The sequence below is a fragment of the Acomys minous genome, assembly GCF_964271855.1.
Source record: "Acomys minous genome assembly, chromosome: 15".
NCBI lineage: Eukaryota > Metazoa > Chordata > Mammalia > Rodentia > Muridae > Acomys > Acomys minous.
Genome location: NC_140497.1, coordinates 42,865,198 through 43,153,555, shown reverse-complemented (window position 1 = coordinate 43,153,555; position 288,358 = coordinate 42,865,198). Strand labels below are relative to the sequence as shown.

At 36.7% G+C, this 288,358-nt stretch overlaps 2 protein-coding genes across 4 annotated transcripts; one reads left to right on the top strand and one right to left on the bottom strand.

The window, feature by feature from the left end:
- Window positions 1-65,944: 65,944 nt before the first annotated feature.
- On the bottom strand, window positions 65,945-222,947 carry GLRA3 (glycine receptor alpha 3). 3 transcript variants are annotated; one of them, XM_084758360.1, is made up of 10 exons: window positions 222,410-222,947; window positions 177,436-177,563; window positions 159,240-159,307; window positions 132,750-132,973; window positions 122,476-122,558; window positions 102,082-102,219; window positions 96,609-96,823; window positions 84,811-84,954; window positions 82,729-82,773; window positions 65,945-71,704 (listed from the first exon to the last, which is right to left on the bottom strand). In XM_084758360.1, the coding sequence occupies exons 1-10, from the start codon at window positions 222,478-222,480 to the stop codon at window positions 71,426-71,428; spliced, it is 1,395 nt and encodes a 464-aa protein (XP_084614486.1). In that variant the 5' UTR covers window positions 222,481-222,947; the 3' UTR covers window positions 65,945-71,425. The 3 variants fall into 3 exon arrangements, with proteins under 3 accessions (XP_084614486.1, XP_084614488.1, XP_084614487.1); XM_084758362.1 differs by lacking the exon at window positions 222,410-222,947 and adding an exon at window positions 204,952-205,076; XM_084758361.1 differs by lacking the exon at window positions 82,729-82,773.
- A 32,820-nt stretch (window positions 222,948-255,767) lies between these two features.
- On the top strand, window positions 255,768-277,970 carry ADAM29 (ADAM metallopeptidase domain 29). Its single transcript, XM_084758831.1, is given in 6 exon segments — window positions 255,768-255,892; window positions 263,970-264,028; window positions 274,548-274,626; window positions 275,543-275,970; window positions 275,973-277,213; window positions 277,217-277,970. Coding segments are annotated over 3 exon segments (2,274 nt in total). The 5' UTR covers window positions 255,768-255,892; window positions 263,970-264,028; window positions 274,548-274,626; window positions 275,543-275,687; the 3' UTR covers window positions 277,967-277,970.
- The last annotated feature ends 10,388 nt before the right edge of the window (window positions 277,971-288,358 follow it).

Here is a 288,358-nt window from a genome sequence, read left to right as displayed (position 1 = left end):
ATTTATTTTAGCTAATTAGGTATTACTGCATTGCTAAATTGAAAGGGCTAGTCCCATTTCCATTTACCCTTCTTGTTGTCCTTAGTAGCCTAAAATTTTTGAAGGTCAAATAATATAGAAACAAAGCATATTTACTGAAGCTTTTCATATAGTAAGAAAATGAAAATCTTGTTACTAACAGTTAAATCATAGCTTAGAAGCAATATAAAACATTTACTATATATACTAAATTATATTTAACATATATGTAAGAGGCAGTTGTATAAAGTTTTCATTGAGTAATGGAAAAAATATTAAACTAAAGCTTCTTTTCACTAAGATTACAATTACACTGCAACAAAAGCAACCTGGGAATAAACAAAATAAGAGTAACTTTTTAGAATGACCTGTGAATTTTCTTTTACTTTGAAGTATTCTTTGTTTTATTATAATCAGAAAAATAAAGGAATAGAGAAAAACATAGCTCATTTTTGTGTCCATATCAGACATAATGAAATATCATATACTATTTCAAGAAGATAATAAATTATAACAGGTTTTATTAATAGATGTGTTTGCTTAGTTGCTTCAGAAACTTAGCATTTAAATTCTTACATTTATACATTGCCTGAGTCACATGATTCCATTCCAATTCCAGCCTATAACCACCAAATCCATTTCTAAATCCTGGGCCAAGTTTCTTCATGCCCCAACTTGAGGGCAACTTCTTTCCAGCACCTTATTTTTGTATACTTCTCTAATGAACCAGTAATATTCATATTCATAGGGTTATAGGAATATAAGATAACCATTAACATAATCAACTTCTATCTAATTATTGCAAAACCATATGTGATATGCTCGCTGCTCTGTGGGCACAAATCACAAACTAGTGAGCACGGAAAATATTTAAAGAAAAAAAAAAAGATTTACCTTATAAAGTAACCATTTGTGAGCAATTGTTCCATTATATAAACATTTTCCTGCCTCTAGATCCCCGTATTTTCCCAACTGTGAACTTGTGAAATAACAGCTGCGGAAACCGCCAAACTACCTGAAGTGGTTTGGATGCAGGAAATGATCTGTAGCGTTACTGATTATACTATACTTTTCCTACTGACGTGGACATCAGTATATTGACAACCAAATGGAATAATCACCATTACACATTCAGTTTCTGTATTCTAGGTCTTCTCCCATCTCCAAATAAACAGTGAAACAAATCAAAACTCCCCAGAAACTATGTGATTCATAGATCCTCCTGAGTGCAGAAGTGAAACTAGATCATTAAACTAAATGTGCATCAGCAGCTGTTCATTTCCTAATCTATTTATACTTATTTACATATTATATTTTTCTGTTATAAAATATTTTATTCTGTCCTATTTCCTATTCCAGCTTAAAGAGCTGCTTTTAATGGCTTTCCTCCCTTCCAGTCAGTGGAGATACTAAAATCCTGCATGTGAGTAGGTAATAGGCACTTTCTGGGCAGAGGTCCCCAGGAGTGCCTTGTTTAGTATGCTCTATTTCCTGTTACTCCCTTAATAGTTTCTGTCCACTGACAAACCAAAACAGGACTATGCCCAGTCACAGTAAAGCCTGTTGGTGTTCTGTGACTTAAAATCCACCCCAGAATGCTAAGCATGAGTTTGATCTATTTTTTCAATGTCCCAAGACACCATGAGTTGATGCTAGCACACTTGGACCAGATATAGCTTAGTAATAAAGAAACACAAGTTGTAAATCAGTCTGGCCCTGATCAAAATACATCTTTCCTATCTGGTTTTCAATACAGTCTTACAGAATCTTGGATACTGGCACAGGCCTTGTGAGAAAGGAAGCAAGATCTGGGAAAATTCCTTACTGAGTAGATAAAATATCATTGTGTTCTAAATTATCATTTTCCATTATAAGAATCATTTAGATTTCTGGACCTCTAGACCATAGAGTTTAGTTCAATCAATGACTGGTAAAAAATATTTCCTCTATTTTGTATATTGCTCTAAAACACATGTTTAATTAGAATGCCGATACGCACAGCTTGAGGTAGTATATTATTATTATTTCAAGGACACAGAATGTAGGCGTGCTCTGTGGAAAAGGTTCAGAATATTAGTATTATTGTTTTTTTTTTTACATGACTGAACTATATGCCCACCGTGGTTAACACAATGAAAGTTTGCAGTTGAGAATCACTCTAATCTTAAATGTAAAGGTTTTTAATACATGAGAAGTTCTGGTTACATTGTACGGTACAGGGCTATGATGATCACAGTCAACTAAGCTCAAAACTGATATGTTCTCATCAGGTACTGATATCAACTTAAGAATCCCAGTGAGGAGTTTGCATTTTTTTCCTAGAAGGAAGTGTAAAAACCATTTGAATGGTGTATAATATGGTAGAGCTTGGTTTTCGTTTTAGCTTGGGTATCACTTATTAGCAGCAACCCCTGACGCCAGGCAGACACATGAGAGCTTCTGAAACTCTAGACACTGACTACGACCATAGGAATAGAGAAAGCCAAACATACCTGTATCTACATTGCGGAAGATGACAGGCTTTGCATAAAAAGAACATTTTTGTGTATGTTCTTGCAGATAACATGTGTGCTGGAACCACATAACGAACAATTTTAAGTATATGCAGTGAAATATAGTAATAAGCAAGAAAACGTCTGCCGTATTTCTGAAGTACCAAGAAATAAAACTTACTTCTAAAATGCAAAAAAAAAAAAAAAAAAAAAAAAAACCTCATGTTTACATTCATTTTTTTTTACCCTCGAGCTCTCAGATTTTAAAACACCTTGATTTTTTATTTATTTATTTTCTCAATGTTAAGAATAATTCTGTTATATTTTGATCATCTCTAACAATTAAATCTAAATCATAGCCTCATGAACATCAGTAAATATTAGCTACCTGGCCTTTTTAGTGCTGGGATTAGGGTCTAGTCAAGAGAGAGAGAGAAAAAAAAAATAAAGCACAAATGTGTTAATTGTAAGTAAAGTTCTTTTAGGTTTGCCACAAAAAGGAAAGAGGGAATTGGAAGATACTGTGGAAAGTCATATTAACAACAGAGAGAAATTGAAACTATGAAAACATAGGGATACTGACAATGAGCCCCAGGGACTCTCAACCAGACAACTAATGCTAACGTGGCTTATTATTGCTCAGCTGTTGGCACTATGTGTAAGGTTACCAGAGGCTCCTTGTCCCAGCACTCAATTTTTCAATGTATTTCCTCCATATATAGGTTTGTGTCCGAGGCTCAGGAAAACTATGATTGAGTACATGGGTATTGTAACAAATTCTTTAAGTTTTATCCTGAAGAAATGGTATGCTTGCTCACATTTCAGCTCAGTCTCATTATTAATAATACTACACAGAAACGGTCATTGTGTTGTGGCTCTTTGCTCTATGTTGAACTATTCCCCCCATAAAGAGTAGAAGGCTCAGGAGACTCAGGGAGCTCCTGAAAATATCAAGACCCAGAAAGCACTATGCCATGCTCTTGTGTGCAGCATCCATGCTATAAGCAATTTGCCAAGAAGAGGAAACCTTGGTGGAGCTTCTTAAGTTGGACAGGTTGTTGTGAATGAAAATCACAGAATGGATTCTCCTGATGCTATGAGGAGAAATTGCTGTCCCTCAGAGTAGAAAGAGTCATAAGGGTGTGACCTAAGAGAGAAAAGTTGGCTGTATGTGGAACTGATGCAGAGTGGCTGAGAGCAGGGCCAGGATTGTATCTACAAATGAGTGAAGTTGTTTCCAGTACACAAAATAAATGATAAGAAGGCCACAAGTTCTAGAAAAACAAAAAACACGGTATAATATATGATGTTGATAATATTTTAAAATTTTGTTTGTTTACTCATTGAGTGTGTGTGTGTGTGTGTGTGTGTGTGTGTGTGTGTGTGTGTGTGTGTGTAAGGGCCACATGGGATCTGAAAATAAAGTTCATTAGGATTAGGCTTGGCAGAAAATGCCTTACCTTCTGAGCCAGCCTTCTGGCACTATGATGATTTTTAGGATAAATTGTTTATAGTCTATCTACTCCAGAGGAAACTTGAATTCCTCCAAACCCCAAAAGGCAGGCAGAAATGTATTCACCCTGAACTAGGGGAGGATTTCTGCTGGTTAGAGAAAAGCCAGCATTCTTTAGGAACTCGAGAAGCTAGCTCCTCGGTAACAAAATGAGTCATTTCCTTTACCTCCTGCAGAAGGGACACGTGGTTGTGGTGCCTATCAACGTTATCAGAGCACACGGTGGCCTTCAGGCACCTTCAGCATCACAGGTGTTGCGGACACAGTTTGAAGTCCGTGGTAGCATCCTAGCCCTCCGTCCCTCCTCCTGTACCCGACATCCCCTCCAGCTCACGGGCTTCCCTCCCCACAGCTGCTCGTCCTTCTGATAACCCTGCTGTTCTTGATAAGTTCCTATCTTCTGCTTCTGTTACTTTCACTACGCTGTCTCTATTTTCTAGTCTTTGCTACTCTCTTCTCTATTGCAGATAGTTCTGGCCAGACTACTACCGGTCATGTTCAGTTTGCTTCCTTTTCTCTCTGCCCTGGACTCTGCCAGATACCTTTGGAGATTTTCTCTTTCATATTTACAATAAATAAAGAAGGCCTTCCCTGTAACTACACCATGGAGCAGTCCTGTTGTCAGTTTATACAGGGTTGATCTTGAAGTTTTATATACTTCAAATAACCTTTGAAATGGAATTGCCTGGCCATTGTGGGCTGCACCATTCCATTGACTCTGGTTCTGTTCTGAATAAAGGGGAAAACATAAACCAAGCACCAGCCCACGCATCTCTCCTCTTCTGGGCTGAGGGGTCAGGGTGAGCAGCTGCCCCACATTCCTGCTGACGTACCTCCATTCCACGATGAAGTGTACTCTCAAGGTGTAAGCCAAAATGCACCTTCTGTTTTGTCAGACACTTATTTCTGTTACAAGGAGAATAGATAATATATATGGTTTGGGGTCAATTTTCAGACTTGGAAGCTACAAGTTTTGAATATTGAGAAAGGGATGATAAAATATATCTTTGTTATAATGTCACTTTTCATATTTGAGTTATTTCCACCTCTAGTAAAGCTTTACTGCTGAAGCAGAATATTAAACTAAAAGTAGGACAAATTGCAGATATATGTTTTTATTAACAAGTGAGTGAATATAGAAATTAATATATACATATGTATGTATATGTACACAAAATAGTTCCTCCGGATTCTGCTGGTTTTAATCTACATGTGGAACTACACAACATGTATTTTTATACTTTTCAATCTTAACCTTATATTTTTAAGATTTCTAAAATAAACATATCTATTTTAAGATTTGTTTAATTTTCTTGTTTATGTGCATGGGTTTGCCTGCTTGTACGTCTATGTGAGAATGTCAGATGCCCTGGAACTGGAGTTAAAGACAGTTGTGTGCTGCCATATAGGGTTTGGGAATTGAGTCCTGGGCTTTTGCAAAAGTACCCAATGCTCTTAACCAATGAGCCATCTCTTCAGCCCTGTAGTTTAAAATTTATTACAATTTGTTTTTGAGCTGACAAGATAATACTGTCCAACAATGCCTATTTTGACCACATTAATATTTATAATGGACAAAGAAGCCTTGGATGTGTAATTTTATTTTTTTCATAAAGGAAAATCATGAGATATTTACCTAAGATAATTATAACATTAATAGAAAGGGTGATATCCAGTACTTTTTTAAAAAATGAAGAAGCAATATAGCCCATGTAAAACTGATATATCATTGCTATTTTTGTGTTTATTGTCATAAATAATACCCATCAAGTATTTTTAATAAACTTACTACCTTTTTTCAATGATAAGATTTCAAATAAATTATAATTAATGTACATAAAGATTTTAAAAGTAGATATCCAAAATCCATTTGTCTTCCTCTTAGCAGGACCTCCACAGTACAGAATCAAGAACTTCAAGAAACTATATAGTCTGAAAACAAGATCCAGCATTTATGTGGAATTGCTAATAAGTGAGAAACAAAAGTCTCATGGGTCCATAATTAATTTTTGCCTCAAAAGTGCATTGTCAAAGTGCTTGTAAAGGTTATAACATTGAGAATAGAACTTGAGTTAATTTTTTAGAAAGAGTTTTCAGTATTAGTATTCCCATGCCTCACCTCAGTGTCAAAAATGAAGCTCCACCTTCACAAAGGTGATAACAACGACTTTTAGCCAGCATTACTTAGGGCAACAATGACCAAGGTCCAGAGTGAAGAGAATTCCAATTTAAGTATTCTAAAAGAATTCCAAAAGAAGTAGATGAGTTGTGGTTGCTAGAGTCAAGGATAGGAACACCAGTGCCAATGTGACTTAGGGGCTGCCCTCTCCACAAACAGACTTAAATTTATCTTCCCACAGAAGCTGACCAGCTACATGCCACATAGGTGAATTTGTCTGGAACAAATGGTAAACATTGTTAATGTTGTTAATAAATAGTCACTATGTAAGTAACTATAACACAGTGTCTGAGGTAAGCTAATTTTATAAAGAAAAGAAATATTACAGTTTAGGAGGCTCAAGGGTATGCCAGTGGTGTTGGCTTCATTTTGGTGTTCAATTTCTTGTTTGCAGAGTTTTAGCATAACATTGGACAATATTTAGCAAGAGATAAGAGTCAGGGTGTTTGTGTCCCTCTTCTTTTTTTTTTTCTTTTTTCATTTTTATTATAATTTATTCAGATTACAACCCAATTGTTATCCATTGTATTGTATCTTCCCACTCCCACCCTCACTCCCTCTTTCACCCTAGTGTAATAAACATGTCAGGGCTTGTTTCAAAGCCCAGTGTAGGACATGTCAGGGCTTGTTTCAAAGCCCAGCGTAGAAAATAGCTGACAGCCCCAAAAGCTGACGTCTGACCAGATGTGTGAGTGATAGATAAAACCTTAGTAGTAAGTTCTGACCTAGGAGCAGCCAGGACTGCAAGTTGGTGATAAGAGTGCCGCAGAAAGCTAGATGTGTGAATTAGAGAGGGTAAGGTTAAAGTAAGTATAAAAACCCTGAGAAGAAGCAGCCAGCTCTCTTCGCTCGCTAGCTCTCTCTCTCTCGCTGGCACCATGATCACTTGAAATGCTGCCAGCCAACGGGGCGCTTCCTCCCGGACGGAGCGGACAGATATGCTGTCAGATAACAACCCGAGAACTGATTCAAGTCGCAGCAGCGAACCTGTTCGGCAGAACTTCGCGATATCAGGTCGTATACCCTAATGGCATAAGCTCCCAGAACATTGATATTATAAGATGCTAAATGCTACTCCTATTAGAATTAAGATAGTTTTAAGAGTGTAATGAAATGGTATTGGTGGCTTGGCCTTGGAGCCTTAGCCGCTGCCTTTTGTTGTAGTTGCCTTTGTATTGCTAATAAACCTCTCTTGCTAAATCGTACCACTTGCTCTTGGCCTGACTCTTTTGTTCCGGATTCTGAGTGTAAACTCTCTGCTTGCGACAGCTAGTCCCCCCTCCCTTAGCCCTCTGACAGAAGGGGACCTCCTCCCCCACCATATGACCACAGCTTATCAGCTCTCATCAGCATAGCCTGCTTCCCCTTCTTCTTTGTGCCCCCAGGGCCTCCCCATCAAGGAAAAGTAGTCAAGTTGGGGGCACCAGAGCTCATGTCAGAGGCAGTCTCCGCTCTCCACACAACCATGGAGAATAAGCTGTCCATCGGCTAGATCTGAACAGGGGTCTATGTTTCCTGCATGCATTGACCTTGGTTGGTACAGCAGTTTGTACGGCCCCCCCCCAGAGTCCAGACCTGCCAGCCTCAATGGTCTCCTTGTGGGACTCCTGAACCTGTAAAACCACTGGGACTTAACCATGGGATATTTCACCTCTGTTGTATATAGCTTATTCTATTTAATAGAAAGGGGGAAGTGAAGGAGAGATAAACATGTTTTTTGTTTAGATCACAAGTGGGGGATGAGAAAAGACTTGTGAGAGAGCAGGTGATGTTTATCCGCTTAGAAGTCAAACCACTATGTGGGGGAGACTGGTTATTAACTAGCTGAAAAACGTCCTTGAATAATTCTGAGAGGAGGTATAAATTTGAGCCAAAAACAAGAGGTGGGGCCTTTGGAGACTTGGGATAGTTTTGGCTGTTCATCGCTCCACTTCGAGATGCTCCTAGAGTCCTAGATAGAACCACTTGAGGGAAGGCTTCAGGGCTCCAAGCTCCCGCTGAGGTTCCGGGTTCTGGTTGCTCCAGGTTCCAGCAGAAGAAATCCTGCTGACTACGTCAGGAGAATTGTTCCTCAGAACTGATATCCTGGTGGTTTTATTATCGTATTCTTTAATCTTCCTTTGCTATTGTTTAGGTTAGTTAGGTTGTAAGTGAGGTACTCTCGGTTAATAAGCTCATAATAAAATATATTTGTTAAGAAAAGTGAACCTACACACCTCAATGACCTTATTTAAACCTAGTAACTTTTTAAAAGCCTCACCTCCAAAAAAATCACCTTAGTTGGATTGAGTTTCCACCATTGATATCCTTAGCATGTAACTTTTAGCGACTCAGCTGTATAAGTTCAGGGCAAAGTCACATTTAAATACAGTGGCAGCTGGGAGATTTCTTGGGCAATCACTTTACAAGGAGAACTCTGGTTCCTTTGGGACGTGATGTAAAGGAAGTTTAATTCAGTACATGGCTGCTCTGGCAAGAGATCACATCCAAAGACCTTCTTCCTAGGTCTGTGTGATCCCATTGGAATACAAACTCTTATTTAATCCAAGAGACAAAGGCAACAAGATCTGAGTTCAAGGTGAACCTGTTGTGCAGCAAGTTTCAAGTAAAAAAAAGCTTAGGTTCAGGCATGCTGGTACACACATTTAATCACAAACAATTGTAAGACCCCCAGCACGGTAGTCTTAACGTGGAGACCCCCACCAAGAACCAGCGAGACCAAGGTTTCGGTTGCAACACGCAAGAGGCTTTATTGCAGGGGGACAGGTACCCGGGCGTCTCAGTCTCTGGAGAGGCTGGCGCGCCGAGCGAGTCTTTCGGGGGTCTTTTATAGGGATTTTAGCGGGAAGCGCGGGTACAGAAGCGAGAAGCATAGTTACAGGGCTCTGATTGGTAAATTTAAATGAGGCGAGGTTATGGCCCGGTCATCAGATGGGCTCTAGGAACAGGAGAGTTTACCCGTTCCCTGGGGCCAGATGGCAGACCATAAATACCCTGTTTGACAAGGACAAACTGTTTCTGTTATCTCTGGGCCCCAGGCCTCATCTTATTCCGGGAACCTATTATTCTAGTCTTGCCTTGCAAGATAGCGTTACTGCTGCTATGCTTGCTATGGCGGGTGCACAGGGGAGGGGGTCTTACACAATAAGGTAATGTTATTTTGTAGAAGGAACCGCCCATGTTTGAAAGGGATGCTTAATTGAGTGGCAGAAAAAATGCCTATTCAGAGAAAGATTTGACAGAATAGGATACTCCCAACTCTCAACTCTGATGAGAGGAGAGAGGTAAGGGGAGCTACCTACTTAAAGGGCAAGGCAGAGAGAGAGGAGGCAGTTCTACCAGGACAGTACTAGAGAGTCATGTTGCCGAGAGAGAACTCAGGTGAAGATTGAACAATACCGGACAATGAGAAAGATACAGGATATTAGAGGAGATTGCTGAAGTTGGCTTTAGGCCAAGCAGAGCAATTCAGGGCCTGAGAGAAAAGCCAGTTTGAATACGTTAGCTGACTGAGAAGTTTGAGCCTGAACAGCTGAGTTGAACTAGTCGTCAGGAAGAACAATAAGATGTGAGCTTATTCAGCAGTAAGTCTCAGAGCTTGAAAACATTTTAGAACTAGGTTAGATTGTACAGAACAAGAAACGGTGAGCTTATTCAGCAGTTAAGTCTCAAAGGCTGAAAACACTCTAGGACTAGGCTAGGTTGTACAAGGCCAGAAGCTTCCAGGACTTAGGCCTAGGTTAGCAGACACAGGAAGCCTCCGAATCAATTACCCTCAGGAGAATAAAACTTCGTTTTACAATGTGGCCTTGAGCTAACAACCACCTAGCTAGGGATTTGTTTCTTTTGTTTTGTTTTGTTTTGTTTTTGTTTTTTTGTTTTGTCTTGTTTTGTTTTGTTTTTAAGCTTTTACGAAATCAAGGTTGTTGCCTACTCAAGAAGAGAACTTACTGAAGAGCGATGAGCTTCAAAATGCTAAGCTTCAAGAATGAAAAGACTTGACCTGGCGAATTTAGGAAATGCTGCCTCTCGTACTAAATTCTTGCTTGGAAAATCTAGAGGGAAACGATTCACCAGAAGAACCTGTAGCAAATAGCAAGAAGGAAACACTTTGCCCCTGGCCTGTGCGGCCATAGCTGCTTAGTCATGTTTTCCACATGTCCAGACTCTGGACATGTGCTGTGTTGGAAAGGAATTTCTCAAGAGCACGAGAACTAAATGAACCCAGAGATTCTCTGTGGAGGGGTGCCAGAAGCAAGGAGCCGTCATAAGAGAATCAGCTGGGGTGTTCATCACTCACTCAAGGAGCTTAAAAACACCAGACGGTCTCCGAAATAATCCGAACTTGCTAGCTGCTACCCCAGAGGGCTCCACCCGGTCACAGTAACTGTGCTATTCAGTGTGAAGTTCCCTATTGCAACATTCCTTTGCCCGGACGTGACTTCTGCACCCGACCATTAATGGGTCAGAGGTTACAGAGTGAGACCAGGGAAGTAGAAACAAGACAAAGGAGGATTCTCCCTCCCTCAAGCTTTCCTGCAGCACAATTGAGCTAGAGGAAGAGAGATTTAAATCTGCCGAGGAGCTGATGGCTTTATATGGAGCTGCAGTTCCTCTAACAACTGACACCATTCATTGCCTCGTAAGAGTGGCTGTGAGTCTGTGTCATCTCTCCTCAGGGAGAGAAGAGGACAACTGGACGGATGCATCCGAAGGAGCATTTAGGAGGAAAGAACAAATGTGCTTCCTGGTTATCCCCATTCAAATTTCCCTTTGGCAATAGACTGGTCACATAGGCACCAAAAAGAGCAACAAAGGCATTTGAAATGATGGGAATGACAACAAGGAAAAGAAATGTACCCATTTAAATGATTAGGCTGAAAGATAATTTTGAAAAATATAGTATTTGAGAAAATGCACTGCTATTTGCTTAAACCCTATATACTTGTGATGGAAGATGAGGCGCAGCTATTAAAAATAAATGCTATATTTCAGAAGCACAATACAACCTATCCATGCAAACTACCCCCATCTATATCTGATTTTAAAATTCCAGAGGAACTTTATAATGGTTGAGTAAATTAATATACCAGTATTTATCGTTTTCATCCATAGTTTAAAGAATGGATTAAGAACAGTAAAATTCATAAAATCTGGGGTACCGTGCTAAATATGAAGGAACATTTCCCCAACTGTCCAGATTGGGATCATGTGACTCCCAAAGGGCCCTGTAATAATCATTTTCCTGTGTGTTTTGGGGACATTCCTTGAAGAAGACTTGCTGAGTTTTCAGATTTAGCACATTTAACCTCAAGGGTTAACTCCTATTCATCTGTCGTTCTCCCAATAGCTTCTACCTCTTAAGGCTTTTATCAATTCCCAACAGCACCATTCTAATGACCAGGACTTTGATGAATGTTCTTCTGGGTGACACTCAACCTCTAAACTATACTCTTACTCATTCTTGGCTTTCCTAGCTTCCAGAACTGTGAATTCCCAAATCTTTGTTCTTTATAAATTAGCTGGTCCTTGGTATTCCGCTATTGTGGCACAGCATTACGTACAACCCAAAATTTAACAGGAATAAGTTGAAAAATGAGAGTATCTGAAAATTCGGGTGAGAACATTATTTGTTTTTTTTTTTTATAACTTATTCACATTATGTCTCTATTGTTATCTCTACTCTGATACACTCTAGTTCCCACCCTCCCTCCCTCTCCAACCCCCCCCCCCAATTCTCCTCCCCTCGTCCATCCATCCCTACCCTCTGACCCCAGCCTATCAGGTCTCATTAGGATAGGCTGCATCCTCTTCCTTTGTGCCTGCCCCCAAGGCCACCTGCCCACCACGGGGACATGTGTAGTGGATGTAAACATGTTTTTGTTTTGATCTCAAGTATGGAATGTGAAACAGACTTGTGTGAGAGTGTCTGGTGTTTGGTCTATGGAAATAGGCTTGTGTTATTTGTCTACTAGAAGAATTCTTCTTCTGGGGATCATGGATTCCCCAACTGATAGACATCCTGGTATGACATTTGAGAGGATATATATATATATATATATATATGAGCCCTGAAACAAGAGGCTCGGTGTTTTGGTTTTGTTATTGCTTCCTATCGTTTGGCTGTCCATTGCTCCACTTTGAGACGGTCCTAGAGAGAAACTTTCCAGAGAACGCTTAGAGGTTCAGGGTTCCAGCTGCTGCTGCTCCGGATTCCAGCTGCTGTGGTTGCAGTCACCTTTCCTGAATTGCTGCTTTGCTGTTTAACGAGTCTGCTGAAATCCTGACTATGAAGAGTGGAATTGCTCCAAGGAACGAAGTCTAAAAATGTCTACATCTCCTGTTCCAATTAACCTCTCTTCTCTCCTATCTAGGGTAGGTGGGTTGGAAGGGAGGTATAGGCATTACAAAGCCCCAAATAAAGTAGGTTTGAAAAGTTAAAAGCCTACAGAAGTGATCAAATCACAGCTACCAGAGTCTATGTCAGAGGCAGGTCCTCCTCCCCTTACTTAGGGGGCCCACGTGGAGAATGAGCTGTCCATCAGCTACATCTGAACGAGAACATTATTTGTTATGATGTAGTTAAATACATTTAATTTAAGTATTAAGAGGAAAAGACAAATGGCCTATTGAGATCAAAGAATAAAACTAAGTTGGAGGCAGAAAAAGCCCTATATTCTCTACCTTCTGTCATTTGTCACAACTGCTTACTCCAGCATTTCTCCAGTTATTAAAACATAGTGTTTATTGGTTTTCAAAGTACACTTAATATATATATATATATATATATATATATATATATATATATATATATAGTGTTTTGATGCTATATAAACATAAGGGCAATATAAATCAAAGCATTGTTATTCTATGCTAAGCAGTGTTTGTGGCCTAAGGAGCTCTCTTCTCTTATCATTGGCTCACACTTATGGTGGTTGATTTGGCATGGTTTCTAGAATTCTTTGGATTTTATGCGGAGGCGCCACAAATCTATTTCCATTAATTGAGCCCTATGCCCTTGATCTCCACTAGGCAAAATGTCAGTGGTCAGCTAGAATTCAATGGAAGTACAGCTAGTTAAATACCCAACCAGAAGAGAAAACATGAAGATATGATCAAATTTATATCAGATATCCAAAAGTATAATACATGTCCAAGTTCTATTCAACAGCAAAAATCCTCCAAGCAGAAGCTAGGACAAATAGTTCTTGGTAGCTTTGTGGAACAATTCTTTTATGACTTCTGCTTCTTTGGTCCAAAGTGACCCCTATATTTTCAGTTTTCAAAATGCAGCATGCTTTAGGGAAGAGGGAGAGAGGGGACTGCCTATGACATGAATTCCGGTGCCCGTGATTTGATCAGTGCCCTTTAGCAGGGTGGCCTTGCCAATGCACAGAGGAAAAGGATGCAGGCTATCCTGATGAGACTTGATAGACTGTGATTAGACTGCGGGGGGAAAGGCACCTTTTAGAGGTCTACGGGAAGGGGAGAGAGTGGAAGAGGGAAGGATGGTGAAAACAGGAAGATAAGAGTGAGGGGATAACAATCGGGATGTAATGTGAATAAATTACAATAAATAAATAAAATTTTAAAAATTTTGGTGCACGTGTAGGATTCTTTACTGTACAAGTACTTGATCCTGAGCTTATTCATTTTACACTTCCATGTCTCTTTCCACCACCGAGGGCAGTCAACACAGGAACTGAAGCAGAGACCATGGGGTTACTGCTTAATAGATTGTTTTCCAAGGCTTGTTTGGCTACCTTCTTTGTACTACCTACCGAAGAGAAGACTATGCCTTCCTACATCAATCATTAATCAAGAAAATGCCCCTTCCTCATCCCTATCCCCAGATGTATCTATAGGACAATATGATGGAGGCAAATCCTCAAACCAAGTCCCCTCTTCTCAGGTGACTCTAGGATGTGTTGAGTAATCAATATCAGCTCCTTCAACATTGTTCCTTCACTTCAACATGCAGCAGTGGCATGCCATCCCTGCCACATACATATCCACTGACTAATAACATAAACTAAATAATAAAGTCCTTTAAAAATATTTAGGAGGTTCAAGAAGGTAAACTCAATTTTTTGAATTGGGCACATGAGCTCTCACTGTTTTATTAAATAGTGATTTACACATCGTTTTTCACACACGTATTTTTGAGTAAATCAATAAATAGATGAGTTACTTCTGAACAGAAACATCCTTTCATTTTGTCTAAACAATGCTGATTTGATGGGGGGAAGAAATGTGTTTATTTCTCATTTATGGAAGAACCCACTCAGCCAAGAAAACCAGGTTTCTTGGATGAAGAGAACGTTAATCAATAACCACACTGCCAAGAAAAAGGAATTTACTTAGGGAGAAGGAAGAAAGAAAAGCGTTTCTGGAAACTGTGAACATTAAAGGGAGCACAATGAACAGATTCCATTTATATAGCACTCTAAAATGAAACCAATATATATAGTGATAGCCATCAGATCAGTGTGTGGCTGGGGAGGGAAGGGGCAGTGGTGTTAAGGGAATAATGGGAGGAGAATGCTTTGTGCATGAAGAACACGTTTTCTGTCTTGTCCTGGTGATATTTCACAGGTTTATACACATGTCAACATATGAAAATATAACTTTAAACAGTGCAGTGGATTTGTGGTACAAGTTGACCTAACCTCAATTTCCAGAAAAAAAAAATAGGTTTTGATTCCAGCAAAGCTCTCCAGATTATTCTAAAAGGTTAAAGGGAGAGCAAACTAATCGTTGGGAAATAGTTCCTTTTCTCTATTCCAGTGTGTGGCCTAAAGCAAATACAAACTGAAAATCGGAGATTTGTGTTTAGAAATGTCAGTGCCTACCTGCAACCTCAGCACTGTACACAGAAGGCTCACCCGGGGGGTTCTCAAATTTAATACCAACCTGGACCACACAGTGAATCAGAGGCCACTAAGGATATGTAGCAGACTCCACCAAATCCACAAACAACAAAATACATGGGGGAGGGAGGAGACATTTTCTCCTACCCACCCCATACATATACCTTTATAAAGGCCAAACAAGATTTGGCTCATCTCACAACTCAGATATATTTCCCTAAGGACCTAAGAGCTACTGAATCTCAAACAAACTCCGGCAGTAAATTTGTTCCAATTTGCTGTGAGAAGTTTAATCTCTCCCGAGGAAAGCCAACACAGGGAGTCTCTTCAACTCCCGTGATGAAATCAGGAGGAGCTACATGTGACAGAGCTGTGCTGAGGACCTCTTTAAGAACTGAGGACATGGATGCCATTGGTGTCTTGGATACAAGATCGTGGGGAAATAAGGAGAATGAAGCTCCTATCTGTGCCTTCAGTGTGATGTGCATCACACTCTGAATTAATGCTTATTCAGTAACAAAAGCTGTTTTCTCTCTCTATTACCAAGGAGGAGGAATTCCATGTGGCTGAGAAACACTTAAAGAAATGCTCAACCTCCTTAATCATCAGGGAAATGCAAATCAAAACAACTCTAAGATTCCATCTTACACCCATCAGAATGGCTAAGATCAAAAATTCAAGCGACACCACATGCTGGCGAGGATGTGGGGAGAGAGGAACACTCCTTCATTGCTGGTGGGAATGCAAACTAGTACAACCACTTTGGAAATCTATCTGGTGCTATCTCAGAAAAATGAGAATAGGGCTTCCTCAAGACCCAGCTATTCCACTCCTTGGAATATACCCAGAAGATGCTCCAGCACACAACAAGAAAATTTGCTCAACCATGTTCATAGCAGCCTTATTCATAATAGCCAGAACATGGAAACAGCCTAAGTGTCCCTCAGTAGAAGAATGGATAAAGAAACTGTGGTACATATACACTATGGAATACTATTCAGCTATTAAAAACAAGGAATTCCCAAAATTTGTGGATAAATGGGTTGAGCTAGAAATGATCATAATGAGTGAGTTAACCCAGAAGCAGAAAGACTCAAATGGTATATACTCACTTATATTTGTATATTAGCCCAAGGGGCATGTCCCACGAAAGCCTTCACTTACCAGAAAACTGAGACAGAGGGGAGGACATTCTAGTGGGACTCTAGATGAGAGAAGCATGGGAGAATGGCAAAGTAGAAGGATCCAGAGGGTCCTAAGCCTACAAGTAGAACATTATGATAGGCAGATTTGGGCCCAGGGGTCCCGCTCAAACTAAGGCACCAGCCAAGGACAATACAGGCGGTAAACTTTAAACCCCTACCCAGATCTAGACAATGGACAGAATACTCTCCACAGTAGAGTGGAGAGTGGGATATTACTTTCTCACATACTCTGGTGCCTCACCTTTGACCATGTCCCCTGGAGGGGGAGACCTGGTGGCACTCAGAGGAAGGACAGCAGGTTACCAAGAAGAGACTTGATACCCTATGAACATATACAGGGGGAGGTAATCCCCCTCAGGAACAGTCATAGGGGAGGGGAATAAGGGGAAAATGGGAGGGAGGGAAGAATGGGAGGATACAAGGGATGGGATAACCATTGAGATGTAACAAGAATAAATTAATAAAGTAAAAAAAAAACAAAAAAACATTTGTTAGTACAGAAAAAAAATATTATTTTTCTAGTATTAGATGTAGTCACTCATTTCAGTTTGAAGTTTTAATTTTACATTTTAATTAGAATAGAAGCACATTTAGTCATTCATCTTGGACTTTGTCTCCCCAAATGTTATAAAGCAAATTATTATTGTATATGTTCTTTGTAGTCCATACTACCAAAGAGTACATCTGTTTGCAAAATGGTAGTACTGGTGGCTAAAGTTGTTGCTATTGATGTGTAACATGTATATAGATGCATAAATATGCATATATCATACACATATTATGTATACATGTATATATGCATCTATATCCATGTTATGTATGTAGGTATATGATATATATCCATGTGTGTACATATATATATACATACATATATAATACTTATATAATATACTTATATAAAATAATATATTACATATATACATATATACTATAATAAATGGTGAATAGATCATATGTATATATACATATACATCATCTATTCACCACGTAGTATTGTTCACATGTTTGTGTGTTTAATACATCAGGATTGGATCATATATCATGGGGCTCATCTCTGGAAAAGTTTGATCTACGTCAGTCAGCAACCATTGATTGCTTATTATTCTTTATCTAGGAGAAATGTCTCAGGATTCCACCTCTAAATGTTTTAATTATGCCTCATAATTTTTAATTTTTGCACTAAGTGATAGTTTTTTTTGTTGTTATTGTTAAGATTTATTATAGTGTTTTGCCTGCATGTGCGCCTAAGTGCCAGAAGAGGGCACCAGATCTCATTGTAGATGGCTGTGAGCCACCAGGTGGTTGCTGGGGATTGAATTCAGGACCTGGGGAGAGCAGCCAGTGCTTTTAACCTTTGAGCCATCCCTCTAGCCCCTAAGTAGTAGTTATTTTATTTTATTTTATTTTATTAATTTATTCATATTACATCTCAATGGTTATCCCCTCCCTTGTATCCTCCCATTCCTCCCTCCCATTTTCCCTTACTCCCCTCCCTATAACTGTGACTGAGGGGGACTTCCTCCCCCTGTATATGCTTATAGGGTATCAAGTCTCTTCTTGGTAGCCTGCTATCCTTCCTCTGAGTGCCCCCAGGTCTCCCCATTCAGGGGATGTGGTCAAATACAAGGCACCAGACCCCACTCTCCACTCAACTGTGGAGAATGTCCTGTCCATTGGCTAGATCTGGGTAGGGGTTTGAAGTTTATGGCCTGTATTGTCCTTGGCTGGTGTCATAGTTTGAGCCCTGGGTTGAACTAGAAATGATCATAATGAGTGAGTTAACCCAGAAGCAGAAAGACTCAAATGGTATATACTCACTTATATCTGCATACTAGCCCAAGGGGCATGTCCCATGAAAGTCTTCACTAACAAGGAAACTGGGACAGAGGAGAGGACATCCTGTTGGGACTCTAGATGAGAGAAGCGTGGGAGAATGGCAAAGTTGAGGGATCCAGAGGATCCTAGAAACCTACAAGTAGAACATTATGATAGGCAGATTTGGGCCCAAGGGTCCTGCTCAAACTAAGTGATAGTTTTTAATAAGCTTCAGACCACACTACCAAGAAGCAAAAAGTGTTCAAATACAGAAAGCACACCCTTGTCTCTCTTCAAACTGAAATAATTTTCAAACATAAAATCAAAATAAGTTGGGGTTTTTTTTTTGTTGTTGTGTTTTGTTTTGTTTTGATTTGTTTTACTCAACAGTGGCATGATCAGACCATGACATGTCATGGAGGAATACCGAATATATACGTTTGACATTTCCTAAAAGCCAAACTATAGAGACTGTAGGTAGAGGGGAAAACAACAGGAGACTCAAAGAGGATTTTACGGTACTCAAGATATAGACTCACATATCTGAAAATGCATGCAACTCAACAGCAGTGTTCACAGAACACTCCAGGAGATAGTGATGTGTGAGCGCTGGTACACAAATTATTATAATGTATCACAATGGTTACGGATCATTGGAAACAGGCTAAGGGTTGTGGGTGGGAGAAGACATAAGGGCATTCTCTACACTCTTGGCTCATATTTGCTATGAAACTAGTGTAAATGCATGCTAATCTTCCAACACTAGAGCCATGTATTAAAGCACCCAGCAATATTTGTCATCCCAATTGGTCTAATACCCCTCACCCATTCCAAAGGCACTTGCTTGTTCCCACTACACTTACTGGCTACAACCCCTTTAGTAAATTGCTTAACCAACAAGAGTTTCAGTTTCCTCACCTTTAACTGTGATCATGTCTTTACAGGAAGGGATATATAAACAGCCTGCAAATCTCTGGACCAGCAAGCAGGGAGTGATGGCTGCTGTTGCCTTGGTAATCATCATCTCTTCATTGATCCATAGGCTGGAAATACATTATCACTGATGTGCACAGCTGGTAATCCCTGGTAATAAATCAAGCACAGCTTCTTTCTTTCTACCACTCTGGACAACCACAAACTTTTATGAGCAGAAAAAAAAAATAGCATTACAAAAGTGCCAACAATCATTTTAAAACACAAAAACCTACATTTAAATAATAGAGTATAATAGAGAGAAACAAGAAGGACAGGGAAGAGCAGAAGTATGGGGGAGAAAAGCTGAAAAGCACACGGTAGATTTAGGGGCGTTTCAAATATGAAAAACGGTATCTTCTGCATAAGTGAATGTGGCGCACAAGACTGAAGAGCAGATTAGCAAACTGTCAGTAATTAATTCAGCAATCTTGCTAACCCGATAGAACAACTTTTCAAAGAAGGCAAACACTGTGTCATTGCTATTTAAAGCATAGTATCTGTAAATGGAGAGGACCTTGCTTACAGAGAGAAATGGCATACAGTCAGTGTAACTGTGAAGGAAACATGATGTTTCTTCTAGGTAATAATACAGACTTGTCACGTCTCTTCTCAGAGCTTCTGGCGGTTGACGCACGACCTTTAGGTGTGTTTTGCGTGGCACACAGCTTTCCTGTTCTGCGTTGCGCTAGTTTAGTCTTGCAATGAAATACATTAATTACTGCCATTCTTTTTATTAAGAATCTTGGACAGTGCTACCGGAATAGTCATGGTTTGAAGTGATTCAAACGTCTCAGAACTCAGAAAGGTAAAGGAAGTTGTTTTATGCCAAATATGCTAAAAGTTCAGTTAAAAAGAAAGAAAGCATTGAGTGGATGTTGGACAGACTTAGTTTCTTTTGTGTTCACCTCAAGCATACCTTGAAAGCCTATTAACGATGTTAACTTATGTGACAAATGTCATGACAGAACCGTGCCTCTGGAAGCTTGCTTCTGTGTTCCTGTAGGCAGAATTACATTTTTAAAACTTCAAGGGAGAGAAAGTATGACTGTGTGAAAGAACTTACAGGAAGGGATTTTATATCCTCCAAAACTCATTCTCCTTTTTCTCACCTGTACTGGCAGGCCATTAGTCCTTCCTGTTCATTTGTCTGCCTTTTCTCCTGTAAATTGAGTTGCTGATTCTTTTTCTGTCCTCACCTTTTCATCCTATTGTCCTTAACCCTGTTTCTGCCAGATCGTACTTGGGACCAAGTTATGGCTCTCTTCTCTTTCTTCTTTGCAGCATGTAATCATTGTTCCTAACCACCCACCCTCAATTCTTTCATCACCCTAAAAATTTCTTTTAGTTCCATTTCAGAGTCTTCCAAGGTGTTTATATATGAAAGCTGATTATTACTGACATGGTATGGTATTCTCAGGAGCATGTACATTTGTTTCTTTTGTGTGTGTATGTATGCACACAGAAGTGAAAGTGTCATATGGCACATGGGGTCAGAAGACAACTTGTGGGAGCCAGTTCACTCCTCCCTAGATGAGTCCTGTGATTTAGGTTGTGTGATTTGGAAGGAAGAATCAATATCCAGTCATCCATCTTGCTACCCTTGTCTTCATAATGAAGTACATTTCCTACTTATTCTAATTTTTGTTGATATATTATCTTCTTTACACTTGCTTTTTAATTTTTTATATGTATAGTTCTTTTATATTTTCTAAGATGTTGTTAAAAGAAGTAAATATCTATGAATTCCATGACTTTAAATAAAACCAACCTAAGAATGGAAACTGAATTAGAATGATTAAAACCCACATCTCTAAAACTTGAGAACTAAAATCCACATGTAAGAGAAAATATACAATATTTGACTTTTTGATGATGGGTTACTTCACTCAGAATGATTGAAAATTTTCATGCTTTCCTTTTTCTTAACAGTTGAATAGTATTTCATTGTGTAAATACACCACATTTTCTTTATTGCATCCATCAGCTTACTGGCATCTAGGCTATTTCTGATTTCTGATACTGTAAATAGAGCAGCAATGAGCAGGCATTAGCAAGTGTCTCTGTAGTAAGACACAGAGGTCTTTGGGTGCATGTCCAAGAGTTATAGATCTGTAGTAAGATGTAGAGCTCTTTTGGTGTATGCCCAAGAGTAAAATAGCTGAATCTTGAAGTAGATCAGTTTTCAGTTTTTGAGGAACTTTCATACTGATTTCATAGTGTCTGCAGGAGTTGACATTCCTATCAATAACAGGTAAGTGTTGCTCCATCCCTGCCTCCTCATTAGCATGTGCTGTCATTTTTAATGATCTTGGCCATTTTTACTGAGGTAAGATAAGGTTAAGTAGCTAGTGACAGACCAGGTGGGTCTGTGAAAGGTATATGTCACTAGTTAATATAAAATATTGGGATGGAGAGTTGGCCCAGAATCTACGATCACTTGTGTCTTCCTGCAGAGAATCTGGAGTAAACTCCCAGTACTCACATGGTGGCTCACAATGGTCTATAACTTTGGTCACATAGTGCACACATATACATGAAGGCAAATTACTCAGACATAGGAAAATATTCAAATAAATAAATCTAAAGTCATTGTAATGAACAGTAAGAGTGCACTCTACAATATGAAAGTTTCCTAGTCTAATTCAAATCAATAGAGTAGTAACTCCAGTACTCACTCATGCAGGCTACTAATAACATTTCAGATTCAGAAAAATTCTGATGTTACATGTAATTATTCAATGAAACATGGAGTCAAATCATGTTAATTTCTGCTACAATATAAAGGTTGAGTTGCTGTCAGTTGTAATAATAAAAATATTATCTAAATAGATTTTATACTATTACTTTAGCATTGAGACATTTGATTATAAGCATATTGTTAAATTGTATTTTGTTTTTAATTTTTGAAAATTGTATAAATGTATACATCTCATGATCATATATAGTCCTCACACCAAACTTCCAACTTGTCACAAGACTATTCTAACTTTATGTCTTTTTTTTTTTTTTGGTATTTATTTATTTATTTAAAAATTTTAACCCTCTGAGTCTCATTAGGGACTGAACTCAGGGCTTTACCTGTGGTAGAAAAGCACTCAAACAGCTGAGCCCTAACACAAGACTCTAGACATGATTCTATAAGGAATAAACTGCATCTTCTGATCTGGGCTCCACTTTTAGTCTACTTCTCTCACAGTATCTCAGGGTTATTTGTATGTTAGTTACTGTTCAATAAATATGCATTATAAATATCTCCTGAGGATTTTGTATAGTGGCCCAACACATGACTTCTTCTTCCTCTTCTTATCATAGATTCCACCATTATCAGTATATCCAGAAACTTTTCAATAAAGTATAAAACATAATATCAACAATACTATGCAACTTCTAGTTTTTGAGAGTTTCTACATTATTTTCTCCTTGTATACAGGTATAGCAGCAAATATGATAATAATTATTGTTTTATTATTCAATTATTTCTATTAAAATAATTATTATTATTCTAAGAGGAACCAAAATAAATCCCATTAAAATAATCCTTTAAATAGTTTTTCAAGGTGGCATTTTCAACACTTCCACACTTACTATTTGCCTTGTGAGTTGAGTCCTAAAAAGTTAAAATCCAAATCCAAATTGAAACTTGTCACTCAGAGAATCCCATGCTATGAAATAAGTAATTTCAGTTTCCTATGCTAAGAATAATTTTCAATGTAAATGAAGCACAGTGACAAATTGAAAAGTTGGAGAAGTGCTTTCCTGGACCTTTTTCCTTTTCGTATAATAGGGTTATGTAAAATTGTGAATATACAGTACATTATCTATGCCATTTATTCTGCCATTGCTGTTACCTGAACACAGTTACCTTTTCTCATGTAAAGAAGGGAGGCGAGTAGGGCGTGCCTCATAAGGAGGCATATGCTTTAAATAGATAATGTATAGAGTCTATACCATGGATTTTGAGATTTATCATTCACAGAATACTTCTTATTTTTGTTATATTAAATACTATGTACTATAAATAGGGATCGTATGGTTTTCTCCAGTAGAGTGACACTGAGTATATCAGCCACTCCAGGGAAAGCTTCGCATTCTGGAGTAGCTGATTAATATATAATGGATTCCACAGGGTGTTGTTGTTGTTGTTTTGTTTGTGTGTGTGTGTGTGTATGTGTATGTGTGCTTCTGTTTGGTTACAATTTGTTGTAATATTTGTGCAGGGGGAGGAGTGTTGCATTTTGTTTTCTTGGTTCTGGGAAGTGTTTTTGTATTTGTTTTATGTTTTACGTTTTTTTTGTTTTTGTTTTTGAAAATGAAGTAAATGTCAAGTGGGTAGGGAAAGGGAGAGAAATTGAAAGGGCTTGGGGAGAAGAAGAATATGATCAATATATTTGAATGTAAAAAGTGTCTTATGTAATTAAAATGTGGGTTATACATTCTAGAACTTATTATGATGTGATGTACATGTATCACATATTAGTAATATACACTAAAATTACATAAAGTATTATATGTATATATGTGTTGTATATTAAATATTTTCACACATAATATTACTATTTATTGTAAGTGCTATGGTATTTTAACTATCACTACTTCCCTTTTTTTGTAGTACTATATTTCGGTGCCATTTATATTTTAGAAACAATTGTTTCTATTGTATTTACAACAATATAAAACATTTTATGGCTTATTCACCTCTATATTTGGTTGAGTTTTATGTTGTTTTTCAAGTTACCTAACAAGATACTGTCAACAAGGAACGCAAAAGGAACTTTCCGATTGCAAATATTTTCATAGTGCCTTTTAAAGGATTCCTGTATTTCAGCTGTGAGGTGAGAGAACCCTTTTAGGGGAAAGAGTGTGAATTGAAGTAGGAAATAAGGCTGTAAGACTAAGCATGTTGATCCAATATTTCATCAGTCTGTCTTTGGCAACTAACTTCTACCCATAGTCAGCTGTCATTTCTATAGCATGCATGGCTGTATGTACCATTGAGGTTATAATGATGAGCTGGATTTTACTGTGTAGACTTGTGAAATCCTTTCCTTTATGACACATGTGGGAAAAATATTAGGCATGCTTATTGTAGTTCACCTTTCTTATTACCTGTGTCTTCAGCTACAGAGCGGTGGCTCAAGCTGTCGCCAGCTGGGATTAAAGGTGGATTCAAAGCTCTCTCTCGCCGTAAGAAAGAATAAGTGAAGAAATCCTGCTGAAGAACATTTATGTAGTTCCAAGGAAATAGGCTTCCGTTCTGTCTTTTAAATTAAGCAAACAACGGGGCCAGTTACACCACACATCTTAGAGATTGCGGATATAGCACCTTCTCTTTGTGGAGCAGCAGGAAATGAAAATAAGTGGGAGTAAGCATTCACTTCCGGCAGGAAAATGATGGATCCGGATTTTGAACTGTAGGAGGGACAGTGATTGAACAAACATCAGCTCAGAGGAGCCTTTTAACTGAGAACAACACTTTATTTTACATATTGACTGGTTTACGCAGAAAGATCTGGAAACTCCAAAAAACAAAACAAAATAAAACAAAACAAAAACCCACATTTTGCTTAAAGAAGACTGACTTTACTCGAGTTACCAGATTGGTAGATTTCTGGCAGCTAAGTAACATGTATCCTTCACAACTGTCACCATATCAACAATAAATAAATTAATTTTTGTAAGGATTCTTCTGAGTCCTTTGCAACTGTGCCTATCATTGGCAATCTAGCATTTATGAATATTTTCTCTATCACTTCAGAGGAGCAACTCATAGCTGGGTATTATTCTGATGTTTATATTAATTTTATCCTTCAGTCAGCCATAATCCCACAGGACAGGGAATCTTAATTGTGAAACTTAGGATTTCAAGAAAACACCTTTGTAACATTCAGGTTGCCATTTAACTGTCCTCATAGGAACATTAGGTAGAGAAGCTGGTGGTGATTTGGTCATAAATGTTTTGTCTTTACCAGTGGTTTAATGCCTTCACTCAAGCAGTGAGTGCTTATTTCAGCAATGATTTCTGATATATAAATGTGGTTTTTATTTCCCCAGAGGAGGGGAAGAGATGAAAATCATGCCCAAGCTATACTAAGATATGGCTTGTGATGGGCCCAGAATATTTCTATCTCTGTTCTAACTATCCATAGGCTTAGGACTGGAAGGTTCTAGCCTCCGTACAATATAATCTTCTGCAAGCCCAGACCTTGAAGGCTTCTGCCTCTAGCCTCATCTGCTAACTTAGGCCTAGAATATTTTCAGCTCTGAGACTTACTGCTGAATAAGTTCACCCTTTCTAGTTCTTTCTGAACTGCCTTGTTCAACCCACCTGTTCTGGCTCAAAACTCTTCTCCAAAGTGACTGATTCAAATTAGATTCTTTCAGCTTCTGACTGAGTTGCTTTACTTGGAAAAACCGAATTCCATGAACTGCATTGTACTGACTCGCAAATTGACTCCCCAACCTTCCCACCCCTACTCTGACCCTCTCCCTGCACTGCTGTTTTTTAAAATTTTATGAATTTACTCATATTACACCTCAATAGTTATTCCATCCCTTGTATCCTCCCATTTCTCCCTCCCTCCCATTTTCCTCTTACTTCCCTCCCCTATGACTGTTCCTGAGGGGGACTTCTTCCCCCTGTATATGCTCATAGGGTATCAAGTCTCTTCTTGGAAATGGCCTCCCTTCCTTGTGTTCTTGTGGAAGTTGGGCCTATCCTATCTCTGACTCGTTCTGTCAAGTCTTTATCTGATGTATCACTTTGTCTGCCTCTCAATTAGAAGAAGTCTTTGTTTGGGATTGCAGGTGTGTACTAAGGGTATGTCTACATTCCAACCAGATAACACTTAGGTCTTTGAATGTGATCCCTTGCCAGAATGGCCAGGTTTCTTGATTAAAATTCCTCTATACTGATAAAACCAAGACATTCAGTGGAACTCCTTATTTTTGTCTTGAGTATACATCTTTGTCCCTGTAGCTTTCAGATACCAGCAACATTCCTTTGGACTTCCCATCTTCCAGAACCTTGAGCCAAAGAAATCTGTTTTTGATAAATTACTGTCTCAAATATTCCGCAATTGAAACATCAAATGAACTTCTATCAAACAAAAGGTGCAAGTATTCCAATGAACAGGTTGATGCAGGTAAGGTTTTGGAGGAAAATTCTGCGATCCAGAAGTGTTCTTAGGATGTTACACTGTAGTAAGAGATAGATTTCAAGGTGCATGGAATAAAATTCAAAATTAAGAAAAGTAAATTGTCAAAATATTCCAACACAGATAGTAGGAAAGATAATAAAGTATCTAGAAAAGACAGATCCACTATTTAGCTGTAATGATAGAATCTGTTGGTGCCATCCCTGCTCTACAATGCACACATTTAATTTTGTGTTCAGTTCTGACATATCATTTAAAGAAATGACAAAAGTGATAAAGAGATATGAAACTTTGTAATGAACATTCTGTGGCTATCTGGGCTGAAAACAAGGCTTTTGAGAAAATGCTTCAAAGTACTGAAGAAAAACATCAGGAAAAGAATCTGTGTGTGTGTGTGTGTGTGTGTGTGTGTGTGTGTGTGTGTGTGTGTGTGTGTGTCATCATAGGGGAAAGGCTTCTAACAATAGGCATTTTTTTTTCTAGCTGGGAAATATTTTATTGTTCAACATCAAACTTTCATTACATTAGCCTCATGTAGCCAGGGAGATTTACTTATGTTAATGAAGGTGTTAAAGGAAACCCAGCTTATGGTTAGGATGAATGCTGACCAAGGCACCCCAAAGACAGGCTTTATATAATGAGTCATATATAAAGACTTTATATAATGAGAGCATTGGGATCGTAAGGTCTATTCTACCAAACCTCTACCACTCTACAAACTTAACTGCAGCTAAATTTTATTCAGTGTAATCACACTAAGGAGTAAACCGGGGAATGGCTTCACATTATGGCTAGCTGATTGGTACAGAGGAGCTTGACTCTAAAGAAAATGTCTTAACACACACACACAAGCAGCTTCTGAGATGCCAGCAGGGCCTGATAGCTCTTTCTGTGAGCTCCTGCCTATCTTAATACTGCAGGCATATAATCGTTTTCTCAGCAGTTTTCTGAGCATGTTCAGGCTGCTGCTAATCACAGAAACAAAGACACCACACATGAGGTTTTGTTGTTGTTGTTTTGTTTTTTGTACAATTTCCCATGTATGAAGTTCTCATATAGGAACTTATTTTAAAATCAGCTCAAAACATTTTAATCATCTCCAAAAGAGAATATCCTATTATTTATTTTCAGGTTGTAAAACAACTTAGCTTGGAACTGCCAGGATGGCAACTTTGGTAATAGATTGAAAGCTTGGGTTTTGGTTTTTTGCTATTGTGTAAACAGCATAGGCTGGTGTGCTTTTATGCTGTCCACACGCCTAGGAAGGCTATTCGGTGCCTTCACCCCAGTGAATGGAAACATGGAATATGAATTGATAGACCGCATTTGAATTTTAAGAGCAGATCTATGGTAAATGTTGGAGAATAATCCACAGTAACAAGACCTTTTTGTGTTCTTCATAAATTTTATGAGAATTCAGTAGTCTTAACACCAAGACAATGGAGACTTTCTTTTTTTTTTTTTTTCCAAAACCAAATTTCTCTGTGTAGTCTTGGCCATCCATGGCTCACTTTGTAGTACAGACTGGTCTCAAACTCACAGAAATCTGCCTGCTGCTGTCTCCCAGTCAGCTGTGATTACAGGTATACGCCACCACACCCAGCAGAGACTTACTACTTTTTAATACGCCCTGTTCATCATATCACATTATTACGTGGTATGGATATATGGCAATGTATTAAACCAGGAATTTATAATTATCTGCTCATCTACTTTGTTAAGGCTAATGATCTGCTAATTGACATTTTTCTTAGCGCCTTGGCACTTACTTAGAATGTAACTTCATTGATAACTTACTGTCTACTCTCTCCCTTCCACCGTCTTCAACCGCTGCAATCTGTTTGTCTCTCCAATAGTGCCTTGCTATGTACTTTACCTATACCTAAGTGTTGGGTTCAGATTTAGAAATGCCTGGACCTAGCCTTCACCTCCATCACTCTGCCTACCACCTTTCTATAAATAGCTTTAAAATGGAAGTCTATTACTTGAGATTCATTCAAACACCAAACTTATTCTCTATTTTCCTTTCTTTCTTTTGATTTCTCTTCTCGAAAGAGGGTCTTGTTCTCTCGAAATAGACAGACTGGCCTAGAACCAGTGATCCTCCTGCTCAACATACTGAGGACTGAGTGCACAGGCTTACCTTACCGCACTCAACTTTCTCTGCAGTTTTCTAATGAATCTATACAACAAAATTCCTACTCAAAGTTCTCTTATTTGTTTACATTATCTCATTCTTACGGATGAGATCCTTACAGATTCAGCATTCAGCTATTTTCCTCCTATGTGACAGCCACCAGGAAACAAAGACACGTGACGACTTTCCCTGCATTTATGTCAGCGAACTGCTTCCTTCTCTATAAATTGTGATGATTTTTGTGTTCTGGCTTTTTCCCTCTTCTTCCTTTCCAGTCGATTAACTCAAGAGCAGGGCTGTATTCTATGTGGATCTATGTTATATCCTTAGCACAGAGCAGTGATTGGCAGGTGCAGTGACTGGGAGATGTTGGTCACATATATGATAGAGGATGTGATGTATATATACTATGTCCTGCTGGAGTAGCAGACTGATGACTTGGGGTGTAGATCTTGGATGTTTTTTAGACCATGCTGTTTTAGCTAATCTCCCCTTAAGAATGTCACATTGAAGTAATAAATCTCATTGTAGAAAATTATAAAACATTCTAACAATTAGAAAATTAATTGTTAGAATATCTTATTGAACTAATGAAACTTATAGAAAGCTTTAGGAAAACTAGAAGGTAAAAAGGTAAGAAGAACACCACTGATACTGTACTTTGTACCTATTTTTTTCTTATAGGAAGCATCACTATATGTTAACTGCAAGAAGTGATTTCTCATCCAGATAAGGAAAGGATGCCTCTCTCTCTCTCACACCGACTTAGATGGCTGAATGAAGATCAGTAGTGGAAAGATAATGCCACTTTTCAGAATAAATCAAGAAAACCAAATTATTGTACATGTACAAGTAATGACAGGCTTATGTTAGACCTTGTCCTCCCCTCCACACACAAGTAAGAGGAAGACTTTATTTAGAAATTAGGACATTGCAGGGACTGCCAGCTACACTTAGATGTGTGCACACTACAGTCAGCTTGGCTCTTAATCCATCAGGACAGTTGTTTTTGTAAGAACACAGCAATATCAAGATAAAACAAGGGAAATGCCACATGCCCAAGACAGTGCAGACGAAGATGCACAGTTGTAAGGCCGGAAATAAAATAGGCTGCCAGCAAGCCACCATAAACCAGATGGAAGTAAGAAATGTGTTTCGGAAGGAGTATAGCCCCCCTCATATCCTGATTTAAGACTCTTAACTACCAGAAACATGAAGCAACAAATTTGGTGTGTGATATGTCAGCCAATTTATAGAACATAGTCACTGCAGTTTTAGCAAATACAGAAAACTGTTAAATGTCCTTTCTTAAATCTTGGGCAGAAAGCCAGGGTTTTTGTCAGCCTACATGTGTCATATAAGGTATGGTATTGATTAAAAACTTTTACTTTTACTTTCTCTTTTTTTTTTCCTGTGGTTGGTTCAACTCTAGAAATTCTAACTATCAAGTACACAAAATCATTATTGAGACAACACTTTTCAAGTAAGGTAACATTTCAATGGGAAAGAGAAAGAAATTGGATTATAGATTACACATATGTGGTTATTTATTATATATTTATAAATGTAATACACTGAATGCATATGTTTTGGTCACACTACTTCCACTTGAAATAGAAAATTAAGTATCTGAAGAAGAGCAAACCCTAGTCTGGCATTTTTTGCTGATATTGGAGCAGAGATTATTTGAAAGGCTTTGATAGAACATCCTACAATGAAAGCACTTTTACTTTTTGGTTTTTCAAGACAGGGTTTTCTCTGTGTTATCCTTGGCTGACTTGGACTCGCTTTATAGACCAGGCTAGCCTTAAACTCACAGTTATCTACCTGCCTCTGCCTCCCAAGTACTGGTATTAAAGGCCTGTGCTTCCAAGCCTGGCTAGTGGAAGCACTTTGGACAAGTACTACATTATCTATTCCAACGCAATGGATGTTCTGAACATTTGCTACAGTACTGGCAAATGTTTCCTGTAATGAACTGAAAATTGACAGTTTATCTACAGAAAAAGTGTTTTACATTCATTATTGCACATAAGCTTTGGAGCCATACACAAACTTAAAGTAAGGGCCAGATGGTTGAAGTTTCAATAGTAATTTAAGCTATGCAAAGAAACAGATCTCAGAGAGAGAGAGAGAGAGATGGAGATCTGGCAATAAGTTATGAATAGGAGGGAATGAGAAATATACTAAAAACAAAACTTGAATAGTTATAGTTGAACCGTCTCAGGAAATCTTTAATATTTACTTGCTGAAAAATAATGAAAGTTGGGTTGATGTTGGTGATACCTTCTAGTGTTTTCTCCAGTGGCTGTTAATCTTTCTGGATTCTTGGACAAGTTATTGAGATTCCTACAGGGAAGGCTTTAAGTTGGAGAAGACAATGAGAAGGAATAACTAGCAAGTATATTTGGAAAAACCATATAAAATCCTATTTAATACTATATAGTTACATACGTATATCCAACAGTATGAAACAATTTCATATGAAAATAAACATAATAGTGTTTAATTAGAGTTACCCTACACATGGAATAATGGTCCTCCTGGAAGCTATAGGCTGCCAAATAAAACATTCAATATCATGTGTTATATATCTCTCTGTAGGCTTAGAGTTTCTACACCTATTTTATTTAAGGTTCCTAAGCACTTCAACTTCACTTGTAACCCATTGACCAGAGAAAGAGGAAAAAGAATGTTAGTAGTTCTTGGGCCAATATGACTCTGTCTTGTGAAGATACAGTAGTCCAGTCCAATAGCCAGCACCAAAGAGTCACATGAATCCGTAGTAGTGGTACAATCCAGAAGAAACCTCAAGGTTCTGCTAAATCCGCATGAGTCAGTGGAAGCGGCCAGAACCAGCTGGAGTGCCACAAGAAATTCTCTGGAACATTTCTTTCTTAGAAGTGAAGACCAGTAAAGACCAGCAAAGACCAGAGAAGCCTTGCATGGCGGGGTAGCAATGAATGAAGCCTTTTCCACTGTCCATGGGTTTCTTTCTTTCTTTTCTTTAAAAAAATATTATAATTTATTCAGATTCCATCCTGATTATGAACCACTGACTTATATCTTCCCATTCTCCCTCCCTCTTTTGCCCTATTCCCCTCCCCTAGACCTCTGACAGAAGGGGACCTCCTCCTCCACCATATGACCACAGCCTATCAGGTCTCATCCAGATAGCCTGCTTCCCCTTCCTCTGTGTGCCCATTGGGCCTCCCCACCAAGGGGAAGTGGTCAAATCGGGGGGCATCAGAGTTTCTGTCAGAGGCAGTCCCTGCCTTCTCCACAACTGTGGAGAATGAGCTGTCCATAGGCTAGATCTGATTAGGGGGGTGGGGTCTATGTTTACTGCATGTGTTGTCCTTGGTTTGTACAACAGTTTGTGCAGCTCCCCAACCCCGCCATCCTATATTTACTCTTCCAAATTTATACCCTTCCAAACACCACACTCCCTGTCTCATATCTGCTCCCAGCAAAACATCACATGCCTTCTCACAAGATCTCTTCCAGAAAAACATCATGTGACACAACTGAGTCTTCAAAGAAACCAGAAACTTCCCTTTCACCCTTCCTAACATATTACTCAAGGGTAACTTGGAAAGCCTAACACAAGCTATTGCTTTACTCTTGGTTTCCTCCCACCACTTAATGGTAGAGACCCAGTTACTGAAAATAGCAAAATTTTAGTTGCAGGACATGGTGTAATCATGTTAGTACTGACCAGGAAGCTTCCTCCTTAGTTAGCTTTCATAGTACTAGAAGGTGTTATGAAGGCTGCAAAGGGTACAGTTATCAACAGTCTTATTCAGTTGTGAATTCTCTGAGGTATAATAATGACTAGTAAGATCTGCTTCTGCACGGAGCATTGAGGGATGGGGGCTCTTGCTCTTAAGGCTCCAACTCTGAGATGCCATTGACAGCCGATGTTTCTAGGAGAGAGACTGTCAGATGCATATCTGACATTACTTCTTTTTCATTTGTAAGCACTTTTGAGATCGAGGGCTAATTTTTAACTTTATATTGATGGCCTTCTCTTCAAGTGATACTATTTTGGAAGAATATAGCTGATTGTCCTCGTGCTAAATATCTGTCAAAGGTATAAAGCAACAATTGTCTACACAATTCTTCTTTGTTTTCCATGCAGCACTCAAAGTATAATACACAGTATAAAACCTGTTTCCAAAAACACAATGATTTCCATGTCTTCCTGAGGATAAGACAACATTCACAAATTCTGGAATTCACAAAATAGAAGGAAATGGATTTGCAGAATACATTTAATTATATGCTAAGGTACATTATTGTTTTTCTTTTCTTATTTTTCCATGAATAGTGCCTATTGATTCCAGAAGACGTACAGTGTATGTGAAGTGTTTGAAAAAGCCACTAAAAATACTAAAAATAGTACCTGACATATGAAATAATAAAGTCCTTATTTGTAAAACATTTGAAAACAAATGGAATAGACATAAAAAGACAATAGCAGTAATCCCACACATGTGAACTTATTCTTAATGTAATGGCTTGCAGTTTTGATCACAAGGTCATGAACATATTTTTTGCGGATCACAGTCCCTGTGAAAGGGAGCTTTGTGTAGCTGCATGATCCTTTCTTTAAAAACAGTTTTTAAAAATTTACTCACATTACATCCCAATCATAGCTTTGTCCTTCCTTATCTCCCAGTCTCCTCGCCCTCTCTCCTCCCCTCTCCCAAATCCCTTACTCTTTGGAACAGGGATGGTCCTCCTTCTTTTAAAGTTAATTGTATGAACTTTGATCTAACTTTACCATGAAAGATAAATTGAAATTGGTTTCCTAGGACATAATTGTTGGCTAAAAGCCTCTGTAAGGCAAAGGACACTGTCAACAGAACAAAATGACAGCCTACAGACTGCAAGATGGTCTTCATCAAGCATACATCCAACAAAGGGCTAATATCCAAAATATATAAAGAACTTAGGAAGTTAAACACCACCAAAGCAAATAATCCAATTTTTAAAATGGGGCACAGAGCTAAACAGAGTAATCTCACCAGAGGAACTTTGAGTGGCTGAGAAACACCTAAAGAAATGCTCAACATCCTTAGTTGTCAGGGAAATGTGAATCAAACTCACTTTCAGATTCCACCTTATACTTACACAGAATGGCTAAAATAAAAAATTCAAATGACAGCATATGCTGGTGACGATGAGGAGTAAGGTGAACACCTTTCCATTGCTGATGGGAATGCAAACTTGTACAACCACTTTAAAAATCAAGCTGGTGCTTTCTTAGAAAATTGGGAATAGTGCTACCACAAGACCCCACCATAATACTCTTGGGCATATACCGAAAAGATGCTCCACCACCAAACAAGGACATTTGTTGAACTATATTCATAGAAGCTTTATTCATAATAGCCAGAATCTGGAAAAAAAAAAAACCTAGATGTCCATCAACCGAAGAATGGGTAAAGATGTGGTACATTTACACAATGGAATACTACTCAAATATTAAAAACAAGAAAATCTTGAAACACGCAGACAGATGGCTGGTACTAGAAATGATCATCCTGAGTAAAGTAACCCAGACCCAGAAAGACACGCATGGTATGTACTCACTTGTAAGTAGATATTAGGCCAACATTGATGTCCTCTGAGAGACTTCACTCAGCTGGGGATTGACACAGATGCTGGAGATTGCTGCTGGACTCAGGGTGGAATTCTGAGAGTGGTATGAAAGAACGGGGGAATGGAAAGACCCAGAGGATTCAGGAGCCCCACAAGGAGACCATCAAGGCCTGCAGATCTGGACCCAGGTGGGCGTGCACACACTGCAGTACAAACCAAGAACAACACACGCAGTAAATCTAGATAGCCTGTTTAGATCTAGCTAATGGACAGCTCATTCTCCATGGCTGTGGGGAGAGCGGGGACTGACTCTGACATGAACTCTGGGGCCACTGATTCGATCACTTCCCCTTGGTGGCAAGGCCTGTGGCACACAGAGGAAGGAGAAACAGGCTATTCAGATGAGATATGATGGGCTGTGGTCAGATGGTGGGGGAGGAGGTCCCCTTCTATCAGAGGTCTAGGGGAGGGGAAGAGAGCAGAAGATGGAGAGAGCGTGTAAATGGGCAGACACAAGCAAGGGGATAACATTTAGGATGTAATCTGAACAAATTATAATCAATTAAAAATTTTTAAAAAGACATAATAATTAATGGTTCACTGGGACATTCAATAAGGGAAGCGGGTGTGGACAGCTTGAATAATAATAATAATAATAATAATAATAATAATAATAATAATAATAATAATAATAATAAAATGGATACATGAAAATGACATTTGAACTAAGTTTTCTGTGCAACTCAACCTATCATGAAACAGATTTGTTGAATATTCATTACATAAAGTTAAATTTTATTCTTCTGGGAAAATAGGTACACACAGAGAAAGAAACAAATTGTGTTTTCTATTACTGGCTATGATGTAGGGTTCTTATCAGATGAGTGAATCCCATAAACCCAAGTTTGTAATTCAGAATAGAATCTAATACTACCTGAATGTTGACATACACTGTCTAACCTATTCCTATCTACAGGGCTTACAAAAACATTTGTCTGAAAAAAACATATATTTTAAAAGTACTCTACAACTACCAAGGTACTGTTTTTCATAACAGTAATCCCAGAAAAATATCCAAACTTCTACATGCAGAAAGCATCTTACAGATGATCTTCAGCAACAGGGACACTGGCTTCCTATTGATGAATTAATGTCATTCTTTTTGCATAGTTAAGCCTGAGAATAAGGGAAGTATATCCACCGGCTATATCTAATGATTTTTTAAGAGAGTGGATAATGAAGGAAATATGCAAAATACCTGACTAGTTCTCCTTAAAACTCTCAAGGTCATTAAGAAGGATATGCTAACAAGCTGCCGTGGCCACAGGATGTCTAATGAGACATGACACCTGAAAGTGCTGTAGTAACTTTGATGGGATCTTGGAACAGAAAAAAAAAATCGTGATAAAACTAAAATGTCTGAATAATGTATGGGCTTTATTAAAAATAAAGTGTCAATACTGGGACATTAATTATAATGTGTTATTGCAACATAAGATATAAACAGCAGGAGATAGTGGTGTAGGATATATGGATCTATGTCTTTGTACTATGGTAATCTTCAAGGACTTCTAAAGTACCTTTGAAAGTTAAATTTGCTTTTTTCCTTAACTGGAAATAGATTTTTTTTTTCATATAATATATCCTGATTACAGTGTCTGCTTTTTCTCAGAGTTATTACCCTCCATCCAGCACAATTAAATTCACTTCCTTTCTATCTCATTAGAAAAAAAAAGCTTATAAGGGATCATAATAAAAATAATATAATAAGATAAAACCAAAGTTAATACATTAGAATTGGACAAAACAGACCAAAAACCAGGAAGGAAAGAGCATAAGAAACGAAGCACCACTCATTTGCACACTTGGACATCCCATAAAAACAAGTGAGAAGCTGTAATGTGTATACAAAGAACCTGTAGGGGAAAAGAAAGAATAAAAGGATATATAAGTAAAACAATAATGTGAAATGAAAAGAGAGGAAAGGTCTGCCTTGACGTTATGAGACAGGGAACCTCTACAGATGCCATTGACTTCATTTTCTGTTGGCCATTTGCTGATGGGCCTACAGCCTACCTGAAGAGTAATTTGTTTCTGAAATGGGACTTCCTTGGAAGAAACTAAATTTTCATTTGCAAGTGGTTATCAATTGGAAATGGTTCTGGGTTAAAAAAAGAGGCAAGTGTCCACTTCTCCTTACAATTCTGGGGGGCCTGTGTGTTCTGCCTCAGTGTCTATGAGTTCTTATGTGTGCTGATCATATTGATTTAGAGGGATTCATTTTTGTGGTGATTTTCATCTCCTTGGGTTCTTAAACTCTTTCCTCCCCTTTTTCCTCAGTGTTACCTGGGCCTTGAGAGTAGCAACTCAGTGGCGGCACTCCATTTAGGGCTGAATGTTCTCTCACTTTCTGCTTATCTGGTAGTGTGTTTCTGTATTTGCTCTCATCTGCTGCAGGAAGGAAGGGTCTTTGTTGATGGCTGAACGAGGTCCAGATCGGTGAATATAGCAGAGGTCATTAGGATTCATCTTATTGTTACATGCATCTTTATTTTAGAACAGTCTACAGTTTTATCCATAAGTCCCTGGGCTATATAGACTTAAGCTCATCTTCCAAGCAGTATGAGTTTCATCTCATGGAGCAGACCTTAAGTCAAATAAGATAGATATTGGTTAGTTACTTCCTAACCTTTGTGCTACCCTTGCACTAGCATATCTTGTAGGCAGGATATAATTCTAGATGAAGGGATCTGTCCCTGGATTGCTACTTATGTTTCTCCTTTGGTAGCATACAGAGTACTTTCCTGTGTCAATGACACTAGCACAGTAGGGGTAAAGGCTCCATGTAGTCACAGCCTTGGCTTCTGCATGCTCATTTAGTTGTATAGGTGTTGTTTTCAGTTATGGGAAGACCAACCTATAGTCTTGGCAACCATCTATGTTGTTTAGAGACCCCCATGATATCAATTTAGCCAACATCTCAATTATACATAAACTCATACTGCAAAATGGAAGCTTCATTTAGTGACAAAGGACACTGTCAACAGAACATAACAGACTAGAGAAAGATCTTTACCAACCCTACAGCTCACCAAGGTCTAATATCCAAAATATATAAAGAACTGAAGAAATTGAGCACCACCAACCCAAATAACCCAGTTGAAAATGGGGCACAGCGCTAAACAGAGAATTCTCAACAGAGGAATATTAATGGTTGAGAAACACCTAATGAAATGCTCAATGTTCTTAATTATCAGGGGAGTGCAAGGCAAAGCAACTCTGAGATTCCATCTTACAACTATCAGAATGGCTAATACCAAAAACTCAAGTGACATCACATGCTGGCAAGGATGTGGAGAAAGGGGAACACTCCTCCATTGCTGGTGGGAATGCAAACTTGTACAATCAAATGCATGTAGGTTTCCCTCTCATCCTCTACAAAACAAGCTGTCACTTGTTTTGTTAATCTCAGCCATTCTGACAGGTTTAAGATGAAATCTCAAAGTAGTTTTGATTTGTATTTCCCTGATTGCTAAGGATATTGAACATTTAAATTTTTTTCAGCCATTTGAGCTTCCTCTTAGAATCTCTGTTTAGATCTGTGCCCCATTATAAAATTTAAAATTGCGTTACTTGTTTTCTCAATATCTAGTTTTTTGTCTTAGTTCTTTATATGTTTTAGATGCTAGCTCTCTCTCAAATGTATAGTTGGTAAATTTTTTCCACTCTGTGTGCCACCACTTTGCTCAGATGATGGTGTCTTTAGCCTTACAGAAGTTTTTCTGTTTCATGAGGTTCCATTTATTTACTGTTGACCTTAGTGCCTGTGCTAATGGTGCTCTGTTCAAAAATCTTTTCCTGTGCCAGTGAGTTCAAGGCTATTCGTCACTTTTTCTTCTATCAGGTTTAGTGTATCTGGTTTATTATTGAAGCCTTTGTTCCATTTGGTGTTGAGTTTTATGCAGCATGATAAGTACGGCTCTATTTGGATTTTTGTACATGAAGCTATTCAGTTTGATCATCTCAAATTGTTCAAGATGTTCTCTCTTTTCCAGTGTATTTTTCTGGCTTCTTCATCAATAATCAGGTGACTTTAAGTGTGTGAGTTTATATCTAGGTCATCAATTTAAGTCCACTGATCAACATATCTGCTTTGTGCCAATACCATGCTGCTTTTATCACCAAAACTCTTTAGTATAATTCAAGGTCTGGAATGGTGATACCTCTAGGAGATTTTTATCATACAGAATTGTTTTAGCTATCCTGCTGTTGTGTTGTTTGGTTGTTTGGTGTGTGTGTGTGTGTGTGTGTGTGTGTGTGTGTGTGTGTGTGTGTGTGTGTGTATGTGTGTGTTCATATTAAAATGAAAAATTTCCTTTTAAGATCTCTGAATAATTGTCTTGGAATTTTAATTTTAATGAGAATTAAGTTAAATATGTAGTTTGCCATTGGAAGGATGGCCATTTTTTTCCTGTAGTAATCCTTCCATGAGCATGGAAGATCTTTCATCTTCTGATATCTTCAATAACTTTCACGAATCTCTCAGAGTTCTTCTCATATGTGTCTTTACTTGCTTTGTTAGATGTACTTCAAGATATTTTATATTATTGAAGGCTATTGTGAAGGTTGTTGTTTCCATGATTTCTGTCTCTGTCTGGTTGTCATTTGTTTATAGGATGGCTACTGGCTTTTGTGAGCTAGTGTTGTGCCCAGCTACTTTGTTGAAGGTATTTATCGGCTTTAGTAGCTGCCTGGTGGAATTTTTTGGTCCATTTCTGTATACTATCATGTCAGCTACAAATATAGATATTTTTTCCTTCAACCCTCCTGAAGTTCAGTGCTGGGATAAAAGATAGGGTTGTTTGGAGAGGGTCAAATTAAGACAGAAAGATCCATATGACCTGCTCGAGATGAAGGAGAAGAACGGATGCTGCAACAGGTGGTTTGCTGCAGAGCTGGGGATGAGACTGGGGAATTGAACTTGGAGGAGCAGAGGGAGAGGTGGCAACCTGCAGTCAGCCATCCTGCTTCCCTGGCTGGAGTCAGGTTGGTGATGTTTTAAATTGGTGATCCTAGGTAAGACATTGGTAAGCGTATACTTATAGACATTCACTCGGGGCGAAGATTAACTTGGCGTGGCATTTGTGCTGAATCATTTGAAAATATCTACAAAAGCAGAAGTTTATGTCTTCTATGTACAGAAATCCCATTACTAGCAATTTCTTTCAGGCACACATGTGAGGTTTTTTTATTTATATGTGCAGTTTCCATGTTTTCTGCTTGTAAAACTCATGTTGAAATTTATTTACTATTTTAACAATGTTAAGGGTAGAATCTTTATCAAATTATTAGGCCTTGAGTGTATTAATTCTGCTGTACTCATGACAATGCATTTGCTGTCCCACTTCCCTCTGCTTACCCTCTTACCTCTTCCTTCTTCCACGGAATGACATAGCAAGAAGGTCTTGTGTTATGTTTTCAATCATGGACTTTCTAGATTCTATAACAATGTGAAATTAGTTTATGTTTATTATAAATTGCTTAATCACATCATAGATTGCATTATAACAAACAATCACTAAGAAAATATGTCAAAGATATTATTAAACATGGTGTGCTAAAGAGAGGTATTTAAAAGGATATGTAGAAATACCTACAGTAGGTGAATATAAAAATAACTTAAAACAATATACATTGTAGTATACTTTCTGTTCATCAGAAAAAGAATGATTTTACATATACTTACATATATACATTATACCTAGCATATAAAATTTTTGGAGAATATATGTTGTGGGACATCATGGGGCCCTGTTTGGCCTCAAACTGACTAGGTAACTGAGGATGACCTTGAATTTATCTTCCTGTCTCTACATCTTGAGTGTTGTGATTATGAGCAGATTCTACCACACAGAATTTTTCTATTACTGGTCATTAAACGTAGAGGTTTTGTAGAGGTTAGACAAGGACTCTAGCAACTTAACTAAATTTTTAGCCTCTTTCTCTCTTTCAATACTGCCTAGCCTGGCCTTGAACTTTCAGTGCCAAGATTATAGGCAAAGATGTGCGAACTACCACTTCAAGTTTGGAATATATATATATATATATATATATATATATATATATATATATATATATATAATCACATATATATATAATTCCAATATATATGTGTGTGTATGTATATGTACATATATTATATATATAATAGGTTAATATTGTTATAAAAATTCTACCATTTGGGACTTGTGAGATCACTCAGTGGGTACAGAGCTTTGTCATCAGCTCTAATAACCTGAGTTTACCTTCTGTATTCACAGAACTGATGCACACTAGTGTCCTCTGATTGTAGAATACACAGACATATATCTACTAAATTAATACTAAACCTGTTATCATTTGGTTAGTGTTTATTGCTCTTAATTACCACTTTTTGTACAATCTTTGTAATGCATATTTTTCACATGGTGGGCAGTTTCTTGCTTCACCTGGGGTCCTGGGATATCTTTTTTTTCACTTTCTGTGTTAGAAGAGAACTCCTTATTGATACATGCTTTAGCTACAACCTAAGAAGCTCTTTTTATGAGACTTGCCCTGGGCCCACTGAAGCTAGTGTGACAACAGAGTAATAAAACTGATTGACAGTTCTCTATCTCCTGACCTCGCAAAATGCTGCTTAGTGGCTGCTGGGTGTAAAACTTCAAAGCCTCACTTCCTCACTTGCTTGCAAGGCCTCCGAAGTCTACCTTCCCGCTCACTGGATGCATCAAGCAGAAGGCTGCCTACTGTGGATCCATGTTTTCACCACATCTGCTCTTGACTTCTTCTTTTCTCTCTGACTAGCTTTCTCCATTTCAATGCCTACCTCCTCCAAGACTTCCTCTTGAATGAATCAATTGTGTTGATTTTCCCCCTTAACATCTGCTCTTATTGACTCATCTCGCTGTGTTATTACCATTCACGTGCTCTTTATTGCTACATTGCTTCTCTTAAAATACATCATACAAGAGAATAAAGAGCAGCCAGCTTACAGGAACCAGTAGACATGGATCTTTAAAATGATACACAAACATTATTACCTAGTAAAACAAGTTACAACTTAGACTTTGACTTTTTCAAATGCCAAGTTCTCATAAACGATGGTATGATAGGACTATTCAAACTAAAATATTGGCTTCCTTCCCGCCATTCATTCAGGCAAGGTACCTAACAGTAAATTCACAGATCTTTTCTTGGGCTTTTTTTCAGTTATGCCAGTTATGGTTTGTTTTACATGTCATATTCACTGGAACAAGTTGAAAGCATTTGGTAGCAAACAAGTGCCAACCAAACCTAAATGGATAATAGTGTTTGAGGCTGAGTCCCAGAAATCTCCATTTTCCTGTTTAGGAGAGATACTTAATTAACAGCAGTCAATTCTCTGTGTGCCTTTTGGACTGCCTCTGATAGGTTTCAGTTATTATTATAACTTGAAAGCACAAGATGAAACTAGATCTTAGGAAAAATACTCAGAGAAGACAAAGTGTAGCAAGTTTGGCAAACTGCTGACGTTGGATTCAGAGTTGGTATTCCAAGCAGCTTTGTCATAATGACTGAGAGAATGCATGCTAGCACAAGAATATGCTACTTATAAAATATCCTTGGTAGTAGTCCAAATATATATTTAATATATTTCTTATCTGCAGGAATTTTTTCCTGAGAATTTTATTTTTAGTGTTTTTTTTGTCAATGTGCAAGTTGACACATGCACAAATCATACGCTATACTACTTATTGATATCTCCCACCTGGTTATTCAAAAGAAATATTTATAAAATGTAGAACCGTTGTAAGTTTACAAGTTTTAACAAATGTATGTGTATCCTATGAGGGATTGGTCCTGACTACCATACTGAAGAATCCTTCCCATCACAACACTGTTCTTAGACCATTCCTCTTCTCAGCTAGAGATAATGAATATTATGATCTTTATCCACAGAATTTTCTGTTGTAGACTGTCTACCAATGGATTCATTTACTATGATATTTTTTTGTCTAGTTTTTCCTTATTGTAATGTGTGAGAGATTCTTCTAAGCTATGGAATGCAACAGAAAGACATTTCTTTTTACTGTCTGCAAGTTGTCCAGTGAATTAATATACCAAAACTTATTTAAGGATTGTCAATGTTCATGAGCATTTGAGTTGTCTGTGAGTTTTGTTCCTTGGTAATACATCTGATCCAAACATTCATGTGCTAGGAATCATAGATAAATGTTTTCCTTTCTCCTGTTCCAATTGTTAGATCATAATGTAAGGGTATCTTTAAACTTCATAAGAACTGCCAAATCTTTTAGCAAGTGGTTTGTACCAATTTATATTCCAGCCAGTAGTGTGGGAGGTCTCCGATTGCTCTCCAGCATAAGACTCTGTCTGGTATTTGATTTTTAACAACTTTCATCCTTGCATTCACCGTGATTTTCATCTTCATTTCATTGATAACTAATGAAGCCAAATAAATTGCTTTCTAGCCAGGCATGCTTGGCTTTTGAAAGACAAGTTGTGCATCCCTAAACTGTGAACTCAGAATCTAATTTACATGGCAGTGTCCCCAGGACAGGAAATCCTGAAGAAACTGCTGAAGCATGACGCATTTATGTATAGTTGACAGCCACCAGATTAATGCAGGAATGAAAGAAGAAATGAGTAACCAAATTACCTTTATTCTAGGAACGCTATTGAGACATATACTATGGGAAAGAGAATAGATGTTCCTGGACGATCAGGGTCATGTTAATGATTTTGCAAACTGAAGTTCACCGTAGCTCTGTTAAACAGCCTCTGTGATCAAAACTGTCTTCTAGTTTGGGTGTGAAAAGAACATCTCTCCCCACAGGATCTTTATGACTTGCTGCATGTAGGAAAATATAGGCCAAATGGTGCTTTTTGAAGTTATAGTTCCTCAAGTATCTTCAGAGTTAAGTAACAATATAACAATTTGAACTATTTTAAGATGGCACATCCTTCAAAAACGAACAATCACAGCCCATCATGTTGTTTCAGCAGGCCCTTTATTTTCTCTAGCTATAAACAAAAATTGTGCACGTGTAGATGAAGCATTCACAGACATCTTCTGTCTGGCATTCCATCTGGTTCTAAAGTCCCTGTCCTTCTCTAGATTTTGGTACATTACTTCATCTCAGACTTTTCTTTAAACCTGTCAGTAAGTGCCAGTTAATGGACACAAAATCTCTTGGTGTTTACTTTGTCCACCTGTGATTTTCTCTTTCTTCTTCTCTTGATTCTGCACCAGGCTTCCTTCACTCCCCTTCCCTACTCATCCTCCCGTAAGGTGCTCGGTAAAGTGCACAGCTTGTGGTTGGGCTCACTTGGCACCTGGTTCTTTCTCCATCACAGTCACTCCTGTCACTATGTCACACTTCCATTAGCTTATGCTAGTGGCTCTTTAATAGCTGTGATATAACTTGTGGGGACCAACTCATGTTATTCATATTTGAGCGGATCTACAAGATTTGATCTTTGCAAATCTGATGTGTTCGTAGTTAACATGGTTTTAAATTTGAACTTTTGTTTGGCCAATGCTAGCTAGTATGACTAAACCATTAGATGTATGAGATTCTGAAATATTGTTTATAAAAAAGCTTTCTGTTCTAGTTAGCACCACCCAGGATCTCTGTCTGACATTATTCCACACTAGGTTTTCTGTGTACCTTTAAGGTATATAAATACCGCCACCTGACCCCCCACACTTCTAAGGTTAATTCTTTGGCATTTACAATACCCAGTACATATGTTATAGTTACACAGCATCTAGGACAACTGTTCCATCCATGGAGGCTAAGAAGGAAGTATTTCTAAGGATAATAAACTTGGAGCAGTTTTAACAACATAAATGCGTTCACATCTTATTTTTTTAAGACTATTTTTTTTTTGTGAATTCCATATTTGAATTCTGAATTTTCCTGTCTACCTCCTCCATCTTGCCTTTCCCACGTCTTCAAAATTGAGCCTCTATTAACCATTTCTACAAACTAATTCAGTTTCAGAATAAAATGTGCTGAGGATACAGATTCAAATATAGAAAAAATGATTTTAACCCAAAATAAACAAGGCAAAGAAGTAACATTTGTCCTAGGATAGGGTAGCCAAACTTTCATTAAGTCGCATGTTTGGGAAAAATAATAAAAAGATGAATTTTATTTTTGGTACATTTTGACAGGGCATCATGGTTCCTTGTTGGCTCTGGTTCCCTAACAATTAAACTTTATTATGAATTTATTAAACAAAGGTATCTTCTTTAGAACCCAACTCTCCTAAACAGGTGGGAAAAAAGATAAAGGAGAATAAGAATGAAATCTGGGTATCAGTTCCACGGGGCAAATCCCTTGGTGTAGTTCTCCAGGAATCTCGCAGATCCTCTGCATTGCTTGAGCCTTCTTCCTCATTCTTCTTGCTGGTCTCTTCTCCAACAATCCCCCACCCCACCCTTACCCCCTACCTCCTCCGCTTACCTCCTTCCATCCATAGAATAGCCTGCCTGGAGTCCACAGCCCTTGTCCTTAATCCTTGACCCCAAATGGCTCCTCTCAGTCTTATCACAGATGTTTATCTCAGTGGGATATCAGTGAGGTCAAGCCACCCAAGGCTGCTTTCACCTTGGGCCCAGTCTAAGGCAAGGTCACAACCCTTCCACACATAGCCTTATCACAGATGTTTATCTCAGTGGAGTATCAGTGGGGTCAGGCCACCCAAGGCTGCTTTCACCTTGGGCCTAGTCTAGGGCAAGGTCACATTCCTTCCTCAGTTCCTGCTGTCATTTGTTTTCAGAGTGAGTAAACAAAGCAAACGGAAGCATCATTGGGTTCTAGTTTATGGAGAGCCCCGAGCACACGTTCACAAGTTATTCTGTTGTCTTCAGTGAATCAACAGACATCCAGAAGAGGAGGGTGAAATTAGATCTTTCTCTTTAAATTACATTTTTAGAGGAAGCAAAATTCTACCTCTGTTCTCTTCATGTTTCCAGGTAGGCCTGAAAATTAAGTCAGTCTAAAAGACTTTAACAGAAGAGAGGTGTACAGATTGTTATGGGTATGTGGGAGCACCTTGGGAAGGGAAGATCCAAAGATGCAATTAGAATTGAATATTCATAGTCTAATGTGAACCCAAAGAGGCAATTATGAATAAGAAACTATAACATTTGGGGAGGATAAAGTAAAATGAGAGTTGTTGTCAACGTCATTGTGAATATTCTCAGCCGTGACTTGCTTTAGGAGTGGTTTTTCTCCTACTATAGGAAGGATGGCACGTGAGAGTTTAGGGAAGACTTTAATCACTGTCTATTAATAAGAAAAGCAAGAAGTTCAATTACCTTTATAGCTCCTACTGTTATTTAACTGTCTTTTGTTCAAAATAATCCTAACAACAATCATAATCTATAGTGGCACATTCTGCACAGTAATACTTCCGTATTAGTTGCATCCCATTTTTAAAAAACATGTTAAAATTTTTTCACATGCTTAAATTTCTAGTAAAACATTAGTTTTATGTTTCAATAGCGGATTGTAACACACATAAAATATAGTTAAAATGTGTATTATAGAATGATACATATAGTTCAATTTGTTTTGGCTATCATATGTAAAAGTCAAATCAAACCAAATATTTTGATACTTGCATTGTGTTCTTAAAATCTGTGCAGGAAAAATCTATAAGAACAAATTGGTTAGAAATCAAAGACAAAACATATCTAAAGTATTTAGTACTACAAATATAAATTATTCTATGAAGATGATATAAGTCTTTATCTGAAGGTTTTTTCCACCAAAAACCTGTTCAAATATTAGGTAAATTAAAAAAAAAATCTGTTAATTAGACATTCACAGCTTTTTTCAAAAATCAAGAGAGAGAGAGAGAGAGAGAGAGAGAGAGAGAGAGAGAGAGAGAGAGAGAAACTGACTATATGTGTCTATGTCTCTGGTTTTCATCAGACCCTGAAATTGGTTATGAACATCTGTTTTAGGAGAAGCAACAAGTGTGCTAAAGATTAAGAAATATTCACATTTGTTATTTAAAATTTTCAGTAGAAAGATTAAAATAGTTACTTTAGAATATTTTAAGAAACTCAAAAGGGACATGAATATAGATGGGGTAAACTGCGAATTCAAGTGTGATCTTCAGTTTATTCTATGTGTAAAAGAAAAAAATAACTAAGAAATTATAAGATTCAGAAGTCATATCAAGAGATGTATAAGCTTCCATGAAATTGCCTTTCCAGTCCATGTGTATTTGTTAAGTAAAACCACAGTACGGATGGCTAAGGCAGCAAGACAGGTTTTCTACAGTAGGGGGTGAGCAGATTTTAAAAATCCTTGCATTGAGATGGAATTAAAAAGTAAGTAAATCAGATAGCTGGAATTACAATAAAGCTCATCTTTAAGTTACTACTATTGTGAAGACACCAACTGCCTTAGTTATGTTTACTACTTCTGTGTTGAATCACTATGACTAAAGCAACTTGAAGAAGAAAGGGTTTATTTGCCTTACAATTCCATATCACTCTTCATCATTAAAAAAAAAAAAGTCAGGACAGGAACTCAAACAAGGCAGACAAATGGAAGCAGGATCTGATTCACAAGGCACGGAGGGGCGCTGCTTACTGGCTTACATCCCATGGCTTGCACATCTTTTTGTCTTCTAGAAGCCAGAACCATCAACCTAACAGTGGCTCCACCCACAGTGGCCTGAGCCCTCTGGCATAAATGGTTAACTAAAAAAATTCCATACAAGCTTGCCTATGGCCTGGTCTTATGGAGGCCTCTTCCCAATTGAGGTTTCTTTTTCTCTAATGACTCTAGCTTGTGTCAAGTTGACATAAAATCAGCCAGCACACTAACATTTCTGAAAACTCACACAGCTGTAACTTTGTAATATATGGAGCTGTAAACACAAGCTTAGAATTATAATCTTTTAAATTTATGCTCTAAACATTATAACATTAGATCAAAGGCTAAACGTTTTAAGACACATTTCCTTCCCTCAACAAAAGTCACCTGACTGTCCATATAGCTTCCTTGTCTACTTTTATGTCTTCCATTTTCTTTCTTCAAGAATACTTGAGTGTTACTTGCGTACTAGATATTATGTTAAGTGCTATTCATACAAGGCATAGTGGTATGTACATAATTTCAATAACCACATCATTATGTTAGAGGGAGCTGGGGAGATGGCTTGGTGGGGTAAGAGTGCACGTTGTACAAGCATGAGGGCATGGGTTTGAGTACTAAGCACTCATAAAATAAACTAGATGTAGCTACATGTGCACATGTAATCTTGGCACTCCGTGTGTTAGCAGAGGAATGCTGACGGTGGGGCAGGACAATCCCTGAAGCTTGTTGGCTACTAGCCTCACTCCAGGCCAGCAAGGGACTGACCCTGTGTCAAGAGATTAAGACAGAGAAAGATAGAACAGAACACTCTTAACATCCTTCACCATGGCACTTCACACATACATTTGCACATATACCACATGCACATATACGATACAAATACATTATACACAATTTACATTTTTTTAAGAGGTGAAATAAAACAAGTAACAGTAGTCAGTGCTAACAGTGTATAGGAATAACAAAACTGTTGCTTTAGGGAGATCATTCAGTACAGATAAGGAGGAGGACCTGCATATTATAGTGTGCTGCCATAAACACTAAGTACGAATAAGGACAGTGGCTGTACAGAGTTAGGAAACTCAGAAAAGAAGAATTCAATTTCTTGGAAGAGACTGTCATGAGTGAGCTATGTTGCACCAGGCATCTGGAAAAAGCTACCTCTACCTGAAAGAATTAGATAGAACACGCTGAGAGACAGAAAGGGGAGGGAAGGAGGGAGGGAGGGAATGTGGGAGGGAGGGAGGGAGGGAGGGATGGGGGGAGAGAGGGATGGAGAGAGACAGAGAGACAGACAGAGAGAGACAGAGAGAGAGACAGACAGACAGACACAGACACAGACACAGACACAGACACAGACACAGACGCAGACAGACAGAGACAGAGACAGACAGAGACAGAGACAGAGACAGACAGACAGAGACACAGAGAGAGTTTGTATGGAAGCATACAAACATGAGGTAGCATGGTTATGTTAAAGTCAAACAACATAAGCATGACTTGATATAGAATGCTGACAATAGAGTATCAGAGTGGGGCTCAGGGGACCTGAAGGGGTTCTTAGTAAAGTAACTGTTACTCTGCCAAAACACAGTTTAACAAATTCTCATCACACTTGGTGTAATGTCTCCATTCCTGGGTGTGGCCTCTAGACCTCACAACCTGTTTTGCAGCCATTCCCTGCATACCACTGAGATCCCTCTTATTTCCTAAATTTATCTCCTGGCTGTCAATGTTTCTGCTGCCCTCTTAAGCTGTCTGGATGCCTTTACTATTTCATTGAAGTTGAAAGCAACATGGGATAGCTTTCTTTTCATTCCCTCTTTGTTTCTTCACATAAAGAAGTTTCAGCTTTACTTGTCTGCCAAAGCCTTATGCACATATATGGTCACATGGTGCCACACATGTGGTACACAGAAAACAACAGTATTATGGACAATTTTCCTTGGAAAGTGGGGGCACAAACCCCATCTGTTTCCAGCTTCCAATGTAACTGACACACTCTGAATGAGAGTTCACCCTAACAGAGATTTGCGTTTCTCACTACTCAATCATATCTAGGTTCTTCCAGAAACTTCCACAGTTCTCCAAGGTAGAGAAGGATATGATTCCTCTTGCCCCTTACAGCAATGAGTTTTCTTTCAGTAAGATGTTTTAAGAGGGTCAAAACTTTAACTTCACTTTTTGAGGGTAGCAAAGAGGTAGGGAACTTATGTTCACATCAAACAAGTAGAAGAAAAGCATACAGATTTTATTTAAGTTTTACAGGACCCAAGAATCCTTTTTGGTAAGAAACGGAAGACTCTAAGATGTGACAAGTAGCTCAAGGCTATGCTTTAAAGGGACCAAAGAAGAGCAATTGTGGAAAAGTAAACTGAAGAGACACTAAAGAAGTTGGGATTATTTTAATAAGCTCTGTGGAGAAGTTTTTTCTTGTGACTTTGCTGAGTCTTTCTCTTCCCCTGGTACAGGAAATACATATTTCACAGGGGAAGCTTTATCTGCCACTCGCAGGAAGAAAGAGGGAGATTAAAATGCTTCTCCTGCAGCTGCTGTTTTATAAGTGCCTTCAGCTCAAAATAATCCTTAGATTTAAGCAGAATCATTTGGGGTACATGATGTCACCTTTCATTGTTTTTTTTATATAGCCCTGGATTAGAGAATCTTAAGAGTCGATTTGACCAGATTTGGCCTTCTTATATTTGGGGGAGCTTAAAGCATTTAGAAAAATCCTTCTTTTGGTAAAGCCTTTTTAATGTAAGTCTCTAATCTTATTGTAGTATCAAAATATTATCCTATGCTTTAATAAACAGATATTGAGATTTCTTTATTTTTATATTCCTCATCTTCAGCCCTGAAAGAACTTGAGGCTAAGGAACACATTTAATAGAAAAGGAATGAGATTAGAAAAATGATATACAGAGGGGAAAACTGTGTTCATGCTATTCTCCCACTGTTACCCTGCTGTGTTGCCAAGGAAGGGTATGAGGAGGCAAAGCTTAGGATCTTGATGTTGTGATAGCAGAGTTGGAAGTTAACAGGGTACGCTGGCACAGAACGTAATAAGGGACTGTTTCAAACTTGGCAAAGGTTTGACTATTGCTACTGCAAAACAGCCAGAAAAGGCAGTCTCGAAAAGAGACACCAAAGAAAACATCAAAGTTGTGTAAAACTACAATATACCTATTAGAGAACACTGAGGACTGTCCTGAATATAGCCACTCATAAGCTGCCTCTGCAGTACTCCCCTTTGTTTCTTGAGAGGTGTAAAATAGAGGGGGCAGTGATTACATTGAGTGGCGTTCCTTAACTAGATATGGTCATGTGAAAGGCATAACTATGCAATTTGGGATGGTATTTCTGTGCTTTATTTTATATGAAGGATACATATTCACAAGTTTCAGATTAGATTTAGGCCATGCTACCCAAATCACATGGATTGAGAACAAATCATACACATTTGGGACCTTCGAGATTAAAATCCCATGCATCAATCTATTATCGAGGTGAAAAGAAGGTAACATTTATGCAGGGAAAGCCCAAGGGTAAACACTAGGAAATGAAAAACTTAATTTGACTGTAAGCAAAAACACTTACAGGAGTTTTGTTCACATGTAGTTTTGCATGTATGTAGATTTGGAACCAGTAGGTGCCCCAGTTATTTTTCATAGTTTATCTATATATTCTATTTTTTAATTTAGACAGTTATCTCCCAGTAATGGCTATGTTTCTTTTTGCTTTTTATAAATATTACTATTCCTTCTTTCTTTTACTTCTTTAAATTATCATCAAGGATCAGCAATACAATGTTGGCTGGACACATTTTTTTGTTCTCCTCTCTTAATGGTTATATGGTAGTTACTAGAATTTAAGCATTTACTTTGTATCTCAGGAAAATTTCACATTTCATTTTCTCTGTGAGTTGTGTGTGTGTGTGTGTGTGTGTGTGTGTGTGTGTGTAATTAATATAATATTCTGTTACAAGCATCTTGGAAAGGGGAGATCAGCTCATGGAAGAACAAAGAATCTTAGATTTAGACAGGGAAGTGCATGGTATGTGAGAGCCAGTAAAGTAAAAAGTCTAGAAGCGAAGAGGCAAATATTATCAAAAGCTGAGACTCATGCCAAGAATTTCAAGACAACCAAAGCAACAAGAAAAAGTGGGTTAAAATGTTCCAGTTTGTTTCTTGGAACAGGTTCTATCGTTTAATACTTCCCTTTGTGCGTAAGCCACAGTGGGTGTGAGGGGGCATTAAAATAACCTTAGGTAAGATTGCCACCCATTTTGGTAGGAACCAAGAAGAATGAGTCAGATTGAAGCAGGAAGAACAATATCTCAGTGATAAATGTGTCTATAGAGCATTCTGTGATTCTTGCAAAAATTTTCACCTGTTTCTGTCTTCTTGGATACTTTAATGCTTACTGCTCCAGTGCTTGTCGTATCTCCCGGTTTCTTCTGGCTTCTTGTCATTTGTACCATTGTCTTCATTTTGTTTCATTGCCCCCTTCCTGCTCATTTTCTTTTTATATCTATTTGTCCACATACTTTTCTGTTCAGGTACCAGTTTCAAGTTGTAAAACTTGCCCGAGTTCCAATTCATCTCCTCAGTTATGGATCAGGGTTAGGTACAACATCATACCTAAGGGATGGGTCCCAAGAAGCACAGTGGTCTTCTCTTTACGGTTGTAGTTTCCACCATTTAGTTCTCCAAACAGTACCACCAGAAAAGGAGCATTTAAATGTTTTAAATAGTATACTTTTTTCCTACGTAACATAGTTCTCTCTAGGCACAGCATGATTAGAGCTCATGTTCTACTTCCAACTCTATGAGATAGTAATCACTGTGCTCAGCGTCTCCACATTGTATATGCTACTCATCTGTTAGTTACTCTTAACCATTTTCTTTTTGGTGGGGTTGATTCTTGTGTACACTATGATGATGATTCTCCTCAAGAACTACTGAATTGGACATCCCAAAGGACTTCTTGTAAGTGAAAAGGTAGAAGTTCTCTTGTTCACCTTTTTTGTGTTGTCTGCTATTGGACTTCCACTAGAGATCTTGGAACATATTCTTGTGTATAAGATTGCCCACATCTTAAGGCCAAAATGCGTCATGAAAGTAGATGGTGGGTGGGTAGTGTGGGCATACCCTTCCTCTGGTTGGCATGCTATAACTAACCTCAAATTTGGTCTTCATTTTGTTGGGAAATTAAGCAGAATTATTTTTATATATGTAGTCTCTTTATTGCTTTATTTAATCAATTTAACTGAATCACACTGATTAAAAAAAAAACCATAGTGGCACAATATGGATATTTCATTCTCTTCTGTATATCGGTAGAATGGATTTCTATAGTACTGACTATAAGGTTGGAGTTGGCAATTCGCCTTATACTTTTTCCATTTCTCAGGATTTGCAGTTCACTATTTCATCTATTAAAATGTTCGTTGAGTGCTTATTCTCTTTTTTATGTTATTCAGATGAATATAAACAATTTAACAACCCAATATTTGTGAGTTTTAAAATTCCATGGTATGTTTGGGGACATGGTCAAAAGAATAGTAATAGCATGACAGCTATTACAATGACCACTTATAAAGGGTATTTTGGAAATCAAGAACAGACTAGATAGAAAGGTTTACCAAAATGGGTATGTTTTGATGATGAATATTTTGCGTGGGGAATAGAGTACTATAAGGGGTTACCTGTTGTTAACCACACTTACTAGGCAAAGCAAATGACATGCATAGAGGTTCCCATGAAATATGGTAATGTTTGGAAAGTAAAACAACTGGATTAAAAGGTGTGTGTAAAGCTTAGGACTGGTTCTACAGTTTCCAGATGATGGTAGGCCTCCTAAGTATTTCGTAAGCAGCAACATTTAATTGGAGTGTTCTAATGACCCCCTCTGTACAGCTGAGCCCTAAGGACTGACTGCAGCTAAAACCTGAGGAAAGGAAAACAGTTTGGAATCCATATGAGGAAAGATTAAGATCTGAACAGTAGAAATAGTAGTAGGAACACACACAATACAATGTACATGAGAAAAGTGAGAAATTTCAAATAACTAAAAAATAAATCATTTTCTGTGTTTTGTTTGACAGTTAAGAAATATGGAAAATCATGGTTTTAGTTAGGTTAACTGGTTTTAGAAAGTATTTTTTTTTTTTTTGTTTATAAGGGAGCCATAAGGACCTGGAAACATGTGAGTTGGGTGGAGATTTGTTACACTGTGGTAGTTGTTGGATCTTTTGAGCAGGTGGAATAACCTGAGAATCACATGAAGTATGATGTGAGAAGAAGGCTAATATTGAATATGGCTGCCATAGAAAAGGCATGAAATTCAAAGGAGAGCAGTGTCAACTAGGTTTGGCTGTATAACCTTCCTTTGGGAGGTAAACATGGTAAGTTTAAGGTCAAATATGATATGTAGAATATTATTGTCTTGCTTCATGAAAAATGATACAAAAATCTGTGATTCTTACATTTTGAGCCAAACCTACTTTAAGAAATGAGTAGACGGCATGGAATTAACATGGAAACAGTACTGTTTTATAGCAGTTTTCCAGAGTTTTATCTTTGCTGGTTGACTTCCTTAACTTTATAGTGACTTCATATGAATCAAGTACTTACATTTGCTATCTATAGCCTTCCATGTTTACAACTATGAAGAATTAAACTCAGTTTGCCTTGTAGGATTAAAATTCTCACCTTTACAAATAATGTCAGTTTTTTACTGTAATACATATATAATATAATATATAATATAAATATACATATATAATATTGGAAGAGGAAATTGGATTTTCATGTGTGCATGTTCATACATGTGAAATGTTCATGAACACGTGTGTTTATGTGTTTGGAGGCCAGAGCACAGCCTTGGGGGCTAGCTATCCACCTTGCTTTCTAAGAAAGGGAACTGAAGTGTAGGGACACTGTGTCTGGGAAACCCATGATACATGGCAAGAAAGCATGGAGGACTCCTGTCCATATTCCTAGCAGTAGATGGCATGCAGACTGTATCTGAGTGTGTTAGTAGTGAGCGTGTACAGAGCTGTAAGAGTGTGGTCACATAGGTTTTATCTGTGTTTACTGTAACTCTTGAATGACTTCGCAGTTTCTTGAAAAACCAGCTTTGCAACGAATGTGTCATTCACTACTAATTCCACCACTGCTTCTCAAGTGCCTGTTGGTCAAGTGCATATTTTAAATAGAGGATAAGTTAATGGACTATGGATTCCTTACTTTCTTGATATTTATATTCTCATAGCCAAGATCATTCATAATTTTGCCCATATCTTTGTGGCAAACATCACCTCAAATAATCCAAGTGTGCCTTTGACCCTGGTAGTCTGAGTGTAGCATAAAATGTTTTTCTTTCTATTATTATTGTTATTATTATTGTTATTATTGTTATTATTATTATTATTATTATTATTATTATTATTATTATTATTATTATATCACTTTGCCACCTAATCCATCCCCTCACCTTCTCCTGGACTCTCTAAAGGTAAGAAACAGGTGTGCACCATGGTCATCGTGTGACTCCCCAATTACGGAAGTAAGGGCTAGCTCTGACTCTGTTTCCTGCCTTTGTATCCCTTCTCCCTAGCTGGCTTGCCTTGTCTGGCCTCAGTAGAAGAGGATGCACTTATATCTGCTGTGATTCAAAGGGCCAGGGTGGGTTGGTATCCTTTAGCCCCCTCCCCCAAAACAATAGACAGATCTGGGTGGGGGAAGTCTTGTGGAAGAGTGGGAGAAAGGATTGAACGATCAGTAAGGGTCAAGGATACCACAAGCAGACCTCCAGAGTAAACTAACCTGGGCCCCTGGTGGCTCACAGAGACTGAATCACCAACCCAGGTTTTTTTTTTTTTCTTTTTTTTGTTTTCATGTTAATAGGTATCATTCTATGTTTTGTTTTGTTTTGTTTTGTTTTGTTTGAGATACTGTTATAGTGAATCTTTACAATATTGCTAAAAGTCCCTACTTATTTGTTTATTTTTGAGAAGTGGATGCAAAGAGGTAAAAGATTTTACAACGTCTGTGCCATTTATCATTACTAGAGGTCTTCCGCCTTTACTTTCTCTCTTCGATTGAGAGGCGAGGTTTCAATATTGATGTTCTCACCAGCTCTTCTCTTCCGCCCTTTGCTACAACCATGGCGGAATCCCCCTTTTGTTCTCAGCGGTCATATTTATAAGCCCAGGACTCTATAATCTACTACCCATTTTCCACCTCCTAACTAAGTCCTCAACACCCATCATCCCACCAACACACAGCAAAAATACTGAAATGTTTACACAGCTGTGACAAGCAACTGGTTGCTTTGGATGCTTGTTACCTCAGAGTGTAATGAATGCTACAACAATTATTCCACGTCAATGAGGCTTTTGTAGAATTGCGTAAGGTAGCCTACGGTGACAACACGGTGAGTCATGTGACTTTCAGAGGAGCATACACATTAATAAAACCCTTAGGTATGTCATGAGTTATGAGTCATAGGGCTGAACTGATGTAACACACACAGCCTCAGGCACAAGAGTGATTCTTCTGAAAGATTACTTATATTGTTATATAAGACTCTTGAGAATCACTTCTACTTTACTCTGCCTTTGCCACACAGTAAATACTTGTTTAAGTTATCAGTTTTACCATTTTCAATTGATTGTTTTATTATGTGAAGATTTATTAAGTGGTTGAAATTATATACATATTTAAAATCCCCACATAACATCCACCTGACCTCAATCTCCTCTCTTCAGTGTGCTATAATAGTATATGCAAAATATTGCATTCTCACTAAATTACTGACATATTTTCTGCATTATCCACTTTCTCATTTATTTTAATATATTAAATTTTGATACACTTTACTTCTACCATAGAATCTACTAAATGTATATGATATTTATCCAAGTAGTTACATAAATACAATATTTGTTAAAATTTTCAATTATATGTCCCATTAAAATGCATTATTATGAAATAATATTCATATTGAACATTATTGAAAATATCATAATGTTCAAAACACTGCAGTCTTTCAAGCTTATTCTGTTACCAAGGAAACGTAATGCAAATTCTGGTAAGCCTTTTACTTGTTTTCTACATGTTTCATCAATTAAAAAAACTCCAGGGTGATAGATTTTGAAAGAATTGAGGAAACAGAAAAGAATAAAACAACTTCAGCCTTGTGATGGCAACAGTATTAGTAAATTTAAATATTGACAACAATATGAACAACATTTAAAATCAGTTAAAGACTGCTTTTTAATAATTATTTGTGATAAAGGAGATTTTATATTTTAGCAATACTTTAAAATTGCACTAAATATTTACTATTTTATTTTCATTTACAATTTCTTTTACTCTATAATTCCCCACTTAAAGACATATGTGGAGCCCAAAGTACTGAATGCTGAGAAGTGTTTGATACACATAAACAATCAACTTGATCTAATTATGTAAAACTGTGCAACTTTCTCTAATATGGAAAGGCGCAGGGATCAGGGAAATTAGTATGTCACAAACTAGCTTGGTGTTGTACCAAGGCAAAAATATTTATAGTTAGCTTAAACCAATGACTAAAGAAGCTAAACGAGATGACTGTTAGGATTCTGCTTCATCTGCACCCTTTTGGTCGCTGATCGCCACTGACTAGTCGCTAGGAAAGTCTGTGTCCCTGTCTTTTGAGTCTCATTCTGTTTCTGGGGATTCCCTAATGGATTACTAACTTCACTTCCCCATGAGAAATGGCCCATTCACCGCCTCTCCAGGCTCATCTTGAGATGCCTTCTAGAGAATTTCAAATCCCTAAGCACACAATAAGGGCGGCTAAGCTCACACATCTCTGCCACCAAAGTCGGACAGATCCAAATTGAGACTCTTTAATTATTGCCAGCAATCGGGAAAAATGGAAAGCAGCTCCCCACATCCAAACCCTTTTCTTCGCTTTCCCCAAACCGCCCACATGTATGTTCCAGTATCCGGCCAGTCTTCCTGCATCTAGGACAGCGTCAAAGCAGCTACCCACAAGTGTTCCAGTCCAACCTCACAGTTCGTGTTAGCTGGACCTACATTGCCCCTCCTAGGCACAGATGTTCTCAGACCCTGGGCAGCGCTCCTTGGTCCTTATCTGCTTCAGGACTCGGCTGACATACCCTGCCCTCTGCCCTCAACTTTCAGAACAGAGTTTTTCCTTCCCCTTCATTACATAGTCTGGACATTTTGTTGCTATTCTCCCTCCCTCCCTCCCTCCCTCCCTCTCCTCCCTCCCTCCCTCTCCTCCCTCCCTCCCTCCCTCCCTCCCTCCCTCCCTCTCCTCCCTCTCTCTCTCCCTCTCTCTCAGTCCAAAATCTGCTTCCAAGGAACCTACACTTATATATATTTAACTTACCTTAAATAAAAAGCAATCCAACGTCCCTCATTTATTTTAATTACAGGAAAAGGGAGGAATGTTAGGATTCTGCTTCAGTCTGCCTATCTGTGATGTCACTGCCTGCCTCTCACTGGGTGTGGCCCTGCTCAAGATTATAAAAGGACAAACCCTCCTCACGGCTCTTTATCTATCTTACCTCTTTTCTTCTTACCCCCCTCTCTCGCCATTCTTCTTCCTACCACCCCCCTCTCTTTCTTCCTCTCTCTCCCTATCTCTATGTTTCTCTGTTTCTCTCCGGGTACCCCTCCTCCTTTCCTCCTTTTCTCATGATCATTTAATAAACTTTTCAATCTAACATCTGTTGCCTGGCATTTTATTTTTTAAATTTCATTGAAGATCACCCATACATTACTTGTCTTCGTTTTCATAACAACCAGCACTTATTAGTTGGGTAGATTCCGTTGTTTTAATTATAAAATGATCATAATTTCTGCTGTTGAGGTTCAATAATAAAAACAGTGAATGATCCTACTAAATAATAAATGGCCCTGCAATGAGAAATACAATTTTAATGGTGATACACTGTAAACAAAATACAAAATACAGGCATCATGTAGTACTGAAGATACAGAGCAGAGCAAGCACATGAGTTTTTTATTGATCCTGATATTTATTCCTAAACTTTTAACTTCATCCATTGATGGAGATCACGAAAACCACCTGCATTTAGCATATGATGAATACATATGTTCTTTTGCTACTTTTAATTTTGTCCATTAAAAAAAAAACTTGAGTGGCTGGAGGGATACATCAGCTGTTAAGAGCACTATATACTTCCAGGGCTCCTGAGTTCAAATCCCAAAAACCACATGGCAGCTCACAACCATCTGTAATGGGATGTGATGCCATCTCCTGGTATTCATAAAGACAGAGCACTCATGTACATAAAATACATAAATAGATACATCTTTTAAGAAAACTGTAAAGAATTAATCTTTCTGAATGTTAACTGGAGATACCCTCCGAGGTTAGATTGCTTTCTGCAGACTCATTGTCCCATTTAGTGTGGGATATTTCTTTGCTTAGAGTTTTTCTGGTTCTACTAAACATCTCTTGGTCAGTATTCTTGAATCCAATTAGTGTCATCTATAATTTAAAACCTCAAGGTGAAAAGGACAAAGATATATGTGGATGTGGCAAAGGAACAGTGCATATTTGGCCGAGTTTTAATTTGAACTCTTTCTGACTTTATAATAGTTTCTAACATGTCAGAAGGGGTCACATAAAAACACCTTTCACTATTTATGATCATAATGAGTGAGTTAACCCAAAAGCAGAAAGACTCAAATGGTATATATTCACTTAAATCTGCATATTAGCCCAAGGGGCATGTCCCATGAAAGCCTTCACTTACCAGGAAACTGGGGCAGAGGGGAGGACATCCTACTGGGACTCTAGATGAGAGAAGCATGGGAGAATAGCAAAGCAGAAGGATCCAGAGGGTCCTAGAAACCTACAAGTAGAACATTATGATAGGCAGATTTGGGCCCAGGGGTCCCGCTCAAACTAAGGCACCAGCCAAGGACAATACAGGTGGTAAACTTTAAACCCCTACCCAGATCTAGCCAATGGACAGGACATTCTCCACAGTTGAGTGGAGAGTGGGGTATGACTTTCACACATACTCTGGTGCCTCATATTTGGCCATGTCATAGGGGAGGGGAATAAGGGGAAAATGGGAGGGAGGGAAGAATGGGAGGATACAAGGGATGGGATAACCATTGGGCCACAAGAATAAATTAATAAAAAATTTAAAAAAACCCACATTTCACTGTAAAATCCTATTTTAACCACCACTGTCATTTGGCTTCTGTGTTTGCTTTTTAGGTTTTGAAAGTGACTTCTGTTTATAAGATGCAACATTTTAGGAACATTTTATTAGTAAATATTCTGCAACGGAGGGTAAACTCATGTTTCAACTTTCATACTAAATACCCAATAAGCAATAAAAACATTTGTTGACTTGTTAAAGAATAACTTAAGGAAATACATATATGTTAAAAATGAACAATTCTAAAACCTCAAATTAATTTATAAGCATCGTTTAATTTCAAATGATTTCTTGTCCCCTCTCTTTCTCCATTAGATTTGCCTTAGCAAAATCAACACGAATTTTTACGGTTGATGTTAATTCCTAAATGTTACAGACATGCAGACTATTTATACTTTTTGTCTTTAAAACCATGTCTTATGGGACTGGAGAGATGACTAAGTGGTTAGGAGCACTTGCTAATCTTGCAAAGGACCTCAATTTTGTTCCTGTCACCCATTTTTGATTGCTTACATCCTCTTATGCTTCCACCTAAGGGAATCTGATACTGTATTCTGGCCTCTGTGGGAGCGTGCACATGTGTACACCCACACACCTCTGCATACACATGCACTTACATGGCTTGAACTCTCTATGTAGACAATATTGGCCTTGAACTTATAGAGATCTACCTGTCTCTCCTCCCAAGTACTAGGGTTAATGGCATATGTCACTTCACCCGACATTTATCTTTTAAAAAAAAAAGGCATTTATGACTTAGCAATGAAAATTATGGGTGTGGTGACTATGTGTACATGTTCACGTGTGTGAACACATATGTGGAGGCCAGATGTTGATGTCAGATGCTTTTGTCAATTGCTGTCCACCTTATTTTTTTAGGCCAAATCTCCTATTGAACCTGATGCCAATTCAGCTAGACTGGCTGGCAAACAGGTCGCAAAGATCTCCCAGTCTCTGCTTCTCCAGTGTGGGGATTATAGGCACTGCTAAGCCTGAATTTTTAAGTCTTTGTGGAGATGCAGATTCAGCTCTACACGCATGTGTGAGAAGTCCTAACTAACTGAGCAATCTCTCTAGCCTCTGATGGCAGAGATTATAAACCATATAACAAAATCATACAAACAGATGACATATCACTGGAACTAAGACTTGATTGTTTTGATAACACATCTTAACAGTAATTGTATGAATATTTCTCATATATATTTTACAAACTTGGATTGTATCTTCTGTAGTATTAGTGGTGAGTTAACTTGTTCAAAGCAGTTAGACTAATTAAGCCAATATTTTAATATGATAATTTCTCATGCTGGAATGTTTGAGAATTTACACGTGAATTATCTTTGTCTATATATGCTTCTTTTCAAATAAAGTTATCTTCATCTAGCATTTTCAAACTTTTGACATCAGTCAATTTTAGGAAACTAAATAGATTAGAAAAAGTAGCATAAAGAAGTGCAACATGGTTTAATGTTAAGATTTACAAGGTGGTAAGATTCCTGTACATTTTCTTGACTGTAATGTACTCCCCCATTGCACATGCACATGTGAGTGCCCCCTCCCCAAACACACCTGCTGCGGCTGAAAAGAACAATTTGGTTCCCAATGATGATTAAACATTTCCACCAACATACTGTAACCGAATCAAAAAGCATCTGAAAGAGAAACCAGTGATTTGGCAGATTTTCCACTGGTATCTTTTGGATTCCATTTCTGTTTTATGACTTATACTTCTCTGAACTTTAAATTTTTCACTGCATCTTTTTCTTAGATTTCATAGGAAACTAGTCAGTACAGGAAAATGCGCGTGTTTTTATTCATTTTGTAATCTCTAAACCTTCTTCTTCTTGCACTGAGATGATCAAGAATGTATGTTGGCATTAACAGTAGATCACCAATATTTATACAAATTGCTTTTTTACCTTAGGTTCAACTTCATTACTTATAAAACAAGACCTTTAAGCTGGCTACTCCCCAAAACGCTTATTTAGTGAAGCTATTAACATGGAGAATTTTCTGTCCTATTGCATATTTTTTTCACATTAATATAGTCCTTTATGGCAAAGCACTGTCACTTAAATTCATTACATTTTTGAATGACACAGAGTTTCCATGCCATCTTGTGGTTTAAGTTTTTGTGTGTGTGCATTTGCAAGATAAAAGTGTTTTATAATTACAAATCAAGCAACTTCAGGCATATTGTAAATGTGAACTAAATTTTCATATTACAGATACAGAAACTTCTTAACTTGAATGTACAAAACTGTTTTCATATATTTCAGATGATGTTTTGAAGCTAAAGGTGTTTAGGTGGTGGCACAACATTACTGCTACCTGTAGTTATTTGCTGATGTAGCAAAAAAAAAAAAACAAAAACAAAAAAACAAAAATTGAACAGGAACCAGGTTGGTGGTTGTAACGCTTAGCTGAATGTTACAGCGGTGCCTGCCACTCCATGTAGGGAGTACGTAGTGTGTAGCTGATGACACTAAAATAGACAACAAAACATCATCTCTTTTTTTCAGTATAAATATTTTATTTTTTTATGATACTATTTTTTATTGAAAAATAAAATCATTCATATTACATCTCAATTGCTCTCCCATCCCATGAAAATATCATCTCTTATTCTCCCCATAGTTCTGAACCATGAGAATAGAACATATATATATATATATATATATATATATATATATATATATATATATATATAAAACTTAAGCATGAAATAACATTATGTGATATAATAGTTTTACTTTGCAAGAACATAAAATTGAGCTGGTGAAATGGCTCAGAGTGTAAATGTACTTTCTCTACAGGCTTGAGATTATAAGTTGACAACCTGGAGAGAGCTACTTGATCCTAAAAATCATCCTCTGAGCACTCATGGGCTACCCTATTTTCCCATCCTCTTGAGTGTTTTTGTGCACACATGTGCACATAATATATCAATAATAGCTGAGACCTGGGAGCTGAGCCAACTAACCAAAGCCGCCTACCCTGGACCTACCTGGACCATGTGTGCTCTAGACCTAGGCTCCCTACACAGATGTAGCCAACTGGCAGCTTGGTCTTCATGTGGGTTCCCTAGTAAGAGGTGCCAGGGCTGCCTCTGACATGGACTCTGTTGCCTGCTCTTTGATACTTTCCCCTGGTGGCACTGACTTGCCAAGCCACAGGCAAAGAGGATGCATTCAGGCCTGAAGCAACTTGATGTGCTGGGATGGTTTGGTGGGGGAGATTTTCACCCCTTTTCTGAGTAGTAGGGAAAGAGGGATAGAAGGAAGAGGGAGGGAGGATGGGACCAGGAGGAGAGGAGGGAAGATGCTATGATAGGGATATGAAGTAAGTAACTAAAAAGAAAACATATACCAATAATAAATATAATGTAATTTTTAAAAGAAGATAAATTGGCCAGGTGTGGTGGCGCATGCCTTTAATCCCAGCACTTGGGAGGCAGAGGCAGAGGCAGAGGCAGGCAGATCTCTGTGAATTCAAGGCCAGCTTGTTCTACAAAATGAGTCCAGGACAGCCAAGGCTACACAGAGAGACCCTGACTCAAAAACCAAAAAAAAAAAAAAAAAAAAAAAACCAAAAAGAAGAAGAAGAAGAAGAAGAAGAAGAAGAAGAAGAAGAAGAAGAAGAAGAAGAAGAAGAAGAAGAATAATTATTATAGTGCATTGGTAGGCACGTGTGATTAGTAATAATAGAGCAATTAGTAAAACCATATTAAAACATTAAATACTACCACATCATTAATCCATCCTTACGTTTGCTTTCAGAGTATATTACAGTGTCTATTAGGTTGATTATTTCAACACGATGTTCTTATACACATTTGTTTATCACTTAAAATAACAACATCTTCATGAATGATTCCAATCTTTTCATTAATTAACTTCCAAAATGTAAACAAGCTGTTGCAAACTAGTCATTCAGCATCAGTAACTGAAGGATTTGATTTCAAATCAGTTTCAGAGACTCTCTTATCTCCTCCACTTACCTCACATAATTTTTCTTTGCCCTTGGAAGAAAGACACACAAACCCAATCTGTATTGGCTTTAGGAAAAGCGTCCACTTACACCCCGTCATTTTATGAAACAATTGTTTCTTCATTAGAGATTATTGATTACTTATGTAAAAAAAAATCACTAACAAAAAAAAGCAAAGAAAATAAGCCCTGTTCCACCTCGTATCATGTTGCTCCTGCAGCTGTTATTTTCTCCCTTTTTTTGCTATGGGAAGTAGAAGGAGCCTTTCGAATTCACTGAGGACTAACAGCAGATAAATATTTTAAACATTGGTAATGAAGAGAACGAAGGAGGTACCAAGAAATGAAAAAAGTCTTATCAGATATGCTTCTAGTATCAATTCTGCTATTTATGAAATAAAATATAATAGAATAGCTGTTATTTTTGTCAAGATTTTCATCTCTTTTAAGGAGCTTCTTAATAAGACTTATGCTTTGCTCTCTTTTTTATTCTGTGTCAAAAAGTTTGACAATGTGTAAACTCTCAGTTAATTTGCTGTTTATCTTTTATCCTCATATTCTTTGATTCTTAACCTGGAAAGGGACATGTTGCAATGTTATATGTTAAGCAACAACTCCCACAGAATATATGTTTCAAGTGAGATCAATTTGAAAATGAAGAAAGGCTGTCTCTGTTTGTCTAGTTCTCCCTTGGTCTGATAGTGTGCTTCTCCTTTGATCTTTGTGTTATCCAAGTGTATATATATACATACATACATATATTCATACATACATATGTACATATGTATATATGTGTATATATGTACATATATATGTATATGTGTATATTGTACACACATATATGTACATATGTGTGTATGAATTTTAAATGTGTATTTGATTTCCTGAAATAAGAATGAGATCAAGCCACAAAAATAAATTATTATTTGGGGGTAGGTGGGTATATTTGTGTCAGTGATACCCTACACATGCAATTTTTGTAGTATTTTATTTGGAATGATTTTATGTTTCTTTCTGTACAAAAAGAAAAACAGAATGCCACCAATGGAGAAAAATGAGTTGATGATGGATGGTTTGAGAAGAGATTCTGTTCACAAGAGAAAGAAGTAGTAGGCAGCTCAATGGCACGTATAGGACATAAGTTTTAGCTCTTCATCATGTGAATAATGTATTTTCAGACAGACCCCTCCTTGTACCATATAAGCAGATCACTGATGAACACGGAACTCTTTCCTTGACCAAAGTTTGGCCACTTTTTAGTGAGTTCTTCCTAACTTGACCTCTGTCCTTGGACAATTTTAATAAGAATTCTGCCAGGTGGGTCTTTGATTTTTTTGGGGGTGGGGGGCGTTTGTTTGTTCGTTTGATTTTGCTTTGTTTTGTTTTTATTCAAACTACCATTGATATCAAATTCCTTTTCCTCACCCACCTCATCTTTCATTTTCAGCCCGCCTTCATCAAGAATATTCCTCAGTCAGTTTGGCTAGAATCCCTCTGACAGTGATGTTTTCTCTTAGTAATTTCTACCCACTGACCTATTAGTAAATTGTCCTCGTAATATTAAGAATGGAACTGGGTTCTATGCTGATGAGTATTTAATCCTACTGCAAACTTCCTTGGACAAAGCTTACTTTCACTGTTTTTGACTTACATGCAGGACTGTTTTTCTCTAACAGCATCCAAGCCTAGTTTACTTAAGGGAATTTTCAGACACTTGTAGAATAGTTGGTAAGAAGCATCTGCATAACACAGCATATGGTTTCAAACATAAGGAATCAAACAGTAAATATGCAAATATTTCTAGCATATAACAGTTCTACAACAATACTTTCATTTTGATTTAAGATGCCTATGAAAGAGTAATTAGCTACACTGATTATACCACATAGCAAAGAAGCACACTTCAGAAGTCATTTAATTAAAGAAGAAAGCAATTGTTGGCAAAAAAACATGTTGAGAGAAAACTCAATATTTGATGGTTTTGAAAGTGATAAATATAGTTAGGACAATGATAATAGCTTTAAAGTATAGTAATTTAAGTTATATTATATTATAAATATTATTATACTTACTATAAATATAAACAAATATTAAACTATAGTAATAAAATTTATTTGAAAAGCCATAGACCACCAATAAATATCTCTATATTGTTGTTGTAGTTACAAATCATTTGTATATTTTGCTTACATATTTTATTGATAGATACCTCTAGCTCTTATTCTTTGAGATGACTTTGCCAACCCTGGCTGAATTCAGTCAAGGGATTTTGCTGATGTTAAAATGAGAACCATAATGACAGTTAATGAAAGCCAGTTTATTGAGGAAATTGAGAAAATGTGTTCCAATTTAAGCTATGAGTTTCCAATCAACAAACTTTACTGGACCTTGTGAAGTAAATCTATAAAGTTATGAAAAAGATTGTTACAGATAAATTTAGGTTCTGCAACAATGAGAGACAGGTTATAAACCTATACCCTACTGGGGAGGCCTGGTGGCACTCAGAGAAAGGATAGCAGGCTACCAAGAAGGGACTTGTTACCCTATGAGCATATACAGGGGGAGGAGGTCCCCCTCAGTCACAGTCATAGGGAAGGGGAGTAAGGGGAAAATGGGAGGGAGGGAGGAATGGGAGGATACAAAGGATGGCATAACAATTGAGATATAATATGAATAAATCAATAAAATATATTAAAAAGTAAATTGTCTTAAAAATTAATGTTTCTATCTTTTATTTTCTACCATACTATCACTACCTTCAAACCTCACTTTGTGAGGAACAAGATGAACTTGAAGATAAAAAAAAAAAGTTTAGCAAAACAATCCATCTTGAAATAAACAAACTAAGTGAAAGTAATCACGTTTTAAGGAAAAGGGTCTCCAACAATGCAAGTTTTTTTCTATCTTTGGTAAAAAGTAAGCACCTTAACAGATATCATTTTTGGATGTTAGATCCTGAGCTTTAAAATCCAGGATGTGATCATTTCTAACACGAGAAATGTAGTATGATTTTTGGCATAAGATTATATAATTCCTTGATAAACTTTCTTTATAGATAATTAGACAAAAAGAGGATCACAGTCTTGAAAAACATTAATTTTTTATTATATTCTGATCAAATTATCTGCAGTTACATGAGGAAGACCATATATTGTTCACAACTTAATGATTTATTAGAGGGTTTGTTAGCTGCAAAATTAAATTAAAGGTAATATAACAAAAGCAAGTTGATAAAATCATGCATGACATTTTCGTACATTTTGAGCACAATGTCTTTAAGTAATGTGGCATCAACCTTGACAGAAAGACATACCCTAACATCCTGCTTGGGAAGACATAGTTTAGATATGCAGAAAAATAATTAGCATCATAAAATAGCAATACTTTTCTGAGGCTTAGTCTTTTAAAGCATCTTTTCTCACTAATATTATGAAGTCACTGTACATCATGTAAGAGAGTTCATGGAAAAATATATGACATGGTTTCTTTTAATTTTTGTTTTCCACAGTACATTGCACAATACCCATAAAGTGTGAAGATTATTCACTATATTTTCCCAAATTATTATCACTCATCATACATTAAAATGTAAGTTTAAGGAAAAGCTTTCGCATAATTCAGTAAAGATAAAACAGTAAAGAAATGCAAAGTTATTCAAACAAGTTCAAGTACAGTCTTACATCTGAATACTTTTTTTTTTTTTTGCATTTAATTCAGAGTTTCTTACTTCTCATGTACATTAACAAGTTTGGCTAGGGACTGTGTGGAAATGGGTCCTCTGAAGGTATTTTTGCTAAAGCACTTAAGAGAAAGATCAGATAGTAAAATAAGCTTAGGTCGTTATATTTGAATTCACCTTATTCTAGATAATTTTAAATGAAAGCATTATGTTTATTTCATATTTTTAAAAAGATTTGTATTTCTTTCCAAGATTTTATTTATTTTTATATCTGAAATATATTTAATAAATATTTAATTTAAAATCAGTACTAAGTTATAGGAGGAAATTTAAAGTTACAGTAAATAATTTATGTATAACATTTGCTGATTCTTCCTACTAAATATACAATTCTACATTTTACTATTTTGAAAACCTGAATACATCTTGTGGCTTGACAAACTGCCGCAATGAATTTCCGATATAAATAAAATGGATAATAAGAATGTTGACTTTGGCAATAACAGTGACAGCAGGTCATAAGACAAGAACAGTGGAGTCTAGTTGGAACGGAGTGGAATTTCCTTTTTAGGAAGTAAACATTTTCGGGTGACAGCTAACCTTTTCTTATGCAAAATATGCTACAGAGGAACAGGCTGCTCATCTTAGGCTTTATGTAGGAGCTAGGAGACTGTCTGAACAGTACACTATTATCATCAATGGTGCTTGGACTGAACCTAGGGTCTTATATATGCCAGGCAAGCATTCTCCGCATTGAATGACATTCCTGTAGTTATGAAGTAATAGTAGGGATCTAACTGGAAGCCTCCAAAGAAAATACAGTAGCGAGTTCTGAAGGCATTGTGGGGAACATGACTCAGTTGCCACCCTCAAGAAGTAAGTCTTGAGTAGAATTCTAAACTTTGTAGCAATAATTCCCACCGTCCCTTACTCACATAAGTTCATCTAAGGCATTCTTGTTAAAATTGTTTGAAGGACTTGAGCTTCCTTTGATTTATGGGCACAGGTTAGACAGTCTTGGGTCCAATTTTATAGGGCTTCAAATGTGATCCTTAAAATAGCGTGCAGTTTTGATAACTAACTTCTTTCTCGAAATGCACAAAAGGCGCCAGTTTACTGAGAGTTGAGAGGCTCCTTGGCGACGCAGACCTAAAAGGATTAGGGCTGGAATAGCAGCTCATTGCTCAGCCATGAAGTCAGTAGGAGGCAATACAATCAGAATCATCTTGCTAAACATGAATGCAAATTAACAGGCCAGGAAGACAAGTGTTATAAGTGTGCTTGATTGGTAGGTATTGATTAAGAGAGCTTTGCAATTTCAAAGATGAGAGAGAAAGTTCTTAAAATCATCAATACACCAATCTAGTTACTGAGGCAAGATACTTTTCCTGTTCACAGTTTGCATTTTCATTGACTATAATTGCCTTGGGTTGATTGTCAAATTAAATTGCTACATGGTTAGAAACCATACAAATATGTTCCTAATAAGTTTATCAAGATATCCAGTGTCTTATAGTCCCCGCCTGTTCAATATCAACAAATACTGACCAACTTGACTGAGAAATACAGAGTATATGCTACTAATTTTAAAGACTTCACAATGTTATTTATGTGTAAAATGTGTACATCTATTTTGGAGTGGAGTGGATTGGAGTGATTCCATTTTCCCACTTTTAGTACTAAAAATATTTCCTATTCTAATTTTTTTGTCCCTCATATTCTCATAAGTCAATTTCATGGGGTATACATTTTATAAATAAAAAGAAATTTAGTTGTCAGTATATATCCAAATATATATTGTTCACTTACAGAAATATTGGAGTAGTTAAGAGCATATAATTTATTGTCTCACAATTTTTATTATAATTTCTAGTATTTATATAGATAATGGGCTTTTATAAAAATCAATGCATGTAATCATGTGTTAGGTATATATAGATACTCATGTATTTATACTTCAAAACTAAAATTAAATTTATTAGGATGTATTCATACAATAAGAATGTATTATGAAATAAGGTAAGCATTTATGATATTCTGTGTGGCAGAGCTGAGAAATGGATTAATTCTTTGGGTAAATATTATGGAAAAATTTTTGGAGAGAATAAGGATGGTTTTATACTTTTCTTTCCCATTTCTACAGTGGTTCTGATGTCTACTCTAAGTCATAAAGAAAATTTTGGGTGTTATAGTGGTTAGAAAAGAAAGAAAAAGTTGTACACATGTATACTAATAAAAAGATTACCCAAAAATGCATGTTTTGTGGAACCAAACATTTCAAGAACCAAATATTTCAAGTTAAATCATAAAATTTTAAATTAAGTGAAATAAACATCATTCACACCCCATCCCCCCCATAGTATGTGTAGTGCAGGATAGTTCAGAGAGTTTGCACTGAAATCCTAACTTCAGTGAATGATAGTTTGTGTATTTGCATATTTAAATTATTTCTTACCACTGATAATATTCTGCCTTTAATTCAGGATTGGGACTTGGGCTGTGGCTTAGTAGTAATTCCTTCTCTAACATTCCAATCCTCAATGCTAAGAAACAAAATCTCATTTGACACAGGGCTTTTGAGGCAAATACCCCAGGATGTTGTTATTATTTAAAATTTAATGGCTCTGTAATACCTCATTAGTTTATTACAGTGGACACATTCCTTTAAGCCCTCTTGATACAGCCATGTTGGTTTGTCTTGTAATGACCGCCTTGGGAGAAAAAGCTGTTAATAGTATTTTCTTTGTGTTGGAAGACACAGTACATATAATAGAAAGCAGAATTATTTATAAGGAAAGATAAAGAAAAATGTACTTTTGAGATAGCAATATTTCTATAGAGCTAACGTCATTCTTGACAAATTTTCTCAAAATTACAGACATCCAGTGGCTTCAAATATGAAAGCTAGTCAGTCGCACCTGTGGTTTTCTTTGGGGCATATGTGTTTTGTGATTATTAGATTTCAGCTTGCTCCTGGCAGGATTTACTCAATTTAGGTCATGTCAAAACTTTTGAAATAAGATATATAAAGTAAACAAAAGGTATGCAAGCACTTTGCCAACATTGAAGGACTGTAGTTCATTACTTTAAACCCTCTGGCTATACCCAGCATAGGCAACATATCTCGCTCTAATGTTTAATACATAAGTATATTTCTATGGTTTTGGCTCATAGACAGCAAAGAATTACATATATGCTCAACTTTTAGATGCACAGTTTTCAAGCAAAGGAAACACATTGTAACAAATTATTTTAATTCTAGACTCTTCATAAATCACAAACATGGTTCTCTTACCTTGTGTAAATTACTTATAAATGTGCTAGTTTGCTTTTTATTAGCAAACACTCATTAGCATGGGTTGATTTTTAAAAAGTTAATTTTAAGATCTCTTCTTGGGTTAACCACACTACAGAGATATTGAAAAGTTTTTAGTTTTAAATGGCAGTTTCTGCTTTGAGTTTTGGGGGTGATTGAAGGTCAGAAAATAGTACCATTTGGTTCAAAAACTATTGGTTTTCCTATAACATATCTGAGATTTTTAAAAATTCTTGCAATTTTCACTATATAATTTTATAGACTAACCAATGATTAAAATATCTAAAAATCACTCTAAAAGTTTTAAAGTATAACATTAATGAGAATAATAGTTAAGAAAATCAGTAAGTGAATCAGAGCTTGGCAGCTGCTATCTGACAAAGCTAAGAAAACTCCACTGAAGCTGAAATAATTGCACAGGTCGTGAACAAATTTCTTTTTCAAGCAAAATTGCTTTTAAATACACTTTGAAACTACTGTTTTGAATGCATTGGCTCATAAAAAACAAAATAATCTTACTTGATAGAATTGATGTTTAGGTCACTTAGAATTAAAACCCATCCTCCTGCTACTTAGAGGTATTTTGGGCTCACATAACTGATGAGAAAAACTACTCTTATTAAAAAAAAAAAATCTTTCACGAATCTACTTGTATTGTCCCTTGAATTTGTTTATTATCAAAATGTAAGTGCTTTAGTATAATTAATATTTAAATTCTCATTCTAAACTAAATAGAAAAGTCTTAACGAATTTTGTTTAATTACACAAAAACACCAAACATACAAACAATTAAGCCGCTATTAAGTTTAACAAAAACGATTGCGCTGGCTTAAAATCTTTAGCGTTTGGCACTAATTAAAAATAACTGTCACACTTATTTACAAACAAAGGCTGCCTACAGTATCTTCATCTTCATCACTCCCAGAGATGAAAGGTAAGTAGAATTTTTATGTAACGTGATTGCGGAAGTTGTTTATTTTAAATTTTGGCAGAGAGATATTTAGTATTCTAAATGGTGACTTTCATTTTGGTGGCCCAATTTATTGTTCTTTTTTATTGTGTGTATTGGTTCTACCATGGTCCTACGGATGGCGTTCTAACAGTAGTGAACTTGTCATTTAAAGACCTTGTTACTTTCATTTTTTAAAATATACTGTGCATCTCAAGCCATTACCTTCTATTATTCTCATCATTTTGTGAAACTTGCTTCGTACATTTTTACTGTGTAAATCTTGATTCCACTATGTTTACTATAGTGAAGTAAAAATATCAAGAAATCCCAAAGTAGTTATCATGTCTACTGTATGTGCTAGTAAGACATATACAACACACATTGACACAACGAAGAAAACAGATCATCTGGCAGTAATATGAAATAGGAGCTCCCCCCACCCCAGCACACACAATATATTTTGTATCCTTTATAAGAATCAATCTGTCTCGTTATTTTACATAGAAAATCAAAATAAACTCTTTCCCCATATGCTGCTTGGATACATTGGCTATCACTTGTACACCACACGCACACCTACCCACTCCTATGGCAGGAAAGCGCTTTCTGAGCGCAGTGTCGCTGTATGACTTCAGAGTCTTAATCTTGCTGCTGATGAATGTCTTCGTGCCTAAGAATTTTATAGATAACCCAATAGAAAATGTTAAAAATGAGAAACGCCAGCGGAAAGCAGGCTCGGGAGATGGTGTCAATCTTCTTGGCCCTGTCGATGAAGACCTTCCTCATATCCTCGGGGCTCTTTGGCATTACCTGGACAGCGTGGTTGGGCCCTTTTGGAACCACACCATCCTTTGCTTGCAGACACGGCCCCATCCCATAGGCTGTGAAGCTGAACCGACTCTCCCTCACCTCATCATCCTGTTTGCAAAAGACAGCAGGAGGTGTTTTAGTAATGAAGCAGGGCGTGCCACGTGGGGGGATCAGAGTCACGGCTTAGCGTTTATCATGATGCGTGTGTTTGCTTGGGTATGGAGACTAGATAGCAGAAGCACATGACGATGAGCTGGCGTGAAGCTTTCCTTATCTCGCTACCTCACACAGATGTGCTCACTAATATGAACGCCCAAATGAAGTATCAATGGAGAGATAAAAATCCTGTGGTGTCTACCTGTCACAAAGATTCTAAATGAGAGTAAGAAAAAAAAAAAAAAAAAAACCATTGAGAGGTTGATTATAAACATGCACATCCCAGAAGTTTTGGGTTACGAGTTTAGATATACAAATGCCCCACCAAAGGGGAAATAAATACCCGAATCATTGACTAAATTTTTCTTTCTCACAGAACCAACTTTTTATTTAACATGTATTTTCTTCTTACAACGCTAGTCACTTCCTCCTAGAATACTGTCTGTCAGAGCATGCTGCTTGTTTTGCGCTGCCCTTTAGGTTGCTTCTCTATGTTATTCTATCATGTTCTAAGGAGCTACAGGATACGCTATAACTTGCTCTAATTAATACGCAGTTATTTCACAGATACAGTGGCTTGATGAGTTATGAAAGGAAACTGGAAGAACTTTATTTTATATTTTAAAAAGTGGACTTATTAACTTTCGGCCCCTTTAGCGAAAATCAATTGAAAATGAATAAACTTGTTATAAAGTTAAAATTTACCAATAATCATTGTTTGAAATTATACTATTACTTTTAAGCATGGCAAGAAAAATTTCCATATATTTACATGAAAAACAAAGTTTGTAGCCTGACAAATGGTTCGTTGGTTAAGAGCACTTGTTGTTCTTATAAAAGGTCTGAATTTGGATCTCAGCACCCACATGGTGGCTCACAACTGCATATAACTCTGGCTCCAGGGGATCCAGTGTTTTCTTCTGCCTTCCGCAGACATTCCAAACACATAGTACAAATAAACTTCCACAAACAGACATACAAATACATAAAAAGTTAAATTAAAAACTCTAAAAATTTTAATGTAAAAAGGTAAATATGACATCTTTATGATAGAGAAATGTGTTATTAACTAATTTATAAGAAAATCAATGAATAGAGTATGAGAATAAATGGTTACTGATAAGAAAAATCTTTTTTTGCTGGTATAACAGCAAGTTTAATGGTTCTAATTAACGTATTTTCTATGTATATCTCTGTTATGATAATTCTTTTTATGTTAGTGCAAGAGATAAAATAATCATTTGGCTCTAATTAGGCCTATGAATGTATCTGTTCAATAAAAAGTGTATTATAAAATAAGAAAGTGAAAAATAGAAGTAATTATGGATTGTAAAAGTGAGAACATGAACAACGTTGATTCATTAATGTGTGAAACAGTTTTCGAGTATTATGAAGGTGAGACAATTTTAACTGAAAGACAAAAGTATATATTACTGGAAACATTTCAATTGTAAGATTCATTAAGGAATTGGATTTGAATTGAAACAATTAAACTATGACAATTAAAAGCACCTTAAAATACAGCTTCTATCCATGTTCCCTGTGTCTACTGTTGTAATTTTGAAAAACAAAACAAAAGAAAAGCAAAATCATTTTTTTAGGACTCTAGTAAATGCAACTTTTAAAAATGTGTTCATATATTAACTTCCAAAAAATAATTTATGGGAAATGTACTGCGTGCTTTGAAAGTATCCGTCTGTCTTTAATAAAGTATATATCACTTCAATTGTTATTATGTAAATGGTATTTTATCATCTTTAGGATTTAATAAATTATGCTGGTGCTTGCACATCAGAACAGAAACATCAGTTGTCTCAGTAATTTATATTATGTGTGCAGGCCATTTGATGTTGAAATATAATATATTACTTAAGTTCTATCAACCCACAAGTTTAAAATATATAATTAAAACAGACAAGAAAGCTTTTCTATAAGCATTTTCATATGTTGGCATACTAGTGGAAGCAATCGGAAAGTTTATTATTAAAATACTAGGATTTGATGATTCTACCCTATATGTTTAGCAAAACAGATTTCATTGACTAGCTTTTTTATCATTCGTTCTGGACAATTTATTTTAAATTCTTTGAGACCACAGCTGTTGCTCTCAAGTAAAGGGTTTTCATTCAAAAGGAAACAAGAATGAGTGAACAACCAGACCTTTTCTGTTGTGTCTTTTTTCATAACTGGCTGTATGTAGTGTGTTAACATCAGGCCTGAGCTGTTATGAAACTCTTTGTTGTTTTTTTCGAGACAGGGTTTCTCTGTGTAGCTTTCACTGTCCTGGACTTGCTTTGTGGATCAGAATGGCCTGGAACTCACAGTGATCTGCCTGCTTCTGCTTCGAGTACTGAGATTATGGGCATGCACCACCTGCCTGGCTGTGAAACTCTTGAGAATAACCCCTTGTTTCTAAGCCATAATTCTCCTGAAAACATAGAATTAAGCTAAATGAGGAATCAACTTCACCACCATGGAAATGTCAAGACAGACTGTACATAGGCCTGTAGATCTTTAGGCAGTGTGACCAAGAGTATAAAACTTTGGTTTGAAAAAAAAAAGTCTATGAGTCCTGTGTATAAAGACAATCACCTGTGTACAAAGATAATCACCTACTCCTTTACTTTCATGATTGTGTCACCTGTGTGATTGAGGGACCAAAGAAGCTCTGGTCCTGAGAAACAGCATCTTGTTTGAGATGATTATGATGCTAAAATTAGTTGAAAGATTGTTGTTTAAAGACTCTGAGTGACAAGTCAACCCAAAATTGTGCACTACACACAGAAGACATTTTTTAGAACCGCTTTGACTCAACATGCCTACAAAGTTTTGCTCTGATGTGTTCTTAGAAGGATCTAATGTTGATCAGCTCTAAGTTTAAGGAAGCAAAAGTTAGGAAGACAAATTACTGGACCTGAGTTTCACGGTGGGAATATGGACGGCACAGAGTTATCCCCTGGTGAAGCATTATGTGGAGGAGCAATGAGATAAAAGTGTAAGAGAAAGTGCCCCACGATCCAATGATTTATTTCTTAATTAGCCTTTCTCACAAAATTGGAACCAAATGGTAGGAAGAAAATTAGCAAGAAAAGAAAGCAGTTAGTTCTTTGACCTGCCTCAAGGTAAAACTTGAAAGACTATTTTTCTTAGTCTTGATGACATCCATAACCTCTGAATGGTGACACTCAAACCTTGTATTTATAATACTCTGTGCCCCATAAAAATATGCGAGCCACATGATAGCAAGCTACTTGAAGCAGACAAAGCTAATTTTAATTTAAAAATTTGAATTTGGTAGTCCAACATGATATTTCAAATTTGTACATCATATACATTGAAAATTTTTCACTTTCTTAATACTAAGTTTTTGGCATATGGCGTTTACTTCATCTACAAACTCTGGCTCCATTTTTAGGTTTTGGTAGCCATAGAGACAACAGCCACTTCTGTCATGGCTGTTAAGAAACTAAGAGATAATAGTGAGAGTGGGTAGGATTTTGTGAGGGATTTCCTGGCACATCTGTCATCATCTCCAAGGAGCTACCAAATAGTTGCAGTGTCATATTTTGAGTCATTCTGTAAGATTTAGCAGATCTCTGTGTGATCTGTTTCATGACTCTTGAAGTGTAAGAGCGAATGAAAGAATTTCAGATGATGAAGCATAAAAATGTTTGACAGAAATGCTGACTCCCCACGCGCAGTGTTCTAATTTGGGGATTACTGGCCTTTGTGATCACAGGTTAGCTTTTGAGGGGGAAGTCTGTGGTGCTAGTAATCCATCATGCAAAGCATGATTGGTTTTCACTACCGTGAACTGGACCTCTCCTGCAAACATGTAGATATATTAAGTGTAGTAGGAAGCCGAGACTAGTCCCATCCTCATCTGAAAGGAGCTTTCTCTAACCATACTCTCTCCTCTAAACTCTTAGAAATCCTATGGGGTAGGAGCGGGGTCTTTCTTTGCAGAAAGGGGGAGGACTTGTAGATTTCTGAGCACATTTATCCCTGCAGATATCATGGTGGGTTCACCAGGGAGAAGAAAATCCCTCTTGACTATTTAGAAGAAACACCATTAGCACTTCTGTCATGGCTGTTAAGAAACTAAAAGATAATAGTGAGAGTGGGTAGGATTTTGTGAGGGACTTCCTGGCACATCTGTCACCGTCTGGGAGGCCTGAGACAGGTTTAAGTTTCAGAAGCAACCACCCTTAAGGAACTCTACGAGATTTGCTCACATCAGACTTTAGAATCAATGGTAACAGTGGAAAATGAAGATAAAGATATTGATACAGGGTTTTAAATTTATTCCATGCCGTCTAATATATCTAAGTGAGCAAATAAAGTTGACACTTAAAGATTGTCCTGAAGGTGAGGGTTCTCTTGTCCATCGCTTAGTAGAAATCCTAGATTAAACTATGCAAAATTGAATGGTCAAGGACAGTAAAAGCCTATTTTCAAGATACTGGAAGTCAGTGGAAGATATATGATACTATCACCAAGGAGCAAGAATACAATAAAAGAAGTCAAAGAGAAGTTGGTGGGGCAGGAGAGAGGAGACAAAGTGACTGGCTATGGCTGTGGGTATCAGTGGTCACAAGGTTCTAGGAAGAAATAAAAAGAAAACAGAGGAGATTTTGGTTACATGTACAGTTAAAAGAATATATTTCTGTTTCTGGTCTGAGCCAGATAATCTTTGATAAGCTATTTTTAGTATAGCTTTAATTGGATGTATTAGAATAGGAGCTATTACAATGACGTAAGTCTTCATCTGAGATAAGTGTCAAACACTATGGGTAGAAAAGTGATTTTCTGAAGTGACTTTTTGTAATTAATCCTGAAAGTTTGATCCTAAATAATAAAACAATGGTGAATCTGCCTTAGAAGATTGTTATTGTTGTTGTTGTTGTTGTTGTTATTATTATTATTATTATTATTATTATTAGTTATTGAATTAGAAGAGAGTATGGTAGGTTATTTTAATGTGAAATTAATTTTAGTTTTGAATAACCGAGGCATAAAATTATCTAGTATTTGTGAATGCTAAGCTTGTTATTGATATACCTTAATCTAATCAACTCCCAAGTATTTATTGAATTTAAGTAATTTAAAAAATATTCTTCAACTTATAAAGAAATGCATGTTACAAAATCAACCAATTATGTCATATTAATATTAGGTCAAAAAGTTCTCTATATATTAGATAATAGTTAGTGATCATATAATTAAGGTATGTTATAAGTTAAAAACACAGAGATTATGTAAAATAAAGATTGAATTGAATCTGATAAATTAAGCTAAGGAATATGATTGATTAAAAAAGTAAAATGAAAACTTTAGTTTCATTTACTTATAACAAACACCCTTATTATTCCATGAGTTTCAAAGGAAGACAATGAAAAATTTAAAATGCCGCTTATTTGCCGTATAATTTCTTTTTACAAGAAGGGTATTTAAAAAGAACTCTTGAAAATGGGAAGAGAAAAAATGTTTTAGTAATTATGTATCAGAACCACACTGTGGAAATTCTAAATGCATTTTTACTTTATTTTGGGCCTCATACCGAGGGGCAACTCATATAATTGTATATTGTAGATTGAAATGGTAGAGGCAGACTGAAAGTTGTAGCCCAGATGTGGTCACTCAGCAAAATCACATTTCTGTCATTACAATAATATGTTGCCATACACGAGAGGCCAGAACAATCAGAAAGAAGTTTTAAAAACCACATTCTGGGGCTTTAAAATTATGAATTGAAAATATAAACTTGGCATCTGATAGTGATAAAGATAGGAACGTCACCACCAAATGACCATAAAACATTAAGTACCTATGGCTCCAGGAAGTATTGGTACTGTGAATTAAAGTAAAATATACCAAGAAATATTACATATATGATCTTCACCTTAATGTCTCCATCTCAGCAGATGCCTTTCAGACGTTTCTCCACACAGTTAAGACAATGGGTGGAGAGCTGTAGGGGTCTATTTGTTTAAACAGTTCTTACAAATTTATTGTCAAATGCGTATGTAACAGAGAAAGGCAACTGAGTTAATTTCCATCTAGTTGATTTTGAAATGTGTGGATTATAAGAATTGCTAGTAAATATAATTGCTTGTTTTGCTGGGGAAACTATCATTTAGAGAAATCTGAGACCAGATGAAAGATGATAGCATATTTTTTTTTAATTTACCTCTACATGTGTCTGGGTCATTTCAAAAACTAAGTCTGAAGAAAATACAAATATAGTCAATAAAACCATTTCCATAGTTGAAAGCCGAATGTGGACATGGAGGTGTCTGAATGTTAGTTGAAGGAGAGCTTTACGTTTACTACAGGTGACGTCTGGCAGCCTCAGAGCTCAGCGCATGCTGCATCTACTGAACGTTGACTCCAAAGTAATTAGAAGGCAAAAAGTGGTACATTTTAAGTTGTTAAAGATGATTGTTCAGGATCTATATAAAATTTGAAAATAGAAGATAGATCTTTTGAAGGAAAGATAAGAAGTCCACAAAATATTTTTAAAAATATGTTTGTACTTCTGGTGTTCTTTATTAAATTCTTAGAATGATTAGTAAGCATTCATTGACAGCTAGAAGATTACAATAGATGGTATAACTTTGATAAAGAAATAATTTTGACGTATTTTAATTTCAAGTAAGAAGAGATTGTATCACTTTTTTAACTTTTAATTATTTATTTGCCTATTAATTCTCTGTGGGGGAGGGAGTGCCATAGGAGGGGAGGACAATTTTGGGGAGTTAAGTCTTTCCTCCCCACCTTGGTCCTGAGAATAAAACTCAGGTCACGCCATTGTCCATTTTGATAGCAAGTGCCCTTACCTGTAGAACATTCTTACCAGCTCTATATTACTTTATTGGGTATTATTTTCATGAATTCAGTATAATATATACCTCAAATTCAAACAATATATACCTCAAAGGAAACGTTTGCTTAAACCAAGTTTTAAACAGCTGCTTTCCAAAAATAATCACAGTCTTATAATTTTTATTTTACTCAGGAAGATAAAATTAAATGCCTCATATGAGTGAGTCTTTAAAAACAAATTTTGTTGGATTTGAATTATTGAGAAACTAGTTTTTAAAGATATATATATATATATATATGTATATAAACTTAAATGCCTACTTAAAATATTTTAAGTCTGGAATACAACATAAGTAGGATCTAGAATGGAACACATTAAGTGATTTCATGTATGTGGATACCACATAGATTCACCAATGGGGTTTTATCTTTTCAACCAACACATTACACATATAGTTGTATTTTGATTAAGACTATAGAGATGACAAAGCACAAGACAAAAATAATGTACACATTAGTCAGTAGAGTTACACTAAGCTATTTTAAAGTAAGACAACATATAAATTTAAAATAAGAGTAATTTTAAGGTATTACACCAATTTTCAAAATGCAGTAGATTGTATCTCTATTTTATAAAGGTAACCATTGACCTATCTAAACACAAACTTTGGTCATAATTTCTTGAGAATAGCGCTAGCTCATTTCTGTTTTATTTTCCTATGCAGATAGTCCTTAGGAAGACAAAAGTTCTAGAAGACTGTGTAAATGAATTTTCTCTTAGCAAAGCCTTATATCATCACTGTAATTTATGCAAGGAAGCTACATGAAATGTGCTGAAGCAGTCCCATGTCACTCAAAACTCTCAACAGATAGTACATTTGGAAACAACAACAGTACGTGTATCTCTCCATAAATGAGAATAGTAACTTCCAACCAAAGTATTTTCATGTCATGCATACAGCCACACACATTCAGCGCTGGAGACAGCATCTATGACATGGCACAGTGGGAGTCAGCACACAGCAGGCTATGACAGTGTGGGGTGGGGAAATTTGGATAAAAGAGCAAAGTGTTATTCTTCCAAATAGACAGAGGGTTCTTTTGCACTTCTACTAGAAAGGAAGTAAAATTCCAAAGATGACATGTAAAATTCAAGTCAATACTAAGCTAAGTTATAAAAAATAAATAAATAAATAAATTTCTCATGTCCATTTACTTGGAATACCTTTCCAGCCTTTTATCCTGAGGTAATGTCTGTCCTTGTGGCTGAGATGTGTTTCTTGGATGCAGGAGAATGTTGAATCTTGTTTATGCATCCATTCGGTTAGTCTATGTCTTTTTATTGGAGAATTGAAATCATTTATGTTGAGACATATTAGTGACCAGTGACTGTGAAATCCCTTAATTTTGGTGTTGGTTACAGTAGAGTTTGTGTGGTTGTGTTTTTGCACGGTGTGGTTATTTATTTCCTGTGTAGTTTTGGTTGTAGTTTGTCCCTTTGGGGTGGAGTTTTCCTTCTAGTAACTTCTGTGACAGGCAAATCTGAACCCGGGGGATTCTGCCCAACCTACTGCACCAATCAAGGACAATACATGCAGTAAACATCGAACCCCTATTCAGATCCAGCCAATGGACAAGACATTCTCCACAGTTGTGTGGAAAGTGAGGAACTGACTCTGACATGAACTCTGATGCCCCGTATTTGACTACTTCCCCTTCGTGGAATAAGGAGGCTACCAGGATGAGACTTGATAGGCTGTGAACATATGGTGAGGAAGGAAGGAAGTCCCCTTCTGTCACAGACCTAGGGGAGGGGAAAAGAGTGAAAGAGGGAGGGAGGGAGGAACGGAAAGATAAAAGTGAGGGGATAACAATTGAGATGTAATGTGAATAAATTAATAAAATAAAAAAATTTCTAGGAATTCCATCTTCGCTAATTTACCACAAGATTTATTCTTGTGGTAAAATGTCTATAAGAAGGCAATTTTGTTTCTTTTGTTAATCTCCCAAATTAGCATATGGGAGGAAACTCATGCAAATTGGGGCCATGAAAATAGACACTCTGTTTTCATTTGTTTTTATTTTGATTATGTGAGTTATAAGACTTAGATTGCTCAGAGCATTTCAAAGCAGAATATATTAGTTTCAAAGAATAAAGATGGTCAGCCCAGATGGTTGTTAGTTTGAGAAAAATGCTTAATGAAAGTCAAAGTTACCATTATAAGATTTGTACAATGTGTATCATACTTATTGAAAATATGAAATTCATATTTTTCTAAGCAATGTGTTTACATTACTATATTGTTTTTCTGTTGAAAATAATTGATTGTGGGGTCAGGGTAAGTTTTCATCAGAAAAATTTATAAATCCATAATTAATAGATTATACAGTTTTTCATTGACTAGTTTCTATAATTTTTTAGTTACTAACAATATAATTATACAATTTTAGAGACAAATTTTACATATACATATGTTATTTATTATATATTACTACATATATATATATGAATCTCTATTGAAATGACCATATTTGAGTATTCAGTTTAATGAAATTTAAAAAATTGCTAATAGGATAGCTACAGTCACTAAATCATATGACATTTTTCACTGATTAAAAACAAGGAATATTTGGAATGAAGAAATAAGCTATGAATTTGACTAACAAAATAAACTAGGTAATTGGTAGTAGATTCCACAGGAACTCAGTAAAGTGAGTACTTGTCTTAGTTAGCATTTCTATTGTTGTGATGAAACACCATGACTAAAAGGCCAATTGTGGATGAGGGAGGGTTTATTTAGCTTATGCTTCCAGATTGCAGTCTGTCATTGGAGGAAGTCAGTACAGAAACTCAAGCAGGGAAGGACCCTGAATTCAGGAGCTGACACAGAGGCCAGGGAGGAGTGTGGTTTACTGAGTTGCTTTTATGGCTTGATCAGTCTGCATTTTTATTGAACCTGGGACCACCAGCCCAGTGATGGCACTACCAACAATGGGCTGTCCCTTCCCCCACCAATCACTATAGGAGAATGTCCTACAGCTGGATTTATGAAGGCACTTCCTTAATTGAGATTCCCTCCTTTCACATGATAGTCATTTGTGTCAAGTTGACATAAAACTAGCTAATACAGTACTTTAAAATAGTACTGGGTAAAGATTTTGTACAAAAAATTGAGCTGGTAAAAATATTCAATTAATGTTATTTCATTTGCTATATTCTTAACTGGGATGCACAACAGAACCATCTTGGAATTTGCTTTAAAAATATAATTTATCCCAAAAACTTTCAGTTTAGCAAAGTAGACCATTTGTAATGTAACTTTATGAATCAAATTCTTGGTCTTGGAACATTTATAAATCACCTAAGAAACAATATTCTAGATTTCCTTCCTAGATATGTACACATTATGTGTGGATGGGTGTCTTTGTGATATCTTTAGATGTTTTTATTCATACATGTGATAAGATGTTCTCATTAAAAAAATTGTTGGTTTCCTATGCATAATCTTATAATGAATAGATTCTAAGATGCACAGACTGCACAAAGCATTTCAGGTTGCTTGTACAGTCAGTCCTAGAATTTTGTATATAAATAACTTTCCTATTTATTTTCTAACTTATTTACTGCTTTTGTTTGTTTTCAATTATCTGTCTATTTATATACTTATTTACTTTTGAGACAGTGTCTGGTCTGGCTGCTCTGGTTGGTCTGGAACTTGGTGTGTAGGTTAGGCTGGCTCAAACTCACAGAGATCCGCCTTCCTCTGTCTTTGTAGTGCTTGGATTAAAGGTGTGTGCCACTACACCCAGCTCCCATTTGTTTTGAAGTGATTTTTCTCCAGATCTATAAATTTTTCCCTTTGTGGACATTTTTACAAGACATATATAGTATTTTTAAAATATATATTCTTAAAGTCACTTTGACCAGTTAAATAGCTCAATAGGAAAAAAAAAATACATAGTTTGCCTTTTGTTGAGCAAGGAAGGACAAGAGTATAGTTCTTAGAAAAGCTGAAGGGAAGTGCTGTCTGCTTAGCTTTCGTCTGAAAGGGGCTGTGTTTCCCCACCAAACACTGCCACGGAGCAGAATATGCTGTCTGCTTTGTATCGGTGATCACATTCCTCTACTTAGAGTTAAGAAAGACATTTACCGTGTCTGAGAAACGGTAAAACTTCTCCAGTGCAAAAGCTTCTGTCTGTGGACCAAGAGCGATTGAGAAACCAGAGAATCATGTCAAGAATAATTACACAATTGAATCACACTCACACACACTGTTTAATCATACATATGTATAAATTCATTGATGTTCACAGATGCAAAGTATGTATCCAAAAGTGTTGAATCAAAAATAAGTGGCTTTGTTCTGCATTAAAGTTTAATTAGCCTTAATCATATATACTTCTTGAATATTTCAAGTAGTGATAAGGGAATGATAAGCCATTATTATGTCAATATTTGTTTATACTTTTTTCTTGAAATGCCAGTAACTGAAAATATTAATCTTTGCTGTGAGCTAAAGAGTAACAGGCGTTAAGTACATCAAATATTTTTATCTCACTCCTACGTGAAGCAAAATTGAGTAAAGAGGCACTTCAGTCAGAAACTTTTAGAAAGGAATCAGAATTTAATATCTAAATCTGTGGTCTGTTTCATTATCCAGTGACATTTAGTGTTGACTACCTAGGAGCTAGCAGTCTTTTCCTATTAGACAGCATGTGCTTGACACTTCTCACTTCTAGTCTAGGTGGTCCGTGATTGAAGCATGCTACAGTAGATAAGAAAGAAGAGAAAGTAAAGCTATGGAAAAATGGAAGTGTAACATGAAATACTAATGATAAAGAAACCGAGTATTGCCCCAGCTATAGCAAACAATGGTGTGGAAAATTGTATCAGTCACTAACAGGGAAGAAAGGCATGTGTTTCAGCCCTATTAAGCCTGGGTTCCATTGCAGTGTGTCCATATGTTTAGTGGGGACTAAAACATAGCTCCCCAATGACCAGAGGAAGGTTGTAAGACAATATAAAAGTTAATCTCCTTATTATGATATATTTAAATATATAAATGGCATACAGTAGTTTTCATGCAAACTTAGAAAATGAAAATCTAGTATTGCTTCATGTCTCAGAGGTGATGCTCTGTTCCTGCAGTCATCTGCAGATGTTTATTGGGGCTGTGATTAGTTTTGCAAGTTGGTTGCCTTAGAAGTCATTTAATACTAAAAGGACTTGAGGTGATACATCAGTCTATTGCTTTAAGTTATTCAGTAAATATATAAGTAGTAAATAATACACAAATCATTTAGCCTTTAAAAATCATTAGATATTCTTATTATATAATCCATACCATTGTCCTTAAGATTTATGTTTTTTTGAAATATCTTAGTATGTAGGATGTGGCAATACTTTTTTTATATGACTCTGACAGTGTTGTGTTGAACAAATGTTTCCATTTTAAGTTGTCAGTTGGCACATTTGCACTGGAATAAGTAAACCATGGATCTACTGTTGAGAGAAATTCTGTTAGTATAAAGGAAAGAAGGTGACTTTAAATCATGTGTCCATAAAGGAAGATAGCTCACCAGGATTTAATGAGAGGAACAAACACAATCTGCACAAGCCAATTCAGCTAGCATGCTACTCCCACAACTTACTATACCCTCCCAATGATGCTCCAAATGCACTTTCTTATGGATTCATATTTGATCAAACACTAGCAAGGCAACTATAGCCCCTTGTTGTGTTTAACCACAGAGTTTCACAGCAAAAAATATTTAAATATGAAAATGCATAAGAAGGAGACTACACTGCATGAACTCACCATCATGTTAATACTCTCAAGATGCTTTGTGAAAAATAAATTAATTAACTCAGAAAAAGGAAGGTTTCATAATTAAATTTGATGTCTGTGTTCATTAATGCCATCAGGAATAGTCTAGCATTGCAAGATGGAATATTTATCCACTGCAGCATAAGAAGTGTTGTTCCTGGAAATAGACTAATAGCCGTGATAAAGGATATCATGTCGTTAGATATGCTACTTAAGTATAACTCAATACCACAATTGCCCTGGAATTCATCCTTCCACCCTTTTTCAACTGAACAAAAATGAGAGAATATCATTTCACTTAGTTTCTGATCTGAGTTTTACTCCTGTACACGTACACTGCACCAAACAAATCCTTTTGCACTGCAAATTGCTATCCCACTAAACCCAATAAAAGTAACCACTTACCTTGTTCTTTCTCTTTCGTCGAAGTCTCAGAAGTTCTTTGTGTTGTCTTGATACAAAATTCACTGCTGCATACTCCAGAAGTGCAGAAAACACAAAGAGGAGGCATACTGCCATCCAAATATCAATAGCTTTGACATATGACACCTGGTCAGGAGACGGAAAAAAAAAAAAGCAAGAAAGTTGGCTTTTATTGCTACTGTCCTTAAAAACAAAATTAATTGTTATTTTCTGATTTTGGATATAAATTATAAATCACTTAGAAAAATAAAAAATCTAAGTGGTGGTGGCACACACCTTTAATCCCAGCACTTGAGAGGCGGAGGCAGGTGGATCGCTGTGAGTTGGAGGCCATCCTGGTCTACAAAATGAATTCAGGATCACCAAGATAATAGAGAAACCTTGTCTCAAACAAAAACAAACCAATAAGAACAAAAAAGAATTTCCAAGATATTTTTTATAAATTTTATGGCTTAGACATAATTGTAGGACTTGAATATATTTTGTTATTATTTTCAAGTTGGGCATAAACCAAGATCTATTTTTTATATTATAGAAATAGAGATGATTAGTGAAGTTCATGTTACAGCAATTAAGTAAGCAATGCTTACTTACGTAGTACTTACTATGTAAAGAGTAAGACAAGAGAGCTCTTAAAAAGAAAATGTGGACAAATGACTGGGCAAAGGAGATCTAGTAAGATAGAGACCTCTCAGGGGTCTCTGGTGTTTGCTACTTTTTAAAAAACTTACTCTGTTCTACCTTCCATTTCCTTCGTTGAATTTTTGAAAAATTCAAACAGTCATCATGACCCGACTTAGCAGTTTGTACTACTGCTTTGAGTCCCATTTGTTCATTGGGCATTTGCATAAGCTACTTTCTCAGGAAATCTTTTCCCAAATGTTCATAACAGAATACCTCTTCTCACTACCTTCCTCTACTTATTTCACAACTAAAGACAAAGCTGCTCATTTTGAGGATGGTAGTGAGTCCTAGTGAGTGCCTGCACAAAAGCACTGAGCTACTAGATTACAAAGGTAAGACCTGAATATAAGTAACCTACTTCTGGTGACCATACACATGGCTGATAGTCTGCTACCGCCTTTTTAGACTTTAAAATCTTCACTACAAATTAAGAACAATATTGTAAGTTAGTACTCATTTTGTGTCACAAATGGTCATCTTTAATCTCAACGTAATAGTAAAAGTCAAAGGTCATCCTTGTTATTTTCTTTGATCTTAAACCTAGACTGTTCCCTCTTTACCAGACTGTGAGAAAGGAGACAGACAGGATCCAGGCATTTACTAGAAAGAAACAAGATATCTTTTGATCAAGAGAAGCTAAATGGTTAAAATCAGAGAAACATTTTAGCCTTCAAATACAGTAAAGAGTCCCCTGATTATATAAAATATAGCAAGCATTTGGATCCAGTCAGGATTCATATAACCATTGTATACTGAGTTAATCTAGGGAGGTATTGCTAGCTGTATACCTCACATTTAGTATGCAGAGACAACTTACTCTAAGGCTTGTTTTAAAAAGTTTATAGCTCATTCAAGTCCATTCAAAAAGTAGGTTTATGGTTAATATGCAGAAAAGAAGTCAGTGGAGTGTTTAGCCATAAATGAGACATCGATCTCACCAGTCCCCCATCCCAAGGCTGAGGAACAATTTCAGAAGATGAACCCAAGAGACTGTAAGAGCCAAAAGTCTGGGAGCACCATAATGAAACAATATTTTCTGAATATGACATGACCACTACACTGCATGACGTGATAACTGTGGTTGCCTGCGTAAAATCAAGCCAGTCAGCATTCTAGTGTGGGGAGAATGATTCATGAACCTCCACCCTAATTGTGGCACTATGAATGGTTGACAAGTTACAGGGAAGAGAGAGTCAGTTTTCATTAAATTGATGGTTACTGGTAGGTTGACCACACTTCAGTGAATGATCCCACACCCGACAGTATGTGGGCAGAACGAACTGGATTCAGTGGGTTGCTGAAAAAAAAAATGGTGTGGAAACTATTTATTCTACTCTCAACATTCTTTAGTTTCCTGTAGTCATTTGTGGAAGGTTGAAGACCTTGAAAGAGAGCAAGGTTAGAGGAGGCTTTGGAGAGAGGAAAGGAACGGAGCGATGTGAAGAAGAGTAACACGGGGAAATAATGCAATTATATTATAATTTCAAAAAATAAATGAAAAATCAGACATGAAGATGGATGGGGTAAGGAAATTGGGGTAGATGTGGGAGTAGTTAAAGTAATGAATGAAGGGGTGAATTTGATCAAGAACATTGTATGAAGTTCTCAAAGAATTAAGAAAAATATTATAAAAGTTTATATATCCTGTAGACTTATGTCTAAATTTCAGCAATGCTATGTATTTCTTATCCTGCTTAATGTTATAATTAGAAAGTGGAGAAAACTTGTATTACAAATAAGATATAAATGTATGTGACTGATGTTGTCATTATTGATGAATTTGGATATTATAGACAGAACCAAGTCACCTTTGGCTTGGGGAGAAGTCATATTTGGGGAGCTTGCCTAAGTACAAATTTCTCTATGATTTTCACTTTAATAATAATAAAACACAATGAAGTAGAAGTTGGCTTGATAAGATTCCCTACATAATACAATATAGTTAATAGACAACATCAAAGTCTCGCTGGCTTGAAATGACATGTGCTCTGCCCACTTTTGTTGAAACATGGTTCTGGGGAAGTGCTGTCATTATAATTCTTTCTTGTGGCACAGTGTTGGAAGAAATACAGGGCACTTGTGGTTGTCACTTTGGGTGATTAATGGCAAGGCTTGAGGGGGCATGGGTCATTTTGGTTAAAGTTCAACAACCAGAACCATTCAGAGTCAAACTCAACATAAAACAAGACAAAAACAAAAACTGCCAAGATTTTTTGGTACCTGGTGGGAGAAACCCAGACCAAGAGGCCCAGCATTGTGCTAGAGACAGAGGGAGTCAGAGAGAGGGATTTTTTCTTTTTTTTTCTTTTTAATTCTGGAACAAATGGAAGAATCTCCACTAGTTCAGGAGTTATGATATTTTTGAATAGTGTAAGATAATAGTTGTAATAGAAGCGTCATTGGATTGCCAAACACACTGCCTTCAAGGAGGAACATATGAGTTATGGTGGCAGAAAGCAGAGGAGTGCCTGAAATGTAGCCATGGTTTCTAAGGCCACACTGTCAGGTAACACATAGTAAGTCATTTGTAAGGAGGTAAAACACTAGAGTCACAGCAATCCTGCTATGGAGTGCTTCTTAATCTAAAGAACACATCTGTCTAGAGACAGAGGATAAAGGCAGAAAGGCTACACACTATTTCACCTGTGGAATGGCTTTGTTTGAGCCATATAGTTTCAAAAAGGGTGGATAGGAAATAGAAGATAAGAATAAGAGATGGGGAGAGAGGATGGGAGAGAAGAAGGGGAGGAAAAAGAGAAAGAGAAGAAAGTAGAGACAGAGGGAGAGAGAGAAAGAAGGCACCTGATCACTTTTCTAGAGTGCTCATCCTTCTTCCAATCGATCAGTCATTTGTGGATGTAGTCCTGATATCATTTCAATTGTACTCTCTGATCAGGAGCGATAGATTGGTTGTGGCTATCTCTGTAAAATAGTTCCTAAGTGCAGTACCCCTGTGCAAGATTTTTATAAGACCACTCAAGAGCGGTTTTAGGTTTTTGTTGACTGACAAGCACATTGTGGGAATTAAATTATGGATATGGAACCGTATGATAAGGTTAAGTGGTATACCAAGACACAGGCCTTTACTGTAGTCTATTAAGATGGTCAAAAGAATGACAATGAGGTCAGTAAATTCCTATCCTACAGCCATAGACACAAAGTGTTAATAGGTAAAGATTTGTTGCATCTGGCTTGCTAATTATTACCCATACTAATGTCCATTAGTTATTTTTTACAAATAAAAGTTTAAATGAATTTAAAAACTTAAATTTAAGAATAGGAAATTGGCCAGGTGATGGTGGCACATGACTTTAGTTCCGCTACTTGGGAGATTGAGACAGGTGGATCTCTGAGTTTGAGGTCAGTCTGGTCTACAGAGTGAGTTCCAGGACAGCCAGGGCTACACAGGGAAGCCTTGTCTAAAAAAACAAAACAAGACAAAACCAACCAACCAACCAACCAACCAACCAACCAACCAACCAACCAACCACCACCACCATCACCAACAGCAACAACAACAACAACAACAACAAAGATATATACTAAAACAGAACCCAGTGTAAGCCTCAGAAGACATCTATAAGGCAAATTTCCATGAGTCATTTAAGAACAATTGTTTTGTCGATATTTCTTCAATCTAAATTTGCTTTTCTTAAAAAAGAAATATGCATTACAGAACAGTGCAGTGTATGCCTTTGGGTAAGGTAATTTGTTCTTCCTGTAATGGCAATCCATCTTTGCAGATGTCCCCAATTCCACAAATGTCAAGTGAACAATGATGGATAAGTTTGACTGTGGAATAAGCAAGTGGCTCGGGCGCACAGACAAATATGTTTCCTAAAACATCCTGAATCTTTGTGTGTTGCTTTGTTTGCTGGGGATTTTACTGCTGACCTCTATGAATTTTACTTAATCTTTTAGTTTATTCATTATGATATGAGATCCTCCATAAGATGTTTACATTTTGTTATAAGAGTAATATTACCCTAAGGTACATTCCAATGTTATCTAGTGTCAGAGGTAAAGTAATTACAACAAAGGGAAAGAATAAACAGTGCTTTAAAGTCATAAGATAAAGCAAATTGAGTTGGTATTAGCAACACAAAAGGAGAGCAGTAGGCAGTGATGCCAATGAGAGATATTTAGAACATTGATAGCCTGGGACTTTTTGGGTTTTGTTGTTGTTTTGTTTTGTTTTTGCTTTTTCGAGACAGGGTTTCTCTGTGTAGCCTTGGCTGTCCTGGCACTCACTCTGTAGACCAGGCTGGCCACAAACTCACAAAGACCTGCCTGCATCTGCCTCCTGGAGTTCTGGGATAAAGGTGTGGCCCACACACCCTGTTGACATCCTGAGATTTTTGACCCATTGCCCTGGAGGGTGACTCACAGCAGTTGCACTGAGTCTGCACTCACTTTGATTAAGCACAGACCTTTAGTAAGTACCACGGTGCATAAAGGTTTTTACCTTGTAAATAAAATGCAGCAGAGATGCCCCCATCCTGAGTCACATCATTTCTGGTGAAAGACTAGAGTCGCCCTTCCACCAGGGAAAGACCAAGGATTGCGAAGGTCACAGCTACCTCTGATAACAGCCTCCGTTACCTGAGCTTGACTTTCATATCTTCTAGAGTGTGTGACTAGTTTCTTAAAACATTTTCATGAAAATGTTAAATAAACCTAGATGTCACCAGAGGTGTTTCTAGAAAGGATGCCATTAGACTTCTGGGCATGCATAATATAATAACTCTTGACCTATTCCTCTGAAGTGAAATTAAGCGTGTGACTTCTTGCCCCGGTCTTTGTGTGCTGGAGATTTTGCACTGTGCAGCTGTCTGCTTACTGTGAGCATCTTTCCTCCTAATTCCTTTTCTCAGGTGTCTCAGAGCGATATTTATGACTTCAAAGTAGAATCATGGAAACAGAGGGCACCTATTAAGGCCGTTTAAGCACTGAATTTTGAAGCAAGGTCTTTGTTTCAATAGACGTATAGTTGTACATGCCTTTTTATCCTTTAGGAAGTTCATATATATGGTTCTAATATATAGATGATCCTTTTATTTTATGTGCATTTTTCTTTTTTACTTTTTTTTTTTACAAAATTAGCATGTATGGGATATTAATATTATCAGAGTAAAAATGTAAATAATTGAGATTATTGTTTACATTCAAATGGTCTATCATAAAATTCTGTTTAAAATACAATATTAAAGCAAAAATGAACTCACGAGTGTTATATTTCTTCTAAATTTACTAGCTGAAGTATTTTTTTTTTTTTAATTTAAGCAGTAAGGACAAAACTCTGCTGGATGAGTAGCGTTCTTCTGCTAAAATAATAAGAAAGCCTGATTACTGCATGCTGCCCTCGGCCCATTTATATTGCTACATGTTGGGAGCAATGAGGAAGGTCTTTGAGCCCATAGGTCTCCCGAGAGACCAGGAATGATAAGCAAAGAGGATTGCTTTTTCAATGGGAAAGATGAAAAACCTGCTCTTCTACCCAGAAAGCTGAGAATTGGAATTGGCTAACAGCCTGGTGGTCTGTGTTGTCCCGTTGGGCCAGGCCATATAAGCTCTAACAACCAGGGCAAGAGATGACTAACAGCCCACATGACCTCTATGCTATCTGCATGACTGAGATCAGGCTATAATCTCAGGCCCCTGAGCTAGAATAGGTAGCCCATCTCTAGGAACCATCTCCTGGGAAACGACACATACCCTGAATTGAGTTTCAATGTAATTACACTTCTTGTGCATCAGATATTGCATTACACCTGGAAGTTTTTCGTTTTTGAATCTATACATTGGGAGTAAACTATCTGACATTAGACTCCCCAAGTCTGACCCAGGTTGACTATGCCAATTTGCTCCAGCTTTCTCATTTTTACCTCTTCCTGCAGTTAGCTTTCTGTATAACACATGCAAGGATCTCAGAGCAAAGTATTTTTAGACCATTAAGAGTGTGTCCTTGCTAATTAATTTCTTAAAACATAAGTATAACTCTTTCCTATTTTTATATTTTATTCTTTCAGTTAAAACAACACCCCCCCAAATCTGTATGCCAATATAATCTAAGTATTTAAAACATATAATGGTTCATTTTCAGTTTATATTAGTTATATAGTTGCTTTTATAATTGGTGGTGAAACGACTTTTATATTTTCCAAGAACCACTGTTTTCTTTATACTATACAGGAGATAAATACAAGATTTAAATTCATTTTCATTAACTTTGTGGTATTCTAGAGAGAAAAACAGAAGCAGAAGTAAAATGTAATTCAACCGAATTTTCAGGCTACAACAAAAAGAGTGAAAATGGAATCGTTTTTTCGCTTTTTAAAACAAAGTATTGAGTAAATAAACTAAAAGCCCATGCTGCTCAAATGCGCATGAGAGTCTCAGTAGACACACATATACAACATTGGGTTCTGAGGATGGAAATGTGTGAATGATGCTTTGTCAGCTCATAAGGCTACTTCTGGTGGGTTTTTCGAGCAGATTGAGCAAAAACAAAACAAAAACAAACAAACCAACAAACCAACACCAAAACAAAACAAAAAAACAAAAAACAAAAAAGGAAAGTAGCTGAAATAGTAGGCTCAAGTTCCTGTCCCCAAACTTTAAATATGTCTAGAATTTGAAATCTGTGTCAGCTAGAGACTTCTGGGCCTCTGTGAAAAATTCAATTATTTAGACTTTCAAGTGTTCGTTGTCCTTTTGTGTTTAGCAGCTTTTTGTAAATAAGATAGTTCCAGTAGTAGGGACAGAGTGGGAGAAATTCACATCGCATCTCCCTGAGAGTTTTCGTTCTTCTCTCTCGACATCTCTTCTCCCTTCTATACTCTTTTTCAAAATATATAAGAATGCACTAGAGTGTAGTCTAAGAAAAGACACGCAGTTTTCCTAGGTAGCATTACTTGCTTGTAACCATGCCTTCCCTTCTTTTTCCCCTCAAAGCTTCCTTGAGCATGGGATACCCTCCCCATTCTACTGATTTTGGGGTTGGCCATGGGACTTGGTATGATTTGTGGGATGAGAACTGTAATGAATTATATGTCCACTTTGAACAAATGGTTTATTTTTTTCTGTCTGCTTGCTTTCTAGTACTCGTGCACTCCCACTGGAGGGGTTCAGGCATATGGCTGGTCACCACAGTTGACACACGATGAGACATCAGAGCAAACCAAACCACTCCAGTCTAAACCCAAGACCACTTTCAGTCAATCTCAGGCAAGCCCAGAAGAGACAAAGGTAAAAGTTCCCAAGTGCACGTGCAAGGAAAAAAGTTGTTTTTCACAAGACTCTCAGATTTTGGTGTTATTTGTTATGTAGACTAATTGTAATTAAATCAGGATGAGACAACATTGGGCCAAGAATCTTGGGCCAAGTACTTTGTCTTAAGAGATAGAGTTTGGATGAACTTTCAACCCAGATATTTTCTTACTCTTGCCGAGCCTATGCTGTGATGGATGCAAGTGTGTGGCAGAAATGTACCTAAAGCTTACTCTGAGTCTTTAGAAAACAGACATTTTAGATGTTGATATGTGAACTAGATATTAATTTAAAAACACAAATGGCTAGGACCAATGTTTCTTCCACTCCTGACTCAAACCTATTCCTGTTAAAAATGACTGCTCTTCCACATTTCAAAACTGGTGATGCAATGTTGTGATTTGAATAGGAGAGAAAGTCTTTGGGTAAATGACTTTTGCATTTAAGCAAATAGACCTATTTTGTATATGGCTGGCAATGGACCCAGGGTAAAAAAAGAAGAAAGAACAAAAATTTGAAGAGCTAGGCACAGTTTTCAGCTGGAGAAAGAGGATCAATCACAGACTGCTTTTGTTTTGTTGTTATTATTGTTTTTCTTATTTCTGGGCCTTTACTTGTACTTGAAAAAAATTCACCTGTAATCTTTCACCATGTCCCCTTTTCATTCTTAAAAGTAGGAGGCCAAGGTTTCAGGGTCAGAAGGCCTGGAACTCTCCGGCTTTGACAGTTTCATGTGTCAGCTTTACGGATGTCTCAACATGAAACAGAGCTTTAGAGCACTCTCTCCTCATTCATCCTGTGTTGGAGATGACTTGCCAGTCGCACCCCTGAGTACCACCCTTAACCTCTGCCTTTCCTTGGCTCTACAATGTCCTTTTCATAAGCTCAGCTTATTTCACCTCTACTTTCCATAATGTCAAACATGTCTACTTCCTAAATCTCATTATTCCCCTTTCTCCTGCAGCTGGCGGACCACCATGGACAGTGAACTATACCAAGTGTCTGTGGGGTCTTCCCACTTAGAGTTCTATCTACGCCTCTTTTCTCATCTTCATGCAGAATAAGAATGATGACTCATCTTAATAATTTCTTTAGGTTATCCTACCATTGTTGACAAATGTAATTATTACAAATGACTATGATGCTGTCCGTGCCTAGACCCCATAATCATTACCATTTTTTGTTTTGTTCATTTTCAATAATCCCATGGTGCAAGGAAGCTTTTATCAATGTAAACTATCTTGGACCTTTGTTCTCAGTAGAATGCATATGACATCTCTTCCGACCAATTGCTTTGGGCACTGCCAAAATGCAAAATAGTTCCAAATTCTCAGGAATGTGCCACGTGTGTGTTCTTGCTTTGGGCTATGAAGTATTTGACTTAGCACAGCATTGCAAAGGCCAATCAATTGATCATAATGAAGGGGAATCTGAAGGAACTGCCTAAATATTTTCTAAGATTCTTTCTTTTGAATCTTGATTAACTTCCCAGCTTTTTTTTAATACTATTGGATATGTACTAGCATACAGCCTATGCAAAACACCAAACAATTATCTTAAGTTAATGATGCTTTGTTTTTCCTGTTATTTAATAAATTGTTATTATTGTAATTCCTAAAATGAATTTGTTTTCTACTTCCTAGAACGTGTCAGTGGGAAAATGGTGGATGTCACAGTGCCAAGGTTGACTTTTGTGAGCTCTTTGAGACTTCAAACAGCAGATGGAAATTGCTACTTTTAGGTGACTTTCAGAATCTGCTTCCCTGGCCATCAAACAAACAAAAAACAGACAATCCTGCTCCCCAAATCAAAATTCAAATTTCAAAGAGATAATCTCTTCTTTTGAATAATCTGATCCAGTTACAGTATATTAATGGATGTTGTTTATACTGGGTATTGTTTATAGTCAGAAAGGCTTTCCTTTTTGTATAAACTTATATTCCATTTTTTTCTTAACCCATTGATTTCTTTATTTCTGACTTTTCTTCTCATAACTTTTAACTTTCCTAGTCCTGCCTCACTCTGTATCCTGACTACTGCTCTTCTGTGCCCCATAAAACCCATTAACTTCTAAAATAAAGCATATTCTGTATTTTTCTATTTGATAACTTACAACTCAAATAAGTTATTTCCAGATAGCTCAGGAATAAGATAGAGATAAGTTTTGTTTCCAACTTGACCAGGAAGTTTCTACTATCACCCAGACATCTTAGGACATTCATACACAAACTCATAATCATTGAAAATCAGGTGAAACAAATAAACAATTTTATAATTTTCACATGGAGAATATCATAAAAACAAAATTATTTGGACTATTTAAAAGGTATAATTAAAGTGTTAAATGGAGATATTATTTTAAAAGACATCATTAATTCTTAATGAGAAAAGTGAACTTTGTTCAACACCAAATTCTGTCTTTTGTAACATTTTCGATGATAAACTACCTTGTGATGAAAATTTATTTACTCATATATTTTTACTTAATAAACTAAACTAGAAATCATTCATAGAAACCCCTAAGGGGAGAGTTTTTCAGGTAATAGACACTTCTTAGAAATATTCATATAAGAAGAGAATAATTTTCTATTTCCATTTGGCTCAGTAGATAAACAAAACTTCTTACTTATCTTGGTACGTCTTATTAAGAGAGATAATGAAGCTTTTTAAGATTTTATAAATTCTGGATGATTAGACTACATTCAAATTATAAAATTAGATAAGCACTTTTGCCTATTGACCTACAGCTTCCTAGGAGCTGGAAGACAGGGACAGAAGATAATGGAAACCAGGCCTTATTACTATGGAAATCTGACACAGTTCTTGATGGCCAGTAATTACTATAATGTTTTTCTGGAACCAATTTTGGTAATACATTACAAATGCATAGAGCTACTAGTGTTTCAGCTTATGTTCTATGCATATGCTAGGAAAATAATATGAAAAGTTTATCTGTGTGTATCTATGTGAACATATTTGTGTATTATGCTAGCAGTTAAGATGACCATGTAGATCATTTAAATAATTTGTCAATGTATTTTAAAAATTTAAATCTATAGATACTTCTGAGAAGTTTCATCCAGCAGCTGATGGAGACAAATGCAAACATTCATAGCTAAATGATAGGCTGAGTTCTGGGAGTTTTGTGTAAGAGTGGGAGGAAGGATTGAGGAGCTGGAGGTGTCAAGGACATCGCAAGAAGACCTACAGAGTCAACTAACCTGGGCCCATGGCTGCTCAGACAGACTGAACCACCAACTAGATTATACCTGGGCTGGACCTAGATCCCTACACATATAGAACAGTTGTGCAGCATGGTCGTCATGAGGACCCCCTAGTAATAGGAGTAGTGGCTCTCTCTGACTCTGGTCCCTGTAATTGGATTTCTTTCCCTTAGCTAGGCTGCCTTGTCTGGTCTCAGTGGGAGAAAGTGTACTTAGTCCTGCTGCTACCTGAGGTGCCAGCTCTCCCCCAATTCTTTGAGAAGGAGAGGGTGGGACTTGGGGGAACGGGGGGAGGGACTGATATCAGGCTGCAAAGTGATTAAATTAAAAAAAAAAGAAAGAAAGAAAAAACCTAAATACAAAAAAATCCCATCGTGCCTATAATGATTGTTGATGTTTAAATAATAAGAAATCATTAGACACTATGTGAGTAGCAGGCATCACTGATTTACAGAATATTTTCTTTCATCTATACCTTCATTTTGAAAAGGTTAGTGCTTTAAAAATCAATAATGAATAGTAAATACACTGAACAAATTTTGGCCAATCCGACAACCACATTTTTATGCGTGCATCCTATGCATGTCCCCTCAGGATGCTTACCTTTGGTAAGGAAGCCCGAGATCCAGAACTCTGTGTAGTCATAGTGAGCACAGTGGTGATGCCCAAAGCCACCCTAGCTGGGGCTGCATCCATGTTAATCCAGAATGAGACCCAAGACAGAATGACAATCAGAAGACTGGGGATGTACATCTGGATCAAGTAGTAGCCCATTTGCCGCTCAAGATGGAATCGAACTTCTATGCATGTAAACTTTCCTAGTTGTTTATAAAATAAACACAATAATTAAATGGAAGTCAGGTTCTGTTATGCCATCAAATATGGCTTCATTTTCATGATAATTTTACTGTAGGGATTTCAACTAAATTGAAGGAACATTAAGCCATATAGTCAAATTGGATTTTGCTCTCTCTCTCTCTCTCTCTCTCTCTCTCTCTCTCTCTCTCTCTCTCTCTCTCTCTCTCTTTCAGTTTGCATCTGAAAGCATTGTGACAGGGTGTGAACTCTTCCAAGAAACAGTATGTAATTCTGTTTTTGTGTTCAAATAGCTTTTCATACTTGTCAAAGATCTCTGTTTTCAGTTTCTAATGCTTGCTCTGAGATGGGTAGAACAATACATTTTTAATGTGTAAAGGTTATCTATACTATGTCTTTCTGGAGCTTTCATATGCTTATTTACTCAGGGGTTGTTTGTTTCAGAAACGTTTACATTCCCTTTAAGTACTAAGAGGTAAATGCAAATGAAGACATGGTTTTAAAAACAATACTACAAAAGTAAACATGTATTATTGGCATTAATAATTTTTAAGCTCATTTTAAAACACATCAAAAAAACCAAGTCATATTCATTGTTTAAATGCACGCCTTTGTGCCTCTGTTACATACCTCTGTTGCTGCAAATAGAGGTCAATAGCATCTTAATATTTCTATTTATCCCCTGGTTCTAATTCTATGCACTTAATCTCGACTTCTTTCTTATCCATCCTTCACCGAAATGGTCCTCTAAGCCATTTCAGTCTTGATTTTATTGTGCATTATTTTGAATAAGATGATGTCAGACAGCTAACAGGCTCTTTAAGCATCATTCTTTGAAATGGCGTGGGAGGAAGGTGTCAAAGTGCATGACTAGAAAACCTGATAGTGCATGGCAAGGAGACTCTCCAGTGCAGAGTCCTATTAATGTAATGAGCTCACAGGTGATGATAGAAAGAAGGCAATGGCACAGTCTCTGGAGGAGAATAGAAGTAATATCAGAACTTTGGAATCTCAATAGTAGCCTGCAAACTCTGAGGGCAGTGGGTCCGCTTCTTAATATATAGCAACCAGAACCATGAGCAAGCCAGACACGATCCTTCTGTGAATTTATCAATGGAACGATTAAAGATTCCTGCAATATGTGAGTATATTTAGATTTTTAAGGCAATATCAGACATAAAATTTTAAATTAAGTAGATCAGTTTACTTGAAGTATTATTATTTCAATGTTAGTCTATTTAAGTAACCGCATCACAAAATCATAAGTGAGTTACTTACCCTTTGTGTAAGTTCTCTAGGTTCCATATGATCCTCAAAAAAAGTGCAAGCTTTCAATGTGTACTTATTTTAAAATTGTTTTATAAATACAACTAAATTGGAAAATGATTCATACACATATGCAAATATTATTTCTTGTACTTAAATGCACATATAAATGTATATGTTCAGATATGTAAACTATTTCTGTGTTTGTGTACATATATGTTTTTTAATGTGGTTGTGAAGAGAAAACTTTGAAAGTTGAATCAAACTTATCATTTATGCATAACAAGACAAGAATAATAAGTAAAGGGAAGCAAAGTAGGAAGGTTTTAGATGAAAAAAGAGAACAATTAACCCTGAAGTAAACTTTTAGATTTGTGCAGTTTAGGTTTTGTGTTGCTGTTGTTGTTTGTGTGTGCTTGTTTGCTTGTTTGTTTTTTATATAAACTTTCACTATGTAGACCTGACTGCTGACTGGCCCAGGGATTTGCTTTTTTAAACCAGGCCGGCCTTAAACCCACGTGGATCATCTTGCCTTTGCCTACCAAGTTTTGGAATTAAAAACACGTGCCACCACACCCAAATATGTAAGTCATCTGTATATTAAAGAACTAATAACTAGTAACTAGTAATTTAATTTCCTTGGAAATTTGGACATATATAACTGTGGAGTTTTCATTTTTTTTCATTTTTTTTTTACATTTTTTTCTCCTTTATTAATTTATTCTTGTTACATCTCAATGGTTATCCCATCCCTTGTATCCTCCCATTCTTCCCTCCCTCCCAATTTCCCCTTATTCCCCTCCCCTATGACTGTTCCTGAGGGGGATTACCTCCCCCTCTATATGATCATAGGGTATCAAGTCTCTTCTTAGTAACTTGCTGTCCTTCCTCTGATTGCCACCAGGTCTCCCCGTCCAGGGGACATGGTCAAAGGTGAGGCACCAGAGTATGTGAGAAAGTCATATCCCACTCTCCACTCTACTGTGGAGAGTGTTCTGTCCATTGTCTAGATCTGGGTAGGGGCTTAAGGTTTACCGCCTGTATTGTCCTTGGCTGGTGCCTTAGTTTGAGCGGGACCCCTGGGCCCAAATCTTCCTATCATAATGTTCTACTTGTAGGCTTCTAGGACCCTCTGGGTCCTTCTACTTTGCCTTTCTCCCATGATTCTCTCATCTAGCGTCCCACTAGAATGTCCTCTCCTCTGTCTCAGTTTCCTGGTAAGTGAAGGCTTTCGTGGGACATGCCCCTTGGGCTAATATGCAGATATAAGTGAGTATATACCCCACATCTGACAAAGGTCTAATATCCAAAATATATAAAGAACTCAAGAAATTAAATACCACCAAACCAAATAACCCAATCAAGAAATGGGGCATGGAACTAAACAGAGAATTCTCAACAGAGGAATATCAAATGGCTGAGAAACACTTAAAGAAATGCTCAACCTCCTTAATCATCAGGGAAATGCAAATCAAAACAACGCTGAGATTCCATCTTACACCCATCAGGATGGCTAAGATCAAAAATTCAAGCGACACCACATGCTGGCGAGGATGTGGGGAGAGAGGAACACTCCTTCATTGCTGGTGAGAATGCAAACTAGTACAACCACTTTGGAAATCTATCTGGTGCTATCTCAGAAAAATGGGAATAGGGCTTCCTCAAGACCCAGCTATTCTACTCCTTGGAATATACCCAGAAGATGCTCCAGCACACAGCAAGAAAATTTGCTCAACCATGTTCATAGCAGCCTTATTCATAATAGCCAGAACATGGAAACAGCCTAAGTGTCCCTCAATAGAAGAATGGATAAAGAAACTGTGGTACATATACACTATGGAATACTATTCAGCTATTAAAAACAAGGAAATCCCGAAATTTGTGGATAAATGGATTGAGCTAGAAATGATCATAATGAGTGAGTTAACCCAGAAGCAGAATAACTGTGGAGTTTTTAAATGATTTTTCTTTAATATCCAGAGGGAATTATGCAGTATATGAATATACATTAAAAAACAATTAAAGTAGGAATCTTTCATGTTGGGGGAATTATATCAAAGAGAGATTAAGGTATGCGGCAAATTAGTCACATATGTGAATGAAGATCCTTCCAGATATTTCTATATGGTTTTGAACCGTGAGGCTTGTGCATATTTTTGTCTTCTGTATTATATAAAGATTAGACAACTATGTCTTCTAGAAAACTGCTACTCAGCTGATTGCTTAAAGTAAGCGCTTATGAGTGTGAACTGTAATATAAGGGTATGCAAATGCACTTCCTGCTACAATGGGTCTCTTGAACTTGTATCATCAAAATTCTCCCCCAGATGATGTCTACAAAGACAACAATTGTTCTGTGTTGAATGGGTCTAAATTTCATGTCCTTGATAACTCTGTGAATTTTACTTTATTTAGAAATAATTGAATTGAAGACACAAAGTTAACATGAATTCTTTATCTGTATTAATGAGACCCTTTTCCAGTATCACTGATGTCCTTATAGGATGAGGGTTATTTGACTACTGTGACACAGATACATGCAGAGGACAGCATGTGACTAAGGACACAGACACTAAAGTGATGTGTCTCTAAGTAAAGAAATACTAAGAGTTGTTAGAAATAGGAAAATGAGAAAATAACAGGGAATACATTTTCTTTGGAGCCTTGACAGTAAACATAATTTTGCTCATACCTGATTTTTGATCCATAGTGTCTAGAGCTGTGTTTTAAACTATCAAGTTTATGATAGTCTGTGGTAACAGTTCTAAGAAACTAATGCACTACTATATACCACCTCTAGAGTTCTTCTCAACATTTACTAAAAGAAATTATCTATTTTCCATCCTTAGAAAAGTGAGCAAGGCTAGGCACGGTGGCACAAGCTTGTAATCCCAGCACTCAGGGAGACAGAGCAGGCAGATCTCTGTGAGTTCGAGGCCAGCTTGTCTACCATGTCAGTCCAGGACAACTAAGGCTACACAGAGAAAACATGTCTTGAAAACACAACAACAATAACAACAACAACAACAAAAAAAGGGAAAGAAAGAAAAAGAAAAGAAAAGTGAGCAAGGGCACTACCATTGAATTGTCTCTTCTTTAATTTTATGCTTGGATATTAACTTTGCACTTCCTGAAAATTAGATAACACCTTCATCTCTAAGTTGAATATGGTAATTAAAAATCAATATTACAAGTTAGTTAAAGAGATAAGAGAGACTGGGGACTTTATGGGATGAAAACTGAGCTCACAGTTCTGGAAAATGCTGAAGCCAAGATGAGTCATCCTTTCCTGTAATGAAGTGGTAAGAGTAACCGCTGGTGTTAGCATGCTAGCATCAGGTCATACAGGCATCTCGTCATGGGGAAGCTTGAATTGTGGGCAGTTAAATGACATTTTTTTTTGTTGGAGTCGATTTATCGGAATATCCCACAACAGTTAAGAGAAGTGAATAGATTTCATAAGGGTAAGAACAACAGACTGAGTTTCTTAATCTTTGGGTTAGTTAAATATGATATCTACTTTAGACACAAAGTTCTTCTACCAGTCCAAGAAGTAACTTAAAATAGAAATTAATAAAAATATTAAAGTAAGCAGAAGATAGGTAAAATAGAATCATGTTTTAGAATACATGAAATATGGCAAATGATGTCATTATTCAAGTCCTCTGTTAGCATAGTAGTGATTACTTCCAAAAATAGTTCAATTACTTTGCAATAAAAATAAAGAAACATGTTTATAAGCATCATTTTACCCATATATGTGTTGTTCCATAAAGAATTTTCAAGTATAACTGAACATCAAGCGTTTCTTTGGTAGCATACAAATCAAATATGCCAAGATACAATGAATAAAAGCACTCATGTACTTTGAAATTATTCATTTTTATACTCCCCAAGGTAAAAACAGCTAAAAATCAACACTTTACAATTGTACTAATCTTGTATATCATAAGATCAAAAATCAAAAGCATAGAGAAAAATACTCAGTGCCTACCTGTGTTGTAGTGCTTAGTGCAGTATCGCAGATCTTTCTCTTCTTTCAACAGGAACTGAGGCAAAGTTAGTCCTTCAGCCACTTGTACTGGTGCCTCATCTTGCCACTCAAAAACGAGATCGTTCATTGTGTACCCAACTAGACAAAAGGTTACAAGAGACGGTTATAGCTGGAGGAAGACATTCAAGCAGGAGAAAAGCTTGCCAGTATAGTCACGCCGAGTGAGAAGATCAGTGTGACCCATAGGTGTGAACTGAGCAGTGCTCTGTCAGATTCTTTATCAAAAAGGTCTGGCAGCGGTAATGAAAAACAATGAGGTGAGGTCATAGGAACACAACATGGAAGGTAGTGCTTAGCCTTTCTTGGGGATGGGAAGCTCTTGGATTAATTCAGCCAAACAGCCACTGGTTAGAAAATGAAGTAAAGTACAAATACCTCTGGGGAAAATACTAATGCCTCATGCCTCCCTTGCTTTAATCATCTCAGCTTCTTTTATCTGCCTCAGTGTCCCAAGTCCCAACACTGACAAAATGATCTTAAAATGCAAGCTTGTTCTATTTGGTAGAGTTGATTAAAAAGTATGCATGCATTAGTTTGACACAGTGGTAATGAGTTCAGCGTCGCCCTAACAAGTGAATTTTGAAGTAAGTCAGCAGCTTGTATTAAGTTTAACTATCGTATTCCTCTTTGGAGGGGCTTAATATAAGCAGAATTTAATCTTTTTTTTCCCAGCTGAATGAAAAATTATGCTGCAGTGTTATTGCAGTGGAGGACTCTACTTGAATGTTATCACCCTATCAGTGAATTCCATAGAGTTAAAAAGAGAAAGGAAACAGGATATGACCCATGGATTAAGTCAATTGGGTAAATTAGTAAATTATTCAGATCTATGGAGCTGCGAACAGGGATGTTTGTGACACATTTTCATGCAGTGATTTGGCACAGATCTTGTGACTAGATTAGGCAGTGGTTAAGAGAGGACCCCTTCATTCTCCACTCTCTCTCAGAATCCACCAGAGTGGAATCTGATCTAACTGTACAGGCAATTGAGCATACTTAGTAGTGTGCACTCTCTGGGCAATTACATGACAGTAATGTCAGTATTCAAACCTCTTAGATGGACTGCGACTCAGCTAAGAGGTTTTCACAGGCTCCATTAATGTCCTGGCTCATTACGGGTCAAGAAATATTTGGCAGAGTTTGTATGGTATTCCAAGTTGAAAGTGACATGTCAAGATTTGGGTTCAAAAGTAGATGTGTCATTACAAGATTATTCTCTGGACCATGGTTCTTAGCCTTCCTAATGCTGTGACCCTGTAATGCAGTTCCTCATGTTGTGGTGACCTCCAATGATAGACTTATTTTCCTTGCTGCTTCATAAGTGTGGTTTTGCCACTGTTATGAATCATAACTTAAATATGATATTCAACCCACAAGTTGAGAACCATTGCTCTAGAAGGGATGGTTGGTTTATTTATATTAGAATATCTTTCAGTAAAACCCCAAATTAAGAACAATTGGGTGGGTAATAAAAGAGTTCTTCACTTTTACTCATAGTCCTTTAAAGTGTGCATTATAGATAACACTATTCTTTAAGACAACACAAATGTATATTTCTAAATGATCTAAAGACAGTAAAATAAACACCAATTTTATCTGCTGCCAAGTAAAGCATGCATTTTATAATCCAAACAAAAAATCACAGAAGACAAAATATTTGACATTTTTTATAACAATTTAGACAGATTAATGAAAAGAGAAGCCAAACCTCATTCAGTTTTGACATGATAAAGTTTTTGTAAAATCTTCTATAAAAAGAAACTAGCTGTCTGAAATTTATGGAAGTCAGGTTTTAAGTTTTCTCTCATCCATTTTGTAGGAGCACACATAATTTATTATTGTGGTGAGAAACTATTCCTATCAAGGGATCTATAAGTGGAGATCCTAAAACCATATTATTGTCCACTTATTTATAGTTCACAGGATACTTAAGCTTGAAAGTAGACGGTTAAATAATGAGAAGGACATGTCCTAGGACCATTTCCTTTATTCTAGGTAATTTAATGGGCATTTAGGGAAACTTATTGCCTCAATAAACCTTCAAGCAATACATTCTCCTCCATAGGGTTCAATGTGTTTTAATATTCTTTTCTTTTGGCTGACAAATCTTTATAAAAGCTTAGAAATATTAAGAAAAACAGATTGGGTAATGAGAGCAAGATGGTAAATTTAATTGTCTTGAATTGTATAATAATCTTACCATAAAAAATTAATTTACATAAAGAACAAAGATGACCAAACTTGACAATATATTTCATTTGATGACTATGGTGAAACCTGCAAAAGGATTTCTCAATTCTTCCTCATCAGCAGGTATAGGTAAGGCATTGTGCCCCACTTGACTGAAACCTTGAAAACAACACATGACTGCCACCCAAATGACAAACACAATAGAAAGTGAAGAACTTCAGGAAAAATGAAAAGTAAATGTGGTTGAAAGAAACTAGTTAATCCCAAGATTTACATAGAAATTAGTAATAACTCTTTTTATCTAGATTCAGTTTGCATAAAGAATCATATGAAATGGATACACAAATTAATACATGCTTGTGCTGGGTTAAGTTCTGAGTTAAACATCCAACTTTTAAAAAATATCTATAAGTAACAGAAACATTCTTTAGAGAAACAAAGTGACACCACAAAGTAGTGCTTCGTAACATGACAGTAGCCTCATCCTTTCATGAAAGTCACAAGGCCCAAATCCTGCATGCTCATAATGACACGGCATTTGTATTTTTCATTGCTCTAATATCTTCTCCGATGATGAAGCACTGGTGGGTAAAGCTGTAACATAAATACAGGCAGAGGCACCGGGCTGTGCTGGAAGTTACTGTGTTTCTAAGTGCCCTGTCCCTCAGTAATGAATGCTGTTCCCATTTAATTATGCCTGTGTTTGGTGAAGTAGTAAATATCTGTGGTAAATGCAATGCACTTTTTCAAAAGTATCCTTGATATTTGAATTAGTAACAAGTACTAATTTACTACAGTTTGATCCTTGTGAGCTGTGGCAAAGTGGGGAGCCTGTATAAGCGCCCATCTGCATACTGCAGTATATAGCTTCTTCCAAAAAACAGCACTAATTGACTAAGGTACAAAGTGAATCAGGCTTTTTCTTCTTTTGTGGAAATGCGCATCATTTATACTTAAAAAGTAGAATGATAATTATTTTCTCTAGGTATTTGGCAGTCCATTTAAAAAAGTATTCACAATATGGATGCACCATGGTGAGGGAAGCTGGTAATAGTTCCTGTGAATCATAGATTCTGAAATTTCAAGCCAAAATTAGTTGTTTGGAGAGATTATTTCCTGCCAAGCTCCTTGAGTGACCATGAAACTGAGACTTGATAGCCCAGGGGCTTAGGGTAAAACTAAATACTATACTGTTCTACTAAAAGAACACAGCAAAAAGATGACTCCAATAAAACATCCAGCTATACTTATAGGCGAGTGCCTTCCTCGGCCATCATTAGAGAAGCTTCCTCTGGTAACAGATAAAGGGCCATAGCTAGATATTATGCAGCAAGTGAGAGACCTTGGAATACTCAGCTCTAAATGGAATGTCCATCAAATCCCTCCCCTCAGGGCTCAGAGAAACGTGCAGAAGGGGAAGTGGAAAGAAAGTAAGGTCCCTAGGGGGTGGAGGGCACCAAGGAAACAAGGCCCCTAAGTTAACATGATAGAGGCACATATGAACCCACAGAGAACGAGGCAGCATGCAAGGGCCTGCAGAATCTGCACCAGATAGGGTCTTAAAGCTGAAAGGAGAAGTAAGCACATGACCCCATCCTTAACCCAGAAGCTATATCCAAGTGATAACCACTTGCAAATGTACACATCCAACAGAAAATAACTCAGGGAATCATTGACTGCTTCTTGTTTCATAATATAATATCAGGGATGTTGTTGTTGTTGTTGTTGTTGTTGTTTTTCAGTTTCTTTTACATCACACACACACACACACACACACACACACACACACACACACGTCCTTTACATACGTATTATGGCTTCTTTTATATTTAAAAGTTAAAGGCAGTAAGATGTAAGGTAATAAAGGTATAAGAAGGTACCAGATGCCAGACATTATGTTGTAGAGAGGTTTATTAAATGAGCATGGGGGGAGAAGAAAAGGGGGTAGGGGTACCCCAGAGAGACAGAGACAGAGAAGGAATGAGAAGACTAAGAGGGGTAAGAGAGAGGGCGTCACATGGAGGTTTGTCCTTTTATATGGCCCTCGGCAGGGCCACACCCCCATGGCAGGTAAGCAATGACACCACAGGGAGGCAGACGGAAGCAGGGTGTGAACAGCTTCCAGTTTAGTGTCCATACGGGATTCCTGAGTGATTGTATGAGAGAATTCTGCATTTATATCTGTTTCATGTGCCTTCTGGCTTTTGTTTTTTTTTTTTTTATACTTATTCTGATGTATTAGGGTTTTTTGTTTGTTTGTTTGTATGTTGTTGTTTTTTTTAAGACGGGGTTTTTCTATGTTATCTTGGTGGTCCTGGACTCATTTGGTAGACCAGGCTGGCCTCAAACTCACAGCAGTCCGCCTGCCTCTGCCTCCCGAGTGCTGGGATTAAAGGTGTGTGCTACCACACCCAGCTAGTTTTTGTATTATTTAATTTTATTTTTATTATCTCTTAGAATCCTGTTTGTTTTCTAATGAGAGCCAAAAAGCAGTGGGGCAGACTGGAGAAGAGAAGGGTTGAAACTGTGAGTAGACGGAGGGGAAACTCTAGTCAGAATATCTTAAGTGAGGAAAAAAACTATTTTCAATTAAAGGAAAAAAAAAAAGTCCAAAGTGTTAAAGAAAGACTTTTCAGTCCTTTAAGTTTCTTTTGTTTTTCCATTTCCTCATCAAGAGGTTGCTATTTTTCTTTTAAAAAAGAGTATATACCATGCCTGTCTTTCTGGGTCTGGGTTATCTCACTCAGGATGATCATTTCTAGTTCCATCCATTTGCCTGCAAATTTCAAGATTCCTTGTTTTTAAATAGCTGAGTAGTGTTCTATTGTGTAAATGTACCACAGTTTCTTTACCCATTTTTTGGTTGCGGGATATCTAGGTTGCTTCCGGATTCTGGCTATTATGAATAAAGTTGCTATGAACATAGTTGAGCAAATGTCCTTGTTGTATGGTAGAGCATCTTTGGCATATATGCCCAGAGTGGTATAGCTCTGTCTTGTAGTAGCCCAACATAGATGTCCTCTGAGAGTCTACACTCTTTGGGGCATCAGGACAGATGCTGGGACTAGCTGCTAGACTCCAGGTGAGAGTGGTATGGAAGATTGGGGGCGATGGAAGGACCAAAGGGTCAGGATCCACACAAGCAGACCATCAAAGCTGGTGGATCCTGACCAAGGGGGGGCCTGCACAAACTGATGTACCAACCAAGGACAATGCATGCAGTAAACCTAGACCCCTGCTCAGATTTAGCTAATGGACAGCTCATTCTCCATGCTTGTGGGGAGAGGCAGGACTGCCTCTGACATGAACTCTGGTGTCCCCAATTTGATCACTTCCCCTTTGTGAGCAGGCCCAGCAGCACACAGAGGAAGGCAAAGTAGGCTATCCAGATGAGACCTGATAGGCTGTGGCCACATGGTAGGGGAGAAGGTCCCCTTCTGCCACAGGTCAAAAGGAGGAGACTAGGGTGAAAGAGGGAGGGAGGCTGGGACCTGGAAGATACAGACAAAGAGATAACAATTGGAATGTAATCTGAATAAATTATAATAAAAATGTGTATCCAGGAGGACCAATAGACAGTGACAAGTTCAAATTTAGAAATATATGTTACAACTTTAAATCCAAATTATTGTGATTTAATTTTAACTTTGGATATGATTTAAAATGGGGTTATAGCTGCTTAATTTAGTCACCAAACTAACTTTTTTTAGTTAATAATATTCCATTACCTTTAATGTTGCCTTTGTTCTTTTTTTGCTTTTAAAAGTAATCCACATTTGGATCATAAGGCTCTCCCCTAAGAGGAAAACGATTAGGTCCCCCCTTCACAGATGTATAGAACAATGAGCTTCTTGGATACTTGTGGAGTAGGTAAATTTCCCCCTAACCTTGATATCAGATACATGATCTTTCTTCTATGGCTGGGATCTAGCATCTAATAAAGTCTGAGACTGGTGAAATTCATGGTCATTTCTATTGGCACTACTGTTCTTTGATGTTCTCATTTGTTGCCATATCAACAGGGAGACAATTTAAGCCAAAACCTCCAGGGAGCCCTTATCTCCACTGAATCAGCCTTCAGTCTTTCTCCTAACATATTATTTTACTCTTTCCAAACAACAGGATATGGAAGCTCTTTATTTTAAAACCCCTTGGTGGGTGAGCTAAGAATTGAAATTACAAGCTGTGAGTTTATGGGACTCTATAGACCATCTAGAAAGTCTAGACTATTTTCAAGTAACACAACAGTAACAAATCAAAACAATTTTTTTTAATGTGTTGGTTATCTTGTCTCTCTATCTTTTTTCCCATCACTCAATGCATAAACTATGCCAAACTGACATAGGTAGGATGTGGCTGTCTGTGTAGGCTCAGACCACCTTGCAGGGAGGCTTGCTCACTCTCAGAATAAATGTAGAGAAAGACGACACTAACACAAACAGTTTAATTTTCAATTCCATTTAATCTTTCTAAAGCCTTTGCCAGTTGATCAAACTTCCCTCTGACTCTACTGACCACCGTACTGATTCAGGGGATTTTCTCTAGATAAGTCCAACAGACTTCTTTCTGTACTACTGCTCTTCTTCTCAGTGGACAGTAGAAAAAAATGTATGTTTCCAAAATCATTACTGGGAATTCGCCTCCCGTCCCATTTATGGACTTTTCTCCAATTGCTTTGTCTGCTATAGGCTACTCACTTCTTCTCTTCTCTAAAGAAATAAAACAAATGTATCCTCAAAGTAAGACCTTAAACAAATGAAAATTTTAAATATCATCACATCATTTAAAGTTGACATTGTCATATACTTACAAAGAAAAGTAAAATTTAAATAATTACTGAAAGAAAGACATATACAAACAGTGAAATGCTGTGGTCGTGTGCAGAAGTTGACACTTGTTGTTAAATTTTTCTACCAAAATTAACTGGTAACTTCAACATAATTTAAATGAACATTTTACTGTGATCTTCAATTGGTAATTAATCAAAAGTACAAAAATACACTTCACAGCGCCAGTTGAGAGAACAGTGTAGACCTGCCAGTAACTAGACAAATAAAGCTGTAGTCTTTAAATGATTTAAAATGACCAAGTAGAGAATTAGTACAAAATAGAACTCAAAATCTGACTTATGAAGGGAGACAAAAAGTAAAAGTTTTACTTAAAATCAGAGTGGAAAACTAAATAAATGATAATGGGAAAATATTCTATATTCCTAGAAAATAAAAATATAGTCTAAGTCAAGAAAGATGGCACAGTGAGTAAACATATTTGCTATACCCTGAGGATTTTATTTCAATCCCGAGAGCACAAAATGAAAGGAGAGAATTGACTTCCAGAAATTTTCTTCTGACATCCAGACTACTACTACTACTAATAGTAATAGTAGTAGTAGTAGTAGTAGTAGTAGTAGTAGTAGTAGTAGTAATAGTAATAATAATAATAATAATAATAATAATAATAATAATAATTTGTTAAAATAAAGCAAATTTATTTGTATTTAAAATATAGGTACAATCTGTCTTATTGAAATTCTGAGTTGAGACAAATAAAAAAATTTTTTATAATTAATTACCATGTGCAAAGCAATTTCAGAATACTATAGATTTAATTACATGTGCATTTGAACACTATGCTATGAAAAATGAAACAAAGTTTTGTGATGTCACTAACATATACAAAATAAAAATACACATTCAAATGGACCCTAGGGACTAAGAACATATTTAAATTCAATTGGAACTTACCAATGTATTGAAGAATTATAAATTTACATTTAATTTTAAAAGCAAATAAGTAAACTTTTGTCCTAGCTCTCATGAATGTTCTTAGGAGAGAGACAGAAAATTATTTCTAGTTTGACCTAGTTTGCAAATTCTTGTGTTCTTCATCAACATCTGGAATTTTTAAAAAAAGAGAAGAAAATACTCACTCTTGGCACATGCTGATTTTTGCTGGGAGAAATATTACTTAAGTCACTTTTATTGACTTGACAAGGAACAACTGCTACGTCAAAACACATTTAACTAAAAAAAAATTTTTTTTTTAAGATTTGTGCATTTGATTTGAAATCCTTTTCATAACTCATACTGTCACATGTGGTTTCATTTACATTTGTAAGCCTGCTAAATTAAGTGTCTTTTACTTGCTCTAAAGCTTTCTGGTATAACTGACTTATAAGTTATTTCACAAGTACTTTGATGACTAGAATTATGTTAGCTTTTCCTTCTTTCTGTTCAGGATAATGGTAGCCATATAGTGAGTTGTAGTCCTCTTAAATGCCAGTCAGACTAATCTCAAACAATCCATAGGATTGATCCGCATTGAGCATATGATGTTAAAAGTTCTTTTGGAGGAATGAAATAAAATTGGAAAAGAACCTGACCTTGAGCTAGACCATGTTAATGAGAAAAAGGTGTTGTGGTTAGTTGGTTTTTTGCGGTAGGGCAGGTTACAGGAGGACACTGCCTGCTTACTTCTTTGGAATAAACTTCACATGGTAGAAAAAACCAATGCATGTGTGACTGCGAAAGGTCCAAACCTCATAATGGTTTGAGTTTATGAAAAAAATTTTCTCAAAGGCCTCATAACACACCAAAGAGATACAGAGTGAGCCTAATCAGTGTGTCAGTAACCAGAAGTTTAAAATGTTTGGAACAGAGACTAAAAAGAAGCTGCCTTTATCTTCTTGAGATTTATTATGTCTAATACTTCAATATACCACTATTTGCTTCTGAAAGAAGTAACCTCGGATAGTTAAAAGAATTTTATTTGATCCTAAAGAAAGTAACTTTAGACTCTTCTCTCAGGAGGTATTTAGAGACTGTCTTGTAATAACATTCACAGTATTACACAATTTAATTTTTAAAGTGATTGAGTAGATTAAAAATGCAATTATAAAAGTTTAAAATAATTGTTCTCCAAAGTGGAGTATTATAAAATACCTAACATTGCAATGCATTCAAAGAAGTCCAAGGTGGAACTAATCAGCACGGTGTTGGACAGATTCCAGACACTGAAGCTGACATTCAATACACAGTGCAATAACATCTAGGTGTTAGTATACTTTATTTAGTGTTCTCTATTTGTCACATAAAAAGACCCTTCAGATGTAACAGCACTTACAGTTACTACTTTCCAATTGTCATTGGAAAAACAAAAAGAGTATTGCCAAAGACAAAACATTATCGATGATTTCCACTCAAGGTCTATGGTATCATATAAACAAAAGTAAAATTAACTATTGGGCTACAAATATTCATGTAACTAGAGGTATGCAGCTGTAAAATTTTGTTTCAATCAAAATAATTAAGTTACACACCAAAAGACCTACTGACTGAAAAGAATGCATGTTTATGGGAGCTTTTGATATATTACTGTGAAAACCACTGTAGTAATAAAATGCTCCTAGGATAGAAAATTTTCACATCACTGAAAATATCACAGCAAGAAGACTCCGTATTTGAAGAATTGAGTCTTAATTGACCATTGCAAATACAATTGAACCAGAAGTTCAAAACAGCACTTGGTTTAAATTATGCCAGTATGTTTTAGAGAGTTAACACAAGCTAAATAATCATCACAAATATTTGTTATCTAATTTTATTATAATGTACATCCACAGGATATTTTTTGTCTTTGAGTTCTCATTCACTAATTGCTAATAATATGATGATCTATAACAGGTAAATACAGAAACCTAATTCAGGGTGTAGAGAGTTTTGCATCCAGGAAGTACATTTTGGCTACAGTTCATGAAGAAGATAAAAAAAAAAGAAACTGTAGTTACATTAGGATGAAAGTTTAACTATAAATGAGCATAACTACATGCAGGAGGACTGTACTATCTTTTGTGTCCCAAGCAGTCTCATATATAATTCTTGAGTTCAAAATGACAATGTAAGGCAGGCTAATGAGATTCCAACTTCAGAAAAACAATCATTCGTCCTATAAAACATTGTACTATCTACAAATAGTGTACTTTCCTTATATTTCCATATAAGGACATATTGTAGAAAGCAGACACATTTATGAACTTACACGTCATACTCATTATGTTAAATCTGCAGCACTCTAGCAGTTCTGCCACCCCTCAAAAATGTCATGTAACTTTTTTATGCCTTTCAAGGTCTAATGACACGCTGGACATTTATTCTTATTGCATTTTTCACCTCTGCCTTTGATTTTCCTTTAAGTCTTACTCATTCTGAAAGAAATAAATGAATTGCTAAGAACTGGATATTATAGGTTGGATATATTTTGAAGAAGAGGACAAACTCAATTATAATACAAGGTTTATTTCTAATACTTTGAAAGTGCTATTACAGGCTGATTAGGATAAGTAAGTTATACCAGTTAATTGTTAGTTGATGAAATCATGGTCATATCAATTACTAGTCTATTTTTATCCTAAGAAAATACATCCTAGGCATAATAGATATGATTCTATAGAAAGATCAGGTAAAATAGTTAGATAAAATCTTCAAAAATCTCAGAGACATACAGAATATCGCATTTAAAGATGTTTTTATTATTTCAAAGATACAGTTACAATGAGACAGATTAGCTCCTGGCATCACCCAGACTACTTCAAAGAAGACAATGAGCATCAAAGAACCTCCTTACGGAGATGGCCTCAAATGTGGCAAACAACCCACTGGGAAAAATGTCCTCAATTCCACCACAGACAGAATTCTACCTAAAAAATGGGCTAGCTTGGATACAGGCAGAGTTGACAGGCAAACTCTGCCAAGACACAGTAAGGAAGTCCTCAGTAGTTCCTGCTTCACAAATATGTCTGTCAGATATATTGGGCCAGAAAAATCTGAAGATGATGTTTCAACATTATAGAGCATTTTGGGTGACTGTTCAGACAGCAAACTGTCTCTGTCATCTTCTCATTTGGGAAGCTACTAATCTATACTTCTGGTTTACTTAGGTAATTAGTTTTATCCCTTCTCTCAAGTCTCTGATGGGGTTGAAGACCAGATGGTTTAGTTTTATAATTAAGGTTAGTAGGTTAGGGGTTAAGATCTTTTTAGGTCTAGATAGATGTTTTAAGTTGATAATGATGAGATATGATAAATATTGATTTACATTCAGAATTTGAGACTCGTCAAGATAGGAAAGATGTTTTCTTCAAGGCTGCCAAACACAAATAGCCAAATACTATGAATGTATATATATATCTTTATCCATAATATAAGGATTCTATCATTTTTGATATTATTTTTAGCTGTAGCTTTTGGATTCATAGTATTGTATATGTATTTAAATATTTTATGGAATGTATATATATACATATATATATTTTATATATGTATATATATACATACACATATATATATACATATATATATAAAATTTCCTGATTGTTTTGTGATTCTTCTTGCCATAGGTAGTTTATTGTTTATATGTGTAATAATATAAATTTATATGTAAAATATTTAATAAATTTTAAAAAAGAGTGAATAAAAACTGACCAAAACTTCTCTAAAAACCACAGAGACTCTAAAATTCTCTGGAATGTGAGTGCTTTTTTTGTCAAACAGCTAGAAATAACCTAATAATGAGGCTCTTAGAATATGGTTGCACAAATGGACAGAGAGCATGTGGCCAAAGCCAGTGCCGTCAGTTTTCCCAGCTCCTGAATTGGAACCTTAGTGCATACTCCGACATTTCTTTTTCAAAATAATTTGTTTATTTTTAGTTTCACATGCACTGGTGTTTTGCCTGCATTTATGTCTATCTGAAGGTGTTAAAACTGGAACTCCCTGGAATTGGAGTTACAGACAGTTGTGGACTCCCATGTGGGTGCTGGGAATTGAACCCAGGTCCTCTGTAAGAGCAGCCAGTGCTCTTGACCACTAAGCCATCCCTCAAGCTTCTCAAACACTTCTTACGTTTACCTCGAAAATATGTAAAACGTCACTTTTCAGTCACATATTTGAAGGCCTTTAAACATAGATTATTATTTACAAATTTTCAATTATATTTTTTTTACTTTTTTTCTTTTCTGGTTTCGTCTCAATTATCATTACAGACAATTCATATTGTTTTTGTTAAGTGGGTTGAGTAAATTTTATGGCATCTTTATCCATAATGTAAGGATTCTATCATTTCTGATATTGTTTTTAGTTGTAGCTTTTGGATTCATAATCTTGTATATGTATTTAAATATTTTATGGAATCTGAGACTTGAGGTGACCTTTTCAGTCATCCAATGTAATTCACTTGTCTTACAAAGGAGACATGCAGCCTTTTATGAAAAATTAATGAATTTAGGAAAGTCATGTAATTCTTAACAAAAGACATGAGGGCATATGGCATTTCTTGAATATTTTTGTGGCAGATGCCATTGGAATACTTTTCTTAAGGGGTATTTGTGATTGTGCTCTGGAGTCATCTCTAAGGAGAATATTACTCAAGCTTTGAAAAGCCTTCATGCTTTAGGTAGGAACTGTAGGGTTGTGGCAGCTGAAGCTATCTGGAGAATTAACTAAAGAAAGAGTAAATGGTGACAACTCAGTAGAAAAGAACAGCTAACTCAACAATCACAGGGGAGAAAAAAATCAGTAATGCTTTGCATTTCAGATGATCTTTGATGTTCTAACATGAATAAGGAGGGAAGTAGGACAGACAGTGACTTGATGTTCTTATTTTAAAGCATCCTTGCGTTAAGCATGGTATCAGTTAGACTGAACTCTGCTACCCTGTGCAAGACGGTGCCATATTAATCGCTGTCAGGATAGACCATTTTCCTAACTAAAAACTAGTGAGAAAGAAAGATAATCTCCTACCCTCATGTAGAGGATGGAGACAGGGTGGGGAGTCAAAATGATAAGCATTTCAGATATTGTGAGGGAATATAATGTGGTACGTGGTTGGGGAACCGACATGTTAAGTGTGGAGAAAGAATGGGTGGGTGGAAGTTACCTTGTAGAAGTATACAGAGGGTCAAGTGTTTTTATCTCTCTCTTTGGAGAAATAAATATTCTGAGAAATGGGCATGTCTTACAGATATGATGGATGGAAGAAGAAATGTTGCATCTGTGATGTATGAAAAATAACTTCACAGAGTTCAGTATATTCAAGTTTATTAACAGGCAGACACTGTGTTTTATATCAGAGCTGAGTACAGAACCCCAAAAACTGTGAGAGAGATTTCAAATGGGAAGGCAGGAAGAAGTGGTAACTAGTAGGAACGTAGTTTGTGCTCATAAGGGTAAAGGTATATTATATTAATATGACACCATGGTATTATTAACTTTCTTGATGGGAATGGTTAATTGATTACAGAGTCACTTAAATTTTAGATTAACATTTGATGTGTCATAATATTATTAAGATTTCAAGATGATTTGATCAGCAGTCATTGGTGATTTTTTAAGCAACATTCGGCTAGTCAAAATGAGATGTTCTCCCGGGAGTAACAAAATAGAAAGAGCTGTAACATATTGTTGCCCAGCTATTAACTCTTTCTGTGGGAAATGCATAATGGTGTGCTCAGGTCAAGTCTCTGGATGACTAACCACATCTGGATGGCAGGCTAGCACAAGAAGATGATATTTAACTAGAGGAAAACAGAGACTTGGTGTTTATCCAAGTGAGCTATATGGACAGATATAGAATGGAGGATATACACAGAATTTGTTTGTGACATTTTACTGGTTGACATGTAGTCTGAGTCAAAAGTGGCTTGCTGCTGGAAGATGCTCATAGAATGACTGACTAAAATTGCCATCACGAGAGGGTGTCCTTCTTTGAGGCTGAGGGTCAATTTTAACAACTGAGAAGACAACCAGGAAGAAAGGAAATAGGAAAAACATAAATCAACCTTTTCTTCTCAGTATTGGGCATCTGTATCTTGCAGAGATAATTTAGACTATGATAGTGACAATTTACAAGTAGACTCAGCAGATATGTTTTGCAGAAGTCTAGCAGGCCAGAGAATGGCAAACATGACACTGGCCGACTTTGCCTTTCTCCTTTCCCTCCCCTTTGCTAAACCATGGATTGCATCCCTAAAGCTAGCCACCAAATTCTAGTCCCTTCTTTGGACACTTCCTCCTTCTGAGACTGTCAACCAAGGTTCAGCCATCAAAGCATTGAAGTCCAGTAATTAAATGCACTTTTTTTTTTCTGGCTGCCCCAATTAACACAGGTCTAATAAAAAGAAACCAACTCATTCTGACCCTAAAGTGGTGCCCCCTTTTTCTCTTTATGAACTGCCTTTTGCCTATGGGCCACATTTGTCTCATTCTCTATCCTTGTCCCCTGTCTCCTGTCTTTCTTTCTTTTTCCTTTCCCTTTGTCTCCTCTGGCAAATAAATCTTTTTTTTGAGAATTTGGTCTTGGTGTGTCCTGTGTCAACTCTGGTCCTTCCAGGTTTAAAGGTGACTAATGTCTGTATGATGTCTTGAAGAGTTAGTAAGTCACAGTGCCCTCTCTTTATTTCATTGTTTTGTGCTGCTGGGTAAAACAACATCTATAAGTATTGTTGGCTTACTTAGAAATGGAAATAAACCCATTTCATTATGTTGTGGCTGGGATTAAATCAGGTAATATATTTGAATGATATAAAATCATAATACTATTTGTGACATCATCACATTATAAGCTGGTTGCTGTGTCACATTTTTATTATATTGCCATATGTCTGGAAGATCTGGCAATCAGATCTTTGCAATTTACAAAGAAGGGAACTTAAAGAGGTGGTAAAAGTCACTGTTGGATGAACTTTGGATGCCCAAAGTTCAACTAGGAATTTCTTTTACAAGTAATGCATTCAGCAGTCAATACTTTTGTCTTGAGAGAGCTTTTTCCTTCTAAGTAACATTGTAACTACAGAGATTAAATAACAAATACAAAACAAGAACCATCTGTATCTTTCAGTAAGCAAACACAAAGTACAATGTTACCCTGAGCTTAATCCAAACTCTTAAATTATGAGGGAGTTTGGATAACGGTAGAAATTATTAGGACATAATTGTAAAAAAAAAAAATCACCACAACCTCTCTGTCTCTCTCTCTCTCTCTCTCTCTCTCTCTCTCTCTCTCTCTCTCTCTCTCTCTCTCTCTCCATCTAAACTTAGGCTAAGATACAGAATAAGCCGTCTGTATATCACACCTGGCCATGACATCAATTGGAAAATGTCAACAATAAAAACCGTTCTATGTTTAGAGCTCTATTCCAAACCTCCACAAAGACATCGTCTATTTTTGAACATTTCCATCTTCATATCATATTTAAGTCCATTTCAATGTTTTTCCTGCTTTCTCTAAATTGACCCTAAAGCTCCTCAGTTTATTTTATTTTATTTTATTGTGATTTATGACATTGTTTAAGGATAACTATATTTCTTTACTACTCTATGTTTTCATTGTTTATTTTTGTGCTTGTAATTTAATTAGGAAATTTCTTCCTTCCCTTTACTCTTTCTTAAATGCCTCTCCCCACTCTCCTTCAAATTCTTGGCCTCCTTTTTCATTAATTTTTGGTGTGTGTGTGTGTGTGTGTGTGTGTGTGTGTGTGTGTGTGTGTGTGTTCCTAGCTTTAACCTGTAGAGTCCATATAAAATTAGTTGCATGTGTATTCTCAGGGCTGACTGTTTAGTACTGGTTTTCTTCTGTTTCTTCATTTTTACTTTCTAATCTCCCACAATTATATTTGTTTAAATATTACACATGCTGTCATCTCCTTATGTCTTCTGTGTTATTCATTAGCCATGAATCACAGAATTAAAGTCCTGTGGTTATGATGATGATTAAGGTTCCTGTCATTTTTAGCAGACAGTTGGCACTACCAATAGGAGAGGCAAATTTACATGTGTTTTTTATGATATGAATAAAAAAACTGGAAGTAAAAAACAGAACCTTTCCCATTGCTGTGTATGTCTTTGTACTATAGATGCTTTAGGGATAAAATGTAAGCCACAATAGATCTGCGTGTATGGGTTAGTTAATCCATGTTAATACAGAGTAATATACAAATGTATTCACATAAATATATTTTTAAATAAAACTAATATCAATTAAAATATCTTTTAAAAAGACAGTTTATTGCTTTAAGAATTCTTTTAAAAGAGATCACTGAGTGGAATATCAAAGTCCATAAGCTAATTCTGCGCAGACCTGAAAGAGAAGGTCAGGAACCCTCATGTCTCACTGATCTGTACCAGGAAGTGCCATCAGTTATCTGTGCACACACCTGGTGTTCCCAAACTGAGAACATTTAAAAATTAAGCCTTCATCAATTCATACAGGTTCATTGGGATTGTCTTTGTGACTTTCAGTATAGCCTTGGGTAATGTCCCCATAGACCTAATGCAAATGGAAAAACTCTTCCAGCTTCACAGTGCTCCATGATGCTCACAAATATTCTTTATGCTCATTCAATGGCTGATTTACCTCTTTCTTGCTTGCTTCACATTTGTAGAAGTTATACACATAAATGCATATATTCTAGAACTATTTATATATTGTTAACCAGAATATTAAGTAATTTTTATGTTTCTTGTAGTAGCCTCCTACATTTATTTTTTCTAATATTAAAAGTATTAGACCAGGAATTGGTATGTATAGCTTAATTATAGGGCACTTACCTAGAATGAGCAAGAGACCAAATTAGTTCTCCATCACTGAATAACTAAGTCACTAGACAGATAGACAGACAGGTAGACAAACAGGCAGGGCAGACAGACAGATGAATACATTCCATGTAGATGTATTTCTCAGGTATAGATTTCTACATTTTCTCCTCTCAATTGCTTTTGGCTTAGTGCCTTTAAAAATTATTTGGTTTAGTCTTAATATTTTTAAACATATAGTTTGGAGTATAGAGTTTCCAGTATGGGCTCAACACCTTTCCATTCACTTTCATTATTGTAAATTTAAGATTATTTTTGTTCTTTTTATATAATATACACTACACATCCCAAGTCATAAATACATACTTTGAGACATGTGAGATCATTTCTAGTTTTCTCAAAATAGAATTCTTGGGTTTTTGTTTTTTTTTTCACTCTCAGTTCCCTTCTCATAGCCACCATCTTTGTGGCTGCTAAAGGAGTTTAACAAATGGATGAAGGTTGTTTCTATCAAGAGGGAAGGAAGTGTTTGATGACTCATGGCCTCTTGAGGCAGGCATTCATTCCTGATAAAGACATTAAGGAGAAATAGGGAATGACAAGAGGCTCTGTTTCCCTGTCTTCCGCTTTGGAGTTTTCTGGAAATATTTTGAGGAGGATCTCATGTGGCAGTCCCACAAAATAGTCCTAATATGCCTTCTTTATTTACTTTTAATACTTCTTTATTTATTATTTGAACAATTCATATTGTAACAATAATGTATCTTGAGTCATCCCTACTTCCTTTCCATTTTCCCCTAGGGCACTAAACACACTTCTCTCTCTACTTCATATTCTTTTAAAAAATAATAAAAGATTATTATTAATCCATTGAGTTTCACCATTGCTACCCACATGTGTATGGGGTTATCGTCACCCAGTGGAGTGTGGGCAACTCACTAGAGATTACTTTTCACAGAACTATTGTTGTCTCAGAAGCCCACAAAGTCTAATAACTCTCCAGCTAGGGGTAGGACCTTTCTTGCCCTTTCCCCATGCAACCTGGAGCTTTCAACTGTGATGATCTTGTGCATATCTTGTGCGTATAACCACAGTTGCTACAACCCAGCTAGTCCTCAAGTGCTGTGTTCTTCATTAACCTCTCATGATCAGCTTCATTCATAGCCTATCAGACCTCTCCTATCCACAGGCTATCAGACCTCGCTCTTCCTCCTATTCTCTCATTACCTAATATTTTGCTTTTTCAATAGTTAAAAATAATTTGACTTTGATCCTCATTATTCTACTCACAGTTGTCATTGTCAACAATGAACACTGGTTATGTTTTCCGTTCTTTAAATTTCACTCATTGTAGTTGCCAAATCAGGTAGTGTGAAAGAGCTCTCTACAGCCTCTTTTTTTTTCCTTTATTAATTTATTCTTGTTACATCTCAATGGTTATCCCATCGCTTGTATCCTCCCATTCTTCCCTCTCTCCCATTTTCCCCTTATTCCCCTCCCCTATCACTGCTCCTGAGGGGGATTACCTCCCCCTGTATATGTTCATAGGGTATCAAGTCTCTTCTTGGTAACCTGCTGTCCTTCCTCTGAGTGCTACCAGGTCTCCCCCTCCAGGGGACATGGTCAAAAGTGAGGCACCAGAGTATTACTCGGATTTTTACCTACAACTTCCTTGAACGTGCTAACTTAGTGCTCTACCCACCATTGAGTGATGTCATAAGCCCTCTGTTGTGTTTTCATTTTGAAACAAGGGCTCATTAAATAGCTCTGGCTGGCCTTCGACTCATGATTCTCACACCTCAGCCTCCCAAATACCTAAAATTGCAGTCCTGAACCACAGTGACCAGCTTTGTCCCTATTTTCTAATCTTATTCTTGTAACATTATGAAAATTTATTACATAAGCTTTGTTCCTTGATAAAATAATCTATGAGGTAAAGCATATGGTGTTAGTACATGGCTCTCTTGTTAAAATGCTTGGTATATGAATATGAGGAGCTGACTTTACTCCTCAACTAGTTATAATAATCTGAGTGTGCTTGGAAGTATAAGGCTGGGGAAGTAAAGGCAGGAGGGTGCTAAGAGATTATTTGTTTTGTTTTGTTTTTGTTTTTTTCTTTTGATTATATGTTTGTTTTACTTTTGGAAGTTTTTGTTTGTTAAGTATGTATGTATGTACGTATGTATGTGTGTACTTTGGATAGCCAGTAGCCATGTCAGTGAGCTGCTATCTAAAAATAATTAAATAAATAAAATAAGTAAATATTAAAAATAAAGTAGAGAAGCAACTGAAGAGTCTCGGACTTCTCTGATCTCCACATGTACACATCCTCATGTACATGGGCACCTATTTATACTTGTGTTCACACAGGCACATGAGTGCACGCATATGTAATAAATAAATATAAGACCATTACTAAATAATTTCTTTGTTTTTTAGAGTTTGAGCAGTTTCCCTTTTCCCTCTGAATATCCTTCAGTAGCCTTGGAGTCAGTGAACTGTTCTGTCCTGTGGCCTCTCTTGCCAGTTAATTATAAAATTATATACATACACATGTACTTTTTTTTTTCTCTATGTCCTAACATTGATCAAGAGAAACAGTCAACTGTCCTGTTGACTTCTCCTTTTCCTTTCATTTACTTTTGAATTTTATCAATGCTTGTCTTTGCTATTTAAGACACACTTACAGACTTAAAATTTAAAAACGAGAACTATTATCAGAAAAATACATATTTGTATGTCCTGTAGAAAAACCGGTGCTGGGTCGGGATGGAGGGTTGGGCGGTGTCCCCCATGAGTTTTCTACGCCATCTAGTGACAACTCCACCTAACTACAAGACTCGCCTGTCAGACTCTGGATCTGCAGATGAATTTTCCAGTTTTTTCAGGAAAGATATCAAATTAGAACTTTCGTTTTAAAAAGATATAATATAATATAGTTACAGAAAACACTGCATATTTACTACTAGTCCCCTTTCACTAAGTACTGTAAAACATTTTGACATTTATATACTAATTACTATGCACATATTTATTATTTATGTACTATTATATCACTTACATTATTATAAACTTCTTTCATGAAACATGCATCTTTAACTTTGCATTATGCTTGTGTTGTTCAATGATATCCATTTGCCAGGAAGAATTCTGAAGGAAACTTGAAAGCTTGGATGGGTCTCAACACATTTAAAGATCCTTTCTCCTGATGTGACACACATTGCATATTCAACTAAAATGCCAAACACTGAATCATGGAAACGTATAAGGTATGGAGCCACGCATGGAGTTGCCATGAGCTCCGACTACTCTAAGGAATCATTTTTACATCCCGAAACATTGGAAAAAAAATATGTCTTTGAACATCTGGGGTGACATGCGCAAAATGCTTGGACCTTTGCAGGCTTTCAGCAGATGTAGATGGTGGTTTGTGTTCAATGAGGTCCGCACTTTACTTTTGTTTATTCAGTAAACATGTGCCCAAGTCTGTTCAATCACAAAAGACTGACATCTCCTGTGTTTTACACATGCTCAGAGAAAACAAGCCATTCATACTCACAGCTTTCTAGCTGCATTATACATGTCTGTACATCCATTGGGAAATTCTTGAGATCCATTGGACAGGAGAGGGTTAATGTTAACCTGAAAGGACGACAAGTGTTCTTAGAAGCAGTTTGCGCTGACAAGTGAATATTCTTTCACATTGAAAAAACAATTTTATTTTATTGATAGTTACTAACACTGTGCAGATGACATTTTATCCAGCTTCAAATGTTATTTGTCCTGAAATAACTTTATATTTATAGATAAATACATTTATCTCGGCAGGAGAGATGTTCAAATATCATTGCTTCTATAGATATTCTATTACTTTATTACTTTATTACTTTATTTATTTATTTATTCCCTTACAGCAAAAATGCATAGAATAGACATGATTTCATGTTTACCAAACCAACTTCTGTTTTTTATTCACACAAAGGAAATTCAGATGGTCTACACTAGCATTCTGTCTTTGCAAAGAGACCCCCTGAACTTTCAGAGATTTAGCAAGTGTGTTCCATATGATTCATTTCTCATATATAAAAAATACATTATATAATAAAAAATAACAAATGCATTCCTGATATATCTTCCTTTTTAAGCAAGAGTTTGTACTTTATGAAAGTAGGAGAGAGAAGAGAGGGTGGTCCTGACCCATGGTCCATAGTCTTCCAAGTTCTTGTCTGAGAAACGCCACACAGGCACTTTATATACATTTTCTCACTGATATCCTTTGTATTAGTGCGCATGCTAAGTGGCTAGATTACTTGAGCTTTGTGACCAGAGACATATAACTCCCACCTCCCTCCACAACAGCATTCTCCCTCTCACACTGAAGATGACAACGGTACCTATGGAGAACTGAGGTATGGAGTTCCCATGGGTTGTTGTTTGGAATTCCCTCACACAAGTGTTGGATACATAGAAAATACGAAAAGCTTACTCAATTTTTATGATTGACTGTTGTATCTACCATGTCCTTCCTCAAAGTTCTAATGTGTCGACACAAAGACGAAGTAATCAAATAACATGAAAGAACGATTTATATTTTAACCAAAATAGCAATCCAACAAATATGTTTGCATATATAATGTATGTACAAATGTAGTTATCTAAGTTCTTTAAAATGATGTTTTTATGTAGACCATAGACAGAAAGCTCCAATGACATACAGTCTCCGCCAATATTTTGCAGACACAGGTTCAATTAGCAGAGTTTGGCCTACATAAATGGATAGACAGATGGGAATGCTGGAGTTTTAAGAGTCCCAGAGGGATCACTGGGTAATTGATTGAAGTCAGATTCCTTAGCACACTAAAATAATCCGAGAGCTAAATATTCAAAAGCAGTGTTTTTTCTTTCCTGGTCCAGTTAGGTTAAGTGATATTAAGTAATATGGTGGATTTACAACATTCTGTTGTCAAAAGGAAATCTTAAAACCAGGTGGACAGAATGTTCCCTGGCTTGTGAAGGGTTTATCAGGAAAGAATACACATGCACTTTCTGAAATTCACACACATTAATTTCCCAAATATCCAAGGTTCTTGCCAGCCAGTCTCCACACTGACTTACAGGATGCTCTGACCTTTTCTAAGGAAGTAAAAAGTGTTCTCAGAATCTTGTCCTCACTCTCACAGTTCACGTGCTGTCAAACTCATATCCTGGCTACTTCTCTGGCTTAAAACGGGAGCCCTGTTACATAATTCCAACAACAGTAACAAGAACAAAAAAATAAGTTCAAAGGAATTATTTGGCCAAGGAAAACTGTTTGCCGAAAACCTGTTCCAAATCATAACTATTGATTTTGTTTTCTTTTATTTAATGTAAAACATTCTTGATTTAAACAAAACACTGATTGACAAACAAGTGTCTGCTGGTTACAATACTGAATATATTTATCCAGATACTACACGTAAATTAAAAATGTGTTCTGACCACATCAAAGGTGAACAAAGCGAAGAATCAATGACTCATACTCTGTTTTGGAGACGAATGACTACTTGTTTGAGGAGGACACTACGTTCTCTTTCTGAGACAAGATACATAAACAGGATCTAGCACTTCTTCTTTCCCCTTAAGAAGTCTTGGCTTAGTGAAACAGTGATGATCTTCAAAAGACTGACTTGTCTTTGAAAATCACTGGCCTCATTAAAATTTAATTATTATACATTTCAAAAATAGCATTGCTTATACTGCAGTGTCTGCTCTGAAGTCTGTTTGAAATCAAAGGTGTTTTCTGAGTCTATCATAGCTTTTTAAGTTAAAAAATAAGAATGTTTATGTTTTCACTGGAATTTTATACATAATGATATTTTTCTCAAATACATATTACTCTAATTTCAAATATTTTTTAATTTGATACAATAAAGACTGGTCTCTTGCTCAATAATCTAAGGATCTTTGAAAGAGTTTCTGTAATCCTGTAATAACACATTCACTTATTTTGTAGTAGAAAGGAGTCCAAATATCTTGTTGGTAGTAACTTATTGCTTCTGTAATAAAAAAAATAATAAGATGTGTAAACAATACCCACTCTCTTTAAGTGAAAAACAAAGTTTAATATAAATAATATGGAATTATGTAACAGAAATGGACAAAGCAAAATTTGCAGTTTGGTGAGGGTGTGTCTAGCCTAGATTCCAAGGTCTCAACCTTTAAGTGCGCTGCCACTCAAACGCGTTGGGTCATTTCAGTTTTATATATAATGATAACAAAAGAATTGATAAAACGCATATACTGTTAGTTGTTAAGTATGAGACAAGACATACAAACCACCCTTTTTATGTTCTTAGAAAGATGTGATTAGGCTGCAGAAAGCATAATAAGTTTCCCCAGGGAGTTTACATAATTGAGTGGTTTAGTTTGTGATTATGAATGATTTCATAGGGAATAAATAACTTAGAAGAGATCCAAGGATAGAAATACCAGGACAGAGATTAGAAAATGTTACTGTGAATTTAATCTGGGAGGGTTTTGTTTTGTTTTGTTTTTCTTGTCATCTGATTATTAAAAAAAAAAAAAGTACAAACCTAACCAACCTATCACAAAAGCAATAGCATCCATGACAGTCCCCGTGGGAAGTAGATGTAAATAATAAATCTTCAGAAAAATGCACGTTTGTTTACAATGTGCCATATTCCTAAACATATGTTCCCCAGCATTACAAATAGACTTTCCAATGAATGAACATTATAAGAGACATCAGTTGACATCAGTTACATTTTTGTTTTTGCTTAAATACATTAGTTTCTGTCAGTGTTCAAAAATAAATATGTATTATGCAGGTAAACTTTGATTATTTGCACAATTAAATTTCATTGAAATAGAAAGTTTATCTAGCTCGAATAAAAGTTGGAATTGTGATCAGGAGGTTGTATGCGGTACCTCTGAAATACAAGTTCTTTTTATTTGATTTTAAAAGGAGATGGCTTCTGCACCATTAGTAGCAAAGTTGTTAATGTGCTATTTGAGCAGTTGGTATTTAATATCGAACAGGCTCTGATGTGCTTCGGTACTTCCTAATAAGGATATTGTCACTACAGTTTACAAGTCACAAGGCTGAGGCTTATGTGAGACATTTTGAAAGTGTTCATTATTGATTGGTGGAGTCTGTGACACACCATATTTATGTTTCTCTGCTTTCTGTTGTTCCCAGTTTTGGAAAGATGAAAGTAGAAACCTTAGTGCCTACTGTATGCCTGATACCCCACTAAGTGTTTCGCAGTCATTATTTTTAGCTTGATTTAGTAGGTATTATATAGAAGGAAAATCAGGGTGCTTAGCAGTAAAGAGTCTCCCATCTAGTCACAGCCAGTAACCAGCGTAGCCCAGATCAGAGCGGAGGAAGCACTCCCACATATCCTGTTGCGCATACCAAGGCTAAGAACCCTGCCAGGAATTTACCTGCACCCTGTCTAAGGATTGAAAACTCTGCTAGCATTCTGACATGGGATTACACTGTTCACTTGGGAACAAGAGAGGGCTTCTTGCAGTTTGCTCTAAAAATAGCGTGTTCCCCAAGCTCTGCCTTCCGGAGTCATGACGTGACTGGCTGTACATTTTTATTCATCTAAATCCATTGCATTGGTCCAGGGAGACTTGGGGAGATGGGAGGATTCTTGCCGCTTCCTTTTCCTTAATAATAAATTCCATTATTTCCGAGTCAGGAATTCTGTGTTTTCAGCAATCATAAAGCAGTGTTAGCAGTTTTATAAAACTTTATAAGCAGGATGAAAATAAAACTTGAAACTTAATCTTGAGGCAAATAAATGTCTGACTCCGAACCCCTTATCCAAAAAGCAATTCAATTAAGTGTTTTTAGTATAATCCATATATATGATTTAAATTTTTAAATAGTTCTGTAAATCATAAAAAAATATATCAGTCACACTAAGGCTAGAGAGTTGGCTCAATGATTAAAAGCACTTGCTGCTCTTTCAGAGAATCTGACTTCGGCCCCGTATCTCATGGTACCCATCAGCTACCCGTACCTCCAGGGATCTGACACATCCTTCTGATGTCTTCAGGTGTCTGGCACAATATGATGCGTGCACATATATACAGGCAAAATACTCACACACACACAATAAATAAATCTAAAATCTATTTCTTTAACCTCATCATTTCACCCATTCCTTTCTCACTTGTACTTCTTCAGGGTTAGACATTTTCAGCTGTTTGTCTATTACTTATTCTAATATTTCTGTGCTAATGTAAAATGACCAGAGTGGCCCTTAATAATTGAAATCATGTGGCTAATATCCTGTAGGGCAATATAAGATATTTAAAGAAATCTCATAACATATTTTATGCATACTTAACTTCCCACCAACCCCCAAACTTACTTGTAGTTAGACAAATATCACACAATTACATCTTAGGAGTCTGTGATTAATGCTTGTGTTATGGTTGGTAATTTGCATAATTACTGCTTTTGCAGAGGGTTTTCATTTTTCCTTGGTATTAATAAGTGTCTCACGTTACTGTCTTTATAGTTTTGTATTCTTACTGCTGCTTCAAAGTCTGCTCAGTCTCGCTGCTACTAAATCCTTTTTAGTTGTTGAACATGGCAGGGTATCTGTATGTGCCATTTCAAAGGAAATTCTTCCCTTTTGTCTGTTCTGCCTTTCAACTCAGGTTTGGATTTCTGTACTGATGTTCAGATTTTTATATCCTTCTGCCATTTGAGTGTGTGTGTGTGTGTGTGTGTGTGTGTGTGTGTGTGTGCGTGCGTGTGCACGCGCGTGTGTGCACGTGTTCGCACACACTTTGCTTCTCCTTACTTGCAAGTTTCCACTATCTTGCTTAATTTTTCCCACAGCTTTTTTATATAATGTATTAATGTCTTTTTTCTTTCATTCCTGGAAGTATCATTTTATGCATGCTCTAATGATGAGAAAAACCACTCCTGGTTAAAGAGGGAATTAGGACAGGAAGTTCACTAATGTTCTCAAAAGTTAAATCCTTTGCCTCTCTTCTTTCCTTCATTTTAGTTCTTTGCTATCCTTCATTTTCTTTTTTTTCCTCCTTTATTAATTTATTCTTGTTACATCTCAATGGTTATCCCATCCCTTGTATCCTCCCATTCTTCCCTCCCTCCCATTTTCCCCTTATTCCCCTCCCCTATGGCTGTGACTGAGGGGGATTTCCTCCCCCTGTATATGCTCATAGGGTATCAAGTCTCTTCTTGGTAACCTGCTGTCCTTCCTCTGAGTGCCATCAGGTCTCCCCCTCCAGGGGACAAGGTCAAAGGTGAGGTACCAGAGTAGCTATCCTTCATTTTCTGCACGGCTTTTTGCCTAAAATTTATTTAAGTTTGAAAATGTTAATTATTTCCTGCCTTCTGTTATTTTCCCACTTTGTCTTGTATTCTGACATCTCTAAGTTTTCACATTCGTTTCCAAGCTTCTTAGACAATGTTCTCACCACTGGTCTGTTGCTGATTTCTTGTCTGTTCGTTTCAACTTCCTGGGTACCAATGTCATCTTTCTTCCATCTTCAATTCAATTAATTGTTTTAGTGAAACTTAAAGAGGAAATACAGATGACTGCTTGAATTCACTCAGCTGCACTTGCCAGGACATTCTGCCTTCTTTAAACAGACAGGGAAGCCAGATTTCACGTGAAACACCACAGATGCTCCATTTGTAATCTGAACAAGATTGGTTTTCCTGTATAGTTTTTTTTTCCTAACAAAGAAACTGAAGATTTGGAGCATTTGAAGATTTTAAAGTCTTGCGAGATATCCAAAATCAACTCACAAAAATTATTTTTTGTTTGATTATTTGATCCAGGATACAGGAATGACTAGGAACCAAAAGGCCTTTTGTTTTATCTGAATTCATACTGAAAGGCGAAAGATGCATTTCTGTGTCATTCCATAGTCTTTTCTCTAAATACTAGAAGAAAGACAAGCTATCTATGGTAGATGATTTTGTTTACAAAAGAGATAAATTCAACATGATTCCTCTTATTTTTAAATGAAATACTCCATCATTTACAAAAAATACAGCAACATGGTCTTGATCATTATACTGAAATTCTCTTTCAAATAAATGTTGATACCTTTACCATGATGTATTTTAACTGGAGTATTAACTGGTGTATTTTAATTGTTCCAGTCTTAAAATCATGCAATCTGCTTAATAAATATACCTGATTTACTGGATGACTCTTCAGAACCGGCAGACTTCATTGTTTTAATCTTTCAAGACATCATGTTGTTACCAAAAATTTTCTTTCCACAAAAAGGACTCCAGTTTATTTTTAATAATGTGGGAATATGTGATAGTGCTGCTCTTATTTTTAATGAACAGTTTTAAGTTTCAACATATTTATGTGGGGAAGGTTCCATGCGTGTCATGATACTCAAGTAGAAGTCAGATGACAGGAAAAAGGCGGTTGGTCCTTTTATTTCGGTGTGTGGGTCCTAGGAATCAAACTCATCAGGCATTGTGCAATCTGCCTGAACTCACTCCCTCCCTCACTCTCTCTCTCTCTCTCTCTCTCTCTCTCTCTCTCTCTCTCTCTCTCTCTCTCTGTCACACACACACATTCTTTCTTAAAATTTACTTTATCATTTCATGTGTATGAATGTTTGCCTGCATGCACATTTGTGCATCACATCTGTGTCTAGTGTCCATGGAGTCCAGAAGATTTGTTGAATCTACTGGAACTGGAGTTACAGATGACTGTGAGCCACCATGTGGTCATCTGGAAGAGCAGCCAGTGCTCTTACCTGGTGAACTATCTCTCCAGCACCTTATCCATGTTCTTGTTGATGAACATATAAGTTACTTGTTGTTGCCACAAAAGGTACCTTTGTATGCAAATTTAATGTACACACAATATGTTTATAATTTAGATTCCTAGAAATAAATTTACAAAGTTGAGGAACATATGAATCTTTTCATGTCTTAACAGATCATCTTGCCAATTATTAATAATGCCCACTGAGTCAATAGTTTTCAACACTAAATATTATCAGCATTGTTGATTTCTGTTTGCTATAAAAACAACAACCTGGTAGATGTTGAGAATCACCATTGGCTACCAAGACAAGACTTGATACCCTATGAGCATATACAGGGGGAAGAGGTCCCCTTTAGTCACAGTCATAGGGGAGGGGAGTAAGGGGAAAATGGGAGGGAGGGAGGAATGGGAGGATACAAGGGATGGGATAACCATTGAGATGTAATATGAATAAATTAATAAAATATACAAAAAAGAATCACCATTGGCTTGTTAAAGTATATTTTCTGTATGTCTCAACTGTTAGCTATATGTTTTGTGCAGCAGTTGTAATTCTAGCTCATCTGTCAAATGTAATTTGATAAACTCAAGATTAGGGACAATCTATTTTATTTACTCATTTTTCTTTTGCTATATTTTTTTCTTCTTGAAGTTTCGTTGCCCTTTCTTTCACTATTTCTTTGTCAGAAAACTTTTTTATCTATAATCTTAGAATAGATTTACTTCTAGCAAATTCCTAAAGCTTCTTTCATCCATGCAAACTTCCATTTCCTTTTCATTTTTGAAGGATGATGTGTTTTCCAATGTTAAAAGTTCTACTTCTTTCTTCATACGTTGTATTTTTTTTTTTTTACTTATACCCAGCCTGTTGGTAATTTGTTCATTGAGGTTAACATGGGTAAAGCCCATCCAATACTTAATGTCTCTGTCATTTTGATATTTGGTATTAATTTTCTTTTTCTTCTTCTTTGTTATATTTTGGTCCTTTTTATGACAAATGAATTTTGATGAAAATATAATCATATTTATATTACTTGGATGGACTCTGCATCTCACTTTTATTTTCTGTCTTAACTGAATGTCTCTGACACTACTCCAGCAGAGCTAGAGAAAGGTTGCTACTTAGTTACTTCCACAGGCAGGTAGACATAAAGTTTTTTCTAACCAATTTCATATTGACTTGTGAGGGAATAGTCTTACTTACCCTCACCAGTACCATAGACAGCATGCATTCATTACAGCAAGTGGTTTAAAAGTATTGAGTGCCAAACTCATGTGATACTATGCAAGCACAGAGAAGGGATTTGTTATTGATGGGAGAAGGTAGTTGGATTTGGGCTCTCTCCTGGTGCTTTAGTCTCGTAGCATACTCACAGGCTCGGGCTGAGCTGACACTTTTTTCCCTGACATTCACTCAACTTATGCAATGGGATAGCTCATTTTGGTCTAACAAGATTGGAAGCCATGGCTCACCTCCTAAGACTGATGGCTTTGAAGCTGGGCTGAGTGGTGTCATATTTCTGTTGTTGTTCAGTATCTGAGTTGGTTAAGGTTTTTTTCTTCTAGGACACTGCTTTCCTCACTAGAGTAGTTAGAGGAACTGAGCTTCATCTGGGACTTATTTTGTCAGCACGTGTTGGTGCTTCTGGGTTGACAGCTTCTTGATCTCTGTGTCTCAGATCTATAAGGCCAAATTTTTTTTTCAGGAATCATTCATGCTGCATTGCCATCAGGATTCAGAGTCCATAGTGAGCTTGGCTATTTCATCTATTTCATCTACCTCTGAGTGTTTCTTTTAGTTTGTTCTATGTATTGTGTATTTAGGTAAGTAAGATAGGAAAATATTTGTCTGATATAACTTCCTAGTGGTTAAATTTTTACTTAACAGTTGTTTATGTTGATAATTCCCCTATTGGGAACTCTTTTGTCCAAAAGGGATCACCATGAAGCTATTCTTTCATGTAGAAAGTGTTTTAATTAGAGAACAGTCCTAGAACTTCCTTTATCATGAGTACTACTAACTCACAGGTGTTCAGAAATCTTAGAACATTTCTAGTTCATAATAGAAACCTTTAGGATTTAAAAATGTATTAAAAGACTGGATAGGTACTTGAAATAGAAAGAGAGGAAAAGCTGCAGAAGTGCAGGCTGATGAAGAGATGAGAAAGCAGACTGTAAATACAGAACAACATACAGTTGGAAACCCCCTGGGCACAAAATTTTCCCAAATAACCTTGCCACTAAGATTAAAAATTCATTTCCCTACTTATTCTACTCCATTGTAAAAGTAAAAACGCCTTTGATATTGGAAAAATAAGATGAAAACCAAATTCCTCTATTCTTATGAAAAGAAGAGTTAACAAAAAAACAAGAATAAAATGACACAGAGTTAATTTTATGCCTAACTTATGAACATGAAGTCTAACTTTATTTACATTTAAAAACATTCTACTGTTGGTACAAAGATTCAACACTGGCATGCCAATTTCGGCATGGCCCATTTCTCTTATGAGAAAAATGACATGGGTTTTGTCCATGACATTTTGTCTACATAGCTGAGAAAATAACTGTGGAATACTTTTTAAAAACAATTAATTCATATATTTTGGAAGGCATTTCAAATGTGAAGCTGATTAAGTAGATTCCTGTAAATAGCTGTTTTTCCTGTTTACTGAACCTATATTTATTTGATGTCTAATGATCTACCAAAGTTGAATGAGTTCTAGTGACTTGATAGGTGGCCCAGATGCCTCTCAATTGCCCTTGTTGAGTCCTGCCAAAGTGCTTATTTTAATAGTCCTCACTGACTTTTTATGATAGATTTTTGGAATTCATATTGTTCCTGGGTTAGATACTTAGGGATGTTGTTATTTATTGGATAGATTTGCAATACCATGTATTAGAGCAGCCCAATGGGGAGCAGTGATAAGTTACCCCAAATTTCAAAAAGTATACCAATAGATATAAAAGAAAACAGATTAAAAACCAATACCACAGTGCCTGGTTTTTACTAAAACTGGCCGTTTAATCCTGTGCTTACCTTATGGAGTAAAGGACATTTCCATTTTTGAAAATTCTTAGCAGCTTGTTGTCTGTGGTGACCTCATGGAAGTTAGCCCCCTTCTCGTTAGCAAAGAACAAGTCAGGTTTCCAAATGGAGTCCAACATGGATGGGTCCAGGTCCAATGAGTCATCAGGGTACTCACTGTATGCAAGACGAGGATCATTCCACTTCTGACGAAGAAAGATATTTACTCTGTAGTCCTGAGGGAGGAGGGGGAATAGCAAGAGCCCTTAAGAAGCATAGTGTACCAATGTCTGCCATTGTAGCTTCACCAATTACAACATGGAGCATTATGTGGAATATGTTGATGATGGTGAAAGCTATGCAGGGGGCTTTTGCTGTCTCGTCTATGGCTTTGGGGACACACAGACCTTCCAAGAACCCAGAGGACGACAGTTCATTACATAATTTTTAGTTTCTTTTTTTGTCATAGTAAAATATGACATAGCAGTTAGTCCTTTGAAGCCAAACTTTTTCTCCATTATACTTATCTTTAGAAACATTTCTTGTAGAGATTCAACAAAATTCAAAATGATACTTTTCTGAAAGCTTTCTGTGATATAAAATAAACCATGTATACTTTTTACAGTTATAAAAAAACATTTTCATATTTATCTTGTGAGACAAGGTCTCACTATGTAGCCTGGGTAGGTAGACCTGGAATTCACTATGTAGCCCACACTGGCCAAGAACTCATTAAGATACATCTCTCTCTTCTTGATAAATGCTAGTATTAAATGTATGTGCCACTATATCTGGCATGAAACACTTGTTTAATATCTAATGTTGTTGTATAGTATGACAAGTCCAAAAAATACATAATTTAGGAAAACCCAAAGATTTTATATGAGTATTAAAATAATAATGGCTAATCCCTGAAATATTTTAAGTTGATTTTGATAGTGACATTTTTCCAGTATATTGTTAAAAGATTATTTTAAAAGAAGTGTCAATGTTTTCAACCATAGTTTAGTTTAGCTTAGTGTGTGTGCACAAATGTGTGTGTGTGTGTGTGTGTGTGTGTGTATGTGTGTGTGTGTGTGTGTGAGAGAGAGAGAGAGAGAGAGAGAGAGAGAGAGAGACAGAGACAGAGACAGAGACAGAGAGACAGAGACAGAGACAGAGAGACACAGAGAGAGGGAGTGGGAGAGAGAAAAAGGGAGACAGAGAGACAGAGACAAGGGGAGAGAGAGAGACAGAGACACACACATGGAGAGGGAGAGAGAGGGAGAGAGAGAGAGAGAGAGAGAGATTTGTGTGTGCACAATAGCACAGTATATAAAAGGATGATCCTGAGCTGCTAATCCTTATGCCTTCACCTCTCATGTGAAAAAATTACTGGTATACACGAGCATGCCACAACACGTTGAGTTTTATTATTAGTTTCCTCCTTACATTTTTGAAAAAGGGTAAATCTATATATGTGACTTTAGCATATGTTTGAAGACAATTTTAGTTATCTGAAATATACAGAGAAACTGAAACCCCATCCATTTTCTTATTTCTTTAATATCAAATACGGTAAGAAAGCCACACAAAGAGGCTCCCAAATTCTCAGACATCTTGTAGGCAAGTCAAACCCAAAGTTTGCTTTGAGTATTAAAAACACATGTGCCAAGGTTTAATATCCGAAATATATAAAGAACTCAAGAAACTAAACATCACAAAACCAAACAACCCAATTGCAAAATGGGGCTTGGAACTTAACAGAGAATTCTCAACAGAGGAATATCAAATGGCTGAGAAACACTTAAAGAAATGCTCATCCTCGTTAGTCATCAGAGAAATGCAAATCAAAATGACACTGAGATTCCACCTTACACCCATCAGCATGGCTAAGATCAAAAACTCAAATGATACCACATGTTGGCGAGAGAGGAACAGTCCTTCATTGCTGGTGGGAATGCAAACTAGTACAGCCACTTTGGAAAGCTATCTGGCATTTTCTCAGAAAAATGGGAATAGGGCTTCCTCAAGACCCAGCTATCCCACTCCTTGGAATATACCCAGAAAATGCCCTAACACACAACAGGGACATATGCTCAACCATGTTCATAGCTGCTTTATTCATAATAGCCAGAACATGGAAACAGCCTAAATGTCCCCCAGTAGAAGAATGGGCTAAGAAACTGTGGTACATTTACACTATGGAGTACTACTCAGCTATTAAAAACAAGGAATTCCCAAAATTTGTGGACAAATGGATTGACCTAGAAATTATCATAATGAGTGAGTTCACCCAGAAGCAAAAAGAGACAAACGGTATATACTCACTTATATCAAAACACTAGTCCAAGGGATACGTCCCATGAAAAACTTTACTTACCAAGAAAGTGGGTCAGAGGAGAGGACATCCTATTGAGACTTTAGGTGAGAGTAGCATGGAAGAATGGGGAAATAGAAGGATCCACAGGGTCCTGGAAACCTACAAGAAGAACTTTATGACAGGCAGATCTGGGTCCTGGGGTTCTCCCCAAACTAAGGCACCAGCCAAGGAGAAATAGGCAGTAAACTTCGAACCCCTACCAAAACCTAGCCGACGAACATGATATTCTCCACCGTTGAGTGGAGAGTGAGATCTGACTCTCACACGGACTCTGGTGCCCTTTTTTTGACCACGTCCCCTGGATGGGGAGGCCTGGCGGCACTCAGAGGAAGGATAGCAAGTTACCAAGAAGAGACTCGATATTCTTAGAGCATATATAGGGGGAGGAGGTCTCCCTCAATCATAGACATAGGGGAGGGGAGAAGGGGGAAAGTGAGTGGGAGAGAAGAATGGGAGGAAACAGGGGAAGGGCTAACAATCAAGATGTAATATGAACAAATTGATAAAAAAAAAACACACGTGTCACTCTGATCAGTACTGGACATTAGTACTACTTGCCTCTTACTTCAACAGACCAGATGTTCCCCCCTCTGCCCACTGGATGTTCCATGAATTTTCATCTGTCTCTTCTTATGGTTATATTTTATCATCTCAAAAAAAGAATATAAGCACTATACAATGTGCAGCACTTAGCATTAGGAGTATATAGATTCAGTTCTTGAAGAATTTATATATTTTACAAAATTTCTTTTTAACATTCTAACCTCTTCTCTCAACTCCCCAAGACCTCTTCTTACTCCTCCCTACATAGCAAGCTTTGTGTCTTCTTTTTATTCTTAAACCCATAAATTTCAGTTTGGCAGTCCATATGTGTGGCCATCTACTTGTGTGTTTCCACCTATCATGAGCTACTTATACTCTTCAAGAAAATTCCATCTTCTGATATCTATCAATTTCTGGTAGCTTCTCAGGTAGTGTGGGACTTGTGTCCACATTCCCTCTCCATGATGGTATTTGGTCTGCTTTGGGATTTTACAGATTTGGGGCATAGTGCCAAGTTAATTTTTAATATGCATATGTGTATATATTTTATTACTTCTCAGATATTTCTAGTTATAGATTTCTGATTACAATTAGAATGGATATGTGGCTTGAATAAAAATTCAAAATTTATGGATAAATTTAAAAATAATCCAGAATTCCTATTTTAAGGGGTCCTAAACAAAGTTGCTGGCTGAGTTAAAAAGTAACCAGAAAGTTAATTTTTGTCAAAGAAATAATAAATATAACCCCACCACAGTATTCAGCTGGTTTAGTTTTCTAGACTTTTCCAGTTCTGAAGCATTGAATAGTATAAGCTCTGTGCATCATGAAGCACAGAGCACTAATACTCAGTGGTGGCATAATTGCTTCTCTCACTGTTTCTGTAATATCCCCCATGTAGCCTACACCATCTGTTCTAGAAGCATCCGCCGGGAGGCTGGTCGTCTGGGACCACTGATTCTGAAATAATAGCCCATTGGAAAAGCCTCATTCATTCTTCAGTTACTAAACCAATAAGCAAGAAAGCCATTTTATATGAGCTATTTGGAATCTGTGAAAGGTTACTTCAAAACTTCCTCTGAGTCCCTCTTCATTATCCATATGTTTACTCTCATTGAAAAGGTCAGAATCATTTTTAAATTACCTCCCAAAAAACTGTAAAACAATAGAGTCTTCTACCAATTCTGAAATCAGAAGAAAATAAGACGTACTGAGTTAGAATATAAAATGTGATTAAACTGATGGAAATATATTTTTATACCTTTATATCAGTAACTCCTTCTTGTATTCAAGATTGAGAGTCACAGATCAGGAACGCTGACCAATCCTTACACTCGAGTATGAGAATTGTGGAGAAGGCGAACGTATTGTGGTGAAACATTCTCTCAGAATTTAGAGACTTGTTTCAATAAATTGAGTTAATTAAATTTGGGCACAGCTAGTTTTGTAAAGGACCAGCGGTGCACAGCTAGTATTTCTAGTATCTACTGGATATAAGTGAAAAATAACACCGTGGCTCTGTGGTTGAGAGGTGAAAGGCATCTCAGTGTGTGCATCGCAGCAACCCACAAGTCCCCACCCTTCTTGTTACCTTCTCCTGCACATGCCCACTTCTGGTCTTACTCAGTTCCTTTTTATTTGCACTCCATGTGTCTAATTGTCTTCCTTCTTCACATCGGCCCGGATCAACAGGCAGAATACATTCTCATAGCCAATTGTGCCAATAAACTGGTGGGTAGGGATTAAAGACAGTTCAACGGAAACACACTATGTTTCTACACAGTGTTTCATTTTATGTTATACCACATAGGAAGACAAAATAAGAGTCCTCCTGATTTCAACACCGTAGACATGGAGATCTTGCCACTACTGCTGCTTTCTGTCCAAGATCCAGATCTGCACCTGGGAGTTTACTCACTCCAACTAACAAGGAGTCATTTTGCGTAGCTGTGTCGTTACTTGATGGGCATCATGATTTGCACGTGAAACTGGACACAACCAGTGGTGCATGGCACTCACTAGCAATATATGTATGTAACAGTATATGAGCAGGGTCTACTTCTCTGCTTTGGGCTTCTGTTAAACCAGTATCTTCCCCCATCAGAATATTTAATTAACTCACAAAAGTGATTTAAAAAATTTGAAGACAATGAAATCTTCAGAGAGCATGCTGTTTTCCATCAGCACCAACAATGCCTTCATCTTTCTAAGAGTTCTGAAAATTCCTTCCAACTAATTGAAGAAGCCAAAAGGCCCCTGGGGACTTAATAGACAGACAGCATCATCACTAAACATAAATTTGAAGGCATCCCAAAGAGTGTGTTTTCTGGATCATCTTTTCTAAACTGTGATATATGCAATAAGTGCTTGAAATATATAGTTAGATGCACATAGGATTAGCCATTGGTTGCACCTCATACTTTCATAATATTGTGTAGCCATTGCAACTCTTCAATTCCAGACAATTTTTTGTCACCCCAAGAGGAAAATCTCTGCTTCCAAACACTGATAACCAGGACTCTGCTTTCAAACTCTGTAGACTCAGTAGCATTGGACCCAGATTCATTGAAATGAAATCGTCTATCATGCTTTTTATCTAGGTTCTTTCTCTCATTACAATATTGTAAGATCTGTAAAGCGCATGTAAAAATATAGACTGTGATAAATTTATTAATTACTGAAGTGTCTTTTGGTAGAATTCTATCTGAAGTTTACTTACTTTCCAAAGATATAGAAGTCTTTATAATTAACTGATATTTATATGCGTATGTATGTTTTACAATGCTATCACAATGTACATGGACATGTATGTTTATGCATGTATATATGTGTGCATAGATTTGTATATATATATATATATATATATATATATATATATATATATATCCTATCATAAACAACAATCATCAAAGAAGATGAAAATAGTATTATTAAGTGATGAATGCACTTATCAAACATTAGTCTACCTACCTACTTTCTTTCTTTCTTTTTTGCATATACATTTATATTATTTCACATATGTACAATAAACTACCCATAGCCGTCTGCCTTCTTTATAACATAATCTTACATAGGTGATTCATAATTCTATTTAAGCATGTAAGAAACTAGCAGCTTGGTCTATCTTGTGTAACCAACAGATTTAATGGTAGCAGTGTCTAACAATCACAGTATCACTATTTATTCATTGCCAGCCATTAGGTTTTATTTAATATCATATGTAATTGGAGATTAGTATTTTACCAGTAATTAACCAAATGTTTCTTTTGAGTCTCTGTAACATAAAGTTGAGCAAAGATAATTATGCAGACCAAGCTTCTTTACTTCAAAGTGTTCTTCTTTAAAGATATTTATCTAGGTCTAGGCAACTAGATCAATCTGCAGAACACTCACAGGCAAAAGCATGAGAACTTAAGTTCTGTCCCCCTAAGGTGCATTTTAAAAAGACAGCATGGTGATACACACTTGTAATTCCAGTGATGGAGGGGGAGACAAGTAGATTGCTGTGGATCACTGGCCAACCAGACGGTTCTATACAGCAAGCTCCTGGTTAATAAAGGAATTTGACTCTAAAATCAACATGAGTAACACCTGTCAAATGATATTTAAAATAATCACTAGCTTCATATATACATGGAGAGAGAGAGAAAGAGAGAGAGAGAGAGAGAGAGAGAGAGAGAGAGAGAGAGAGAGAGAGAGAGAGAGAGACAAAGACATAGACAGAGACACAAAGAGAGACAGAGACAGAGAGACAGAGAGACAAAGACACAGAGACAGAGACACAGAGAGACAGAGACAGAGAATGTAGATTTTGTTATAAATAGGCATATTTTCAAAACTTTAATCTAACATTTTGGTATACTATTTACACATTCCTTCACAGCTTCAATGTTCTCTTAATATAGCAGCTTTGTGTTTGTGGAAAACACACAGTTTAATAAACATGAACAAAGAAATAGATATTATTGGCAAATAATTTTTGTAGTTAAAACAACTTGGATACATAAAAACATTCTAATGATTATTTTTAATATTCTCAAATACTTTTGAACACTTTGATTTCACTTAAAATAGAAACCATTTATGTACATTTCTAAATTTTAAGTCATTTATTGTTCACGGAAATTTTATAAATTCTGAGAGCTTATTTGTTATGCATCATTTACTAAGCAGCATTACAAGCTGAAGATTAAGACACAAATGTTCCATTTTTCAGAACTTTTAGAAAGATAAACATTATTCAAGATAAAATGAATTTGTTTTGCATTTGTTTCTTTCTGAGCTATTCAGATAACTCTTTAGACATTGTTTATTGATTTGGAGATTGGCCAAGAAGCTGTGTGGAGGCTGCTTCCTGTACCATACCGATGCAGAGGAATTAACTTCTTTTTAGAAACTATTATTGGAGGTTGCAACCTTGCTTATATAGTCCTTCAGAATAAAAGACAAAATGTTTGCTGCTTCCTAGTCAAAAGAAGTGAATGCTTTAAAAAAAACAATTTAATATTAACATAGTAAAAATGGCTGTCTTACCAAAAGCAATCTACAGATTCAATGCAATGCCTATCAAAATACCTACACAATTGTTTAAAGACACTGAAAGTTCAATTCTGAACTTCTTATGAAAAAAAAAACCCAGAATAGCTACAACAATCTTGTACAATACAAGGTCCTCCGGAGGAATCTCCATACCTGTACTATATATAATCTCCAAACTGTACTATAAAGCAATAGTAATTAAAACAGCATGGTACTGGCACAGCAACAGGCTGGTTGATCACTGGAATTGAAGCGAAGACCCAGACATGAATCCACACACATATGGTCGCTTGATTTTTGACAAAGAAGCCAAATCCATTCAATGGAAAAAAGGATAGCATCTTCAACAAATGGTGCTGGTCTAACTGGATGTTGATGTGTAAAAAAATGCAACTGGACCCATATATGTCACTTTGCACAAAACTCAAATCCAAGTGGATCAAAGACCTCAACATAAAACCAGAGACACTAAGTCATATAGAAGAAAAAGTGGGGAAGAGCCTGGAACATATTGGCACAGGACTCAACTTCCTGAACAGAACACCAACAGCCCAGGCCTTAATGTCAACAATTAATAAATGGGACCTCATGAGGCTGAGAAGCTTCTGTAAGGCAGGAGACACTGTCAAGAGAACAAAGCGACAGCCTACAGACTGGGAAAAGATCTTCACCAACCCTACATCTGACAAAGGTCTAATATCCAAAATATATAAAGAACTCAAGAAATTAAACACCACCAAACCAAATAACCCAATTGAGAAATGGGGCTTGGAACTAAACAGACAATTCTCAACAGAGGAATATCAAATGGCTGAGAAACATTTAAAGAAATGCTCAACCTCTTTAGTCATCAGGGAAATGCAAATCAAAACAACTCTGAGATTCCACCTTACACCCATAAGAATGGCTAAGATAAAAAATTCAAGTGACACCACATGCTGGCGAGGATGTGGGGAGAGAGGAACACTCCTTCATTGCTGGTGGGAATGCAAACTAGCACAGCCACTTTCGAAATCTATCTGGCGGTATCTCAGAAAACTGGGAATAGGGCTTCCTTAAGACCTGGCTATTCCACTCCTTGGAATATACACAGAAGATGTTCCAGCACACAACAAGAAAATTTGCTCAACCATGTTCATAGCAGCCTTATTCATAATAGCCAGAACATGGAAACAGCCTAAGTGTCCCTCAGTAGAAGAATGGATAAAGAAACTGTGGTACATATACACTATGGAATACTACTCAGCTATTAAAAACAAGGAATTCCCAAAATTTGTGGACAAATGGATTGAGCTAGAAATGATCATAATGAGTGAGTTAACTCAGAAGCAGAAAGACTCAAATGGTATACACTCACTTATATCTGCATACTAGCCCAAGGGGCACGTCCCACGAAAGCCTTCACTTACCAGGAAACTGGGACAGAGGTGAGGATAACCTATTGGGACTCTAGATGAGAGAAGCATGGGAGAACAGCAAAGTAGAAGGATCCAGAGGGTCCTAGAAACCTACAAGTAGAACATTATGATAGGCAGATTTGGGCCCAGGGGTCCTGCTCAAACTAAGGCACCAGCCAAGGACAATACAGGCCGTAAGCTTCAAACCCCTTCCCAGATCTAGCCAATGGACAGAACATTCTGCACAGTAGAGTGGAGAGTGGGATATTACTTTCACACATACTCTGGTGCCTCATATTTGACCATGTCCCCTGGAGGGGGAGACCTGGTGGCACTCAGTGGAAGGCTAGCAGGTTACCGAGAAGAGACTTGATACCCTATGAGCATATACAGGGGGAGGAAGTCCCCCTTAGACATAGTCATAAGGGAGGGGAGTAGGGGGAAAATCTGAGGGAGGGAAGAATGGGATGGGATTGGGATAACTATTGAGATGTAATAAGAATAAATTAATAAAAAAATTTAAAAAATAGTATTTAAACAATCTACAAAAAATCAGAACTAAAAGGGAAATATAATGAGTCTACAGATATTATATTTCCTGGGTGGATTATATTATTAGCATCATTTGAGGACTTATAAACTTTTTAATATTTTTACTTATGTTTTGAATTTAAAATATTATTGTGTCATTTACCCCTTTCTTTTGCTCCCTTACCCCCTCCCGTGTGTGTGTGTGTGTGTGTGTGTGTGTGTGTGTGTGTGTGTGTGTGTGAGATGTGTGTGAATTCGTGTATATTGATGGGTTTAATAAATTTAGGAACATATTAGAAAGAGTTGAATGTAAGGTGTCATAACCAGTAAAGATAAGTTGCCGAACTCTGGTATGTTTTCATTTTTTCATGCTTCTACATGGTAATCTGTGTCATCTTTTATTTAAATACATTGTGAGAATGTTAGTATAACTGAATGAAGACCATAGAGCAGGCTTGGCATCACTGTGATGCTATATGCACCATTATTCCGTTTCCAGACCATAGTTTTGTCCTGGCCTATTTACGAATAGACTGAAACATTAATTTCTCTCTAAAATTAGCTTAGTATTTGCACTTGACTACTCTCACAAAGGAAAGTTATTTTAACTGATTAAATTTCCAGAGATTGAGAACATTATGTTGCTTTCCTAACGCCACATGACAGGCCAGCATTAAACCTGAGGTCTTGTCATTTTCCTTCAGGCTGAAGAATAACTCAGCATGCTACACAAGTGATGTCTCAAAGCAACGTGTCCTTTGTGGAAGCAGATTATTTTCTGTCAGGTCCTGCATCCATCCCACTCATGGAATACCACTATGTGACCTTTATTGACACCATGTGGAAAGGGCCCTGCAGCATTTTTCTCACCTACAGAGGATCATTTTTTGCTCACTTGGAAGCAATATTCTCTTGAAATTTTTTTTTCCTTAGTAGCGATGACAAAGTGTTTGAGGACTTTTGGCTGAGAAGTCTAGAATCATATTTCCTTACAGTGATTTTGTGACTTCTAAGACTAACCAACTTTTTAAACTATATTAAGTAGACGCATACCCTAGGATATTCCTTTAGCTTTAAATAAAAGCATCTTCCTCAGATACACAGGGCAATTGGTAGTGTAATTTCTCTAGCATGCTTTGTGTAAGCAGTGGTTAAAAAAGCTAATAACAGAGCAATGGCCAAAACCAAATGTGACAAAATATTTAAAATTCTTAACATTTTATTCTAATTTAATTTAAACACAGAAATGAAAGATCACAATATTCCTTGTTAGGAGGCTGATAAGCAAAACTGAATCAGTGCTTTCAGTATTTATGTCCATATTGAAAATGGGCTTGCTTAATTCATTTGGTGTTAGAAGAATGCATTGTTCAGAGTTTTAATAAGCTATTTTGAGAAATGAGATTTGAAGAGTAAAGGCAATAAACTACCTTCAAGGGCTGAATTATTCAGAGTGAATTTAGGTTTAGAACATATTCCTCCATGACCAAGGTAGTAAAAATTGTCAAAGGCAAATAATTTAGCCCTGATAAATAATGAGAAATAGAAGGCCCATAAAGGGAAGAAGATTGGAAAAGTAGATTGCCTGCATCCAGAATGAAATAGTTATTCAGCTTTTATAGTGTGTAGTACTTCTAAACTCATGGCAAAATTGAAGAAGAAAATGTGTCATTTGTTTCATAATTTGTTTTTGTTTTATTTTTTTGCTTTCTTGTTTTGAGTTAGAAGGAAGGTAGACAAATTCACATTAAATCATTCAAATCGTATTTCCCAAAATAGCTAATTACAGCTCTGAACAGTGCATTCTTCTAACACCAAATGAATTAAGAGAGCCACTTGTCAATATGCACATAAACACAGATCTCACAGATTCAATTTTAGCTCATGAGCTTCCTAACAAAAAATATTATTTTCTCATTGGCTTGTTGTAAAAATTATAGAGAACAGATGACACCCTGTAAATCTTGTCTCATAACATTTCATTGCCTTTTTTTACTTTCTTTCTTTCTTTCTTTTCCTTGCATCTTTCTTTTTCCATTATGTAATTTTTTTTCCTTCTCAAAGCCTGTAAGAGTTACATTTAAAATACTTTACAAATTAACTTTACAAAGCTGGTGTAAAATGAAAGTTCTTTAAGAGTTGAGAGTTGGGGCTGGAGAGATGGCTTAGAGGTTAAGAGCACTGACTGCTCTTCCAAAGATCCTGAGTTCAATTCCTAGCAACGACATGGTGGCTTACAACCATCTGTAATGTGATCTGATGCCCTCTTCACTGTATACATATATAAACAAATAAATCTTTTAAAAAAAGAGTTGAGAGTTATGTAACAGGAAACAAAAGCCCTACCCCCCAATACAAAATAAACAACAACAAAGTAAATGTTCAGTCTTTGACCCTCCCTTGGAAAGTGAGCCAGTGACAACTAGTGCTAAGCCTTGGGTCACACATCATCAATTGGCATGGCTAGGATGCTGATCATGGCACATGTGAAGTAGGCTATCTTCTCCCTGAAGGACTCCACCTGCCGAGGCACCTTCAGGATTTTGCAAGGTGATGCCATCAGAATAGGTTTCCAGATCTCAAAGATGGTAGCACCGATGTTGGGGATATAGTCAGTAGAAATGTGCTTCCCCAGCTTGCACATGGCCTTCGCTCAATCCCAGGAGTCATAAAGGTAAGCATACTCACTAGCTACCTAGTGATATCTGTGCTTGCTAGTGTCATGGATAACATTCTGTCATATGTAATTGCAGGTGAAGTCAATATGGTTACCATAGGGGAACTGCCTCAGAATGACATTCATAACAGAAATGCACAGTTTTTGATGGTAGATGTCTGGGAATAGGGTCAGTAGACTTGACATTTAGTAGTAGTTCATTAGAAAAAAACATCTGACTTCTAAATAATCACACGAATATGAGGGCTTCTGAACAGTAGGTCCAGGTTATTAATACATTAGGAATTTTGCTTATAGGTGCGTTTATTTTCTAATTGTTCCAAAAGCTTCTAAATAGATCTTTAAGACATCCCAGGCCAAACATGCATAGCCCAGATCCATCTATGGCAGCTTCCTAGCAAAGTTTCAGCTTAAAAACACCAAGACTGGTGTTTTTAGCACAAACAACTCCATAAAAAAGAAGGAGACCCATAAAGAAAATGCTACAGCTGTCCCAAGACTGTAAGTCCTACCTACAGCTAACTACCCATAAGAGTGAGGCAGCAACAGAGGTCAAGTGATGCACTGGCCATGCTTGGGCCTTAGTGTTTTCAATCTCTGCAGTGATACTAAACTTTGGCCTCAGTCTTTATCACATAGAGTAGATTGACTAACTAAATGCCCTTCAGTCATCAGCTCCCTGCTGCCTAGATTCTCCCTCTCCACTACTCTCTCTATTGGTCTTGCATTTAGTAATTATAGTAGAGTGTCTTCATGTCCCTATGTCATGGCTTGTCCTTAGGTGCCCAGGGTGGCTTAGTCTCAAGCAATAGAACCTCTCTCAAGACAGAGTTAGGTCATAGTTCTCTGAGAAATAGAGAGCAACAGAACCGATTTTCTTTTCTCTACCTCTTATCTGATATGTAGGAGAAGACAGCATCACATCGAATCTTTCGACTGGATTCAAGGAGTGTGCGAACTGGAGGGTCATCTTGTGGCTAGGACTGATAGACTGATGTCCCTGGTACTACCTTCTGGTCCCATGTGTGTGGTTTCAGCTTCTCCTCCCTACAGCAGGCAAGAGAAGGAGCTTCTGTCTTGGTGACTCTTTTATGATTTTTTTTTAAATTAATGAAACAATTAATGAATTAACTTTACATGAAAGCCCGATCAGAGGAGCTTCCCTTCCTTTTTCTCATCCCAGTCCCTCCCTCTCACCTCACCTTCCTCATCCCCACTTCGTTTCTCCCCAGAGAAAGGGATGCCTCCCATGGGTATCAACCTGCCTTGGCACACAAGTTGCAGTAGGACAAGGTGCATCTTCTATTGAGGCTAGAAAAGGCTAACCCAGTTAGGAGAAAGGGACTCAGAGGCAGGTAACACAGTCAGAGACAGTCCCTGCTCCCACATGAAGAACAAGCTGCATATCTGTTTATGTGTGTAGGGAGCATAGGTCCTTCCCATGCAGCCTCTCAGATTGGAGGTTCAGTCTTGGTGAGCCAGTATGGGCCCAGGTTATTTGATTCTATATGTTTTCTTGTGGTGTCCTTGACCTCTCTGGCTCCTTAAGTCCTTCCTCCCCCATCTTCCACACGTTTCCCTGAGCTCTGCCTAATGTTTGGCTGTGGGTCTCTGCGAGAAGAGTCCTTTCAGATAGCAATCATGCTGGTTTAGCAGAGTATCGCAGCTCCTCTTTTTAGCTCTTGAGGTTACCACTTAGTTGCTCAGAGGAAGCTCTTAATCCAATGCCTTACACCTGTAGACAGCAGTCAGTGCAAAGATGTGTAACTGACAAAAGTGCTGTGAGTTAAACAACGACCTGCTCAGCCCAGTGATTAACCCTACCCACCACTAATGCTCAGGGAACGTCTCAGGAAAGGAGACAGAAACAGTAAGAGCTAGATGATGTGATGTGGGAGGGTTTTTGTAACATGCTGTCTTCTGGATGAGATATTCATCACAGCAACTGTGGTTCCCTGTGCAAAATCAAAAGAGGCAAAATCCTGGTAAAAGATGGTACAGCTGGTCCCCAGGATTGATCCTACACTGAAGAGCTATTGGCAGTGGGTGGTTCCTGGGGTAAGAGAATAATTCTTTATTGATGATAATATACAAATAATTTTATATGCTCTAGTACATGCCCCATGCTGATTCACAAATAGGCAGTGCAAACTAGATTTAGTGTGTTATCAAAAAAAAATTAAAAAGTTACTCATACATATTTTGTTGCATTGGAGCCAAAGAACTCCTCTGTAGGAGAGGTTTTGACAGTAATTTTATCAATTGTCGAAAAATAAGATTCAATGATGCTTACACGAGTGAAATACAAACCTAAAATATCATAGACTATAAATAAAATAAAGCTCTAATTTGTACCAGTATGAGTAATACATCTGAAAGATGTTTGAATGAATCTACAATTAATGCAGATGCCCATTTGCACACAGGTACAATTGTAAAGTTAAAAAAAATAGCACATGGGACAGATACATGTTTTATTACAGAAGAGAGAATATAATTTCAGCCTACATGCATTAATAATTTTGCAAATACATGGAAAAATTGTGTTTCTTCCCTCTCAGTGTATTTACTGTCTTTGCTCATCCCAATGTACCATTTATTACAGATAGATTAGTTTCTGCTAACTGCACATCTGCATGAATATCATACAAATATATGCACCGGAGGCTGGAAATGTAGCTAGGGGATAGAATTTTTTTTTTTTAACATGTGTAAGGATATGACTTTGGTTCCAGAACAACAGAAACAAGAATTCCAATATTAAATCTGCACTTTTGAATATTCTGTTTCATGAAGGACAAATGTTGTTCCCATGGGAGCAGAAATATGATTCTTGGTGGTTGAAAAAAAATCATCATTTCCAGAAATACTTATGGTAGATAAATAAATTTGTATTGTAGATTAAGTGTTAAAATTTCATGGAGAGTGAAATTAAGGAAGAAACTATGTAAAATTGGTTGAGCAAGTTGAGAGGTATAATGAAAAATAATAGTGCTTGTGATCCATCACCTTAGGGAGATTAAAGCAAAGAAGAGATGCAAAAATATATTTACTTCCCTTTTCATGTTTGCTGGCAAGTATTGATTAATATTTTAACTTAAAACATTTGATATATTGTAATTCAGCAAATGATCATTGAAAAAATTCAGGGAGCAAAAGCACAAGAGGAGCTGTGTGAATACGAATTGGGAGTAAGAAGCAGGGGAAGTAAACGTACAACCCAAGGCAAAAGAAGGTTTCCACCAGAGAAATGCGTTAAGTCTTTATCCAGTTGGCTCAGATTGGAGTCAGGCTGCCTTTGCAAATAGCTCTGGTAGAGAGTCTACAAGATGGCTTCTTTGGAAGAATGAAAGTGAGCAAAGGAGAGAAAGAAAAAGGTTGTAGGGAGGTGGAGACAGAGACAGAGACAGACAGACAGAAATGGAGACAGAGAGATATGTGAAAAGAAGGGAAGACTATTTTATTTTCAAAGGTCATGGAGAAAAGAGAATGGAATATTCTCAGGGTCATTTCCTGTTTCAGAGATTAAAAATGAGGTTCCGTTCAACTCAACTGACAAAGGAAATGTTATCACAAGTGAAAGTTGCCCAGGATTTATTTGGTGAATACTTGGTGTATCTGTTTAATATTGATAGATACATGTTAATAAGCTCATTTTTGTTGATTGAGTACTTTAATATTATTTTGTGACAGGATTATTTGTCTTATGACTTAGCTACTCTTGGGTTGTTGGAAAATATGCCACAATAACTTAAAAAGAATTTTAAAAGGATTCTCCATATTTCAGTACTAATGTGCTACTAAACTTAGTATTTTGTTCTCCACAGAGCAAACAGTTTATGTTTTCAAGTCTCCAAGAAGACTTGCTTTAACTAAAAACAAACATTTTTTCCCTTTCATTGTAAATCTAATTTCCTTGTCCTAGGTTCCTTTTCAGAGAGATGGAGAAGGGGAGTAAGATCCTGTCCACTACAAATGTCCCATTTTTTATTGGTGTTTTGAGTGATAAGTATTGCTTACCTATTACCTATATGCTCCATATTTGACAAGGCATTGGGGTTCAGAGTCAAGTTTATGTCACCTTGGCATGTTTTGAACCCTTCTGATACAAAGTCAGCTGGGTTGTTGTTTTTTGTAGATAGACTGATAATGCCAGGTTTCACCAACTGAAAAGTGCCAGCAGACAGCACAACAATCCTTGACGGACAGCTTTGCCTTCTGCACCAGCCAGCGTCAGCTAGCAACTGAGGACCAATTGCAATTGCTTGCCACATGCTTATTGTTACTTGACATGAGTAGCAACAAATGCTGACAGCTGCCAATCACTTTAGAGAAATGACCCCCAATCTTAGCTCCTGTTTTTATCATCAGAGGTTACAGTGACACTCTGCAGTGGATTATTTCAGCATACCACCTTCTCTAAGAACATAGCTTGAGACAAATGCCGTGAGCTGTTCATGGGAGCCTGTCGTTTCCATTGCAATTGATGGTCACCAGAAAGGGCCTAACTGACGTAGTAGCTAATAAGTTATATGCCAAGCCTGCCTCTAAAGACATCTGCATGGAGACTTTCGTTGTAAATTCAGAGTAGAGACAGAGGAATTAACTTAAGTGACATATGCCTTTATATTTACATCTCACATTAATGAATTCAGCCCAAAGCTTTCAAATATTAAAATTTTAACCTACAGATCATAAAGAAGCTCTAGATACACAAATGGTCCCCTAAAGTAGAAGAGTCAGAAGTGAGGATCTGAAATTTCCCTACTCAACACTTTTCTCTCTCTGAACCTTCAGCGTCTTTTGTCTTTAGCACAATTTTCCCTCCTGGAATTAAAAAAAAAACAATTAAACAAATTGTCTGTTTAATAAAACCAAACTATCTCTAAACAATTGTGTATCTTGTGTCACGATTTACAGGAAATTTAACATCAGATAAAGATCTTCAGAGAGTCCCTTTTTGAGAGATGATAGTATAGGACTATCTTATGGATGAATATATCAAGATAAGAATTACTCATAAACTCAATGGGGCCACTAAGGTGTGCAACAATCTCACATAGCTATTTTCTGCATCTATTCCCAGAAATGAGACCATTTCTGCTTTATGCTTAGAAATGACTGTTCAGATCATAAGCATGCTGCCTGTCACTGGTCTCTCATGCATGGAATTGAAAGTATTCCAGACCAAAGATATTACTATATTTGGGTTGGATTTACTACTATAAAAGTAATACAAGGAGGTCAAGATGTTAACAGATGCAATGTTAGTATTAAAAGTCTATGCATATGCTTTCAGGCAATTTCTGAAAGAAGTGAAATGAGGTATTGGATCTGTAAATGTAACAAACGATTGCTTTCTGAGTGCTATTATGGCACTCATAAAAAGTAAGAATGCCTTTATAGGAACTTAACTCACTGGCAACTGATTCAAAGGACCAAGAAGTAATTTCTGTCAAAGATTACAAAAGGACAAAAAATACCCAAAAATCAAAAACAAAACAAAAAACAAACAGCCCTCCCCCAAAAACAAAAACAACAAAAGTAGATGTCTCTTAAGTTGTATACATTTCCTTCCAATTATCATGAAAACATGTTATAAGTGAATTTAATAAGCAATTTATTTTTTATTGTTTTATATTTTAAAAAGTATTCTTGTTGAACGCATCAGTATTTGGCACAAGACATCCCAAGAACAAGTTATTGTACAAGGGAAATTGATTTGCCCCCAAAGGACTAAGGTCAAGAAATAAGAGACAAAGACAAAGACAGGTGACAGAAGACAAGGGAGAAGGGGGAAGAAACAAGGGAGAGGAGGGAAGGAATGACAAAGGACTGCTTCTGGATAGAGAGGAGACAATCATGGCCCATAGGCAAATGGTAACTTATAATGGGAAACCCCATTGTTAGGATAGCATGGTTCAATTTAATTGGGTATGTTAATTAGGGCAGCCAAAAGGGGCCTTTGATTACTGGACATCAATATTTTGATAACTGGACCAGGAGGAAGTGGCCACAAAAGGCAGGGGAATCGACCTTAATGGCTATCTCTGGAAATGTAATCTAATTATTTTCAAGAAGACAGAGGGAATGGCAGAAAGGAAATGGTCATGAGAGCCATGTTTGCCATGCCTGGACCTAGTAGAGCCTCTTGAACTGTATCATCATAAACACTGTAGAATCTTGAATTTCTATTCATATTTATGTTGTCATAGAAAAGTATGAAATTATCTTTACATCAAGATTGCTAAAAAACCAAATTATTCTTTTTTGGGGGGGGATCATTTATTCTTTTCTTTTCTTTTTTTAAATTTTTTCTCCTTTATTAATTTATTCTTGTTACATGTCAATGGTTATCCCATCCCTTGTATCCTCCCACTCTTCCCTCCCTCTCATTTTCCCCTTATTCCCCTTCCCTATGACTGTTCTTGAGGGGGATTACCTCCCCCTGTATATGCTCATAGGGTATCAAGTCTCTTCTTGGTAACCTGCTGTCCTTCCTCTGAGTGCCACCAGGTCTCCCCTTCCAGGGGACATGGTCAAAGGTGAGGCACCAGAGTATGTGAGAAAGTAATATTCCACTCTCCACTCTACTGTGGAGAGTGTTCCGTCCATTGGCTAGATCTGGGTAGGGGCTTAAGGTTTACCGCCTGTATTGTCCTTGGCTATTGCCTTAGTTTGAGTGGGACCCCTGGGCCCAAATCTGCCTATCATAATGTTCTACTTGTAGGCTTCTAGGACCTTCTGGATCCTTCTACTTTGCCATTCTCCCATGATTCTCTCATCTAGAGTCCCACTAGAATGTCCTCCCCTCTGTCTCAGTTTCCTGGTAAGTGAAGGCTTTCGTGGGACATGCCCCTTGGGCTAATATGCAGATATAAGTGAGTATATACCATTTGAATCTTTCTGCTTCTGGGTTAACTCACTCATTATGATCATTTCTAGCTCAATCCATTTATCCACAAATTTCGGGTATTCCTTGTTTTTAATAGCTGAATAGTATTCCATAGTGTATATGTACCACAGTTTCTTTATCCATTCTTCTATTGAGGGACACTTAGGCTGTTTCCATGTTCTGGCTATTATGAATAAGGCTGCTATGAACATGGTTGAGCAAATTTTCTTGCTGTGTGCTGGAGCATCTTCTGGGTATATTCCAAGGAGTGGAATAGCTGGGTCTTGAGGAAGGCCTATTCGCATTTTTCTGAGATAGCACCAGATAGATTTCCAAAGTGGTTGTACTAGTTTGCATTCCCACCAGCAATGAAGGAGTGTTCCTCTCTCCCCACATCCTCGCCAGCATGTGGTGTCACTTGAATTTTTGATCTTAGCCATTTTGATGGGTGTAAGAAAACTACACCGTTCACATTAGCCACAAGCAATATAAAGTACTTAGGAGTTACTCTAACTAAGCAAGTGAAGGACTTGTTTGAAAAAAAATTTCAAAACTCTAAAGAAAGAGATTGAAGATGACATGAGAAGATGGAAGGATCTTCCTTGCTCATGGATCGGGAGAATTAACATAATAAAAATGGCCATCCTACCAAAAGCAATCTACAGATTCAATGCAATCCCTATCAAAATACCTACACAATTTTTAAAGACATTGAAAGTTCAATTCTGAACTTCATATGGAAAAACAAAAAACCCAGAATAGCTAAAACAATCTTGTACAATACAAGGTGCTCTGGAGGAGTCTCCATACCTGATCTCAAACTGTACTATAAAGCAATAGTAATTAAAACAGCATGGTACTGGCACAGCAACAGGCTGGTTGATCAGTGGAATCGAATCGAAGACCCAGATATGAATCCACACACATATGGTCATTTGATTTTCGACAAAGAAGCCAAATCCATTCGATGGAAAAGGGATAGCATCTTCAACAAATGGTGCTGGTCTAACTGGATGTCTATGTGTAAAAAAATGCAACTGGACCCATATTTGTCACCTTGCACAAAACTCAAATCCAAGTGGATTAAAGACCTCAACATAAAACCAGAGACACTAAGTCACTTAGAAGAAAAAATGGGAAAGAGCCTGGAATATATTGGCACAGGAGACAACTTTCTGAACAGAACACCAACAGCCCAGGCATTAATGTCAACAATTAATAAATGGGCCCTCATGAGGCTGAGAAGCTTCTGTAAGGCAGGAGACACTGTCAAGAGAACAAAGCGACAGCCTACAGACTGGGAAAAGATCTTCACCAACCCTACATCTGACAAAGGTCTAATATCCAAAATATATAAAGAACTCAAGAAATTAAACACCACCAAACCAAATAACCCAATTGAGAAATGGGGCATGGAACTAAACAGAGAATTCTCAACAGAGGAATATCAAATGGCTGAGAAACACTTAAAGAAATGCTCAACCTCCTTAATCATCAGGGAAATGCAAATCAAAAAACCAAATTATTCTTGAGGAAATATTGAATTATATGAGAAGACAGATGAAAAAGGACAAATGCATTTATACATTAATAGCCCACATTCATCTTATTGAACAATGAAATGTGTAACTCATATTTCAGGGACCAAAGCTTTGATTAATACTAGGATTGGGACCCAGAACTGTAGAAATATATGAAATGACAGGAGTTAAATTATCTTCTATTCACCCATGTCAATGATATCATAGCAAGCTATCTTTGTATGGAAACATGGTTTGTCAGAGAATACGAAAATTACCTGTGAATATGCAATGGTATGCATTTAGGAGATATTTCTTAATAAGCACATGTCAGTTTATAATGATATGGCAAAGTATGTCTCAGAAAGAACTGTTGCTTTATAGATCCTGTGGTTACAAAATTTTAAGTAAACATTTATACAGAATATTATAAAGAAAAATAAAAGACAGAAACCTAAATTGAGCAGAACAATACGATTTCACTGAAGTATATTTTGTGTCTCAGCAACAGGGGCATGCTCCCTCAATAAGGCAAATAAAGTGCCCTCAGTGGCTATGAGCGAGTGCCCATAATAAAGTTCAGGGAAGGAATATAAAATCCTTTAACAAGAAAGGTAGATTATATAAAAGAACAATTACGATTTTTCAGCAATTTATTTGCCAATGCTAATTATCATATGCAGAAATTAAGGGGATGAAAACTCAGAAATATGAAGAGATAAAACCACTGAAAATTTTAAGTAAGAAGAATACAATAAAGACACAAATTTGGCTAGGTTACTCTTCAGAGATAAATATTGGGGCCTAGAAAGATAGCTCAGTAGTTAAGGACACTGGCTGTGCTTGCAGAGGGCCTGGGCTTGATTCTCCGAAATCGTTCAGTGGCTCACAGTCACCTATGACTCCTGTTCCAAGGTATCATATGCCATTTTTGACCTCCACAGGGACCTGGTACACATCAGGTGAACAGACATACATGCAGGCAAAACATCCATACAATAAAAATAAATGTTTAAAAAGATAAATATTAATCATAAGTTCAAACAACAAAAATTCCAGGCATAGCAGGAAAGGGTGATTGTCGTCTAACATGAGTGAGTGACATTGATCTCCAGTTGCACAGGGTGAAAGAGAAAAATCTACTCTACTGAGCTGTTCTCTGCCCTCCACATAAGTGACATGGCACGCACACTCACATACACTCATTCACAAACACACACACACACACACACACACACACACACACACACACACAATAATTTTTAGAAGAAACTTAACAAACAATAAAAGAAATTCTCAGTCTGATAATAATCTCTTATGCAAAAGATACAATCAATACTCCTTTAAGGGGAAGTTACAGATACATTTATATAATATTAATTTCACAGATGCACTCTACATAGTCATGGTTTTTAGACTTCTTCATATGAGTATATCATAGATTTTAACCATACTTATCCCCTCCTATTTTCTCTGTCCTCACTCTTCTGTTGATCCATTTAATTCTCTTGGATAATTTCTCATATGTGTGGCTATAGGCATGTGTAATATAGGATATTTATATAAAATAATCTTCAAATACTAGAAAATATGCATCATTTGTCTCTCTAAGTATGGTTTATTACACTTGATACTATAATCTCAAGGTGTGTCCATTTTCCAGAAAAGGACATAATTTCAGGGTTATTTTAAAAATAGATGAATTAAGCCCCTTACTAATAAGATGGCTTCATTGGTGAAGGCACTCATCACTAACTCTGAAAACCAAAATTCAATCCTAACAAATTACACAGTAGGAAGAAAATAATCAACACTTACAAGTTGTCTCCTTGTCTATACATACGCTATGTGGCATGTGTATGTGTGTGCACACGTGTGGACAAATAAATACACACAAGAATAAACTAATAAAGGAGGAAAAAAAAAAGACAAGACTCTCAAAAGTGGATCATGGGATTGTAAGTACGTCAGTTCTGTATGTTCAGGATATACTTTATATGTCATCTTTTTGTTGCTATAATAAAATAATCATGACCAAGGCAAAAAAAAAAAACACACACAGAGAGAATAAAAATAAATGAAATTAAATAAAGAAATGTAATATAATGAAAACATTAAGAAAATTTTAACAAAAATATTATGCTACTTGTAGGTTTCTAGGACCCTCTGGATCCTTCTACTTTGCCATTCTCCCATGCTTGTCTCATCTAGAGTCCCAATAGGATGTCCTCCCCACTGTCCCAGTTTCCTGGTAATTGAAGGCTTTCATGTGACATGCCCCTTGGGCTAATATGCAGATATAAGTGAGTATATACCATTTGAGTCTTTCTGCTTCTGGGTTAACTCACTCATTATGATAATTTCTAGCTCAATCCATTTATCCACAAATTTCGGGAATTCCTTGATTATGATAGGCAGATTTGAACCCAGGGGTCCCGCTCAAACTAAGGCACCAGCCAAGGACAATACAGGCTGTAAACTTTAAACCCCTACCTAGATCTAGCCAATGGTCAGAACATTCTCCACAGTAGAGTGGAGAGTTGGATATGACTTTCTCACGTACTCTGGTGCCTCATATTTGACCATTTTCCCTGGAGGGGGAGACCTGGTGGCACTCAGAGGAAGGACAGCAGGTTATCAAGAAGAGACTTGGTACCCTATGAGCATATACAGGGGGGAGGAAATCCCCCTCAGGAACAATCATAGGGGAGGGGAATAAGGGGAAAATGGGAGGGAAGGAAGAATGGGAGGAGACAAGGGATGGGATAAGCATTGAGATGTAACAAGAACAAATTAATAAAATAATATATATCTTGGAAAAATATTATGCTAATGTTATTAGCATAAAATTAATTTTAAAACATGTTAATATATTATTAGCATAAAATTTGTTCAAGCAAATACATTAAAACAAATGCAATTTAGTTACTGAGTAATGAGGGTGGACATTATGAATAAGATATACCAAATTAGCTATCTGGAAGCAAAATAATTCATTCTGTTTCTGAGTAAATATACTAACAAATTCCACTTTTCTATACTACTTTGAGAGATGAACACCATATTTTAGCTGTAGTTGCTGATGTTATGAAATGTTTAAAACACATAATCTTAGCATTAGAATGGGCTAATGGCATCATATATTTAGTAATATGGAAGAATAAAAGAAAAAGACACCAATGTGAATTATTTAATGAGCAATTAATCTCTTGGGCTCTTTATTAATCTTTACTTATGCTTGCTCATGACTGTCAAAGTGAAGGACATAATGTTTACTAAGGAATATGTAGTAATGGAAAAGGTTGCTCTGAGGTAAGAAGTACCTAAAACGGAGCCATGTTTGCCATGTCTGTATGTTTACAATATTTTCCAAACCTTATGCAGAATATCAACAAATTATTCAGTAAAGTCATATTGTAGCTATGAAGGGCAGGTTAGTGGTGGATGGAAGAATCATATTATAAGGAACAAAAATCTCTAGGAACCTGACACTCAGAGTTCACTTATTTTATTCAAGTATCATCCCCTTACTTTGCTAAGACTGAAAAGACTATACAACATGATATGGGAGGTATTTTCTGGACACAGTCTTTACCGGGAGAAAGAAAATTCTGGATTTTAGAATTTCAGTCAATGTATAGAAGAAATTAAAATAAGATAGTTTCTAGGGAATATAAATGTAACTTAGGAATTAAACAGAAAAAAAGCCAGTTGAAGTTTTCTTTTGATGATTTATACAAAGCATACACATATACAGGATATGAATCAGAACTAAATATTCAATGAGAGTCTAGAACATGATTAGTCTAAAAAAATTACAGTTACTTTAAACGTAGACTCGACAAAATCACACTGTGCTTACATAAAAATCATATAATTTTCTGGGTTTAAATTAATACACATTCATATGTCTTTATATGCTGTCTTAATTGATTCAACAAATACTTTTCATGCGTTAAAGTTTGAACCCCATTATTTTTCACCAATTTTTTTCTTGTAACTATATGGTATTTGAGGAAGCCATGTAGATGTTGTTTAATGATAAATAGTGTAACAATTTGAAGGAAATGGTGCCCAAAAGACTTCCTGTTGAGATAAATTCCTTTCCTTTGTGTATAAACAACCAACAGAGAAAATAATTTACACATTATTAGTTACTCACTGTTTGCCAGTTTATGTTTCACAAGAAATTTCATTATTATGAGAGTCTGAAATATGTAAATTATTGTAAATTTCTTATGATAGATTTGCAAATATTAAATTTTCAAGTATTTCACATAATTTAGTTAAATCTACTGATGATATTAATGCAAATGTATTCTTGCTAAGTTTAGAAATATAGTATAGTTAGATAATTTAGGAACCATCACACTTTTTTCAAAATATTTACTGCTAGATATTTTTACATTTGTTCAGTGGTTCAGTGACTTTTTTTTTATTGCCTTTTTATATCAGCTAACTTTCTTAGTTAATGTTATCAGTCAAATAAGATTATGCAGCCTACAATTTAATTAATATTAAAAAATTCAAAACAAAGTTGGTTTATAATGATCAGCTTTATTTTTATGTGATTTTCCTTAGTTAGCCAGCAGTGTTAAATGAAAATATACAATTATTATATAGATTATTTTAGTTTGGGTTTGGTTTTGATTTCGTTCCAAGCCTACGTCTTCAATACCAGGGTAAGCATTGATATAAAGCTGTACTGCCCCAGCTCTTTGTTTCTTCTCTGATTTTTCATTTTGATAATGTCTCATTAAATTTCTCAGTCTAGCCTGCAGCTTACTCGGGATCCCACACATTTGAAACTGTGATCTTCCTGCCTCACACTCTGAGTAGCTGAGACTAGACCAGGTACCTCTAGGGCCAGTGCTTATTATAAAGCTTCATTATGTTTGGGAAAGTGCCTTATTCACTTGAAAAAAGGAATTGAGTAGGAAACATAAAAGGATGGTATACATAGACTGCAAGTATGCAGAATAATTAAATATCAAGGTATTTGTTAGTATGCTATTAATGAACACTGGGAATAAATAATCTAGTGGAGTTTTAATTTTAATTTTATTAATTTATTCAGATTACAACTAAATTATTATCCCATCACTGTATCCCCCCATTCCTCCCTCCCTCCTGCTTTCACCCTATTCCCCTCCCCTAGGTCTAATACCGAGGGGGACGTCCTCCCCCACTATATGATCATAGGCTGTCAAGTCTCATCTTGGTAGCCTGCTTATTCTTTCTTTGAGTGCCACCAGGCCTCCCCACCAAGGGGAGGTTGTCAAATATGGGACACCAGAGTTCATGTCAAAGTTAGTCCCTGCTCTCCACATAACTGTGGAGAATGTCCTGCCCATTGGGCAGATCAGAGTAGGGGTTTGATGTTTACTACTTGTATTGTCCTTGGTTAGTGCAATAGTGCAGAACCCCTTGGGACCCAATCCACCCATCACAATGTTCTTCTTCTAGGTTTCTAGGACCTTCTGTGTCTTTCTATTTCTCCGTCTCCTATATTTCTCTTACCTAGAGTCTAACTAAGTAGGATGTCTTCACATCTACGCCAATCTCCTGGTTAGTGAAGACTTTTGTGGGACATGCTTTTTAGGCTAGTGTCCAATTATAAGTGAGTATATACCATGTGAGTCTTTCTGCTTCTGGATTAACTCATTCAATATGATCATTTCTAGTCCCATCCATTTGTTCACAAATTTTGGGATTTCCTTGTTTTTAATAGTTGAGTAGTATTCCATAGTGTAAACATACCACAGTTTACATTTACACTATAGAGTTTTATTTTAACTAGGAATTTAACAGCATAGTCTTGAAGTAGGAAAATCCCATCCTGTTTTTAAGGCTTTTTTAATTCTCTAATTAGAAAGTCGTTTCTAAATAGACATTATTATCTAGAGTTGATAGCAATTTAGTCATTTCACTAATTTCATTTATTAAAATCTCCTTATACCAAATTAAGACGTAAAGTCTCACTAACGTAATTAGAAATTCATCCAGTGTGAGACTTGTGGCAGAATGGACAGGCTTACCATAGTTGTCTCTGCGATGGAGCCAAAGCTGTTTATGAATATGTTGCACGTGACGTTAACTGGAGGGCCTGAAAAAGAGAGGAATATTATTAAGGCTGGTAGGTGATCACCTAACATATTTCCAAGCAATTCCATGATTTTTATTATTTACAAAAAGAATAGAGGCATTATTTGTATGTTCATGGATGAGCAACACTGAAGGCAGGTATTCTGGCAGTCTAGATGCAAAAAATCTCAAGGTTGGTGATGTACTTTGAACAGTGACCACTGTCTGGTTTACAAAGAGCTAATCTAATGAATACAGAGAATATATGTCATTGGATATATGAGAAGGTCTGTTTTCATACACCATATAGACAAAATGAAGCCAATTCTGTTTGATCTTGGGCTCTGAATAGGCAAGAGAAGGAAAGGAGATTCAATTCCCTTGAATATGCAATTTGTAGCTGTTTTGTGACTGTCTAATAAATATAGTCTATGAGTCACTTCAGAGATATTCTGCTGTTCATTTTCCCTGGATGATATTTTTCTGTGTCTGTATGTCTCCTAAAATTTTGTTAAAAATTACAAGTATTAAATAAGCTATGGTGGGTAGTATGTAGCCAGATGCTGTATGGTGTCACACCTCCAGCCCCGTACACACATCGGCCTCCAATTCACACTTTTTAAAAACTGTTTTTTAGGTTTTATTCTTTGTTGAACAGTAAGCTACAGTGATTTCCAGTCCCGGAAATCTGTTCTACAAGCTCTGAGATCAGAATGGTTGGACAGTGGTTTCTTGAGTTCCTCGAGCCTGTAATTATCTACTCAGCCCAGGGCTTTGTTCTTTTTGGAGGCAGGGCTTCTATGCTCACAAGGATATGACTCTTTACCTTACCTTTCTCTTCCTATTAGTACCAGAATGGACTCCTTTTCAGTCTCTGTTGGGTATGCACATAGCTCTCCACCCCTACATAACTCCCACTATTGTCAGAACACACACGAGAGCTTTTCAAAGCTTTCTAAGTCTCTCAGATCTCTATCTGTTTACTATATTGTACAGACTCTAACTTGAAGTTTAGAATTATAGGTGGTAAAACCAGTTTCTGACTGTTTTCAACAGATGTCCAGGGAACCGGGACGGTCCCCAAATGTGATCTAAGAGAAGTCAGATATCAAATAACTTTTGTTGTGGAGTTTCCAGACAGGCCACACAGAGACATTCCTCTCTGGATGTACTGCCTAAAGAGCTCCAGCTTGTCTGTTTTCTTGGAAGCTGCTGGAATGATGCTGCATTCCAGACTACTATAATCCTGGGCAGGAAACAAAATTTAGATGCCTTTCGATGTTAAAGAATTCCACCAGCATATTTTGAATGAACACTTCCCAGACCGTTACAAGCTTATGGTTTATTTTTTGGATTCTGAATACTAATCTTGACAATTCCGCCAATGTCTAATTGAAAGAGGAGACTCCCCACTCAGCCGTTCTCCAACTCCCTTCTAAATGTCTGATTCTGAAGTCATCATAAATTCAAGGAATTTTTAGTTAGCTCTGTTTATTCAACTTTACTACGTATCTAAGACATGTACACAGTAAATGAAAGATTCACAGAGAAAATAATGTAACAGCTGAGAGAGTTGGGATCAGTTACCTCTTCGGTACTTCCTGTTGCCAGGTACAGGATATTATTTACTCCAAAATAATGCAGGAGTGGGCAACATTCTAGCATTTATACGTTAAGGTAGGAAATATATAAAATGCCATAGGGAACTCTTTAGGTACTGTAAGTAGCATGGTCAGGCCCAATTTTAGGAATCATGTTTTTGTACTGTATGACCTTAACCTGGCCTGAAGTGCTGCAATTAGGCTGACAGTTGTTTAACTGAAAAGTTTTGTCATATACATTAAATTTCTCTGCCTTAAATTTTATCTAAACTAATCATATAAGAAAATATATACAAGCTTAAATATATGAGTAATATCTTTTGTTTCTTTAGCTAATATCTAAGAATAAATTTATCTTTAAGGTTTAGTGTAGGAGAATTGTGCTTAGCTTATCTTTATCTCTACACTTTTAGAAAAAAATATCATTAATACTTTAACATGTATTTGGGAGCTTAGGGGATGTCTCTGTGGCTAAAAGCATGTACTGGAGAGTGATGAGGGCCTGAGTTCCAATCCCAATTACCCACATAAAAATCTAGACATGCTGTTTCCATGTTCTGGCTATTGTGTATAAAGCAGCTATGAACATGGTTGAGCATATGTCCCTGTTGTGTGTTCGAGCATTTTCTGGGTATATTCCAAGGAGTGGGATAGCTGGGTCTTGAGGAAGCCCTATTCCCATTTTTCTGAGAAAACGCCAGATAGCTTTCCAAAGTGGTTGTACTAGTTTGCATTCCCACCAGCAGTGAAGGAGTGTTCCTCTCTCTCCACATCCTCGCCAACATGTGGTGTCATTTGAGTTTTTGATCTTAGCCATTCTGATGGGTGTAAGATGGAATCTCAGTGTCGTTTTGATTTGCATTTCTCTGATGACTAACGAGGATGAGCATTTCTTTAAGTGTTTCTCAGCCATTTGATATTCCTCTGTTGAGAATTCTCTGTTTAGTTCTAAGCCCCATTTTGCAATTGGGTTGTTTGGTTTTGTGGTGTTTAATTTCTTGAGTTCTTTATATATTTTGGATATTAAACCTTTGTCAGATGAAGGGTTGGTGAAGATCTTTTCCCAGTCAGTAGGCTGTCGCTTTGTCCCCTGGATGGGGAGGCCTGGTGGCACTCAGAAGAAGGATAGCAAGTTACCAAGAAGAGACTCAATAATCTTAGAGCATACATAGGGGGAAGAAGTCTCCCTCAATCACAGACATAGGGGAGGGGAGAAGGGGGGAAGTGGGAGGGAGGGAGGAATGGGAGGAAACAGGGGAAGGGCTAACAATCCAGATGTAATATGAATAAATTAATTAAAAAAAATCTAGACATGCATGTGTGAGCCTGTAACTACAGCACTTATGGGTGGAAACATGCATGTGTGTGCCTGTAACCCCAACACTTATGGGTGGAGACAGGCATGTGTGAGCCTGTAACTCCAGCCCTTATGAGTGAAAACATGCATGTGTGTGCCCATAACCTCAGGTCTTCTGGGTGGAGCCATGCATGTGTGAGCCTGTAACCTTAGGACTTATGGGTGGAGAAAACTTGGTTTCAGGAACCTAAACAGCACACTTTGAGTTCAAGGAAAGACCTTGTCTCAAGGCAATAAGATACAAAGTGACATAAAAGACACTTAACACTCTGTTCTTCACTGTAATTGAAACTGCCTTGCCAGGACACAAGGGAAGAGAGTGCGCACAGTCCTGATGCAACTTGGTGAGCTGGGGTGGACTGGAAGTAGGACACCCCTTTTTTGAGGAATAAAGGAGAGATAGGGAGGGTGGGGCTGGAAGATGAGGAGGGATGGGGCCATGACCAGGATGAAAATGCATTATTAATTAATTAAAATAAGAAAATGTCTTTTGTTATTTTTTAAATGGCACATAAGGCTATAAAGCTTTAATGCTTTTTTACCTACAGATACATTTTTCTACTACTCTCATACTTTACATGCAGTTAAGGTTTACTACAAATATTTAGCAAGTAATAATATTTTGCTGTTAAATTTTGATGTAATTCCTCCATTTTCTAGCATTTTCATAGAAAATTACAAAGTGATGATTTGTGATCTCTCTAAATGCTTATTTTTCTTTCTAAAATTGTGTCAGTTAGCGATGGTAATATCATATTCAGAACTTGTAGATGAACTAAAGTTATACTTGAATATTTATATTGCTACAAAATGTTAGAAAGTGAGTATGACAAATATGAAATTCTAACTCTGCATGTGTAATAGGATTTTAAAAAATGGTTTTGTGCGTGGGGTACAGGTGGGTATATAAAGAAAAGACTCAATCCTTATCTTCTGTGTGAGTATAAAAACATATGCTTACATCATTTGATATCTTACTTATAAAACTCAAACCAATTAAAATGCTGAGCTTCAGAGCTCAGTCCCATTGATATACTGACAAAACACTTTCATACATAAGGCTTAGGGATCGTGCAGAAGAAGAGGTAAAAAGACGGAAAGAGCCAAGGGATTAGGGAGTTTGTTATGAGATTCTGTCTCCTAATAATATCAGAAGTTTCATACATAATGTTCCACCAGGATGATGGCCCACATGAGAGCTAAATAGAATCACACCAATAGAATCACCAAAGCAGACAGGGAAAATCCCACAAGACCTCAGCCCTACATTAGGGACTATAAGCAACTGTGTAAGGCTGGGAGCAAGGAGGTAGGCATCTTCAGGGAAGAGCAAAACAAATGGTATTCCAGTACTAAATGGTCAGCCCTGAAAACATACCTAAAGGTAATATTATATGATTGAACCAATTACATTTGGGAATATATATGTATACTCGTATACACATATGAATACAATAACAATTAGTAAATAGAGAGAACACAAAGTTGAAGAAGATCAGGGAGGAGTATTTGGAAGGTTTTAGTGGAAAGAAAAAGAAGGGGGAGGCATTATAATTATGTTATAATCTCAAAAATATGATTGAAAAGAGAAACATAAATGAACAGAAACTCTGTTACTCAGATAACTTGAGGTGGGTGAATACCCAAAGAATTTGATGGTAAGAGAAAACAGGATTTGCTCCATTGTTTCTTTCCATTGCATCAAAAGGACAGTGTGAAGTCACAATAATGTGTTAGGGGTACATTCTTTTTTTCCCCTTTCACTCCATATAAGTCTTAAGTGAACTCTGAAAACACACACAGGGTGAATGGTATCATTAAAACGCTGAACAGAGTGCTTCACATTTTTAGGTTATTATCCCATGATTCCACTCTACAGTAAAACACTGCTATTTTCCTGCTGACTACAAGAATGGAGGTCTCAGGATCATTCCTGAGTTTCAGATTCATTATGTTATACTTCCTGATCTTCCTTTAGGGAAGGAAAGTTTATCAAGAAGGGCCTTTGTTGTAAAACTTTAATTTGCAGTAGGCATTGAGTAAAAGGTGAGGTAGTCTCTATTATTAGCACCATCTTTTAAATGTGATTTTTATCCACAAAAGTATGAATAGTGGTAGGTAAATGGAGGACTAAATAAGTTAGTGAGTAATTTTGCTCTAATGAATTTTCTTCAGAATAAATGCTTCATGTTGTGTCTTCCTCATCCCACTAAGGCTCAAAAGGGGCTTCCTTAAATACCATATTAGGAGGAGAAACCAGGGAAATTGTTGTTTTGTTCCATAAAATATGGTAGTGCCATCCTATGTTGGACAGAGATTTGAATATAAAGGTCAAGGAATGTCACAAGAAAACCAACATATTTCTATAGAAGCTTCTACATCTTCTACAGAAGATAAAAGTAAAGTTAACCACTTATAGCTCTACTGATGGCATGCCCTGCCCTCTAATATGTCTCCATCAATATGCAGAAAGCTGTTTCTAAAAGTAAACAGTTGATACGTTTTAATTTTCAAATTTAATGTGAAAATAAAATAATTCACAATGGTCACAGATCAAAATTTTATACTCTGTCATGTCATATATATGTATATGTATTGTATATGTATATATGTATATGGGTTTTTTTTGTCTGCTAAGTGCACATAAGTGCTATTTGATGTTCAGTCAACTACTTACCTGTTTGTGCAATCATCCCACAGAAGAAAGGACACATGAGTAATTGTATTTTATCAAAAGTTCAGCACATACTCATTGAATAGACATGCTCATATGTAAATAAGATTTACATATAAAGATTTCAAATTATTAAATATCAATTTGGTTATAAAGGTCAATGTTTTAGATTATGGAGTCTCATGTGATATCAAAGTGTATGCTGTGTACTTCTTGATCACTTTGGTGCCTTTACAGGTTCCTGATCATGTGACTGTAAGAGTGTGCTGATCATATTTTGCCGTCATGACACAAGCTTGAGACACCTTGGAAGAGGGAACTTCAGTTGAGGTGTTGCCACCATCCAGCTGGCCTGTGGTAAGCCTGTGGGGCATTTTCTTGAATAGTAACTGACATGGGAGGACCAACTCTAGATAATGCCACCCAAGATGATTGTCCTAGCATCTATAGATACACAACCTGAGCAAGCCAGTAAGCATCATTCTTGCAGTCTCTGCTTCCGCTCCTATCTCCATGTTCCTGCTGTGGCTTCACTTTATTTTGGGCTGTGGCTAGCATGCCGATGAACTCCTTTCTTCCCTAGCTGTTTTACTTCTTGGTGTTTCATTACAACAACAACCAGAAATAACTAGAACAAGGAGATAACCTTCACTGTTGTGAAATCACTAATTGTACTGACCAATAAAAACTTTGGAGGATTGGATATAGGAGGTTTTTTTTTTTTTACAATAGTATGAGTTTAACATGGAATGTATCTGACTGAGGACTGTGAACATGTAGACAGACTAAAAGAATGTAATGCATACAAAACTATTATGCTTTAAAGAAACTGTGTTCTACCCATTAGACTGGTCCAGGTCAGATAAGTTAGCAATTTTGGAGCATTCTTTTTATCTTAAGTATTGTTATATCTATTGAAATTCTTTATAGAGTATAAAGCCCTGAGAGTATTGTAAATCTACCCGCTCTCACAGACAGCACCTGCTTAGAAGTCCTTGGCCAATCTGTTACTTCTCAGTGCCAATGCAAAAGCTGTTATATCCATCCAATACACCACTATGTTTAGCAACAGAGCAAATAACTGCTACAGCATCCATATGGCAAACTGTGTTTCTAAATTGTTCATTACAGTCGACATCCTTGGCCTGAAAAGCAAATGACAGTGGTTGCAGATGTTTTCAGCAGCGATTTTTCTTTTAAATGTCCCTTAAAGACATAGAACATGGCTTTTAAGTTTAGAGATGAAATGAAAGCAGAACATCAAAGTGCAATGCAGAGACTTGTTGATGATGTTATTTTTAATCACACAAGAGAAAGTGTTCATTAGGCCAGTGTAGAACAAACAATTAAACAACTCAAATTTTCATAAGAATGACTCTAAGGTATTTTTAACAGAATTCCATTAAAAAAAAGTTCTACCTGTTTTAAAGACAGAGTATAATTGAAGATTAAAAATAACCCTACCTAGAGATTTGTTTTTAGTGTAGTTCAAAGCACATATACATCTTGGAGGGGGAAACTGTCTTGCTTTTTTAAAAAGAAAAATATTCTTAATCACTATAAATAAAGGTTTATAATTTTTGATTTATGGAATAAAAGTAGAATTCCATTTATTCTCTTGCTTCACAGAAATGCACTCCTAAATTGTTCCAGCAGGGTATTGTAAGATAGGTTTCTGTGCCAAGAGTACCTGATAGTTTTGGATACCCACTGCAGTGAGAGGCAGTTCTGTAAAGAACTCTGTAAGACGTAGCATGTTAGAGATTGAGGACTATGTTATCACAACAGATTAAGGACTATGATTTCACAACAGATTAAGGACTATGTTATCACAACGAGAAAATGAGCAAATCAGGGAAGTCCCTAAGAAGGACCGGGAGTGTGTCCTTCTGGGTCCCTAACATGCAGAGGAGGAATCTGAATGACGCTTTCCTCAGGATGATAAAACGAAGGAGGATTTCAGAGTGTAACAAGGTGGGGAACCAAAGGAAAGGCTGTAGCATCAAAGAGTCACTGCATCTTGATCAAATAAATATGAGTATAACTGGAGTCAGATTCCTGCTGTCATATGAGAACTTTAAAACATAGAAATGTAGAAACTTGAATAAACTTCATAGTATTGTAAATATCAGTGTGACTTCTTGGTCTTCAAAGATCTCAGAAAAGGGAATAAATACATACATATATGCAAACATGTGTATGCAATGCTTATATATGTGTGCTTAGTTGTATGTCCTATCTGTAGATATATTTTAGTGGATAATGACATAAGTACTCCAAGTAAAATTACTAGTAATAATAAATATTAATATGATTTACATTTTGTAATATTTTTATTTCCTCAGATGAGGGAATGAGATGAGAGTAGTATTCAAGCTTTACAAATATATGGCTTGGCTTGGACCTTCACATTTTGACTGATTTCTAGGCCTTAGCCTAGTTTCTAGCCTACATACAACCTAATCTTCTGCAAGGCCCAATCTTGAAGTCTTCAGCTTCTAGCCTCTGTCTGCTAACTCAGGTCTAGAATAGTTTTAGCCTCTGAGACTTACTGGTCACCCTTCCTAGTTCTGTCTGAACACTGGCTGGCTGGCTAAACTCAGCTCAAAACTCGTCTCCAAGCTAACTGATTCAAACTAGCTTCTCTCTGCTTCTCACTGAAATTTCTTTGCTTGGAAAAAATGTCTCTGAATTCCATGAACTGAACTGCATGAACTCTATTGCACTCAACTGAACTGCCCCAATCTGTACTGAACTCTGTTCTACTCTCTCTCTCTCTCTCTCTCTCTCTCTCTCTCTCTCTCTCTCTCTCTCTTTCTCTCTCTTTCTCTCTCCTCCTCCTTCTCCTCCTCTTCCTTCTCCTCCTCCTCCTGCTGCTCTTAAGTAGCCTCTCTTTCCTGTCCTGTTCTTGTGAGATTTGGGCATATCCACTTCTGATTCATTATGCCAAATCTTTCAATTAGATGTCATAGTTTGTGATTACTGGTGTATACTAAAAGAGTGTCTTATTCCAGCCAGAGGGACTAAATGTGTATAACTGTGCATAAAGACTATACAAGTGTAATAAGGGTGTATAGAGGTGTATAAAGACACCAAGAGTGTGTCTATATTCCAGCCGCATCACACAGACCTAGATCTATGGATGTGATCCCTTCCCAGAGCAACCATGTTGCTAGATTAAAATTCTTCTACAAAATTTGATAACATGCTACCTATAATACTTGACAAATGCAAGGTGTCTTACATTCTTCTGCGTAACTTAAAAAACATTTTAATGACAAGATATTTTTAGGTGACTATTTCTTCTTTAATGAGAAAGAAAGAAAGAAAGAAAGAAAGAAAGAAAGAAAGAAAGAAAGAAAGAAAGGGTATGGATTTGGGTGGTAAAATGGGATGATCTGGGAGTAGATGGGAGAGAAAAAACTAATGAGACTATATTACATGAAAAATATCTATTATCTATTTTTTAAAAAATCAAAAGATATTTCAGATGGAGGGAAAAGTGATTGTAATCTCCATAATGTTGTTAGGAAATCATCATTATTTATTTAAATAGCTCATGAAGTATGACTTGTATTTGGAAGTTAGATACAAGTGATATCTCCATGTTATGTTGCTACTTTTAGTGGTCGTCAAACACAATGTTCTTGCTTCTATTAGGGTATTAGGTTATAATTTTAGATTTCAACCTAACATTGAAATAGTTTAAAGAAAAAAGTGAAGTTTTGTACTCATTATTTTGCTAGTTTGATATTTTTTTAAAAAATTAAAGTGATATGATTACTACATAAATATTAACTTAGAAGTAAATCAGCAGACTGAGATAAGCCAAGCCATAATCAATATATCTATATCACAACTCCTCCATTTAGGGCTCAGGGGAATATAATGAAGAAGAGATGAAAAGATTATAAGACCCAGAGGACTAAGAAATGATCTGTAAAAGAGTCTTTCTTTTCTTTCTTTCTTTCTTTTTTTTTTTTTACTGCTTCTACTCTTTATTTTAATGTTTCTTCTTCATTTTACATGCTTTTTTATTTTCAGTATTTTATTTTATGGTTTTCCAAAATAGTACAGCTGCTTACAGCTTCATATTTGAACAGGAAATGATGATGACATTAGATGCACTTGCTATTCCTTGGTTAGATCATTTTTTGTTATTTTTAAAATTTTTTTTTATTAATTTATTCATATTATATCTCTATGGTTATCCCATCCCTGTATCCTCCCATTCCTCCCTCCCTCCCATTTTCCCCTTACTCCCCTCCCCTATGACTGTGCCTGAGGGGGACTTCCTCCCCCTTTATAAGCATGGGAGAATGGCAAAGTAGAAGGATCTAGAGGGTCCTGGAAACGTACAAGAAGAACATTATGATAGGCAGATTTGGGCCCAGGGGTCCTGCTCAAACTATGGCACCAGCCAAGGTCAATACAGACCATAAACGTCAAACCCCTACCCAGATCTAGCCAATGGACAGGACATTCTCCACAGTTGAGTAGAGAGTGGGGTATGACTTTCACACGTACTCTGGTGCCTCATATTTGACCACATCCCCTTGATGGGGAGACCTGGTGGCACTCAGAGGAAGGATAGCAGGCTACCAAGAAGAGACTTGATACCCTATGAGCATATAAAAAGAGTCTTTCTAAAAATAGCTTAATCAATAAGATTGGGTCAGCAGAATTATCAATGAATATGATAACATGCCAGGGGAATTCTTGTGACCCCTCTTAGGAAGAGAACTACAGGCAACCAATGACTGCTGGGAAGGAATCAGCATTTGCTGAGATGAACACATCTCTTAGTTGTCCAATGCAGAGTGGTAGACCCTGAACCCTCTACACACAATCAGCAATTCAACAGACTATATTTATACATTTGTGGATTTATGCATATGTATATTCCACAAATTAATGAAAGCAAAAGAGGCTATCAACTTGAGACTGGAGGGCATAGGAGTGGTTAGAGCAAAGGTAGCTGGGAGGGGGTAATGAAATGAAAAGGAATAGGAAAGAGAAGTAACTCTACTTCAATTGCAATTTATTTTTTAAAAGAAAGCAACTAAGGCGACTCTCAACGGAAGAATGGATAAAGAAACTAAGGTACATTAACACAATGGAACACTACTCAGCTATTAAAAACAAAGACATCATGAAATTTGAAGAAAAATGGGTGGACCTAGAAAACATCATTCTGAGTGAAATAACCCAGGCTCAGAAATGCATGCAGGGTATATACTCACTTATAAATGGATATTAGCCATATGTTACAGGATAACCATGCTACCATCCATAGATTCTAAGAAGCTAAGTAAAAAGGAGGGTCCAAGGGAGGATGCTTGAGTCTCACTCAGAATAGGAACTAAAATAGACATCTGAAGTAGATGGAGAGAAGCAACTGGCTAGGAGAGGGGATAGGGAGGTTAAAGGTGGCAGGGATGGAGGGGAGACAGAGGTGGGGGAGAGAGTGCTTAGAAAGAGAATGAGAATCAGTGGAGGAGCATCTCTGGGAAAAGGGAGGCTCCTGGGAGTCTAAAAGGGTGCCCTTAACTGAGACTCTTAGCAGGAAGGGGTACAGGCCTAAGCTGGGCACCCCATATAGCCAGGCAGAACTTCCAGCAGAGGGATAAGGAAACCAACTCACCTACAACAACTTTGTTCTGCCTACAAGAAGTATAGGGATAAAGAGGGAGCAGAAATTGAGGAAATGGCTAACCAATCATTGGCCCAACTCGAGACCCGTACCATGGAACGGGAGCCAATCATTGACACTATTAATGATACTCTGCTATGCTTGCTGACAGAAGCCTAGCATAACTGTCTTCTGAGAGGCTTCATCCAGAGGATGCCTGGCAATGGATGCAGAGATTCAAAGCTAAACAATAGGCAGAGCTCTGGGAGTCTTGTAGAGGAGTGGGAGGAAGGATTGAGGGAGCCAGAGGAGTCAAGGAGACCATGAGAAGACTTGCAGAGGAAACTAACCTAGGTCCATGGGGGAATCACAGATCCTGAACCACCAACCAAATAACATGCATGGGATCTTGGCCCCCTGTACATATGGAGCAGATGTGCAGCTTGGTCTTCATGTGAGTCCCCGAACAATTGCAGCAGGGGGCTGTCTCCAACTGTGTTGCTTGCCTTTGGATCTCTTTCCTCTAGCTGGCTGCCTTGTCTCGCTTCAGTGAGAGAGGAAGCACTGCTGAGACATGATGTGCCAGGGTGGGTTGGCACCTTTCTTGGAAGAAAAGGGATGGTAAAATGGGGGAGAGAATTTGATGATGGGACTGGGAGGAGAGAAGGAAGGGGGTGTGATAAGTCTGTAAAGTGATTAAATTAATTAATCAATAAAAAAGTAAAAACAGAACAAAAGTACAATATACTTTGAACACGTAATCATTTATAATTTTAGAAAACTCTTTTGGTCAGTAGACTTTGTCACAATGACATTATACTATACAGACATGTAAATAGAAAATACTATTTCCCCAAAAGTAGCAAGGATAATAGTGTCTTGGTGCATAGGAATAGTTACAATGAGAAAACAAAATCCTTGAAATATTCATGTTATACTAAAAATGTATAGGAACAATACATTGAGTAGTATCTTGCACATAACATATATTATGTACATATATTTACATATATGTAAATACTTAAATATCTGTATTTACATATATGTAAATATAGCAGAATAGATATTATAGTGTTAATTGAAAAAAGGTATTAATATAGAATATATTGGACGTAGAAATCAAAAGGATACTATGGAAACAAATAATACCTTTAAAACAAGTGAACATTCGAGATAGAGTAATAGAGTAAAAGAACAACAAATATAAAACAAATGTTGGTGAGGTTTTGAGAAATCAGTGATTTTTGATGTGATGACCTCTGATGATGTCCATTATAGATATAAAGATCTTAAAAGGCCAATGGAAGGAACCAAGCTTAGTAACAATGGGAAGAAGCAAATTCCAAGAGTAGATGCTAGAATGTTTTATAAAGTGATTAAGCTTTTATTTGCTATTCAATTGTTCTATTAAATTGTTTCAGGTTTCAGGCAATACAAAAAAATTCTTCAATAAATAAAACCTGAAAACAGTTTTCATTCTGTCTAGATAAGATGATATTGCCAAATGAAAATGTGAATTAATTAATGTGCCAAAGAAAATGGGAGGAAGTTTATAATTAACTTAAATGGCATAAAGAGTAAAAGGCTGCAAAGGATGGCTGACACATGAAATAAAGCAAAGTGTTATGCAAATGCTAGTTAAGGTGACTGGTGTAGGTGGGAGAAGCTTAAAGCGTGGCTTTCTCACAAACCTACAGAGAAACAGAGAGCTCAGGCTGGCTAGTTTTTTGTTTTTTTTGTTTTTTTCAGTACCGGAAATCCTTCCTCCAGGGAGACATTACCACCTGAATGTTATATCATGTCCCACCAGCTGGAGACCAAGTGCTTGAACTCCTGTGACTACGAGAACATTGCACATCCAAAGTGTTATATCTGACAAAACTCCACACTCTACACCAAGCAGAAGTCTGTCTGGCCTGGAAAGCCTTTCCTTTCCAGTTTCCTTTTTGAGACAGAAAATAGAAAAACAAAACCAGAAAAACAAAGAGCAACCAAAATCCATAGGACATTTCAACAAAACATGAACAAAACAAACGAACAAACAAACAAAAACAGTGGCAGGGAGTGGAAGAGAAAGAGAAAAAGGGACTGCGTTGATGCCCATGCAAATCAACTAGACAGGTTCTGAACTAAACAGCACTCAACCTCTCATAAGAACTTTGGTGGTTTGATATGAAAAACATCAATATTAATAATCACATTATTTCTTTGCAACTTTTAAATTTGGGGGTAAAATTTTAGGACAATGAAACTGTTCTGTATGACAAACTAACCTGCTGTTGAGATTTTTTTATAGCCCGTGATAACTGTTCAACACAAAGAAAGAGTTCTAGGGTTGAAGTAGCGGCTCTAGTTCATCAATTAAGATCACTCAACTACATTAAAAGAAAAGAACAATAATGGGCAAATCATCAGGATTCATTTTATCACCAGTATTTTCTAATATAAACTGTTCTAACAAATGCCTGTTAATTTTACAACAAATGGTTTCAGACAAACCAGAGTTTAAAGACTATGTCCATTTAACTCCCGTACTGAATATTAAAATAGGAATTTATTTTATTTTATTTTTCCTGTTGCATCTTGTCTGTAGAAAAATGGAAATTGTAGAGGAAGTTTAATCCAGCAACATGGCTGCTCTGTCAAGGCATCACATCCAAATACCCTCTAGTCTGTGCGATCCAACTGGAGTGCAGATACGCTCTGGATTACATTATGATCTGGCTGGAATATAGACAGGCCTTTAGTACACACTGTAATCCCAAACAATGGAGGAAAGTTTACTTTATAGAAGGAAGCAGGCATGTTTGAAAGTGATGTCTAACTAAGGGACAGAAAAAGTGTCAAATCAGAGAAAGCTTTGACAGAATGGGTTAGAGATAGGACACACCCAACTTTTGCTCAAACTGGACAGGAAAGAGAGGCTACTGAAGAGCAGTGCAGGAAGAGAGAGAGAAGAGAGGTTTTTGTGAGTTTTTTTTTTTTTTTTTGTAAATCGAGACATTCTTATTTTTTAATTTTTTCCCTCTCCTACTTCTCAAAAAATGGGAGCATCCCACCAACCCTCACCAGCAAATCAAGTCCTATCAGGACTGAATGCATCCTTTTCCCCTGTGGCCTGGTGAGGCAGCCCCACCAGGTGGAAGTAATCAAAGAGCAGACAACAGAGTCCATGAAAGAGGCAGTCCCCACTCCCCTTGCTCCCCTTTCTACAGGACCCACATGAATACTGAGCTAACCATTGGCTATATCTGCTTAGGGGGCTTAGGTCCAGTCCATGTGTGGCCCTTTGTTGGCTCTTTTTGTCTTCTTGTGGAGCACTTGTCCCTTCCAGGTTCTTCTATCCTTCCTCCTACTCTTCCACAAAACTCCCTGCTCTCAACCCATTGTTAGGCTGTAAGTCTCAACATCTGCTGGATGGAGCCTCTCAGAGGACAGCTATGCTACGTTCCTGTCTGCAGGCAGAGTACTGTTAATAGTGTCAAGGGTTGGCTCTTTCCCATGTGGTGGGTCTAAGGTTTGGACAGGCATTTGTTGGACATTTCTTCAACCTGTGCTCTCTTTCTATCACTGCACATCTTGTAGGCTGGGTAAATTTTAGGCTGATGTTTTTTGGGGGTTGGTTGTTTCACAGAGACAGGTTAGAACAAGATAGACACAAGTGAAGATGGAAGAAACCAGAGAATGAGAAGAAGCCAAACAATTAAAATACATCGCTAAAATTAGTTCGAGACCAGGCAGAACAATTCTGTCAGAAGCCAAAAGAAGCCAGTTTGAATCAGTCATCTTGGAAAAGAGTTTAGGTCAGAACAACTGAGTTGAATCAGCAAGAAAGATCTCAGAAAAATCTAGAAAGGCTTTGGAATGGCTCTCATCTCACAGCTAAGGAATTAAAAATAATATTTTACAAGAAATAAAACCTTAATTTCAGTAACAAATAGTAAATACTAGTGGTCCCAGCATTTAGGAGGCTGAGGCAGGTGGACTACCTGGACTTTTGGACCAGTCTGGGCTACATAGTATGAGTCAGTTCTTGCCCAGTTTGAACTGCATAGCCTCTCTCTCTCTCTCTCTCTCTCTCACACACACACACACACACACACATTTTTAATCAATAAAATCTTGCACACATTTAATATTTTAAAATTTGGAGTATATAACCTCTTCTCCTGAGAATGGAATCTCATCTCTGAAATGAGTAAACAAACAAACTAAATAAATAAATCCAGTCATTTCTATAATTGGCAGGGTTATTGGCTAGTCCTATAAGAGTATAATTTTTATTTACAAAAGAAATATTACCACTTCATTTATGCTCATCCATTTAAATTGTAGTTATCACGTTATCAAATAATTTGAGGTTTCTTTTGTAAATCACTGCAATAATGAGCTAAACTGTCTAAGGGACTGGCAAAAGCAGCAGGAATACTATATTTTGATTAATAATTCATCTGAATTTTTATTAAAATATCTGTTTAGGCTACTTATATTTTTGTAAATATCCACAGACTTCTAAAATTAGAATAGATTTTTTTTTCTGTAACTCTCAGTGAAAATAAAGCAGAGTCACTAATTACTGAGCATTTTTTTTGGCCTTCTTCGTGTGATAATTGCCTGTGTTTTCATTGTGAATTCAGCATAAGTTCTTACTGTTTTCTCTACTCAAAATGGATCTTAATAGTCACAATTTTTTGCTCTAATTTACATATTGTATCTCTATAAAGTGTACTGTATTCTCATAACTACATATCCACATTTCTGTCTGTTATGTTAAAAAGCCTTTATAGTTGAAAGCTAAAAACCAACTTATAAGATACAATCTATATTAAAATGTGAACACATTTTATGTTGAAGCAATCTAATTGAAAATATCTAACTCTGAAATTATCAACAAATTTTACTCCTACCTTTGTCTCTTTTACTCATTTTGCTGTTAACTAATCTAAAGCTAATTTTAATGTTGCTTATCACTGTCCCTTGTGAGGACAGTCTTTGAGGCACACAGAGGAAAGGGATTAAGGCTATCCTGATGGACTGTGGCCAGACAGTGGGGGAGGAGGACCCCCGCCCCTGTCACAGGTCTAGGGGAGGGAAATAGAAGAGGGAGGGAGAGTGTGAAGGCTAAGATAAGAGTGAGGGGCTAACAATGAGGATGTAATGTGAATACATTATAATAAATTAATAAAAGAATTTTGTTTTTAACATTTATTTATGTGAATAAACGTTTGCCAGAGCATGTGTCTGTGCACCACATGAATGTAGTGCCCTCAGAGGGCAGAAAGCATTGGGCCCTCTACCACTAGAGTTATGGACAGTTGTGAATGGGCATGCCGTTGCTGGAAATTGAACTCTGGTTCTTTGGAAAAGTAGTCCCTGATTTTCCAGCTGAAAAGTTTCCCCAGTTTCCAATGTTTTATTGGATTACATAATTAAGGTAGATCAAATTTTTATGTCATGAAAATGTTTTCTTTTCCAGTGTGGATAATATTCAAAATAAAGAAAATTAGAGCATTCAGGAAGCTTGGTAATCTTTCATTCTAAAATTAAATTCAGTATATAGTATGGTTATAGATAGATAATTTATACAAACATGTTACTTACCACTGTATTAAACAGAGGAATTGGAATTCTTAAATTGATCTTTACTTTCTTTTGTAAAAATTGATGGAAATATTTGGTGGGTAGAATAGTACTTAACACTTTGTTAATGACTTTTACATATCCAGTTCCTTTCCCACTAACTGAACAATGGATTTCCCACAATACACAGTCCTAATATGGGAACTTAAATAATGAGAATGAGTCAAATTCTGTGGCTCAAGTATGTAATTCTATCTCTCAACACATATAGGCAGGAAACTCCAGTTCAAGACTAAAATATCTATTTAGACAGTCTTGGCTACATTGGACTCTAACAAAACAAAAATGAAAACAAACCAACAAAAAAATGAGGTTGGAGGTGTGGTACAGTGAAACAGCAATTGCCTACCATAAGCAAAGTCCTGGGTTTCAGAACCAGAGTTGGGAATGGGGAACTTAGTTTTGTCTAAGTGGATCTTAAACTTTTGTTCTAGACAATAAGAAAACAGACAGGTATTAACTAGTAGAGAGGCACACAGATAGGCAGGCAGGCAGGTGACATGCATACATACATACAGACACAGTCACACTCGCACACACACAGACACACACACACTTGTGCGTGCATGTGCGCAAGCACACAGACACATGCACTCCTATAATAAAATGTTGATATAAGATCCACGTCCCCTGGATGGGGAGGCCTGGTGGCACTCAGAGGAAGGATAGCAAGTTACCAAGAAGAGACTCGATAATCGTAGAGCATATATAGGGGGTGGAGGTCTCCCTCAATCACAGACATAGGGGAGGGGAGAAGGGGGGAAGTGGGAGGGAGGGAAGAATGGGAGGAAACAGGGGAAGGGCTAACAATCGAGATGTAATATGAATAAATTAATAAAAAAAATGGTAAAAAAAAAAAAAGAAAAAAAATACATTTCTTTAAACCCAGGCATGGTGGTACATTATTGAGGCGGAGGCAGGAGAATTGCCTGAAATCGATGCTGGCTTATGCTACCTGGGTAGAATATTCAATCAGTCAAGAATACATAACAAGTTCTTGTCTCTGAAGATCAAAACCAAAAAAAATAACAAGTAACTCTTAAGGAAAGAATAGTACTGTTTGTCCGCAGAAAGCAAAATATGCTGGCTCTGAACATAAAATTTAGCTTTCCCTTTGCAGATGTAACTCTTAATACAATATTTCAAAGATTGTTGGGAATAAGCATCACAATGTCTGGGTAGAATCAGTTTTAAAGTGTGTCTTCCGTAAGCGCACTTCACCTGAGGGAGTAAACAGAACAAGTACCTTTGAAGTTGGGTCTGATTCTTGCATCATATCCCGATGTTCTCCCCATCAGTTTGTCCAGAAAATCAGAAGGTGACATGGGGGCACTTCGTGGTCTTGCACTGTTTGTTTCCTTGGTGGCAACCAAACTGTGAATGAAAAAAACACAAAAAAAGAGAGAGAGACTTTACAAACAGAAACCAAACACTACTTCCTAGAAAAGTAATGATGTGAAGCAAGAATAATTTGACAACAGTGCAAGGAGAAATTGATAGCGCGCAGTAAACATTACATTACATTTATGATCAATGCTTACCGTGAAATTCTCACACGCATTTCTTCATTTGTTAGAGGTGGCATTATGCTGTAGTAGACCAACAAAATCTACTTCCAAGTTGTTGAGGTTACAAAATCTGTTTACTCAGACTGGATTTCAGATTGCCATTTTTCTAAGAGTATCTTTAGTGTTTGAGGCATACAAATGTGAAAGTGTAGCTGTAATGGGTGATTTTTCATTGCTTTTATTGTGTAATTTGCACAACTGTAACAGTATCCATAGAATACGTAAGTAATGATGTTCTTTCTGCAGTTAGAATGATGCTTTTATTAGCAGCAATTAATTTATTTGTACTTACGGACCGTCCATCAGTTGTGTTCATTTTGTTAAGATCTAGGATATGTGTGTTGATGTTGAAAACCCTACCATATAGTTGGTCTGGAAACCTAGCTATTAACTGGATAGAACCTGTGTGGAGAGAAAAGTAAATTGTATTTGTATTTTTAACTTTATTTTGATATTAGAACTCACTGTCCTGCCCTGGGTGACAATGAGCCTAGAATTTTCCCACTTCAGCATCCTGAGTGCTGGAACTGAGCATAAATGTTTCTTTAATCCTCAAAACTTAGAGAATGTAAAGTTGGCCTAGTGAATATGCGGTGTTTGGATATCATATATTCAAGTTTCAGCTATTTTCCAGGATCTACCATTCCTTTTTCATTCCTTTCACTCTGTCATCTCTGCCAAGCGATTCAGAATACCACCAAACTCTGAACCACTTTTTCATTACCTGGTCATGTAACACTGAAACTACTAAATGCCTTGTGTTTCTGCTGCCAGAACCCCACTGCATAGGAACAAAGAGCCTTAGAGCGCCATCGTCAAGTGATGTAGGTAGTGATTCACTGTTTAGTCCTAAGACACAATAGCAGGGACGAGGAGAATGTGGTCATGAGAACACTGTATCACGAGTACAAACAGTGCCTGCAGTCGCCTGCCCAGTGTTCCCACCTGTTACGTATTTTCTGCAAATGGAAATTATTCCTTTCCTTCCCTATCCACTCTAGATTTTTTTTTAAAATGATCTTTATCTCTTGTTAACACTCTTGTTTCATTTTCTGTTTCTGAGACCATGTTGAATGTTTCCCTAATACCAAAAAAAAAAAAAAAAAAAAAAAAAAAGAAAGAAAGAAAGAAAAAAGAAAAACAAGTCCATAATAACAACAAAAAAAGAAAAGCTGCCACCTCTTCAGTGTTTCTAGGCTTTTACTCTCTAGTTTTGACTGTTCTGATCTTGTGGCAAGAAATATTTGCTTATATTCTAAGCATAAGGACATTTTCCACAATTATGTGGAGAGCGGGAACTGACTCTGACATGGACCCTGGTGATCCATATTTGACCCTCTCCCCTTGGCAGGGAAGCCTGGTGGCACTCAGAGAAAGGATAAGCAGTCTACCAAGATGAGACTTGATACCCTATGACCATATAGTGGGGGAGGAGGTCCCACTTGGTCTTAGACCTAGGGGAGGGGAATTGGGTGAAAGCGGGAGGGAGGAATAGGAGGATACAAGTGATGGGATAACAGTTGAGTTGCAATCTGAATAAATTAATTAAATAAAAAAGAATATACATGCAAACAGTAAAAAAAAAAAAAAAAAAAAAAAAAAAAGAACACAAAACAGAAACACAGTGTTGGGACTCTTGTAGCTACATGGTGCTAAATCACAGCCATTCCCTTTATGTCCATGTACCTTTGACAAAATCCCTCCCTTTAGGTATAAAAACAAACTTAACAATTATCTTATATACTAATTTACCTGGATATGTCAAGGACTGCTGTTTTCTGCAGTTTAAAAAAAAATCTACTTTTAATAAAAGGGGAAAATTAAAAAAATAGATGATTGAACTGAAATCCCTAATATCACACTGTAGATAACGTAGGTCAGCTCTCGAAGCTATAACAAGAACCTTCATAAAATGTAGACTTCATATGAGACTGGAAGACAAAGTCCATGTGAACTAGAGGCCAGTATTGGCATGTAGTATCATTGCTAAGGGCTGTGGTGATGGCCAGAAGCTATGAGACTGAGGAATAAAACTTCTGCCTGCTCTTCTGGAACAGTGAGGACCAAAGAGCACCTTGTTTTTGAGTCTGGCCCATTGACTTCACACCTGTCCTTTAAATGGCGTTCTTGGTGTCCTTTGTAGTCATTTGCTATGACCCCTAGAGAAAGAAGGTGCCAGCTTTCCAGTAACTTCTTCATTTGTTGTACTTTTCTACTCCAGAATTTCTCTTTCTTAGTTCCTTTCTTTAATAACGATCATCTCTGATAATATTTTCTATTTGGTCATATTTTTTTTGATGTTTCATTTTAGTACTTTGAATGCGGTTTCTTCTTTCTTTTAATTTAAAGGGTTTACTTAGTAATTCTTATGACATTGCTTCCTCACTAAGTTTCAGCTGGTTATTTTTGTCTGTCTAAGATATGGTTTTTTTTTTTTTTTACATATTTCCTAATTTTGGAATGAAAACTAGATAAGGAAAATGGTATAGTGTCACAATTTTAGAAAAAGTCAACTTTTCACACCCCAGACTTTGCTACTATATTGTGTAAGGCTGACTCTGTTTGGCTAAATATACAATAGCTACATTAATCATCATTTGTCATCATAGGGGTGTCTTCTTGTTCAGTACTGAAGAGTGTTTATAAATTCTTAGGCTAAGTCTCCAAGTATTGTTGGGGGTGTATTCATAAGCCAGATGGACTTGAAGCCTTCCTGGGTCTTTTCTGAGCACACCACAGGCTTTTGTTTGTTTGATGGTAGGGTTGCTATAGCTAAGTACTACTGATAGAAGAAATTAATTTTTCTATTTTTATGAAGGCTAGAACTCTGTATTGTCTTGGCTTTTTTTTTTTTTTTTTGGTTTGTTTCTTTGTTAACTTGACACAAAACTAGACATATCTGGGGAGAGAGAATCTTAGTTGAAAAATATACTTCCACAAGACTGGCCTGTAGGTGAGTTGTGGGTGTACTTTCTTGTTGAATGGGCAAGCCATTGTGAGGCAGCCAGTAAACACTCCTCCATGGCCTCTGCATTAGTTTCTGCTTCCATGTTCCTGTTTTGAGATCCTGGCTTGACTTTTATTGATGATGGATTATAAACCATAAATTAAAATAAATCTTTTTCTTCCTAAGTTGCTTTCAGTCATGATGCTTTATCACAACAGTAGCAACCTAACTAAAATAACTTCAAACTCAAGGGACCACTAGTGTTGGCTTTCCAAAGACCCTTCCTCCTCAGCTTAAGTATGGCAACTTCTTTCTGTCTGTTGGTGCTTGTTCTATAATCTTTTTAAAAATAATCAGCCATTGTATGAGCGACTTTCAATATGATCTCATTTCACCCTAATTATTCCATTTTCAATTAAAGTCATGTTTTGAGATACTAGTTCAGTATGAACTTTTAAATGATACAATTGAGTGCACACCACACCACAACCCTGCACAAACGTGGCCATCTATATGTCTAGGAGAATGTGAAGGCTTTCCAAGCCCCTACGAACAAGCTAAGCCATTGATTTTCCTTCTAAGAACTCTCACAAGTCTATTATTTATTCTCCCTGTTACGCACTGCCTCAGGTACTTGTCAAACTAAAAAAGATATCTATAAATACTTTTTGATAAATATCTCCAAGAAAAAAAAAAAGCTCTTTGCAGTGGGTGAGTTACAAGCTACATTAAATAAAAGGACCTGTGCCAGTCCGCTTTCCCAGGGAACCTTCAAATGTGGCAAAAAATAACTTCTCTCTGAGAATGAGGCACTGAAGGTGGAAACTCCATTTTTTGCCCCTTGTGATTGATGTTCTTGTCTCATGGTGTTCCCCCGGGGCTTGTGAAGTTGGGCTAGGAATCCAGAAAGCTATAATGCCACAAGTCTCACTTTTATGAAGAATTAGATATTCTTAATAATTAAGCTACTCCCTAGATTGCTGCAAGTCTCCTATTAACTGACAGAGTTTTGAAAATGTTAGATGCCAGTTTTCTCCTACTCCTTGTAGAGAAGAGTGTTGCTAGAGGTCCCTATGACCCCACTTTCTCCATCTTACTCCCACAGTGTATCTCCTAGACCTTTTTCATACTGGCTTATGGTTTTTTTTCTGTAAAGATCCAACCTACTTATGTCTCTATCTTACAGTTTCTTTCTATTCTGGATAATATTATTTCTTTTATTTATGCTTCCATGTACATCCTTAATCTTATTTTTAGGACCAAACATACTCTGTTTCATAACTAATATCAAAATTTGATATTAAAAGAAAGGGCTTTGGTAATTCTCTTGTGTTTTCTAGCTATTAGTTAACTACATGTGAGTAAATATTTGATATTTTAGTAGAAGAATCACAAGCAGTATATTTTATCTACCTATCATCTGTCATTTCTTTGTACAACTGTCATCTGGATATCCACAAACAATGTCTATCTCTACCAGAAAATAAGAAGTATATTTAAGTAGCAGGTGTTGATATTTGGGTGCTTGACAATTTAACTGCATATGATTTCCAGATATATCAAATGATGCATAGCATCATGGAAAATGAAATTACTAAAATATAAATTTAATATTTATACTCTCTTCATTTTTGACAAAAGTAATTATATTTCTTTAACAGGTAAAAAGAAAATTTTAGTACTGTTCCATTGTGTTCACACAGTGCCTGTCTTTCAAGAAATCTGTGAGCTTTCCTTACAATTTTTTTTTACTTACTTCTAAAATATTTTTTAAAATAATACATACTGACCTCAGTCTTAACATATACAGTTAAATGCAAAAATACATTTTTCATCTCTTAAAAAGAAATTATTTATTTTTTGTAACAAATTATCATTTTACATTTGAGTCAGTCTGAGACGGACATATTGAAATTTTCTAATAGTCACTATAAAGATCTCATGCTTTAGTACTCTCTTCATACCAAATACTAGTTAGAACTGGAACTCCACTGACTTTGATATCACAGGTCATCTGCATGTCCCCTGCAGAGAGCAATAGCATCATGCTCAAATGCCTGCTTGAATAGATAAAGTTCTATCACACACTGCCTACTTTCTACATCTCTAATACTTCTTTTGGGGAACTGAAAAAGAGAGAGGGGGTGCAATTATTATTATTTCAGTGATTAAATAAACCTTGAAAGTTTCATCAATTAATAGATCACTATTAGACTATTTTTAATGAGTAAAAACAATGAATTTCATATATGTTAATAAGATGCCTTGGTTAAGTTTATGTTCCATTTTAGTAAGTCAGATATTGTGATTATTATGCTTTTATAGAATTTGATTTAATTACTCCTATAAAATTTAACTTGAAATATCTTTCAAAATTCTCCAGAACTTTGTGTTTCCAACTATAGCATAAATCATCATGAGATCAAATGATTAGAGATACTAATATATAAAAAAAACAGTTTTGTTAAGGACAAATAGTTTGTGAGTAGCACTTTACTAAATTAATTATTAAGCAACAACTTTTGAAGCCTAGAAAAGACTCTCCATATGCCCTAGAGAATTTGAAGGAAAAACAGATTATAAATAGAGAATATATTAATTCATATATATATATACATATATACACACACACATTCATGTCACTTAATACAAGCAATCTGTTAACCCAAGTAAAAGCACTTGTTGTTTATATAATTAAATCAAAATAATTTGAAGGAGGAAAAACACATTCTCTAAAAAGCAACAGTGGATTCTACTTTCAAATATTACCTTATTATCTTACAAAAAGAAAATTATTGTATATTAAATACAATTGAGCATAATTATGGTTTCTTTGATATAGCACATAATATTTAATATTAATGTAATTTTTATATAACTTGACTACTTATTTATGATAAATATAGAATATGTTCAGAGTTCAGATGGAGATAAGAAAAGATGATAAATTATTTTAAAGCATGTAATATTTCATAAATTTCTACATAAGAAAAATTTCATTAATAATAAAATGGCTTTTCTAAAGGTCATTAGTATTTGTTGTTCCTCCCATAGTCACACAGGGTGGGAGACAATGTCCCAAATGGACCTTTGATGCCACTAAAATCCTAGTGTCACATATGGCTTATGTCTTGTTGAGTCCTTGGTCAAAAGGGCTTCAGAGAACCCTCACAAAGATCATAGGCCATATTCAAGGCTATTAATTACTCTTTATAACCTGATGGTAGGGGCCTATTGCTGAAGATACAAACTATTAATTTCATTGAACATGAAGAAGTCAATCTGCTTGTATGTTTTAAGTTTTTGTGTTCTTTTAAACATTTTTTTTTCTTTCTATGAGAGAACATGAAGTTGGGTAGGGGTCATCTGGGAAGAGTTGGGGCAGGAACAAGAATACAATCAAAATATACTGTATAAAAATTTTTAAATTGAAAAATTAAAAAAATAGTACAGTGTATATAATTCTTCTTTGGGACTTTGAGATATTTAAAGTGCTGTGTACTGCCATCTCTGGATTCGTTGGCAGTAAGCAGGAGCTGAGAACGAGAGGACAGTGAAAGAAATAGACTCCTACTCTAATACCCAGATCGCCCAGATTGCGAGACCCCCGGAAAAAAGACCACCAGGACTCGATACCTACGCAGCATAACAGGGTCCTGTGACACGGGCTAGAGCTCAGGTGATCAATCCTTCCTGACGCAACAGGATAGGAGAGTGGCACGGGAGCTTCAAGGGTATTGGGTTTATAAAGGGAAGAAAACATAAGCGGGGAGACAGGGAGGGAGTCCGGAAGGAGGGAGGAATGGGGGAATTGTGGGTCACAGAAATGTTGACCGTTAGGCAGGTTGGATGAAGGCTGAGTCTCAATGGGAAGTTTGGATTTTTTGTTTGTTTGTTTGTTTTGTTTTGTTTTTTTATCTTAGAGTAGCATTGGATCTCACCGGTGGAGTTTCTGGAGACTGCCATTGTTTATGGCAATAAGTAGTCATTCTGAGAACGCAAGAAGTGAGGTCATCCAGAGGACAAGTCCTCATGGAACATACACAGACCATGGCCTTAGTTACAGGACATACAGAATGTGGCAATAGTTTGGTCTTTACACTGCTATCTCTGTTATAAGAAAAAAAATTGACATTTCATAACAATAATGGCAAACCAAGTTTCACAGATTGATGGTTAAAAAATACAAAAATCCAGAGCAAAGAAATAACCCTTGTTGTATTTCTAGTTAATATGATTCATGATTTAAGTGTCTATATCGTCCTTTAATTTCCTTATTGGAGTTCTAATCCCAAGATTATGGTAATAGAATGCAGAATTTTGGGCAGAAAACAACACTCATGGCAGTAAAGCCATCATAAAAGAAGTCCTAGAGGTGGGTTCAGCTCCTCCCAATATGAAGTCACAGTAGTAGATAGTTAGCTTAGTACCAGCACGCCGTTACCAGACATTTGTATTTTGTAGTTTATTCTTGGACTTTTCAGATTGTAGCACTAATAGAAAAAAGTTTTCTTGTTTATACACCCCCAACAGTTTATTACCATTTCCTAATGGGCTAATGAAGTAGAGCCATACAGATGGGCAGAAATGTTTGGTTTTATTTTTCGGACTTAATTTTGAGTGAAAAGGAATTTGAAAAAGACCATTGAATCATTGTCTATGAAGCATCTCTTCTTATTTTCTGAAAAATGTGGAGACTTTTGCATCATTTAATTCTTGGTCTCCTAGGTTCTTAAAACTTTCCTCTTACACAGTAGTATGTGAACTTTGTACCATATTAACATTAGTTGTAAGAGAATTCAATTATTTGTCATGTATCAAGCTAAAACATACACAAGGTTCCATAATATGAAATGTTCACTCTTTGAAAGTGTCTACATTATCTCTGAACACATATTCAAAAGTATATTTAAATATTATTTAAAACTTAGAATAGAAAATAAGAAAGTTTACATAATCAATTTAAGTTAGATCTTCTGAAAATAGACTTTATCATCAAGGCCAATCTTTTTTTTCAAATCTCTCAGTACAACAAAGCTCAGATATTTACAACAAGTTACTATGATTGTTAGCAAATTATCATGATCAGTACTGTACAAAAAAGCAAACTTAATTCTATTTATGAGTCTTCTCAAAATCTGTGCTAATTAGCTTTCCTCCCACTCTTGGCTGCTGTTCATTTCTATGATTTTCTGAAGGTCTCACTTATCATTAACTTTATTTGGAAATCATGTGTGGCCTTCACCATGTTCCCTTCCGAGTCTTTTTAAACCTAAGGATTGTGGTAACCTGCTTAAACTTTTTGTGTAACTATAGCCCTTCCTGGACCTACTTTAGTTCTTAGCATAACTGTAGCTCCTCTTTTAATACCTATTTTCATATTTAGCATCACAGAAGCTACTTTGTTTTTAAGTCTCCATTTTGATAAGGTGAAATAAAATTCAGGTTTCATGTTCTGCCTGCCTGAGAACTTAAATAGCCTTTTACTTACAGTTCAATATGTGTTAAATATTCTGCTTAAATTAATATATATGTCCTACTTAAACAAAAGCCACAATACCCTGCTATGTTCCTTTCTCCTGGAACAATGAGGAACTGGAAAGTCCCCAAGCCTATATCCTAGCCAATCATCTTAAAATGCTTTATCTAGCTACCCAGATCGAATGTACTGGGAACAAAATTGTGTTTAGCTTGTCAAAATGATGTAATACTGGCCCCTCTTCTCCCTTGCTTCCTTTACCTGGTTACCAGGTTACTAGCTGGCCGCATATTTTTCTTATAAAAGTCTGCCTTAGAAACTAACCAGCATCACAGTTTGGCTTGAGAGTCCTGACTGTGTCCCTGGCTCCCTGGTCAGTCCTTGGCCAGTGTTCAATGAACTTCCATCAGTCTGAGACTGGTGTTCAAGTGGTCAATGTATGGATAATCCTGAACCAGTAACATTATTTTGCATACTATTTATGTAAAGACATGGTAATGAAAAGTCAGAGAATTTTAAATATAATTCTTTGAGAATTTTAATATATTTAAAATATATCTTGTTCATATTCACCAATAGGCATCTCCAAACACTTCCTAGATTTACCATCAACTATTGAATCCCCTCTTAACTCTGTGTCTTCTTCTTTTGTTGTAAATACCCCACCAAGTCTAGTTACAGCTGCCCACACTCAAATGAGGGGAGCCATTATCTGAGTATGGTCAATATGCCAGGGACCATACCCTTACAGGAAATTGACTTTCCCTCCCCCAGAAAGCATCAATTGTCTGTATCTCCACAAATAGGTAGGGAGTTCATGAGTGCCTTCCCTTTGTTAGAATGTTGATGATTGGAACTTGCATATGTCTTACATAGGCAATTATATATTCTGGGTGCAGAGGAATTTTAATTCAGAACATTATTGCTTTGTCAGAAGATCATATCTAAAGACCTTCTGGGTCTTTGTCATCTGGCTGGGATACAACATACGGGGCAGTGGTGGCACAAACATGCAAACCCAGGAGACAGTGGCAAGCCGACCTCTGAGTTCAAGGCCAGCCTAGAATAGAGTATGTTCCAGGTAAAGAAAAGCGTAGGTCCAGGAGTGGGTGGTACACACCTTTAATCCCAAATAATGAAAGTAAAATTAGTTTGTAAAAGAAAGAATCCAGCCGGGCTTGGTGGCGCACGCCTTTAATCCCAGCACTCGGGAGGCAGAGGCAGGCGGATCGCTGTGCGTTCGAGGCCAGCCTGGTCTACAAAGTGAGTCCAGGACAGCCAAGGCTAACACAGAGAGACCCTTTCTTGAAAAACCAAAAAAAAAAAAAAAAAAAAAAAAACCCCCAAAAAAAAAAAAAAAAAAAAAAAAGGAAGAATCCACGTTTGAAAGTGATGTCTAATAGAGTGGCAAAGTAACCAATCAGAGAAGGATTTGACAGCACTGGATATGCCCAAGTCTCCTTAAGGGAGCAATACAGAGAGTGGAGGAGAACAGAGGCAGTTTTAAAGAAAGAGGTTGAAGAGAGAACAAGCTAGACACAGGTGAAGACAGAATAAGTCAGAGAATAAAAAGGAGCCAGAAGATTAGAGCAGATCGCTAGAGTTAGTTCGAGGCCAAGCAGAGCAATTCAGAGGCCAAAAGAAAAGAGAGATTGAGAAAGCCAGCTGGGAGAGGAGTTTGAGCCAGAACAGCTGAGTTGAACCAGCCAGCCGAAACCAGACAGAACTAGAAACGATGAACTTACTCACCAGTAAGTCTCAGCGGCTGAAAACATTCTAGGTCTCTATTAGATTGTATGCAAGCTAGAAGCTTTCAGGTTTAGGTCTAGGTTAGCAGATGGAAGCAATAAGCTTCGGAGGTGACAATTAAATCAGGCAAATAAAAGTTACTTTTACAGCTTGGAGTTCGTGAACACAGTAATACTGCTCTGTCTAGAAGCCATTGTTTCATTCTGGTCCTCCACGGCTTAAGGCTCTTATGATCTTTGTACCAACTCTTCTGAGATAGTCGCTAACCCTTGAGGGAGGAATTTGATATAGATGTTCCAGTTGGATATGAGCATTCTACTGACACATTTTTTGCACTTTTATTAGTTGTGTGTTTCTACATCAGCTAGCTACCACCTAGTGCAGAAATAAACTTCATGAATAAGGTCTGAGAGCTGCAATAACCTTGGATATGGAGATATGAATTAATAAGACCCAATGATTTGACAGAGTGATACTTGTAGGTTCACTAATGGGGCCTTTCACAGGTTAGAGAATCTAGTCACTTAATTACCTTAACTAAACATCAAAATTGTCAAAAACTTTGAATAAGATAATCATTAAAGGTTTTTTTTGGTGGACAAAAATGAAAATAATATAAATGTTTTAAAACAACTTTCAGTTAAATGTTCAACTATTCTACCTTTGCTAAATAAAATTTCATAATATAAATGGAAACCTGAAAGGTATAGCAGGGAAAAGTACTGTAGATGTATGAGAAGTCTTCCTATGTGTGGCGATAAACCTCAGTGCATATAAGTTTATGAGCCCATTTGCACAAAGTAACTGACCTGTAGGGAACAAATGAGTGTTTATATTAAAGCAGAAATGTGGACAGTGAAATAGAAAGAGTTCATTGTGTCTTCCACATCTCCATTAGACCTCCTTGTATGGATGTCACTCCTTGGGAACATAAATTCCAGATGTTATTATTGCTTGGCATTGTCTGAGTGATAGTAAAACACACCCCAGTTTGAAAATAAAAAACAGAACAGAAGAGATGAGCATAGTGCCCATTTCTTTGTACTACAGGGTAGGAAGAACTAAATAAAGCCCAGTCCATCTTAAAATAAGTGACGTTTTGAAGACTTTTAAACAAACCATTATCTTTCAGAGGAATTATTATAGTTAAGACTTTAGTAAATATTTTAGTGTGTTTTTTTATATTAACAAGAATATCATAGTGAAAGAAATATAAACAGGACTGTTTTGGAGCACCTTTGCAGGATTAAAACAAGTAAAACTTGATGGACTATGGCAATCTTGAATCTTGCTACTGGGAAATGTGTCAATAAAGTATGAGTATTGTTTGTTAAATGATCTCATTTCTCCCTGCAATCTTCTGAGTGTGGGATATTTTACATTGCTAACAGAAATGACAACTGCCTCCATGTTTCTTAGATGCACAGTTTTGGTAAATGATATCACAACAATTTTGGTGGTTATTATTATCTATACATTACAGATGAAGAACGTCATGTCAACAAAAGCGTTTGCAATGTTCCCCAGTACATTCACACACTAAAACCATCAACACATATTTTAAAGCAGATTAATCTTTCTTTTCCAAAGTACTATAAAAGAGTAAAAATATGTGCCTTTTGTTCTTAGCTAATTAAAAGTACCATGTAGTACTATTCTCTTTATACCACCATTTATATCAGTGTTGAAACTATGCTATTTCTTTTTTTTTTTTTTTGACAAAACAAAACAAAACAAAACAACAAACAAATTCAACAAAAACAAATCTAGGATAAGAAATCTTTTCTGAAGAACTGAAAAAACACACAGTGAAAAATGTCATGGCTAATACCTGCAGAGCAAAGAAACTCACAGAAGTGAACATGGCATTTGAGGTTGTTTTCCCCCGCTTTCCTTTGGTAAAACAATAAATTTTAGAAGCATCAGCTGAGAACATAACAATAAACTACACATTTTGAATGTCTTATGAACTTAATGTGACAACAATTACACCCCAGGCTCATCAAAGGTGTAAATATGTGAGAACTAAAGATCTCAGAGATTTATAACTATTGGCAAAATAAACATAAATACAGAAATCTTAGAGATATTTAATGTTTCTTTGAAATCATCTGTTTCTAAGATTAGACTAGAGGAATACAGTGATCCTAGATGCTGGCAATCTTCCATTGTAAGTAAAAGCATGTAACAACCATGGGGGGAAAAAGAAAGAGCCCTAAGTTTCCAATTACACTATATATATGTGTGTGTGTGTGTGTGTGTGTGTGTGTGTGTGTGTGTGTATGGTAGATGATTGAAGAAAAATTACTAACAATAAAAATCAAGATTAATAACATCATCATGCTGACTATAAATAATTTTTGAAGAATTTAAACATAAGGTATAGAGAATTTGAACAAAGAGGTCTTTTACTGTTACTTACCAATGAAATAAAAACCCCACAATTTAAAAGTAGTTTAAAAACTCAATTGTCTTAAGAGCTTAGGCACAACTAATAAGAAAACTACTCATTTGTCAGACAGATCAAGAGAAAAGGCAGAAAAGGCATAAGGGACAGATGATAAAATGAAAAGTAGAGTATGGGGTAAAACTACAGTAAAGAGGTTGAATAGCCATAAATTAGGAAAATAAGAAGGTTGACTAGAAAACACAGACAGCACAGTAACTGATGTATTAATTGTTGGAGATATGTTTAGCTGCAGAATCTCTAAGTACTAAGATTTACAATGTGCCCTAAAATAGGCACTAAAATAAATAAAATAATATTTTTAGTAATATTATTATTTATTATGCTAAAGATAAAACTTGGGGTCTCAAGCAAGCTAAAAGTGCATTTTACCACTGAACTATAATGTAACAGATACAATTAAACCATATTCATTTCTATACAATAATGTATTTATCATGCAATCGCTCATTTTTACTAAACACGTTAATAGTTCTACGTTTAAAGTTCTTGATGACCCTTGTAGCTTCACGAACACTGATTATCTCATGGGTAATGGATAGTATACTTGAGAGTTTTGGCATGGACTTATTTCAGCTGAAAGAACCAAAAGGCCATAACACAGCTAATTAACTCACTAATTTGTAGTTTCCTAATGACTTATTTATTTTAAAGAAACTAATTAAATGTTTCAGAGTACATAGAAATTGCTTAGAATCGGCTTAACAGTTCTTATTATGTATTGAGTGCACAGGATAATTAAACAGAAGGCCTCATGGTAGAGTGATTAAAGGCTCCAGATGCACAGCCAGAAGCCTAACTTTGTGTTCCTTTCCTGTCACTAACTAGTTGCTTGGCCTTGGGCAAGCCAGACATTCTTTTGCCAGTATGAAAACAGATTAAAAATGACACAATATTTTCACAGATAATCTTAATAAAACACATGACAAAATATATGAATATATTTATTAAAATGCCAAGAAGTTATGACATAGATATTTTCCTTTTGCATTTAGCGCTATGACTTTGTGATTTGAACTCGAGAAATCAACTAAAGTTAATTCATAAAATGTCGTAGGTACCTATGGTGGCATCTTTAAACCTGAGTAGAGACACATCAATAATGCATGAGTAACATAAACAGAAAAGTAATCAGATTGACTTATCCCTGACCATGGATGCAGTTCCTATTTGAAACTGCTTCAGCGAGAGGGATTCACAGTCATGTTCAAAAGAGGTCTATCTATGTGGGCATTAACTGATATTCTTGTCTACTCCACGTTCTTATTCATGACATTCAGTCAGTTATAACTCAATGATTGAATCTGCCCTGAAGAACACTTTAGGGTTCAGATTGAAAATTTTTTTTTCAATAGATGGATATAAATGGGTTTTTGTTTCTGTGGTACATTTTACGTGATTCAAAGTGGATCTATCTCAGAGGAAGGACAGCAGGTTACCAAGAAGAGACTTGATACCCTATGAGCATATACAGGGGGAGGTAATCCCCCTCAGGAACAGTCATAGGGGAGGGGAATAAGGGGAAACTGGGAGGGAGGGAAGAATGGGAGGATACAAGGGATGGGATAACCATTGAGATGTAACAAGAATAAATTAATAAAAAAAAAAGAAAAAAAAACCCAATCTATCTGTACAAAGATCTAGCAATATGTGAGAGGGATGGGTGTAGTTTAGAATTTGTTACAGAAAAAAAAATGCTTTAAAGAACACATGAAGAGATTTAAAAAAAAAAAAGTACCATGACATCCAGATGTAAAGACATGAGAAATACCAGAAGGCCAAGAAGGTTAGTAAGGCTGGAATAGAGACAAGGGAAGTCAACACAATGCCAAGAGAGCCTAGAGAACATGATGGGTGTGTACCACATTAGCCAGTGCCTTAGACACTCAGTCATAAACCTTGGTCTCCATAGCCCCACATGGAGACTATCTCAGTGCCCGAGGTGAGAGAGGAAATAGCTGTCTTTTTAGTAGCAGCGGGGGATAGGAAGAGAAGAATCCAAGGGATTAGTAAGGACCTTCAACAGATATTAAAATATTTCATTCTAGTGGGAGAGATAAGTGGAATTGGGGGACATTTCTGGGGTTAGGGAGAAACTTTGTGTAATGGAAGCTCCAGAATCTATGAGGACATCCTAGAGAAGACTCCTAGTAATGGAGGAAACAGAGCCTGAACTGGCCATCTTCTATAACCAGGCCAGGTTTTCAGTGGAAGAATTAGGTCACCAAGCCAGGCATCCCTTTGATCTACAATTTGTTCTGCTTGCAAGATGTGCTGTGCTAAAAGTGCAGCAGAAATTGTGGGAGTAGCCAACCAATGACTGGCCCTGTTTGAGACCCACAAGAGGGAGTGCACCTCTGACACTGCCTGGAGGGCTTGGAACCAGAAACTAAATATCCCAGGGGCATAGGATAGAACCAAACATTACCAGCGCCCCCCCCCCCCAAAAGGATTATTCCTAGTAATACTCCACTATACTCATAGACAGGAGCCAGGCATAATCATCATCAGAGAGGTTACATTCAGCAACTGATGGCAACAATATAGTGACCCACAGCCAAATGTTAGGCAGAGCTTAAGGAATCTTGCAGAAGAAGGGAGGAAGGATTATAGGAGCCAGAGGGCATAAAGGATGCCACAAGAAAACCCAAAGAATCAACTAACCTGGCCTCATAGAGGGCCACAGAGACTGAACTGAAAATCAGGGAGCCTATATGGGTCTAACCTAGGCCCTCTACATATATGTTAGAGCTGTGTAGCTTGGTTTTCTTGTGGGACTCCAAACAGTTGGAGTGGTGATGTCTCTGATGCTTTCGCAATCCTTTTCCTCCTACTGCATTGCCTGTACTAGCCTTAATATGAGGAGAGGAGCCCTGTCTGATTACAACTTGATATGTAATGTTTAGTTGCTATCTCTGGGAGGTCTGGCCTTTTCTGAGGGGGAAGCGGAGGAGCAGTGGATGTTGGGGAGGGAGGGACTGGGAGGAGAGGACAGAGGGAAAACCATGGTTGAGATGTAATGTATGAGAGAAAAATACATTTTTAAGAAGAGGAGAAAAAGAAACTATAATTTTCTACCCTATCTGAAGTAGAAGAAATTTCCAAATAGTAATACCAATTTGAAAATATGTAACTTCTGACATGTCATTCTTTTTACCTGCTAGCCAGATATTCTCCATCTTAATGTTGGCTGGACTAGTGCCATGAAGATGGTGTATAATATTTTTATTAAGAAATATAGTGTATCAATACTTTACCTCTCAGAGCCTCCTTGAACGACTCTCTCTGGGAAAGCAGAGAACCATACTATAAAGGTTCTCAATAAGCTTGATGGAAAAAGATATACGTTGCTTCTAATTGACTTTAGCAATTTCCCAGCCAGATCCTCATCCACAGCCAAGCATTGCAGCCATGGCTGATGATTTGATGTAACTTCAAGATAATTGAGATATTTAATTAAACAGTTTAGCAATCTTGACTCACAGAAACCATGAGGCTGATAAAATACACTGTTGTTTTAAGTCATTAATATTAAAGGTAATGAACAATTGTTAAGAGGTTTCTGTGTATGCACAATATTGATATAGATCAAAATAAACCTTCACTATGTCACAGTATTTGAAGATTATCTTTCAGAGAATTGTTCAATGTCTACAAGATGTTCAGGGATAAAGATAAAGCAGAAAAAGCAGACATTGAGGGAATGTCCAAACAATGCCTGGCCTAACCCAAAACCCTCTCCTGGGGGGATAGCCAACCTGTGACGCTATTAATGATATTCTTCTATGTTTGCAGAAAGGAACCTAGCAGAGTAGTCCTCTGAGACTGTTCCAAACAGATGCTGAGACTCACAGCTAAACACTGGGTAATGCATAGCGATTCTTATAGAAAGGAGGGAGAGGAGCAGCACAGAGGGGAGGACCTGGAGGTTGACAGGAGCGCCCCAAGAAGACCAACAGAACCAATTAGCCAAGGCCCAGAGGGGTGTGCTGAGACTCAAGCATCAGCCAAAGACCATGTATGCACTGGGCCTAGCCCCTCCCCCCTTCGGCTTTATGTGAGTCCTCTAGTAAGGGAAGCAGGAGCTGTCTCTGATGTGGGCTCTAATGCCAGCTTTTTTTAATCTCTCCCCACTGGAAAGACTGCCTTGCCAGGCCACAAGAAGGGGACTTGCACAATCCTTATGGGAGTTGATGAGCTGTGGTGCCTGGGAAGGGGGAAGGGCTCCTCTTTTCTGAGAAATAGTGGAGGGGAGAGAGGAAGGAGAGGAGGGATGGGGCTATGATCAGGATGTGAAGTGAATGAAAAAATAAATAAACTTTTAAAAAGAGAATTGCTCAAATAAGGAAAGATAGGTTTCTTGCATATATATTTCTAAAAGTGTAATTATTTTATAATTTCTATTTATTATACATAATTATATATTATATATTATTAATATACTTTATATAGTATAATTTTATTTATTTTGAGTTTTATAAACAATGTAATATAATTGTTTTAGAGACCTGGGTGAGAATCCACTATTTGATTTAAAACATTAGTGAACATTTGGAAGAATAGGACAGGAAGTTTTACTCTTACGTTTTCATTACTCTAACAGAAAAAATGACTTCCTTGTTAAAATTAGTTAAAAACTACAGCAGAGACTTATGCCCAAGTTTATAGTTCTTGTTTCTATTTAATTTAAACATTTTTTCTAAGTCATATTTTTCTCTGTCTGGGAATTCTAATGTTCTTAATTGGATTTTTATAATAGTTAGGTTTACATTTAAAAAAAAACAAAGGCTGAAGCATATTTGTAAAATGCAGAAGTTTGGGTTGAAGCTTCAGAATGAAAAGTATAACCCACATAAAACTATAAACTTAAATCTATGGCTCTGTAAACATATATGATTAAATTAAATGTTCCATGTGTGAGCCTTTCAGATAAACTATATTAATATTCCCCAAAACATAAAGCAATTTTTCAAAAATATTACACTAAACCAAAGAGAAAATATAAATTGTTGTAAGTTATAAATGCATATAATGTGTGGACTTGGAAAATGACTTTTTACTTACCCTGCAAGCCCCAGGCCATGAGTTTGAATCCCACAACATATAAAAGCCTATAATCTCAAAACTGAGAAGATAGATAGGTGGACCCCTTGGGCCTACTGAACACCTGAACTTGCAGAATCCTTGAACTCCTTGTTTGATGAAAGACTCTGTCTCCAAAGTGGCAGAGTCCTCAGGAGATGGCTCAGTGTGTAATAATTTCACCCATGCAAATGCAAATGTGCATAACTGAATTTGAATTCCTGTGACCTGAACGAAAGCTAGATGCAGTATATTAGTGCAGTGCTAGCAATTCTATGGGGATATAGGAGGCATTCAAAGGCATCCTAGAAGCTTGTGGACAAACAACAAAGAAACTCGGTTCCAAAGAAAGTGCAAAGCAAGAAGCAATACTATTGATATCCTCTGAGAACTCCTTATTGTATAAGTGTTGTGGTAGGAGCACACTCACATTAACAAATGTACCACATACCACAAATAGAGAGAGAGGGGGGGGAGGGAGGGAGGAAGGGAAGGAGGGAGGGAGGGAGGGAGGGAGGGAGGGAGGGAGAGAGAGAGAGAGAACACAAAATAGAGTTTTAGAGTAATACACCTTACATCTTTTCTCTGGCCTCCACATGCTTGCGCATGCACACACACACACACACACACACACACACACACACACACACACACACACACACACACAAATGCCTAGATTGCAAAGACAAAAGCATTTGTGTTTCCACATCATACAAATAAGATATATGTATTTGTCTTTTCATGTACAATTTCCTTCTGTCTATTTTCAAAAGCAAGCCTATACTCATATTATTGTAACTATGTGGTAATAAAATGTTTACTGAGACTCCCTATGCAACAGAGCGTCGGGAGAGTCTCTGCTGCCTAGGACTGTACATTACAATGGAAGAAGCAGGCATCTAAGTGAATAAGGAAGTGGGAGCACGCTCCAAGTCTCAAAGGAAAGTAATCAGTACGATAAAATAGAAAGTGAGTGAGATTTTACATTTCATTGGATGTCCGAGGACAATTTCATAAGGAACTAAACCATGAGCTGACTGTGAGGTGGAGTGATGCATTCTACTGGAAGTTAATGGTGCTGTGAAAACTCAGCCATCTATAGGAAAAGATTGCTTAATCTCTTGTTCTGCAGCATGAACATAAAGTAATCTAAAGCTCTAAATGCAAGTAAATATTTGAACTATATCAAGAACAAGCATCAATAATCATTTGTCTGGAAGTGTGAATTAAGATAGTACAAAGGACTAAAGGCATATGTTTTTCTAAGAAAAAAGCAGAAAAGAGGCAGAAAGAACAAAATCCTTCAGGCTCCTGGAAGACAAAAAGTGAAAATAATCTTTATATACATGTATATATATATGTATATATACATATATTTACATATATACACACACCTTATATGTAGATAGAAAATGATAGAATATATATCTTTTCAAAGTAAGAGGAGTTCATTTAAGTTCAGAGTAGGTTGACTAATGGAGCATGATGTCAGCTTTCTTTTAGTAAAATTGTCACACATTAAAAATAGAGAGAATCTCTTGAAAGATCTTGCACATGAAAAATTAGTTCCTTCCCAAAGAATCTCACTGGAAACTTAAACATCTCTTAGAGGAAGGACTCATGACCAGCCATAGATGGCTAACGTAAGACAAATGTAATGACGTCATTGGAGATGCTTTGTCTCATAGGGCTTTGTTGTTGTTGTTTTGTTTTGTTTTGTTTTCTTTAACCTTGTGAGCTCTGTGTTCTATGGGATTCCTGTCTGTACCAACAGGTGTGTTTCTGCTTCAGTATGTGTATCTCATGCTTTCACTTTGTCTTTCATCTGTTTGTTTGAATATTTTGTCCAATTTGCATTTGTGTTTTTATTTTGTCTTACTTTATTGTATTTCATTTTATTCTTATTCTTTAGATTTCTGTTTGCTGTCTGAGGAGAGACAGAAAGAGTGTGGATTAGAAGGGAAGGGAGGTGGAGAGAAACTAGGAGGAGTTGGAGAAGGGAAACCTGCAACTGGAATATATCACGAGGAAAAATTATTTTCAGTAACAGAAAAATAAATAGCAAAGTATATAAACACAACTCCATGTTTTATTTTAGTTGATACAATCAAAAATATAATCTTTTTAAAAAGTAAAACACCAATACAAGAATGGCTCTAATCTTTTTTAAAATACCATTTGTGAATGCTACAAGATAATAAGTTATTCTTAAAAATTATTTTTGCTTTGAACTTTTAAAAACAAGAATTTTGAACAATCTTCATATTAAATGGAGAACCAATTAAAGAGCCATAACACAAGTTAGTTAACTGTTATCAGCACAAAGGATCTCTTTGGAAAAACTGGGATTACATTAGAACAAATTGAGAAAATAACTTGTGAAGCAGAATCAAAGAAGGACTTTGTCTAACTTGAAAAAATGAATTGTAATTTCCCATAACAGTGTCAATTCAGAAAGCCTTAAGAAGTCTAGGAAACCATTTACTAGTGAGTGTACATATATATATGAAGAAATATATTTCAAAGATTAAAATATAACATGTTTAAGCATAATAAAATACAGTAAATGCTGTAAGGGTTTCTACTGATCAAAAGCAAGCAGAAGAGGAGGAGGCTTGTTTGATTTTACACTTTGTAATTAGCCCATCATCCATGGGAGTCAGGGCATAAACTCAAGGCAAAAACCTGGAGGCAGGACTGATGCAGAGGCCATTAAAGAGGGTCTCTTAGTGGCTTGCTCCCAGTGGTTGCTCAGTCTGCTTTCTTATACAATATGGAATTAACCATGCAGGGGGAGCACCACTCCTGTGGGATAAACACCCCCAACAATTATCAGTCAACAGAGTGTACCACAGACTTGTCCATTGGCCAATCTGGTAGGGACATTTTCACAAATAAGGTTCCTTCTTCTAAAAGGACTGCATTCTGTGTCAACCTGACATGAAAACTACTCGGCACAATTAAGTATTCAGTGAAATTCAATAACATAAAGACAAAATATAATAAAATTAAAGACAAACAATGTGTGATCCAATACTAAGCAATCTGAAGTTGTTATTTAAATGTGTGAAAACCATTATCAGAATAAAAGTTAGCATTTGAAATTACTACTCCTTAGGAATACAAATATATGAGACGCAAGACAAAGGAGTAATATGAAGGTGCTTTTATTATTATTATTTTGATGTTTTAATCCATGTGCAAGTTGTTCCTTGGAAGAGTTTCAAAGCAAAGGATTAGAAATGGAGCAGACTCTGCTTAAGACTTTGTAGAAGAGAATTTTGCAAACAAGAAAAATTGAAAACTATTAACAGGAAAGGGTTATTTGTTTAATACCCATACTTACTTTTTTCTCCTTAATATTCTTAGAAAATTCTTAGAAAATATTCAATATACTAAGTACTGTACGGGGGACTCTGCATTCTTCAATAAACAGAATAGCCCCAAATCATGTCTCATGGAATACATATAGTAGTCAACTAGAGCATTATGAGCCAGAAATAAACTTTATCTTTATTTATTTACTTTACACCCCGATCACAGCTGTCCCTCCCTTCTCTCCTCCCAGTTCCTCCTTCTCCCTTCCATTCCCTCATCCACCCCTCCTCTGCTTCTCTTTAGAAAAAGAGAAGGCTCCCATGGATGCCAACCCACCTGGACATATCAAGTTTCAGAAAGCCTAGGTGTATCTTCATCTACTGACGCTAAACAAGGCAACCTATTTAAGAGAAAGGGACCCAAAGACAGGCAATATACTCAGGACAGCTCTTATTCCTGCTTTATGTGGCCTACTTGAAGACCAAGCTACACAACTGTGTGTGCAGAAGACTTAGGGTCTTACTATGCATGCTCTTTAGTTTGGTTTTCAGTCTCTATGAGCTCTTATGGCTCCAGGTTAACCGATTAGGTAGATTTTCTTGTAGTGTTCTTGCCTCCTCTGGATTGAAATAAAGTACATTTTGAAGATGATATTCATCCTGGGATTTGCTCAGGTCAAGAAGTTTACTACATGGGTATATTATATTATATTATATCATATCATATCATATCAATTACACTATGTTAATCATAAATGTATTTAAATACTTGAGACTAGATAATGTCTAGAAAGAGTAAGCAAAACAGAAAAGAGAAGAAAGTGTAGCCAGAGGGGAAAACAGCCCTGCAGCCCAAGGAGAGCAGGTGAGCTAGAAGGACAACCAGTGTAGTAAGGACACCTGGGAGCCAGTTAAAATAAAGACATTAAAGAGGAAGCAATGAGTCATCAAGTTAAAACTGATAACAGTCAGAAAAGATAAAGACTGAAAATTAACAATTTTATTATTCAATATAGAAGTCAGTGTTGGCTGAATGGTGAACTGTTTAGAAATTAGTTTAAGTCAAGCTGAATGGGCTTTAAAAAATTAGAGAAAAAATAATAAAGTGGGCATAACTCAAATTTAAAATCATTAAAATGATTAATAATATTAAACACTTGTGCATCATAAGTTTTTCCAAAAACAAATTTAGAAGGTCATTCATAAAGTATATATCTAATAACATATTCACATTGGGACTGTATGAAGGACATAAATCATTTAGGAAAAAAAGTCCATGGTAGAATGGCTAGAGAGTGTGAAAAGCACTTTACACAAAATACACACATTTAGCAAATTTAGTAGCAACTAGACAATGCCCATTCAACTGAGAGTAGATGACACTGCAGTTGGTAAAAATTTTGACATAAAAATAATGAATGGGTGAGTAAAAGATATCTTTATTTAAAATGTATATGCTAAAGCACAGGATTGATATCATTGCTTTGCATGGTTTTGCTTTGTTTTGTTTTGTTTTTTGGTGTTGGTTTTCTTTTTTATTATTATTATTTAATTAATTTATTCAGTTTACAACTCAATTGTTATCCCATCACGTGTATCCTCCTGTTCTTCCCTCCCTCCTGCTTTCACCCTATTCCCCTCCTCTAGGTCTAAGACCTAGGGGGATCTCTTCCCCCATTATATGGTGATAGGCTATCAAGTCTCATCTTGGTAGCCTGCTTATTTTATCTTTGAATGCCATCAGGTCTCTCTACCAAGGGGAGGTGGTCAAATATGGAGCACCAGAGTTCATGTCAGAGTCAATACCCACTCTCCACGTAACTGTGGAGAATGTCCTGTCCATTGGCTAGATCAGAGTGAGGGTTCAATGTTTACTAGAATCTCTTGTCTATCTAAGGCATGTAAACTCAAAAGGTAGTGAACAGAAGAGAAAGCCAAGAGGCTGGGCTCTGTTTGCTTTGAGTCTTCTCCAAGCCACTCAAACAGAAGTTTCTCTTATCTTTAAGGTAGTAGAATAGATAAGAACAGGGAGATGAAGTGGAGAGATTTTTCCCTGAACCTCTTCTCTCTGTCTCTGTGTCTTTCTGTCATCTATCTCTCTGTCTCTGTCTGCCTCTTTCTCTTTCCTCCCTTCTCTCTTCTCTCTCCTCTCTCTCTCTCCCTCTCTCTCTCTCTCTCTCTCTCTCTCTCTCTCTCTCTCTCTCTCTCTAAGAAAAAATGCAGACCGGTAAGGCAGTATTACTAATTAAATAATCTGTCTGTCTTGAAAAAGATAAAAATTCTCAATTTATTTATATTGAGATGAACTTTTATAAGAGCATGGAATGTGACATGGAAAGAGGCTTCGAGCTCTTTGGTCACTCTATTTAAGGAGAGGACTGGGTTCATTACTGAGGGATAGTTTTGATTTATCTGCAGTATTTGAATTTCTGTACTGACAACAGAATGGTGCATTACCTAAGTGATTGTTTAAAAAGTAAAATTAAATTCACACAAATACTTTGAGATAGATAAGTTTGAAGTAAATGCCTATAGTGACTGCATTCAAAATTATGAATACAGACTTGAGATCGTTACATGACAGTTATTACATTAGCAGCTATATTTTCAACCCCACAAAATGGCAGTTTAATGCTGTATTCTACCAACAGGCCAGAGAAATGTGTGTAATTAAATCTCATTTTTATAAAATGTAAATTAAAGCTGACTTTGTAAGATGAATTGTACATTGAAGAACGTTGTTCATAATTACTGTGCCTCTTCTCTTTTTCTTGGAGAGCATATATTACCTTTCCATTTTTTAACACACACACACACACACACACACACATACACACACACACACACAGCTTCTTCCTTTGGCCTTGGATCTCTCATGTCTTCAAGTTGGTTTTGAAATTTGTTCATTCTGTTTGTGTACATTTGTCACACATGTGCACACATGTATGATTCTACACTGTACACAAAGTCTTCACCTCTTCCATGAATGTTACATCTTAAAAAGGAGCAGACAATTTCTCTACATCTGAAATACAGAAGATGGGCAGAGCCCACAAAAGTTGTGATAACAACTACTCCCTGTTCAGAGAGTGGCCTGGTCACTGGGAACTAGATTATATATTTTGTTTCCTGAAATTTTATTGGTGCTTTGTTCTTTAATACACATTAAATAATTTCATTTTCAAGAAAGTTCTTTGAAGATGGTTTCAATAACAATTTGAATAACTAATGCTAAAACTGCTGTATAAAACTATCAGTGAGCAGTTGCTTAAGAACAGTGTCTTTATTCTGAATTTTATTTAAGAAAGAACCTCATATAAAAAATACAGTTGATTTTTTAAAAATATGTACATTTCTGGTTTTGTTTTGTTTGTTTATTTTTTGGTTGGTTGGTTTTAGTTTTTCTCTGTGTGGTCTTGGCTGTCCTGGAGTTGCTTAGTAGACCAGGCTGGCCTCAAACTCAGAGATCCACCTGTCTCTGCCTCCCTCACTCCTGGGATTACAGACATGCACCACTGCACCAGACTAAATTTCTTTTCTGTATGACCTAAGTGCATCGTGTATAAAACATGGGAAACTACAGTGGTAAAGAGAGAATATGACGACCTGGAATGAGTTTTCACTTATATTTTAATAGTAAAATTCACCGAGGAAACATACGAATTCATTTTGAATTTGCTGATTGCAGTTTCAACTAAATTCTCACCGACGCATGTTCTTAAAAGTATATTTAAAAAATAAATTCCCAATGTGGTAAGACGCAAGATATTTTAAGGCAAAACACCGGTTTCTCAAATCTCTAGTGTAGGAAAGAGATGTGCAGAGAATTTAAAATGGAATCATACTGCAAATGTGCTTTATAAATAGCACTGAGTCAACAGAGCGCCAGTACTCAGATTTTCATAGATATTCCCATTTGTGTGACTAGGAATGTTTATATGAATGATACTTTGCAGGGGAAGGTGCTAAATCTAAAGTCTATTTAAGACTGAAAATGTTTCTTCCTGCCCATCAGGCAGTCTCATATCTATCTCACTATCATTTGCCTTGAAAGAGATAGAAATGACACAGGAAAAACTAAGAATTAAATAATACCATCAATGAATGATTAGAAACCTTAAAGACAAAAATGTAATAATAAATACGGTATAACCACTTCTCAACACTTAAAATTATACTAGGCTTCACGTTTCTTTTAATTAGACCACATTCTTTATAAAAATTAAAAGTGAAATAAAAAGTCATAATCAAAGATTCTCACATTATACTGCAAGCTAACAGTCACTCTACACTTAAGCCAGCACACAATGTTAGTTTGTCACTACACCCTTGCCTCGGCTTCCTCATTCTATTTTATAACCTTTGGTCTATATGCTTAAAGTGTTTTGGGGTAATATGAAAGTATTTGGACAGCCCTATATTATAGAAGTGATCTAATTTAACCTTAAGAGCTTTTGTCTTTATTTAATAAAATATATCAACCCCAACCACACACAGTCAGTATTTTAGAAGAATAGATAGGCCATTTCAAGATGCAAAACAACAAAACAAAAAGAACAGCTCATGATTATGAGAAAATATAGAGCCTAACATTTCCTGATTCCATGCCCATACATAAAGTAGTGTGAGGAAAGTAAAAAGCTTGAAACTGTGTATTATATTTTCCAGTAGAAAGATTAATCAAAAGTTTTTAAATTTTCATTTATTTATAATATATTCACTTCACCTTCCAATTGTTACCTCTTGCTCTTATCTTCCAGTTCCCACCCTCCCTCTGTCTTCTGCCTTTTCCCCTCTCCTAGATCTGAGTGGAGGAGGGGCCTCCTTCCCTACTGTCTGAGCAGAAACTATCTGGTCTCATCAGGGTAGCTTGCATCCCCTTCCTCTGTGTGCCCACAAGGCCATCCACCAAGTGAAAATGATCAAATCTCAGGCACCAGAGTTCATGTCAGAGGCAGTCTTCTTTTTCCCCCATCTACATACTACATACATGGAGAATGAGCTGTCCATCAGCTGCATATGAACAGCATGCATTGTTCTGGGTTGGTGTATCAGTTTATGCAGGCCCACCTATGCCCACATCTGCTGGCCTTGGTGATCTCCTTGTGGAGCCCCTGACTCCCTTCTCTGGGTCTTTCCATTCCCTTTCTCTCTCTCTCTCTCTCTCTCTCTCTCTCTCTCTCTCTCTCTCTCTCTCTCTCTCTCTCTTCCACACAACTCTCAGCTCTCCACCCAGGTCCAGCTGTAAGTCCTAGTATTAATTTGAACCAAGCAGTAGTGGCGTACGCCTTTAATGCCAGCATTTGAGAGGCAGACGCAGGTGTAACTCTGTGAGTTAGAGTTCTCATGGTCTACAAAGCAAGGCCCAGGACAGCCAGGGCTACACAGAGAAACCCTGTCTGGAGAAATGATGACAACATTAACATCATCATGAACAACAGCCTTTTAATTTGATTATAGTTAGTTTTGTCACATTCCAAACCCATCCTTTTTAATTTGTTTGGATTTGGTATTTGTTTGTGACTTAGTCTTATTCTGTAGTCCAGAGTGACCTTTAATTGGAATGATCCTTCCACCGTCCTCCCAAATACTGATATTCCAGATATGCGCTGCAACCCTGGATTACCTTACTCCTTTGAAAGAAAGATGAGGTTTGGCCTCTTGTGCTGTTGTCCTTCATTACAATAGGCTCATAGGGCATTCATTAGGAAAAACAAGCAGTTGGTGTTAATTAGGTAGTTAATTCATGGCTTTGCCACCTAAATTAATGTGGCCTAATAACTATCTTACCCTCTGATCCCGAGCCTGCCCTTTCAGAGTTGGCATCTGCTGCAGCCAGGCTGGCCTGAACCATTTTGGGATTAACAGCAGTTCCATGCTGGAGTGATACAGAGCTAACAAACCTGCTTTCATAACAGCTGGAGCAGCCGTCACTGGTCTGCATTATTGCTCATGTTTATCTCAGTTGATAACCTGGCCCCCTACTTCAAAAGAACAATTGGACATTCAGCTGTCTTAATTATAGAATCAGAACCTCTCCTATCTCTATAGCCTATGATGCGCCTAGTCTAACACTCATTTTAGTCCCAAAGACTGACCTCTTGTGCTTCAGATTTTACCCTTTCAATCAGTGCTCTTATAACCCTTTCTTACCTTCGTGAGACTCTTTGCCCATCTTTTCTTCTCACCAAAGCATCCTTAGTTCATGGGCTTCTTTTCTACAGACAGGAAACGCAAGCCTTCTTGAATTTCTAATCTAGGAGGTCTTGAATGTCAGTTTCATGTATATGACAACATTGAGGCAATGTTCTGAGCTCCTCCACACATGTCCTGCCCCTACCAAATCTCCTGTATTAGTAACATAAAATGAATAAAAATGAAAAGAACAAAGCTGTCAATACCTCCCTATGTTGGAGCTTTTCTTTTTCCTCACCTACATGACCTAATGGGTTAAGGTACTCCATATTAGTGCTCATAGGTTATTTAGCTCCCAGTGTCTGTGATTACGTGTGAGACTAATAGAGCCCACAAGCCAGCGATCTTCATGAATCGCCAGACTTTTCACCCATGGCAAGTGAATGTGTACTGTTAATTATAAAAAATCCTGTATACTCTGAATGAACAATACCTATTCCATCATGTCTACTTCCAATCTTGTAATCGCTTCTGAAGTTTTCCACTAACTGGGAGAGTTATCAATGTCACATGTCTTTCTCAGTCCCTGTCCAGGTGTGCATGTATACCAAGTCTCTTTATATACTAATGTTTTCAGGGTACTATCATTTACTGTTTTTAAAATGTGCATGTGTGAATGTGTGTGTGCATGCACACACATGCATATTCACATGCATGTGATTTTTATCCTATAAAATTCTGATTCTCACATACAACCAGTTGTAAAGATTTTCCTCCTATTTTTTATATATGGCCCCTTCTTTAATTTAGAACATTGTATTATATGGATCATATTTTAATTTCTCTAACTCTCAATTCTCTCTTTCCCACTGATGAAATACTGTACTTTCTCCCCCAAATTTCTTTAGTTATTTTTTTTTCTTGGAGACATATCTAAACCCCAACTTGATCATGGGCCTGACCTATTCATAAATCCTTCTTGATCCACTTAAGGACCAAGTTCCACAAGGCAAAACATCCAGGCCTAGTATTAAGGTACTTCCAAAATATGTAATTATGCAATTTCTTCATTGAGTGTGTTGAAGGACACCGAAAATAAAAAGACAGAAGAATTTATAAACTATTGATGACAGCCTTGGTGTCCATGCTTCCAAAGTTTTTCTTATTTGCTTTTAATTGAAAACTTTTCATAAAATATATTTTGATCATATTATTTTCCCTTCTCCAAGTTCTAGTGGTTTATTTATTACAAATTTTTGACAGAAAGTCAGCTGTGGTGGTGTACATCTTTAATTCCAGCATTCCGGAGGCCTAGATAGGTGAATGTCTATAGATGTTAGGACATCCTGGACTGCATGGAGAGTTTCACACCAAGGGGGTACCTAGAAACATCCTGTTTAAAAAATTAGTGGAAACACAAATTTCCTAAATTGATTTTATTCATCACTTTGAATCAATCTCTCACAATTACATCCCATTTGAACTAAAACAGCTTATATTTTGGCTACAATTAAATAGTTCTGTATGTATAACTATAGTGGATATTAGTTATAAAATAGACTTTTAGAAGACAGGCTATTGATATCAAACACATAGTTACTACCCCAATGCTAAGTGCATATTTATGCTAAAGGAAGATGATCACATTTTGATTATGTTCATTTAAAAACCATATTCTCTAGAGGCCTACAGTTGTATACATTACATTTTAAAGATATAGTAGCATTGTTGAAGCAATCACTTAGGTCATAGAAAGGTTACTGGTCCTCTCAAAATGAGAAATGAAGTTTGACCCAGAGGATTGTTTCCACATTTCTTGTTTAAATGTGTGATTACAAACAAATTCAAAGAACAGACAAAATGTATGACTTTCTATTTTAGAAAAATACATCTTGAATAAGCTAGCTGTTTCTTAGGAAGACACACAATTTTACATTTCAAGCTTGCATCTTAGTTTTCTCTAGGTCTTTAATTTTTTTTAAAATCCATTAAATGTTGCCAATATAGTTTCATATATGAAAATGAACAGACACACAGAAAATGATAAGAACTTCTACTTTTTGAAGTGAAGCAAAATTTGAGGTTTATATGATGTTAATTAAGGAGAAATATTTGGACCAGAAATAAGATTCGACTCTACTACAATCTCAAAGATTCCAGCACAGATCCGCAGTGCAATCACTGTCTTTGATGAGTCCCACTCTTGAAGCTTTATAGGAAGAAAGAGACATCCTAAATCCCAAGAGGTTAAGGGAGGAAAAAAGGATTGAAAAGTCTTTTCAAGTATTTTTAAGATCCGTACAAAGTAACAACTTGAAGAACAGTGAGATGTACAATAGTCTAATCTATATAATCCTGCTGCTTCTATTTTTTTCCACCATATAAAATAGGAGACAAAAAAGGACACAAAGAAATTCCTGTATTTCTATTAGACAGCAGGATACGCTGTATAAGGAAGGGTTCTTTCATATGTCAGTAGACTAAAGACATGTCTATTCTTATGAGATGATTGACTATGCAGTGGAGATGCCATTAGTGTATCATAGAGTTATTTTTAGAAAGTAAGTAGTTTTATAAAAATGTGCTTATAGGACTCAGAAATCCAAGATAGCAGCGCTGAATACGCTTAATCTGAGTAGCAGGACAGGAATGACTGTACAGTGATGTAAGGACCACACTGACAACTCCCAAACACCAGTACTGATGATTTCTAGCTGAGAGTGTCCACACTGTGGGGAACAAGAGTGGGGGTAGCTCTGCCCTTTGATCACCCAGCTAATACACAGGTACATTCCTGGGTCCTTGCAAGCATGTGCACTATCTCCAAAGTTTAGTCACTTGCCTGCATGTGCAGGAGACCTGTGCTCTGGGTTTCAGACTCAACTGGACACTACAGACTCTAGTGTCTGAGTTTTTTTAGCCCAGAGGACACCACCACAGTCTGAAACACAAGTATATCTGACCTCAGGTCACCTGCAAAATCCACAGAAAGTTCCTGGGTCCATTCAGGCATGGGTGCAGGCTCCATAGTCTACCTGCCCACCTGTCTGGGTGCTCAGCACCTGCACTCTGTGGCTCAGAAGGAACTTTGGGCTAAAAAAAAAAATCACCAGTGTCTAAGTCTCCCTCATGAGAGGAGACACCACAGTGTGGAACACAGATAGATCAGACCTCAGGGAAAGTTCCTAGGTCTGATCTCAGGTCACCTGTCTGAGCCACTGGAAGAGTTCCCTGATCCCCACAGGTGAGCGGTATCAACCTATAGCCACTCACCTATCCACTGCTTCAATGGCAAGTGAAGGACACCAGAAACTACCACCCAATGCTAAAGAAAGCAAGATGGCTAAAGACAAGCATAAAACCACAAACAGCAAAAGCCAAAATAATATGACATAGTCAGAACCAGGTATCCCAAAGCAATCTGCCCCGGAAACTCTAACACAACTGAAACACAAGAAATAACCTCAAATATTTCCTAATGAAGATGATTATGATGGAAACAAATAAATTTAAACAAATAAAATTCTTAAACAAATACAAGAAGATACAGCAAAGCAAAGCATATTGAGGCACTTAGAGTGGAAATGAAGGAACTACTGGAATAAATTCAGGAAAAATTCAAATAATCAGATGAAGGAAATCACTGAAATATTTTTATCTTATGATTAATATGGAAAAGATAATAAAATCACAAACTGAGGAAATCTTGGAAAGAGAGAACATAGAGAAGAAAACAGGAACTGCAGAGGTAAGCATCCCCAAAGAATATAAAAGATGCAGGATCAATTCTCAACTTCAGATGGAAAAACAAAAAAAACAAGAATAGATAAAACAATCTTGTACAACAAAATATTCTCTGGAGGAATCTCCATCCTTGATATCAAGCTGTACTATACAGCAACAGTAATAAAAATGGCATGGTCCTGGCATAGAAATAGGCTGGTTGATCAACAGAATTGTATCGAAGACCAAATAAAAACCCCACACACCTATGGACACTTGAGTTTTTACTAAGAAGCCAAGTCTATACAATGGAAAAAAATAGCATCTTCAACAAATGGTGCTGCTCTAACTGGATGGCTACATGTAGGAAAATTCAAATAGATGTGTATTTATCACCCTGCACAAAACTAAAGTCCAAGTAGCCAAAAATCTCAACATAAAAGCAGACATGGTAAATCTGTTAGAAGAAAAAGTGGGGGAAGAGCCTTGAACTCATTGGCACAGGAGAGAACCTCCTGAATGGAACACAAAGCTCAGGCTCTAAGATCAACAATTAATAAATGGGACTTCATGAAACTGAAAATCTTCCGTAAGGCAAAATATGCTATCAGCAGAACAAAGTGACAGTCTACAGACTGGGAAAAGATCTTTACCAAACCTACATCTAACAAAGGGCTAATATCCAAAATATATAAAGAACTCAAAATTAAAAGCCACCAAACCAAATAACCCAATTAAGAAATGGGGTTCAGAGCTAAACTGAATTCTCAACAGAGGAATATTGAGTGGCTGAGAAACACTTAAAGAAAAGCCCAATGTCCTTAGTCATCAGAGAAATGCAAATCAAAACGACTCTGAGATTCCATCTTACAACCATCAGAATGGCTAAGATCAAAAACTCAAGTGACAGCACATACTGATGAAGATGTGGAGAAAGGCATATATTCTTTCATTGCTGGTGGGAATGCAAACTTGTACAACCACCATGGAAATCAGTCTTGCACCTTCTCAGAAAATTGAGAATAGGGATACCTCAAACACAGCTATTTCACTCCTTGGCCTATACCCAAAAGATGTTCCACCACACAACAAGAACATTTGCTCAGTTATGTTCATAGCAGCTTTATTCATAATAGAAAGGATCTAGAAACAACCTAGATGTCTCAGTCAAAGAATGGTTAAAGAGACAGTGGTACATGTACACAGTGTAATACTACCCAGCTTTAAAGACAAGGAAACCTTGAAATTTGCAGGTAAATGGACAGAATTAGCTATGATCATCCTGAGTGAGGTAACCAAGACCCCAAAAGACACTCAAGGTATTCAGTCATTTATAAGTGAATATTAGCCCAACATAGTTGTCCTCTGAAAGACTCCACCTCTTTGGGGATCAGTACAGATCCTGGGACTTGCTGCTGTACTCTCAATGAGAGTTGTATGGAAGAGTGGGGGGATGGAAGGTCCTAGAGGGTTCAGAAGCCCCACAAGAAGACCATCAAGGCCTGTGTCTCAGAACAAGGGTCGGAGGAGGCAGAGATATACAAACTGCCGTACCAACCAAGGATGCCAGCAGTAAACCTAGACCCCCTGTTAAGATCTAGCCAATGGACAGCTCGTTCTCCAAGGTTGTGCAGGGAGTGGTGACTTGCTCTGACATGAACTCTGGTGCCCCCGATTTAATCACTTCTCCTTGGTGGGGAGGGCTGGTGGGCACACAGAGGAAGGGAAAACAGGCTATCCAGATGAAACCTGATAGGCTGTTGTCATAGGATGGGTGAGGAGATCCCCTTCTGTCAGTGATCTATGGTTAGGTAAATAGGACAGAAGGAGGAGGGAGGGTGGGGATGGGAAGATAAAAGTGAGGGGATAACAGTTTGGATATAATCTGAATAAATTATAACCAATGAATGAAAAATATATACTTTTAGATTCTCAAAGTTAAAGTGATCTGATATATTTCCATTTTTTAACTTTGGTCAAGAAAATAATCACTTATTAACATTATGAAATCCATAAACCTGTGTGTGTTCACACATATGTATATGTTCACATGTGTCTGTTGTGTGTCACAAATCCATTTGTATGCATGTTTCTATGGGTATGGATATGTGTACATGTGTATGCTTACCTGTGAAAACCAGAAAAATTTTTGGTATCAGACCTCAGATGCCACAGTGTATTTTTGAGACAGGGTCTATAGCTGGGAAGAAGATTTCATCAACTTAACTAGACTCTCTGGCTGCCAAGCCATCCTTGAGATCACGCATGTCTTCCTCCCTAGTGCTGGGGTTGCAATCATGCAGCAGGGCATGATTTTCCAAAGGCTTTAGAGCTGGAAGTCCTTTCCCCTTTTTCATTCAGAAAGCACTTTACTGGTTCAGTCATATCATCAACTCTACTTTCTTGAGTTTTTGTTTAATTTTCCCACAGTTATAGTTCTCTTCTTAAACTTCTTACGTGCAGAATAAACAGATCTTAAGTGATATAAATCAAGAAATTCACATACCAAACACATGCAGCTGCATTAGCTTTTCAGAACAGGATCGTTCCTTACAACCAAGGGAAGGCAAAACATCTTGTTATAGAGAATATTTTTTAAGAGCACTTGCTGATACTCTACAGAATTTTGCAAGGAAGGATAGTCCTAAAACAGCATAAAGTATGTATTTATTTAAAAGTAAATGGGAGCTCCTGTGATAGTAATGTCACCGTGAGGCTGGCTTCATCCTCCATTTTTTGTGTGTGAAAATGTTATCCATGCTAATCTTCAGCTTCTACTGTCCCAGTTGAAGTAGCCGTCTTCTTTTCTTCTTGTCAGATTTCTTCAGGAGCCTTGTGTCCATTTAAATGCCCTTATTCCACCCCAAAACAACAGTTCTTGTTTTATTTTCTCAATGTTTGTAAATGTTGCCATATGTGGTGGTATTCAATGGTTATATTACCATCTACATAAAAAGGAGTCTTTGGGAAGTGAATATTTATGTGCATATCAATAAATAGATTAATAGGGGAAAACAAATAATCTATGACATCAGCATTTCTTAGTTTATCCAAGGACTCAGATACATGCCAGTGGTGCTGATCTGAGAGCTATAACAGGTATAAAAGAAACTTAAGTGTGACCTTCAATATGTTAATTAACGATTGATTGATAGTTGGCTCCCGTTCAGGTGGCCTCTCACTTATCTTTCTCCTTTCCAGTGCAGAGGCATTATCAAAGGTAAACAAGGATGCTGGGCAATGGCCCAGGCAATACAGCACTTGCTATCCAAACCTGAGAGTCTGAGTCTTCACCCCTAGCACCTTTAAAAAAAAAAGCCAGGTGTAGTGGTAGACAGTTGCAGTCCTAGCAGTGTACAGCAGAGACAAGGCTCTGGGGCTCACTGGCCAGCCACCCTGCTAAATCTTTGATCTCTAGGTTCAATAAAAAAAATTCTTCCTTGAAATAAAATAATCATCCAAAGTGAGTGAAGAGAAAGAACTGGGAGGACAGAAGGTGGGAAGTGGATGAAGGGTGCAGATCACACAGGGAGAGAGCAGGGGTGATAGGCTGAGAGAGAGAAAGGAAACCAATGAGGAGATCTGTGGGACAAACTGGAGACTCTTGACGGGGTAGGCTCCCGGGAAGACACGGGGGGTGACTCTAGCTGAGACTCCTTGCAGAAGGGGATATGGTGACTGAAGTGGCCACCTTGTATACTCAGATAGGTCTTCCAATGGACAGAGCAGGACACCAACTCATACACAAAACCTATGACCCAAAATTTACCCTGCTAACAGAAGGTGTAGAGAGACAAAGATGGAGCAGAGATCGAGCGAAGGGCCAAACAATGACTGGCCCAACTTGAGACCCACCCCGTGAGAGAGCCAAACCCCTGGCACTATTAATGATACTCTGCTATGTTTGCAGACAGGAGCCTGGCATTACTGTCCTCTCAGAAGCTCCATACAGCATGGATGGAATTAGATGCACGGACCCACAGCCAAACATTAGGTGTAGCTTGGAGAGTCTTGTGAAAGAGTTGGGGAAAGGAGAGAGGCACCCCGAGGAATTATAGAAGGGACAAGAACTCCACAAGAAGACCAACAGAGTCAAGCAACCAAAGACCATGGGGCTCATGGAGACTGAACCGCCAAGCAAACAGCATGCATTGACTGGAACAATGTTCCCTACACACATGTAGCTGGCAGGCAACTTGGTCTTCATGAGGGTTCCCCAGCAACTAGAGCAGGGGCTGTCTCTGGCATGGGAAAAACAAAACAAAACAAAACAAACATTAGCTCTCAATACGTAAGGAAGTTGGTGGATAAGGAAAGTGCCCATCCGCCTCTGACCTTCTATTCATGGATACATTCACTCACAAACACATACATGCACAACAGTAAATGACAAAAAGTCATACATGATCTAAAGTTCTATACTATGAGTGAGATGGCTTATGCTTTATTGACGTTTGAAAGAGAAACCATGACAAATGCCTTCTTGCAGTAGAGAAAAGCAGGCAGAGATGGACTGCAGTAGAAAGAATAGGTAAGAGAAAAGGGAGGAACAGGAAACGTTAACGCATGCTTTCCGGAAATTATTTTCTGTGAAAGAAGGAGAGTGTCATACCAAGAAGTAAATAATCATACTACATAAAATTTCTCTTGAATGGTGGCCGGAAAAGGCGACAGCGACTGTGGTTATGTTTGAGGAGAGTGAGTTTTTGAAACTGTTAGTGTATTAAAAAAAAAAAAAAGTAAACAAAACACAGTACTTCTTTTCAGAAGTCATTGTGACCTGTTTTTGTGCAAGATATTCATGAGTGCCATGGAGAGGGACTAGGAATATGTCACTGTCTTTGTTCTGAAAGAATTTATACTTTCAGTAGGGGATATACTTTACCACCATGCCTTTGGGATATGTGGCCAAGGGCCATGAAAGAGATGTCCTCATTGAGAGTAGGGATGAGATCAGAGGTAGTATCTAGGGACGATGACTTAAAATGGCTAGAATTTGAGGAACCGAATGGGGAGGCCTGGTGGCACTCAGAGAAAGGACAGCAGGCTATCAAGAAGAGACTTGATACCCTATGAGCATATAAAGGGAGAGGAAGTCCCCCTCAGTCACAGTCATAGGAAAGGGGAGTAAGGGGAAAATGGGAGGGAGGGAAGAATGGGAGGATACAAGAGATGGGATAACCACTGATAAGTAATAAGAATTAATTAATAAAATAAAATTTAAAAAATTACTAGAATTTAGAAAAGCAAAGAGAAATGGAATTTACATTTTTGTCCTAGTCATTTTATGTAGGGAATGGAGTATCAGTCCACTAGGTGTCAATTGTTTACTTTCTTCCAGGCTCACACTTGAAGTATTATTCAGATAATCTGAGCAAATTTTTTTTGCAAGATAAACGTTGTTGATGATGACTCTTTACACCCTGTTGATGAATTAATTTATTCCTTACTAGAATTTTCTGTGGATTCGTTGCAAAATTTCTCTAATAGCTACACTTGACTTTCTCTATTCACCCAGCAGGAGACTTTTCAGAGCAACACCAACATTAACTACTGAGATCTGAATTTTAAGGACACTGTAGCTTTGCATATGAGATTCCTAACATCAATACTGAAGTCAACAGTCTAAAGTACAGAAAAATAAACTATGTGACAGCATCTCTAATATTTTTTGTAAAGATATATTGATAAGATTTTGCCAGTCTTCCAATAGAAACACTAGTGAAGGCAGTTGTGACTGAAACTGTATTTGAAGAGAGCCCTTTTTCAATGGCTTCCAAAACCATGTGTTTATGGAAAGAGTCAGTGCTACCATCCCCTGCTGCTTTACTTTTAGTGCTACTTTATATTAAATGGTGTCAGTAGTCAAATGATACAATTTGTTCATTTTCAAAGCTGCAATGCCCTAGTCCAAAACCAGGAAATATATACTTTATATCTCAATTATGACTCATGTTATCACTATTGTATAAACTATGGAGCTTTTTCTAATTGGATTGTATAAATTATACAATTTTAACATAAGAAGCATCATAACAGGATGGCAACAATTAGACTATGGCATATTACTAACCCAAAGGCGCCATGAAGATTTTTGTTTCTTGTACAATGTTTTAAGCCTATTTAAATAATGCAGTTATTATCCATGAGCAAGAGGTACACAGAGTGAATGTGTGGTATCTTAGTTTCATGGAATATCCTTAGAATAATATGTAGATAATGATCCTTGAAAAGGAGCTGAAAAAGAATTAATAACAATATTGATTAAACAATTGTAAAATGAATTGTATTGAGTCACATAATATAATTCCTTGTCCTCGTGGAGTCCAAACAAACAGGTCTGTTATAGTCTTTAGAAGTTTCTTTTTATTTATTCATTCATTTATTTATTTATTTACTTATCGGTTTTTCGAGACAGGGTTTCTCTGTGTTAACCTTGGCTGTCCTGGACTTGCTTTGTAGACCAGGCTGGCCTCGAACTCACATCGATCCACCTGCCTCTGCCTCCCGAGTGCTGGGATTAAAGGCGTGCACCACCATGCCCACTGTCTTTAGAAGTTTCTAATGTCAATTGGGTTTCGTTGTTGTTGTTGTTGTTTTGTGGGTTTTTTTGTTTGTTTGTTTTGTTTGTTTGTTTGTTTTTTGCTCACAGTAGGTAATATTTTCTAAGTATAATCGATCTGGTCAAGTATCTTATATGAGATACTGACTACAAAACTTACTTCTTTTTTTTTATTAATTTATTCTTGTTACATTTCAATGGAATCCCATCCCATTCTTCCCTCTCTCCCATTACCCCTTACTCCCCTCCCCTGTGACTGTTCCTGAGGGGGATTACCTCCCCCTGTATATGATCATAGGGTATCAAGTCTCTTCTTGGTAACCTACTGTCCTTCCTTTGAGTGCCACCAGGTCTCCCCCTCCAGGGGACATCCTAATGGGACTCTAGATGAGAGAAGCATGGGAGAATAGCAAAGTAGAAGGATCCAGAGGGTCCTAGAAACCTACAAGTAAAACTTACTTCTTATGTCATGTTATATAAGCAGACTTTATTGTGGGTATTTTTTATTGTTCAATGAGTTTCTACATGTATGATATTGGATTAAACATTACAGAGACAAAACATAATTCAGAAATGAGCCCATCCTTGAGAAGTGTAAAGCTTTTAAGGTGAGAGAAAATTTAGGTTAAACTAAAACACAAATATGAAAACATTGCTGTGAGTGTATAGTTACTGCCTATCAAAAGAAATGTCTTGCACTAATTCTTTGCACATTACAAAGAAAATGGAGCCATTATTCTGCACATTTTAATAAAAGCAGTAGAAGGGTTCAGGTAAAATTTACAAAGTGATATTAAATTGGAGTGTTTGAACATCTTTCTCTGAATAACAGACTAGAAAATACTTCTGACTTAAATCTTAATTCAGGTATAGCAGGAGGATCATCTAAAATCTAAAAATCCAAAAACAAACAAATAAATTAAACCTAAACCCAGATACCAATATTTACAGGTGCATATATAGGGAAAGCAAATTTAAGCTAATTTTGGGTAAAAGAAATAGAATAGCATTATAATTTTTATTATTAAATTCATTTACCAAATGCATGATTTTCTTTCCTAGTTAACAAGTCTCAATGTAGAGCATTTTTAAACATTAATAAAATGGCACGCCATGGTATATGTTTCTCAGGTGTTCTCAGAGTTATGTAGGAGTTGGATGGCCCAGTTATCTCCATGTTAATTCTAATCATACTATGTTAGCAGGAACCTTTTAGTGCTGTCAGATACATCTCAATGTTTAGTACAATGGATGTGGAGAATGTGTGATTGCATGCCCTGATCAACTGCCTTTGAAATTCTTCCATCCAAGAACATTGTAATGATACAAATAAACTTAGCTTTTATGCCATATTTAACTGCATCTCCAAAGCTACTACTGTGGGCTTAATTCCCTGTGAGTTACCAGTGACACTTTTTAGCAGAACATTCTCTAGCAAGGAGATCTTGTACTTCAGAAATTTTCTGTGTTGGGGCCACATCTATTTATCAGATTCTTCTTCTGATATCCCCTGAGGGTTTCAATTCTAATCTTGGAAAATGTAGTTGTTGGCATGCAGTTTTAGAATAGGTTCACCTCTGTGCTGAGCTCCTGAATTGATTCACACACTTTGTTGGTTGTGTCATAGAACTGCTGCCTCCAGTCCAAAATCAGATTGTAGTAACCCATTAATTCCCTTTTCTGGCTACTTCTGCAAGCAAAACAAAGCTACAAGTTGTATGGTTCTTGGATGGGAAGCAACAAAACAAAGACAACCAATGAATAAACATATCATACCTCTAAACAGACATGTGCTTATATTTTTTGTTTTCAGTAAGCATTAGTAGTCTAAATATAAAGGAAAATATATGGAAAAGAATTCGATATAAACTTGGTAGTATAATCAATAAGTTAGGATTCTCCTCACATCATATATACATGTCACATGATTTATGTAAGAGTTATAAACTGAATGTTTTTTTCTTGTACCTTGCTCTGTTTTACCCTCATTGCATGTACATGTATTTTCATTGTTTCTTTGGTTACATATTTAAAAGATTTTAGTTTTGTTAATTGCAGTTATGTGTACCTCTGTCTCTGTCTCTGTGTCTCTGTGTCTGTCTCTGTCTCTGTCTCTGTCTCTGTCTCTGTCTCTGTCTCTGTCTCTCTCTCTCTCTCTCTCTCTCTCTCTCTCTCTCTGTGTGTGTGTGTGTGTTTGTGTGTGTGTGTGTGTGTGTGTGTGTGTGTGTGTGTGTGTGTGTGTGTGGTGCAATTGAGTGCAAGTGCCTGGACTTGAGTCTTGCACTCTTGTGCTTTTAACTGCTGAGCCATCTATATATTTGCATTATTTATATCTATTCCATTGCATTACTTCCATACTTGTAAGGACTTATTTTTTAATTTCTTCTATTTTTTACATGTACATTTATATTATTACACATATATACAATAGATTACCTATAGCAAGAAGAACCATGACATAATCAAGAGTTATATAAATGTTACACTCTTAGTGTTTTGGCTATTTGTACTTGACAGCCTTGAAGAAGACATCTTTCCTATCTTGGTGCATCTAAATTTCTGAATATAAATCTGTCTCCATCACATATTGTCATTATCAGCTTAGAGCATGGTATATACTCACTCATAATAGAACATTAGCCACATGATACAGGATACATTACAACACAGAGTCAGGAACATCAACCAAGGACCATGTATGATGTGGACCTAGACCCACTGCTCAGATGTAGTAGCACAGTCTCCTAGTGGATCCCACCTGTGGAGAGTAGGGACTACTTCAGACAAGCACTCTGGCCACTGAACTTAGATCACTACCCCTGTGGCAAGATGGCCATGCCAGGCTACAGAGGAAGAGGTAAGGATTTATTTTTTTTTACATTTATTTGCATGTGTATGCTTGTGTCTATGTTTATGTAAGTACTTATGCACATTCCATTGCACATGTATGAAGGTCAGAAGACAGTTTGTAGGCAACTAGTAGTGGCCAGCTCTCTCCCTTAACTATTGCTTCTGTGCTTAGAACTTGGCTCCCACAGAACCATTTCTCTAGCCCTAGACGTTTATTATGGTGGTCGAGTTAACAGTTGTAGCAAGAAGAATATGGCCTTCAATCATAAATGTCTTCTTCTAATTTTGACAGTCACCACGCCCTAAGCATACACTGTGTGACTGTACAATAAGGTACTGGTCAAAATACTCAGACCATTGAGCAAGTATTTGACAAGGCTAAGCACATGTGTCAAGCCTTCTCAATGGCTTCCCTTCCTCAAGCTCCTGAAAACAGTTCATAAATTTCTTGACACTTGGCCCCACTTTCTTTTCTGTGATTTAGGTCCTATGCCTTGGAAGGTAATAGTTCCCCCAATCAAGCATAACTAACCATGCTCGGCACATAGACAAAGGCACAGAATTTGTTGAAAGAACCAACCTGAAATTCTTAACATTGTACGTGCAATCATAATTGTTGATTGACATACCTTAGTAAACAGTTGTGTGAATAAAAAATAAGGTTATAAAAGTAAACAGTATGTAATAATCTGCTCTGTAATTTGCAGGATAGGTTGACTAGGAATCTGGGCTATGATTCACTTCTATATAATTTTTTCATACAAGAGCAGAAGACTCATGCATATAAAGTATAATTCATTAAAAGTATAAAAAATACTGATTCTATATAACCTCAAGTAATGAGCCATTAGTAAAGTTTATTCTTTGAAATATAGTCTTTTTCAATGTGTTACATAAGAAAACAGATATACCAACCAAAAAAAGCCACCTAAAAGGATTGTTCTTATTCTCTAAAGCATAATAAAAAGCAAAACCAAGAATTTTAAATAAGAAAATAGTTTGGTAGACTTTGAAGTCATAAAATAAAGCATTTTTTCTTCTCATTAGCATTGACCTCTAAAGTTTACACAGTCAAGTTTAGTCACAATATGTTATAATTTATTCAAGCAGCAAACCTATAAAAATAAAAAATTTTCTTCTATAAAAATAAAAATTTAAGTGGTATAGTCTAAATTTTGTTTGTGGTTTTATGTTTTGGCATTTATTCTGCAAGACCTTCCTAATCATCGCTTATCTACATTTCAAAGAGAGATGAACAGTGATGTTTTGTTCCTTATTTTATTAGGATGAAAACTAAAACCCATAAAAATGTTTAATAAAGCAGCAATATTTTGGCAAAATATGAAAGCTTTAACACCTTCAACATTTAGAAATTAATATTTAAGTCTATACAATTTTGAAACACAAGCTTATTTGAATTTTTTAATTAAAATTTTTTTCTAAAATATCCCATATCTGACATTTCTTCATTATAACTTGTTTTAGTTGCATTACTGTAATAAACACTTTTGTTCTGATAACTTTGAGTTATGTTTATTAAAACCAATTACTAAAATGTAGAAAAAGATGGCTAAAATGTAGAAAATGTAGAAAACCCTGGCTAAAAAGATGAAAATCTGTGATCTTTCAATAATAATTAAGTTAAATGTTAGACATTTTTATAATATCTTAGCACTAATCCTGTTATGTATTACTAAACAAAAGGAACTTAGACACCGTTTATAGGAACAGAGTTAGGTACAACTGCTTTGGGAAGATGACAATATATACCAAAGTTTAATATGTTCCTCTAACTATACTCATGCCTGTCCTATTATCCATCAACTCTTTTAAAGAAAGTCTTTGGACTAGCATACTCAGTAGTCACATACATACATACATACATACATACGTACGTACGTACACACATACATACATCATACATACATCACAAGATGTTAAGGATATTCATGAGTAAGTTTATTGTCATGTGGTTATACAAAGCACTCCCACACTTTAATGAGAATAAGTTCCTGGTATGGGTAGGATCATGGATAATCATACAAACATAATGTTTTGAAAAATGAATCAGAGACAAATTATGATTTATGTATAATGATCAGAATCGAGAAAAACATTTGTGGCATACATTAGGATAACTGTTACCTTTAGGAAAGAGGATGTCTTTGAAAAAAGATAGAGGTGGTGGTTGGTGTGAACACCTATGTGTTATTAATTACCTTGGTTTGTTCTCCTTATGGGACATTTACCTAAGTTTTACGTAAATGTCTAGTATATATATATATATTTGATCCAGCACATATAAATGATTTTGGTGTTTGTTTGCTGCTCTTGCCCTGAGTATTGCCCTGGAAAGACTTTGCTAAAGTATGATAATGTTAAAGTAATGATCCTTGTTGTACAATAGGACTGTAAGTTGCTATAGGTAACAGTCATGAAGTACATATTTCAAATCAATATCTTCACTTTCTCTTTTCTATTCATACATCACAAGTAGATTTCCTCACTGAAGAATAATTTCTATGTAGTCATCATACACATTTTCAGTAAGGTGATCTTTCTCTACTATGGAAATACTCTTTTTAGGACCATCATAGGGAGTAAAAATGTTTATTTTTCATATGTTATTAAAGTTTTCACAGTACATTGATATACTCTCATATGATTCCAGTTTATGATAAAGTTTCTGATATTTGAAAGTAAAAATTTGACAAAGAATGTATGTATGAAATAAACTATTGTGGAAGTCTTTTTCTAAGGATTTATACTTGAATTATTCTTTAATTATTTAATGTTATTGAAGGTAATTTATGATTATCAAATTTTTTTGTAAATTTCAATAAAATAACACAAATCAGAGAATTTAATGATGAAAATTATGTATCTAGTTACTTTTAAAATATTGTGATGAATTGTCATTATATAAATTTCACCTCACTGGTAAATATGTCATAATTACTGACCTTAAATACAGGCCAAATAAACACTTCTGTTTTTCTTAAATGTATAGTATCACCTTCAATATTAAAAACATCATAAATGATTACAGCTAAACTGTCATGCCAAATAACCAGATTCTTGTAACCTGAATATTTCTGCCACTTTCTGTAACATTTTCATGTACAGGAAAGCTCTACATATTTTTGGTTTGTTTCCTACATATATAATCTCTGTAAACTGAAAGTTACAAATATAATAACATGTTAATACATGTTTCACTGAATATACTGTGATCTAAAATGTTACAAGCCCTCAATTTAGAAAGAAGTCAACATTTGGAGGAAATAAAATTTTCTTCTCAACCATTTCCTATTGCAAAAGGCATTCTAGAACTTTCTCTAATGTAGTTCATTAGAGGTATACTTTTTAAGGTAGCCAAAAGATTAAATGTTGATTTATTAACACATTAAAGAATCCTTACCCCAGAGGGAAACCAGTATATGATTAACTAATTCAGTGCTCTAGGTATTCAACTTTGTCACTCTTGAAATGGTTGTCAGCCATAAAGTGAAAGTTCCACAGTAGTTGTTTGACAAAAAAAATCTATTTAAACAATTTTGCTTTCATGCAATGTTTAATTAACAATAGATTATCAATTATCTGAACTTTCACCTAGCTTCTCCTAGTATATTCTAAATAACTGTAAAGAAAAATAGAAAGACTAACCGAACATGCCTGAGACATAATAAAAAATGTCATGTCAGAACCATTTTACAAGTTGATAGGCTTTTTATACTGCTTTCTTTCCAAAGATGAGTGTAGGCATAGAACATACCTGATGATTTATTAATGATTTTTGCCTTCATGTATTGCTGAATTAGGTCATTGTAAAGTAGTTCCCTAAAGTATCTATTTTTACTTAATCTCTGCATATATTAAAATGACAAATTCTCTGATCAATAAATGTTTACGTTCTTTATTGTTCTATGTACTTTAATGATGCTCCATTTCCAATTTTTTAATGTTTTGTAACTTTTAAAAAGAAATTAACATTCAGAACACATAATTCATCATTACAAAGAAAACCTTAAGAGAAATATATAACATGAAAAACTATCAGTTTTTTTAAAAAAAATCATTAGGTTTTAAAAAGTAACGTGGGAATCGTCCAGTTACTTAAAAAGAAACCATCAGAGAAAATAACAGGAAATTATGTTTCTAGAGGTCTCAATAGATAAATTACTAGGCTGTTTTAAGCAGATAAGTATAATTTAAAGGATACTTCCAGTAAATCCGAACACAATCACAGGTTTCTCAGTTTCCTCATTAACAAGTGGTTGCAGCTTAAAGCACTGGCTTATTGAGCTCCCTTAATGAGACTATTAATGCATGCGGACTTACCTCAGTAGCAGTGCAGCTTCCCAGAAGTAAAATCCAGAAACTAGTGTCCGAAAATGCCTCACGTGGGCCATGATACGGAACGGTATTTACGATCCTGAAAAAGGTCTTACCCAAGGCATGGGGGACCAGAAAGGCAGAAGTGAAATCGTGCCATCTAACCCCTTGTGGGGCTGCTGGAGACAAACGCTTGGGAAGCGTCAGCACCTCAGACAGCTCCCGCAGTACCCTGAATCTTTCAAACACTTGATGTTTTCCAGGACCCTTCCTCTGAACACTGAGCAGAAGGATCCACAGGGCTACCAAACGTGAGAGTGATTTCACAGTGAAGCCATGGAAAGGAGTAAGACTGAGGTGACGCGTCAGAGTGCCTAGGCTCTGAGCAACAGTTCCCCAAAGCTCTATCAGCAGAAAAGGACTCGCCTTGTCTTGGCTCTAACCCAAGCAGGGTTCTAGGAAGAACAGCAACAGTCAAGACTGGGAATGCTGCTCCACCAGGTCCAAGCTCCCGAATCTCGCTGTTCTCTCCACCTTTGCGAAAAAAAAAAAAAAAAAAAACCCACCGAGCGGAGCGCGGCAAAGGCAGGCGGGGGCGGAGCCAGAGGACTTGTCCTTCCCGCCAATCACAGCTGCACAGCGGGACGGAGTGACAGGCCACTTACCACAGCAAGGGAGTGCTCAGCCTTTCACCCCTTAAAAAAGGAGGGGCAATGTTGAATTGGTGCAGAGCCCGCAAGGCTCCTGAAGGGAGTCAGGGAGATAGCCTCGGGGCTGAAAGGGGGATGGGGATTCAGCGGTTTCCAGGATCAGGGGATTCTCCCTCTCTCACAGAAAAGGCACAATTTAGTAAATCTTTCGGATATGACTGTCTGTCAGAGCTTACACTGAAACGCTGGAGTGGACAGTGAATGTACACCCTTGAAAGGGGCTTGGGAAGCTGGGAGTGCGGTGCACATGCCCAGCGGAATCAGTTGCTTCTTGAGGTATCTCTTGAAGAGGGCCAGCTTGCAGCCAGTTAATTGACTTCAGTGCTAATGAGGCTTCTGGAAAGACTAAGGGAGGAAGTCTCCTGAGGCTAGTGCTAGAGAGACATCACTTAGATCCCCCCACCTCAGTTTTTCAAACGTTCATGGCGTTTTTAAATGGAAGAACTAGCACATAGTACTGTTGGTTTTCTTCTTCTTCTTTTTTTCATCATTTGAGAGTTCAGACTCTTTATTTCTCCCTTGCTCCATTTCTTGTTCCCTCTTTCTTCTTTCCATTCAGTTGGTTCTCCCATCCCTTCCTGCCCCCCCCCCCCGTCTTTCTTTGTAAAATCTTTATTTGCTGTTCGCAAGTATAAAACTGTTCATTTCTTCTGGCTTTTTAAAAAGTCCGTTGGGATTTACTCTGAAAAAGTATCTCATTTCACTCAACTTTTGCAACAACTAACCTACATCTCAAGAATGTGTTCTTAACCTGCCTCACCATCTTTCTCTTAGTTCAATTAAAAAACGAAATTCACAATTTAAATGCAAAATGAAAATTTAACGGGAAGAATAGAAGGAACCATGGGCCAACCTGCTGAAAGAAGTTACAGTAAATATTATTTATGTCTCCTATATATAGATCACATTATTCTCATCCAGTGAGAATAAGAGCTTTATGAATTTATTTCTGCATTTTTAGAATAAAATTTTCATGTGACTCGTTTCTGACTCAAATCACAAACTTACAGAAGACTCATAAGAAATACTATCAGTTGTAAACCCTCTAGAAGGTTCATAACACTCCTTTTTTATATTTTTATTACATTTGTGGTTTGTGTACATGCACACATGTATGACTTAATCGGCATACTTATATTTGGAGGTCATGAGATAACTTTTGAAGCATCAATTCTGTTATTTCACATTTTGGGTTAGAGGGATCACACTTAGGTCATCGAGCTTGGCAGCAAACACTTTTACCTGCTTAGCCATCTTACTGTTCCTGAGAAGACATCATTCTCTTTAATGAATCTGTTGAAGGCTTACACGACACAGAAGCTTTTCAGTTAGTTATTCTTTGATTAGCAATTACAGTTTTTAAAAGCAGAAATAATAAAAAGATAACTACATTTTTCTTATTTTATTTCTTATTAAAGAAACAATTCTTCTTTGAGTCCCCCCATATACTGTTACTAAGACTAAAGAAGAGTCAGGAAACATGGGAGAAAGTTGCTTTTTAGTTTACTTCCTATGGCTTGCTCAACTTGCTTTCTTTTTTAATATTTTTATTAATTTATTCTTATTACTTCTCAATGGTTATCCCATCCCTTGTATCCTCCCATTCCTCCCTCCCTCCCATTTTCCCCTTACTTCTCTCCCCTATGACTGTGACTGAGGGGGACTTCCTCCCTCTGTATATGCTCATAGGGTATCAAGTCTCTTCTTTGTAGCCTGCTATCCTTCCTCTGAGTGCCACCGGGCCTCTCCATCCTAGGGATGTAGTCAAATATGGGGCACCAGTGTTTGTGTGAAAGTCAGACCCCACTCTACACTCAACAGTGGAGAATATTCTGTCCATTGGCTAGATCTGGGTAGGGGTTTGAAGTTTACTGCACATGTTGTCCTTGGCTGGTGCCAAAGTTTGAGCAGAACCCCCGGGCCCAAATCTGTCCATCATAATGTTCTTCTTGTAGGTTTCTAGGACTCTCTGGATCCTTCTACTTTGCCATTCTCCCATGCTTCTCTCATCTAGAGTCCCAATAGGATGTCCTCCCCTCTGTTCCAGTTTCCTGGTAAGTGAAGACTTTCGTGGGACATGACCCTTGGGCTAGTGTGCAGATATAAGTGAGTATTCAGCCTGTTTTCTTATACTACCCTGACCACATGCCCAGTGGTGATGGCTCCAGTCACAGTGGTCTGAGGTCACACACATCAGTCACTAATAATGACAATGCCTCACAAACTTGCTAATCTCCTAAATATTGAGATTCCCTTTTCAATGATGTCTATGTCTAGATTTGTGCCAAGTTGATAAAAAACAATTGGAACAATATTGATGTAACTGATGATGGTTCATATTATTTGTAATTAAATATTAAAAGTCAAACCATGAGGCACAATATTAGAGTCATCAGCCTGGTTGGGCAGAAGATAGAATATGGTTTCTAGTTCTGAGTTCCACTGTGCCCTTGTTTAATATCTGACAACTTCATTGAAATTAAGATAACTTATTTAAAGGAGGGTCAAACCTTGTAGACTCATGAAACATATATTCCCCAATCATGAAGAGTGAAAAAGAGGATGATTCCAACTTTTATTTAAACAATTGAAATGAATTGTCTGCATTCTAGAAGATGTTCGAGATTACTATCCTAGCAGTTTTGAATAAGATTTTAGAGTGTTCAATTTGTTAATCAACTGATAGTGAGGCTCTTCTCATTACCTCTCAAGTTCATGCCCTACTTATTAATTGTTATCATTATTATTAATAAAATTATGTTATTATAAACATGTGTGTATGCCCATATATACACAAATGAGTATGTAGCTACAACCTGCTGCATCAAGTTTGTTTTTCTTTGTGTATTTTATATATCATAATACAATTACATTGTTTCTCTTTTTCTCCTTCTTTACAAACACCCCCATATAACTTTTCTTGCTCTATAATTAAATATGAATGCTAAGAGTAGGAGAATTGTCTTCCCCTGAGAAAAGCACACAAATTGTTTATTCAATACTAAGTGATAAACCCTGAAGAGATACATTCAAGCAACATTATACAGATAGAACAGGTTGTACTTATGTATTTACTCATGTATGTATGTATGTAACAGTTTATGACAAAGCAGGTCACATAAAATTTTAAACCCTATGAGAGTTATTTTACATAAATGACTATGTATGAACTGAACTAGATCCTCAATTCCTGAGGTTGAGCATGTAACTTGAGGTCTAGAACAAAAAGGCTTTATCCTGACACCCAGTCAGGGCTGGCAGCCCACCTACTCCTGCACCATTAATGCTGTTTTGCAGAAACTAGACTCCCTTTGCTTGTTAACTTTCACAGTCAAATTTAAGGACTAATAAAGAGATAACACTCAGAGAGATCAGTATGTACAAACAGATATCATGCTAGCAAAATATATTTGCTTTTTGAGACAATACTTAAACAAATACAAGAACTCAAAGAAAATTAAGTGCATTGCAAATCTCCACGTTCTCAATTAAGAAATGCTAATTTTCCAAATAAGTACTTCAGAAAGTAAATTAAAGAATAGTTTAATAATAAGCTTAAGCCAAACTAGTGATAGAGAAATACAATAGAAGAACTATTCCACAGCACAGAGATTCAATTTCTGAGAGAAAAAACAAGCAATCAGACACTTAAGAAGTACATGAAATAAGATAACAAAATTACAGTTGAACAAAAAAGACAGAAATTAAAGAGGTAAAAAGTATATCATATATGACAAAATAACTTAGTGAGTTGAAGAATTAATAATATTATTAATAAAATGTGTCTTACTAGATTGTAGGCAGTTTTCAAGTGGAAATAAATATAAATAAAACTACCTATTACTAATAATTTTGCAAGTAATAATAAGTTACCCTTAGCTTTCTTCCAGATATTTTAATTCAATAATTTAAAAATAAAAATTAGGTAAAAGGCTCAGCCCCACCCTCCTGGCCCATCTGGGATGCAGGCAGGGAAACAGCAGAGGAGGCCGTTGGGACAACCATGCAGCTTTGGGCTTAGATTTCTCTCTGCCTGCTCCTCTCTGGCCTGGCCTGGTCCATCTGGAACACAGAGAGTGAACCAGCTGAGGTAAGTTGGGGGTGTGCTACAACCCACATTAGCCGCCATCCTGAAGAATCATGTGGGACAACCAAGTAGCTTTGGGATTGGATCTCTACCTATCCACTCTCTACCTGACTGGTTCATCTGGAACATAGCAAGAAAACCAGCTAATGAGGCCAGTAGGACACATGAGCATCTTTGAGCTTGGATCTCTCTCCACATACGTCTCACTGGCCTGGACCATCTGGGTCACAGACAGTGAGCCAGCAGAGGTGAGTCAGACACTCAACACAACACACACTATCCACCATACCAAGGAGGCCTGAGGGGCACCCAAGCAGCTTTCAGCTTGGAACTCTCTCAGCCTGTTCCTCTCTTGCCTGACCCAACTGGGAAATATACAGCGAACACAAGAGAGCTGAGCTGGGTGCAGGTTCTAACACCCATTGGTTTCCATCCTGAGGAGGCCTCTGGGGAGCCCTAGCAAACAGCCTTTGGCTTTGAGCTCACTTTGCCTGCTCCTATCTGCCTGGCCCACCTGGGACACAGACAGTGACCTCATCAGAGGAGCCTCCAGGCCTGCTAAAAGCAGAGACAATCGAATGGCTAGAGGCCAGTGCAGGAACACAAGTAACAAAACTCAGAGCCATATGCCGCCACTGGAAGCTAGTGGTCCTACTACAGCAAGCCCTGGAGATACTAACACCCCTGTAGTGCAAAACAAAGATTTTAAATCTGAGTTGATGAAAACGATAGATGCATTAAAAGAGGAAAATAAATCTCTCAAAGAATTACAGGAAGAAACATTCAAACAGATGAAGGAATTGAATAAATCCCATAAAGAATTGCAGGAAAATGCAATCAAATAGAAGAAAGAAATGAAAGAAATGAATAAAACTATTCAAGGCCTAAAAGGGAATTAGATTCAACAAAGAAAACACAATCTGATACAGTCGTGGAATTGGAAAACCTAGGGAAGAGAACAGGAACTGCAGGCTCAAGCAACAACAACAGAATACAAGAGATGTAAGAGAGGATCTCAAGTGTAGAAGATAAGATTGAAGTGATCGATACATCAGTTGAAGAAAATGTTACAACTAAAATGTTACTGACACAAAACATCCAAGAAGTCTGGGACACTATAAAAAGACCGAATCTAAGAATAATAGGAATAGAAGAAAAGACTCCAGGCTCCAAGGCCCAGAGAAAAATTTCAACAAAATCATGAAAGAAAACTTCCCCAACCTAAAGAAAGAAATGCCCATAAACATATAAGAAGCCTACAGAACTCCAAATAGACTGCACCAGAATAGAAAATCCTCTTGCCACATAATAATCAAAACACAAAATGTATAGAACAAAGAAAGAATATTAAAAGCTGCAAAAGAAAAGGGCCAAATCACATATAAAAGCAAACCTATCAGAATTACACTTGACATCTCAATGGAGAATAGGAAAGCCAGAAGGGCCTGAACCAGTGTCATGTAAACACTAAGAGATGACAGGTGCCAAACTATGCTATTATACCCAGAAAAACTTTCAATACCACAAATGGTGAAAACAAGACATTCCAGTACAAAACCAAGTATAATAGTACCTAGCCAGAAAGCCCATCCTACAGAAGATACTAGAAAGAAAACTCCAACCCAAGGAGCCTACCACACCCAGGAAACCATAGGAAATAAATAACCTATACCCCCCAAACCAAAAGAAAGGACAGAAACACACACACACACACACACACACACACACACACACACACACACACACTACCATAACTAACAGTAAAAAAATAAAAAATAAAAAATAAGAACTAGCAACCAGTGGTCATCAATATTTCTCAACATCATTGGTGCCAATTACCCAATAAAAAGACACAGACTAACAGAATGGATGTGAAAACAGGACCCATCATTCTTCTGCATAAAAAAATACACCTCAGCAGTAAAGATAGAGATTACATCAGAGCAAAGGGCTGGAAAACGGTACTCCAAGCAAACAGACCCAAGACATAAGCTGGAGTAGCCAATCTAGTATCTACTAAAACAGACTTTCAACCAAAACTAATCAAAAGAGATGAAGAAGGACACTTCATACTCATCAAATGAAAAATGCACCAAGATGACATCTCAACTTGAACATCTATTCCCCAAAGTCAGGAGCACCCATATTCATAAAAGAAACATTGCAAAAGCTTAAATCACCCATTGATCCCCATGCATTAATAGTAGGAGATATCTACATCCCATTATACCAATTGACAGATCAAGACAGAAACTAAATGGAGAAATAATGAAACTGATAGAACCCATGAATCAAATGGATCTAACAGAGCATTTCATACAAACACTAAAGAATATGCCTTCTTCTCTTCTCAGCACCTCTTGGAACCTTCACCAAAATTGACCACATATACTTGGTCACAAAGCAAACATCAACAGATACAAAATAACTCATTGCAACTTATCAGACCACAATGGATTAAAGCTGGATTAATGGACACAATAACAAAATCGTAAGGATATCAGTTCCGAGGAGCGATTCTCCTGGCATAATCAGCAGGATTTCTTCTGTTAGAACCTGGAGTAACCAGAACCCAGAACCTCAGCAGGAGCCGGAGCCCCGAAGCCTTACCTCAAGTGGTTCTCTCTAGGAGCATCTCGAAGTGCAGCGATGAACAGCCAAAACTATGCCAAGTATCCAAAAAGCTCCGTCTTCAGTTCTGGGCTCATTTATATAGCTCCTCCCAGAGTCTGCTCACGGGATTTTTTCAGCTGTCAACAATCAAGCTCCCGCATGAGGTGGTTGCTCTTCTAGTGTATTAACCTCACCTGTTCTCTCACAAGACCATTCCAACTCTGCACTTGGGATCCTAAAAAACAGGTTTATCTCTCCTTCACTCCTGAAACTTGTGCCACGATGTTCCTGAGCTAGGTGCCCAAAGCAAGTCTGTCAAGATTCTAATTGTACGTTTGTTAAAGTAGGTGAATCACAGAGGCAGATAGAAATTTATGATTGCAGTAGTTAGGATTAAGTTGTTCCCAGAGTATTATTATAAGTAGTTTTCTGAGTGGTTTTGAATATGTAGTCTCCTGGAATATATAATACACATTTTCCTTTTATTGTGGTGACTGATGAAGAAAAATGTTAGAAGCATCAATATTTTAAGAGAATATTTTACCTTTTATTTTTATTTGTATCCTAGAAGTAATAATATGAGAATAATATTTGTTGTTGAGATACCTGAGTTTTTAGGAGAACTTTAAGAGCCATAGCAGGATTTGTAATACTGTCTGTGCTGGCTTGAGGTCAACTTCCAATACTGGCCTCTGCTTTCTCGTTACCTTGATCTAAATTGTGTTGTAAGTGAGCTATCGTCATTTGTGTAAAAATGTTTTCATCTGTTTTATATTCTTTGTCATGTATTTTTATGCTTCTCAGTTCCATTAAAATTTTGTGCCTGTAGAATTATTTAAATTTTCATTATGATTTTTTAATACCAGTAACTCTATTTTATTTTATTATAGTTTATTCACATTACATCCTAATTGTAATCCCATCACTCTTATCTTCCTGTGTCTACTCTCCCTCCCTCCTCTGCCCCTCCTCTAGATCTCTAACAGGTTGGGTCCTCCTCCCCCACCATGTGACCACAGCCTATCAGGTCTCATCTGGATAGTCTGCATCCTTTTCCTCTGTGTTCCCAGAGGGCCTCTCTGCCAAGTACCAGTGATCAAATCACAGGTACCAGAGTTCATATTAGAGGCACTCCCCTGCTCTCCCCAATCCCATCCCCACATGGAGAATGAGCGGTCCATAGGGTACATCTGAACCAATAATACATCAAAACTATCATTCACCAAGACCAAGTAGGCTTCACCCCAGGCACACAGGGGTGGTTTAATACATGGAAATCCATTAATGCAGTCCATCATATAAACAAACTGAAAGAAAAAGACAGTCATCTCAGATGCAGAAAAAGCAAAATCTAAAACCCATTCATGTTAAAAGTCTTGGAGAAAGGAGGTATACAAAGCACATACCTAAACACAGTAGAGGTAATAAGAGCAAGCCAATAGCCAACATCAAACTAAGTGGAGAGAAACTTCCATGAATTCCATTGAAACCAGAGACAAGACAAGGCTGTCCACTCTCTCTGTATCTCTTCAATATAGTACTTGGTGTGCTAGCCAAAGCGATAAGACAACTAAAGGAGATACAAATTGGAAAGGAAGAGGTCTAAGTATCACTATTCGCAGATGATGTAACAGTATACGTAAGTGACTCAAAGAATTCTACCAAGGCTATCAGTAACTCTTACTTTACATTCATCCATGAAAAGTAACAACAATTTAATAACTAAAGAGGATGTTTTCTTATTGATACACTTTTTAAAATACAGCTTCATTATATAAAAAAAGCCTATTATTTTACCATTAGTTAACTCTTTTGAGTATACAATTCGGCAGTTCTTAAGTATTTCCATATACTTTTGTTAGTGAATGTGTAACGTTTAAGCTCTTTAACAATGAGCTTCACACCCTTGGGCAGTCATTTTAATTCCTTTCCATCTCTAGCCTCTGACAAGCACTAAGCTATTTTTGCCTCCATAAATTGTCAGATTGTGCATATTTCTTATGATTGGACCATGCAAAATGTGGTCAGTTTCTTTCATGTACCTTAATATTTTTCAGATTGACTGAAAATACTTTCATTCTTCAAATGTTATGCCTATCTGATAAAACGTTTATGGATCTAGTTGTTTGTGTTGTGTGTGTGTGTGTGTGTGTGTGTGTGTGTGTGTGTGTGTGTGAGCGTGCGCACGCGCACGTGCACGCATGTGCAGCCAAGTGTTATTACATGTGTGTGCTCATAGACAAGTGTAATATGTACACATGCACATGCATATTCATGCCAGACTTACCTTACTTTTTGAGACGGGAACATGTGGTTTACTGATTAGGCTGAGAAGGCTGGCTAGCAATCACCCACAGTGACCTGCTTGTCTTTACCAGCCCAGCACTGTGGTTACAAGGGTATACAATTTCACATATTATTTATTTATTTATTTATTTATTTATTTATTTATTTATTTAGTGCCAGAGATTGAATCCAAGTATTTATTCTTGTGTGGTGAGCACATCTACAGGTGATCTACCTAAATGTAACAGTCAACATTATTATAGAGGAAATACAGATAAGCTCAAAGCAAAGTGAGCGGCATGCCTAGAGATGGCATAAGAACTAGTGCAATAAATGCATAATGTGCCCTATAATTGACATATAGTACAATGATATATTTGATTAAAATGATAAAAATACACTAGACTATCATTTTCACACAAGTACCATAGTTTACATTAGGGTTTATTATTCTTTTGTACATTATCTGTGTGTGCACAGTTATACAGTACATGCACCTCCTATTACAGTGACATGGTATGCTTGCATAAGACCACAGTCCTTCATTTTTTCACATACTCATACTTTAATTATTGTATGTTTTGCCTCTCTATAATTCTATGCATGAGTCTCTCTATTCACTTCTATACATGTATTTAGGACTTCTTTATGCCTTTCCATGGTTAATCACCTCCTTTATATTTAAAATAAACAATATTCCAACTTTGGGCACAACACAACTATTTGTTTATTAGTGTATAGAAGGCTATCCTGTCTATTTCTATATCAATACAGATACTTTAATGTATTTTGCAAATATAAATGTTTTCAACTCTATCACGTAAATATTAATCATGACTACTGAATTTTGTGGGTGAAATATTTTGGGAATTTTAAAGGAAATTTTCAGTGTGCTTTCTAAAACAAGCACGTCTCTTTTCATTTCTACCAGCAAAGAATGGAGGTTCTTCTTTTTCCACAGCTTGCTAGCTTTATGAAAGATTTTGGGAGTTCTCAGCATAATATAATGATATCCATGGCTGTATTATATCCTGATGGCATGATGTAGAACATCTTTGTGAATGATTATTTTCCACACCCTTGCCCGCTTTGGGGAAATGTTCATTGAGGCCTTTGGATGATATTTAAATTGGGTAGTCATCTCCCTGCTGAGCTTTTACTATCATCTGGTGAGTTGCATATTGTGTAAATAATTTCTCCCACTACAGGATTTGTTGTTATTCTCTTCAGTGTCTTTCACAAAGCAGAATTTATTACGTTTAGATCTACAATATGTTTTGACTTAACTGCTGCAAAGAGATTTCAAAGTCTGTGTCCAGCTACATTTCTCTGCATGTGAACTCTAGCTGTTTAACCACTGTATTGGTGAAGGTAACAGCAAGTGGGTTAGTAGGTAGATGTGTTGATAAGAGAAGATTGGTTAGATTTGGCTCCTACAATGTTGAAAGTTATAAAATCGCAACCTGCTCTGGGGACCTTAATATTACAGAAGTTTGGGTTCTTCCATGTGTCAAGGCTACTGATATCAACCTCAGTCTGAGGCCTGAGAATCTAAAGGTGGCAAAAGACATTTAAGCCCCCAGGGCAAAGGCAAGAGAAACTGGAATTTGATGTTTAAGAGAAGAAGAAAAATGTATTCCATCTACCAAAAAGGCAAAACAATTAGCACATTTGGTCCTCAAACCAAGTCTACTGAATGGTTCAAGCATCCTCATAGTGGATCTTATTCACTCAGTCTGCCACACACCATGATAGTTTTTAAGTAATGCCCTCAACAAAATGTCAAAATAACCTTTTACTAATATTCTTGGAATCCCTTAGTCTTGTCAACTTGACCCCTAAAATAATTACTTCAACATCTATGTGTTGAAAATACTATATCTTCTTAACTGCTTTCCTTATGCTTTAAAAAATGATTTATGTATTGTTCTCAAAATCAATATTTCATTAACCTGTTGTCTGTCATTTTTTCAGTACTACACTTTTCATAACCATGGTATTTAGACATTGTTCTCACTATTTTCTGTTTTGATGCTTTTAAAATTCATACATGTTCCTGATTATTATTTTTAGTGAAGAACTGATTTCTTATCATTAGTGATTTCTATCATCCCTAGTCAATTTACTTGTCTGAAATGTGCCTGCTTTCCAAAATTGTGTTGCTATGACACACACACACACACACACACACACACACACACACACACACACACACACCACCCTTGGGGCTTTCAGGCCAGTTGGCCTAGCCAATCAGATTCTGTGAGATAACAAATTTGAGAATGATGAAGGAAGACACATTGACCTCTGGACTCCATACCCTATGCAAACATGTGCAAGTGTCCCTATACACACATGCACATGCATAAATACACACACTGACTGAGGTTAAAAATAGTCATTAATATAGATGTAGTTAAATTAATTCAGGAGTACTCTTCAAGTTCAGTTTGTTTCATGTGTTCTTTGTTCCTGTTTTTGTTTGTTTGTTTTTTGTTTTGTTTTGTTTTTGTCTTCCATTGAATTTTACCTTTTTAGGGATTTTTGTAAGCATTTTATGTGAGTCAATACTTTTACCATTCAGAAAACACTGGTTATACTTGTTTACATTTTCCCACATATGCTGAAGAGTTGGAAATAATGCTTACAATGAGTGAAATTCTACTTCATGTGAGATATTCCTCTTCATGGGCCTTTTGAGCATCTCAGAATAATATGTTCCAATTCCTTTCTCCCTTTCCTTACACAGAGTGTTACTTTACTTTTACATAAGCATGTCTAAGCCTATATTTATTATGATTACATAATTAGCAAGAATTAAGAATATGAATATTAAACTTTCTATTTTTCCCTAATTTACTTTTCCTCTAGTGTTCTTTCAAATTTAATATCAATCTGTATTACTGGCCATTGCCACTCTCCTTTTGAAAACACTTCTTTCAAGGTAGCACCCCTCAGAAGGTTCTGTCTCTTGAGAAATCTGTTTTCTTGTACATTTTAAGCACAATTTCTGGGATGTGAAGACTCTAGGTTATTGAATTGCTTTTCTTCAACAACTTAGTGTTTCCTTGCACTCTGCCATGCATGGATTCTGAGCAGCCAGATGTAATTTCTATTTTGTTCCTCTTTATTATCCTTTAACTATGGCTCCTTTCAGAATATTTCTTCTTTGTTTTTGATATTCTGCATTTAAATATTATGTGTCTGTGTATAGTTGTTTTGGCATTTGTTCTGTTTGGTGTTCTCTGAGCTTCCTGGATCTGTTGTTTAGTGTCTGATATTGATTTTGGAAAATCTGGGTCATTATTCTCTCAGATGTTTCTACAATATTTTAACTCCCTTAATCCCATCACTCAGGAAGAAGAAACAGGCAGAATACTGTGAGTTCAAGGCTGACCTGTTATATGTAGTAAGACAGGCTAGCCAGGCAATATAATTAGACTTTGTCTTTAAAAATATCAACCAAAAAGAGCTAATTTTTCTGTTATACTTTGTTATCATTAAGATATTTTATTTCTCACAATTACTATATCTCACAATTACTTATATTACTTGCCTATTTTCTGCATACAATCTAATTTATCTATTATAGTCCTCATCATATTAGTCATTTTATATTGCCACTTTGATAATTGTAATCTCTGTCATACATGAATCTGATTTCTATGGCTCTTGAACCTATTTTCTCAAAATATTTTATTAGTTAGTGGGCATGGCAAAAAAGAATTTGAAATTTCTATAAAAAATGTTAGTGTTGCTGTGGTAAAGTGTGGGACTAGGGAAGGGTTTATAGTCCTCTGATTAGGCTTCAGTGCTTTATGAATGCGTGCCCTGAACTGTGAAGTTCACCAACACTTTTGATCATTGCTGCACTGGATGAAAAAATCTTTCAACATATGAGCTTAGTAGGAGCAATTCACATCAAAACCATAGCAGTTAGACTCTGCTAAAAATCCCAGCATGCTTATGTCTAGTTATCAGTGTAGAGGACAAACTTTTTAAGAAAACATGTTTTTAGTCTGAGAAAAATGGTTTGGTTTCCCCTTGCCCTGTCACAAATGTGAGGGGCCTTTGTTCCAGTGACCACTGTGATGACTGGAGAGAGCTAAGAGCTTGAGAATCTGCAGGGCTCAAACGGCTGAGTTTCTCATGTGTTTTTAGAGTCTCAGACTCGTACATGCAGACTCTACAACAGTTTCTCAGTTCCTCCTTCACTTTTCAAATCAGGCAATGGTCCTGTGGCAGTTTCAACTGACAAGTCCTGCCTGTCATCTCCAAGCTGTCTTTCCTATCTTGAGGTGTGACTGACCTGCTTGTCATGTCTGAGGTGTCCCAATTAGTCCTGTGATGCTACTTGCTCTGTCACTCTTCAGATTGTTCACTGTTTCAGTTGCTGCGAGGACACAGTGGCAGCTTCCAAACCATGTACATGCGCTATGCAAGCTAAAAACTGCTTATTGGTCTATTTAATGGACCCCCATATGTTAGTTAAGGTCTTTTAAAACAATAAGGTGATAGTAGATGTTTTGGGTCTCTTTGGGAGTTTTCTCTTTAAAATTTCAGCTTTAAATATATTAGTTTTAAACCTCAAGCATGTTTTAAGGTATTTCTAGGAAAAACGTGGTACGTGTATATGTATAAATATAAAAATAATCATAGATTTAGTTTATGTATATTCATGATAAATTAGTTTCTTCTAAGTTCCTCAAAACACATAGTTAATTTTCTTTTTTTAATTAAACATTTTTTAGTTTTTACATATACATTTATATCATTGCACATAGATACAGTAAACTACCTATAGCAAGAAGAACCATGACACGATCAGGAATAATATAAATGTTACATTCTTAGTGTTTCGGCTATTTATGTTTGACAGCCTTGAAGAAAACATCTTTCCTATCTTATCTTTCTTGGTGCATCTAAAACTCTGAATGTAAATCAATCTCCATCACATCTTGTCATTATCAGCTTAAAACATCTATCTAGACCTAAAAACATCTTAACCCCTAAACAACTAAGCTTTATTGTAAAACTAATCTACCCAGTCTTCCGCCCCATTAGACTTGAGACGGAATAAACTTGATTACATGAGTATGCTGTAAGTGCAGGTTAGTAGCTTTCCACATGAGAAGATGACAGAGACAGTTTGTTACCTGAATAGTCACCCAAACTCTCTATAATGTTGGAGCGTCTTCTTCAGCTTTCTGGCCCAATATATGTGACAGAAATATTTGTGAGGCAGGAACTACAGAGGACTTGCTTACCCTGTCTTGGCAGAATTTGACTGTCGACTCTGCCTGCAATTGTGCATTTCTCTAAGCACGAAATTTGACTGTCTAGCATCTATCTATCTATCTATCTATCTATCTATCTATCTATCTATCTATCTATCTATCATTTATCTATCTCTGTCTATCTGTGTCATCCTATTTATTTATCTCTATCTATATATTATATATGTGTGTGTCAAGAGAGGAGATAATTTATGATTGAATGATTGGTATTCATTTTCTGTTATTCAAAATTCCTGAATTTGAGAGAGACTGAGAGAGGTTTTTCTGATATACGTTTGAGGACATAGCACAGAGAATATATTGTTCTGGTTGATGGAGATAAGGCTGGTAATTTGGCAGCATTCCTGGCACAGTCAGTAGGGTCTTCAACCTTGGTAGTACACAATAATCGATGCAGACATTATCACCAAGGTCAGCCTCAGGGACAGACATTAAATCTGTGGCAGTGGCAGCTGCAGTTGTCTTGAGTGGGTGTTGGTAACATAGTTGACATTTCTGAGAAGCAATATACTGAGTTATTCAGTAAACAAAAGAAGACAGAAATGTCCTAAAAAATCATGCTGTAACCATGGAGACAGGTAACTTTGGGGGGCATTAGGTACGGTGCTTTCATAGACCTCTCAGTATCTTCTATTAAGAAACTGAAGGCTGCTTGATATCCTGAAAAATAAATAGGTACAAGCTGAGATATAAGAGATAAATGTTTTCTTACAAATTAGTCTTATTGATATGTCCATTTAAGAAAGAAATTATGAAGGGCTGAAAAAGTAGCTTGGTTACTAATAGCATGTACTGCTGGTTTTCCAGGGTACCCCAGCTCTGTTCCTAGTAGCCATACCAGATGCCTGTAACTACTGTGTCTCAACTCCAGGATATGTGAAACCTCTAGCCTCCATGGGCAGATGTTCTCTTGTGCACAGACCCACAAGTACACATGCACATCATAAAAGATAAGAATTTAAAAGAGAAGAGAAACTATGAAATAAGTCCAAAGCCAAAATAACCCTAAAAGATTTTCTGTATACAGGAAAATACAAAAACATAAAGCAAATATTTGGACCTTCCTGCATGTACATGGTTGAGAATGCAGAAAAACATCTTTGTTTAGGATAGGTAAGTTCTTTTTCCAAATTTCCGGAATTGAAAGCCAAATTCTCTGTGGCTTAATATTAAAAAAGGTGAAATATCACTTGTCACAATTTTAAATATTTTCATGGGCTACATACACATTTACCCTCTATAAAAGGCATATTCAAATTTCTATTTAGTATTTAAGTATTTTTAATTATAATGTGAAATGTAAAGCAATTCTTATTCACTATGCTATCTGAATGTTAACAGTGTCTCCCATCAGCTAGGCAAAGGGGTTTCCAGTGTTTACTCATGTTTCCCAATGCATTTTGTGATCCTTTCAAGAGAAAGAGTCCACCTGAAAGACATACTTTTACAAGTATTAAGAAAATAGTATTAGATATTGCTCTGTTTTATTTTTCTCTTGATGTTATTGTCTTTTTTTCTGACTTGTGGCATGGAAAAGATACTTTACCTCAATATCATTTTAATGTTACCACTCTGCGTTAAAAAGGTGCCTCACAACATATATTGTATAAGATTTATTTTAGAAGCTTGGAGAAAGAAAGAATGGATGGGTACTCCAGGGTGACAGAGAGAAAGCAGAGAGAGAGAAGAGAGAGAGGGGGGGGGAGGGAGAGGGAGAGGAGAGAGAGAGAGAGAGAGAGAGAGAGAGAGAGAGAGAGAGAGAGAGAGAGAGAGAGAGGAGGAAAATAAAGGAAGAGAAGCAAAAGAGGTAAGAGAGGAAGAGGGGCAAGAGAATGAAGAAATGGGTTTCCCCATTTTATATCCTAGCCAGGTGGCCCACTTAGTGGAAGACAGGTAATGACATCATAGGTTGCCAGGCAGATGGGAGGAAGCAGTATGCTAACAGTATGAACTATCACTTCAATCTACAGATAAATACTGCTATAGTGTTCAATATTTATATTCATTTTTAAAGCTTAGAATCTCAATATAGAATTAAAAATTTTTCATCTGCTTGCATGTCATGGACCTACATTGGTTCAAACTGCAATTTACCCTCAGAGTACTTAAAGGCTGATGAAACCTTAAAGTAGCTTTAAGTAAAATTACAAGTGTACATTTAAAATCAGATTTATATTAAATAGTGATCTTTGAAAAACTTCAATTTGTAATCAATTCAAGAGCTGATGATTGAAATTTTTAGATTCTTTCTTTTTACTGTTCTAAGAGTGTAGTACATCTGTGTCTATGTGAGCCTATGTGTGTGTTTAAGCACACCATGGTTATTGAATTCTCTTCAACCTATTATATTTAATATTATTAGAAAATTGTATCTAGTAATACATTTTGTTTAACTAGAAAATAGTAATGACATTTATAAACTGAAGAACAATACATGAGCTAGTATTTCTTGTGTATGAGATTTTGCAAATGATCACTTGCTTTCTTGCCTTCAATTACACTTACATTAAAATATGAAGTTTTAACTTTCTTTAGCTTTTTTCTCAAAAATTTTGGTATAGAATATTAACGTATAAATGTTATTACATTTTACAACAAATGTACTTTCATAATATTATATCAAAATATATGTATCAAAATAAAATATGAGAATTAATATTGTTATATATTGACATATATTTCAGTATAATACACCATAAAATATATTTAAACATTATTTCACATAACACTTTGTAATAGTTAACAAGGAAACTATGATATGTTATCAATCATTGGAACAAATGATCTTCAATAATTTGAAAGAAAGTGCTATACTTTCCTCTTCAACCAAAAGGAAGTGAAGAATTGAAGTGGTCCACGTTCTACAAATTGGCAGCTACTATCATGACTTGACCCTGAGAGTAAGAAGTTGGTAGAAACTATACTCTCATAAGATTACTGTTCTCCCAGGAGCACTTTGGCACACAGTAAACTTTCCATGCACCCAAGCTTTGAATTTAAATGAAGACTGAGAAGAAGCAAGATTTTTCTCCCTCTTCGTGATAGAAGTCCACCATTCCCTGAACACTGAGATAAATTTAGCTTTGAAAAATTACATGTAAGCGTTAAGTGTTAGATTTTAATTTTATTTGTCCCATGAAAGAGTTATATGTTGAAGGCTTGGTTGACAGCTAATGGAACCTCATAAAGTGACTGGATAATTAGAGCTCAAATGTGCAATTCACTAGATACATTGATGGAATCAATATTTTTAGAATTATTTGGAGGTGGAAAAAGCTAGGATTCATTCCTGACTGGGGTGCCAACCCGGCACTCTTTACGGAGGCTGTACCCTGTGTTGTGATCCTCTTGTTTATGTTTCCGCTTCTCAGTCACCCTAGGGTGAGTGCCTACTCTTCCATCATATTCCATCAGTCATCATATTCCATCATCATATTCCATCATCATATTCCATCATCATATTCCATCATCATATTCCATCATATGGCCACAGGATCGTAGTTCTGGAGCCAGCCAACCATGGACCAAAACTTCTGAGATCCTGTGTGAAAAAACAAGCAAACACACACACACACACACACACACACACACACACACACACACACACACACACAAGCTTCTTTTAAGTTGTTTATGTCAGCTCTATATCACCATGTCATAACTAACACAATGCATAAATTCATCCAATATTAATAGGACAATAGGTTGAGCCAGCCCTATAGCTCTGCGGTAAAGGGCTATCCTAGCATGCTCTAGGCCCTGGGTTCCATTTCTTTTTTTTTTTTTAATTTTTTTGTTAATTTATTCTTGTTACATCTCAATGGTTATCCCATCCCTTGTATCCTACCATTCTTCCCTCCCTCCCATTTTCCCCTTATTCCCCTCCCCTATGACTGTTCCTGAGGGGGATTTCCTCCCACTGTATATGCTCATAGGGTATCAAGTCTGGGTTCCATTTCTAAGTACTTAACATAGAAGTACAAAAGATGATAAAACTCAGATATCATATCTATAATACTGGCCCAGGGGAAGAAAAGAAAAAGCCCAAAAGGTGACTGTGTTAATTTTTGTTAAATTTTAGCACAAAAAGTCCCCAGAACAAGTATTCAATAACACCAAGGCCTTTTGAATCATTTAAAAGTATTCCTTCCAGATCTTTTTAATTGATCTATATGACTTCTGGAGTTCCTAAGCCTGTTGACCCTCATCCCTCTCAGCAAGAGACCAAGAGAAGAAGTTATTTTGAAAGTGTCTGTTAAAATGGATTTTTGTCAAATGGAATAAACTTCACTGAAATCTGTGAAAGATCTATAGAAGTTTGGATACACTGCTAAAAATAAAAAGGAAAATACAGATAATTGGACTGAAAGTGACAGCAACTGTGCGAAGTAAAAGAGAGTTGTCAGATCTCGAAAATTCTACTAGAAGAGGCAGTCTGATGAACTACTCAGCTGCAAAGAAATGTGTTAACCTTCCACAAAAAAGGAAAAACATTGAGAGGGAAGCTGGCTGCCACTGAAGGTTATCCCCGGAGTGTGAAAAGTAATCAAGCAACGCCAAACATTTGACCATGTGTGTTTCCAGTCTGTCCACCCAGGGACCACTCCTGATCTCCCATTTTTACTTAGTATTCCACTAGCCCTGCTTACATTTATTAGTCTCTGCTTATCTGACTGTTTTATATTGCTGGTGTAGGGGCTGATAACGTGTCCTTTTACTCTCTCATGTCTATAGATGGGGAATTATGTTCTAAGAACAGTCCTTGGCTGATTACGACAGGAAGCCACAATGGCAGCTGGGTCTGGTGTAGTCCAGGAGATTTGAAACCTTGGGGTTGATAACGTAGTGAAAGAGATACGTGAGAACTCTGGGAGGTTTATGAGTGCATTGCTCATAAAAGGGATACAAGTCAGAATCTGGAGAAAAGACCACAGGGTGGTCTGCCTGTGTCCTTTCTAGTATTTACATACCCCTAAAGGACTCATAATTTGCTTATAAGACAATATAGGCAGTAAACCTTAAACCCCTACCCAGATCTAGCCAATGGACAGAACACTCTCCACAGTAGAGTGGAGAGTGGGATATGACTTTCTCACATACTCTGGTACCTCACCTTTGACCATGTCCCCTGGAGGAGGAGACCTGGTGGCACTCAGAGGAAGGACAGCAGGTTACCAAGAAGAGACTTGATACCCTATAAGCATATACAGGGGGAGGTAATGCCCCTCAGTCACAGTCATAGGGGAGGGGAATAAGGGGAAAATCGGAGGGAGGGAAGAATGGGAGGATACAAGGGATGGGATAACCATTGAGATGTAACAAGAATAAATTAATAAAGGAGGAAAAAAAAAGGTCACCACTACATCTAATGCTTGCTTATCCACAAGCAAAAAACCTAGTTAAGCCATTCTGACACTTGATGTGCAGTCATGTGTAAATACATGAAAGTTATTTTAAAGATGAGAGTGTTTGGTAATCTGTTATACAACAGAGAAATCTCACACCACAAGGAAGAAGGTAGACAGTCTCAGCAACAGGGAACGGGAACAGGAGACTCTAAAATGTATGAGGAAAGGGAGGAATGGGGAAGGGCTTGTGGGTTTTTGTTGTTGTTTGTTTGTTTGTATGTTTGTCTTTATTTTTGATTACCCAATTAACATTCTAATAAAAATGATATTTATTCAATCCAAATGTGGTACCTTTTCATATCCTCCTTTTTGAGCATGACTCCTCCCCTGCAACTCCACCCACCTTTAACTTTTTCTTTTTTTTTTTTTACATGTTTATTCTGTTTTTAATGCTCAAAAGCTCTGTACAAGAACAAAAACAACCACCCCCAAAAATCAAAGGATTCCTCACAACACCCCTGTGAGGTAGGTAGGCAAGTATTATTCTCCCATTTTACAGATGGAGAAACTGAGGCAGAGAGGATCTGCCACTGGTCCCAGCATATCTCTAAGTCAGTGTCAAACCATGAGATTGTGAAGGGTTTCTCTCTGGTCTCTTTGTTTTCTAACCTTAATATTTTATTTTTCTTCAGAAACTCCTAGTGTCAATGTTTACACTTCTGTTAGACTCAAGCATTTTTGTAATAGTTAATAAGTTTTTACATTGTCCTTTCTTTGGTAAATGTGAATTATTTATGTTGCTGTTAGATTTGTACCTGTCTTTTTTCTTGCCTCTGCCTCTAGGCTTCATCTTCTCCAGTGCAGTTCTACTTTATTTTCCAACGGCTCTTGATCTAGGACATAAGCTGAAAATTATTTACATCACTGAGATTAATTTACTTTAAATTATGTCACAGACCTCTGTGGATCCTGTCATGAACTTGAAACTGTTTAGCAAGGCGTTAAGTGGCCTTGTGAGAAGTTAGTTGCCTTGCCTTCGCTGTCTCTTCTACTTAAAGAACTGAGAGGGAGAAGGGGCTTTTCATCTCAAACCTCGGTTCAGGTGCTGCCATTTTCTTTGAACCTTCAGTGAGTGCCTCGGGCTAACTCTTAATTTTGTACTACTATCATGCATTTCCTAGTTGTTTTTCCAGTAAGTTCAATGACACTGAAACTGTGCCTCATTAGTTTCAGATCCCTTACGTCCATAGGACTTATAGTGAGTGATAAAGATAATTTACAAAACTATGAAACTAAAATTTTCATTAATGTTTCAATTTAATTTGCCGTAGAAGAATCTTCTTATCCTGAAGGTGCAATTACAACTAGTATCTTTGCATGAAAGATTAGAGGACTTTTTTACAGTTTCTTATATACAGTGAATTGTGACTATATTCCCCTCTGCCATTGCCTTCTCCCACTCCAGATGACAGCCATCTTATTCCATCTCCAACTGTCACACCTTTATCTTTTGGAACAAAACCTTGAAATTACTGTGTGATCCTGACTGCAGCAGCCTTGTCATATCTAGGATAACATTTTATGCTCTTTCTAAGTCTACCAACTCTTACAGTCTTCCCAGATCTTCTTCCACAGTATCCTCCGGGACTCAGAGTGGTTAAATATCCATATTTCATTTAAAATAGAGCCTTCAGCAGTCCCCCTTTCTCAGCAGAAGCTAAGAGGTTCTATTTTCGACTGTTATCCATTTGCTAAAAGGTGAGACTTATCAGCCTACAGGTATAATTATAAGTACTTATAAACAGTTTAGCTACTTTTAGTAAACTCCATTTATCAAAATGTGCATAAGAGATTCGAAAAGGGTCCATGACCCCCAGCCATAGGCCTTTGACCAGGTTTGCAGTGCAAGGCATGTATTTCTTCATGTGCAAAAAATTAGGAAGCAATTAGTTGCCTATAACAGGCATGTCATCATTGCATCTGTAATCATATATTGGCTTGCATCATATATGTATGGAGTCTATAAGTAAGCAGATGCAACTAACACCTCCCTGTTTGATTCTGGACTAATCATTTCTTCAGCAAAACCATCCTTGTGCTTTGTTCGCTGTGATTACGCTACTTGGAAACAGATGAGCCTTATCTTAGCACAAGCTACGATTAGATGTGGTTGGGGAGGCAGTACAGTGTGCCCCACATGGCATTAGATGTTGAAATTTAATCTGTGTTACAGGGAGAGCTGGAATATGCTTGAACGGCCTATGCTATTTGAATGTGGAGTCTCAGGGAATTGATAAGATTTTTATAAGATCATTGAGGTGGAACACCCTGGATTGATGATTGGCTCTGTGAGGAGAGACTAAACGGAAACAGAGAGTTTTTTATGTGTGTAAACTCACTGATTCTCAATATTTATTGCTTGTGGTTTGGAGCTCTGGCATCCAGAAGGACACTCACTACTAGGTACACTTCTTTACCCTTGGACTAGAACTGTGATTCCTACACAGCCAGTTAATAACAACAGAAAAGACTAATATATGATGTCATAGCATAAGATCGTGACCTAAATAGCTATACAAGAAAACGTCCTTATTCCTTATATATCTGAAAGTTGAGTGTCTAAGAGGGAAATGCTGGTATGGTCATCTGTAAGGATGCTCTTTCTGTTTCAAACAGACCACCTATCTGTGGTGTTCTCAAAAGACGGAAACAAATACAGGGAATCTGAATTTTACGTAATTCAAGTTTGTAATTCTTTCTGCATGTTTCTATTTGGAATACTTATGCAATTAAAATGTATTTCACTTAAATTGCACTTGCCTGAAAACAGAAAAATCTGTTTCATTTATTATAGGATATCATATACACTCAAATTTTATCCAACTAATACTCAAGAATGGATTTCAAAATAGAGATAAAGAAGAATCAATAACAGGCAAATGCCACATTACAAGGCGGCATTTTCTTTATGTCCTATGTTAGTGATTTTGCATTATTTTGATACAATAAACATTGGAATAGAGAAGAAAAGTTTATTACGACTCATAGCTTCAGAGTTTTCTACATGGCAACTTGGCCAAACTATGTTTAGACAAAAGGCAGTCCATCCTAATGTGTGTTAGAAGAATGTTGTTCATCTTCCAGTGCCAGAAAGCAAAGAGAAAGAGAGTTTGTTTTTAGCACTAAAGGCCATTAGTCTGTGATTCCATTGACACACTAATACATGGATAAGGTCAGTAGTACCAGCATCCAATCAGCTCCCTAAGATATAATCTCTGACTCCTGCTATATTATGAAAAAGCTTGGAGCACATGGGATCTAATTGGCTCCCTAAGATGTAATCTCTGACTCCTGGCCTGGAACACAGGAGATCTTGTAGGGGGAGGCACGCAATATCCAGAGTGTGGCTTCTAAATTTTCTTTTCCACTCGTGACTTCTTTTCACCTGAGATTTTTAAAAGACTTCTTATCTAAGTCTGTACATATATAAAACATGCACACAAAAAACACACATTTACTGACCCTAAAGAAATTTAGTTCTGCTACATAGTATGCCAGAATAGGTTAGTACCAATGGGGCCTCCCAAGGGTTGGAAGAATCTAGGGAGAAGTGTGAGTGTGAATGTGAGAGTGTGAAAGAAGAGGAGGGACCGGCCTGTGATCAGGCTGTAAAATGACTAAATAAATAAATTAATGAAAAAAGAAATTTGTTTTAATCTAATACTTTATTAAAATTTTATCATTTGTGAAAGATGAAAGCAAAATTTTCTGCTAAGGAAATGGATATACTTGTTTATTTTTACAGAAAAATTAAATCATGGCTGAACATTTAATACTACAGGACATCAAATGTCTTCAACAATTTCCACAATTTATATATAGTTTGATTTTGCAATCATCAATATTGGGAATGTCCTATCGCATAAATACATAATCTGAAATGTCAGTGGTGTGTTTGTGGATATTTCAAAACTCACTTTAAGGACTGAAACAAAAATTTCAAAATCAAATGTTCTGACACAGTACAGCCTAGAGATAAATTAATTTGGCATTTATATGTTGAAGAATGGAAATATTAAAAGTTAATTCTTTTCTGTATTTAACCCTTTATGTTTCTGTGAGGTCAGAGGAAAATCATCACCGAAGTACATCAGAAAATTCTTCTTTTAAACTGAGTCTCACTTCCTCTGTTCATTTCCCTTCCACATTGTCCTTTACTATCTCTCTTTTTTTCTTCTTTTTTTCCTCACATAAAGTGGCTGTAGGGACCTCATGCAGGGCCAGATATTTTGAAATAGATAAAAAAAAAATAAGGTAACAGGGAGGTCTGACCATCTGTTTATATAATTGGTTTATTTTTATCTAGCTCTGTTTGCTGGTTCTCAGATAAGCCACCTTCCACTTATTCTAGTTCATTGTTATATGTATACAGCTTATGACTCAGCAGGTCTGCCAGTGACTAGTGTATGAATCACATAACCAATTTGTTCTTCATGACTATTATTTTTTGCCATGCCTCCAAATGTAAAGATCGTGTTACAAAAAAAAAAAATCTCATCCCAGAATCTAATTGGTCTATGGCTTAACTCTATAGGAATGTTTAAAAGAGTCTCTCTACAATGTTATTTTTCTATATCATGGATGATTATAATGTGCAGCATGACAACATATCACTCTGGTCCATTTGTAAAGTTCTACTGGAGCACAGTCATATCTGCTTGATAATGTTTATTTATTGAGTTTTCATTTATTCTTTGAGAATTTCATCTATGAGTATATTGCATTATGATTATACCCAATTCCTGTTCCCCTCCTCTCACTCCCCCTGGATGCCTCCAACAAGTCTCATTCTTTGACTTTAATATATATATATATATATATATATATATATATATATATATATATATAATATATATATATCCTACTAAATCTAATTACTGCTCTGCATATACACATATGCAGGGGCATTCAGTTGGAACATGAGCAGCCTATCATTAATTATTACATTAAGGAAAGATGACTATCTGCCCCCATCTACAATCAACTGCCAATAGCTCCTCAGCTTCTAGTGGAACATTATGAGTCTCTCCTCCATCCAGGAGGGATTTTTTTCTTTACTGTTTGCTTAGGACTTTAGGACTTTTCCAAAGCCTTAAGAGCTATGTGCAATACGAGTGCAACATGTATGGCATGTTCTAAAGATGGAATTTTACAGCACTATTCCCTATTTTTCATAGCTTACAGTCTTTCTGCTTCCTTTTCCATGATATTTTCCGTACCCATGGAGTTGACACGGATGCACTGTTAAGGGTTGAGCACTCACAGTCACTCTCAGCGCTCTGACGAGTTATGAATCTGTACATTAACCACGACCCACTGAGGGAAGAAGCTTCTCTGACCAGTGCTGACAGCAGCGGAGAGCTAAGGCTATAAAAAATCAGTATTTAGAAGTAAATTTGACAGCATGACCACTTGGCAGAAATAATAATCGCAGGGCTGCATTTGCACTCCAATTTCATGATGGTAGGACTTTATACTTGTGGTACATCAAAAATCATTTGATATTTACAAGAGAATCCCAGGGGTCTCAAAGCCTAAAATATTCACATGACAGTCATTTGTAGAAGAGATTTGTTGACTTCAACTCTATAGAATCTTTTGATCAATAGAATCTTTTGATCTACACATGATGTAGTTTAAGTAGCATAGCAAATACAATGGCCACTTTGTGTTCGGAGCCTCATTGTAAATTAGCAGATTTGTGTCATTCTGTATATGAATCCCCAAATTTGGTACATATTTTTCAGTAACCCAAAATGTATTCCAAGAACTGGCTTCATTTTTATGTAAAGGAGTTTGTGTGTCCCAGAAAATACTAGATGTTTAGATCATTAAGAATTTCATCAAAAGCTGTGTGGTAATGCATAACTGTCACCCCAACACTTTGAAGACTGAAGCAGGAAAATTACAAACCAGGTATGCCTGGAAAGACTTCTTCTAAAAAATAAGAAAGCAAACAAAATCCAAACAGCAAAATTGTCATGAGTATTGCAGTGCCTTTGATTTAGCAAATATTCAATAATATAGAGAGAGTATTTCCTAGTGTTTGTTTCTTGTGGTCTCCAGAGAGCATCAGAAGCGATGGTCCTCAAAATAGCAAAGCAACCAGAATTCATTGCAAAATACTGTGACAGAATTGGGCAGACTAGGTTTAGACCTGGGGCAAGATCATGTGTTACGTATTTTCCACTTCAATGAATGCTTTTGATTTTCATTCCTGATGGTCCATGAAATGAAATTCATGTACTAGGTTAATATCTACTGCATTATTTTTTTTCCTGTTAGTGCAGCTAATTACTGCAAAGTTAGGGACTTAAAACCCAAGTTTGTCATCTTACAATCCTGTGGCTCCGAAGTCTAACATACATCTTATAAACATAAGATTTAAAAAACATTAACAGGTTGTATTCCTTTCTGTAGATATTCAGGAAGAGTGGCCTATGTCACTATTTCCACCTTCCTTGGCTACCCACTTCACTTGACACTTGACAACTAAAGGTAACAATGCTGGTTCATTGTTCTTCTCCCAGTGATTTTGTGTGTGTGTGTGTGTGTGTGTGTGTGTGTGTGTGTGTGTGTGTGTGTCCTTCAGGTTCATACTCTCTTGTTTCATCCAACACATCAGGATAAAGAAAAGTAGTTGCTCTGTAGTAATAAGATTCTTAATTAGTGCTCTTGCTTCTCTTTTCTCTCTTAACTTTCGGTATGCACTGCTTTAGGGACTCAGGGCATGGTCTTCTTTATGGGATCATTACTGTTGCTACTATAGCTGCATGTTGACTAGAGTTTGTGTAGCATTCTTTGAGGAAAATATATCACAGTCAAGCATACCTTCATATGTTACTTAGGTAAATACTATATCTTGCACCGTCATATGCAGTAGCTTACTGAACTTTGTTCTATAAGCCACTTTTGACTAATTAATTAAAAGTGTGAATTGAAAGAAAAATGAAAATTTAATTCTTTTAACCTGGTTTCAGTTTCAATCACTTGACATAGAATTCAGTATTGTGAATGTCTCTTCTTGCTAGGAAGGCAAGTAGGTATTGGATAGCCCTGCTGGTTCTTTTCTATCATATGTTCTCACTCCACAACAGAGAAGAAATTGGATGGTTCCCTTAGCAGCTGGGTATATCACCATGAGCACAACTGGGGACTTTGAAATAACCACAGAGGAGTATTAGGCTTGTGGAATTTGTAAAGATGGATGCTGTATGAATGTCTCATGTAGCACCTATACCTAACGCCAACACTTAATTTGTTATGGTATTTCTTTTTCTATGCCAAGCCTAGTTCAGATTGCTATTTCCAAAGCTGTAGACAGATTGAAATTTCCCTTTTTAAAAAGGCAATTACTTTGAATAATGGATGCAGATCATTTGGCAGAAATAAAGCAATAGTTCCTGTATATACTTGTGATACCATTAGAATATTTCAAAACAAAAGCCTGATTTAACTTTTTAATTTTTTATATATACATTTATATTATAATGTGTGGGGTTGTCTATGAGACTCACTGGTTGACAAGAAGTCTAATACATGTAAAATAATATGATTCTATATTTCTTTCAGGATGTAAAAATTTGAAATACCTTTTTCTACTCTTTTATTAATTTTAACAGCAGCTTTTTGGTTTGTGTGTGTGTGTGTATGTTTGTTTTTGTTTTTTGCATTCCGGGTTCACTCAATTATTTAAGTTTTATCCCTTCTCATGTCTCTGATGGGTTTGAAGACCAGATAGTTTAGTCTTTCAATTAAATTTGGTAGGTTAGGGATTAAGATGTTTTTAGAACAAGGTAGATGTTTTAAGTTAATAGAGATGAGATATGATAGATATTAATCTCCACTCAGACATTTAGAGTCAACAAGATAGGAAAGATGTTTACTTCAAGTTTGCCAAATACAAATGGCCAAATCACTATGAATGTAACATTTATAGAATTCCTGATTGTCTTGTGGTTCTTCCTGGTGCCTGTAGTTTATTTTACCCTTGTATAATAATATAAATGTATATGTTAAAAAAGAAACATAAAAATATGTGGGTGGAATGGACAGTATTCCACCCACATATGAGCCTGCACGCCAGAAGAGGGCACCAGATCTCACTGTAGGTGGTTGTGAGCCACTATGTGGTTGCTGGGAATTGAACTCATGACCTTTGGAAGAACAGACAGTGCTCTTAACCTCTGAGTCATCTCATCAGCCCCTGATTTAACTTTAAAAAAATTAATGTAAAACAGTTGTGTCTGTTTGTCCTAAGGATACATTTTTAAATAATAACTAATGTTCAATTAAAAAAATTCTACAGTATATGTACAAGAAGTAGCTTATAGTACTCCTTCCCATTAATACCAGAATGAAATTATAAGCAATAAATAAAATCATGTAAAAATGTGACAAAATATACATTAAGAGCTAAAGGGTATAGAAAGTGCTAATCTATGTATTCCTATAATTTAAATCATATTGATAATTCAAATAAATACAATGACTTTACTATAAATGATCTGAAAAATATATTTGTGGTTGGAATATTTCTCATTATTAAAAAATACACTTACTACACAAAATAAACAAAATGGATCTTGTACTCAGAGTTAATTGAAACAGACCAATCAATTCATTGGAATAAAAGCTGCTTGTTTGGTTTATACCACAGTAAACAGTTCCATTTTTGATATATGAGTGCATGACATTTTAACTATTTTCTATTTATAGGAAATCTACCTATTTATGTTGGTATCAATCAATACAATCACAGCATCTCTATGAGCATAGGAGATGTTTGGTTTCCACTTTCTACATTTCATGACAAATCTTATTTATCCAACATAATGTTTTATGATCTATTTTCCTTAATGATTAGCATAGTGTTTTTTTATAAGCCTTAGACTAGAAATATTGCTTATTTCTTATTTCAAGGAAAATATTTTCCCTTCTTAATTGTTATAGATATAGTTCAAACAAAATGCACAGTTATTCTTTGTCCTTTTTTAAGCAGATATTTAATATTTTGCTTATATCAATTTAAACATGTAATTTTACATTTCATGTTGTCTATATATAGTTATCTTTGCCAATTTAATTTTACATAAAACTGCTTTGAAATGTTTGCTTTTGTCTTTCAATATTTTTTAGTCACTGACATGAAAGAAACAGAAGCACCCATTGTATTTATTGACTTCATGTCTTAATTTTTCCTTTCGGCAGCAATATCCTTAATTACTAACTCAGATAACTTAGCACTATAACACATCTAGTCAGTAGGGAATACATTATTTCAGCATAATACATGGATTTTATACTGCATTGATGACTTCTGTTTCACATACTTATAAAATGTGTAGGCATTTATAAAAATAAAACCAGTGACAGAGAATAACCAACTTACTGCCCCTGAAAGTGAGCATATTATATAGAGAAAATATTTCCAGAAATAGCAAACAAAACAAAACAAAAGGAGAATTTTGAGTGTTCAAGTGAATTCAATCATTCAGATTGCAAAAATTAAGACATTCTTTTTAAAAGTTAAATATTTATTGCATGTATTGATCTTTATAGTCTCTGATGTATCAAGTCTGCTGATTGCTTAAATGTCCATAGTTCTTACTTCATCCATGTTAGAATTAGTGTGCTTAATTCTGTAGAATTCAACCAAAAATACAAACAAAAGGAAGAAATTTACATATAGATTAGCTCTTTGCTTATTAGCTTTAGTGTTGTTCATACACATATAGTTTTGATGCTGACCACTTAGCATTGCATAACCAATGTAGACGCCTTTGGAAAAGACTCTCTGACTCTCAGCTGCCATTAAGTGTCTGTAGCTCTTCATCTAGGGAGGGGCGCTTTGTGAGATTTCTCTCAAGCATGTTGTCAAGTCAACCAGTATTATCACTGGTCAGGTCTAGTTTAGGTAGACATACTGTTGTGATATCCTGGGTGGAATTTTCCTGTCCTATGCAGGAGAATGTCTCTTTTTAATTTTGACATGTTCCATTGAATGGTAATAATATATCAACTTCACAGAAAAGAAGATGCATCTCCTAGCTTCCCATGGTCATAATATTTGCAGTACTTCGCTATGATATCCTACAGATATGTTTGCAAACTGTGCTATCACCAGCATAGACATTGGCAAATTTTAAAGTAGATACTGTAAAACAAGAAAATATACTGTTAGTAGTTTAGCCTGGTGGAAATAGTCAGATAACATAACTTTTTCTCTTCTAATTATTACAAATTTAGACAGTGATAAAGACAATGATCTGATTTGTATTGGCTGAAGAAATATACAATAACTCTACATAACTGATAAAATAAAATACGGTAAGACAGGGTGCTTATATACTTATTTAATCATATTCTAGATACACAGAAAGTATTAACACCTTTAAATGTTTATGCTACAAAGTAGAAGACAGAGGTGGTCTGTAAGTTTATGGGAATTTTTTAAGCTAAGCTAACAGTTTCTGATGGGTTTTCCTACTGTTTAGTAATAACGTAACCCTCAGCACTAAACTATACTCAGTGAAAAATATTTAATCACAGCTCAAGACTAGGATCTTCATTAGAATACACTAATGGGGAATTGCTGAGGCAATAGTTCATTTTGAAAAGAGGAGAGCCAGGTTCACATTTAATCACATTTTAATGATAATTTGAGCTAATTTAAGTGTATCATGTAAGCATAAAGTTAATCATTATCATTTTTGTGGTGATTATAGTGTGCCATTTAGTGACAATCATTGTACGTTTGAGTTTAGGAAATACAATACAATGCCCTTAGTTCTACAGATTTCTACCACATTTTTTCTGTAATACCAAGCACAATTTGTGGCAAATACTCAGGCTAAGGAGATTGTCAGCATGCATGTAGCCACAGTGATCTCAGGCTGATGCTATTTGAGAGCAACCTGAGTGGAGGGAGGCAGGGTGTGAGCTGAGAATTTCTCTGGAATAATATAGTGCTATTGACTTCTTGGCAAATCCCTGAGATCTCTCCATGTGAGTGACATAGGAGTCTACCATGCTATTCATGATAAAGGAAACAAAGAAAAATCCTGTTGTTTCAAGGGGTGGGATAACAACTGAGATGTAATATGAGCGAATTAATTAAAAAAAAAAAAAGAAAAGCTTAAAAAAAAGAAAGAGAATGGTATAAAATTTTAGAAATAACATTTTCATATTCAATGAACTATAAAATATTTTCCATCATTAGAGTTTCAAAATAAAGTACTTTATTGAACTAGTTCTCCATTTGTGTTGTAACATATTGCAACATAATGTAAATTGTAACAATAAACACTAATGCATTCTAGTGGGTTAAAGGGTGCTCTTTCAAAAATGTATCAAGATTCTGATCCTTGCAATCTCAAATGTTGCCCTCCATAGAAACACTCTGAATACTTAGTTGCAGGTCTTGAGATACAGATATTCTACAGCTGTGAGATAAGGAATAAGGACAATCTACAGAAAATGGACAAGGGAAGGCCCAAGTCTTCCATAGAGTCGTGACGATGGATAGGATCCTGGCACCCACTAAATCTAGATTTTGAAGTGCTAGACACACAAGAATATATTTATACTTTTAGATACTAATTGTAGTAACTGGCCACAATAGCCACAGTAACTGATATGCCTACCCATTATCTTTTAATGTATGTATTTTCATTAATTGCTCTTTCAGAGTTATTATAGAAATTATAATTATTTTTACATTTTGTATTCATGGGTTAATATATTTGATACAGGTAACATTTTTCATATCATCTAAAACTATACATAGGTTCAGTCGAATACTTTTAAAATATCAATGTCATTCTTCACAGAAGTACTTTAGAAAAACCGGAATTAGGGTAGAATAATAATATAACTTTCTATAGTTTAAATCTAGACTGTCCATTTTTCCATTTTGCAAGATAGTACTAACACAGGCATGGAAGTGGCTTGTCTTTCTTTTTAAGCATTAGTTTTGCAATCAATATGTGTAAATCAACAATTTTTTTTGCATCCAACTAAGATCTAATGAACACTTCTCTCTCTAAGATCCTATGAAACTAGACCCAGAGACAGCATACTATTTAGTTCCCATTTTGTACCAAGATTAAGTGTTTCTTAGATAGACTTAGGTCTAACTACTTTTGTGTTGAGTTCCCAAGTGCTGAATAATATTTGTTTCCCTGCATTCATCCTGGTATCTTGTAATCATATACTATTATATGAAATATTCTATCCTTGACAGAAGACTGCCTCATTCCTAAGACACTGCTGTCTTCCTGTTCATTGCTTATGTCCTTTTTTTTTTTTTTAACAAATATTTAAGAACAAGTTTCTAGGGAAAATAGAAACACAATCCCTATAATCTTATTACTTGAGGATGTTTTTAATTTCTATTTGTATAAGAATCTTTCAAACAAAATTCTTATTAACAAACAAGTCCCTGGTGAATATCTGGAAAAAAATGTCTTTTGACAAAAGGAGGATGAGTTTCAGAGCAAATTGATGGTTCAAAAATAATGTGACATGATGTTCTTATCCATGTCAGGAGATAGCGCAATACTATTCAGAGGGATTTTTTTTTCTCATTAAGCAGAAGACTGGTTGGAAAAATAATTACACTACTATAATTAATAAATAAATGTGAACAAAAAAGAGTCAGGTCATCATGAAGTTTCTGTAATGAAAAATTAAAAGCCCACCGTTCCACTAAATTATAAGGGTAGATTTGTCTAAATAAATAGTTTTCAAAACTGCTGGTAGCCCTTAATATATCTTTCCTATACCCCGACACTTTTAGCCATTTTTATCATGAGATCCAAGACTGTAATACTCTAGTACAAGTGTAATAGTAAAATATTTATCATTTCTTGTGACTCAGCACTGCCAACTTTAGACCTTTACTTGCAAAACATTCTTTCCTCTATTATGACATCACATCTAATAAGTTCATGGATGGTGTAAGGATCCAGTGTAAAAGTATCTCTCCTTATGGTCTGTTTCTGGATGGCCTGGAGAACATCGTTCATCATAAGCAGACCGTAGTTAATTTAACACTCACATACCTGTACAGTTATCAGAGACCAAAGGTAAAAGAAATAACCATTTTTCTGGGTATAAGTTATAGGAGTTTTGCAATATTACTTGGTATTAAGTTATTATCCTCAAACTATGCCTTGAGAAAAATTAAAAAGATGATCATATAAATTTGGCCAAGTTTCAGGAATCTAGGTCTACCTCAACTACTTGTTTATAGTGCTAAATTTAAAAGTACTTTTATCTTTATGTATACAATGAAGAAACATTTTAAAGATACATATTTTAGAGCTATGAACATTTTTGTGTTATTTTGGCATATTTTAGCTAAAAGAGTTGCTTTTTTCTCATGTAAAATGGGTGATACTCGTAATTATAACCCTAAGCTTTATCGAGACACTATGATTTTTGAAGAAAATATCAACCAGAACCCCAAGAACTTTAAACTTTGACATATTTTGCTGCATAATGATTTGACCATGCCTCGAATTACTCTATCTATAGGTTCTTTGCTAAGACTGACATGTTTATCTACTTATATCTAATTTCTATACATTTTCTGAGAAGAAAAGTTTTGCGAAGTAAAGGGCATTATTTGTAATAGTTCATTGGAAGGTGGTATATTTTTCTACCCTGATGACCTATTATTGCAAGGAGATAAAATTTTGTACACTTAGATTATAACGATGAGTAGTAGTAACCAAACATATATTAGAAGTGTTTCCTTGAGTCTCACTAGGAGTACCAGGCAGTAGGTTCCCAGACACTTTCATTTTTCTACTGTGGTGTAGAAAATTAGTACAAATCTAACAGCATAAGAAGATGACGTGTTACAGTTTCTGTGTATCAGGAGGCAAGTCATGACTTAGCTTGGTTCTCTGTTTGATCTCACAAGTCAAATGCAAGATGTAACCACCTTGAAGCAATTCAGTCTGGTGCCTTATATTGACTGCAATCTTGTTAATACTGATATAATTTAGTTCTATGTGCTGTGGCACCAAGTTTCTTAGCATTTCTTCTATACTGATATTTTCAGCACTGCCTCTTGTGTCCCCTTGATGTCCCCTGGATACTCTTTTGCGTTTATGACTTTCATAAGATTAAGTTAGTCTCACTTAAAATATTTTTTAAATTTTTATATGACAAGGTTTCTCTGTGTAGCCTTGGCTTTCCTGGACTCACTTTGTAGACCACGCTGGCCTCGAACTCACAGAGATCCACCTGCCTCTGCCTTCCAAGTGCTAGGATTAAAGGTGTGTGCCAGCACCACCCGGTGTAACAATTTATCTTTTAAATAAATTGAGGTCAACTACTTTTAATCAGTTAATTTTACAAAATAAGACTACCAACATGAAACATAATCTGGCATTTAAAGACCACAAGTGAGATGAAGAATTTGAAAGGGCATTCACATTATGGAATTCTAATGGTTCATTTTAGCATTTTCAGAAATGGATACAACAAAGTACTTAGAAAAGTCTTTGATAAACAAGTCTGTTTATCAAATTTAAGCCATTTTAAAATTTAATTGTTTTTAAATATATTTTATTAATTTACTCATATTACATCTCAATTGTTATCCCATTCCTTGTATCCTCCCATTACTCCCTCCCTTCCATTTTCCCCTTACTCCCCTCCCCTATGACTGTGACTGAGGGGGACCTCCTCCCCCTATATATGTTCATAGGGATAAAGTCTCTTCTTGGTAACCTGCTATCCTTCCTCTGAGTGCCACCAGGTCTCCCTATCCAGGGGACATGGTCAAATATGGGGTGCCAGAGTTTGTGTGAAAGTCAGACCCGTCTCTCCACTCAACTGTGGAGAATGTCCTGTCCATTGGCTAGATCTGGGTAGGGCTTCGAAGTTTACTTCATGTATTGTCCTTGGCTGGTGCCATAGTTTGAGCAGGACCCCTGGGCCCAGATCTGCCCGTCATAATGTTCTTCTTATAGGTTTCTATGTCCCTCTGGATCCTTCTATTTCCCCATTCTCCTATGCTTCTCTCACCTAGAGTCCCAATAAGATGTCCTCCCCTCTTTCCCACTTTCTTGGTAAGTGAAGGCTTTCATGGGACATGCCCCTTGGTCTAGTGTCCAGATATAAGTGAGTATACACCATTTGACTCTTTCTGCTTCTGGGTTAACTCACTCATTATGATCATTTCTAGTTCAATCCATTTGTCCACAATTTTCAGGAATTCCTTAATTTAACTGTTTTTTTAAAAAAAATTGTTTATATGTGTGGCTTTGGGTAATAAAAGTAGATTGAAATTAGAAATGGTTAGAATTGACCTGATATGATGCTGGGAATTGAACTATGAATTTCTGAATTTCTGTCCTCTGCAAGAACAACCTATGTTCTTAACTCTTCAGCCATCTCTCCAGCTCTGGCATAAAGGTAGGTTCATGATCTGTGAAGCATCCCTTCTTTATGAATTCTGTTATCATTCACATGGAAGACATCAAAACAAACCAAAATCATTAAAAAGATGTCTTTTGGCAGTAGGTCAAAATAAAATCCTTATTTAAAGAGAAAAGTAAATCCTTATTTGCAGGAGCAAAAAGAAACTTCTATTAACATGGCTGGCATGGTATTAGAGTCTACTTCAACTAGTTTCTTAGCTTGCTAATACTCATTTCAGTGTGTCCCAACAAAGCGAAATGTAAAACTTTTGGTGTTTCATTTTCCTTGCCTTTCACTCATCATTATGTTCTTTTCATATTGCAACTTATTTTTTCACTGGGATAGTGTAGCTCATATTTCCCTAACTGGTGTTTCTTAATTGTATTATTGATCTATGAAAATACACCAAAGTATTATACACTTAAATTGTATTTTATCCTTTATGATTGTAGATCACATATACTAAAAAAAACCCACAAAAAATAAAAAAAGCAAACAATGTGTAACACCACTTGACAACCCATAAGGGCATTTTGACACAGACCAGATTATTAGGTTGTCTTTACCAACCAACCTCCAGAAAGCTTATACTATTTAATATGATTTAACTCCTTTCAACAGGTAAAATAGATCAATTTTAAGGTGATAGAATTCTTTGTGTTCCTAATAGCTTGCTTTGTGAATGCTGGAAAGGTTACTTCAAAACTAGTCATAGAAAGACTTTGAAGTAGTCTTTGATTTTTTTAAAGCTTTATACAGAATACACTTAATCAAAATAAGAGTACTAAATACAAATGGTTAGTCAATTACATTTATCTTTAATTTTTGATTGATAAGTTTTCTATTAATGCAGATATAAGGTGATTTTTTTTTTGGTTTATCATTACACCATGAAACAATTCCATCAAAATAATTAATACATCAAACACTTTGTTGATTTTTACAAATAAGAACCCTAAGGGATAAAGAGATATTTATTAAAGGCTCCAGCATTTCAGTTAGACTAGAGGAATAACTTTTATTGGTCTATTGAACTATGGTAAGTAGTTTATAATAGTGTATTGAATAGTTAAGAAAATTTAAAGACTTTTTGGAGGGAAGGTCTCTCTGCGTAGTTTAGCAGTCCTGGTACTTGCTCTGGAGGCTAGGACAACTTCAAACTTACAGAGATTCTCCTGCCTTTGCCTCCAGAGTGATGAAATAAGAAGTGTGCACTACCACAGCTGGCCAAAATAGCAAACTGTTAATATTAAAGGCGTGTTAATAAATCCAATGGATCCATAGAAGTTGACTACTGAGAAGGAAAGATAGCCATACAAAAAGAGACAACGTCAAGATCCTGTTGCAGCTAATTATTACAGCAAGCAAACTGTTCTGTCTCAAGTCTCAGAACTTTAAATATTGCAGAAGACCCTATCTTTAAAGAAAGTCTTATACAATGCTGTTAAAATACTCTACAATGCCAGACTTTGCTTTTAAAGCCAGAAATTGTTTTCATTCTGTGGAAATAACTTCTGGATCGATTACAAGGATGCTTGCTGGCTTAAAGACATTTGATGATACTTTATTATCCATACACGCAGACCAAATTGGCCAGTTTTCAACTATTAGTGAGGAACACATTTATTTGCCTATTGTAGTACTACTTTTGGTAAGTGGTGCCAAAGAATTTGATCCCATTTGATAATCCTGGTCTCAGGGCTATGTTGACCCAGAGCAGATCATTAGGTGATCTCTAACAACCAATTTCTATTAGATACACAAAAGACAAGCATCTGTTACCTAAACTCGGCAATGGGAAATATTCCTTTTTAGAATGACTCATGCCTGAAAGTGAGGAGATCACATCATTTCTTGACATACACTTTGACCCATTATTCTGCATTCTTAGTAAATCTTGGCCCAAATGTAAATCTTACGAACTTTAACTTATTTGTATAACTTTAGTAAACATGTACATCTAAGGTGTATTATTAAATGCAATTGGAAATATACATAAGAATAAACTATGTATATAAGTGCATATATTATATTTGCATATGTGTAAAAAAGTTGAATTTTAAAACATTTTCCAAGTTGTTTTTCCTTCTGGAGTATCAGAACAACATAAAATTTCCATAGTATTAATTTTTGAATAAACTCCTAAATATTCTGTGAAAACAGAAGTAACTTATTGCTTTAAATTATCTGTGGGGCCTAATAACTGTTTATGATCAAGTCTATAAATTATCTGTTTTATTAGTATGCCCAGCTAGCAATCAATCAAGACACTGACACTTGCTATATTTTAAAATAGCCTTAGTTAACCTGGGGGCAGGGCAAATATCAATCCTCTAAACTATTTCCCATAGTCAGCAGGCATGGGATCCCTGCTTCAATCCCATGCCATTTATTTCTAATATTTTCTATCAAGCTAACTCCCATATATAATCCCAAATACTTGCCAATGATTTTCATCTGGGCCAAATCCTCCATCCACGTTGGCCACGTGCTTCTCCTCCATGTAACCCATGGCTGCCTTCTTCTCTTCCTTCTCGGGACCCTCTTTCTTTTCCTTCTTCCCAGGATCCTCTCTCTCTCTAAGCCCTGAACCTTAGCCACACCTGTCTCACTTGCCCTGCCCAGGTGGGATGGCTTTTTATTGATTAGCACCAAAATACATCAGACCATCCCCCAACAATAACTAAATGTACTATGAAGACTGACACATAGGTTTTTTAAATAACAATTTCAGGGTCAGTCTCATTTGGAATATTAAAATCCAACAATTACATTTCCATTGATTGTTTTGGATGTTAGAGAGTCAAAACTTTGGTAGAAGTAAATATAGGCATCAAAATTTCTTAGCTAGGAAGGCAAGCTCTAAGATTACATTAACAACTAAAGGGTTAATATATGTCACAGCAGAACACCAATAACATCAGGAAAAACACTTGCAGTATTTATTTACAGCTGTAACAATGGCAGTGGACCATCAAGTAGAATTCTTTTGCATGACCCATTAGATAATAGAAACTGAGCAGCAAATTTACTTCTTAAAATATGAGGGAGATATGCTAATGGAATGTCATAGCGTTGTTCACATTATATGAAGCAGAAGTTGCTGAATCCACAAACTTTTAGGGATAGAATAACTCTGATGAACTGCTGAGGGCTACATATAGGCTCCTATGAGAACAAGAAACTCCTGAGGGCAGATGCAAACTAAGGAGTGTTACCTCTGATTTGTTGATTTTATTTCTGTGAACCACACCACATTATCTTGATAAGGAGTTTGAAACGGGTGCACTCATGGCTCAAACGGTGACATGAAGAAGGAAAAAAACATTTTACATATTTCCCCTATGATGGCATCTCCACTTCCTAGCTCACGTAAGAGAATGAGTGAAATAAGCAGCACCTGTAAACTTGGCACTGGTAGTGCTCAAAGGGTCACAAAATAATTAAATTTCATCTTCAAATTACAGTTCCGTTTGCCCTTTTACTTAACAATATGGTGATAGGAGTTTGGTATAACAGTCGAATAAATTGAATCATTAAAATAATCAGATTTCATTCGGGGAAGATTTCCCAGGAAAAGCCTAAGGGGGGAAAAAAAGGAGAAAAAAGTTAAGAATGATAAAAGAATTAAAAGTCGATGCACAGCTGTAACCAAAATAGACACAATTGACTCCACAGATGAAGATATGTGTGGTTTGCTTCGTGAAAGAATCCAGTCTGAAAACGTTGCAAGCTATGTAATTTCATATGAGATTCTTGAAAAGGCCTAAAAAAAAGTGGGGTATGAGATTTTATAAATCTTGGGGGAAAGAGGAACCATAATTCTCCAATTCCTTCTATGTGAGCCATGTAACATGACATCCTTACAGAGAGCACAGCATAGAAAAACTGTAATTTTATGGTTCAGAATCTGAAGAAACACTATCAAATTTAAGTGCTCAAGCTCAGGTAGTGCTAGGCATACTGACAATAGAAATACAGTTGATATATTAAGAACAAGCCATTTCCTGCTTGTGGCCTTTCTTTTAAGAACTCATATCTCAATGAAATTATGAAATGAATTAGAATCAGAAAAAAAAAACAGTAATTGAAAGACTTTCTTACAAACTGTTTGTGCTGTGGTCATCAGAATTCTCAGTGGCATGAAAAACAAGGGTGAAAGGAGCCAAAAGAGTTTGGAGAAAGTAAATAACTGATTGGAACTTGGTGTACTGTGCCTCTTGGACCCCAAACCAGGCATTGTGTAAAACTTAAGGAACTCTGAAAATATTTTATTTGGTATATATTAGTACTGCTCCTTTAATCATGCCAAAAGCATGAATGTGAGAATATGAGAGCTCTTCTGTATGAATATTTTTATTAAGTCTAAACTGTTTTTGATAAACAGTTTAAATAAAATTATTGAAAAGTCATAACAATTCTCTTTCTTATAACCATGCCTCTACAGCTAAGCAAGCTGGTTTAAAGTGTGTCTTCTTATGAAATGAAGCATAAAGTGCCTCATAATGATATAAAGTATGTGCATGTGTGTGTGTGTGTGTGTGTGTGTGTGTGTGTGTGTGTGTGTGTGAGAGAGAGAGAGAGAGAGAGAGAGAGAGACAGACAGACAGACAGACAGACAGACAGACACAGAGAGACAGAGACAAAAGGAGAGAGAGAGAGAGAGAGAGAGAGAGAGAGAGAGAGAGAGAGAAGGGGAAAGGAGAGGCAGAGACAGAGACAGATATAGGAGAGAAATCTAACCCGTGTTCTTGTCTTTTAGAACTGTCCAATTCAAATAATCACTAACAGAATTCATTTTACATGATTAAATCTGAAAGAATTTTCATACCTCTTTTTCTTGTGCCAAAATCAAGACGCCAAGAAAAAGTATCCATTTCAAAGGAAAAGGGAAGTAGCTACCCAAATTGTTACATAAAGACCTGTGCTTCTGAGAAACAGAGAGCAAACCAGATAGAAAATAAAATGTTAGATGAAAACTAGGCACAATAGCTGCTTCAAAGACCTTAAGAAGTATCTAGATATTTAGGGAGGGTATTTTTTTTTTCTCTTCTAGTTAGCCTTGGTTGTCACCTAGACACAGCTCAGACTTATCTGAGGAAGACTCAGGTGAGAGACTGCTTTGATTAAATTGCCTATGGGCATGCCTGTGAGACATTTCCTTGATTACTAATTAATGTAGGAGGATGCAGCCCACTGTGGGCAGTGTCACCCCTAGGCAAGTACCAAAAGCCTGGCAGCCATAAGAAAGCTACCTGCCCATGGTATGGAGAGCATAACCACTTTGGCTTCAGGTTCCTGCTTTGAGTTCCGGCTTTCGTTTCTCAGTGGTGGACTACAACCTGCAAACTAAAATATATCCTTTCCTTCACAAGTTGCTTTTGACCAGTGTTTTATCACAGAAGAAGGCAAACTAGAATTCTGCCCTTCCATCTTGCTGAATGAGAAATTGAATCAAAATACCAGGAAAAAAATGTTTGTAGAAATATAAAATTACAATAGAAAAGCTTCATAACACTTGTCAACAAAAATCTGCTTTCCTTCCAATCAGTTTTTTTTCCCAGAAAATCATTTACTCTTCATTGTAATATAAAAAGTCAAAAGTATTTGAATGTAAGCTTTCTAGGACATGAAAGCATAACCCATAGGTCTTTGTACAGACAAAAAAGAGCTGTAAATTTGAGAACACATTTGTTACTCTCTCAATAACAGTATTTTATTTTCCAGCACCCAGTGAGGCAGAGGCAGAAGATCTTTGTGAGTTTGAAGCCAGCCTGGTCTACAAAGTGAGTCTAGGACAAACATGGCTACACAGAGAAACCCTGCCTCAAAATCCAAAACAAACAAGCAAACTGAAACAACAAAACAGTATTTTGTCAAGTATATGGTATTCAAGTATATGGTATTCGTTGTACTAAATATTTAATATAAATTATTTTGTTTAATTTCCAGAACCACCCACTTCTTTAACATAGATTTCTACTTATAGATAAACAGAACCACATTGCCAGGGATACTTTTTCTATACGTCAATAGGGCTTTACTGCAGATATTTTCTCAGGCTACATTAAATAACACTTTTTAACTTCTGTACAGAGACTACAAAATTGCATAATAATATTGTGTCAACAAAATTTTCTTTTTCAATTTTGGCGATATAAATATACTCAATTAAAGTTATGTAGATGTATAATTTATATTGTATATGGTTGGTTTTTCTGTTGCTCTGACCAAAAGCGAGTTGGAAAATGAAAGGTTTATTTGGTCTGTAGGTTAAAATTATCATGACCTAAAACCAGATAACACCTTAAGAAAGAGAATGGGTCCAAAAGTTAAGCAGAAATTATAGAATAATGCTTTTTTCTCTGAAATGCTTAGCTATATTTTCTCTATAGCCCAGCCCACTTGTCCAAGGATGGAGCACCTACATTGGCCTGGCCCCTTATATGTCTATCATTAATGAAGAAAATGCATCACAGAAATGGCAACAGGCCAACTTCATGACAATTCACTTGAGGTTCACTTGTTCCAGGTGATTCTAGGTTTGTATCAAATTGACAGTTAAAGCTAGTATATTATATGTGGCTATAATTTTTTTATTCAGTAGTTTTATTTTCTCATTAATAATGACCTCTGACTTGTATGTATGTATGTATATATATATATATATATATGTCTATATGTGTGTGTGTGTGTATATATATATATATATATATATATATATATATATAGAGAGAGAGAGAGAGAGAGAGAGAGACAGAGAAAGACAGAGAGAGACACAGAGACAGAGTACTTTTAATATTTTGTTAAGAAAAATACCAATTAAAATATGGAAATATTTCAGCAGATAAGTCACTAAAGAATAAATAAATACCAACAATGTATGTGAAGGGCACTCATTCATTCATTTGCAAAATGCAACTTAAATCAAAACTAGGGGTGTATTTTAACTTTACTTTAATTTTAATAATTTTATATGAGTGCTCCATTTGCATCATCCTCCTTCCATATCCCAAGTCCTCTTGTACCTCTTCTTATCAAATTTATGATATATATTTCATTGTAATTATATTATATATACTTATAAATATATAAATACAAACATCTGAGACCATTTAATGTCACACACACACACACACACACACACACACACACACACACACACACAGTAGTGACTGTATAGTATTGGATAACCAATAACAGTATTCCTCGTTGGAGAAAATGGATTCTCCTATGCTCAGAAATCAGTAAATAGTCCGTAACTCTTCACCTAGGTTTGGATCTCCTGTGGTTTCCCCAGTCAACATAGGCATGACAGTGGGGGTTGCCATTGTTCAGGACTCAATTAGTCTAGCACACTGTTGACATGTTATAGCTGCAGCTTCCTTGACATATATAGGAAAGACGATCTCAATACAAATCTCCTGGTATTCTGTCTCTTCTAATCTTTCCTTCGGCTATGTTACCTGATCCTTGGGTGTAGGATTTTTGTTGTAGATGTTTTAAGTGGTAGGAGGCACCCCATGGTTAGTTGTCTGCATTTGGCCAGTTTCCTCTTTCTGTTGATCTCTGCTACTGAAAACATAAGCCTCATTGATTGGGAAGGACAGCTATACTTATCAGTCTAGACCAGCATAGATGATCCAAACTAGAAACCTTTATTTTCTTCAAAACTTAAAAAAGTTCTTCTCTTATACAAAATATCCCAACTACAGGCTCCTTTCTGTCTACTCCTTCCCAACTCTCCCCCACCTCAATTTCCCTCTAGAGAAGAGCAGGTTCACAAGTGATATCAACAACACACAGCATAACAAGATCCTATTAGTCACAAAGACTCATATCAAGGATGGTTGAGATAGCTTAGGAGGAGAAAAAGGGTCCCAAGAGCAGGCAAAAAGAGTCATGATAATAAATCTTAATAAATCATTTAGCGCTGTTAAACATCAACAACAATAACACACACAATAATTCTACTAACAAAGAAAAAATGGAACCATTCATTTATTATTGGTAGAATGCAAAATACACAGACCTGATACACATGGAAGAAGAAAAACTTCAATTTTAACAATTTCTTTCCTAGAATCAGCGATTTCTGTTCTCTTTTTCTTTAGTTTTGGGTACCCTAGTATTTTTTTTTTTGCTTGTTTGTTTGCTTGTTTGTCTTAAAATAATGCTTCTAGAATAATCAGTCACTGGATGCATTTGACAAATAGGTTATTGTCTAAAATTGCCCAATACAATGAAGTCTTTTTCCCATGGATCTGTTCCCTGTATCAGCAGTTAAAAGTGACTTGTACTCACCTGAACTAATATAAACTTGGAAGTAAGAGAAAATATCTAAGATGATAACAGCTGAAATTATTCATTACTTCATTATTTTGGAGATATTTTACTTTACCTTTCTCCCTCCAATTCCTTCCATATAACCAACCTTGTTATTTTTAAAATTCATGTCACCTTGTTTCATTAATTGTTGTATTCATATATATATATATGAATATATATATATATGTGTGTATATATCCAATGAAAACCAACTCTGTATGTACAATGTTACTTATATGTATGCTATCATTTCAGGGCCAACCACTTGAAATGATTCTTTTTTTTTTTCACTTTATATATTTTATTTTATTTTATTTTAAATTAATTTATTCATATTACATCTTGATTGTTAGCCTTCCCCTGTTTCCTCCCATTCCTCCCTCCCTCCCACTTCCCCCCTTCTCCCCTCCCCTATGTCTGTGATTGAGGGAGACTTCTTCCCTCTATGTATGCTCTAAGATTATCGAGTCTCTTCTTGGTAACTTGCTATCCTTCTTCTGAGTGCCACCAGGCCTCCCCATCCAGGAGACATGGTCAGAAAAGGGGCACCAGAGTTCACGTGAGAATCAGATCTCACTCTCCACTCAACAGTGGAGAATATCGTGTTCGTCGGCTAGGTCTTGGTAGGGGTTCGAAGTTTACTGCCTATTTCTCCTTGGCTGGTGCCTTAGTTTGAGGAGGACCCCAATGTGGAGAGAGAGGAACACTCCTTCACTGCTGGTGGGAATGCAAACTAGTACAACCACTTTGGAAAGCTATCTGGCGTTTTCTCAGAAAAATGGGAATAGGGCTTCCTCAAGACCCAGCTATCCCACTCCTTGGAATATACCCAGAAAATGCCCTAACACACAACAGGGACATATGCTCAACCATGTTCATAGCTGCTTTATACATAATAGCCAGAACATGGAAACAGCCTAAATGTCCCTCAGTAGAAGAATGGACTAAGAAACTATGGTACATTTACACTATGGAGTATTACTCAGCTATTAAAAACGAGGAATTCCCGAAATTTGTGGACAAATGGATTGACCTAGAAATTATCATAATGAGTGAGTTCACCCAGAAGCAAAAAGAGACAAATGGTATATACTCACTTATATCAAAACACTAGTCCAAGGGATACGTCCCATGAAAAACCTTACTTACCAAGAAAGTGGGTCAGAGGAGAGGACATCCTATTGAGACTTTAGGCGAGAGTAGCATGGAAGAATGGGGAAATAATAGGACCCACAGGGTCCTGGAAACCTACAAGAAATGATTCTTAAAGACTAATAAAATCAGGGTCCCGAAATCTCACTTCCAATGGTTTTGATATCTCTTTAGTTTTTCTATGGTTGGGAATAAGACCTAAAAACAGATATACTGATCAAAAGAATAGAAGAAAGAGCTCATTTTATGTGTGATAAGTCACATTTATGATGAGTGCATTTTTAATCATATTTGCAACATCAGGTTGAAATCCTACTTGTTCAATAAGACTAATAAATTAAGAAAGGTCGAGGATACAGAGTTAATGCACACATATCAGTAACTTTTCTGTTCACTACAAGAAACTATTTATGAGGAAAAAAATTATTTACACCATCTACAAAAATAAAATAAGTACAGGTTTTGGCTTTGTGTTCAGTTTGCTAATTGATGTGCATATAGTGGTAGTACCTACTGATATTGGGAAAAAGTGTTAGTTTTAAACATTCTGCTGAGGATGACAGACAATTTAACTTTCATTTCTCACAAGATGTATTAAATTTTTTTTAAAAGTGTTGCATAGAGATCTTAGGCAACTATTGGAATATAAGAATCTACAATAAATACTTACCAAATTATTGATTCACCATAAAAGTTAGAGTTTGTTATATTAAACTAAATTTTATATGTAAAAATTCCAAAAAGTAATTCAGCACATCTTAGACAACATTGTTCCATACACCACAACACTTTGCAATCTATAGCCAACATAAAGCAGTTTGTAATGTTTGAATATCTGCTGAACATATTTGCTCCTTTATTTACATGGTTATAAGGTTGCAAACAATAAGTAATAACATGCAACAGTAATGAAACTTAAAGATATTTATAAGATAACAGTGGCTTCCTACGTAACAACCACTTTAGTACGTGTTTAACTTCATGATTTGTTGAAGGACCTTTTTTTTTCTGAAAAAGAAGTTTGCTGTAAAAAAAGTTTATTTCAGTTGTATTTGCTTCACTTGTGATCTGAATATACTTTGATAATAAGTGGTTAACATATATTGGGAGCCCACACTATAATGAGTGTCACACCCTTTATTACTCTTAGACAAATCGTATTTACTATTTTACTAGTTCCTATTACCTTTACTCATCATCCTCCATCTTAACTAAATGATCTAGACATTTTTTCTTTTTTCTTTTTTTTTTATCTTTTTCCATCCCACCCCCTTCTTTCTGTCTTCTTTTCCACCTTCTTCCTTCTTCTCATTTCCTTTTAAGTTTTACTTCTAAGAGTTGAACTTGGGCACTTGCACATGCTGAACACTACACTTGATGCCCTGATACCTCCATTTTTCAAGGTGCACTTGATTCCTATGTCTACATTTTTACAGGTTTTGAAATCTCTTATTCTTACCATTTTGGAAACAAAACATTAACAAACCTAGATGTTCAAATGTTTGTCTAGTAGATAAAACAGAAACAGTCCTTAAAATTTTACTCTGTGTCTTTTCCTGATCCAGCGGAGAGAATTACAAAGGAGAAGGCAAGCACCTTATTCATGGGTCCATAGCTATTAAGCTTTAAGAAGGTTCTGGGACAAGTGTTGTTAACCTTTTATAACAAGCAGCTGAGATTTTATTTTCTTTAGATTAGCAGTCCATGCACTAGTCAGAACAGCGAGAAAGTGCTGAGTTGAAATAATAGGAGGTCTATTGCTGGGAAACAGAACTGTGCCCTTCATAACTCATAGGTTAATGTCCCTCTCCCCAGGGCAAATGAGCCTTTGGTAGGTAATTAGATTTAAAAGAAATCTTGTTGTAGGGACCCTTGTGATTATTGTACCTCTGAAAGAGCTACTGGGGAGCTAGTTTTGATTCTTTACTTCCCCTCTTCTCTTCTAGTTCCCTTCTTTTCCTCCTTCCCTTACTTCTGCTCTCCTTTCCAGCTCTCTGGCATGTGAGGATACAGGTCAAAGGTGGCTTCTCTGAGCCAGGAAGAACACTCTGACCGCAGCCCGGCTACACTGCTGCTTCATCTTAGAATCTCCCATTTCTATAATTGTGAAAAAAGATTTTTTTTAGTTTAAGTAGCATATCCTATGGCATTTTGTCAGAGATGCCCATGCTATCCATGGGATTTCCACACTAAAAACTGGTGTCCTCTCCTAACCAAGTATGGAATGGATTTGAAACTCAGTGATCCTTAGAAACTGTGTCTGTCAACAATAATGATTTCGTGATGGTGGATAGAGATGGGGGCGGGGGCTCAAATAGAAAACTTCATTTTTATGAGAAGATAAAATGTAAGCACAAATAAAATTGGAAAAAATGGTTAAACAAGGTTGGAATATCATTTGTGGTCCAGTTTCTAAATGCTGAGAACTTTCAGGCTTAACAAAATTCTCAAGTCTTTGATGGGGTTGAAGACCAAATAGTTGAGTTTCACAAGTAAGACTAGTTGTTTAGTGGTTAAGATGGTTTTAGGTTTAGATAGATGTCTTAAGTTGATTGAGATGAGATATCATAGATAATGAGCTACATTCCGTATTTTAGATTCATTGAGATAGGAAAATGTTTTCTTTAAGGTTGACAAATACAAATAGCCAAAACACTATGAACGTAACATGAATGTAATTCCTGAATGCTCTGTGGTTCTTTTGCTATATGTAGTTTATTTTATAAAGGTGTATTAATATAAATGTGTATGTAAAAAGATAAAAGACTTAATAAAAATGCAAGCACACACAGAGTTGTTGATAAAGATATGGACTTTTAAAGGCATTTTGGCAGCTGTAGATTGGAAACTGATATTCAATTCTTGTAATGAAGATTCTTGAAAATCTTCCTGAAATCTTGTGTTCTAATGGATCTAGTGTCTTGTGATGTGACTGAATAATAATATGATGATATTTTAAAGTGAGATTTCAAAGGAACATCGTGGCTCCTACAGACTGCATATAGTAAATGAAAAAACTGATAGATTTATTGAGGAAGGGCTTACCATGATAAAAAAGAATCAGAGCTTGAATTATTTGGAAAATAATCAGCCTATACACCGTAGAAGAGGACAGTGACTTCAAAAAAAATTCAGAAATGATCAGTTATGTCTGCTCTCTAACTCTGCCTTATCTCTCTGTTTCTGTGTGTATCTGTCTCCTTTTTGTTTGTCTGTCTCTCTCCCTCTCCTTTTCTCTATCTCTCTGTCTCTCTCTGTCTCTGTGTTTGTCTGTCTGTCTATCTCTCTCTTTGTGTGTGAGAGAGAGTCAGAGAGACAGAGAGAGAGAGAGAGAGAGAGAGAGAGAGAGAGAGAGAGAGAGAGAGAGAGACAGACAGACAGACAGACAGACAGACAGACAGACAGACAGACAGAAACAGATAAAGCAAGAGAATCTTGGCTTCAAAAGGCCAAAGAGGAGTATCTTTTGATCTTTGAGGGTGTAGCTTATATGAGACTTAGAAACAGTAATAACCAAGACTATTCTGAAAGCTACAAAACAAGATAATTCTAAAGTGGCCTTGCTATGTCTTGAAATGTACTGGAATCCACATACCTCTCATTAGATTATCTCCTGTTGGAACACAATTTCACTTTATACCTATGCAACCATTACAATTTGCAAGCACATACCATATAGTTTAACAGATTCATAGTTTGGGAATAAATTTGCTCTCAGGTGAGACATATTTATATTTCTACCAAGAGATAATTTGAAGAAACCAGGATGAGACTTTTTCTTTAAGACATCAGAGTTACTGCTGGGATGAGGTAAGACTCTTGGGCATATTGGAATTAATACATTTTACTTAAATAAAGTATATGAACTAGGGGAAACATGAGTAGTTATGGATTAAATTGTTCACCTAAAAACTTATATTTGATGTAATGATATTTGGAGGTGGGCCTGTGCACATAGATTAAATCTTGGTGAACAAACAGAAGGTAAAGCACTTATAATAGAATCAGGGCTCTTAAATAGAGACCAAGGATCTTCTTCTGTATTATGTGAATATAAAGAAAGATGGTAGCTGTCTGCAAACCAGAATGAAGTTTTTCGTGAGATATCCTTCTAGTGGTATTTTCTTCATGTCTTTCCAAGCATCCATGATCATCAGATCATCAGAACTTGTTTTCTTGCAATAAATCAAATATCTGTGTATTCGCATGAAGAAATACATTATGATAATATATAATGTTTTATTTATTTTGAGTTGAGCAATGATGGTTTATACAAAAATTCTTGTCATGAGAGTAAATAGCTAATAATTTGCAGACTTGATTCCATATTCTATTTCTTTCATTTGCATGAAATGCCATCTCACCACTTCAAAGAAAGCCTCAGTGTGGCATGCACTTAGTAGAATGCGGAATTATCAAAATGCAAATGAAATTTCATAAATCATTTTTTAAATTATGAGGTACTCATATACTTATCAGGAGCTTTAGCTTGTCATGCTTATGTTTAATGTTTCATTCTATTTCTTAGTTTGCTTAACCAATTTCAACACCATGCATTATTAGGCTACTATATGTCAAACTACATACCTAAAATGGAATACCTAGTCAAGCAATATTAGGATTCTATTCTAGAATATTGTCCAGTATAATAGATAGCCATGTTTTAGCAAGAATCTTCATGAGTTTCCGTCAAACTCCGTCAAATTCCGTCAAATTGTTTATTTAGTGTTATCTCTGTACTTCTTTACTCCATAAAAACCTGTATTATTTTTGTATGGCTGTCATCGTGGCCAACTTAAACATCAAAAACTTTTTTATAGTTATGACCCCTGTAAGATATACATAAAAAGGGTTAGTGGGATTAATTTCTTCCAGGACTTCTCCTCTTGTCCTGAAGATAGTTATTTTCTGGGTATTATCACAAAGCTACTGCTTCTCTGATATATCTTTCTTAGAAACAAACACACAAACAGTAATGATACTGGATTAGAACAGATTATGATTACCTATTTTGAATCCTATTTCTCTTCTAAACACTCCGTGACAAAATATAATCAAATACTGGGGTATTGTAAGTAGCACTTCAGTACATAAAATGAGAGAGACATAATTCAGTATACACTGTGATTTTCACTATTAAACATGGGGTTTAAAAATATAACACAAAATATGTTATTATTTAAACCAACTTATCAAGATTTTTTTTACTGTATTTATCTCTGATGCTATAGTTAGACCATTTATTTATGTTAACCAGGATCCATAAAAGTCCAGAGCTATATCAACTTGCTTCTTCTATATTCTTGCCTTCTAAATGTGTACTGTCATCTCTCTTTTTGTTGTCTTTGTTAATGTCATTGACCTATTTAATAAAAACAAGCAGCTAGGTGTCTAGAAAAAGGTACTGTATCATGATGAATCCATTTTATTCTTAGAATATTTAATTTTCTATTATTTCTCTTTCCAATATAAGTAGAAATTAACTCTCAAAATTTGATTAGATAAGAGTTTATTTAGTCTTTTAGCAGGAATAATTTATAAGTGATTCTACATTCCTCATATTTATTTTAAGCACAAAAACTTGGACTCTCACTTTTTGACAGGCTAACATTCACTAGTGGATTCAGGGATTAATAGCGTTTTTCCTCTTTCACGGTATTCTAAATGAATTTTTTTATTGAAAAAAGTCTCAGGTGACTTTTTTGTTTTTGTTCTTTGTTGTTTTGGGAATATATTTTAATTTCTTTTTTTGAAAATTTTTTCTATTATGTTTCTTTTTAACATACACATTTATATTATTACACATGAGTAAAATAAACTACATACAGCAGGAAGAACCACAAGACAATCTGGGATTATATAAATGTTACATTCATAGTAATTTGGCCATTTGTATTTGGCAAACTTGAAGTAAATGTCTTTCCTATCTTGTTGGGTCTAAATTTCTGAATGAAGATAAATATCTATCATAGCTCATCTCTTATTTTAAAACATCTATCTTGATCTAAAAATATCTTAACCCCTAACCTACTATTTTGTGTAGTGTTGGTGCCTCTTCTATTTAATTGACAGACTAAACTATCTGGTCTTCAAACCCATCAAGACTTGAGAAGGAATAAAACTTAAATACCTGAGTGAACCTGGAGTGGGGGTTAGCAGCTTCTAAAATGAAAAAATGACTGAAACCGTTTATACTGCCTGGACAGTCACCCAATACACTCTATAAATGAATTTTTGTGTCATGTCCCTCATAATCAGGCCCTAATTAGGTATTAATACTAATGTGTATTATCTTAGAAAATAATGATTAACTGGGTAAAATATGGAGAAAAGTAACTCAATGATATTGTTTCTATCAAATATATTTTAAATTGACATATAATTTATGTACCATTCTGTACATGATGTTTTGAAACTCTGTTCTTATTTTTCCATAGTTTTTTTTATATTATGCTGGGTGTTGTAGTCAAATCATTGAAATTACCATTATGCAAAAAATAAATTAAAATAAAATAAAAATAGCTAACATCAAAATCAATCAATTAATCAAACAAAAACCAGTGCATATGTGTCCAAGTTCCTGGCAAGGAACTGAAGTACCCACTAGGTCTTTGTGGAAATTGTTGGTTCTCAGTCATTTGAAAAGATAAACATTTCTTCATTTTTTTTCTTGTTTTTGTCTGATGTTCTGGAGCTTTTATGTTAAGCCTTGCTCAGCACTTAGTCTCAGATAGACATTATGCTTGTTTATTTTAATGACTGTGTGTGTGTGTGTGTGTGTGTGTGTGTGTGTGTGTAACAAATGTTATATTTCACTGTCTTCAGTTGTGATGAGAATAATGAGAAGAGGAAGTTACAGAAGAAAAGGAATATTGAATCTTATGCCATATGAAAGATTTCTCAGGTAACGTTAAATACATTTTTAAATGACAAAAAGTAGTGTAAATATATTTTGTGTAGTGTTGGTGCCTCTTCTATTTAAGGTTTATTTATTTTATTTATTTATTTATGTCAACATATATTTGACTAAATAACTGTAGATGTACATGTGTAGAGAAGTCCATAGAGACCAGAAGAGGGCACCAGATCCTCTAGAAGAGGAGAAAAAGGTAGTTGTGAACTTACATATGGGTGCTCAAAATGGGAGTAAGCAGGGTTCTCTGTAGGAGCAGTTAGTGCTCTTAACTGCTGAGCCATCATCTCTTCAGGCCTTTCTCTCAATATTTAAGTACAAATGCCATTCAAACTCTTCCCTCACTTCCTCCCTTCCCCACCCTCCCCTCCCTCCTTCCTTCTTTCCCTCCCTTCCTCTGTCCCTCCTTCCTTCCCTCCCTCCTTCCTTCCCACCTTTCCCTCTTGCCTGTCTGCCTCCCTGCCTCCCTATTCTTTTCTCCTTTCTTTTCCTTATTTGTCCTGCTGAGAACAGAAACCAGGGCCTTGAAAATTCTAGGCAAGTCCTCTAGCGCTGATCTAGATTCACAACTTTTGGTTTTTGATCCAAGGTCTTTCTATATATCTTAAGCCATCTTTAAACTTACCTTTCTCCTTCCTCCTCTTCTCAAAGTGCTGAGATTATTGGCACATGCCATCCAAAATATCTTCTCTCATTCCTTGACCACACCAACAAGCTACTTTTGCTCCTTGTCTCCTTGCTGCCTTCCTTGCCTCCTTCCTCCCTCCCTTCCTCCCTCCCTTCCTTCTTTGCTTTCTTTCTTTGTCCTTCCTTCCTTCCTTTTTCCCTTTCTTTATTCCAACCATGCTTTCATAACCACTCTTATCCATTTTGAGTCTTATTTTATTTTATTTTATTTTATTTACAGGAATACGGACCTAATGACCTTTGCAGAGGACAGATGTCTAATTATTAACACTGCACACTGGCCAGCCTAGAAGGATTCACAGTAGCTAGGATTCCCAGACTTTATTTCTTCTCTTAACCCATGTTTCTATGGGCATGCATTTGTGATGACTGTGACTGAAACAGTGCTATGCATGAGGATCTTGTTCCTGACAAAACTATTTGGTATTTTTCTATCTTTTCTTGGATTCATTCAGGCTGGACATCATCATCACCACAGTCCCACAGAAGTGGTTATTCCTATGAAGGTAACTGGGAAAGCCAGAGGCACGGAGTCTCCGGATTGGATCTCCCATAACTTTAAACTTGAAGGCCAGAGACACGTCATCCACCTGAAGATCAAGAGTCATTTTCTAACCAGGCACCTCCCGATGTTCTCTTACTCTGACCGGGTTCTCTGATGGAAGATTACCCGTTTGTACAGGATGACTGCTACTATCACGGTTATGTGGAGGGAGACTCAGAATCCTTAGTTTCCCTCAATACCTGTTTTGGTGGCTTTCAAGGACTATTAGAGATAAATAACATTGTTTATGAAATCATGCCCATAAGGTTTTCTACCAAATTTGAACATCTGGTCTATAAAATGGACAGTAGTAAAACAGAACCAAGGAGATCCAGCCTTATGCAAGATAACATAACATGCCAAGCGGAGCTGCAGGAAACTGACACACCCACCCTCAAACAAAGTGGTTATTCGGGTTGGTGGACTCATGTTAGAATTGTTGAATTTGTGGTTGTGGTGGATAAGACTCTGTATGAACACTATGGAAATAATGACACAATAATGCTGTCGGATCTATATGCCGTGATAAGTACGGTGGATACAATTTATGATGCCATTGGTATTAAAATATTATTGGTTGGTTTAGAGGTTTGGAATAAGAAAAACCTTATTGTAATAGATGATTTAAGAAAATCCCTAAGTCTATACTGCAAGTGGAAAGCTGAAAATATTCTTCATCGATTGAAACACGATACCACACATCTTTTGATATACAGGCACTTGAGAGGATTAAGTGGAGTGGGTTCAACAAGAGGGATGTGCGATCCAAACCATAGCTGTGCCATTGTTACTTTCATAGACAGGACTTTGACCCTCCGTGCTCTTGGAGTTGCTCATCACTTAGGTCATAATTTGGGCATGCACCATGATGAAGCTATGTGTAAGTGTAGATACAGTAAGTGCATAATGCACATGGACAACCCACCAGTACCCGTATTCAGCAATTGTAGTTATAATTATTTTTGGAGGTATGCTGTGAAAGAGGCAAAATGTTTGATGGAAAACATGTACACACATGATATCTTTCATGAGAGGCGCTGTGGAAATGGTATCGTTGAAGGTGAAGAGCGGTGTGACTGTGGATCTTTAAGGCATTGTGCAAGAGATCTCTGCTGTATGCCAGACTGCACTTTGAGTGATGGGTCTTCCTGTGCCTTTGGACTTTGTTGTAAAAACTGCCAGCTTTTACCATCAGGAGAGGTGTGTAGAAAAGAGGCTAACATGTGCGATCTTCCCAAGTGGTGCAATGGAACATCCCACGAGTGCCCACATGATGCATATGTGGAAGATGGAATTCCCTGCAACGTTTCTGCCTACTGCTATGAAAAGCAATGCAATGACCGCAATTAACAATGTAGGCACATCTTTGGCCAGAACTCAAAGGCGGCAAATACAAATTGCTACGTAGAAGTAAACACCAAAGGTGATCGTTTTGGCCACTGTGGTCTTCAGGGACCTGGGTACATAAAATGTGAAACCAACGATGCCCTTTGTGGGAGACTTCAATGTGATAACGTGACAGAACTTCCCCGTTTGGAAAATCACAGTACTGTGCACTTTGCTGTTGTCAAAAACTTACCCTGCTGGGGCACCGATTACCATGCTGGGACCCGCCTAACTGACACAGGTGATGTGAAAGATGGCACAGAGTGCGGTCAAGATCATATCTGCATCCGTAGGCATTGTGTGCATATATCTGCCCTGGACAGCAATTGTTCACCTAAGTTCTGTAATAAGAGGGGCATCTGCAACAATAAGCATCACTGCCACTGCAACTATTTGTGGGATCCTCCGAACTGTGAGGTAAAGGGCTATGGAGGCAGTGTAGACAGTGGCCCACCTCCCAAGACAGAGAGGAAGAAAAAGGTTTGCTACCTGTGTCTAATACTGCTCACTATTTTGTTTGCTTTATTATGTTGTCTTTGTTGCCTACTTCCTAGAAAAGAAAGTAAACAAAGGTCCCAAATTCAGCCTACGTCTGTCAAAATAGAAAATGTTCCAAGCAAACCACCTAGTTCAGAGGATTTCCAGAGTCCACCTCGGTCAAGAGTGCCATCAGTACCAGCTTCATTAACTTCATCTATAAAGAGGACCAATTAAATATTACGGCTTTCTTTATTCTTCACAATTTAAAGTAATTTGAAAATTGTTTTCTGTAGTTTTGTTCTTTACATTTACAGAAAATTATAACGTTTGAATGATGTAGGCATTTTTCAGGTTATTGCCTATCAAATCTATAATATCATTTTATTTGCTTTGATTGACAATGCACTATTTCTGCTATATCAAGCCTTCTCCTATGGGGAAATAGGGATGTGTATTTGAGTAGAAATATGGGAGATGTATTCTTCCCAATATGTTGGAGTTTCCAGAATATCATATTATACATTGACAGCGATACATGCTTTAAACACTCCAACTCCTTTTTGTATAAATCCACCAGAAAGGAATGTAATTTTGGATTTCAGACATACCAGGATAATTGTGTGATATTATAGGATGCCCAGAAATTTGAGCATTTCCTCAAGTAGCTTAGCAATAATGCTAGAGTTCTGAGTCTAAGATCATAGAGACAATGGCAAAATTTTGAAAGTTGAAATAACCTCAATTTATTTCTTATGCTCCTTAGCATTATATGAAGTTATGATTCAACAATTAGTTACTCATAATTATTGGCACAGTATCTTTCTTAATTTGTGTGTGTGTGTGTGTGTGTTTGTGTGTGTGAACAATTAATGAACAGAGAGGCCGTGAATTTTAAAGAGAATAAGGAAAAGTATGTGGTACAGTTTGGAATGAGGAAAGAGAAAGAGGAAATGATGTAATAACGTAATATAAATAAATTCCTATTTTTTCAAATTCAATTACACACACACACACACACACACACACATACACACATTCCTAAATACGTAAGTACCATTTATTCAGTCTGTGTAATATCTGTGGATGACCATTTGGTATCGGATAATCAATCTGTGTGCTCTTCCCTGATGAAAACATCTTTTTCATTCCTTAGTTCCCCATAGTTCTTCCTGTAGGGCTGAGGCCTCTCAGGCTTCCTCTCCTCTGCCTACATGATCATGTTTTTTGCTGTTGTTCTTACTCAGCTCATTTTAAGGAAATCAAGTTGGTGGGATTTTATTTGTGTAGCTTTTGCTATTCCTAGGAAACAAAACCTCACAGCAAACACCCTGTTCTTCTGGCTTTTACAATCTTTTTGCTCACTTTCGACCCTTTAGTCTTAGGTGTGGAATTTGAACTATAGCTGTCTCTGTTAGGACTCTTCATTTGGACTGGCTGTGGTTTTTAGCTGTTGCAACGTGAATTTTCTTTTTTTTATGTAGTTTTATTTTTTAATATATTTTATTAACTTATTCATATTACATTTCAATTGTTACCCCATATCTTGTATCTTCCCATTCCTCCCTCCCTCCCACTTTCCCTGTACTCCCCTCCCCTATGACTGTGACTGAGGGGGCCCTCCTCCCCCTGTATATGCTCATAGGGTATTAAGTCTCTTCTTGGCAGAGGCACTCCTTCCTCTGAGTGCCATCAGGTCTCCCCATCCAGGGTTTGTGGTTAAATATGGGGCACCAGAGTTCGTGTGAAAGTCAGACCCCACTCTCTACTCAACTGTGGAGAATGTCCTGTCCATTGTCTAGATCTGGGTAGGGGTTTGAAGTTTACTGCATGTATTGTCCTTGGCTGGTGCCATAGTTTGAGCAGGACCCCCGGGCCCAGATTTGCCCTTCATAATGTCCTTCTTGTAGGTTTCTAGGACCCCTTGGATCCTTGATGAAGGGTGAAAACTATATTTACGTTTGGCTTTCAAAATTAATACTTAAACTAGAGCTAGGGGCTATTCTGGTGTAGTGATGTGATAGCTATTTGTTCACCTCCAAGATTCATTCCTTCACTATTCCTCATTAGTAGTCTAGGTTCACAATTCCAAAATGATTTGCCTCTTCTGGTTCAGGTCTTAAGTTCAATTAGAGAGCTATTGGTTACTGCCAAGGTATATATGCTACTACTAAACCCTTAATGTTATCCTGCCATGGTAGTCATTGCTGTGGTACATAAAAGGCATAGTTCCTTAGGACTGTTGGACACTTTCTTTCTTGGTAAACTTGTATGACACAATTTGGTACCATGAAATCTAATTCTCAAGAAAAAGACATTTGGGTCAGTTGTAGCTCAAGAGTCTTTGAGGCCTTTGGAAATACTAAGTGCCTTCAGCAATAAAGATTTCCTTTCCACCTCTAGGGGGCAACCGAGGACAACAGCAATAGTGTCTCTTGTTGTGGGTGGGACTCTGAGCAAATGTGATCAATAGCTCAAAAGAGATCTCATGACTGCTATTTAGATTTTTTGTTAGGTGGTCTTTCAAACTTAGAGAGAGCGTTGTCAGTCCTTTAAATGTATCAGAGTGATATGAAATGTTTAGACATGACTTCAACTTACAAAAGTGGAGATGAATTCTTAATTTTTAATATTTGTTTCCCCCTTGCACACTTTGAGATTTTGAGTATTAATTAGAAGTTAACTTTTGAGAACCCAGAGAGCCTCTATTGAGTGCTGAGCAAAGACAAAATTGATACTTATAAAGATGATACTCATCTTTGTAAAGTTGAACTCTTCTATTGGAGGCTGAAGACACACATTGAGGCTTCTAAAGGAAGAAACATCTGCAATCCTCTTGGATTTAAGAAGCAATTGGGAGGGAGTGTACTTGAAGTGCATGTACTGCTTCCCTTATGTAAGATTTACATTGTTTTGTCAGACTGCGGTATTTATGTGAGCGTACTGATGCCTTTGAAAGTTCTGAGCATCAGAACTCATTATCTGCCTTTGCCCAGTTGAACCATTGGAGTCAAATCTCAATAGAAATTCTATGAGATATGTAAGTCCTCCAGAAAGACTCACTTATAAGTAGATATTAACCCAACATAGATGTCCTCTGAGAGACAAATGCTGGGACTCACTTCTGGACTCCATGTGGGGCATGGGAGAGTAGCATGCAAGAATGAGGGAAGGAAGGACCCAGAGGGTTCAGGAAGCTAACAAGGAGATCAGGAAGGCCAGTGGATCCGGACCCAGAGCGCCTGCACAAACTGTTTTACCAAACAAGGACACAGCATGCAATAAACCTAGACCAACTCTTAAGATGTAGCCAGTAAACAGCTCATTCTCAACGGTTGTGGGGAGAGTGGAGATGGTCTCTGGAATAAACTCTCGTTCCACCAACTTGATCAGCTCTCGTTGGTAGGGAGGCCCAGTCGGTACACAAAAGAAGGAAAGAGGGCTATCTTAATGAGACCTGATAGACTGTGCTCTTACAGTGTGGGAGGAGGTTCTCTTCTGTCAGAGATCTAGGGGAGGGGAATAGGGTAGAAGAGGGAGGAAGGGTGGAAAAGGGAAGATACAAGCAAGGGGATAGCAATCAGGATGTAATCTGAATAAATTATAATAAAATTTTAAAACTTTGTAAAAGATATGTGAGTCTTAAGTCATCAGTTGTTCTGCTTATCTTTCAAACAGAAGCTGAAAACTTGGTAAAGAATGTAATATCACTTGGATCTACTATTCTTTTTTCTTTCTTTTTTGGTTTTTCAAGACAGAGTTTTTCGGTGTAACTGCTCTAGCTGTTCTTGAACTCGTTCTGTAGACCAGGCTGGCCTTGAACTCACAGAGATCCTCTTGCCTCTGCCTCCCAAGTGTTGGGATTAAAGGCATGTGCCACCACCACCTGGTTTATTAATCTTTTATATTAACTTCTAGCAAGATCTAAAGAAGTTCTCCCACTGACAAAATAAATCATGGCTAATGGATAATACAGTAAATATAGAGACTAAACTACCTTATAGGTGATATAGAGATGGAAAAAACATTACGATTCCTAATGAATTTAGCTGATGATGAAAATTTCTTTTGTTTATACAAACAGACTATAAGCAGAGGGAAAAAAACTTTCTTTGAAAGAAAAATCATAACCCACAGGGTAGTATTCAAAGAAAGAATAGTGTTATTTCTTTTGGAAAACTTGAAGACATCAAGAAATGCAGACACAGAGATGTGTATGAAAAACACAAAAATGTTTAAAAAATAATTTAAAATTTGTATTTATAGGCCTAAATTAGTGCAGCTGATCAACCTTACCCTGAAAACTCAATGTCTGAAATACAACAAATCTGAAACTTTTGAACAATGACCCAAAATCTCGACACCTAACTTCATACGATAGGCTTCATTCAAGACCTTGATACACATAGAGAAATGATACCTCCAAGCCTCTCACACTATGATATACCTTTTCCATGGTAAGACAGATGACCCATTGCAAGCACATGAACAAAGGCTAATGAAATGATCATTATTCATGCTTAAGATGTCAATGGTGATTCTTCAAAAAGTTTCTTTTCCCGTATTTTTATAGTTTATTCACATTATATCCCAATTGTAATCCCCTCACTCTTCCCATTCCCACCTTGCCTCCCTCTTCTGCCCTACTTCCTTCCCCTATACCTCTGACAGGTGGGGTCCTCCTCCCCTACTTTCGGACCACAGCCTATCAGGTCTCATCTGGATAGCCTGCAGTGCCTTTCTCTGTGTTCCCACAGGGCCTTTCTTGCAAGTCCAAACTTAGCTGCCATATACAGGTTTTTGTTCCTAATTTGATGTGTTTATTGTTTTACTCTATAGTGTAATTTTGGTGATGAAAATTCCCTGAAAGACTTTAGAAACTGAAGTGGAAAACATGGATCAGAAAATGAGAAGGGAACATGAAGAGTTGGCTCCTGAGTTAGCTATTTGTTGCACAATCGCAACAGCACAGTGTCTAATCCCAGAACTAGGGAATGGAGGCAAGTAGATCTCAGGACTTGCTGCTGATTGAGGATGCTGCTCTCTGTAGACAGAGAGTGCAAGTTGAAATGTACAAGATGCTCACATGATAAGGTGAGAACTCAGGCAGGGGTTGAAAGAGCAAGGTTAACAATTGTCAGGAGCAAAAAGGTAGGTATGCATAGTTGGCATAGGAAAATTATATATATATATATATATATATATATATATATATATATATATATATATATATTTTATGCTGAGGGATATCAGACAAGTTTCACACTCCAAGTCCTAACTATGGTCTTAAGCTATCATCCCAAGGCTGCTCTGGAACATATTTAAGATGAAGGTTGGGTCCAGTCTCTCAGGGTAGTCTCTAATCCTAAGGTCAGAATCCCAGAAGAGACACTCTAGTCACAAGGTAGACCAAGGAAGTATCGCTCAGATATCTCCAGCTGTCCTGAAGGGACACAAAGAGTGATGTATTTCTCTTGGTCTCTGCTTATATACTGTCATGTGACTGTCTTAGAGTCCTCTGCTTATGCAGTTCTGTGTGTGGTTATCGTGAACAAGTGATGTCACTAGGTTTTGGGTTTTAGGTACAGCTTTCGGTGTAGTGGGGTCCCTGACTAAGCTAGTTTATATATCTTAAAGGTATTTTTTTTATTATGCTCATCACAACAGAGAAAAGTCTAGAACACCAAAAAAGATAAGAGTTTAATGCTGACAGGAGATGGACAAATATCTTAGTTAGAGTTTCCCTTGCTGTGAAGAGACAGTGTGATCATGGCAAAGTTTTTTTTTTGTATTTGTTTTGGGATTTTTGATTTTTTGTTTTATGAGACAGTTCCTCTGTATAACGTCCCTGGCTACCCTGGAAGTCTTTCTGTAAACCATGCTGGCCTTGAACTCATAGAGATGCACCTGCTCCTGTCTCCTAAGTGTTGGGATTAAAAAATGTGCATCACCACACCTGGCTTAGACCGCAGCAGTTCTTATAAAGAAGAGGACTTAATTAGGACTAGCTCAGTTTCAGGGGTTCAGTTTATTATCTTCATGGCATCCAGGCATACATGGTGCTATAGAGGGAGCTGGAAGTTCTACATTTTGATCAGCAGGCAGCTAGGAGACTGTGTGCCACACTGGACAGAGCTTAAGTATGGGAGACCTCCACAGAGACAAGCTTCCTCCAACAAGGCCACTCCTCCTAATAGTGTGATTGCCTATGGGCCAAGCATTCACACAAAGCAGTCTATAGATTTATTCACTTTCCGTCCCCATTGCAGGTCCTTCCATTGTCTCCTCTGAGTTCCACCCTTCTTTCTTCCTTCCCCTCTCTTCCCTCCCCTAGTCCTAAGAAGGGGAGAGACCATCCCCACCATCTGACCCCAGCCCATTAAGTCTCATCTGGACGACCTCCTCCCTCTTTCTCTGTGGCCTATCAAGGAGCCCCACCAGAAGGAAGTGATCAATTAGTGGCCAAAAGCCCATGTCAAAGGTAGCCCCTACTCCCCATATTATGGGACCCACATGGAGACTATGCTACCTATCTACTACATCCTCTACATGCGTGGTCCTTGTTTGGGGTATCAGTCTCTGCCAGGCCTACTGTGTCCAGATTTGTTGGCTCCTGTCCCTTCTGGGTACTGCTATCTCCCATTCATCTACATCTTCCAGAGAACAACTATTTTAGGACCCATCCTGTTCCATTTCTTCAACTGTGTCCAATGCCTATTCTATTTGCCCTTCTGAATGAGAGTTAAGCATCCCCACTAGGATCCTTCTTGTTACGTAGCTTCTTTAGGTTTGTGGATTGTAATATGGTTATCATGTATTATATGGCTAATATTTGTTATTCAGTGAGTATATACCATGTGTGTCCTGCTGCTCTGGGTTACTTGACTCAGGATGATCTTTTCCAGTTCCATCCACTCGCCTGCAAATTTCATGGTGCCCTTGATTTTGATAGCTGGATATTATTTCATTGTGCAGATGAACCACAGTTTATCCATTCTTAAGTTGAGGGCCATCTTGGTTGTTTCCAATTTCTGGTATTACAAATAATGCTGTTATGAATATAGGTGAGCAATGTCTTAGTTGTATGCTGGAGCATCTTTTGGGTATATGCCCAGAAGTGGTATATCTAGGCCTATGGAGAGCTGTTCCGAATTTTTTGAGAAAGTGTCGATTGATTTCCAAAGTGGTTGTGCAAGTTTGCACTCCACCAACAATGGAGAAGTGTTCCCTTTTCTCCACATCCTTGCCAGCACATGCTATCACTTGAATTTTTGATCTTAGCCATCCTGATAGGTGTACATTGGAATCTCAGAGTCATTTTGAATTTCCCTGATGGCTAAGGAAGGATGTTAAGCATTTCTTTAAGTGCTACTTGGCTATTCTTAAAGACATTAGCTTAGCCTTTTCTCACTTTTACTCAATTCCCTACTTTTCTGTAGTAGTTCTTTTTGTTTTAATTAATTATTTGGATTTCTAAAAATTTGCTCATTTTACAACCCAATTGTAGCATGCTCCATCATTTCCCTTCCCCACTAAGTCCCCAGAAAGGGAGTACCCTCTCTACTAACATCTGGCCTGAGCCTACCAAGTCTCATCTGGACTATTTGCATCCTCTTCCTCTGTGGCCTGGCAAGGCCACATCACCAGAAGGAATTGACACATGAGTGGGCACCAGACTCCATGTCAGAAGTAGTCTCTATTCCCCATATTATGAGACCTACAAGGAAACTGTGCTGCCTATCTACTACATCTGAGCAGAGGGTCTATGTCTTCACCATACATGGTCATTTGTTGCATCAGGCTTCTGGCACTTTCTCAGAAAATTGGGATTGTTTGTACCTCAAGAACCAGCCATACCACTCAAGGGCATATACTCCAAAGGGGAACACTTGTCCATTGCTGGTGGAAGTGCAAACTTGTACAACCACTTTGGAAATTAATCTGGCATGCTTTTGAGAAAATTGGGAACAGCTCTCTGTAGACTTAGCTATACCACTCCTGGGTGTATATTCAAAAGATGCTCCACTGTACAACAAAGACATTTGCTCAACTATGTTCATAGCAGTTTTGTTCATAATAGTCAGAATCTAGAAAGAACCTAGATGTCCCTCAACTGAAGAATGGAGAAAGAAACTGTGGTACATTTACACAATGGAATACTACTCAGCCATAGAGGTACTCTGACAGACTCCACCCAGCAGAGGATCGAAGCAGATGCTGAGACTCACAGCCAAACTTTTGGAAGGAGTCTTATGGAAGAGTTGGGGGAATAGAGGGACCTGGAGGGGACAGGAGCTCCACAAGGAGACTAGTGGAGCCAATAAATATGGGTGGAGAATGATCTGTCCATTAGATAGATCTGAAGAAGGGGTCTAGGTTTACTCCATATATTGTCCTTGGTTGGTGCAACTGTTTATGCATGCCCTGCTGGGTGCAGATCCGCCAGCCTTGATGGTTTCCTTGTGGGGCTCCTGAACTCTTGGGGTCCTTCCTTTCCCCTATTTTTTTCCATACCACTCTCAGTGCCCCACCCAGAGTCCAACAGCAAGTCCCATGATCTGTCCTAATACCCTGCTGAGTGGAGACACTCAGAGGATATCTACATTGGGATAATATCTACTTATAAGTGAGTATATACCACACATGTCTTTCTGTTACCTCACTCAGGATGATCATTTCTAGTTCCATTCATTTGCCTAGAATTTTGAAGAGCTCCTTGTTTTTAATAGCTGAGTAGTATTCCATTGTGTAAATGTACCACAGTGTCTTCATCCATCTTCAGTTGAGGGACATCTAGGTTGTTTACTGCTATTATGAATAAAGCTGCTATGAACAGTTGAGCAAATGTCTTTGCTGTTGGTCGAGCATCTTTTGGGTATATGCCCATAAGTGGTAGGGCTGGTCCTTGAGGTAGAACTATTACCATTTTTTTTTTTAGAAAACACTGGATTGATTTCCAAAGTGGTTGTGCAAGTTTGTACTCCCATCAGCAATGGAGGAGTGTTCTCCTTTCTCCACATCCTCACCAGCATGAGTGGTCCCTTGAGTTTTTTATCTTAGCCATTTTGATACATGTAAGATGAAATCTCAGAGTTGTTTTGATTTTCATTTCCGAGATTCCTAAGGACATTGAGCATTTCCTCGTTTCTAGCCATTCAATATTCTTCTCTTGAGAATTCTCTGTTTATCAAGGTACCCCATTTTTAATTGGATTATTTGGTGTGATGATGTTTAATTTCTTGAGTTCTTTACATCTTTTGGATGTTAACCCTTTGTCAGATGTAGGGTTGGTGAAGATGTTTTCCCAGTCTGTATGCTGCCATTTTGTTCTGTTGACGGTGTCCTTTGCCTTAAGAAGCTTTTCAGTTTCATGATATGCCATTTATTAATTCTTTATCTTAGAGCCTGAGCTATTAGTGTTCTGTTCAAGAAAGAAATTAAGGAAACTACCCCCTTCACAGTGGCAACAAATAATATAAAGTATCTTCATATAACTCTAAGCAAGCAAGTGAAAGACATGCATGAAAAAAAACCCTCAAGTCTCATAAAAAGGAAATTGAAGAAGTTATCAGAAGACAGAAAGATCTCCCATTCTCATGGATCAAGAGGATCAACATGCCGTATTACCAAAAGCAATCTACAGATTCAATACAATCTCAATCAATATGTACACATTTTTTTTTTTACAGATCTTGAAAGGCCAGTGCTCAATTTCATATGGAAAAACAGAAAACTTAAAATTGCTAAAAAGCAATCCTGTACAATAAAAGTTCTGGAGGAATCTCTACCCCTATTCTCAAGCCATACTATACACCAACAGTAATAAAAACAGGTACTGGCATAGAAATAGACTGGTTGATCAATGGAATCAAATTTAAGTCCTAGGAATAAACCCATACACTCATGAATACCTGATTTTTTTTACAAAGAATCCACAAGCATATTGAAAAAAGATAGCTTCTTCAACAAATGGTGCTGGTCTAACTGGATATGCACATGAGAAAAGTCCCAATAGATCCATTTTTATCACCCTGCACAGCACCAAAGTGCAAGTGGATTAAAGACCTCAACATTAAAACCAGACACACTAAAACTGTTTGAAGAGAAAGTGGGGAAGAGCCTAGAACTCATTGGTACTCTTTGGACTTTTTCCCTCCTACTCATCTGTCTTGTCCAGCTCCACCACACAAGGACATATGCTCAACCATGTTCATAGCAGCCTTATAATAGCCAGAACCTGGAAACAGCCTAAATGCCCCTCAGTTGAAGAATGGATAAAGAAACTGTGGTACATTTACACTATGGAATACTACTCAGCTATTAAAAATGAGGAAATTCAAAATGGATGGGACTAGAGATGGTCATACTGAGTGAGTTAACCCAGGATCAGAAAGACTCACATGGTATATACTCACTTATCATTGGGCACTAGCCCAAAAGGCATGCCCCACAAAAGTTTTCACTTACCAGGAAATGGGATAGATGTGAGGACATCCTACTGAGACTCTAGGTAAGAGAAATATAGGAAATGGGGAAATAAAAGGACCCAGAGGGTCCTAGAAACCTATAAGAAGAACATTATGATGGGTAGATCGGGGGCAAAGGGGGCCTGCTAAAACTATTGCACTA

Bases quoted from the DNA above. Each gene is read 5' to 3' on its own strand.
- GLRA3 (XM_084758360.1), bottom strand. From the start codon at position 222,480: ATGGCCCACGTGAGGCATTTTCGGACACTAGTTTCTGGATTTTACTTC. The intron at 159,308-177,435 runs GTACTTGTTCTG...TCTCTTTTTCAG, and splicing joins AATCAGACCCAACTTCAAAG to GCCCTCCAGTTAACGTCACG. The intron at 102,220-122,475 runs GTGAGTATGAAT...CCTTTTGTCTAG, and splicing joins TATAATGCAGCTAGAAAGCT to TTGGGTACACAATGAACGAT.